Below are 288,358 nucleotides of genomic sequence, written 5' to 3' on the forward strand. Positions count from 1 at the left end.
ACCACCTAAATGTGTCTAACTTCTGAACAGGCCACTGTAGCTGGAAAACTTTAAGGCCGGAGTCACACTTGTGAGCGTTATGCGAGAAACTCACGCAAGTCTCTTGCATCAATATCCAGCATTGCCGCCGGCACTCGGGACTGGAGCGTCCAGCTGCATAGAAATACATGCAACCGCACAATCCGGTCCCGAGTGCCGGCGGCAATGCCGGGTATTGATGCAAGAGACTCATGCGAGATTCTCGCATCACACTAGCAAGTGTGACGCCAGCCTAAGACCGTTATCTGGCCATGAATTGCCTTCGTGAACATTAGGACCACATGGTCAAGATCTCAAGATTACAATGGGGATAAAGAGAGAGGCCTCACAACCTGTTAACCATCTAGATGTTGTAGTCACTATTTACAGCAGTATTTAAGAGGTTAAATAGCCATGGTCGGTGCCAACACTGATTGTGGCTGATGCAGCAAGTTGTCGGCTATGGTGTACAGCTGATAGCTGCTGAATTATAACTTGTTGAAGGATGCATTCTCTTATATCGCAAGTTTGAAGACATATTTGTTGTCATTAAGGGGTTAACCTGCAAATTATCCCCATAGCTGCAGGTTAACAGTGTTTTTCTGGTGACAGGTTCCCTTTAATGACAAGGCTAACAATCTGTAAAAATATGACGTGTTTCAAAAGATGGAGACAATCCAGAAATTGTCTTCTCAATGAGCTGAAGCACATTTATCAGATTAGTGTTAGTGTGGAATTTATATAAGAAAAATCACTCAGATATAAAACAAATTATTGGAATTTTATCTGTTTGAACTCTTCAATTGATTTAATTATCAGGTGTTCGTGAAAACAGCTTGATGAGCAACATGATCAAGAGTAGATATACACTGCTCAAAAAAAAAGGGAAACACAAACAACAGAATAGAACTCCAAGTAAATCAAACTTCTGTGAAATCGAATTGTCCACTTAGGAAGCAACACTGTTTGACAATCAATTTCACATGCTGTTGTGCAAATGGAATAGACAACAGATGGAAATTATTGGCAATTATCAAGACACTCAATAAAAGAGTGGTTCTGCAGGTGCGGACCACAGTCCACATCTCAGTACCAATACTTTCTGGATGATTTTTTGGTCACTTTTGAAGGTTGGTTGTGCTGTCACACTTGTGGTAGAATGAGACGGATTCTACAACCCACACAAGTGGCTCAGGTAGCTCATCCAGGATGGCATATCAATGCGAGCTTTGGCAAGAAGGTTTGCTGTGTCTGTCAGCGTAGTGTCCAGAGGCTGGAGGCTCTACCAGGAGACAGGCCAGTATACCAGGAGACATGGAGGGGGCCATAGGAGGGCAACAACCCAGCAGCAGGACCACTACCTCAGTCTTTGTGCAAGGAGAAACAGAAAGAGCACTGCCAGAGCCCTGCAAAATGACCTCCAGCAGGCCACAAATGTGCATGTGTCTGCACAGTTAAAAACTGACTCCATGAGGATGGTCTGAGTGCCCGACATCCACAGATGGGAGTTATGCTCACAGCAGTTGCCACAGAACACCAGGATTGGCAAATTTGCCACTAGCGCTCTGTGCTTTTCACAGATGAAAGCAATGCCAGACCTCAAGTGGCTGGAGTGTTTCAGCAGTTCCTGCAAGATGAAGGGATTGAAGCTATGGACTGGCCCGCCCATTCCCCAGACCTGAATCTTATTGAATACATCTGGGACATCATGTCTCGCACCATTCACCAACGTCACATTGCACCACAGACTGTCTAGGGGTATGACTCCACGGTACGGATGGGCAGCGGGATCGCTGCAGCGGCGAAGCCGCTGGGCGCTAAGCCCCGCCCCCTTAATGGGACGCGATCATGCCGGATGTGTTAACTCTTCACATCCGGGATGATCGCTCTGTCCCATAGGGCCCTGTGATATGCCTTGCGGGGACGCTGCGTCCCCGCAAGGTGTACGGGCATGCTGCGATCTGAAAAGACGCGCAGCATGTCCGTAGTCGCAGGGCCGCCGCATGCGGGTTTCCACGCATAGTGGAGACGGGATTTCATCAAATCCCCTTCACTATGCTGGAACATCTGGACGCTGCTTGTTTGACGCTGCAGCGCTGCGCAGCGTCAAACAAGCAGCGTTTCCTGAACGTGGAAACATACCCTAGGAGTTGGCGGATGCTTTAGTCCAGGTCTGGGATGAGATCCCAAGGAGACCATCTACCGTGTCATCAGGAGCATGCCCAGGCATTGTAGGGAGGTCATACAGGCACATGGAGGCCACACACACAACTGAGCAGTATTTCTTTGTCTTAGAGGCATTTCCACTGAAGCTGGATCAGCATGTAACTTCATTTTCCACTTTGATTTTGATCATTCCAACTCCAGACCTCCGTGGGATAGTAGTTGTGATTTATGTTGATCATTTTTATGTTTTATTGTTCTCAACACATTCCACTATGTAATAAATAAAGATTTACAACTGGAATATTTCATTCAGTGATATCTAGGATGTGGGATTTTAGTGTTCCCTTTATTTTTTTGAGCAGTGTATTTGTTATCCTTCTCTTTATCTTAATGTCTTCACAAATTAGATGAAAGTTGGCCACACCAGCTGACCATCTGAGGTTTGTGGTGGCCTCTCGATTCTCAACTGATGATGTTCAGGGAGAAAAGACTGTACTAGAATTTCAAATCTCAATTCTTTTGCTTTCACAGGAGATAAGTGGCAGAGGTTGGAAGCAGCATATTCCTGTCTCCCTCTGCAAAACTTATAAATGTCTAGCCACCGCTCATGTAAACGAGTGAGTCCAGAGAGTAGAAGCACAGCTAGGCACTGTGATTTAGGGCCTGCGCTCCAAAGCATAAGTGCAGAGCCCCGATAAATTTGTTTATATTCAAATCAAAGATAGTGCCACGCAGCTCATATCAGCAGTGCTGACACACCAACCTCCAGGCCATGCATGCAGGTTTTCCCTCCTCCAGCTTGTCCTCTCCTCGGCCATTTCCTTACAGCCTCCCAGTGTCTGCACACAAATCCAGAGCCTCTTCAGGAAGAAGTGAGGATTGCTGGGAATGAAAACGGCTGCCTGTCAGCTTCTTCGGAGAAGTAATGCAGTCAGCGATTAGAATCAGTGAGCTCTCTGGTCCATACAGGATCAGATTTTGCATCCACACACAGCAGTGACCAAGTATGGAGCTCCAAGCACAATCCCTAACAACTGCCATCATTACTGCTTTGATGAATCTAGGCAGGGACTGGCACCTGATCCCATCAGACAATCCAGTTATCACTGTTACCTGCAGTGTGGCATATGACTGCAGGTAACATCTACTGCATTATCTGTTCTCAGGGAGTTACTCTATTATCTGTCACATTTTTTGGGGGCCCCAGATCTTTTCTGACTCTAGTAACGCAGTCTTTCATTTGACAGTTATTGACTGAATAGCCAGCTTTAGTCTAATGTGCTCTTAATGCTCTTACTCGGTAGGGTGGAATAGCATGGCAAAGAAGTAGACACAGCTCACACCAGGATAAATAACAAGGAAATCCAATTTAGCAAACCCTTTTCATAATGGACACCAAGTCATTAGCAGTCATAAGAATTGGCTAAAATAGGAACTTTTTCAATTTAGATAGTCATCATTCACTGCCACATCTAGGCTCACAAGTGCTATATATGCAAGAATAAAGCATAATAAATTATCATTATTATCATTATTCTTGGTTCCATGGTGCTGTACATGAGAAGGGGTTAGATACAAATTACAGATATCACTTACAATAATCAAACTAACAATCACAGACTGATACAGAGGGGACAGGACCCTGCCCTTGTGGGCTTACATTCTACAGGATGGTGGGGAAGGAGACAATAGGTTGGGGGGTTGCAGCAGCTCCAGTGTTGGTTAGGCAGTAGCTCCGGTAGTGGTGAGGAGGCAGTGGGGTCAGTGCAGGTTGTAAGCTTTCCTGAAGAGGTGGGTTTTAGGTTCCAGCTGAATGATCTGAATGTGGTTGATATTCGAATGTGTTGGGGCAAAATTCCAGAGGATGGGGGATATTCGGGAGAAGTCTTTGAGGCGGATGGGTGAGGAGCAAATACGTGTGGAGGAGAGAAGGAGGTCTTGGCAGGACCAGAGATTATGTGAGGGAAGATATCAGGAGACTAGTTCAGAGATATATGGAGGAGACAGGTTATGGATGGCTTTGTAGGTCAGTATTCGTAATTTGAACAGGATACACTGAGGGAATGGGAGCCAGTGAAGAGATTTGCACAGGGGAGAAGTAGAGGAGTAGCAAGGAAAGATATGTATTAGTTGGGCAGCAGAGTTAAGGATGGACTGGAGAGGTGCAAGGGTGTTAGCAGGAAGGCCATAGAAAAGGATGTTGCAGTAGTCGAGGCGGGAAATGATGAGGGCACGCACAAGCATTTTAGTAGATTGCCGGTTGAGGAAAGGACAGATTCTGGAGATATTTTTGAGCTGGAGGCACCAGGGAGGTGGAAAGTGCTTGGATGTGCGGTTTGAAGGACAGGGCAGAGTCCAGGGTTACTCCGAAGGAGCGGACTTCTGGTATGGGGGAAAGCGTGATGTCGTTAATTGCGACAGACAGGTCAGGTAAGGAAGATCTATGAGATGGAAGAAGAAAGATGAGTTCAGATTTGTCCACATTGAGTTTGATGAAGCGAGAGGAGAAGAAGGAGGATATGGCTGATAGACAATCCTGGATTCTGGACAGCAGAAAGGTGACATCTGGGCCAGAGAGGTAGATCTGAGTGTCATCAGCATATAGGTGGTGCTGGAATCCATGGGACTTTATGAGTTGTCCCAGGCCAAGTGTATAGATTGAGAAGAGTAAGGGTCCTAGAACAGAGCCTTGGGGAACTCCAACAGAGAGAGGTTGGGATGAGGAGGTAGTGTGAGAGTGGGAGACGCTGAATGTGCGGTTGGAAAGGTATGAGGGGATCCAGGATAGGTCTTTGATGCCAAAGGAGGTGAGGATCTGTATTAGGAGGCAGTGATCAACTGTGTTGAAAGCAGAGGACAGGTCTAAGAGGAGGATTATAGAGTATTGTCCGTTAGCTTTGGCTGTAAGTAGGTCGTTAGTAATTTTGGCCAGGGCTGTCTCAGTTGAGTGATGGGGCAGAAACCAGACTGTAGATTGTCAAAGAGCAAATTAGATGTGAGGTGGGAGGAAAGTTCAGCATGGATGTGCTGCTCCAGTAGTTTGGAAGTGAATGTGAGCAGGGATATTGGGCGATAGCTGGACATAGCAGTTGGATCGAGGGTTGGCTTTTTTAAGGATAGGCGTGATTGTGGCATGTTTGAAAGCAGAAGGGAAGGTACCAGAAATTAGTGATAGATTGAAGAGGTGAGTTAGGGATGGGATAAGAGTGTCGGTGAGGTTGGGGAGAAGGTGGGATGGGGTCAAGCGCACAGGTGGTGAGGTGCAATTTGGAGACAATTAAGCTCCCCTTCAGTGATGTTGGATAGGGAGGTTATGGGGCTTGGGCATTGGTCTGATATGCAAAGGGGTTGTGGTCGTTGAACAATGAAGACTTGCCTTGTTTGGTCGATCTTATTTTTAAAGTGTGTGGCAAAGTCCTCAGCAGAGATGAGGGAGGTTGTAGGGGGCAGTGGGGGGCGCCGGAGGGAGTTAAAGGTTTTGGATAACTGTTTAGGGTTATAGGATATGGAAAATAAGAGGGTTGTGAAGTAGGCCTGTTTAGCAGAGGTGAGAGCATGTGTTGCCTGTTTGAATGCAGTGAAGTCATCTTGCTAATTTGTTTTCTTCCAACGCCGCTCTGCAACACTGGACACTTGCCGTTGCTTTTTAGTGGTGTTTTTGTGCCAGGGTTGTCTGTTTATACATCACACTCTGCCATGAATGAGAGGGGTGGCCACGTCAATAGCTGATATGAGAGTTGCATTGTAGAAAGCAGTGGTAGAAAAGAGTCGGAGAGAGTAGCGTGTCTAGGTGTACAAGGTTTTTGCGGGGGTGCGCATGTTGCTGGTCATGGGTGACTTGTGAGGAGGACAGGGATGAGAAAGTGAGTAGATGGTGGCCGGGTAGAGGGGAAGTGGTGAATTTAGATAGAGAGCAGAGACAGGTGAAGACCAGGTCTAATGTATGTCTGCCTGTGTGGGTGGCTGAGGAGGACCACTGAGCAAGTCCAAAATATGTAGTAAGAGACAGTAGTTTGGAGGTTGTGGACTGAAGTGTATCAGTGGGGATCTTGAAGTCACCCATGATGATAGTGGGAATGTCAGTGGGAAGAAAGTGAAGAAGCCAAGTCGAAAATTGGTCAGTAAAGGCAGTGACTGGGCCCAGGAGTCAGTATACGACAGCCATTTGAAGGTTGGAGGGAGTAAAGATGCGAACAGAGTGGACTTCAAAAGAGGGGAGGATAAGGGAGGGTAGAGGCGGGATTGGGTTAAAAATGCAGTTAGAAGAAAGGAGAAAACTCACTCCTCCATGTCTGTTGCCAGGGCGAGGGGTGTGGGTTAAATGGAGGCCGCCAAAATACAGTGCAGAAGGGGTTGCTGTGTCAGAGGGTGTTAGCCATGTTTCTGTGAGGCCAAGGAAGGAAAGCTTGTGAGAGAAAAGGTCACGAATCACATGAAGCTTATTGCAGATTGAGCGGGCATTCCAGAGTGCTCCAGAGAGAAGGAGTGGCATGTCAAGGGCACGAGTTTTATGTTGGAAATATTGCGGTAGTTCATATTAGATAGGGAGCGGTAGGAGGGGGTAGTAATGAGAGGTATGAGCTGTGGGGGTCCATGATTGGGAGATGTCACCAGCAGTGAGGAGAAGCAGAGAAAGGGAGAGCAGGTGGGAGGAGAGTGGCTGACTTGTTTTATGATTTATTAGGACAGATTTGAGGTTGAGGAGCAGGTCATCAGAGGAGGTCAGGTGGGGAGGAAAGAGGAGATGATTATTTGGTTAGAGGGTGCTGGGGTTTGGGGATAGCTTAGGAGAGTGGGGATTAAAGGAGCAAACATTGTAAGGGCATATGTAAACATGGTGAAGGAGTAAGATGGGTTAATAGAAAAGCTAGATCCAAGTAATAAGAAATGCTTACTCTGCAGACCTTCCTAAATGAGATAGATACAAAGAGTGGGGTCCTGACTCCTGCCGTGACTAACTGCTGTTGAAATAACTGCAGCTTGATGATACTTTAGCTGCAGTGATGCTTTTACTGCAGGGAGACGAGTGCAAGACCCCACACGCTTGCTCACCTTAGGATGCTACTAAATTTATAGGACTAAGTAGAGGATCAGGTGAGAGGGATTGTGGGAGCTGGTTTGGGATAAATTAGCAATTGGCTAGCACACCAGGGGAGGTTAGATGATCAAAGGCACTGGGCCTGGCTACATCCATATGCTGTAACACCTTGCACCAGATAACATCTAGAATGCTTGTGCATGCCCTCATCATCTCCCGCCTTGACTACGGCAACATCCTTTTCTGTGGCCTCCCTGCTAACACCCTTTCACCTCTCCAGTCCATCCTTAACTCTGCTGCCCGACTAATTCATCTCTCTCCTCGCTACTCCTCCGCTTCCCCCCTCTGCAAATCTCTTCACTGGCTCCCATTCACTCAGTGTATCCAATTCAAATTACTAATACTAACCTACAAAGCCATTCATAACCTGTCCCCTCCATATATCTCTGAACTAATCTCCCGATATCTTCCCTCATGAAATCTCCGGACCTCCCAAGACCTCCTTCTCTCCTCCATACTTATTCGTTCCTCACCCAACCGCCTTCAAGACTTCTCCCGAATATCCCCCATCCTCTGGAATTCTTTGCCCCAACACGTCCAACTATCAACCACATTCGGATCCTTCAGACGGAACCAACCTGAAAACCCATCTCTTCAGGAAAGCCTACAGCCTGCACAGACCCCGCTGCCTCCTCACCACTACTGAAGCAACCGCCTCACCAATACCGAAGCTCCTGCAACCCTCAACCTATTGTCTCTGTCCCCACCATCCTGTAGAATGTAAGCCCGCAAGGGCAGGGTCCTTGTCCCTCTATACCAGTCTGTAATTGTTAGTTTGCTTACTGTAAGTGATATCTGTAATTTGTATGTAACCCCTCCTCATGTACAGCACCATGGAATCAATGGTGCTATATAAATAATAATAATAATAATAATAATAATAGACCCCACCATGGATATACAGCAGTAAGTATTGAATACAATGCAACAAATTGGAACCATGCCATGCTTCAATTTTCCCTAAACTGAACAGTAACTCCCAAGTCTTATCAGCAACTCTAGCTGATCATTTAGGGTCACAGCAGGAAGAAATCCAGCGATAAGCATATTTTTGGGGAACTCTTTTCCCCCACCCAAAAAAATAACGGAGTTTCCGTAAAACTGAAAGTACTAACCAACATTAATTGGCAAAATATGTATTTATTCCAAAAAGAAAAATGCAAATAAAGTTTTAAATTAACATTTATTTATCACACATATCTGACATTACTAATACTTTAAATTTGTTCTCTTCAGGTATAGAAAATATGGAGAAAAAAATGTAAATTATTAACACCTGTAATATGTTTCAATAATTTCCTTAAGCGATCGCCTTTATTGAGAAAAACACAAGTTTAATAGAAGACTCTTTACAAACAATTCAAGTAAAGTGAATGTTTCATAAAACTCCTTCAACAACGCACAGTAGCTTTTTAAATCTTACGAGCATTACTAAAATCCAAATACAATTCTTGCAATGTAAAAATAAAAATACATCAGCTGGCAAGTTTGTTGCATTTCCAGCAAAGATCTCCTTCCAAGAAGAAAGTTGAGAAAAGGCACTGTGTGGTTCAAGAATATAAAAAATAGCATTTGCAAAGAGTCATCCTTAATAAAAATAAATACCATTCAGAACTCGTTATCAGAGGAGGACAACCTGACATTTTTGGTTTCGGCTTCACGTGCAGGATAAGTCTATTCAGTCAGGGCCCACTGCAATGAATTAGATTACACCTCATGTACAGTTACTGTATAAGTTTATAATTGAAGATCAATTTTGAATTGAGAATAAAAAAAAAGTTGAACACACATGATCTCTTTGGAGCAATGTCACCCCCGTGACCTCAGACTCAAAAGAGAAGAAAATTGATTTCCATTCCGTGTCTCAAAATATTGGATTTTAAATTGATACAAATGGAGATATCGTTGTTTCAGGTCCCTTTTTTGTGTGTAAAAAAAAAAAAAAAAGTACTACCCATCTCAGGCAATTAATGGTTTAAAAAGGGTGGTCAGCTACTGACAACCCCATCTCAGTCAGCATGTTTAACCCCAGAAGAACAAAACTTATGTTCACCTCCAATGCCGGCACTGTGTGTCGGCACTCACTCTCCTATGGCTCACGTCACGTGATCCCTATGCCCAAAAAGTGCTGACTTCACTCTACCCACCTCTGGACAAAACAATCATCAAGAGGAAGTGAGCAGCCAGTCAGCGCTCTGACTTCCTCTTTATGTCCGATTCATCTTGACATAATGTGACGCGAGCCCCGGGAGAATTCGTACCCAAACTGCTGGAACGGCGTCGGCAATGGAGGGGAGTGTACGTGTTATTTCACCTGGGACCAACATGCTCATTGGAGATGTAGTAGTGGACAGCCAGTTTAAGGTGTTGTTGGAACATAGGTGGTCTACAACAGTAGAAGTCAGCTATATGTTAGATATAAATAAATTATGTGGTGAGGCATACAATATTCAAGAGTTTGCTTTAAAAAAAAAATGCATTTTGCCTAAAAAAAAAATATTTGCTTCTTTGAAAATGTTAACGCATTTGGTATAATTTTTGCAATCTTATGTATTGGTGGACACAATTATAATCACCATTTTTTTTGTCTGCTGATTTTTTTAATCCACTTTCTGTCAATAGATTATTGCTTGTAATTTGCTATAAATTATCATAGCCTTAAGTGGAATGCTTCTATACAAGATCATGTATCCATCATATTTAGGCAAGAAAAATAAAAAAGGCCCTAAAAATATGAATCTGGTAACCTTTAAGTTTAAGGTAGCGGATCAAGAAGTGGTTATTTGAGTGGAGATTTTCTTCTTCCAAGTTTGACGGCCTGTGACACAAGGACTGAGTATGCAATATTCAGTCAAATAATTTGCTAGAAAATTAGCAAAATGGAGATGTGAGGTATCTTGTCACCAGTTTCACATAAATGTTCAAAATTGGTCACCTCCACTGCTAGCAATAAAGCCCCATTTTTGTTTCTATGGACACTAAGGATCTGGATTTAGAACATAGGTTTATTCTACAATGAGTGAAACATTTTATAGTTTTCTGCCACTTAAACACCATTTTTTGTGTTTTACATTTTATTACAACAGTAGTAAATCCTCTGATCTGAAAAAAAAAACAACTTCTTTAAATAAATCCTAAAAAAGGCCAATGTCAAATGTAATTACATTTACGGATCAATAAAGGACACTGCAATATATCTAGTGCCATTGGTAACAGGAAGTCCTTCATGCAAGTGTGTCAGTCGACCAGGGTGCATGAAGCTCCAGCCTTTCCTGGGTGAATCAATCGAACAGTTATACCTGGCAAATCTGCACCCTCCACCCTGCAAAAAAGAAAAAAGAAGTGGATATTTCACAATAACTTCTTAGTTTGTATGATTACATTTCAAACAGTCAGCAGGTTTTTGCTATGTAATCTGAGAGCTGCATAGTATAGGGGCTAAGAGCCTGATTACAGTGATGTGTCACTTATTAGGCTGTGTGGTGTTAGGTGATTAAAATCAGTATATTATCAGTAGGAGTTTATCATTACAGGATTAGATGTCTTGCGTCTTCAAGTCAACTATTGTGTCTAACCACGCCCCCAACACTCATTAGCATATTTCTGTCATGTCATAGCTACCAACCAGTTGTGTGGACGGGGTTATACATATCTCAGCATTCAGAGCACTGCTAGATCTGCAGCAGATAAAACAGGAATTGTATGAAAATGACAGCATGCAGACCAGCAAGTAACATCACTGAAATCCAGGTGTCTGCCCCTACAGCATGCTGCTCTAATAACATGGAAAAACCCATGGACAGGTTTAGAATTGTGTGAAAATAATCGGTAAGCTTCATTCAAACTTTCATATATAGAAAAATGTTTCAAAACATACAAATAACAGTGATCTTTTACCTTAAGACCTTAGGATATTCTTTAAAATTAATTTTTATAAAAGGGCTTTATTCAAGTCCATATTATGATATGATACATGAACATCATAAAAAAATAAAAATAAAGTAAAATCGCTTAGCACCCCTCTCTTTGAGCTGGAGAAAAAGGATATTCTGGAGAACACAAGCCATGATCTTATTATAAGGATATCCTATAATGCCAGAACAAGGAAATGCCTGGCGTGTGGAGCAAGAGAGGGAAAGAAGATAAAAGGAAGCCTTGACAATAGGGAAAGGGAGGAAGGGACACCCCTACATATTCACCCGAGATGGCACCTGGAGCTTCCTACCATCCATAGACCGGTCCTTCCTCCCGTGAACGCCTTGGCTGGCAATGAGTTACTAGTGAGTAGAGCAGCAAGAAACTAGCTTAACTACTAAGGTAAGGAAACAGGGAAGGAGACAAACAGGGAGAAATCAAACAGCAACTGGAACTCCATCGTTTAAACTGGAACAACTTCTCCAGGGAGGTCAGCATAGAAGACTTATAACCGGCACAAGAGAGAGCTAGGAGTGAATTTAAATAATGGATGGGAGTGGCAGTAAGATGCATCAGCTGAGATTAAAGCCTTAAGGAATCCTAGCAGGATAAAAAAAGGAACTATTAACCCCTTTCACACCAAGTGAATATTAATCTTTTCTACTCAAGTTAAATCGCCAATCGAAATCCAAAAAGGACCTGCAACCTGCCAAACGCTAAGACCTTCTGATCCCAAATACTCCCAAGTTCTTAGCAGGATGGGGAACATTCGTGATGCATCTATTCATCTAAATGGCTGTCATAAAGTACTTCATGTCTCATCAGCCACACAGCGGCTTTTAATAAAACTACATTTTCTTGGAACTTGTTCGATGTGTATCCTCAAAGAGAAAAAATACCTGAAAGTCTGTGTCCTTTGTGTTAAGTGCTATGTTGATTGTAAATGTTGAAGCATCATGATGAGGTCTTAAGTATGACTGTCGATCGGGAGTATATTTCACTACGAAATTAAGCAACGCATGTCCCTAGAAAAGAATAAAAGAAAGCCGGTTAAACAAGATGCAATGGAATTCTGCCTCCATCTTCCCCCATGGATCATAGTGAATCGCTGAGAACCCAAGAAGCAGAATACTCCTTTGGAATAATGCGACCAATACCTAATACATATATACTTGTAGATATATGTGTGTAATTTGTGTGTAATATATACCGTATTTTTCGGACTATAAGACGCACCGGACTATAAGGCGGTTTCAGAGATGGAAAATAGGGAAAAAAATATTTGAAGCAAAAAAATGTGGTAAAATATTTAATAACATAAATAACATACTATTATATGTGGTGTTATTATATATAATAGTTTGTTATTATGTTGGAAGCTGCGGGACCAGTGTGCTGTCTGAAGTACTATATGAAGATGCTGGAGGGCGAGTATAAGAATGGGGGCACAGGGCTTATATTGAAAGCACCACTCCAGCACTGCAAAATAACACTGGAGTGCTGCTTTAAAATCCCATGGGAGAACTATAACTCCCAGCATGTCCTGCAGATCCTATGACATGCTGGAAGTTATAGTTCACCAAAGGAGTGGCAGAGTGCTTTATTGTGTTTTGTAAAGACTAACCTCTTCATTGTGGCAGCCAGCCACACTGTGGTGAGGTAAAAACATCCCATGACTGCACACAGAGCCCTCCCTCTTGTTGCCTCTCCACAGCACAGGTTTTGAGGAAGCCTGCAGATTCTAGTGGAGGGCCTGAAGGACCTGTGATGATGTCAAGAAGAGGGAGGGCTCTGAGCTACCAGGTGATGCTCCAGCCCGCCCACTCCTGAAATCACACAGGTCCTGTTTGTGCACAGCTCTCAGCGTCCAGCCCAGGCAGTTATGCAGCGATCTCTTCTCCCCTGGCCACTGCTGCTGCTGCCTCCTCCTCCCCCGGACACACAGATCTCCCCAGCTGCTCCAGGAATCAGCGCTGGGGAAGCCATGTGTGTCCCTGCTTAAGTGCAGTATTCATTTGCTGCTCCCAGCTCACAGCTCAGCTGATAGGTGGGCGGGGAGTAGCTAATGAATATTCACTGCACTTAATCATCGGGACCACATGGTTTCCCCAACACTGATTCCAGGCAGCGGGGACATCCTGAAGTGGGATAACAGTGCTATCCCACTCACTGCTGCCCCCCTCCCCACATGCTACATCCGTACCATAAGACGCACCCACATTTTCCTCCCTAATTTGGAGGAAAAAAAGTGCGTCTTATGGTCAGAAAAATACGGTATATATATATATACATATACATATACACACACACATACATATACACACACGCATTAGTGCATTATTTTTTACACCATGGTTTCTATAGTATTTTTGTGGGCTTGTGCATTGATAACTTGCAACATTTAGAGATTTTGTTGCCGCCTACCTAGATTAATAAAATAAATTGCACATTATTGATTTAAATAAATTAAAGGCCCCACTACTTTGCTTTGAAGAACTGAAGACCTTACACTACATTTCAGATATGCAAATACAGTATAATAAAAAAAATCCAGTTCCATGTTTGGTCTCATAATTATTCTTAATTAATCTATTATTGTATGAAGTTGTGGAATTATTCAATTTTAAATTCCGGTCAATGTTCCTTATGTTTGCAATATATTGTGAATGCAGTAAATAGCTGACATATAGGAAGCAATGAATCAGCGACACATTTATCAGCCTTCTGACATTTATTGTATGCTCTTTAACTATTGTAATTCTTACTTTTGTGTAATATCCAGCATAGACTTTCAGTGTTATTGGAGCAATATATTCTCTAATGAAGTGAAGCCATTCTTTGTCCATCTCAATCTGGTTCATGTGAATATCATCCGTAGGAACGTTTTCATAACCGCCAGCAATACGTATATCCTAATTACAATGAATTAAAAAAAAATTACAATGGTCTTGAATAAATTTGGCAGAAAAACAAAAATATGATAAAGAAATTATTACTGAGTGTCTGGATCCAGACCACCCGCCATAGTGCTCCATTTCTTCTACAAGTTCATCACAAGCCACCTCCGACAGAACTGGAAACCAGAATACGTCTGGGCATGGCTGTAAGAGACAAAGAACAAAGAACAGATGGAAAGTGAAGGAACGTCACCTCACTTATCAATGTTTGCCTGGTCCTCAATTAGTTAATTTTTCGCCCTTTTTTTTTTTTTTTTGCCTCCCTTAATTCAAAGAGCTCTAACCTTCTTTTTCCATTTTTTTTTTGTTAGCGCCCAGAACCAATGTATTTATTGATGTCATTTTGGTGTGGATACAATGTTTTGATCACCTCTTATTGCATTACTCTTGTTGTGGCAGTCAAAAAATATTGAACTCTGGAGTTTAGATTTTTTGTTCTTGTCACACCGTTTATATCAATGGATTTTGTTAGAATGAACTTATGAACCTAGAGATATCAAAAGTGTATTTTTTACATTTTATTTCTTATTTTTTAAGGAGAAGAAAGGGGGATTTTAACTTTTATATCTGGATGTATTTTTTTCATCTTTTTCAAAACTTTTTATTATTTACTTTTTACTGAATTTGTTAATTTCTTTAGACAACTTGAACCAGTAATCAACTGTTCGCTTGTGCTATATACAGCAATGCCACATCACTGCTGTTTAAAGAGAAAATGATAGTCTACTATGAATGCTAGCAATGGGCTGGCTTTCACAGGAATACCGTTATTGACAGACACAGGGGTCTTCAGAAGCAACTAAATGAGACCCCGCGAACAAGAAAGTAGTGCGTCCCCTTGTCGGCGCTCACCAAATGCCGCTGTCACTGACACAATTCAGTTAAATATATACCTGTGGCACCCCAGGAGTCCGGATGCCACAGTTGTATTGCCTGCCTCCCGGGGAGGGTGATGCCATGCCTGGAAGCGAGAAGGAATCCACTTAGTATGTAACACTTACATACAACACTTTCCTGACTCCAGGCCAGAAAGGGGAGCTCTAAACCCGGTTTCAGGGTAGCTTCCCTTTAAGTTCTGGCTTGGAGGAGGGGTTAGGAATCAGTCTGTTTGAGACAGTGAAGGGAGAGGAAGCAAAGGAGAGAGAAACTGGGAGTGCAGCTGCGATTGAGCTCACTCCCAGGATAGAGCACAAACTGGACACCAGGGTCCGAGGTTGTATGGGAACTGAATGCCCCACAGCAGAAACCAGAGGGCAGGAGATTGCAGGTCTTCTAGCCACAACTGGCACTCGAAGACACAGCAGCAGATTAGAGCCTGGAGTCACCATGAGAAAGGGACTCCTGTAAAAAGGCTCGAGCTGCCTGCCATGCAGGTAGTGTTCTACCTAAGGGACAGATTGAGAGAGGGACTTGAGGAAAGCTAATGCATCAACAACCCAGAATTCAGAGAAGAAAAAAAGGCTTCCAACCCCACCTGGCTAGGGGATTCCGAATTGCTTCCAGGCTGCTCGGATTTCCAAGATCACCTGTAATCTGTGCCCTGGACTGCAATTTCACCAGCAAAAAGGTTAAGAGACTGCAAATCCTGTGTCCTCCAATTATTTCCTGCACTTCACCATCTATCATCCCTTACCAACTGCATCGGGAGCCCTGGGGACTAAGCTCTACCTGTGGGGAGCTATACCAAGTCTGTTGCAATACCATCAACCCCAGTGGACCCCTTTAAGCAGCGTTGGCCATCCTTGGCCAAATACCACATGTGTCGTCATTAACACTTACCCCATAAACTCTATTCCCCTTTTTCATATTTTATTGGATGCCCAGGGCCACGGACCGGGTCATTGCTGCAGTGACACATTGGGAGCTCCATACAATTAGAATAATACATATTTTAAGGGTATACAGTGAAATATAAAAGTTTGGGCACCTCTGGTCGTAATTAGTCTTAATGTGAACAGGTAAGCAAGTTGAAGATGAAATGATCTGTAAAAGGCCTAAAGACCCCCCCCCCCCCCCCCAGGCTGCCCCAGAGCACAAACATATCATTAACTCAAAACTGAAAATAAAAAGATTAAATAACAACCACAAGATGCATTTCATCAACTCAAGTATCATTGTAATCAGTATTATAGCATAGACGTGACACTGTCTGTAGGCTACTCAGTACAATCCTGCTGACAGACTCCCTTTAATAAGTTTGATCCTTGTATGCCCTAATGAATCCATACCCTTTGAGAGATTGTGAGACCTTTTTATTGTCAGGCAGTAAAATGACGAGCCAAGACCTTAATCTGCGCATGCATCGCTTTCAGTGGCTGTTTTTCTGAAGCCCACCACCGGGAATTGATGTACAGATCGGGGACTCCCCTCCTGCCACACCGCAGAAATTTTCTTGAAGCCCAGGGCTTGCAGCCTCCCACCACCAAGACACCCCCCTCCTGCCAGCCCAGAGCCTGCAGCATCACCCCACTCCTTCAGCTACAGCTCCCTGCAGAAGCAACCCTGCCTCCTATGACTCTGCTCCACTGCCTCCATCCCCTCCTGGAAAGCTACATTTAGACTAGAAGATGCACCACCATTTTCCTCCCAAATTTGGGGGAAAAAAGTCTTATATAGTTAGAAAAATATGGTACTTATATAGCACCATCATATTCCCTAACACTTTACAGACATCATCACTGTCCCTACTTGTGCTCACAAGGTCTATGGATTATGGGAGGAAACCCACACAAACCCAGTCATATGATCTGTGATATAATATTTCAGCAGTGCAAAGCAACAGTACCAGTACTAGCCACCCAGCCAGAGGGCTGTAACATTAATACAGTAGATTTTAAGTTTACAAGTAAGATTCTCTAATATTATACCATTCTGAAAAAATTGTTTTAAAAGGTAGGAATGTAGCAGGGATCAGCTAGTTGGGAGTCAGGCTGCCCAGCACAACTTTCAACTTTATCTACATCTTTAGGACAGACGCCATTGAATACAAAAGTGGAACTAAAAGTAGTCACACACATGCTCCAGTATTCATTCCCACATTGGGATGCCAGCATATATCAGTGCCGCGACTGCGCCAAGCCGCCCTCTGTAGGGGCATAAGAGGCCTGATGAATTATAATTCTTCAAAAGAACAGTAGTAGGCACGTAGCATTTTTCTTATATTTATATTTTTATTATACTATTCTGTGCAGGAGGGCACCAAGGGTGCAGGACTACAGTGTGCAAGGCAAATGTATTACAGTTGCATCACTACACTATGGAGGGCACTAATTGGGAATTTTAACTGTGAAGGGGAGCAATGTGACCTAAGTAATCAAATAAGCTTTTTTTTACCAGTTAAAGGGAACCTGTCACCCCCCAGGGTGTTTTTAAGTAAAAGAGCCACCTTCAGCAGCACTGAGGCTGCATTCTGTGAAGGTGGCTCTTATGCTTAGTATCTTTAGGAATGCTGAAATAATCACTTTTATAAATGGTCCGCCATACCTTTATTGTGTCCCGGAGGTATGTGTTCTCCCCCGGTGTCAACCGCCTCCGAGACGACAATCATCTCCCTCTTGCATCTGTGCGTCGCCTCCTGTGTTCAAACTACATGCCCAACGAATGCTCTCTACCAACATTTGTCGCCTGATGCAAGTTCATGGGCAGCACGCATGGCGCATGCCTGAGAAATGTTGGCAGAGCGCAGGCGCGCTATTTTTGGACACAGTGTATTTTGAGCGCGTGTATTTTGAACACAGGAGGTGGCACACAGACGCAAGAGGGAGATGATTGTTGTCTCGGAGGCGGTTGACATGGGGGAGAAGACATACCTCCAGGACACAACAGAGGTATGGCGGGCAATTTATAAAAGTGATTATTTCAGCATTCCTAAAGATACTAAGCATAAGAGCCACCTTCACAGAATGCAGCCTTAGTGCTGCACAAGGTGGCTCTTTTACTTAAAAACGCCATGGGGGGTGACAGGTTCCCTTTAAGTATGTAACATTCTGGCAGTCAATGGAAACTGGCACGTTTAGGTGGGCTGTGCTGTTGGAATTCAGAGCCTTGGGATCCCAAATCAGCTTGTATTAATACTAACTTTCTTTTTTATACCTTCAGAGAGACGCTAGTTCAAAAACAGAAATAACTTGCTATTAATAAAAATCTATTTGGAATCCCAAGGCTCTTTATTCCCACAGTGCAGCCCAACGAAAGGTGCCAATTTCCATTTTTACTATTATACAGCTGGAAGAAACCTTTACTACAGCGATTAGGCAGCAACAGCGGCTTTCTGTGCCTTTACAGATGTTGTACCTGCACAGAACACCTTTAGGTGAGTGCTACCATCGTTTATACCTATCTATTAACAGACGGTATTGCTCTATATTGTGTGCGCATCTGTCCCTCTCCAGAGCTTCTCACGTGCTGGCCATTGTGTCAGTACTGGATTATCCAGGGCAGAATAGTGAGGAATACCATTTATTTGACCACATTTGTATAACTCAATTTAAAATAAAATATTGGGTTCTCCTGCAAAAAATCAATCTGCAATAAGCAAATAAGTGCACATAACCACATAACAAAGCAATGAGCCCTTCCACTAATTTTCTAGTGCTAACATGAAAGTAGCCGTATGGTTTTTAAATTGATCACCATTTATGTACTTTAGTAGAAATTCTAGCAACTTCGTAATTGCAGCTTAACATGTAGATATAAGAGAGATAAGTGTATTATTAGATTAATTCAAGTTTTCTATAGACGACAATTAAACCTACCAAGCGAGTTGTCTTATCTGAACACAAACATCATAGCTTTGCTACATCTGCTCATTGTGGATGAGGAAAGAGAAGGAGTAGATCAAATCCAGTTGACAATAGCTTGGACTCCTTGGTACGGACTGTAAATGTTTATCTTTCGGGTAATTCAGTACTATAAATTCCCATGTTACTCATTGCCAAATAAGGATTCACTTTCAGAGTTAAATAAATATTTCATAGCTGCTTACTAAACACATGACAAAACAGACTTCGGCGCCGATTCATCACCAATGGAGTTCTGCATATCAGTAATCATGAACTGTGCACTGGAGCAAGATGTATCAAACTCATTAAGAAGAAAGAGACCCTTAATAAATGTGGTCGATCCTTATCCTTCAGCAGCCGGGTGCCATCACAAGTAGCAAGAGACTGGCGTATAATTCTGTTGAAATTTACACGGCTCTTGAGGCATGAGTTAGGATACAAATGTCCGCTGCACTCAGCCACTACCCCTCCCAGGAAGGCTCTGTTCTCTTTTCAAAACGTTGGCAGATCTGGCTAAGAATGGCCATGAAATAACCAACACAAATTAATGTGCAAACATTTTGTAACATATCATGTAATCTTACATGTGAACACCGGTGCAAACTGCTTGACGGATTAGGGCATTAGTGTAGACAACAGACATTGAATAGAAGCTTTCATTACCAATTACCTGTTCAACAATGTTTTCAGTGAAGATCTTGGAGTAATTGGAATTAATATACTTAAGTTTCCATTCCTAAAATAGAAAAGTACAAAAGTATATCAATATATTCTAAAAAAAGAAAAAACAAACACTTAAAAACGTATAGAACCATAAATCACAGACACACAAAAATGTTTTTATATACACACATATATGCATATCAGAAACTTTGATACCACATATACAGGTCCTTCTCAAAAAATTAGCATATAGTGTTAAATTTCATTATTTACCATAATGTAATGATTACAATTAAACTTTCATATACTATAGATTCATTATCCACCAACTGAAATTTGTCAGGTCTTTTATTGTTTTAATACTGATGATTTTGGCATACAACTCCTGATAACCCAAAAAACCTGTCTCAATAAATTAGCATATCAAGAAAAGGTTCTCTAAATGACCTATTACCCTAATCTTCTGAATCAACTAATTAACTCTAAACACATGCAAAAGATACCTGAGGCTTTTAAAAACTCCCTGCCTGGTTCATTACTCAAAACCCCCATCATGGGTAAGACTTGCGACCTGACAGATGTCAAGAAGGCCATCATTGACACCCTCAAGCAAGAGGGTAAGACCCAGAAAGAAATTTCTCAACAAATAGGCTGTTCCCAGAGTGCTGTATCAAGGCACCTCAATGGTAAGTCTGTTGGAAGGAAACAATGTGGCAGAAAACGCTGTACAACGAGAAGAGGTGACGGGACCCTGAGGAAGATTGTGGAGAAGGACCGATTCCAGACCTTGGGGAACCTGAGGAAGCAGTGGACCGAGTCTGGTGTGGAAACATCCAGAGCCACCGTGCACAGGCGTGTGCAGGAAATGGGCTACAGGTGCCACATTCCCCAGGTAAAGCCACTTTTGAACCATAAACAGCGGCAGAAGCGCCTGACCTGGGCTACAGAGAAGCAGCACTGGACTGTTGCTAAGTGGTCCCAAGTACTTTTTTCTGATGAAAGCAAATTTTGCATGTCATTCGGAAATCAAGGTGCCAGAGTCTGGAGGAAGCGTGGGGAGAAGGAAATGCCAAAATGCCTGAAGTCCAGTGTCAAGTACCCACAGTCAGTGATGGTGTGGGGTGCCATGTCAGCTGCTGGTGTTGGTCCACTGTGTTTCATCAAGGGCAGGGTCAATGCAGCTAGCTATCAGGAGATTTTGGAGCACTTCATGCTTCCATCGGCTGAAATGCTTTATGGAGATGAAGATTTCATTTTTCAGCACGACCTGGCACCTGCTCACAGTGCCAAAACCACTGGTAAATGGTTTACTGACCATGGTATTACTGTGCTCAATTGGCCTGCCAACTCTCCTGACCTGAACCCCATAGAGAATCTGTGGGATATTGTGAAGAGAAAGTTGAGAGACGCAAGACCCAACACTCTGGATGAGCTTAAGGCCGCTATTGAAGCATCCTGGGCCTCCATAACATCTCAGCAGTGTCACAGGCTGATTGCTTCCATGCCTCGCCGCATTGAAGCAGTCATTTCTGCCAAAGGATTCCCGACCAAGTATTGAGTGCATAACTGAACATTATTATTTGATGGTTTTTTTGTTTGGTATTAAAAAACACTTTTATTTGATTGGTCGGGTGAAATATGCTAATTTATTGAGACAGGTTTTTTTGGGTTATCAGGAGTTGTATGCCAAAATCATCAGTATTAAAACAATAAAAGACCTGACAAATTTCAGTTGGTGGATAATGAATCTATAGTATATGAAAGTTTAATTGTAATCATTACATTATGGTAAATAATGAAATTTAACACTATATGCTAATTTTTTGAGAAGGACCTGTAGTTGAAACTATTGATCTGTGCTAATTACGGACATGTAGTGCAAATTATGCACAGTGAGGGCCTCATCCACACAGTTTGTGTACTAACCCCAGTTTAAAGTTTAGTGATTCCATTTTTCCCTCCCCTTCTTCCCAGTGCCATAACTCTGATTTGTCTGTCCACAGACATATGAGGGCTTGTTTTATGCAGGACCAGTTGTACTTTTGAATGACACAATTCCTTTTACCACAGTTTACTGGAAAACAGGAGTAAAAAATTTTGGCTGATGGGGCTGCGTGATGGCTTATTTTTTTGTGGGATGAGTCATTTTGATCACTTATTATTACAGCATTTTTTGTGGAATTGTAGCAACCAAAAATAACTTTTTCGCTCTTAATTTTTTTTTTTTTTTTCATTTATGGCGTTTACCAATGGGGTGAATGATTTTTATACTTTGATAGATAGGAGTTTTCTAAACGCAGCGATACCACTTATGTCTATTTAAATTTTTTTTAATACCTTTATTTTTCATGGGGGAAAAGGTGGGCGATTTTAACTATTTTATTCAGACATTTTAAAACTTTTTTACTTTTCACTGTACTCGTCTGATCACTCGTGGTATATACAGCAATGTCACAGCATTGCAGCATATAGCAGAAATCACGGTCTTCTCCACAGGAAGGGCTTCAAAAGGAGCTCTTTAGTAACATTTGTGTGTATCTTCAGCAGACCCCCAACTGTCATAGCAACCCATCAAAGACCCGTGTAGTCGTCTCAGAATGGACAGGACAAGCTCTAAGTGATTTCAATATAGACCTCACCACCCTTGGACCCTAGAGTTCAAGTCTTTACACTCAAACTAACAGACCTTACTTACATGAGAACATGCAAGTACATGAGAACATGATAAACTAAATACAAGAAACTTGGTCATATTTCTTATCATAGAATTCTGCCTATCTTTCCATTTATGAGACTGTTCTTCCCCTCCCCCTTCCTACTTAAAGGGAACCTGTCACCCCCAAAATCGAAGGTGAGCTAAGCCCACTGGCATCAGGGGCTTATCTACAGCATTCTGTAATGCTGTAGATAAGCCCCCGATGTATCCTAAAAGGTGAGAAAAAGAGGTTAGATTATACTCACCTGGGCGGGCGGTCCGATCCAGTGGGCGTCGCGGTCCGGGCCGGGGCCTCCCATCTTCATAGGATGAAATCCTCTTCTGGTCCTCATGCTGCGGCACCGATGCAGGCGTACTTTGTCTGCCCTGTTGAGGGCAGAGCAAAGTACTGCAGTGCGCAGGCGCCGGGAAAGGTCAGAGAGGCCCGGCGCCTGCGCACTGCAATACTTTGCTCTGCCCTCAACAGGGCAGACAAAGTACGCCTGAGCCAGAGCATGAAGACCAGAAGAGGACGTCATCTGATGAAGATGGGAGTTGCCAGACCGGACCGCAACACCCATCGGACCGGATCGGGACCACCTCTTGGTGAGTATAAGCTAACCTCTTTTTGTTATCTTTTAAGATACATTGGGGGCTTATCTACAACATTCCAGAATGCTGTAGATAAGCTCCAGATGCTGGTGGGCTTAGCTCACCCTCGATTTTGGGGGTGACAGGTTCCCTTTAACTTGGAATCCACTCAGTTTATTAACAGTTTAACTAGGTCTTGCTCAAGACAATACAGCCTGCCCACACAGTGAGCTTATTATGCACTAGTATGAGTTAGAAGCAGAGGGACAAAACAGGCAGAGGGAGAAAAAGAAAGATTGTACTGACCTTTCTGACAAGTCTCATCTCACTCCAGAACTGGATTAACATCTACACAGTTAAGGACTGTTGTATAATTTCCTCCATGCTGCTGCTTCTGTCAGTGTGCTAAGGCTTCTTTTACACTTGCCGTGTTTTTTGCAGGCCCGTTATTGCGGGCCTTTTTTGCAGGCCATATCGCCGCAATTGTCACGATCTTCCGCAATAATGGACGGCAAAAAACTTGCCGTTTTTCGGGTTTCCAATACTATGGGAAAAGTATTGGAAAAAAAAACCGGCGTTCCGCAAAACCAGAAGTCATGGTGCACCGCAAAAACAAGATCCCGTTGTTTTTGTGGCCCCATTGATTTTCAATTGGGGCCGTGTCCCTGAGCCATAAAAAAGATTGAGCAGGCTCGATATTTTTTCACGGCCGTAAATACGGCCCTCATGGCTATACGGCGTATGGTGCTCGGTGGCATTATTGCAGCCCGTTTTTGGGGCCCCACAGAAAAGGGGCCGCAAAATCACAGTAAGTATACACCAAAACTATTGCCCACAATGCTGGTTTAAATAGTATAAACTTTATTATTATCAAAATATACCACAATAAAAACACAAAAAGTAGATAACAACAAAAATCAAGTACAGGAACAAGACTGGTGGGTATGGCTACAAAATATGGCTAAATACATATCAAATACATAACGGGACTACACAATAGTTTATCAGTTCAAATAGCAGACAGCAGTCATCAAGCAGAAAGTAAATATAAAGTGCATAAACGTAGTATATGTGGCAAAACCACAATCAGCAGTATAGAAACATAAAGTATGCCAGAATGCTACTGCCTGCCATATTAGCATATAACACCAGTAAAGCCCATATGTAAAATATATAGCATATGCTTACCTAATAAGCATTAGCAGGGGTCGATGAAGCTTTCCATAGCGAAACGCACATCGGGTGTGGTGGGTCCCTGGCTCTTGGCTCTTATTAGGTAAGCATATGCTATATATTTTACATATGGGCTTTACTGGTGTTATATGCTAATACGGCAGGCAGTAGCATTCTGGCATACTTTATTTATGATTCTATACTACTGATTGTGGTTTTGCCACATACAGGTCCTTCTCAAAAAATTAGCATATAGTGTTAAATTTCATTATTTACCATAATGTAATGATTACAATTAAACTTTCATATACTATAGATTCATTATCCACCAACTGAAATTTGTCAAGTCTTTTATTGTTTTAATACTGATGATTTTGGCATACAACTCCTGATAACCCAAAAAACCTGTCTCAATAAATTAGCATATCAAGAAAAGGTTCTCTAAATGACCTATTACCCTAATCTTCTGAATCAACTAATTAACTCTAAACACATGCAAAAGATACCTGAGGCTTTTAAAAACTCCCTGCCTGGTTCATTACTCAAAACTCCCATCATGGGTAAGACTAGCGACCTGACAGATGTCAAGAAGGCCATCATTGACACCCTCAAGCAAGAGGGTAAGACCCAGAAAGAAATTTCTCAACAAATAGGCTGTTCCCAGAGTGCTGTATCAAGGCACCTCAATGGTAAGTCTGTTGAAAGGAAACAATGTGGCAGAAAACACTGTACAACGAGAAGAGGTGACCAGAACCTGAGGAAGCAGTGGACTGAGTCTGGTGTGGAAACATCCAGAGCCACCGTGCACAGGCGTGTGCAGGAAATGGGCTACAGGTGCCGCATTCCCCAGGTAAAGCCACTTTTGAACCATAAACAGCGGCAGAAGCGCCTGACCTGGGCTACAGAGAAGCAGCACTGGACTGTTGCTAAGTGGTCCCAAGTACTTTTTTCTGATGAAAGCAAATTTTGCATGTCATTCGGAAATCAAGGTGCCAGAGTCTGGAGGAAGCGTGGGGAGAAGGAAATGCCAAAATGCCTGAAGTCCAGTGTCAAGTACCCACAGTCAGTGATGGTGTGGGGTGCCATGTCAGCTGCTGGTGTTGGTCCACTGTGTTTCATCAAGGGCAGGGTCAATGCAGCTAGCTATCAGGAGATTTTGGAGCACTTCATGCTTCCATCGGCTGAAATGCTTTATGGAGATGAAGATTTCATTTTTCAGCACGACCTGGCACCTGCTCACAGTGCCAAAACCACTGGTAAATGGTTTACTGACCATGGTATTACTGTGCTCAATTGGCCTGCCAACTCTCCTGACCTGAACCCCATAGAGAATCTGTGGGATATTGTGAAGAGAAAGTTGAGAGACGCAAGACCCAACACTCTGGATGAGCTTAAGGCCGCTATTGAAGCATCCTCGGCCTCCATAACATCTCAGCAGTGTCACAGGCTGATTGCCTCCATGCCACGCCGCATTGAAGCAGTCATTTCTGCCAAAGGATTCCCGACCAAGTATTGAGTGCATAACTGAACATTATTATTTGATGGTTTTTTTGTTTGGTATTAAAAAACACTTTTATTTGATTGGTCGGGTGAAATATGCTAATTTATTGAGACAGGTTTTTTGGGTTATCAGGAGTTGTATGCCAAAATCATCAGTATTAAAACAATAAAAGACCTGACAAATTTCAGTTGGTGGATAATGAATCTATAGTATATGAAAGTTTAATTGTAATCATTACATTATGGTAAATAATGAAATTTAACACTATATGCTAATTTTTTGAGAAGGACCTGTATACTACATTTATGCACTTTATATTTATTTTCTGCTTGATGACTGCTGTCTGCTATTTGAACTGATACACTATTGTGTAGTCCCATTATGTATTTGATATGTATTTAGCCATATTTTGTAGCCATACCCACCAGTCTTGTTCCTGTACTTGATTTTTGTTTTTATCTACTTTTTGTGTTTTTATTGTGGTATATTTTGATAATAATAAAGTTTATACTATTTAAACCAGCATTGTGGGCAATAGTTTTGGTGTATGTTTGTGGATTTTGCCTTACGTTGGTATAGATCATTAGGCTCACTTATGGGTGTTGATGAAAATCACAGTAAGTGTAAAAGAAGCCTAACTAAGGAATGAAGAGAAGGAATCCCTCTTTGTGTGCTATTCAGTGTGAACAATTGAAAAGGAAACAATGGGTTCACTACACTGCTGATGAAAAACCGAATGAAGATTCAAGGAGACAGGATAAATTGCTGTGTGATTTATTATCAGCGCATTTCAAAGTCATCCAACTTCTTCATCAGGTACTTGTGGTTTGTCCTGATAGAGTTGGATGACTTTGAAACTGGAATTATTGGTTTACAACCTGGAATCTTCATTCGGTTTCTCATCAGCAGCGCAGTTAACCCATTTTCTCCTTTTCAATTGTTTATCTGTTTTTTACCAGTGAGTTTGCAGCAGCTGACACTCTGAGCTAAATTATCACACAACCATATCAGGTGAACACCTCCTATCATCCTATTGTCCTCCATCACCAGATAAGACTTTTTTGTGCCTACAGTTTCCTCTATATGCTGTGATGGGTGATACCCATCATTGTAGCTACGGTAATTTTTTCCCACTGGCTCAAAGCCAATTGCAAATTTGTGGTGGAGTCTGCAAAGGGAAAAACTGGTGAAAATGCTTTATGGAAGTGACCTCATGGCCAAAGATGGCGATAACCTCATGTACACAAATTGGAGAGCTTATTTTGAAATTTTACTTGAAAGCACAGCTACCCTATAAATATAGTTTTGAACGTTACAGTACAATCATGAATGGAACACATTTACATTACATACCACGGGATTCTCAAATATTTGCCAGAGGTCATTGTTAAAGTGACTTGTATTGTAATTCGCAGTTGAAAGAAGTCTTCCAAATTCATGCCGGTTGGTAATGTACATAAAAACACCCTAAGGCAAATAATTACAAAATATATTAGGATACTCGTCAGTTCAACTGGAACATACAGCGTGAGCTTAGGTGAATGAATCATTTTGGAGGGGATTATGAAGTCAGAGGAAATTTTCTCATAAAAAAAGAATCATCATTATGTAATCAGATATCAGGAAAATATTCACAATGATGAAAGCTTGAAATGTGCTCTGTTTAAATTAACCATTTACCAATAACCCAAGTGATGAAAAGCCAACAAATTGAAGGAAAAAATGTTACATACTACTGTGACCAGATTCATTTACATGCTCTATGGAGGTTTCTAAGTATTCATATCAGTAGTTGATGTAAAAAAGAGGCCGATTAGAAAAAAAAGGTTAATAGTTTCTAATATGAGCAAATTAAGTAATTTAATAAAGTATAAAAATATAAAATTAGGAAGTTAAAAAAAAAAAATCAGTTAATTTTTATCCCAGACCAAGAATGAATGTTGAGAACCTAAATTTTGTTTTTCACAAATTAGAATATGTATATATATTTATATTGACTGTTTTACAGTCTGGGATAAATTGAATTAAAGTTCATTAAAGCATTTATTAAGAAAAGAAGGAAAAAAGTGTTTGGATTCTACAAGAAAGCCCATAGCAAATCCTCAAAGTAACAGATAACCATGTTTTCAACAAGTCTTCCCTTTACACAAAACAGATGAGAGGTTTATGGCCAATGCAAATTATCCGTTTGCTTAAATTTCAAAGTAAACAAACCAAGAAAAAGGCAGAAGGAAAATTACATAGCTTGCAAAGTTTCAATTTGGCAAGTTATTTCCTTGTACTTTGGCATCTGTGCTTCCCACATAAAAATTAGAGTATTATTGTATCATAGAATTCGAAAAAAAAATGCTTTCCTTCCCTTAAATTGCAATGTAAACATGTAATTCATTCTTCTTGAATGGTTGAATGGGAAGGATAAAACAATAGATGGAAGTTAGCATGATTTAAATATATTTTGTTGCCTCAGTAGGTATCTGATTTGGAAGGTATTTGTACCCTCAAAAAAAAAAAAAAAATACTGAACATGTGAATGTGGCCATATACTTACTATTTGTTATAATGACAATACTCCAGGTCTCAGTGAGCGGATGGCCGATGAGATTATATATACTAGCCCAAATTTATAATCCCTTTTTGGTCTTTCAGATAAACCTTAGTCAGGAGACTATTTTGCAGAGAAAAGACAACTACTCTTACACATTATGGTTTAAAATTCTGGACTGTGAAAAATCCATTTGAGGATCCATCAACACTAATGCAATTTTTATGGTCCAGAAGTTATTACATTTTGTTTAGTAATAATAAAACAATAAAAAAAACACATTATAAAATGTAAATTTTGTTGTAAAAATGAGAACGAGGACTTACAATGAATAGAATTCTTACAAAATTGCTAAAAAATAATTTAATACCAAAAAAATGCGAAAAGCTATAAAAAAAAGTCCTTAAGAAGGGAACATGACAAAGATAAAATCAACAAGAAATTCAGGAAAGTGTATAGAAAGGGTTCTTTTTTCTGTATTTGGAAAGATAGAAAACGAAAAGAAGAAAAAATAAAAAAAATAAAAAACCTTTGGGGGTCTGAACATGTGGAAAGTTTCCGGAGATGGGGAGTCTTTCTCTCTTTGTAAACTCTAAAATGAAGAAGCATCAAGTAAGTGGACTTGTTTATCCTCTCTTTATATTTTGCTTAGATTGACTGTGGAGACATGAAAACACAGATTCAAAAATAACAGCTTATGAAGGGTGAAGGGCTGGATGGACTTGATGGACACCATGCAGCATAAAGCAAAGCGTACATCTGACATACAACATGACTCGCCATTCCTGCTAAACAGCGGCTCAAGACAAAATTTATTTTGGAGAAAAAAAAATGAATGCATTCCAGATAGAATGGGAAAGACAAAAATGTGTCTGCTTGACCACGGGCTTTACATAGTGTATCCAAGCTGTTAGCAAGAGGAGTAAAGAGGGATGCAAAGATCTTGTAGCAGTAGAGCGTTATAAGCGGAAGGTTGAGCGCCACATGAAGGAGTGAAATACTTGCCAACTTTTGCTGTACATTTCAAATAATGTGGTTTCAAAGCTAAAAAGTCTAAGAATCAGGGACTCAACAAGAAATTATTTATTTCTGTAAATACCACATATTGTATATATGTATAACATGTTGAGTAAAATATTTCAAGACTTATTATTCTGACAATTTTCTGGAATATTTAGATTTGAAGGCTTAGCTCATAAACTTAACCTATAACTTATACTCCATAATGTATTTTCTTTTTAAACAAATTATACACTTCACTTTATAGCCCCACAAATTACTTTATAGTTGCTTAAGTGGTCACGTAAGCATGTTGCTAGCATTTTACTAGTCGGCAGTATGGATAGGAAGTGTACACGTGTTCTAAGTTATATGTATGGATTTCGTTGTCTGTTCCGTTCTTTGACTTTCTGTGCCGTTTACCCAAGAGACTAATTTGCTGTTGGTTTAGGGAATGTGTTTACCATTTCCCAGTAGTAAAGCATACGGGTGCCGAGCACAGATGTCTGAATGGACGTAATACTTCGATGTGGAAAAATTGGCTCATACTGGAGGACAGTGGTTATGGTAAAGCATGGAATACACAAATATCTAATGAAGTAAATCGATGGCTGGCAAACCTGCGCAACCTTACCATTTCCCGAGCATTTCTACATAGTGCCATATCGGGATCAAGTCTATCCAGGATGAAATGGTTTCTTTCTTTCAACTCTGACCGGAGAGTTTGTCCCTTCACCAGGTAAATATTGGCCATATAGGGGATATTCCATACACCACTGCAAAATCAAGATTATTCTGATTATGATTATATGGGCATTTATATTTTTCTTGCATAATATTTAACCCCTTCCCAACATGTGATGTATTAGTAAGTCACACAATAAGTGCTGTTGAATGGTGTTGGCTCCAAAACTGAGCATCCAGGAGATAAGGCTGTGTTCTATAGACAACATCTTCCCATAACTGCAGTGACTTGAGCTTGCTCTGATAGCTGCCGTGTAACCATATAAAACTTCAAAATCTAGTAACGACACCACAATTGTCCGTACGTACATGCACAAGCTCACATAGCCTCTCCTTTCCCCATGATACAATCACAGGGTACCTATGGGTTGTCATGGAAGGCTGAAGGCTTCAATTTTAGTCCTGTGAAGCTCAGCCCATGTCCAGACTTCATTAAGTATAACATAAAGTCATTTTAATTATTGATACATACTGCAATAATGATGTATTACAGTATATAGATGAAGGGATCAAAACCCCCAAGGGGACTAAAGAAAGGAGATCTCACTTTTCTGTAATAAATAAATATTATAAATAATAATAATAATAATAATAATAGCTCATTTTGTTAGAGTTAACTTTATAAAAATATAAAAGTAACAAAGAAAAAAATGGAGACGCTAGAAATGTATAGATATATTTTTGTCACTGCATCCCATTCAAAAACAAATACAATAAAAAGCAAGGAAAATACGGAAATCTACAGTATGTTCCCACAAGAAAATGTTCAGCTTGCTACACAACAAATGCACTTTATATATACAAAGTCACCCTCTTTCCCTTTTAAATATAAAATGATATATTTTTATCACTTCAGTTTTTTATTGATATATTTTTCAAATCTTAATTTTTTACTTATTTTTTGGTGTCAGTATGGGATTAGAACCTGCAATTATGTAATGGTTTATACTATATATAATACTGGAGGTATTGAAGTATACTGTTGTGGACAAACGATTAGAGATGGTTTCTATGGTTATTGAAGTACATTTATAAGAATTGTATACGTTTTTAAACTTTTGACAAATACATCAAGTTCATGTAATGGCTCAATAGTTCTATTTTTCTATATTTCTGCAATTCACCCTGGCAGCTGGACATCAGCTTCTGGGCCAAATCCTGACTGTTACCCATTTTGACCATGACTAGTGTAAATTGTGGTCTCCTATGCTGAGCTTCACAGGAATAACAAGATGATAGCCATGAGAGCCTTCAGTAGATCTCCAACTGCTAGAGTAAACTATTGGTGACCTATGATGGAACTGCAACTGCTTCATCTAAATACCACTGGAGGAGACTGACAATGGCATCTGAGTAATAGACAGGAATCGGAGCTTAGGTCCCATCACTGCAGTGACAGACAGATGTTGGGTATGTAACAGCTGGCACCTATAGTGTGTGACGTGATCCCCAGTTAAAGGGGTTCTCCGAGAAATGTGCTAAAAAGGGGTTATCCGAGGAGCACACGTTCACAATACCTGGCAGGACGCTGCTTTGACGTGACTTCTGTCGTGTGCTTCACGCAGTCCATCCTGAAATCTAGGATAGGGTTGCGATTGATGGTAGCTGCCATCTTTGAGTCATGACAGAGTTCAGTTGATAAAGCATCCCTTTTTTGTTAAATGGAGGCATTTTGAAAAAGATTTAATATTTAAATGTGTATTTAATTTATTTTAGCACATTTCTCGGAGAACCCCTTTAAAGTCCCCTCCATACTTGCACACCCCAGTGTTGATGAACAGTCACAACATTTTGTGCTTAGTGGCTTATGTTATGTTTGTACAGACATCAGGGTTTTGTTTGAAAAACTTCTTAAAATGTATATAGATTTTACAGGAAAAAAGGTCTCTTAAATAATGCAGTTCCTCCAGGGCTGCCCTTCTCATAGCCCATTAGCAGTATACTTACACTCTGTTGCCTTGCACAATATCTACATAATCCTCTGATCTTGCATAGTAGCCATCAGGACTCAAAGAGCCCCAGAAGTTTGACCACAATTTCCCATGTCGAGTCACAAGAGGAGCAATTATTTTTCTAGAAGAAAAAAAAAAAATTACTTATGTAGAATTTGAAGGTGCTTTAAACAAAAGCATTGTACAAAGTTACCCATCACAATTACATCTGCTGCTGGAAATAATACAAAGACCATAATGGAAACCGCAATTTTTCTCTTATATAGTGAAAGTTGCAGAATAAATGGTTTTCCATAGAGCACACTTCTGTACGGCGGGATAAAATCTCTCCACATATTTACGTTTAGGAAGCATTGTTCCAGAATTTTTTCTCTGAGATTTCATTTCAAGCTCCGCTCGATTCAATCTGGGCGATTATTTAATGTGCAGCTAGAAAAGGCTAAAAAGGCTCATTACTCGCCCGCTGAAAGATGACTGTGCGCTTCAATCACGCCAATTACAGTTTTCCTTCAAACATGTTGTAGTTTAGTTTTTCTTCTAAACAGTGAATGAATTGTGCAAAATTACCAACCTGTTTTGTTCAATCAGCAACTTTAAAGTCCCTGGATTTGTCATCACCACATCAGCATCCAAACTAAAGTAGTAGTCGCATGCGTCATCCTGGCGGCAGATGTCCCTAAGTGAAAAAAAAAATGTTTTAGAAAATTATTTTTATTTAAAACAGGTAACTGATCATTTAATGGCGTAAAAAACCTTGCTCCCCGCCAACTGAGGACCTCCTCTCCAGATCCTTTAATGGGTATGTGCAGTAATTATTTTAGTTATGAATATAGTAATGATGTGTCTTTGATGCTGAAGTTATACTTCTAGCTTGACTGACCTATATTGTGCCTTTTATTTTTATAATCAGCTTTTTCTGACTTGTGAAGCTGAAAGTTCAGAGTTATTTGTGTGTTCTTTTGAAGCATTCCATCATGGAACCAACTGTGACATTTAGAAGATTGCAGCTTAGAATTTGTTCAGAACAATATGTTATACATCATGCCGTTTATGAATAATACAAATATGCCTTTACAGTGATCCAAAGTAAACTGGTAGGAAGCGGGTGAGTAATACTGTACCCCCGAGTCAGAATCCTACAAGGATGGGTAAGAGCCAAACAGGTTAAGCACAACCGAGTGACTGAGTAAAATAGTGAGAGACAGGTGGCACTGGGATAGAAGCAGGAGGAGGGAGTCAGATGGGGATGGGGAGGGGGTAAATAAGGAAAAAGTGGAAGTGTGGGGAAAGAAAAAAAAACTGCATACTTAAGATATTTGAATGTCAAGTCATGGTGGCCAAAGTGGTGGAGATCCTTGGAGTTGGGGCGCAATTAGCTGTGAGGGGAATTATATGGATAGTTACTTTCAGGGTGGGAATAAGAATGGCTTGGCTTGTCTGTCACTTCATGGGGCTCTGGACAGGAGTGGACCCTGGGAGTCGGTGGTGTGGTTAATTTACCACTGATATTGGTATGATGACCATTAGTTGGTTTTTACGTCTGAAGATCACCTTTTTTTTTTTAGTTCGAGTTTAATGTGGGTGTTAGAACTGGCAGCTCCAAGGACCTTCCCTACTTTGGTACTTTATAACTGTTATTATTATCAGTTATTAATAAATGGCTGTAGTGGCAAATTAGACACAACAATTAAGTCTCCAGTGTAAGATTATTACAGTGTAGAGGGAATTGAATTGGGAAGTTAGTAAATGGGGAAGGATTGAATGGAATGAATCGGCCATACCCGGTCAAGGTTTATTTGAGATCTGCAAAACCAAATTTGCCCTTTTCAGAACCATACCAAAGCAAATGAAGAGTGGATCTGGCAAAATTTGTATTCGCCAAATTGAAATCGTCCGCCATTTTTCTGCATCAGAGCAAAGCGAATTTACAAAAATCCATATTCTCAAAAAGTGGATTTTTTGTATATTCAAGCAAAAATTCTATTACATTAGAATAAATTCACTCATTCACTCAATTTATTCATGTCCTCTGATAATGAGAAATGAAGGAATGTTCTTCTGTTATACTATGATGTAACAAATAAGTAATTTGCACTCACTCCCTCTCTTCCCATATACCTGTATGACAAGATGGAGATACAGGATCATGCATAAAACCAGTATATTGTAGCAAGTTAGGATAGTTTCTGCTTTTCTGCAATATTTCTCATTTGCAGAGAAACTGAATGTAAGCTAAGCCAGCTGCGCTCTGGGAGATAACCGCGCTCCATGCCTCTTTCCTTGTCTTTTGCATCATATTTAAGGAATGTTCTGCTATTTCTTCCCTGTAAATTAAGCAGCTTTTTCCCTGGCCCAGCACGATGGAACTGGATTTCTCTAGAAGTGATTTTAATTGATTTGGCAAAGCAGATAATAGTGCGGAAATGCAGTCTAGCGGGATTCTATTACAGCCAGTAATGACAGGGTTACATCGCTGGATTGTGGTGTATAGAGATTTACAGATATAGCTGCATCGCACAAATTAAACTTAATGGGCGGCCGATTTGTAAATGATACACGCATGAATGACAATTCATACATAAACCGCATTGTACTCTATGCAGGAATGCCTGTGTGATGTTAGCACGCTGCTACACGATTTTTCGCTCTTACAATGGTCTCCAGATCTGTGTTGAACACATTATGTATATTACCACCACTTTTCTATATTAAAATGTCCGAATGCTATATCCGTTACCGCAGGCTGACTTCTGATTCTTGTTATTTGGCAAGCCTTCAGCCTAAAGGCCAACTGTAATCTAACAAAAACTACATACAATGTTTATAAGGTTATATGGGCTATATAGAGTTTATGTGGAATTTATATGGCTGCATAAACTAAAGAACATTTCCACCTTTAACAAAACATTAATGGGATGTAATCCACCTTCATTTTAAAGTTATAGTACTATTTAAACAAGCCGCGTTCTCCAACACTCTCAGAACTCTTTGTCAAAGCAAAGAATAGCCGACTAATGATTGTAGCAGGAGTAGACAATCAGAACTGTGCTATTTAGCATACCCTGACCACTGTCCATGCCTTTCAGGTTCCATCACAGAAAATTTGGGGCAATTCAGACAGAAATAAGGCCAGAGGTGTGTAAAACCTACCAAATTGGGTATTCTGGAGTTACATTTAATTGAATCTGTCAGCAGGTTTTTGCTACCTTGCCTGAGAACAGCCTGATTAGGCAAGGAAACCATGAATCTAACTATGACACAGTTTTTAGATTTAACAATGAAGCTGAGCTCAGAAAGCTGCCCCCACCCACACTAGGCTCTATATGTAGATTGTCTATAGACAGTGAGCGGATCAGAGCAGTGGGGCGGAGTCAGCCAGCTAGTCCCAGCAATGATAATTTCCTAGCGATGAAACATTCAACAATAGCACACAGTTTGAAAAGTGATACATCCCTCAAATCTGTGTTTAACCCTTACCTCTTGCGGTCTTCAGATTACATATCAAAAACCTGCTGACAGATTTCCTTTAAAGGGTCCTACAAAGAGGGCTGGGCTCTTTCCAGGTGGGATTTATTTATTTAGCATGATGTAAAGGTCTCTATTCCCCTAAAAGAAGTTGTGTTATAGGGAATCTGTCAGGTGAATATGCAGTACGATACTAATGATATTCTGAAATGGGACTTGGGCAGTTTTTTCAAACTTTTATTCTTGTATCTTCTCTGGTTTTCTTGCTGTAAGCACTGGAGAATTCACACCCTTGTCACTGCTAGTCAAGCATATGGAAAGCCAAACTGAATACGCACCGCACCCCACACCCAAAATCCCACTCGCCACTCTGCACTGATGTCAGCGATAGTAAAAATCTTCACTGTCATTTACGATCACTGTCATCGGTGCAGAGGGGTGGGCGGAATTATGGGTGTGGGGTGCAGTGCATATTCAGTTTGGATTTACCAATACTTTACTGGCAGGTGCACGCTGTAACTTCTCAGGTGCTTGCATCAGGAAAACCAAAGAAGCTACAGCAATACAAGTTACATATTCCGATATGGGGCTCCAAAGCCCCAATTCAGAATGCCATTTGTATTGTACTAAAAAAAAAAAAAATCACCTGACAGATTCCCTTTAAGCATTCCACAGACTTTCAGTTACATTGTTCAAATTATAATTTTTTTTCATTCTATGGAACAAGGTTTCCTTCGACTCCGCTACTAGCAATCAGAGGACAGAAGGTATTTAGATGTCATTACATTCCCATGTTTCTTGCTTCTGCCTGAGTAATTATTTCTTCAGGTCCAACTACTTTTAGGTTTTTAATGACTCTCTTGGCATCTTTCCAAAATTTCTGAACATGTTTTTCATGATATACTTCCTGGAAGGCAAAAAGGAAAGTTTCTGATAAGCTCATATGTAAAATCACTTTGGCAACAAATGAAGGATAGCATCGGAACTTTCCATTATTAACTACATAATATAACATTTTCAATAATCATAAATAACCACCACCCTGTTCCGTCGGCTGGTGAATGGTCTTTGCTATGGGGATCATTTGCAAATAGAAATCACCATCTATGTCAATTTTACATAACAACAAGCTTTACTACTGGTATCTAAAATCTATACACTTTAAGGCGTTGTTCAGAATCAGAAAAGTTTAGGACTGGGTGCATGTGTCAGAAAATGTCTTAAAAGTGAAGTCCCTTACATGTACGCAGGGCATGCTGATAGTATTTATCTACTTGGCTGCAGAGATTATGGGCCATGTCTACATATGACCACTTAGGGTACCGTCTCACAGTGGCACTTTTGTCGCTACGACGGTACGATCCGTGACGTTCCAGCGATATCCATACGATATCGCAGTGTCTGACACGCAGCAGCGATCAGGGACCCTGCTGAGAATCGTACGTCGTAGCAGATCGTTTGGAACTTTATTTCGTCGCTGGATCTCCCGCTGTCATCGCTGGATCGGTGTGTGTGACAGCGATCCAGCGATGCGTTCGCTTGTAACCAGGGTAAACATCGGGTTACTAAGCGCAGGGCCGTGCTTAGTAACCCGATGTTTACCCTGGTTACCATCGTAAATGTAAAAAAAAAAAAAAACCGTACATACTCACATTCCGGTGTCCGTCAGGTCCCTCGCCGTCTGCTTCCCGCACTGACTGACTGCCGGCCGGAAAGTAAAAGCAGAGCACAGCTTTTACCCTGGTTACCCGGGGACTTCGGCATCGTTGGTCGCTGGAGAGCTGTCTGTGTGACAGCTCCACAGCGACCACACAACGACTTACCAATGATCACGGCCAGGTCATATCGCTGGTCGTGATCGTTGGTAAATCGTTTTGTGTAACGGTACCCTTAGTCAATCATTGATGCCAATCACTGCCTAAGTGGTGAGACCGTTGTGACATTATTGATGCAGCACAAAAACAGCTTACAGCTGAGATATGTTCACATGGCAGCGAAACTGAGTTTTTCTGTCCAGAAATCAGTTTGGAAAATCTAAAATACTATAGCACTAAAATTTCAAGAATTCTCCAAGGACTGCAGAAATGTTGCAGATTTTAAACAGATTGAAATTATTATGATTGTATCTTTTGCTACACCTAGGGTGAAATTCGCAGTAAATCACCATCAAAAACAGGAAACAAATCTGTATGCAACACATGGGCATTTTTTTGTTCTTTTTTGCTTGTCCCAAATCCACAATGATGAAATTGATTTCAAAATGTGTATTTTACGATCATGACAATATATATAGCAAAGCATTTAATATTTGACAGCGTAGGACCGTCCTGATCAGGGTCACTTCATTGACGGCGGGATGGCTTTTGTGTTACTTTTCATCAAAAACAGTATTACTAAGAACCCTGTGTTATTTAGATGCACTTTTGCGTTTTACTTAGTTACAGCAGGGTTTTTGCTCATTTTGTTTTTTGTAGATTTTTGATGCTTTATGACCAATGTGAACATGTGTTTATGTGCTGCATGTATACCAACTTAAATAAAGCTCAAGCTTTGTGTTTTTTCTTTGTATTTTTGCATTCTGTGCAAGCCGGGTGTGGCATTCCTCTCCTGAGCAAGAAATTACATTTAAAGGCTTCCCCAGACTGGTGTCCACAAACCGGGACACAGTCCTTTTGTCTGCCCTTATTCACACACTGAGGTTAACTCTGACACATGGCAAGGTTTCTAATATTAGACAGCGTAGGAATGTCCCGATCAGGGTCACCTTGTCGACGGTGTGATGGCTTTTATGCTATTTTTGATCAAAACAGCATTACTAAGAACCCTGTGTTAATTAGATGCACTTTTGCTTTTTATTTACCGTATTTTTCGCTTTATAAGACGCACCTGATTATAAGACGCACCCCCAAATTTGGTGAGGAAAGAAAAAATAATAATTTTTCATCTTAAGTGGGGGTCTGTCTTAGAATGACAATGTCCGTCTTGCAAATCATATATATGTCCCTCATCCTGGTATCTATATAACACCTATCCTGGTGCTGGCACATGGCCCCCTTGTGCTGCTGGCAGGCACATGACCCCCTTCCCCTTGTGCTGCTGGCAGGCACATGACCCCCCTTGTGCTGCTGGCAGGCACATGACCCCCCTTGTGCTGCTGGCAGGCACATGACCCCCCTGTGCTGCTGGCAGGCACATGGTCTCCCGGTCACTATATGCCCCCCTGTGCTGCTGGCAGGCACATGATAAAATAACAAACACTTAACTCACCTTCAAATGATGGCTCCATGCTCCCAGCTCCTTGGTTGCACTTCCTACTTCTCAGATCATGTGACCTGGGCACACAGTGATGACATCACTGTGCTTTTCCCGATCACAAGATCGGATGTTGGCAGACAAAGGAAGAGCCATGGGGGAACTGGGAGCACAAAGCCATCATTGGAAGGTGAGTTAAGTGTTTGTTATTTTATCATGTGCCTGCCAGCAGCACAGGGAGGCATATAGAGCGACGGGGGGGGCCATGTGTCTGTCAGCATATAGACTGACTGGGGGGGCATATGCATGATGGGAGGGGGGGAGAGTGCAGGCACATGCAATATGCGCCGCTCCCCTGTCATCCAACTCGGCGTTGCTTCCGCACCAATGTGATGGACAGTCGGTGCAGTGAATATTAGATGAGGCTAATGAGCAGGAGCACGTGACCTCCCACTGTCTCTGCAGCCCGCAGCCAGCCCACTGACAACTGCAGAGCCCCTGCCCCTACAGAACAGCACACAGATTTGGATTATAAGACACACACCCCACTTTCCCCCAAAATTTGGGGGAACAAAAGTGCGTCTTATAATCTGAAAAATACGGTACTTAGTTACAGCAGGGTTTTCACTCATTTTGTTTTTTGTATGTTTTATACAATTAGAACTGTAGTATAGTTCTGATTTGCTATGTCACTTACCCCATATGCAGGGCATTGCAGGAGCTTAGGTATCCATGGTTACGACCACTCATATAGCGACATTTAGTTAGCAGTTAGTGGTCGTATCCATGGATATCTAGGCTACTTAACATGGGGTGTCACGGGTTTGTGATGACAGAGAGGAGCTATAAGACTGCAACATCTGAGTTCTTGTTCTCCTGCACTGGATAGAAATACTTTTCCCTCATATTAAACAGTGCAAGTTTCTTTCAGCAATGCAGAGGTTAAACTGTTCAGCCAAAGTCTCTATAGCTTCCTGCTTGGAGGATCTCAGCTGTGGAGTATAAGCCAATATCCTCTTCTGTATATTCTTGCCCCTGGCAATCTAGATTGCCATTGTTAAATCTTGTACTGCCTGGTGTGGAGTGGAGGATTGAGCATTTGGTAAAGGAATTTTGGAGAGTTGTTCTGTGACTTTTGCTAGGTGCAGTCTCCCCCATCCTCTCTTATTTAGTATCCCTACCCTTTGTCTCCAGCGTTCCCCTCTGCTGGCTGCAAGTGCATATTTGTAGGATTGCTATACTCATTTATACCTGTATGTCCTTCCTGGTTTGTCTGGTTGGTGTATATACAGTGGGGGAAATAAGTGTTTGATCCCATGCTGATTGTGTTTGCCCACTGACAAAGACTATAATTTTATGGGTAGGTTAATTTTAACATTGCAAAATAGAATATCAAAAATAAAATCCAGAAAATCACATTGTATAAATTATATTTCTCCCTGCAAAATGCAAATTTATAAGTATTTGATCCCCTACCAACCATTAAGAGTTCTGGCTCCTACAGACCAGTTAGACGCTCCTAATCAACTCGTTACCTGCAATAAAGGCAGCTGTCTTACATAGTCACCTTTATAAAAGACTCCTGTCCACAGACTCAATTAATCAGTCAGACTCTAACCTCTACAATATGGGCAAGACCAAAGAGCTTTATAAGGATGTCAGGGACAAGATCATAGACCTGCACAAAGCTGGAATAGGCCAGCCTTTATCCATAAGTAAGATGCTGGGTGAGAAGGATACAATGGTGCAATAGTAGGAAAATAGAAGAAATACAAAATGACTGTCAATCTGTCAATCGACATCGATCTGGGGCACCATGCAAAATCTCACCTTGTGGGGTATCTTTGATAATGATGAAGATGAGAGATCAGCCTAAAACTACATGGGGGGGAATTTGTTAATGATCTCAAGGCAGCTGGGGCCACAGTCACCAAGAAACCCATTGGTAACACATTTTCCCATAAAGGTTTAAAATCCTGCAGTGCCCACAAGGTCCCACTGCTCAAGAAGGCACATGTGCAGGCCCATCTGAAGTTTGCCAATGAACACATGGATGATTCTGTGAGTGATTGGGAGAAGGTGCTGTGGTCAGATGAGACAAAAATTGAGGTCTTTGGCATTAACTCAACCAAAATTCCTCCTGACATGTGCGCAAACCTCATCATAAGCTACAAATAACGTCTGACTGCTGTGCTTGCCAACAAGGGTTTTGCCACCAAGTATTAAGTCTTGTTTGCCAGAGGGATCAAATACTTATTTTTGATTGCAAAATGCAAAAAAAATTATATAATTTATGCAATGTGATTTTCTGGATTTTATTTTTGATATTCTGTCTCTCAATGTTAAAATTAACCGAGCCTTAAAATTATAGACTATTCATGCATTTGTCAGTGGGCAAACTTCCAAAATCAGCAAGGGATCAAATACTCATTTACTCCACTGTACATTCACTATTCCTCTCCACTTCCCTGGGAGGGAGCGGGAACAGATAAGGGATGATTCAGGTGTACAACAAGGTATGTGGCCCCAACTAACCTGGGGAGCAGGGATAGCTAGGACGCCCCTAGAGTTAAGGACAGGGTAGGTACCGCTGGGCTTGGAATATCAGACAACAGAACTGAGGCATGTGGTAAATGATATAGCTTATCAGAAGGATTATACATTTCTAATTGGAGGTATTTGCAAACATCATTATAATAATTCCTACTACATATTTGAATAGGATCTTGGAGATGAGATTACCCATTTAACAGCCAATATGCTTGTTCATCTATGAATATTGATGCACAGCAAGCAATTGATCTAGCATCTCAGCTAATGAACATATGCATTTTATGGTGTAAAATGTAGTACATGTAATAACTAGTGTTGAGCATTCAGATACTGCAAATATCGGGTATCGGCCGATATTTGCTGTATCGGAATTCCGATACCGAGTTCCGATATTTTTGCGATATCGGAAATCGGAATCGGAAGTGTGCGATGCGTATGGTTCCCAGGGTCTGGAGGAGAGGAGACTCTCCTTCAGGCCCTGGGATCCATATTCATGTAAAAAATAAATAATAAAAATAAAAAATATTGATATACTCACCCCTCCGGCGGACCCTGGCTCTTAGCGGTGCCTCCGTTCCTAAGAATGCAGGGAGTGAAGGACCTTCGATGACGTCGCGGCTTGTGATTGGTCGCGTGAGCGGTCACATGAGCGGTCACGCGACCAATCACAAGCCGCGACGTCATCGAAGGTCCTTCACTCTGCATTCTTAGGAACGGAGGCAGACGCTTGGACCGGTGAGAGCCGGGGCCGTCGGAGGGGTGAGTATATCAATATTTTTTTTTTTATTCTTTATTTTATACATGAATATGGATCCCAGGGCCTGAAGGAGAGATTCCTCTCCTTCAGACCCTGGGAACCATTCCGATATTTTGTGTCCCATTGATATGCATTGGTATCGGGTATCGGTATCTGCGATATTTGATATTTTTTGGATATCGGCCAATCCAATCCGATACCGATACCTTCGCTCAACACTAGTAATAACAAATTCACTAAAGTCAGCTTTCTGTTACCATTTTCTCTATCTAATGAGATATTAAATACAGTCACCCACTTTGAACATAAAAGTCTCGAGTTTCATATAATCAAAATCAGACCATGAGACTTAACATAAATTAACTAGGAGTGAAGCCAAGAAACAGCCATCAAAAACTACTAAACAGCATGATTGTAAGATGATATGTAACAGTCCGGCACAAAAAGTAACCTATCAAGTAATACTTACACTGTTATGAATAAAGAGCGAAAGTTTCTCTTTGGGATAGTCCAGAGCCAACATTCTGGTGAAGAACTCTGGCAGAAAGGGAGTTGGCTGTTCAATAAAGACTCCAACTGTTACCCTTGGATAGTCCTACAAACACAAAAAAGTTACTTGCATTATGTTCTCAATCACAATAAATGAACATTTAACTTAATGTGATGTACAAAGCAGGTTGTAATTCAAGTATTCAATCGTGCACACGCAGTTTTCTTAGAACAAGGAGCTTTTTTATGGTTTATTTTACTTTTGATTGTTATCAAGACTAAATGGGCATTAATATCTTGGGAAAAAAAATTATTCCCCTCCTCCACTTCTCTTGCCATCATTCATCACATTGTTCTCCATCAATTACACTCCTCTCCATTTCTATAAAACAAGGTTTTAGATTTAGTCTCATACCAAAATACAAGATGGCCCAAAGCTCATACCAGCAGGTATTACTCAGTTATACACCAAAAAGCCCCAGAAAAGCCATCATCTGTGCTGTTCTGAAAGACCTTTTCTCCATCAGTAGAATGCATGGTTTTCCTCAACCACTTAAACCAGGTAATGTCTTGTGATAGTCCCACACATATGTACCGGTATGTCTTTTACACCTGGAAAACTTCAAAAGAGTTAATTTGCCCTTAAGGGGTTTTCAAATTAAATTAATTTTATCATCCATCAACAGGCTAGATTAAAAAATGTCTGATTTCAGGGACCCCGCTGATCACTAAAGCGGGAGGTCTGAATACGAAGTTTTTCTTCCCTGCCGCCAGGATTGATTAAGGCTAGTGATGAGCGAATATACTCTTTACTCGAGATTTTCCACACTTGGGTGTCCTCCGAGTATTTATTTCTGCTCGGAGATTTAGTTTTCATCGCCTCAGCTGAATGATTTACAGCTACAGTATTAGCCAGGCTAAGTACATGTGGGGGTTGCCTGGTTGCTAGGCAATCCCCACATGTAATCAAGCTGGCTAACAGATATAAATCATCCAGCTGCGGCAAAAAAAATTAAATCCCCGAGCTCTAAAAAATACTCGGAGGACCCCCGAGCATGCTCGGGAAATCTCGAGTAATGAATATATTCCCTTATCACTAATTAAAACAGCAAGTTCATGTACAACTGATGAAGGTGAAATGTCTGTTGGACTGATGAAGATGAGAAAAAATATTGCTCAGTCATCTCCATCAGTTTCATAGACAAATGGAGTAGCAGTGGTCATAACCATTATGGTACGTCATTCAGTACTGATGCAGTAAGAAAAGAAGGAACGAGAATTGGGACGCCACATAATCAATGGGGTTCCAAGAAGTGGGGTCCCAGACATCAGATATTTTTCCTTTGGGCATGGAACAAAATGTCCTTCGTGGGAAATGCTCTTTAGTAATACAGTAGAATGATATAATAATGAGAAATGTCTAACTGACAAAAATTAAATTCCCCTTACTTTCAGCAAAAGGGTAACAGACATTTAAATTTTTATATTTCCTGAACTAGAACATAAAAATAAGCAATTTTGTAATTTAGCAGAGACATCTGCTTCTCTCACCTCCTAGATGGATCTTTCGCCCTTCCTCTCCATTGAATCTTGCGAGCATCAGCTATTATCCCCTATCTCAGTAACAGGATAATCTTTATTCATCAACCTCTTCACCACATTTGATATACCTATAAGTCACACAAGTGAAGTAGTTCCCGACCCATGAAGTATAGGTATGTCATGGCAATTGTGCAGGCATAAGAGCTATGCCCGCACGATCACCGCCGGAAACTCTGATTACATGAAAGCCAAAACCCAGCTCACACAGTCTGATGCAGTGCCTGCTGTTTAACCCCTGAAATGCCATGATCAATTGCGATTGCAACATTTAGGAGACTCACTCTCCCATCCAATAGTCGTCCTGTGACGTCATCTCGAGGGCCCGATCATTGCCATGGAAACTTGAGGTCAGCATGTTGACATCTGGGTCACCCAGCTATGGAAAGCTCAACGCATGGTCTATGAGGCTTCTGTCAGTGCAGCACTGAAAGGTGCAAATCATTGAATGCTGGTGCTCCCGTCTGAATCCAACAGTGTGACTAAACCGCAGTTAGCATCTACATTTGGCATATCTGTAGTGATGAGAGCCCATTTAATTTATCGGGTCCATGTCTCCAGAAACATGAGTTGAGCACAATGTAATTGTGGGACTAATTTTGGTGCCATTTTTATCCATTTCTCCATGTGACAATGTAAAATCTGGAGCTAGATCCACTTTTTTTTTGGGGGGGGGGGATTTTTTTCTTTGCTGCCCAATGGTTTAAAATTCTGTTACACACATGTGGTGTCAGTATGGTCACTGCACCCCTAGGTAAATTCATTGAGAGGTGTAGCTTGTAAAATAGGGTCGTTTATAGGGGAGGAGCGTTCTGTGGTTTTGTCACCTCAGTGACTCTTCCAATGTGAAATGGCACGCTCAAACCATTCCACCAAAATGTGCACTACAATATGGTGCTTCTTCCTTTCTGAGCTTTGCATTGTGCCTCAAAAAAAGTTTTTGACCACTGTGAGGCAGTGACAGGTGTCACCAGTAGGGGTCACTGTTTGTTCTCCCCAGGATGTGCACGGAGGCATAGTGAGGCCTATTGGCTCCACACTATCCTGGGTCTCTTCACACAGACAAAGCTCTGCAGGGCCTCTCACCAACACCAAACTGAAACTGGTCCAAACACACCCAAACCTTTTACTGCAGGGATCTAAAAGAAACCTGTGGCCTTCAGCCACATGGAAAACCCGGGCCTGGAATGAAATAGACTGCACGACTACCATCCTGCAGTCTGTTTCACAAACACAACATCCCAGAGCAGGTTTCCCCTACATCTGTCTTGGACATGACTAGCATGTCCAAGACTGACACTTTTATTATTTCTAGTCTGCATTGCAGCCTCCTATGACCTTAATAAGCCTCTGTGCACAACCTGGGGAGAACACACAGTGACCCCTACTTGTGACATCGGTCACTGCTTCACCACCTGCGACTGCAATGCCCCCTCATGGCCTGGCACCCACAGCATACACGGCAGTGCTGCCATCCATGGTAACTGGTCTCGGAGGTGGACTGTCCTGTGCCCAGAGGAGAACGGAGGTAGACCGTCCTTTGCTCAAAGGAGGACTGGTGTGTGTTATGACTAAACAGGAAGATATCAAGGACTGTGTATGGCTGTGAGTACTAGACATTGACATGGTGGTGTAGTTGCCCACAGCTACTGTTTAGTGACTGTAAACAGAAGGATGCCATGTAGTATGTAGTGAGGAGAAATGGACAACAATACTATACACTAAGGTTATATGCACTTGTGTGAATTGGGACATTTAATGCTGTGAAGAAACACATTGAAGGAATTTTGTGTTTGAACTTTGTGGGTCACTGCCTCCTCAATGCATAAGTGTGCTACCGTTGCACTACACCAAATATTAGATACTAGATGGTGGCCTGATTCTAACGCATCAGGTATTCTAGAATATGCATGTCCACGTAGTATATTGCACAGCCCACGTAGTATATTGCCCAGTTACATAGTATATTGCCCAGTGACGTAGTATACAGCACAGAGCCACGTAGTATATTGCACAGCGACGTAGTATACAGCACACAGCCATGTAGTATATTGCCCAGCCACGTATGTCACAGGTTAAAAATTAAAAAAATAAACATATACTCACCTTCTGAGGGCCCCTTGTAGTTCTGTCGCCTGTGTGCGATGCAGGCGGCAGCTTCCGGTTCCAGGGTGTGATGACATCGCGGTCACATGACCGTGACATCATGGCAGGTCCTTCTCGCATACCATCCTTGCCACCGGAACCTGCCGCTTGCATGGAGCGGTCACCGAAGCGATGTGAGGAGCGGGAAAGGCAGCAGGTGAGTATATAATGATTTTTAATTTTTTTTAATTATTTTTAACATTAAATGTTTTTACTATTGACGCTGCATAGGCAATGGGTGCATGGGTTCAAGCTGCTCACTACACCTCTAGATTCCTTTTCCTTGGGGGATGGGGGGGGGGGGTTTGGGAGAATGTAGTTTCCAAAATAGGGTCACTTGTGTGTTGTTTCTACTATTTAGGCACATCATGGCCACCAATTCCAGCCAATTTTGCACTACAAAAGTCAAATATTCATCTTTATTTTATCGTTATATAGCACCAACATATTCCGCAGCGCTTTACAGTTTGCACACAATCATCGTTGTCCCCGATGGGGCTCACAAAAGGTGCTCCATCCCTTCAGAGCCCTGTCATGCCCCAAGCAGTAGTTTTCCTCCACATATAGGGTATCTGTGTACTCAGGAGAAATTCCACAAGTTGTATGGTTGATTTTTCCTGTTATTCTTGCAAAAATGCACATTTTGGGTCAAAATAAAAATTTCTGTGGGTCCACATTTCTTTAATTCCTGCGAAGCACTTAAAGGGTTAATAAACTTCTTAAATGTGGTTTTGAGAACTTTGAGGAGTACAGTTTTTAAAATGGTATCAATTGGGTATTTTCTGTCAAATAGTCTGTAGTGACTTTCAGGGTCCTATGTGGTCCTGAAAAATAAAAAGCTAAGAAATAATTTATATAACTCAAATCAGATAATACATTTGACTGTATTCCATGCTGCCAGCAAGCTTTTCCCAACTTCAAATATATGGTTTAGAACACATACAGCAGCCATTAATATTCAATGATAGATCTAAATTAATGCCTGAAAAAATAGGGCATTATGGCTTTTTGATATATGAGTGATTTGCATGCCTGGTAGAATACTAATTAAAACAACGAGCTACCATTGTGATGTGCTGCGGAGGTATGTGATTGGAATATGGAGTACAACAGTTGGCACTTTGAGAGCTGTAGGAACTCAATCGTATTTGTAATATGCTCAAGTCCATTTCTTTTTTTTACCAAGTACATGCTTTAAATAAGCTGAAATTCTGCAATATGTTGAAAAATGCACACATTCAATATTCCTGCAAAAAGGAATCTGATAGCGGATGGATTGAGCATAAATTAGTATATAACATGTCTATAAGGCGTACAAATAACTCAGCGATAGAAGTGTCATAGAAAAGACGCTGGATCCATTTCTAGAGAACAACCAAACTGGTTAAAAAGATAGAACGCTGCATTCTCTTATGACAGGCACTCACCTCCATTAGTCTGCTGTATCTTATGCTCCATTAAATAAGTGTCTTTAACACATGCAGCAGGGCTTTACACATCTGCACGTCAATTTCATAATTTCACCAGATGTTAAACCTTCCAACTCTAATTTATGCATGCGTTGATGAGTGTTTATTTTAAAGTCAGTCTGATGGAATCTTTTATACAAAAAGGATAATTTAGACCTTTCTAGAATAATACAGCTCACATATAAACTACTCACGTTACACAAAAGCTTTTACTGAAATGCTTGGTAAAGCCAGGACATGGCACCATGTGCCGTATATTCTCCAGCTGCAGTTCAATGGTTCAGCAAAATAAAACACTGGAAACAAGGCTTGTGCCGCAGATGAATATTATTTTTAAAAAGGAATTAAACTACCGTATATACTCGAGTATAAGCCGAGATTTTCAGCCCAAATTTTTGGGCTGAAAGTGCCCCTCTCGGCTTATACTCGAGTCATGATCGGTGGTGGGGTCGGCGGGTGAGCACTGTCATATACTTACCTGCTTCCAGGGCTCCTGTCGCTCCCCCTGCCTGTCACACTGTCTTCGGTGCCGCAGCCTCTTCCCCTGAGCGGTCACGTGGGACCGCTCATTAGAGAAATGAATAGGCTGCTCCACCTCCCATAGGGGCGGAGCCGCCTATTCATTTCTCTAATGAAGCGGTGCCGGTGACCGCTGACAGAGGAAGAGGCTGCGGCACAGAAGACAGGCCGGGGGAAGGAGCGGGACGCCGGGAGCAGGTAAGTATCGCATATTCACCTCTCCTCGTTCCACACGCCGGGCGTCGCGCCATCTTCCCGGAGTCTCTCCGCTCTGACTGTTCAGGCAGAGGGCGCGATGACGCATATAGTGTGCGCGCCGCCCTCTGCCTGATCAGTCAGTGCGGAGAGACGCCGGGAAGATGGCGCCGAGGAGCTGCAAGCAAGAGAGGTGAGTATGTTTTTTTTTTATTGCAGCAGCAGCAGCAGCTATGGGGCAATAATGGACGGTGCAGAGCACTATATGGCACAGCTATGGGGCAACGGTGCAGAGCATTATATGGCACAGCTATGGGGCAATAATGGTGCAGAGCACTATATGGCACAGCTATGGGGCAATAATGGTGCATAGCACTATATGGCACAGCTATGGGGCAACGGTGCAGAGCACTATATGGTACAGCTATGGGGCAATGGTGCAGAGCACTATATGGCACAGCTATGGGGCAATAACGGTGCAGAGCACTATATGGCACAGCTATGGGGCAATGGTGCAGAGCACTATGTGGCACAGCTACGGGGCAATAATGGACGGTGCAGAGCACTATATGGCACAGCTATGGGGCAATGGTGCAGAGCACTATATGGCACAGCTATGGGGCAACGGTGCACAGCATTGTATATATGGCACAGCTTTATGTGGAGCATCTATGGGGCCATAATGAACGGTGCAGAGCATTATATGTGGCACAGCTTTATGTGGAGCATCTATGGGGCCATAATGAACGGTATGGAGTATCTATTTTTAATTTTGAAATTCACCGGTACCTGCTGCATTTTCCACCCTAGGCTTATACTCGAGTCAATAAGTTTTCCCAGTTTTGTGTGGCAAAATTAGGGGGGTCGGCTTATACTCGGGTCGGCTTATACTCGAGTATATACGGTAGTTGGTGAAATATAAAAGTAAAACTTTCACTGCTATATAGGCACTCCCAAGAAAGTATAACCCATCTTCTTTTATTGTGTACAAAATTTTAAAACAGCAATTGGCCCAGAGTGGCATGATCAAGCAGTGTCACACCGGCTATGGCCATGCTGCCTTAAATTATGTTTCAGCAGGCCGGAAATACTGGGTAAAGTAGAGACCAGTGGGGACCAGGTATGTATTGAAACGGTAGCTGCAGGGGTTCAGTGAGGGTGAATATTCCTTTTAACTTCTTAAATCAATGAGTCTGAAACATATAAAAATACTTTTTTTTACGATTAACAAAGAAAACATGTGTGGCCCATTGTGTGGTTAGCTAGAGTGGGGCCAAATGAAACCTCAAAATCTTACAATAGGCTAATGGTCTTTATCAACCCTTGGTCTCGGACTAGCCTTCTGTTGGGCACTGACAGCCATTGCATTTCCATTGCAGTAGTTAATTTACTGCAAAATTTTCACTGTTCTTCTCTGGCCAGCTCAGAAGAGCGGTGATGCAGTTATAAAATCTGAACCACTGCAGCTCACTTTAGACTGAGCAGATTGCTGCCCGTTCTGGTCAACCAATTCCATCCTTGGACAGAGCAGTGATGACAAACATGGAGAACAGTGCTGCTGCCGTTATTCAGCCTAACAGGGATTGGCTACAAAACAGCCAACCAGTGTTAGGGTTGTATTTCATCTTTGACTGCATCCTCTCTATTTAAATAGCACAGCTCAGGTTAGGACCTGTGCTGTGATTGTGTACTGCACAAGGTAGAAACCTGAAGGCTCATGCATCGCAATGTTGGTACATAGAATGTTAGGCAGTTTCAGGCACCAGTAATACACAGAGCCCCTAAACTCCACCACTGTGTAATTGTTGGAGCTTTTGGAGCCAAGTCATTTAGGAATTATATGAGTGGTGTTGAAGAGGGGCCATTGATCAGTTGGGAGGGACTTTGGACCTCTCACACAATTGTTGACAGTGGCTAGTTTTGGGAGGATATCCCTCAGTTATGAATTGTAAGCGGAAGGGCAACTTCACAGGGCCCCAGAAGGAGAGGCAGCACATGATAGCCATAGTGCAGAGCAATATAGCTGAAGAACAGTGCAAATTTGTAGGCAGTCACTATGACTTAGTGGGAGAATTGGGTGAGTCTATTCAACAAGGGACGTGGCTCAGATGAGTAGCACATGCTGCATGCGTCTAGTTTGTGACCACCGCGTATGTGGCACATGTCTTGAATATGTTCATTTTCTTTATGACAGACATACACAACAGTTGAATTTTAATCTGTAATATATTATAACAAAACTAACAATTATTTGCAAAAAATGTCTTGCAGCATAGATAATGTACAATTTTACAGTAGCTTCACTTTTTTATGAAACACGCTTTATTAGGTTCAGGATAGTAATGGCGATGCTTTGCCATACACTGAAGAATAAACTTTTCTGGTCTTCATGAGTGGTCCATGTTGAATTGAATGTACTCAATGAGTGCAATGGAGCACTTGGTGGCATCATTCATAATTTTCAATAAGATGACTTGAGGACGCATTGATGTAATTTGCATTAGTGTGCCATAGACAAGGATCTTGATAAAAAAAAAAAATCTTGGTTTATTTCCAGTGCAAAGTTCCGTTTTTATGTTGATTGACATGAAGTGATGAACAGTGATGATCAAATTTGTTCGAAAAACGATTGCCATACATAAATTTGGCTTGAATATGGCACATTCAGATTCGTGATCGGAAACACAAGCAAAATTTTATAAAATCGGAAAAAGAAAAAAAAGAAAAAAATCGGTAACATTCGGTAAAAAGTGCGGGAAAATTGTTGCGTTTAAGGAACACTAAAATAACATATCATAGATCTGAATGAATGAAATATTTTCACTGAATACTTTGTTCTGTACAAAGATGAATGTGCTGTCAACAAAATCACACAAAAATAATCAATGGAAATCAAATTTATTAACCAATAGAGGCCTGGATTTGGAACAATACTCAACATCAAAGTGGAAAATCAAATTACAGGCTGATACAACTTCAGTGGAAATGCCTCAAAACAAGGAAATTATGTTCAGTAGTGTGTGTCTGGCCTCCACGTGCCTGTATGACCTCGATACAATGCCTGGGCATGCTCCTGATGAGGTGGCAGATGGTCTCCTGAGGGATCTCCTCCCAGACCTGGACTAAAGCATCCGCCAACTCCTGGACAGTCTGTGGTGCAACGTGATGTTGGTGGATGGAGCGAGACGTGATGTCCCAGATGTGTTCAATCGAATTCAGGTCTAGGGGAACGGGTGGGCCAGTCCATAGCTTCAATGCCTTCATCTTGCAGGAACTGCTGACACACTCCAGCCACATGAGGTCTGGCATTGTCCTGCATAAGGTATAACACAGGACCAACCGTACCAGCATATGGTCTCACAAGGGGTCTGGGGATCTCATCTCGGTACCTAATGGCAGTCAGGCTACCTCTGGCGAGACATGGAGGGCTGTGCGTCCCTCCAAAGAAATGCCACCCAACACCATCACTGAGCCACTGCCAAACCAGTCATGCTGAAGGATGTTGCAGGCAGCAGATTGCTCTCCATGGCGTCTCCAGACTCTGTCACATCTGTCAAGTCTGTCACATGTGCTCAGTGTGAACATGCTTTCATCTGTGCAGAGCATAGAGTTCCAATGGCAAATTTGCCAATCCATGGTGTTGGGCTGTGAGCACAACCCCCATCTGTGGACGTCGGGCACTCAGACCACCATCATAGAGTCAGTTTCTAACCATTTGTGCAGACACATGCACATTTGTGGGCTGCTGGAGGTAATTTTGCAGGGCTCTGGCAGTGCTCCTCCTGTTCCTCCTTGCACAAAAGCTGAGATAGCGGTCCTGCTGCTGGGTTGTTGCCCTCTTTTGGCCCACTCCACATCTCCTGGTGTACTGGCCTGTCTCCTGGTAGCACCTCCAGCCTCTGGACACTACGCTGACAGACACAACAAACCTTGCCACAGCTCGCATTGATGTGGCATCCTGGATGAGCTGCACTACCTGAGCCACTTGTGTGGGTTGTAGAGTTCGTCTCATGCTACCGTGAGTGTGAAAGCACAACCAATATTCAAAAGTGACCAAAACATCAGCCAGAAAGCATTGGTACTGAGATGTGGTCTGTGGTCCCCACATGCAGAACCACTCCTTTATTGAGTGTGTCTTGATAATTGCCAATAATTTCCATCTGTTGTCTATTCCATTTGCACAACAGCATGTGAAATTGATTGTAAAACAGTGTTGCTTCCTAAGTGGACAGTTTGATTTCACAGAAGTTTGATTTACTTCAAGTTATATTCTGTTGTTTAAGTGTTCCCTTTATTTTTTGAGCAGTGTATTTCAGCACTTTAGCAACGATAATGGTGGTGTATCATGAGCTTTTGGCACGTGTTTGAGGGGAGGGAGTGTGCAGAGCTGAGAGGTGATGCGTTCTTGTAAAAACTAATTTTTTTCCTAACTTTATGTGTGCACATTGTGGCTAGCCAATCAGGGCGCTGGAAACACCCTCAATGTCCTGACACAACAGACTTGTGTCATTGGCTGCTGAAATCACATGTCCCTCTCCGTATAAAGAGTGGACATCCTGTTTTAGCGCCATTTTGACACTAACAGCGCAGAGAGGCTGCTCCTGATGCTGGCACTGTTAGCAGCAAGATTTTATCTAGTTAGCTAGGCGGTTGTATATCAGTCAGATAGGTTAGCTAGCTGGTGTCCAGTGTGGCTGTTAAAAAAAAAAAAAAGAAAAAAAAAGAATGCTGGAAGATAATTTTTTTTGCCATTACTGAGGTCAGAGGACAGACAAAGCCAGCAGAGCACATGTCCTACAATTGTGTTGTGCACTGCTTCTAATGTGCCCAATGCACGAGTATAGCATTCTAAACGGCCTGCTGTATCCCAGATTTTAGCTAGTTAGCTAGGCAGTTGTATATCAGTCAGATAGTGTAGCTAGCTATTGTCCAGTGTGGCTGTTAAATTTACCTTCCAGGATTTTTGGGGGGCCATTACTGAGGTCCACAGAAAGCCAGCAGGGAACATGTTCTACAAGTGTGTTGTGCACGGCTTCTATTGTGCTCCAAGAAGGAGTGTAGCATTCTAAATAATATTTTTTCACCAGCTAAATGTGAGACAGCCAGCTGTATCCTCCCTTATCATTTAGTGCTGTAGTGATATGAAACTGTCTGCAGACATAAGGCACGTTAACAAAAATATATATAATTTTTCAGTTGCAAAACGTTAGCCATATCACACTGTCATTTTGTTGGGTTGATATTAAGCTGTGGAGGCCTGATCCAGAGGCCACAAAAAATTCTTCTGTTCCTAACATCATACAGTGGGTGACATGTGACTTTCAAATAGTTTGCAGAATCTAATGTATTTTTGAGGCCTTATCCAGAGACCACCTATGCAAAGACAACTGACAAATTCTGTTACTGGATGGGCTACACCACTACCTTTCTTTCGCAGGAGCACAGCGCTATGCCTTGTTGATGAGGCAGAGAAAGAGTGTAAAGGCCCCGTCTCACATAGCGAGATCGCTAGCGAGATCGCTGCTGAGTCACAAGTTTTGTGACGCAACAGCGACCTCAGTAGCGATCTCGCTATGTTTGACACGTACCAGCGACCAGGCCCCTGCTGTGAGATCGCTGGTCGTGTCGGAATGGCCTGGACCTTTTTTTGGTCGTTGAGGTCCCGCTGACATCGCTGAATCGGTGTGTGTGACACGGATTCAGCGATGTCTTCACTGGTAACCAGGGTAAACATCGGGTTACTAAGCGCAGGGCCGTGCTTAGTAACCCGATGTTTACCCTGGTTACCATCGTAAATGTAAAAAAAAACAAACACTACATACTCACATTCCGGTGTCCGTCAGGTCCCTTGCCGTCCGCTTCCCGCACTGACTGAGATCCGGCCGTAAAATTAAAGCACAGCACAGCGGTGACGTCACCGCTCTGCTGTTAGGGCCGGCGCTCAGTCAGTACAGGAAGCGGATGCCGGGGGACGTGAAGGTGAGTATGTACTGTTTGCTTTTTTTACTTTTACGCTGGTAACCAGGGTAAACATCAGGTTACTAAGCGTGGCCCTGCGCTTAGCAACCCGATGTTTACCCTGGTTACCCGGGGACCTCGGCATCGTTGGTCGCTGGAGAGCGGTCTATGTGACAGCTCCCCAGCGACCACACAGCGACTAAACAGCGATGCTGCAGCGATCGGCATCGTTGTCTGTAGCGCTGCAGCGTCGCTGTGTGTGACGGGGCCTTAACACCCCAGGCTCCTGGTTGTTACAGTGGCATTGCTTTCCTCACGGGGAGAGTGATGTCACACTTGGAAGCAAGGAAGGATTCCGTTTGTAAGGTAATCAGAAACATGCAACATGTTCACACTCCAGGCCAGAAGTGGGAGCTCTGATCTAGTTTGTGGGTGGCTCCCCTATATACAGTACAGACCAAAAGTTTGGACACACATTCTCGTTTATAGAATTTTCTGTATTTTCATGACCATGACTATGACTGCTTTGCACATTCTTGGCATTCTCTTGATGAGCTTCAAGAGGTAGTCACAGGGAATGGTCTTCCAACAAACTTGAAGGAGTTTCCAGAGATGCTTAGCACTTGTTTGCCCTTTTGCCTTCACACTGTGGTCCAGCTCACCCCAAACCATCTCGATTGGGTTCAGGTCTGGTGACTGTGGAGGCCAGGTCATCTAGCGTAGCACCCAATCACTCTCCTTCTTGATCAAATAGCCCTTACACAGCCTGGCGGTGTGTTTGGGGTCATTGTCCTGTTGAAAAATAAATGATGGTCCAACTAAACGCAAACCGGATGGAATAGCATGCCACTGCAAGATGCTGTGGTAGCCATGCTGGTTCAGTTTGCCTTCAATTTTGAATAAATCCCCAACAGTGGGGGGATTTGCATGCCTGCTTCACAGTGGGAACCAGGCATGTAAAGTCCATCCGTTCACCTTTTCTACGTCGCACAAAGACACGGTGGTTGGAACCAAAGATCTCAAATTTGGACTCATCAGACCAAAGCACAGATTTCCACTGGTCTAATGTCCATTCCTTGTGTTCTTTAGCCCAAACAAGTCTCTTCTGCTTGTTGCCTGTCCTTAGCAGTGGTTTCCTAGCAGCTATTTTACCATGAAGGCCTGCTGAACAAAGTCTCCTCTTAACAGTTGTTGTAGAGATGTGTCTGCTGCTAGAACTCTGTGTGGCATTGACCTGGTCTCTAATTTGAGCTGCTGTTAACCTGCAATTTCTGAGGCTGGTGACTTGGATAAACTTATCCTCAGAAGCAGAGGTGACTCTTGGTCTTCCTTTCCTGGGGCGGTCCTCATGTGAGCCAATTTCTTTGTAGCGCTTGATGGTTTTTGCCACTACACTTGGGGACACTTTCAAAGTTTTCCCACTGACTGACCTTCATTTCTTAAAGTAATCATGGCCACTCGTTTTTCTTTACTTAGCTGCTTTTTTCTTGCCATAATACAAATTCTAACAGTCTATTCAGTAGAACTATCAGCTGTGTAGCCACCAGACTTCTGCACAACACAACTGATGGTCCCAACCCCATTAAAGAGACTGCAACTCTGTGCTCTCCATTTCTTTCTATGCTACCTCATTCACCATCTTTACATATACACCGGGAGCCCTGGGGACCCAGCTTCACATGTGGGAAGCCATACCATCTATGATTCAGTACCATCACCCCCAGAGAACCCCTTTAAGCAGCGTCGGTCACCCTTGACAGAATACCACAGGTGGAGTCACGAACACAAACTTTATTAATCAAACCCCTTCATAGACATTCCTTTTACATGGGTGCCCAGGGACGCTGACCGGGTCGCCACCGCCATGACACATCCCTTTAAGTCCCGGACCCGGAACCAAGTACTTCATGGCCCTGGTGGGCGTTGCAACAGCATGTGCTTGAGTGGATTGCAAGCGCAATTTCAAGTGGCCTCTCCTCCTCTTCCTCCACCTCAACATCACACCCAGTACAGTCCACAGAGCTGGCACCCACTGCGCTGTACTGCTTTTTGGCTTTGCCCGCAGTTGGGCAAGCATACTGCACACGCGCGAGGTCACATTGCAATGCACACGTGCAAAATCTGTACGCGCTCTGCGACATTCACGGCGAAGAATGTGTATAGCAAGCCAAGGAGGGGTGGAGTGAGGGAACAGAGGCAACGCCCATCGGACCGGACTTAACAGATTAACATACAGCGCGGGACAAATAAAAAAAGGGTTTTTTTTTTTTTTTTGTAGGTGATGCATGGGGTGTCGGGGTTTCAAATGTAGATGTGGAATGCATACCTGACAATCAATTAAATGATATTTTTAGCTGATAGAGCAAAAAAGTAGTGACAGGTTCCCTTTAACAATAGGCACCAAATGGCTTAAAAAATAATTTTTATTCCATTTATAGGCTTGTTCAGTGCGGCAGCAGTTTTGGCAAATCATTTTCAAAATCTACTTTGATGTCACTAGTTCACACTTTCCTTAAAACTAGGTTCTGCCTCCACGGTCAAGGCAAACCTTTTTCAGCCATTTCCTGATAGCGACTCTACCATGGTTCAAAGTATAGGAAATCTTTTGAACCCTTACCCAATCTTTCTGGAATTGGGTAATTGAGATGAACCTATGCTGAATTGAGAGAGACCAGAATTAGTCATCTCACATTACATTTATTTCATTCCTTTAGTCACTTTAAAAGGGCACCTGTGACATTGGATAAGGCCATTTATATACAACTATACGGTTAAATAGGTAAAAACCATTATCAAAAACGTAGTAAGTGACTTTTATTAGTCCTGGGAGCAGCCAGCTTTCAGTCTCCAAGCACTGCAGAACAGGCTATGAAAGTTCTGATTTATGCTTACAGCCGCCGCTCAAGGTGCTGGGACTGATGGCTGTGGCCATACCAGCACATCTGTATGACTAAAAGTCGATGACTCTTTAGTGGAATACAGTTTATATCTTCCAGGGAGTTGTATTTTCAGTATGCCGATCAGGAACCTTTCTAATGCTATTTACCTGCAGATTAACCCTACGTCTGCTGGTAAATAGCATTATCCAACATGGCAGGCTCCAGTTCAAGAACAACCTACAGTTCCACACCCTGCTGCCCAGGTAAACCCAATTCTTCCACCAACCCAACCCCCCACATCATATTAGAATTTTATTTTGTCCCTTCTCTTCTTCCTGTTCCTCACGCTTTTTGGCATTTGCTTTTGAATGTCTCTTTTCTTTGCTTGGATGTTGGTCTCTTATAATGTCTGCTTAGCTTTAGATTTAACGGATTTTAGGGTTGTACCCATCAAACATCTATAGGTTTTCCTTGAGATAAGCTTGTCGAGAGTCCCCATTACCTTAATAAGTACACTTTTGTTATACTCCTAAATGTCTGTGTGTTCCCAAATGTAATGACACTTGTAAAGCATGCCTTTAATTTTTCTTCATTGTCATTTGGCTGGCTTTAATGTGCTTTCACACTGCGTTCAGGCACGCGCTCGGTTGCCCCTTCGGGGCTTATGTCCAAAACCTCAGCAAAACAAGATTTAGTTGTATGCGCAGCCAAATCCATAGACTAAAATAGTGCCGGCAAAGCAAACGTGCACTTTGCAGTGTATCATTTTCGGGAGTGTACGCCTACTAGATGTGGACACACAGACGTAGTATACTGCATCTGAGTGTCCAACTCCAGTAGGCATATACGCCCGAAAATGATGCACAACAAAGCACACGTTTTCTTTGCCGGCATCATTACAGTCTATGGCCCAGTTGGCACATACGTTTTCTGGGGGGTTTGGACATAAGCTCCGATGGAGCCAATGAGCGGGTGTCTGGACGCACTGTGAGAGCACCTTTACTTTCAGTGCAATGTCTAAATAATTAAAAAAAATAAAAATAAAAATCAGTTTCTGCAAAAATAAATTACTTCTTATTCAGGGAAAATATAGATTGATCTTTTAAAGTGAATCTGCCACACAGAAATAAACATATATATTTTAGATGCTTGTGTCCATATGACTAGGCCTCGTTTTCTTCTAAAGAGTATACAAAACTGAAACTTGTGCACAAGTACACAGCAATTAATGACATGTAGAGAGTGAGTTTAAACTCACAAGTGTTGAAAATTAATATATTGATTTTAATGACGTCGCCTAATATATATATTTTTTTTTTTAAGTTCCCTTTTTTTCTTTTTAGAAACAGCACCATTTTTCTATTCGGAGTATGTTTTCTTTATTACATTTTATCTCCATTCAAGTTAATGGGGCTGAATTACAACACCAGACGCCGCTCTCTGCTTTCTTTGATGATTTAACCGTTACATAATAACCTAATACATTAGATAGCCAAAAAGGAAGACATTCAGCTTCCGTGCCACAACCCTTTCACTTTTTTGTGTTCTGCATTGACTGTTCCAAGTCCATGACCTAATTTACTAGCCACTGTTTGTCAGTCATCCAGTACAAATCATACATTTGGAATTCAGTTTTTTTCCTTCCGTTTACCCAAAGTAACAGTAAACCAGTTTGGAAACCCTCTTTGTATAATATAACACATATAATCAGCCACTAAACACAAACACATGGAAACCTCAATCTGCAAAACAGTTATGCGGCTGCCAAAAGGGATTTCCAGTCTTCTCAATCATATTGTTTTGCATCCCGGTCAGCGACGTTTTGCTTATATGGGTCTGGTGTGTCATTTTACAAGCCTTGCAATGAATGAAGTAATAAAAACAGACATGTAAGGTCTTCCACAAATCTGTGACAGGAAACCATGAAAATCAGGGTGGAGTAAGGAAAAGTAAATTTTAAAATTCCAAAAACACTTACGGTACTGACTATTAGTGAAACATCTGTTAGCCTCAATCTCCAACAAATTAAATTTTTCCATATTAATACCCCACAGGCAATCCTACTGATGGAGACAATCATCTTAAGTTAACACAAATTTCCAGTCTAAAACTTTCACTAGTTACAAACCAGAAATTGCAACTTTATTCTTTAACTTTTTATTAGAATGCGGTTATTTGATCACAGTCAAATTCATTTTATGGGCGATACACCTTATTCTGTTCAATAATCTTAAAAAAAGGGAACCTGCACCAGGTTTTCCCCATATAAAAGCTCAACCAGCACACGTAAGCCCTCTGCTAAAGCATACTAGAATGCTGTACACAAGTCTCTAGTCTGCTCAGCAACGCACAAAAAAATAGTTGTTTTATTATACTTACAGATGGCAAAGTCCAGTCCGATGGGCATCTCTACTCTTCATCTGGCGCAACTGCTCTTTTTAGGATTGTGGTCTTCCTTCCCTGCTTCATGTGAATGATGCTTCCCATGTCATGCACACAGTGTCCCTCATCGTGCTCCTGAGCAGACATACTTTTATCTGCCCTGCAAAGGGCAGAGAGAAGTACTGTAATGCGAATATGCCGGCTTTACCTACGGGTCATCGGTAGTGTTGAGCATTCCGATACCGCAAGTATCGGGTATCGGCCGATACTTGCGGTATCGGAATTCCGATACCGGGATTCCGATACTTGCCGCGTATCGGATACCGGAATCGGAAGTTCCCAGATTCAAAATTCCGAAATTCAGCCAATGAGAATGATTCCAAGTGTGGGCACATCCTGTTTAGCATGGAGGGCATGAAACTACTGGCAAGGCTGTGATTGGCTGCTGAAATGATGTCATGCTGCAGTTTAAAATTCGCTGGCGCCATTTTGCGATCACTCTGCTGTGAATTCAGTTAGTGACAGGACGCTGTTTGCTGACTGAGGGACAGTTTAGAGATAGCGATTTGCTTCTTTGTGCTTTCCAAAGGCTAATTTAGCAACCGCTATGTTCACCTACTATTCACCTTGCTTTTGCCTTGTAGCACTGTTTTTGGAGCGCCCCCACACCGCCGCAGGGCCGAGGGGGTACCCGGAGCCGGGCCTCTAGGTCTCAGTCCTGGGGTTGTCACGGTGGCTAGACCCGGTCCGTGGCCCTGTCTGTCAGTGGGGGACGTCCGGTGCAATACGTGGTGTAGTAACGGTGTAGCGGTGCAGTTGTGGGGTGCAGGTCGCGGTAAATAACGAGGACACCAGGTTGCAGTCTCTTTACCTCTTTACTGAAGCTCTCTGGGTCCTCAGTCCAGAATACGGCTCACCAGGCTGCGCAAGTCCGGCCGGTCCAATGGCACTTCCAGAGCTCTCCTTGCAGGTGGAAATCGGTGCCTTCCTTCTAGCGCTATGTGTTGCAGTCCTTCCCTGCTGTGCTTACGGAAAGTACCCCACAACTGTTGTGTCTGTTTCTCGTGTTCCCTCACAACAACTTAATTCGCAATGATCTTCCTCGTCCCTCCAGATACTATGGTAGGAACGCACCCGTATGACGGGGAGGCTCGGAGATCTTCCGGGACTCTATCTGCGCCCCTCTCCTGTTGGTACCCCCCTTTGCCTTCCTGGGTGATGCGTGAGACAGTCCGCCTAAAGCTAACTGCCCTGCCGTAGGTCTGAGGTATGGCTTGAAATCCTTTACCTCCTCGGCGTTCCGGCCACCGGTAGTGCGCCTCAGTAAGGTGCTGCCTCTTTCAGCACAACCCTCACTGGTATCTCCTTTCGCTTGATTTCGTTTCTCACTCAGCACAATCTCTCTCGCTTCTAGTCCTTTCTTGAGTCCCGCCGCTTCCAGGAGCCTGCGCGGACCCGTTACGTTCTTTCAATGCCAAGCCTCTGCCAGGATCCCACCCCTGGCAGAGACCCTACAGTCTCTCCCTTCACAACACCCCCTGCCACAGGGTGTTGCTCCGTTCAATCCCGTCAGCGTTCTCTCTAACTTCCTGCCTGACCCCCAGTTTACCCACTATGGTGGGGAGTGGCCTAATGAATAGCACCCTTAGCTCCCCCCGGAGGCCCAGCTGTGAAATGTATTGGTGACTGTGATACCTGCTCAGAGAACTCCTTCAGTGCCATCGAACGCACCATGGCCCTCCTTAGTGGCTGAGCCATGATACTGCAACGACCAGGACTCTGGGGCGCTGCACTCCCCCCTGGTTAAACACAGTACTCCGGGACTGGGAAGAAAAACAACAATACAGGTTAGCAAAAAGACATACAGTTTTGTTGAGTGCAAATAACAATAAGTATACTTAAGTAGGCTTCCCTTTATGGGAGGTGAGGACACTTTTAACGTTACAAACATAATCAACATTATAAATTACATAGCATAAATAACTTCTGTTACCCAACCGGGTATTCTACTTAGTGCAATTTTTAGAACAATAACTTAACATTGCCTTTAAGAAACTCACACTCTTAGTCTATCAAAGGCCTTCCTATAATCACATTATAAGGCATTTCAACTTTACATTCTCCTTCTTGTGAACCTGCAGGACCGCCTGTCCCTACGGCACCAGGCCTACTGCCTCTCCTTTCTTTTACAGGACCGCCCTGTTCAGCCAGGGCCTACTGCCTTTCGCTACTATACACAGTATAGACATAACATTCCTTTCATTTAAAGAACTCTGAGCCCGCTCTACTCGGCTCCTTTAAGGACTCACTCTCTAACCCCTACGGGTTCACTCTCTTTCCTTAGTAACAAAGTAACTTTTCAATGGGGACGCGGGGTTTACCTTCTATCCTCACCTTCATTATTACTTCTTTTACTTTCAACTATGCAGGCTTCTACATCTACCCCTACGGGCTCTCTGCATCTTTCCTTTCTACAAAACATTATTCAGATTTCACATTTCAACAACTTCAACACATATAACTTAGCATGTAAAACAGTTACATTTCTTTTCAAGGCATCATTATCACATTACTGTTCGGTAACAGTATCTCTTTCAAATTTACTTCGTCACATCCCCTTTAAGAGGGGACCAAGTCTCTCTGAGGTAGCTCGTCTTCTCAGCCTACCAGCCCATGCAAAGGTTCCGGCATGGTATCTTCGCAAAGTGTCTTTAACTAGAACCGGTAGGAAAGGTATCTTCGCAAAGTGTCTTTCAAACAAATAGGGCAAATATCTCCGCAAAGTGTCTTTAACTAAAACCAGTAGGGAGCACCCTTAAGAAGGTGCAACTATTTACAAAGGAAAGTTCGAATCATGCACAGTCCATGATTTCTGCAGTTCTTTAAACTTGTGCAAAAATTTTAGGAAAGGAAAACAAACAAAGAGGATCCCGGGTGAACAGAGGGATCCATTAACCCTGGGCGGGTTTAGCAGCAACTTAAAGGAATAAAAGACAAACAGTAACTATTTACATTTTCCATGGTATCGAGGTTTATTCTTTTTCTGGTGGCTTGGGCTCCTGCCCCCCAGCCACCGTGGTGCCAGCGTCCGCGGTTCGAACGTGAAGATGAACTCGACTGGCCAACTCGGTGGCCGCAACCAGGCGCACCGTTGCGATGGTGACAAGATCGGGTGCTCCTGGGACCAGGTCCGAGGCGGTAAGGGTCGCGGCTCCAGACATACACCGCCGAACATTCCGTGCATACCACCCGAGCGGGTTCTGGTGGCGGCTGTAGGTCACCGAATCACCCTTTTTCAATGGTTCTCCACTTCGGCCACAGCAGGGAGCCCTCACGTTACAATGCGCAACAAAAACGTCAGTATCCAATCCTGGCTCGTGTATGAGGCCCCACCCTCTTCTTGCATGGTAGGCCAACACAGTGCCCCGCCTTGTCACATCTCTGTCATCCCATGCCGGAGGGGGTTGTTGTACTTTCGATGGGCCCATCGACTCGGCCTCTTTCCGGCCTTTCCACTGTAGAATCAAGCACTGTCTATATTGTTCCCATGTAAGCACCGCAAGAGTGGACCCGTTCTCCCGGGATCCATCTGCTCTAAACCAGGGGGTGTCCCACCGAAGAACTACTCCATCTAAGCTCACATCCACAGGCTCCCCCACTCCAGTCGACAGCGGTGGCACCATCCTTCCCAGGTCATCGGGGGATAGCACCATTAGCCCTGCCGAGATAAGTCGCTCCCTACTGCGATAGAGGTGGGTCATGGAAGCGGGCTCGTGAAGGGGAGCAGGGGCGTCGGCCATACCTGCGTCTAATGTGGTTCCATCGGTGTCGCTCCGGTCCGTTAACAAGGACGCTGGAATCGGCTGCAGCCCGGACCGGGGCCCCGCCAATGGGATGCTCGGATTCCGCTCCGCCTGCAGTGGTTCCTCCTCCTCTAACTCCAAGGTCGGGATTGGTGGACATAGCTCCGCTGTCGGATCCGCAGGCTTCCGGTCCATCTCCGGTGAAGAAGGGCAGGCCTGAACCACTTCTTCCTCGCTCAGGCACTCGCCGTTCATCATCGCTGCCTGATAGTCGGTGGCAGTGCATGCACCTGACTCCGCCATTTCTCTGAGGTCGGGCTTCTCCATCACCCGCTTCCCGCCGTTGCATCTCAAGGGGTGTTTCTCTTCTGTTTTGGGGCAGGTCATCTCTTTGCAGCCAGAAGTGCAGGGGGCGGTAGCCATTTCTCGCGCCACACTGGGAGTCTCCGCCCATAACACACCCTCCTTCTCCTGGGGTGTAGCAATGGCGGCGCCTTTTGGCGGGAACTTTTGGCGGCTAATGGCGCAGCACACAGTCTTGCAATAAAGTACAGTCCAAGCACAGTAAATCACAGTCTCTAGGCACACATGACCTGATTCTTCAGGCTTAAGTAGATCCTGTTCGTGACGCCAAGTTGGAGCGCCCCCACACCGCCGCAGGGCCGAGGGGGTACCCGGAGCCGGGCCTCTAGGTCTCAGTCCTGGGGTTGTCACGGTGGCTAGACCCGGTCCGTGGCCCTGTCTGTCAGTGGGGGACGTCCGGTGCAATACGTGGTGTAGTAACGGTGTAGCGGTGCAGTTGTGGGGTGCAGGTCGCGGTAAATAACGAGGACACCAGGTTGCAGTCTCTTTACCTCTTTACTGAAGCTCTCTGGGTCCTCAGTCCAGAATACGGCTCACCAGGCTGCGCAAGTCCGGCCGGTCCAATGGCACTTCCAGAGCTCTCCTTGCAGGTGGAAATCGGTGCCTTCCTTCTAGCGCTATGTGTTGCAGTCCTTCCCTGCTGTGCTTACGGAAAGTACCCCACAACTGTTGTGTCTGTTTCTCGTGTTCCCTCACAACAACTTAATTCGCAATGATCTTCCTCGTCCCTCCAGATACTATGGTAGGAACGCACCCGTATGACGGGGAGGCTCGGAGATCTTCCGGGACTCTATCTGCGCCCCTCTCCTGTTGGTACCCCCTTTTGCCTTCCTGGGTGATGCGTGAGACAGTCCGCCTAAAGCTAACTGCCCTGTCGTAGGTCTGAGGTATGGCTTGAAACTCTTTACCTCCTCGGCGTTCCGGCCACCGGTAGTGCGCCTCAGTAAGGTGCTGCCTCTTTCAGCACAACCCTCACTGGTATCTCCTTTCGCTTGATTTCGTTTCTCACTCAGCACAATCTATCTCGCTTCTAGTCCTTTCTTGAGTCCCGCCGCTTCCAGGAGCCTGCGCGGACCCGTTACGTTCTTTCAATGCCAAGCCTCTGCCAGGATCCCACCCCTGGCAGAGACCCTACAGTCTCTCCCTTCACAACACCCCCTGCCACAGGGTGTTGCTCCGTTCAATCCCGTCAGCGTTCTCTCTAACTTCCTGCCTGACCCCCAGTTTACCCACTATGGTGGGGAGTGGCCTAATGAATAGCACCCTTAGCTCCCCCCGGAGGCCCAGCTGTGAAATGTATTGGTGACTGTGATACCTGCTCAGAGAACTCCTTCAGTGCCATCGAACGCACCATGGCCCTCCTTAGTGGCTGAGCCATGATACTGCAACGACCAGGACTCTGGGGCGCTGCATTTTCACAGCGATCTGCAAGGTCTGTGTGTGTGTGTGTGTGTGTGAGTGCAGCCCACTCTCTAGTCTGAGTGCAGCCACATAGGCCATCCATAGCTGGTTGTATTCAGTTCAGGGAGGGTGGTTCATTGCCTCATACTGTTCTTTTTTTTTTTTTTTTTTTTCAAGTAGTGTAGTCTGCTGCTAATTTATTCAAAAAAATCCTATTAGTGTCTTTCCACCCGTCTCCAGCTAATTTGTGGAAAAACACTACATAGGATAAAGTAGAGGAGGGTTTTTGGGCCTTGCAGCGCCGTTTACGGCTGTCTGCACGGTCTCCGTGTGACTGCAGCTCGCCCTGTAGTCTGTGAGCAGCCGTAGCCTGGTTGTCTCCAGCTCAGGGTTGTTCACTGCGTCATACCGCCAAATCAATTTTAATTTTTTTTCAAGTAGTGTAGTCTGCTGGTAATTAATTTAAAAAAATCCTATTAGTGTCTTTCCACCCGTCTCCAGCTAATTTGTGGAAAAACACTACATAGGATAACGTAGAGGAGGGTTTTTGGGCCTTGCAGCGCCGTTTACGGCTGTCTGCACGGTCTCCGTGTGACTGCAGCTCGCCCTGTAGTCTGTGAGCAGCCGTAGCCTGGTTGTCTCCAGCTCAGGGTTGTTCACTGCGTCATACCGCCAAATCAATTTTAATTTTTTTTCAAGTAGTGTAGTCTGCTGCTAATTAATTTAAAAAAATCCTATTAGTGTCTTTCCACCCGTCTCCAGCTAATTTGTGGAAAAACACTACATAGGATAAAGTAGAGGAGGGTTTTTGGGCCTTGCAGCGCCGTTTACGGCTGTCTGCACGGTCTCCGTGTGACTGCAGCTCGCCCTGTAGTCTGTGAGCAGCCATAGCCTGGTTGTCTCCAGCTCAGGGTTGTTCACTGCGTCATACCGCCAAATCAATTTTCATTTTTTTTCAAGTAGTGTAGTCTGCTGCTAATTAATTTTAAAAAATCCTATTAGTGTCTTTCCACCCGTCTCCAGCTAATTTGTGGAAAAACACTACATAGGATAAAGTAGAGGAGGGTTTTTGGGCCTTGCAGCGCCGTTTACGGCTGTCTGCACGGTCTCCGTGTGACTGCAGCTCGCCCTGTAGTCTGTGAGCAGCCATAGCCTGGTTGTCTCCAGCTCAGGGTTGTTCACTGCGTCATACCGCCAAATCAATTTTCATTTTTTTTCAAGTAGTGTAGTCTGCTGCTAATTAATTTAAAAAAATCCTATTAGTGTCTTTCCACCCGTCTCCAGCTAATTTGTGGAAAAACACTACATAGGATAAAGTAGAGGAGGGTTTTTGGGCCTTGCAGCGCCGTTTACGTCTGTCTGCACGGTCTCTGTGTGACTGCAGCTCTATCTGTTGTCAGTTCAGCCCCCAAAAAAGAAATAAATAATAAAGTTCACCAAACACACCAGTTACACCACTTTACATTTGTGTAGGCCACATTAGCTCATATTAAAGTCTAGTCCACACTTTAGAAAATTAGTGTTTCTTATACCTGTTAGGAGGAGTTGCTCAGGAATAAGCACACAAATCCGTTAGTACTTTTCTGCTTATCTTTATCAGTCAACCAAGATGAAGAAGGCAGTGAGTAAGGCACGTGGGCGTGGGCGCGGAGCAGGGAGGGGACGTGGGGATTCTGTGCCTGCTGCGGGCACCGGTGACTCATCAGCACCCACTTTCACCAGGCAACAGTCGTTCATGCGCAGCTTTGTGTCAGAGCGCCGTACACCGCTGCTGCGTCAAGAACAAATTGAAGCTGTTGTCGGATGGATGGCAGCTAATGCATCAACTTCCATTAGTGCCACATCCTCTCAGACACAGAGCACTGGAGAGCAGCCATCTGTCTCTTCACCACCTGCCAAATTGCCCAGGCAGACAGAGAGCCCAGGACAGGAGCCGTCTCTACTTCTGTTCTCTGAATCTCTTGGCTTGGAAACAGGGGGCCAGCCAAGCAGCATTGGAGAAATGGAAGAAGAGGCAGGGTGCAGTGATGCCCAACAGCTTTTTCTGTCTTCCTCTGAAGAGGCGGGTGGGCCAGTGGCTCCGGTCACCACATCGCAGGCCGCATCAGCTGATGATGACACTCAGGTGCCACTTACTGGTGCGTGCTCTGCTGCTGAGACTACCCAGGAGGAGCAGTTGGGGGCAGAGGGTAGTGTAGATGATGAGGTCCTCGACCCATCTTGGCGTGAGGGACAGGAAGGTGGTGGGAGCAGCTCTGAGGAAGAGATTCCCCGTACGGCCCAAAGAGGGAGAGGGAGGGGGAAGACTGCGGATCCTGCAGCCTCCGCTTTGGCACCCGTTAGGAGCATGTCTCTTCCAAAAGCCAAAAAGGGCGCTCCCAAGACTTGCAGTGCCTGGTCCTTTTTTGACACAGTTGCAGATGACATTTGCTATGTCAGATGCAACGTGTGTCATCAAAAAGTCAAAAGAGGGAAAAATGTCAGCAACCTCAATACCTCCAACATGTGGAAACATGTGCGCAACAGGCACCCGGCGGAGTTAGAAAAACACACTGAAGAGGTAGGCCAACCAACAGCGGCAGCTACCACCTCATCAGCTCGTGTTGCCTCTTCCTCTAGCTCACACGCAGCTGGTTCGGCTTCCTCCCAGGATCGCCGTGGACGAACCTCTGGCCCTGTTGTCCAGAGACCCGCTGTAATTCCACCCGCAGCACCACTTTCCCAGTCATCCACACACTCCCAGCCCAGTCTACAGCCATCGGTAGTACAGGCATGGGAGAAAAGGCGGCCTTTCTCGTCAAACCACCCACGAGCACAGGCTCTGACTGCAGGCATTGCCAAACTGCTGTCACTGGAAATGCTGTCATTCAGGCTGGTGGAGACTGACAGCTTCCATAACTTGATGGCATTGGCAGTCCCACAGTACAATGTGCCCAGCCGCTTTTACTTGAGCAGGCAAGCCGTCCCTGCCCTGCACAAGCATGTGGAGGGACACATAAAACACGCGCTACTGAACGCCGTCAGTAGCAAGGTCCACCTCACCACCGATGCGTGGACCAGTCAACATGGACAGGGGCGATACCTTTCCCTCACTGCCCATTGGGTTAATGTCGTTGAGCCGGGTACAGACCGTGTGAGTGGCGCAGGACGTGTCCTGCCCACTCCAAGGATTGCAGGAATCCATTCTGTACGCATTGACTCCTCCTCTTACACCAGTTCCTCAGAATCATCGCTGCAGGAGCCGTCACAGTCCACCTCCACATGGACCCGTGATGAACGTGTACCTGTTACGACCGACATGAGCACAGCCGTGGCCAAACGTCAACAGGCCGTGTTGAAATTAATTTTTTTGGGGAATCGTAGCCACACAGCGCAGGAGCTCTGGAATGCCATCAAGCAGGAGAGCGGTGTGTGGTTTGTGCCAGCAAATCTCCAGCCAGGCATGGCAGTGTGTGATAATGGCCGAAATCTGGTGGCAGCTCTGGGCCTCGGCAACCTCACTCACATCCCATGTCTGGCACATGTGCTCAATTTGGTCGTGCAGAGCTTTTTGAGGGACTATCCGGATCTTGATGCACTGCTGCACAAGGTCCGCCTAGAGTGTGCTCACTTGCGGCGTTCCAGCACGGCAAAAGCGCGCATTGCGGCTCTGCAGCGCCGACACCGCCTGCCGGAACATCGCATCATATGTGACCTACCTACCAGGTGGAATTCCACGTTACATATGTTGGAGCGGTTGTGTGAGCAGCAGCAAGCTGTAATGGAGTACCAGCTGCTTCAGGCGCAAAAAAGTCGCAGTCAGCGCCGTACAGACTTCACAACCACAGAGTGGGCCACTATGAATGACGTCTGCCAGGTTTTGCGTCCCTTTGATTATTCCACGCGGATGGCGAGTGCAGATGATGCACTAGTCAGCATGACTGTCCCCCTTATCTGCCTGCTTGAAAAATCACTGCAATCGCTAAGGGATGATGTTGTGGAAGAGGTGGAGGATGAGAATTCACCATTTCCATCATCTTCTGGACAGTCAGCGCCACGTGGTTCCTCACAAACGCGTAGGCAGGGGACAGTTTGTGAGGAGGATGAGGAGGAGTCAATGGAGGAGGAAGACATCCGTCCAGAGGAGGGAGTTACACAATTGTCCAGTACTCAGTGTGTACAGCGAGGGTGGGGTGATGACGAGCAGGCAGAGATCACGCCTCCAGCAGGGGACAGCGTTTCTTGGGCAGTTGGCAGTCTGCAGCACATGGTGGATTACATGCTGCAGTGCCTGAGAAACGACCGCCGCATCGCCCACATTCTCAACATGTCTGATTATTGGGTGTTCACCCTCCTCGATCCTCGCTACCGGGACAACGTAGAAAGCCTCATCACACCGTTGAACCGGGAGCGAAAAATGCGGGAGTACCAAGACACACTGGTCAGTTCCATCATCTTCTCCATTCCAACTGAGAGAAGTGCTGCTACTGCATTCCAAAGCAGCTCAGTGCGTCCAGGCAGTGGTGGAGGCTCTGCACAAAGAGGGAGCAGAAGCAGTGCCTCTGCCCAAGGCAAGACCAGTATGGCCCAACTGTGGCACAGTTTTGTGTGCCCCCCACAAAAGTCTACACCATCACAGACGGCTCCAGTCAGCAGGAGGCAACGGTTCCGTCAGATGGTGACAGACTACATGTCTTGCCCTCTTGCTGTACTCCCAGACGGCTCTTCCCCTTTCAAGTTTTGGGTCTCAAAGCTGGATACATGGCCAGAGCTAAGCCAGTATGCATTGGAGGTGCTGTCTTGCCCTGCGGCCAGTGTATTATCGGAACGTGTCTTTAGTGCTGCAGGTGGTGTACTAACTGACCGTCGCATGCGACTATCCTCCGATAACGTTGACCGGCTTACTTTCCTGAAAATGAACAAGGCCTGGATCTCGCAGGAATTTGCCACTCCTCCTCCTGATTAAATAATTAGGTCACTGTATACGTTATCCAGGTCTCCTGTTGTGTTCATCTTTCTACCACCTGAACTTAAATTCCTGGGCTCCAACACCGCCAGTTGAGGCTCAGAAGTGCCGTCTGCACAGTCAAAACATACGACCCAGTGTTATTGGGTTTCAGTAACGTCAGCTGATCCCCAGCTGTGTAGCCGGCAATGTGTCATGCGACCGCCACGCTGACACAACAACTGAAATGTAAGGGAATCTGTCCCCCCCCCCCCAAGGCGTTTGTTACTGAAAGAGCCACCTTGTGCAGCAGTAATGCTGCACAAGGAAAAGGTAGCTATTTTTGTTTAGCTCCTTGCACACGCAGAACTTAACACTTATAAAATGTGTCCACTGATACCGTAAAACCGTCCCGGAGGAGGGACTTTCCTTCGTAATGTGACGCAGCACAGCCGTCATTCCTACCCCCCCGGCGCCGCGCACCGGCTCCTCAGCGTTGTTTTATTCCGTCCCGGAGCCTGCGCTGTTATGTTATCCCGTGGCCAGGCACACTTAGCGCTGCCCGTCTTCTGGCATCATTTGGTGTCAGGATGGCTGCGCCTGTGCGGCCGCGCTGGCCGAGAGCCCGCCTCGCAGTGTCTTCTGATTTAATCCCACTGGGGGCCTGGGATCCATGGACATGCGCAGTGCATATCTGAACCTCCACCTCTCACTCATCTCCCTATGGCTTCTTCAGACTGTTCGGTGTCAGCTGGTCCCTAATAGCATGCCACGGCCGTGACACCACACAGTCTTAAGAAGCCGTAGGGAGGGGAGTGAGAGGCGAGGATATGCACTGCGCATGTCCATGGATCCCAGGCCCCCAGTGGGATTAAATCAGAAGACACTGCGAGGCGGGCTCTCGGCCAGCGCGGCCGCACAGGCGCAGCCATCCTGACACCAAATGATGCCAGAAGACGGGCAGCGCTAAGTGTGCCTGGCCACGGGATAACATAACAGCGCAGGCTCCGGGACGGAATAAAACAACGCTGAGGAGCCGGTGCGCGGCGCCGGGGGGGTAGGAATGACGGCTGTGCTGCGTCACATTACGAAGGAAAGTCCCACCTCCGGGACGGTTTTACGGTTGCAGGGGACACATTTTATAAGTGTTTAGTTCTGTGTTTGCAAGGAGCATGATGAAAAGAGCCACCTTTTCCTTTTGCATCTTTTGTGCTGCACAAGCTGGCTCTTTCAGCTACAAACGCCTTGGGGGGGGGTTAAAGGTTCCCTTTCGACTTTCTCAGGCTTCGGCCTACATTGTGTTCCTCTGCTTTTCCACCTGTCCCTGGGCTCCAACACCGCCAGTTGCCGTCCAGAAGTGCTGTACGCACAGTCAACAGTCGCTCCTCTGTTATTGGGGTTCAGTAACGTCAGCTGTTCCCCTGCTGTGTGTGTGGCAATCCCTCCTACCTCCTCCAACCTCCTCCTCCTCCACCTGTCCCTGGGCTCCAACACCGCCAGTTGCCGTCCAGAAGTGCTGTACGCACAGTCAACAGTCCCTCCTCTGTTATTGGGGTTCAGTAACGTCAGCTGTTCCCCTGCTGTGTGTGTGGCAATCCCTCCTACCTCCTCCAACCTCCTCCTCCTCCACCTGTCCCTGGGCTCCAACACCGCCAGTTGCCGTCCAGAAGTGCTGTACGCACAGTCAACAGTCGCTCCTCTGTTATTGGGGTTCAGTAACGTCAGCTGTTCCCCTGCTGTGTGTGTGGCAATCCCTCCTACCTCCTCCAACCTCCTCCTCCTCCACCTGTCCCTGGGCTCCAACACCGCCAGTTGCCGTCCAGAAGTGCTGTACGCACAGTCAACAGTCCCTCCTCTGTTATTGGGGTTCAGTAACGTCAGCTGTTCCCCTGCTGTGTGTGTGGCAATCCCTCCTACCTCCTCCAACCTCCTCCTCCTCCACCTGTCCCTGGGCTCCAACACCGCCAGTTGCCGTCCAGAAGTGCTGTACGCACAGTCAACAGTCCCTCCTCTGTTATTGGGGTTCAGTAACGTCAGCTGTTCCCCTGCTGTGTGTGTGGCAATCCCTCCTACCTCCTCCAACCTCCTCCTCCTCCTCCACCTGTCCCTGGGCTCCAACACCGCCAGTTGCCGTCCAGAAGTGCTGTACGCACAGTCAACAGTCCCTCCTCTGTTATTGGGGTTCAGTAACGTCAGCTGTTCCCCTGCTGTGTGTGTGGCAATCCCTCCTACCTCCTCCAACCTCCTCCTCCTCCACCTGTCCCTGGGCTCCAACACCGCCAGTTGCCGTCCAGAAGTGCTGTACGCACAGTCAACAGTCCCTCCTCTGTTATTGGGGTTCAGTAACGTCAGCTGTTCCCCTGCTGTGTGTGTGGCAATCCCTCCTACCTCCTCCAACCTCCTCCACCTGTCCCTGGGCTCCAACACCGCCAGTTGCCGTCCAGAAGTGCTGTACGCACAGTCAACAGTCCCTCCTCTGTTATTGGGGTTCAGTAACGTCAGCTGTTCCCCTGCTGTGTGTGTGGCAATCCCTCCTACCTCCTCCAACCTCCTCCTCCTCCACCTGTCCCTGGGCTCCAACAACGCCAGTTGCCGTCCAGAAGTGCTGTACGCACAGAGCCAAACACCTCGCCAATGTGTTAGTGGGGTTCAGCACCGCCAGCTGTTCCCCTGCTGTGTATACGGCAATGTGTACTGCGACCGCCACGCAGGCACAACAAGTTAAATTTAAGGGAACCTGTCCCCCCCCCCCCCAGGCGTTTGTTACTGAAGGAGCCACCTTGTGCAGCAGTAATGATGCAAAGGGAAAAAGTGCCTCTTTTCGTGGTGCTCCTTTCAGATGCTGAACCTAACACTTATGAAATGTGTCCCCTCACAGCGTTCAACCGTCCGGTAGGTGGAACTTTCCTTTGTCATGTGACGCAGCACAGCCGTCATTTTTACCCCCTTGGCGCCGTACGCGGCCTCCTCAGCGTTGTTTGAATCTGTCCCGGAGCCTGCGCTGTTAGGTTACCCCTTGGCCATGCACACATTTTGCGCTGCCCGTCTTCTGACATCATTTGCTGTCAGGCTGGCTGCGCCTGTGTGGGTGCGCTGTCCGAGATTCAGCCTCGCGGTGTCGTGTAATGTAATCCCACCGCGGGCCTGTGATCCGTGGACATGCGCAGTGCATATCCTCGCCTCTCACTCCCCTCCCTACGGCTTCTTCAGACTGTTCGTTGTCAGCTGGTCCCTAATAGCATGCCACGGCCGTGACACCGCACAGTCTTAAGAAGCCGTAGGGAGGGGAGTGAGAGGCGAGGATATGCACTGCGCATGTCCACGGATCACAGGCCCGCGGTGGGATTACATTACACGACACCGCGAGGCTGAATCTCGGACAGCGCACCCACACAGGCGCAGCCAGCCTGACAGCAAATGATGTCAGAAGACGGGCAGCGCAAAATGTGTGCATGGCCAAGGGGTAACCAAACAGCGCAGGCTCCGGGACAGATTCAAACAACGCTGAGGAGGCCGCGTACGGCGCCAAGGGGGTAAAAATGACGGCTGTGCTGCGTCACATGACAAAGGAAAGTTCCACCTACCGGACGGTTGAACGCTGTGAGGGGACACATTTCATAAGTGTTAGGTTCAGCATCTGCAAGGACCATAATTAAAAGAGCTAAGTTTACCTTTTCCAGCATTAGTGCTGTACACGATGGCTCTTCCAGCTACAAACGCCTGGGGGGGGGGGTTAAAGGTTTCCTTTCAACTTGCTCCAGTGCAGGCTTCGGCCTACACTCCGCTCCCCCTGCTCCTCCTGCTGACCCTGGGCTCTAACACCGTCAGTTGGGGCCCAGATGTGCTAGCTGCACAGAGAAAAACACCAGCCAATGTGTCAGTGGGGTTCAGCACCGCCAGCTGTTCCCCTGCTGTGCAGCCGGCAACGTGTCCTGCAACTGCCACGCAGGCACAACAGACCCAAAAGCTGCCGCCAGTGTAGGCTTCGGCCTACACTCTGCTCCATCTCCTCCTCCTGCTGACCCCGGGCTCCAACACCGCCAGTTGGGGCCCGGTACTGCTAGCTGCACAGAGAAAAACACCAGCCAATGTGTCAGTGGGGTTCAGCACCGCCAGCTGTTCCCCTGCTGTGCAGCCGGCATCGTGTCCTGCAAAAGCCACGCAGACACAAGAACTGAAATTGAAGGGAACCTGTCCCCCCTCCCCCAGGCGTTTGTACGTTTTAAAGGCCACCTTGTACAGCGGTAATGCTGCATGTGTGCAAGGTGGCTCATAAACGTATTCTCCTCGCACATGTGGAACTGAAAACACGTCTAAAATGTGTCCTCTGTGTGACCATTTAACCGTCCCGGTGGTGTGACTTTCCTTTGTAATGACACGCTGCAACCCCCTTGGTAGCGCTGCCCGTCTTCTGGCATCATGGTTTGGCTGCCTGCGCCTCTGCGGCCGCCCTGACCCACACAACGCCCCTCGTTGTCTTAGTTATTGGGACTGCGAGGGTGTGATTGATGGGCATGATCAGTGCATCAGTTCGCCTGTCCCTCATCTCCTTCCGCCTTCTGCGGACTGTGCGGCTTCATGGCCGTGGCATGCGATAAGGGATCAGATGACGCCGCACAGTCTGAAGCGGGTGTAAGGACCCGAGTGTGAGAGGCGAACATATGTGCTGCGCCAGGCCCTGAATCCCAGCCCCGCAGTGTTTTAACAATGTTAAGACACTGCGGGGCTGGGATTCATGGTCATCGCGAAATGCACCGGCCGACATTAAATGATGCCAGAACATGGGCAGCGCTAACAGCGCTAGGCCAGGGGATAACACGACAGCGCAGACTCCTGTACAGCAAATAACGCTCAGGAGGCTGCACCCAGCACCAAGGTGGGATTCTTGACATCTGTGCTGCGTCTCATTACAAAGGGAACTCGCGCCTCCAACACAGTTTGACTGTATAAAGGGCTAAATGTTATACGTGTTTCACTCAGCGTGTGCAAGGAGCGAAATTAAAAGAGCAACCTTTGACTTGTGCAGCACTACTGCTGCATAAGCTGTGGCTCTTCTACTTTGTAACCCCTGAGGGGGGGTTAAAGGTTACCTTTGAAATTGGTTCAATTAGGCTTCGGCCTACACTCTGCTCCCCCTGCAGAGCCCTGGGCTCCAACACCGCCAGTTGGGGCCCGGTACTGCTAGCTGCACAGAGAAAAACACCAGCCAATGTGTCAGTGGGGTTCAGCACCGCCAGCTGTTCCCCTGCTGTGCAGCCGGCAACGTGTCCTGCAACTGCCACGCAGGCACAACAGACCCAAAAGCTGCCGCCAGTGCAGGCTTCGGCCTACACTCTGCTCCATCTCCTCCTCCTGCTGACCCCGGGCTCCAACACCGCCAGTTGGGGCCCGGTACTGCTAGCTGCACAGAGAAAAACACCAGCCAATGTGTCAGTGGGGTTCAGCACCGCCAGCTGTTCCCCTGCTGTGCAGCCGGCATCGTGTCCTGCAAAAGCCACGCAGACACTTGCTCTTGTACCTTCTGCTCCCCATCCTGGTTCCAGTACCGTCAGCTGGTTCCGGGCAGAGCCTTTGGCTTAGGTGCCTCCCTCTGGGTATCCGAGTTCCACCAACGTCAGGTGGTCCTTGGTAGTGCTTTCAGGCACGGGTACCTCCTGCTTAGTAACCGGGTTCCAGTAACGTCAGCTGGTCCTCGGTAGTTCCATTGGCTCTTGGACCTTCGGCTACCCATCCGGGTTCCAGCACCGTCAGCTGGTTCTCGGCAGTGTCTTTTGCTCTTGTACCTTCTGCTCCCCATCCTGGTTCCAGTACCGTCAGCTGGTTCCGGGCAGAGCCTTTGGCTTAGGTGCCTCCCTCTGGGTATCCGAGTTCCACCAACGTCAGGTGGTCCTTGGTAGTGCTTTCAGGCACGGGTACCTCCTGCTTAGTAACCGGGTTCCAGTAACGTCAGCTGGTCCTCGGTAGTTCCATTGGCTCTTGGACCTTCGGGTAGCCATCCGAGTTCCAGTTCCATCAGCTGGTTCTCGGCATTTTCTCAGCCTTCTTGTACCTTCTGCTACATTTCCAAGTTCAAGAGACTAAACACGATGACCCGGAAGAACACCCCTAAGATGACGACGACACCAGAGACGACAACCACCGTGATGACGACGACCCTGGAGACGATGACCCTGAAGACCACCGTGATGACGACGACCCCGGAGACGACGACCCTGAAGACCACCCCGATGACGACGACCCCGGAGACGACGACCCTGGAGACGACGACGACCTGGAAGACCGAGAAGCAGAAGAACAAGAGGCTGCAGAACAAAGAGCAGAAGAACATTAAGCATAACACTAAATATCAGAGCAAAAAATATTATCTAAATTATAAGCAGAAGAAGACTAAGCAGTGTATGGGGGTGAGTCCGTTCCTCCTCGTGGTGCCCCTGGATAAAGCCTGATGCTGCAGGCCAAACTGAACGCGGACAAATGTAACTCTTTTGTGACAGGCAGAACGGAAGGTGTAATCTTCAAACTTTTATAGATAACAACTACGGGAATGCCTGTCACAAATAAGAATATGATGAAGAAGTAGAATATGATGAAGATAATAGTAAAATAAAAAGAATATGAACAATGTAACCCAAAAAATAATAGGTAGAAGATGAAGAAGAAGATGAATAAGGTGAAGAAGTTGATGTCAAAGAAGCTGATGATGAGGATAATGAAGAAGAAAGCGTGGGAGAAGTAAAAAAGAAGGTGAAGGGCGTTGAAGTAGTGATAGTGAAACATCAATATGTGACATAAAAAAAAAAAAAATAACATAGTCAAATTCTTTCTAACGCCGAACGTCATAAAAAAAAAAAAAAAATCCTGCTATTCTATTACATTGGGCTAAACCTCTGTGCCTTTAATGTCTCCGCCACGTCCCCCAATACATCCTACATTATTCTTAGTTGTTTTCCTTCATGTAGAATGAACCTACAAGTGTATAAAGGGTTTATTTTAATTCCGATATTTTCGTCCCATTGACTTGCATTGGGATCGGGTATCGGTATCGGATTGGATCCGATATTTTGACGGTATCGGCCGATACTTTCCGATACCGATACTTTCCGATATCGGAAAGTATCGCTCAACACTAGTCATCGGTGCTCTTTGGCCTTATCCCGCTCATTCGTATTACAATAATTACACAGAGAATTACGCCTGTGCAGGAGCACAATGGAGGACATAGTGTCAATGACAAAGGATGCTTCACCCACAAGAAGCAGGGAAGAAGCACAGTGATCTTAAGTAGATAAGAGGCACCGATGAAGACCAGAGATGTCCATCAGACCGGACCACCTTTAAGTATAATACAAGCTACATTTGCTGCCTTGCAGAGTGGACTGGGGACATCTAGGCAGTATTCTAGTATGCTGCAACAGAGAATTTACAGGTGTTGGCTGTATTTTCTATGGGGAAACCTGGTGATAACTTCCCTTTAACCCTGACAATTTCTAAAAACCATGCAATGTGCACTCTACATTACTTTACTTATAGAACAATTTGTTTAAAGTTTTTTTTTACACTTCAAAATGAAGTCTAATTTTCAATCTATACTTTGTTTCATTAAGATTGATTTAAGGGGTAAAAGCGGGACTGTGCTTCTAACTGCGTTGGCGCCTATGCCATTAATGGCACTCTTAATATACTTTTTAACCTCCTCTAAACATTGAGTTATTCCCATGATTAAATAGTTTCCACCTATTCAATTAAAAAGGGATAACTTGTGAATCAGTGGGGTTCTAACCACAGGGACCCCACCAATCCTAAAACAGGGCTCTAAAATGCCCCATCATAAACAAGCTGTGGTTGGGCATGAGTACCACCGCTACATTCCCCCTCTGTGCTTGGCCATCTTTGGCAGTCCAGTAAACCATGGATGGAGCAGTGGTGCAGATGCTCCACTGTTTCATTCTGTACTGCACACCCCCGCTCTCGGAATCAATGCAGAATCCAATAGTTAAGGAGGAGGATCGTCCATTTAAATACACAAAGATGTGATCATCAGATATATAGTTTTCAGACTGTATAACATTTATATTCAATACGTTATTTAAAAGGCAAAAACATTTCATTACAGTATGAAAACAAAATTTATCATAGGAATCAAATTATCCAATTTATGTTAGTGGAAGTTATATAAACCGCTTACTTCATGTGTTGATAAATCTATAGTGTCCATATCACATGTCCCACATCCAGATTCAGGAGTCCAAATATTTGGTATATAATTTCCAAAATAGTTAAGCTGAACCTGAAAAGGTTAAAAAAAATGCCATAGAGGTTTTATAAAATATAAAAAGGTCACATTTAGAGTAGAAAATTATATACAAACAAATACATGCAAAAAATTAAAGCAAAGAATGACAACAAAATGTAACCAGTTACAGAATAAAAAGGAGGCTTCTTTGTATGTCAAATATTTGAAAGTAAGAAATAATTATAAAAAAAGTTGATTTTTTAAAAATATATCTCCAGTTTTTTCATTAAAAGCTTACATCTCTCCTAATATAATAGAAGAAAGACAAAAAATGGCAAAGCGGAGGGAAGCTTGCAACCTATAAAAAATTGTGTGTGTAGCTAATAGTGCACTTTGTCATACGACAGTTAAGATTTCCTAACAAACATTTACAAGCCATTTTATAAGGTTCCAGTTTGAATGTTTTAACAACAGGTGCTTTCCTGGAGCCGCCACATGGATATGACCACCATCAATGGCATTAAATGGCTTGTTAACTTTGTTTTAAACAAGGGTCAATGAGGAGACAAGTTGTAGGATGTGGCATACTGGCAAATTGTAGGGAAATGGAGGAAATCGTCCCATATTTTTCAAACTCTGTAAGACCTTTAGGCGTAGAAGTTGTGCCATTTTAGAAATATGTGCTCCATGTTCACAAACAACCACCTTTGTCTCATCCTCCTGTGGCTGGAATAGACCATATAATTTGTGGGCATAAGGCAGCATAACCGATGGTCAGAAGTGCACGCATCCTGCAAACTTTCTATGTGTGTGTCTCATCTGGAAGCAATCACTTAACTGCTGTCCAAGATATCCTACGTTAATGTGGTGATAACTAAGACTTTTTCAAGCTGGATTACACAGCAGACTAAAACCATCATTCAAAGATATGCAGTCGGGGAAATAAGTATTTGATCCGTTGCTGATTTTGTAGGTTTGACCACTGACAAAGACATCAACAGTCTATAATTTTAAGGTTTAAGGGTAGGTTAATTTTAACATTGAGAGATAGAATATCAAAAATAAAATTCAATATATCACATTGTATAAATTATATAAATTTATTTGCATTTTGCAGTGAGAAATAAGTATTTGATCCCCTAACAACCATTAAGAGTTCTGGCTCCTACTGACCAGTGAGACGCTCCTAATCAACTTTTTACCTGCATTAAAGACAGCTGTCTTACATAGTCACCCTTATAAAAAGACTACTGTCCAAAGCCTCAATTAATCTGTCAGACTCTAACCTCTACAACATTAGCAAGACCAAATAGCTTTATAAGGACATTAGGGACAAGTTCATAGACCTGCACAAAGCTGGAATGGGCTACAAAGCCATAAATAAGACGCTGGGTGAGAAGGAGACAACTGTTGGTGCAATAGTAAGAAAATGTAAGAAATATAAATTGACTGTCAATCAACATCGATCTGGGGCACCATGCAAAATCTCTCCTCATGGGGTATCCATGATCAGGAGGAAGGTGAGAGATCAGCCTAAAACTACACGTGAGGGACTTGTTAATGATCTCAAGGCAGCTGGGACCACAGTCACCAAGATTAGGTGCTGTGGTCAGATGAGACAAAAATAGAGGTCTGTGGCATTAACTTGCCATGTTTGGAGGAAGTGAAATGCTGCCTATGATGCAAAGAACACCATCCCCACTGTCAAGCATGGAGGTGGAAACATGTTTTGGGGGTGTTTCTCTACTAAGGGCACAGGACTACTTCACTGCATCAATGGGAGAATGGATGGAGCCATGTACCATAAAATCCTGAGTGACAACCTCCTTCCCTCCGCCAGGACATTAAAAGCGGGTTGTGACTGGGTCTTCCAGCAAGACAATGACCCAAAACATACAGTCAAGGCAACAAAGGAGTGGCTCAAAAAGAAGCACATTAAGGTCATGGAGTTGTCTAACCAGTCTCCAGATCTTAATTCCATAGAAAACTTATGGAGGGAGTTTAAGCTCCTAAAAAAGAAAGCCTCAAAATCTTAATGATTTAGAGATGATATGCAAAGAGGAATGGACCAAAATTCCTCCTGACATGTGCGCAGTCCTCATCATCAACTACAAAAAACATCCGACTGCTCTGATTGCCAACAAGGGTTTTGCCACCAAATATTAAGTCTTGTTTGCCAGAGGGAGCAAATACTTATTTCTCAGTGCAAAATGCAAATACATTTATATAAATTTATACAATGTGATTTTCTAGATTTTATTTTTGATATTTTATCTGTCAATGTTAAAATTAACCTACCCTTAAAATAATAGACTGTTCATGTCTTTGTCAGTGGGCAAATTTACAAATTCAGCATGGGATTAATTATTCCCCCATTGTATATTATTGGAAAGCTGCACTGCAAAAATCAGCGAGAACATATCAATCGTGGTGCCATGTAACAACTGAAACGATGGTCACCATCCGGTCACACCACTATAGCTGAAAAACCTAGGAGATTAGGACAGTATCTAAGAACTTTATAAAATATATATATTTTATCTTTTTTTATCTTTTTTTATAGTGTCGTCATAGCTGCTTTTGTTTTTTTCAATGAAGAGATGTGATTACTTCTAAGCCAATAAAAATCCTTGGAAAGTTATGTTTTTATTCATAAGCAACAGATCCTTGAGACACAGCTGCATGGGAAGTGTTCTGATTTGCCTCCTTTTCTCACGGATCCCCATAGACTTGAATAGGCTTAGTCAGAGCCACAAAAAAAGACCCTATAGGATATGCTCAGTCTCACGGATCTCAATCTCAAATCCATGATTTTAATAGACTTGTGAAAAAATCCATTGAAATGTATGGTTCGAGCAGTGTTTAAGATTTAAAAAAAAAAAAAAAAAAAATCGGTCTGTATCAAATGAATGCAGGTCAAGATGCAGTTTGTGAACCAGCCATGTTTCACCGATATGGCTGCAATGGGTCACTGCTCTAAGTAGATTCTATGAAATACTAGCATTGGGTGCCACTGACATAGTAACATATCTGTTAAGATGCAGGTACTTCACCATAGAAATTATATAAAGGAAATAAATCGCTCTTAGGGCTCCTTCATACGTCCATGTTTAAACATGTAAGTGAAAAAATGGTATTGGTGCCATCGGTCTTTATCTGTCTGCTAGTTTTTTTTCTGGTATGGTTAAAAAAAAAAATTAAAGAGGTTGTCCACTACTTAAGCAGTGATGGCCTATCCTTAGGATAGGTCATCAATGTCTGATCAGCGGGCGAGTGATAGCCGATCAGCTGTTCTGTCGCCAGCGACTGGAACCGATCAGTTACAGAGCTGCACGGCGCAGATCCATCTACTGAATTGTTCAGCCGCCGGGTACTGCATAACTGTCACCTATCCCAATCAATAGGTCATGGCTGTTTAATACCCCACCACGGCCATTATATGGTAGACAGAGCTGCGCTGTGCAGCTCTGTAAATGGACGGTTCCAGCTGCTGCCAACACAGATAACAGCTTAACAGGTCACCAGGTTGAACACTTGCTACCAGATGTCACACCCACACTGATCAGACATTGATAACCTATCCTAAGGATAGGCCATCAGAGTTATAGTAATGGACAACTTGTTTAATTCTTGCTTTAACCATACCGAAAACACATACAGCACACAGATGGTACACAGATGTCACATATACTTACATAGTAACATAGTAACATAGTTAGTAAGGCCGAAAAAAGACATTTGTCCATCCAGTTCAGCCTATATTCCTATATTCCATCATAATAAATACCCAGATCTACATCCTTCTATAGAACCTAATAATTGTATGATACAATATTGTTCTGCTCCAGGAAGACATCCAGGCCTCTCTTGAACCCCTCGACTGAGTTCGCCATCACCACCTCCTCAGGCAAGCAATTCCAGATTCTCACTGCCCTAACAGTAAAGAATCCTCTTCTATGTTGGTGGAAAAACCTTCTCTCCTCCAGACGCAAAGAATGCCCCCTTGTGCCCGTCACCTTCCTTGGTATAAACAGATCCTCAGCGAGATATTTGTATTGTCCCCTTATATACTTATACATGGTTATTAGATCGCCCCTCAGTCGTCTTTTTTCTAGACTAAATAATCCTAATTTCGCTAATCTATCTGGGTATTGTAGTTCTCCCATCCCCTTTATTAACTTTGTTGCCCTCCTTTGTACTCTCTCTAGTTCCATTATATCCTTCCTGAGCACCGGTGCCCAAAACTGGACACAGTACTCCATGTGCGGTCTAACTAGGGATTTGTACAGAGGCAGTATAATGCTCTCACTTAAACACAGAAATGCAAAGGAGGCCTTATAGTCATCAGAATCCTCAAGTAAGCAGACGAGGGAACAGCATTCAAGTTAAAAGGGGTATCCGGAACTTAAAAAAAACCCAAAACACTCATTAATAGGCAGATAGTTGCAGCTTATGTGCTAGGTGCCATGCATCCCCTTCACAGACAGCTCCTGCTGGGGATTCAGAAGCCTCTGCTGACGTCACGTCTACAGAATGGAGGCTCCATTTCAGGTCTGTTATGTAGACTGGTGGAACGTTCAAGGTCATTCTGACTGACAGCTGGCTCTCCGGGCACAACGGGCAGGTAAGCTGCAATTACCTGCCTCTCAGTGCTTGGGTACATTTTTTGCTTTTTTGCAAAGTCCCAGATATACACTTACCATATATCCTACAGCAATTCTTTATCAGTATCACATTAGTAGGCAGAACTAAAATTTAGATTGTAGCAAAACTAAGTATCTACCTATGTGGAAAAGGCTATGTCGTCTGCATTAGTCATAATTCAGTTTACGTAAATACATACACACACACATTTTATATATATATATATATATATATATATACATATACACACACACACACACACACGCTTAATAATTTGGATAATAGTAGTAGCTCTTCAAATATAAAACTAACACCAACAAAAATAAGGGCTGGGTGTAGGTGGGCTGACAATAGGGACACCACGGACCAAGGGGAAAATGGCAAATGCCTAGAGGACCCTGTTCAGATCCTAAATGATCTGTGACCTACCTGACAGTGGAGGTTGGCACCCTAACACACGATGTGGCGCCACCACTCTGCGTCGACTGTCCCTTATGTCCCTATAACGCCCTGACCACTACCCAACACCCCAAAAACCTCCACACCATGCACACAAAGAGAAAAGGGTCTAAGCTGGGTAAACTAAACCTTAATAGGTTTTTGCCTACACAATGGGCCAAAAAAAATTACTCTAGCACAGCTTTTGAAAATGTGTCAGCCACATGTAGACACAATCTACATCTGATTAGGCTCAGGAAAAGTAGATATTCTATCAATTAATATTGTCTTGCTGATAATAACAAGAAAACAACGAATAGGTTATTTACCACTAGTCTGTTCCTTTTAGTTCAGGTCTACATATGTAATAAATATGACACAGAATAATATATCCCAGCGACCAATAACTTTACCTATTTTTGTCTAGCATGATAGGTTAAACACCTTATTGTTTTGACAATGAAACATACTATAACCAGGTGCTTATTGTCATAAATGTGCCAACATTTCAGCAGCAGCATGCGAGGAACACCACAATGGGTAAACTTATCTGGGTAAAAAGTGGCATTCTTTGTCCCAGTGTCCTTGTCCCAACGCGTTTCACCCCCTCCTAGTATAGGCTCATCAGGGGACCAGTTGGAGTAAGCCATAATAGCGGAAAATAGTATTTTTCCACATACTATTTTTCGCTATTATGTCTTACTCCAACTGGTCCCCTGATGAGCCCCTGAGTTATTGGTCGCTGGGATATATTATTCTGTGTCATATTTATTACATATGTAGACCTGAACTAAAAGGAACAGACTAGTGGTAAATAACCTATTCATTGTTTTCTTGTTATTATCAGCAAGACAATATTAATTGATAGACTATCTACTTTTCCTGAGCCTAATCAGATGTAGATCGTGTCTACATGTGGCTGACACATTTTCAAAAGCTGTGCTAGAGTAATTTTTTTGGACCATTGTGTAGGCAAAAACCTATTAAGGTTTAGATTACCCAGCTAGACCCTTTTCTCTTTGTGTGCATGGTGTGGAGGTTTTTGGGGTGTTGGGTAGTGGTCAGGGCGTTATAGGGACATAAGGGACAGTCGACGCGGAGTGGGGGCGCCACATCATGTGTTAGGGTGCCAACCTCCACTGTCAGGTAGGGCACAGATCATTTAGGATCTAAACAGGGTCCTCTAGGCATTTGCCATTTTCCCCTTGGTCCGTGGTGTCCCTATTGTCGGCCCACCTACACCCAGCCCTTATTTTTATTGGTGTTAGTTTTATGTTTGAATTTTTAGAATTGATTAAATATTAAAAGGTTAAATAAAGGTATTTTTAAGGGTTTTTTTCTTTTTTGGTTGTCTAAATAATATACCCTGGTTTATTCAGTTTGGTTTGCTAATAGTAGTAGCACCTACTGATCCATAATCGCTCCTCTTTCTATCCGATTCCTACCAGTCTGTTTCTATCAGAGTAATTATAGCAGTGTTAACTGTAGATAGTATCCAGTTCAATCGAAAAGTTAAAAATCATTCTTTAAATATAATTAATATTGTTTTTGGTGTGGTGCCACAATCCAGTATCGCCTTTCAACCGCAGCGTGTACTTTTTATAGTGGCATTACAAGTATGGTTTCACTGTTTCTCAAGCTAATTACCATTTCCACGCACATAACACACCAGTGTCCGGTACCAGGCCCAAATTCACACATGGTATAACTAAAATATAACCTAATAACCATCAAATGGATAAAACCGCAAACCAAGTGAAAAAAGAGGAGTTCAGTTATTATAAAAGGAAAACAATAAGCAGGATGCATGATCGTAAAAGCAAACACTAATAAAAAAATTCTGACATCCGTGACCCAAATATTGCATACGATTTAATATAAAAACTCTGTATTGTTCATTATAGAAGTAGAAATAGATCTGCAAATAATAAACAATTGTTAATATGGTAACTAAAACGCAGCACCAGTAAATGCCAAGTTACCACAATGTAGTTTTAATACCATATTACTTTGGTCAGAGGTTGCTAGATCAAAATTTAGACAATGGCTGATATTGGTTATGGAACAATAAAAAAAAGTGGAAGAATAAATAAGACCAATAACCCTGGGTAACAGGATTTCCTCTTTTCAGATTGAGATGAATCGGGGTTCTTCTATCCTGAAAATCACAGCAGTGTTGACATTGCATTAATACAGCCAGTGATTAGCTGCAGTGGTCACAGGTCCGTGTCGAAAATGTAATCACTCAAGAAGAACAGAGACTGGATGGAGATGGAACCGAGACTGGTGGGGGACCCATGAAGTGTTGGAAAGGGAGCAGCAGGAGGTCCATTTTCTTTATTATTACATGGCACATGGAGTGAATTTAGAAGTCCGGACAATCTCTTAAATCTTTTGTTTTAGGCTTCATTTATAATTATTCCATTACACTTTGTAATTTTAACTAACATTATACCATGAAACATTTTAATGCACAATTTCTTTTCCCCAGGTCACATAATTAGGACACCTACTGCAGTATAACTACAATGAAAACCAGCAAAGCTAAATAAATGTAGTCCATTAACAAAACTATATAAAGGCATTGCCTTTAATATGATTATAACGCCTTATTACCTTATGCACAGGGACTATTAAAATACTAAATCAGATGATGAGACCAAAACCGCAAACTAATGTAAGCAGGAAAGGCAGCAAATGCTTTCCAGATGACATCAGTCTGTGACAGTCTGGCCCGTCTCTTGTAAGACACTTTTCCTCCTTTCATAAAGTTTACTTCTTTCCGTGTTAGTCGACTTAACCAACCCATGGGGGAATTGAAAGCCATATGAGCAGACGTTAACTCCACAAATACCAATAGTGCCCGAACAGCACAGACTCCAGCGTCAGAGGTCAGAGAAATTACTTATGTGAAGTCACAGGCTTCTTTGGTGCACGTAACCTCACTTAGAAGCCGAGACTGAAAACCAATCCTAAAATAACTGGTGAGTCACCTCAGAGAATGAAGGTATCTATGACACTGTGTTTCCAAATGAAAAATACATCTCACTGTTCCTGGTCTTTCATTTGCACAAGAACAAGGTACACCGTGGTTCAATCTGTTCTCAGACTTTACATTGAGGGATTTTATTTCAGACAGCGGCTGAAGAAACAGCACAAATCACTGACTCAATGCCAAATAAACATTATTATACCAATATTCCTGTTTCCTGGGAACGTTTCAAAGACAAACAAATAAAAGGTCCTGGGAAAGTGCTGTATTCTACCGCTACACCCTACAAAGTATAATACCTGAAATTGCCACCTGCTGGAATATTTCCTTCTGAAGAGCCAACTTCTGGATGTTCATTTTATGTTAAACGTTTTCCCTCTTACCCGTCCTACTACTCGATTTCTAAATCTGTTCTCTGTTTGGCAGGCAAAAAAGGAGCTTGTGGTCCAGGACTTACGACCTGGCTCACTTTGTGGAAAGGTTAAAAAAGTATCATAAAATAAAGCAAAAACCTTGCATCTGTGCCACAGAGATTTAGGAAATGTTCTAATGCTATTAAATTTTTCAACCCAAATAAATGGAGACTGAGTGAGTTCAATGAGGGGAGTAAAATGGTTACAAAATATCTTACATTTGTTATACAAGTTTCGGGATGGACGTCGACATAGACAGCAACATGAAAGAGGTTGTCGATCCCAAAACATCTCTTCTAGTACATAAATATAGTAGCTCACATTAAAAAAAAGCTGTCAAGGGACAACTATCAATGACTTATCCTTAGAACAAGTCATCAATATCTGATAGGAATGGGTTAGAGATAAGGTGATCGCTTTGCACAACTCTGGTCAACGGTCCTTTGGCATGGACAAGAGCTAAGTAAATTTCCTTATCTTCCAGAATACTAGACTCTGCTCAGCCATGAGCCACACAGGTGACATGACATCAGGGTGGCAAATCAAAAATTGTGTGTGGAACTCGGAAGCTCATGAAGTTCGTGCAGCTCTAATCCATGGCCAGAAAACACTGACCTGGACCATTGTTGCAGAAAGCGATCCATTGAATCTATAAAATGAAAATGATGACCTATTCCATGGATAGGTCATCAATGTTAGCCTTGGACAACCTCTTTGAAGCGAACCAGGAGGGGCAGGATAATCATGCTGAGCTATAAGGCACAATTGCACTTACTGAATAGATTCCTTAAATGTTAATCAAAAGCTTGTCTCTCTAGCTCATCCACCAGGAATGTCAGCCATTTCTCTCCAGCTAAAGAAGGTCGATAAGGTTGGCTTTTTCTGTCCCTCTGACTAACACTATAGGGGTGGACCGTCTAATGAGTGCAAGTTCTTCAGTTTTCATATAATACAATACAAAGACGTAAAAAGGTAACCTAGTTCTTGAGTCTTCTCAGTCACCAGCCGAGAATTTTCCCAAATAAAAGGTGAATTTCTGCAGAAATTTTAAATAACTATACTGCAGAGTATGAGAACAGCTGTAGTCTCTTTAGAATGGAACTGTTAGGATGAGACAGAAAAATTGCATTTGCATGCCAAGCTTACCTTTGTTGGGCCATTTCCATGCACTAGAACGGGGAAAGTATCGTACTGAGTATTCTGTGCTCTTGCTCTCCCATTTTCAAAATGTAAAACAACTTCATCTGTCAGAAAAGGGAAAAGTGGAATATTCGGAATCACTGTATGAAGTCATATACAGAGTCTGACGTGCACAGCAACTGAATGACATTTAGAGGATATAAACCAAATTTAAAATCTGTAGCAAAATGTTAAAGAATTTTACTCTGAGAGATTCAGATTTTTTACTCTTAATCGGAGAACGGCATAATGTAGGGGTAGAGACTCCAATTCCAGCAATGTGTTATTTACTAGTCTGCTTGATAAAGTTTCGATAAAATCACAGTTCATCATCAGCAGGAAATCATTAGAGGCCAAGTGGTCAAGCTTATTCACAAGCTCTGTGTAACCCCCACCTATCCACTGACTGTCATCTTTCTGCCTATGCACAGAAAGCAGCCAACCAGTGGTGTGGGCGGGGTTATACAAAGCTCAGCATTCAGAGAACTGACAGATCTGCAGTAGAGAAAGCTGTGACTATCAGAATGCCAGTAAGCAGCTCAGTATGTCAAACATCATCCCGGAATCAGGATCTCTGCCCCCAATATCATGCTGCTGTGAAATAGGATAGCAAAAACCTGGTGACAGGTTCCCTTTAATGTATATGTTATAACTGCCTCTAGCCATCCACAATGCATTAAAAGACAATACACTTAACAGGTTTTTGCACCAAAGTGAAATATGGGTCTTCCAGCATTTTATGTCAATATAAGGACACAGAACTCCCTTCCACTCCATTCTCAATATACCCAAATATATATTTGTACAGAAAAGTGGTGTACTTTCTGGACTAGGCTAGTTTACCTTTATGCTATCTGTAACTGCTTTATGTGCCCATTTTCTTCTTTATAAAACAAGTAAGTAATAACAATTGTTAAAAATAAATAAAAACCTTCACTCAATATTTGTGATTTATTTTTGTTTTGGTTTTTATTTAAAAAAAAAAAAAGTTTCAGAAAATTTTTTGTTTGCAGCCAAAACTTAATTTAAAAAACCCACTTCCCACTAAATTCATTGATGGCCAGGGTGTCCACTAAAGCAATCCATTCCCGTGTAGATTCACACAGGTTAGAATGGATCTTGATGTAGATTCTAAAAGCAGCCGAATACCCTGCGAAACGCGTTCCTGTGGACCCTCCATTATTTGACTGTATAACATCGCCATTCTTCTAGATTTAATCCACGTAGTGTTTTCCTGACAAACGCGCTGTATCCGCAATAAACCAGCAATTTGCATTTACTGAAATTAAACAAAAAACAGTTTGTCTTACCAACCGCTCCATTTAGATTTTGAAAAATTCGAGACTTGTGGTCCAAGGTGATATTTATCTGTTCCTGTTAATAAATAAATAAATAAATAAAATAGTAATAATTTGCTCTTCGAGAAGTCAGTGTTTTTTCCTGGCATTTTCCATTACACTGTACTACATTGTGACCGTCTCAAATGTGTTATTAGCTTGGAATTGGCAGTGGAAGAAAGACATTTGCCAAGACTGGGAGAGAAACAAATAAGTGTCAGAATAGAATGGAGAGACTCAAGGCTTTGAGACTTTATATAAACATGTCAGTATGAAAAAAACGATATTATGTCTACACGTGTTCAATATAACACTTATCTGATAAATTCATATACCTAAATTATCAATCAGCAAATATAATTGCAACAAACTGGAAACAAAAGGCAACTAAACCTATGGTAGTCATTTTCTTGTCATAACAATTATTTGGGTTCTACCGTTAATCCGATATGAAATAACAGACTCGTTAAGATTATTATTTATCAATAGGAGGAAAAAAAAAGTACACCACATACTGTTACCGTATAAAGAATGCTATAAAGCATCTTCTAATAGAGGCAAGTAAAAATACCATCTGGTGAGCCTCCAGGTAGGACCGCGAGTCATGAGTTGGCAGCAGTTACAGAAAAAGACAGCTCATTTTTTATTACATAGTTTAGTTAATTCTCCTTCATCCTGTTCAATTCAGACAGAAAAAAAAAAAAACCCACAGACTTATTTATTCCGGACTTCTCATTCACTTTTACATGAAAAAGAAATTGGTATCAAATTTAACATAATTTAAGCAGCAGATGGACTTCTCAATGGTACACTGGCCAGAGTACAAAGGGGGTGATGGCGGGCTGTTTATGTCTGAGGACTCGTGAAGACTTTGGAGAAGTGCCATGAAAAGGAAACAACTCCAATTACATGTTGGGTCAATGTAAGAAATTTATAGAAACTGTGGAAGGATGATTATGTACACAGCAAAACTAGACAATTACGGTACTCAAGAAACGTGGCCCTTTGTGATGAATGTTAACTCTTTCTGCACTTGCTCCTCCATTTCTATAAAGCTTTCCCTAGACTGCTCTCGAAAAAATGAAATGGTGCAAAAGTTTTACACAACTCATTGCACAAAAAAATTGTCATCTTTTTTCAGCTTTCATAGTGGCATGCAAAAACACCACTTTTTTTATTGGCGTCTAAATGTCTGAAGAACCCATCAAAGCACAGAACACGGCCATGTAGGATCGCGTCAATTAACTGCCGTGTTTCACAAATATAAAATTATATCAAAGATGTTTTTCCATAAAATGAAATGAGAGAATTCATAATAAACCATTTTCACTAAGTGAAAAAGGAGCTGTAACATGATCTTCTGGGAATGATGAATTGCAGCACAATTTTTACATGAGGATTTTTATTACTCATACATTATTCATCAGCTCAATGCTGAAAAAAACTTTTAAAAGAAAATCACCAAAACACCATCATTTTTGGGGACAAATGCACAAAGTTTTTCAAACTTGCAGAACAATATATCTACTAATATACTATACCATATGGGCTAATAAAGTCCACTTTTTTCATCATTTATTGGAATGCTGCCTCTTTTTTCTTTTTTATTTATACAAATGGATATCATTTGTTTGGAGGGCCCTGCACCCTAAATTCTTCTACACGGTGCTGTTCCATTTTTTTATTTTACTAATATACTTGTCTATTTCCCATGCTAACATTCTACTGCTACCCACGAAAGTGTTAGCTCAGATGGTACCAAATAGCACTTCTTCCATTAGGAGGACAGATCACTATTAGTGATGAGCGAGTATACTCGTTTTCCTGAGCACGCTCAGGTGATCTCCGAGTATTTGTAAGTGCACGAAGATTTAGTTTTCATTGCCTTAGCAGCGAGATTTACAGCTGATAGACAGCTTGAATACATGTGGAGATTCCCTAGCAACCAGGCAACCCCCACATGTACACAGCCTGGCTAATAGCCGTAAATCATGCAGCTGAGCCAACAAAAACTAAATCTCTGAGCAGTTACAAATACTCGGAGACCACCAGAGCGTTCTCGGGAAAACCCGAGCAACAAGTACACTCACTAATCACTATAGATGAAATATCATTATGAACATTGTCAAGAAAAAGGTTAAATTTAACATTAGAAGCAATATCTATCATGTCTACAGAGCGCCTGCATAAAATAACACAAAGGGGGAATTTATCAAGGGTCTTGAAAATACAATAATTATATACACTGCTTAAAAAAATAAATAAAGGGAACACTTAAACAGAATATAACTCCAAGTTAATCAAACTTCTGTGAAATCAAACTGTCCACTTAGAAAGCAACACTGTTTGACAATCAATTTCACATGCTGTTGTGCAAATGGAAAAGACAACAGATGGAAATTATTGGCAATTATCAAGACACTCAAAGGAGTGGTTCTACATGTGGGAACCACAGACCACATCTCAGTACCAATGCTTTCTGGCTGATGTTTTCGTCACTTTTGAATGTCGGTTGTGTTTTCACACTCGTGGTGGCATGAGACGGACTCTACACCACACACAAGTGGCTCAGGTAGTGCAGCTCATTCAGGATGGCACATCAATGCGAGCTGTAGCAAGAAGGTTTGCTGTGTGTCAGCGTAGTGTCCAGAGGCTGAAGGCACTACCAGGAGATAGGCCAGTACACCAGGAGATGTGGAGGGAGCCATAGGAGGACACCAACCCAGCAGCAGGACTGCTACTGCAGCCTTTGTGCAAGGAGGAACATGAGGAGCACTGCCAGAATCCTGCAAAACCCTCCAGCAGGCCACAAATGTGCATTTATCTGCACAAACGGTTGGAAACAGACTCCATGAGGATGGTCTAAGTGCCTGACGTCCACAGATGGGGGTTGTACTCACAGCCCAACACCGTGCAGGATGCTTTGCATTTGCCACAGAACACCATGATAGGCAAATTTGCCACTGGCACCCTGTGCTCTTCACAGTTGAAAGCAGGTTCACACTGAGCACATGTGACAGACGTGACAGAATCTGGAGATGCCGTGGAGAGCGATCTGCTGCCTGCAACTTCAACTGCAATTTCCCTAGCAACAAGAAAGGAAAATAACTTTAGGTGCAGTGTACTGAAGAAGACATGTTGAGAAATACCCCTAAAAGGGATCGTCTCATACATTCACACACTTAATCACCTATCCACAGAATAGGGATAAAAATATGATTGCTCTGAGTCCAGCTGCAATGACCCTCAAGTTCAACTATTCTCAGACTGGAAGTGAATTCTGAGCACTGAAAACACATGACATATGGTTTAGTCCAATGTAGATTTTCCTAAGGTGAGGGCTCCTCCTGCTCTTTTCAGTGTAGCTTGTGTAGATGTATACACACAGCAGCTTGTCAATCACTGGAGTGTGAGGGGAGAGCTCTCCATGAATACACCATAAACTAAAGGTCCAAATTCATTAAGTCCAGCAATTTTTGACGGGATGTGTTGGAGTCACATGCTCCTGACTCATTAAAAGGCACACACCACATAAGTGAATCAGGCTCATCTGATAAGTGGTATGTGCCTCGCCAAAAACCTTACTCCTTCCAGGGACTGGAGTAATATTTCTGGTGTAAGGATTTAGACAAGCTGTAGAGCCATGCACCTGTCTTATTCCACCTCACCTGGGGGAAACTGACATGAAAACGCCAAAAGTTGCAATATTTTTGTACAACTGTATTTTGCAACTTTTCAAAGCGTTTAAGGGCAGAATTCTGGCGTAATCACTTTGATGAATCAAGGCCTGTGTGTCTGTGTAGGTTTCCTTTTTATTTTTGAACATTCCAAGGAGTCAAACACCACAGCATTTTTGTGCCCATTTTGGCAGCTCTGAGTACAGACGTATGGCTACAAAAGACAGAAAACACAGAATTGTAACTCATTCAACAAAAACAGAGGTACCAGTGCCTTTGGTTGCTTACCCTTTGGAGCTGGTCTATGTAAATTTTAGTATAAAAGAGTTGATCATCGTCATTGTCTTGTAATGTCCATTGCTGAACAATTTGCTGTACATTTGATAAATATCCAATAAATCCTGAAATTCAAAACACATCATTTCCATCACGTATTACAAAGATATCTGCATTCTATAAATTCACAGTTGTATTTTATTAAGTCCATTTGTAATATTTATTTAGTCCAAAAAATACTGTATTCAAAATTAATAAAGACTTGTTCAAATGTCCATGTTCAGCATGCATCAGGGAAAAGAGTCAAATCCGCATCAAAATCTATGGATCTTGCTACTGATTTCCCTGCAGGAAACTTCCCTACTCAAAGGGTCTTCTCAATATTAGAAGTTATCCCCTATCCTTGAGACAGGGGATAACTTCCTGATCACTGGGGGTCCAACTGAAGAGCCCCATACAAATAGAGCAATGATCGACCATGCACACATTTATTCTTATGGGAGTGCGGAAAACCAGCTGTGCTTGGCCATCCTCAGTGGTCCCAATAGAAATTAATAGATTTAGCATGATCGACCAATGCTCTGTTCATAAGCAACTCTTGAAGGCCATCTGTTCTTGCCATCAGTGGTCCCAGCAGCCATACCCCAGCGAGAGGGAATAAGTTATAAATTGAGGATACCCCTATAAGATAGCAAAACAGGCGAATATCATTAAATTAACTTTTACTTTGTGGTTTTTTTTCCCCAAATTTAATTCTGGGCAGCGGATTTTGCTTTTGCCTTCCAGATGAGCTACAGGTAAATTTGCACAAATTTGGAATCAACTCAAAAAAAGGGCAAAATCACAGAACGATGTCATAATTTTTTGTTTTGCAGGGTACAGCCAGGCCCTTTAATGTTGGCTTGGGGAACTGGGATGTCTGTCCTTATAGGGTGCTCCTATATAGTGCTGATCTAATAATATGGTGGTCACTATTAGGCTTTAAACCAGACACTCTGCACTACTTCCCTGATCCTCTACCACTTGCTGCGCGCTCTTCACTTTATAGCAAGTACCGTTGTATATACATACATGGAGTGATGTCTCTGTTTTGGGATGGGTCCCAGTGAATAGTGACAAGCTAGAGATATGTGACATAGTAGTGCAAGGCAGTTTTAACCCCTTAGTGACAGAGCCAATTTGGTACTTAATGACAAGGCCAATTTTTACAATTCTGACCACTGTCACTTTATGAGGTTATAACTCTGGAACGCTTCAACGGATCCTGCCGATTCTGAGAATGTTTTTTTGTGACATTGTTCTTCATGATAGTGGTAACATTTCTTCGATATTACTTGCGATTATTTATGAAAAAAAACAGAAATATGGCAAAAAAATTTAAAATTTTGCAATTTTCAAACTTTGTATTTTTATCCCCTTAAATCAGAGAGATATGTCACAAAAAATAGTTAATAAATAACATTTCCCACATGTCTACTTTACATCAGCACAATTTTGGAAACAATTTTTTTTTGTTAGGGAGTTATAAGGGTTAAAAGTTGACCAGCAATTTCTCATTTTTACAACACAATTTTTTTTTAGGGACCACATCACATTTGAAGTCATTTTGAGGGGTCTATATGATAGAAAATAACCAAGTATGACACCATTCTAAAAACTGCACCCCTCAAGGTGCTCTAAACCACATTCAAGAAGTTTATTAACCCTTTACGTGCTTCACAGGAACTGAAACAATGTGGAAGGTAAAAATGAACATTTAACTTTTTTTAAAAAAATATTTTACTTCAGAACCATTTTTTTTTTATTTTCACAAGTGTAAAAACAAAAATTTAACCATAAATGTTGTTGTGCAATTTCTCCTGAATACGCTGAAACCCCATATGTGGGGGTAAACCACTGTTTGGGCGCACCGCAGAGCTTGGAAGAGAAGGAGCGCCGTTTGACTTTTTCAATGCAGAATTGGCTGGAATTGAGATCGGATGCCATGTCACGTTTAGAGAGCCCCTGATGTGCCTAAACAGTAGAAATCCTCCACAAGTGACACCATTTTGGAAACTAGACCCCTTAAGGAACTTATCTAGATGTGTGGTGAGCACTTTAAACCCCCAGGTGCTTCATGGAAGTTTATAGCGTAGAGCCGTGAAAATAAAAAGTCACATTTTTTCTACAAAAATGATCTTTTTGCCCCAAAATTTTTATTTTCACAAGGGTAACAGGAGAAATTAGACCACAAAGGTTGTTGTGCAATTTCTCCGGAGTACATTGATACCCCATATGTGGGGGTAAACCACTGTTTGGGCGCACTGCAGAGCTTGGAAGAGAAGGAGTGCCGTTTTACTTTTTCAATATAGAATTGGCTGGAATTGAGATCGGACACCATGTCGCGTTTGGAGAGCCCCTGATGTGTCTAAACAGTAGAAACCCCCCACAAGTGACCCCATTTTGGAAACTAGACCACTTAAGGAACTTATCTAGATGTGTGGTGAGCACTTTAAACCCCCAAGTGCTTAACAGAAATTTATAAAGTAGAGCCGTGAAAATAAAAAATCCTTTTTTTTTTCCTCAAAAATGATTTTTTAGCCTGCAATTTTTTATTTTCTCAAGTGTAACAGGAGACACTGGACCCCAAAATCTGTTGACCAGTTTGTCCTGAGTACGCTGATACCCCATATGTGGGTGGGGGCACTGTTTGGGCACCCATCGGGGCTCGGAAGGGAAGGAGCGCCGCTTGGAATGGTCTGCGGGCATTATGTTGCGTTTGCAGAGACCCTGATGTACCTAAACAGTAAAAAACCCCCACAAGTGACCCCATTTTGGAAATTAGACCCATCAAGCAACTTATCTAGATGTGTGGTGAGAACTTTGAATGCCCAAGTGCTTCACAGAAGTTTATAATGCAGAGTTGTGAAAATAAAAATAAAAAAATTTTCCCACAAAAAAGACTTTTAGCCCCCAAGTTTTTATTTTCACAAGGGTAACAGGAGAAATTGGACCCCAAAAGTTGTTGTCCAATTTTTCCCAAGTACGCTGATGCCCCATATGTGGGGGTAAACCACAGTTTGGGTGCACGGCAGAGCTCGGAAGGGAGGGAGCACCATTTGACTTTTTGAGCACAAAATTGGCTGTGGGGTTTAGAGACCTCCTGTTGTACCTAAACAGTGGAAACACCCCAAATCTAACTCCAAACCTAACCCCAACACACCCCTAACCCTAATGCCAACCCGATCCATAATCCTAATCACAACCCTAAGGATAATCGCAACCCTAACCCCAAAACAATCATAACCCTAATCAGAACCCTAAATCCAACACACCCCTAATCCTTATCTCAACGCTAACCTCAAACCTAACCCTAATCCCAATACACCCCTAATCCCAAACCTAACCCTAATCCCAAACGTAACCCTAATGCCAACCCTAATCCAAACCCTAATCCCAACTCTAACCCTAACTTTAGCCCCAACCCTAGCCCTGACTTTAGCCCCAACCCTAACCCTAACTTTAGCCCCAACCCTAACCCTAAATTTAGCCCCAACTCTAACCCTAGCCCTAAATTTAACCCCAACCCTTACCCTAACCCTAAATTTAGCCCCAACCCTTACCCTAACCCTAAATTTAGCCCCAACCCTAACCCTAAATTTAGCCCCAACTCTAACCCTAGCCCTAACTTTAGCCCCAACCCTAACCCTAGCTCTAACCCTAAATTTAGCCCCAACCCTAACCCTAAATCTATCCCCAACTCTAACCCTAGCCCTAACTTTAGCCCCAACCCTAACCCTAGCCCTAACCCTAAATTTAGCCCCAACGCAACCCTAAATTTAGCCCCAACCCTAACCCTAAATTTAGCCCCAGCCCTAACCCTAAATTTAGCCCCAACCCTAACACTAAATTTAGCCCCAACCCTAACCCTAGCCCTAACCCTAACCCTAACCCTACATTTAGCCCCAACTCCTCTAGCTGCTGGCCGGCAGATCATGGCGGGCGCACTGCGCATGCACCCGCCATTTTCTTACAGAAGGAAGAAGCCGGCAGCCAGAAGAGGACACAGGAGGACCCAGGGACACCGGTAACTATGATAGGGTCCCTGAATCCCCCTATTTCTCTGTCCTCTGATGTGCGATCACATCAGAGGACACAGAATTACACATCGCTTTTTTTTTATTTTGCGGTCGCCGGTAAACAGTTAATTACCGGCGATCGCAAAACAGGGGTCGGTAAAACCCGACCCCGATCATGTTCTTTGGGGTCTCGGCTACCCCCGGCAGCCAAGACCCCAAAGATCTCCCGGGTGCCGGCCGGCGGGCGCACTGCGCATGTGCCTGCCATTTTTTAGCCGGAAGATGGCGGCGCCCATCGGGAGCCACGAAGAGCACTGGGGGAGACAGGTGAGTATGGGGGGGTTATCGGGGGCGATCGGGGACCCCATTTCTCTGTCCTCTGATGTGCGATCACATCGGAGGACAGAGAAATTAAATGGGAAATCGCGTTTTGGGTTTTTTTTGCTACCGCCGGTAAATGGTTAATTACCGGCGATCGCAACTCGGGGGTCGGTAAAAAAAACCCGAATCATGTTCTCTGGGGTCTCGGCTACCCCTGGTAACCGAGATCCCAGAGAAAATCCGACTCTGGGGGGCGCTATTCACTTTTTCCACAGCACCGTTAATTAATGGCGCTGTGGTTTAAGTACCCTTAGCGGCCGCCGTTAAAAGGCGTATCGGCGGTCGTTAAGGGGTTAAAGGGAATATACCCTGGCTATAACTATGGATATATTGATAGGTAATTGGATATTAGGTGGGAGGTACGGGGGGTAGTGTGCCCAAAGGTTCATGAATATCTTCATGGTTGTTATCTGACATACACTTGTCAATCTTTTTAATGGTTTTCATAATAAAGATGATATTTAAATTGTGTTGGACTGGTACATCATTTATTCTCTAGTGGAATGTGTTTGTAAAAAGTGGACACATCAAAATAACAACAAAGTATCCACAAAGGGGTCTATGATTTACATTATTTGTAACATTGAACACGGTTTATAATCCCCCATAATATGTGGCTGTGTTGGTGGTGTGTTATTTACACATATTTGTGTAAGGGCTCATACCCATATGTATGAAGAAAAAAAAGTTTCGATATCAGGACCCAAAAAAAAAAACGGACGAGTGTCATGAATCTATATGACATCTGTATGACATGAGTATGCAATGCATATTTTTCTCGACAACTATTTCTCACAGAATGGTAAGGGATCTGTAAAATACGGACAGCATACGGATGGTCCATATGCCGTGTGATTTTTTTTCTCGTACCCATTGACTTGCATTGGTGAGTCTCATCCGAGATACCCAGCAAATCACAGCATGCTGTGATTTTTTTCTTAGTCCGATTTCAGTTGAGAAAAAAAAAAAAATAGAATAGAATAGAACAATATTGGTCAGAGTGTAATTCTATTTTTTCTCGGATTGCACTCGTCTGTTTTTCTCGCAAATGAGTATGAGCCCTAACTGGTGCCCGATACATGGCTTGTCCATATTACTTTGTAATTAGTGTTGAGCATTCCGATACCGCAAGTATCGGGTATCGGCCGATACTTGCGGTATCGGAATTCCGATACCGGGATTCCGATACTTGCCGCGTATCGGATACCGGAATCGGAAGTTCCCAGATTCAAAATTCCGAAATTCAGCCAATGAGAATGATTCCAAGTGTGGGCACATCCTGTTTAGCATGGAGGGCATGAAACTACTGGCAAGGCTGTGATTGGCTGCTGAAATGATGTCATGATGCAGTTTAAAAGTCGCTGGCGCCATTTTGCGATCACTCTGCTGTGAATTCAGTTAGTGACAGGACGCTGTTTGCTGACTGAGGGACAGTTTAGAGATAGCGATTTGCTTCTTTGTGCTTTCCAAAGGCTAATTTAGCAACCGCTGTGTTCACCTACTATTCACCTTGCTTTTGCCTTGTAGCGCTGTTTTCACAGCGATCTGCAAGGTCTGTGTGTGTGTGTGTGTGTGAGTGCAGCCCACTCTCTAGTCTGAGTGCAGCCACATAGGCCATCCATAGCTGGTTGTATTCAGTTCAGGGAGGGTGGTTCATTGCCTCATACTGTTCTTTTTTTTTTTTTTTTTTTTTTTTTCAAGTAGTGTAGTCTGCTGCTAATTTATTCAAAAAAATCCTATTAGTGTCTTTCCACCCGTCTCCAGCTAATTTGTGGAAAAACACTACATAGGATAAAGTAGAGGAGGGTTTTTGGGCCTTGCAGCGCCGTTTACGGCTGTCTGCACGGTCTCCGTGTGACTGCAGCTCGCCCTGTAGTCTGTGAGCAGCCGTAGCCTGGTTGTCTCCAGCTCAGGGTTGTTCACTGCGTCATACCGCCAAATCAATTTTAATTTTTTTTCAAGTAGTGTAGTCTGCTGCTAATTAATTTAAAAAAATCCTATTAGTGTCTTTCCACCCGTCTCCAGCTAATTTGTGGAAAAACACTACATAGGATAAAGTAGAGGAGGGTTTTTGGGCCTTGCAGCGCCGTTTACGGCTGTCTGCACGGTCTCCGTGTGACTGCAGCTCGCCCTGTAGTCTGTGAGCAGCCGTAGCCTGGTTGTCTCCAGCTCAGGGTTGTTCACTGCGTCATACCGCCAAATCAATTTTAATTTTTTTTCAAGTAGTGTAGTCTGCTGCTAATTAATTTAAAAAAATCCTATTAGTGTCTTTCCACCTGTCTCCAGCTAATTTGTGGAAAAACACTACATAGGATAAAGTAGGAGGGTTTTTGGGCCTTGCAGCACCGTTTACGGCTGTCTGCACGGTCTCCGTGTGACTGCAGCTCGCCCTGTAGTCTGTGAGCAGCCGTAGCCTGGTTGTCTCCAGCTCAGGGTTGTTCACTGCGTCATACCGCCAAATCAATTTTAATTTTTTTTCAAGTAGTGTAGTCTGCTGCTAATTAATTTAAAAAAATCCTATTAGTGTCTTTCCACCCGTCTCCAGCTAATTTGTGGAAAAACACTACATAGGATAAAGTAGAGGAGGGTTTTTGGGCCTTGCAGCGCCGTTTACGGCTGTCTGCACGGTCTCTGTGTGACTGCAGCTCTATCTGTTGTCAGTTCAGCCCCCAAAAAAGAAATAAATAATAAAGTTCACCAAACACACCAGTTACACCACTTTACATTTCTGTAGGCCACATTAGCTCATATTAAAGTCTAGTCCACACTTTAGAAAATTAGTGTTTCTTATACCTGTTAGGAGGAGTTGCTCAGGAATAAGCACACAAATCCGTTAGTACTTTTCTGCTTATCTTTATCAGTCAACCAAGATGAAGAAGGCAGTGAGTAAGGCACGTGGGCGTGGGCGTGGGCGCGGAGCAGGGAGGGGACGTGGGGATTCTCTGCCTGCTGCGGGCACCGGTGACTCATCAGCACCCACTTTCACCAGGCAACAGTCGTTCATGCGCAGCTTTGTGTCAGAGCGCCGTACACCGCTGCTGCGTCAAGACCAAATTGAAGCTGTTGTCGGATGGATGGCAGCTAATGCATCAACTTCCATTAGTGCCACATCCTCTCAGACACAGAGCACTGGAGAGCAGCCATCTGTCTCTTCACCACCTGCCAAATTGCCCAGGCAGACAGAGAGCCCAGGACAGGAGCCGTCTCTACTTCTGTTCTCTGAATCTCTTGGCTTGGAAACAGGGGGCCAGCCAAGCAGCATTGGAGAAATGGAAGAAGAGGCAGGGTGCAGTGATGCCCAACAGCTTTTTCTGTCTTCCTCTGAAGAGGCGGGTGGGCCAGTGGCTCCGGTCACCACATCGCAGGCCGCATCAGCTGATGATGACACTCAGGTGCCACTTACTGGTGCGTGCTCTGCTGCTGAGACTACCCAGGAGGAGCAGTTGGGGGCAGAGGGTAGTGTAGATGATGAGGTCCTCGACCCATCTTGGCGTGAGGGACAGGAAGGTGGTGGGAGCAGCTCTGAGGAAGAGATTCCCCGTACGGCCCAAAGAGGGAGAGGGAGGGGGAAGACTGCGGATCCTGCAGCCTCCGCTTTGGCACCCGTTAGGAGCATGTCTCTTCCAAAAGCCAAAAAGGGCGCTCCCAAGACTTGCAGTGCCTGGTCCTTTTTTGACACAGTTGCAGATGACATTTGCTATGTCAGATGCAACGTGTGTCATCAAAAAGTCAAAAGAGGTCGAAATGTCAGCAACCTCAATACCTCCAACATGTGGAAACATGTGCGCAACAGGCACCCGGCGGAGTTAGAAAAACACACTGAAGAGGTAGGCCAACCAACAGCGGCAGCTACCACCTCTTCAGCTCGTGTTGCCTCTTCCTCCAGCTCACACGCAGCTGGTTCGGCTTCCTCCCAGGATCGCCGTGGAAGAACCTCTGGCCCTGTTGTCCAGAGACCCGCTGTAATTCCACCCGCAGCACCACTTTCCCAGTCATCCACACACTCCCAGCCCAGTCTACAGCCATCGGTAGTACAGGCATGGGAGAAAAGGCGGCCTTTCTCGTCAAACCACCCACGAGCACAGGCTCTGACTGCAGGCATTGCCAAACTGCTGTCACTGGAAATGCTGTCATTCAGGCTGGTGGAGACTGACAGCTTCCGTGACTTGATGTCATTGGCAGTCCCACAGTACAATGTGCCCAGCCGCTTTTACTTCAGCAGGCAAGCCGTCCCTGCCCTGCACAAGCATGTGGAGGGACACATAAAACATGCGCTTCTGAACGCCGTCAGTAGCAAGGTCCACCTCACCACCGATGCGTGGACCAGTCAACATGGACAGGGGCGATACCTTTCCCTCACTGCCCATTGGGTTAATGTCGTTGAGCCAGGTACAGACCGTGCGAGTGGCGCAGGACGTGTCCTGCCCACTCCAAGGATTGCAGGAATCCATTCTGTACGCATTGACTCCTCCTCTTACACCAGTTCCTCAGAATCATCGCTGCAGGAGCCGTCACAGTCCACCTCCACATGGACCTGTGATGAACGTGTACCTGTTACGACCGACATGAGCACAGCCGTGGCCAAACGTCAACAGGCCGTCTTGAAATTAATTTTTTTGGGGAATCGTAGCCACACAGCGCAGGAGCTCTGGAATGCCATCAAGCAGGAGAGCGATGTGTGGTTTGTGCCAGCGAATCTCCAGCCAGGCATGGTAGTGTGTGATAATGGCCGAAATCTGGTGGCAGCTCTGGGCCTCGGCAACCTCACTCACATCCCATGTCTGGCACATGTGCTCAATTTGGTCGTGCAGAGCTTTTTGAGGGACTATCCGGATCTTGATGCACTGCTGCACAAGGTCCGCCTAGAGTGTGCTCACTTGCGGCGTTCCAGCACGGCAAAAGCGCGCATTGCGGCTCTGCAGCGCCGACACCGCCTGCCGGAACATAGCATCATATGTGACCTACCTACCAGGTGGAATTCCACGTTACATATGTTGGAGCGGTTGTGTGAGCAGCAGCAAGCTGTAATGGAGTACCAGCTGCTTCAGGCGCAAAAAAGTCGCAGTCAGCGCCGTACAGACTTCACAACCACAGAGTGGGCCACTATGAATGACGTCTGCCAGGTTTTGCGTCCCTTTGATTATTCCACGCGGATGGCGAGTGCAGATGATGCACTAGTCAGCATGACTGTCCCCCTTATCTGCCTGCTTGAAAAATCACTGCAAGCGCTAAGGGATGATGTTGTGGAAGAGGTGGAGGATGAGGATTCACCATTTCCATCATCTTCTGGACAGTCAGCGCCACGTGGTTCCTCACAAACGCGTAGGCAGGGGACAGTTTGTGAGGAGGATGAGGAGGAGTCAATGGAGGAGGAAGACGTCCGTCCAGAGGAGGGAGTTACCGAATTGTCCAGTACTCAGTGTGTACAGCGAGGGTGGGGTGATGACGAGCAGGCAGAGATCACGCCTCCAGCAGGGGACAGCGTTTCTTGGGCAGTTGGCAGTCTGCAGCACATGGTGGATTACATGCTGCAGTGCCTGAGAAACGACCGCCGCATCGCCCACATTCTCAACATGTCTGATTATTGGGTGTTCACCCTCCTCGATCCTCGCTACCGGGACAACGTAGAAAGCCTCATCACACCGTTGAACCGGGAGCGAAAAATGCGGGAGTACCAAGACACACTGGTCAATTCCATCATCTTCTCCATTCCAACTGAGAGAAGTGCTGCTAGTGCATTACAAAGCAGCTCAGTGCGTCCAGGCAGTGGAGGAGGCTCTGCACAAAGAGGGAGCAGAAGCAGTGCCTCTGCCCAAGGCAAGACCAGTATGGCCCAACTGTGGCACAGTTTTCTGTGCCCCCCACAAAAGTCTACACCATCACAGACGGCTCCAGTCAGCAGGATGCAACGGTTCCGTCAGATGGTGACAGACTACATGTCTTGCCCTCTTGCTGTACTCCCAGACGGCTCTTCCCCTTTCAAGTTTTGGGTCTCAAAGCTGGATACATGGCCAGAGCTAAGCCAGTATGCATTGGAGGTGCTGTCTTGCCCTGTGGCCAGTGTATTATCGGAACGTGTCTTTAGTGCTGCAGGTGGTGTACTAACTGACCGTCGCATGCGACTATCCTCCGATAACGTTGACCGGCTTACTTTCCTGAAAATGAACAAGGCCTGGATCTCGCAGGAATTTGCCACTCCTCCTCCTGATTAAATAATTAGGTCACTGTATACGTTATCCAGGTCTCCTGTTGTGTTCATCTTTCTACCACCTGAACTTAAATTCCTGGGCTCCAACACCGCCAGTTGAGGCTCAGAAGTGCCGTCTGCACAGTCAAAACATACGACCCAGTGTTATTGGGTTTCAGTAACGTCAGCTGATCCCCAGCTGTGTAGCTGGCAATGTGTCATGCGACCGCCACGCTGACACAACAACTGAAATGTAAGGGAATCTGTCCCCCCCCCCCCAAGGCGTTTGTTACTGAAAGAGCCACCTTGTGCAGCAGTAATGCTGCACAAGGAAAAGGTAGCTATTTTTGTTTAGCTCCTTGCACACGCAGAACTTAACACTTATAAAATGTGTCCACTGATACCGTAAAACCGTCCCGGAGGTGGGACTTTCCTTCGTAATGTGACGCAGCACAGCCGTCATTCCTACCCCCCCGGCGCCGCGCACCGGCTCCTCAGCGTTGTTTTATTCCGTCCCGGAGCCTGCGCTGTTATGTTATCCCGTGGCCAGGCACACTTAGCGCTGCCCGTCTTCTGGCATCATTTGGTGTCAGGATGGCTGCGCCTGTGCGGCCGTGCTGGCAGAGAGCCCGCCTCGCAGTGTCTTCTGATTTAATCCCACTGGGGGCCTGGGATCCATGGACATGCGCAGTGCATATCTGAACCTCCACCTCTCACTCATTTCCCTATGGCTTCTTCAGACTGTTCGGTGTCAGCTGGTCCCTAATAACATGCCACGGCCGTGACACCGCACAGTCTTAAGAAGCCGTAGGGAGGGGAGTGAGAGGCGAGGATATGCACTGCGCATGTCCATGGATCCCAGGCCCCCAGTGGGATTAAATCAGAAGACACTGCGATGCGGGCTCTCTGCCAGCGCGGCCGCACAGGCGCAGCCATCCTGACACCAAATGATGCCAGAAGACGGGCAGCGCTAAGTGTGCCTGGCCACGGGATAACATAACAGCGCAGGCTCCGGGACGGAATAAAACAACGCTGAGGAGCCGGTGCGCGGCGCCGGGGGGGTAGGAATGACGGCTGTGCTGCGTCACATTACGAAGGAAAGTCCCACCTCCGGGACGGTTTTACGGTTGCAGGGGACACATTTTATAAGTGTTTAGTTCTGTGTTTGCAAGGAGCATGATGAAAAGAGCCACCTTTTCCTTTTGCATCTTTTGTGCTGCACAAGCTGGCTCTTTCAGCTACAAACGCCTTGGGGGGGGGGTTAAAGGTTCCCTTTCGACTTTCTCAGGCTTCGGCCTACATTGTGTTCCTCTGCTTTTCCACCTGTCCCTGGGCTCCAACACCGCCAGTTGCCGTCCAGAAGTGCTGTACGCACAGTCAACAGTCCCTCCTCTGTTATTGGGGTTCAGTAACGTCAGCTGTTCCCCTGCTGTGTGTGTGGCAATCCCTCCTACCTCCTCCAACCTCCTCCTCCTCCACCTGTCCCTGGGCTCCAACACCGCCAGTTGCCGTCCAGAAGTGCTGTACGCACAGTCAACAGTCCCTCCTCTGTTATTGGGGTTCAGTAACGTCAGCTGTTCCCCTGCTGTGTGTGTGGCAATCCCTCCTACCTCCTCCAACCTCCTCCTCCTCCACCTGCCCCTGGGCTTCAACACCGCCAGTTGCCGTCCAGAAGTGCTGTACGCACAGTCAACAGTCCCTCCTCTGTTATTGGGGTTCAGTAACGTCAGCTGTTCCCCTGCTGTGTGTGTGGCAATCCCTCCTACCTCCTCCAACCTCCTCCTCCTCCACCTGCCCCTGGGCTTCAACACCGCCAGTTGCCGTCCAGAAGTGCTGTACGCACAGTCAACAGTCCCTCCTCTGTTATTGGGGTTCAGTAACGTCAGCTGTTCCCCTGCTGTGTGTGTGGCAATCCCTCCTACCTCCTCCAACCTCCTCCTCCTCCACCTGCCCCTGGGCTCCAACACCGCCAGTTGCCGTCCAGAAGTGCTGTACGCACAGTCAACAGTCCCTCCTCTGTTATTGGGGTTCAGTAACGTCAGCTGTTCCCCTGCTGTGTGTGTGGCAATCCCTCCTACCTCCTCCAACCTCCTCCTCCTCCTCCACCTGCCCCTGGGCTCCAACATCGCCAGTTGCCGTCCAGAAGTGCTGTACGCACAGTCAACAGTCCCTCCTCTGTTATTGGGGTTCAGTAACGTCAGCTGTTCCCCTGCTGTGTGTGTGGCAATCCCTCCTACCTCCTCCAACCTCCTCCTCCTCCACCTGTCCCTGGGCTCCAACACCGCCAGTTGCCGTCCAGAAGTGCTGTACGCACAGAGCCAAACACCTCGCCAATGTGTTAGTGGGGTTCAGCACCGCCAGCTGTTCCCCTGCTGTGTATACGGCAACGTGTACTGCGACCGCCACGCAGGCACAACAAGTTAAATTTAAGGGAACCTGTCCCCCCCCCCCCAGGCGTTTGTTACTGAAGGAGCCACCTTGTGCCTCTTTTCGTGGTGCTCCTTGCAGATGCTGAACCTAACACTTATGAAATGTGTCCCCTCACAGCGTTCAACCGTCCGGTAGGTGGAACTTTCCTTTGTCATGTGACGCAGCACAGCCGTCATTTTTACCCCCTTGTCGCCGTGCGCCGCCTCCTCAGCGTTGTTTGAATCTGTCCCGGAGCCTGCACTGTTAGGTTACCCCTTGGCCATGCACACATTTTGCGCTGCCCGTCTTCTGACATCATTTGCTGTCAGGCTGGCTGCGCCTGTGCGGGTGCGCTGTCCGAGATTCAGCCTCGCGGTGTCGTCTAATGTAATCCCACCGCGGGCCTGGGATCCGTGTCCATGCGCAGTGCATATCCTCGCCTCTCACTCCCCTCCCTACGGCTTCTAAAGACTGTTCGGTGTCAGCTGATCCCTAATAGCATGCCACGGCCGTGACACCGCAGCATCTGCAAGGAACATAATTAAAAGAGCTAAGTTTACCTTTTCCAGCATTAGTGCTGTACACGATGGCTCTTCCAGCTACAAACGCCTGGGGGGGGGGTTAAAGGTTTCCTTTCAACTTGCTCCAGTGCAGGCTTCGGCCTACACTCCGCTCCCCCTGCTCCTCCTGCTGACCCTGGGCTCTAACACCGCCAGTTGGGGCCCAGATGTGCTAGCTGCACAGAGAAAAACACCTCGCCAATGTGTCAGTGGGGTTCAGCACCGCCAGCTGTTCCCCTGCTGTGCAGCCGGCAACGTGTCCTGCAACAGCCACGCAGGCACAACAGACCCAAAGCTGCCGCCAGTGCAGGCTTCGGCCTACACTCTGCTCCCTCTCCTCCTCCTGCTGACCCCGGGCTCCAACACCGCCAGTTGGGGCCCGGTACTGCTAGCTGCACAGAGAAAAACACCTCGCCAATGTGTCAGTGGGGTTCAGCACCGCCAGCTGTTCCCCTGCTGTGCAGCCGGCATCGTGTCCTGCAAAAGCCACGCAGACACTTGCTCTTGTACCTTCTGCTCCCCATCCTGGTTCCAGTACCGTCAGCTGGTTCCGGGCAGAGCCTTTGGCTTAGGTGCCTCCCTCTGGGTATCCGAGTTCCACCGTCAGGTGGTCCTTGGTAGTGCTTTCAGGCACGGGTACCTCCTGCTTAGTAACCGGGTTCCAGTAACGTCAGCTGGTCCTCGGTAGTTCCATTGGCTCTTGGACCTTCGGCTACCCATCCGGGTTCCAGCACCGTCAGCTGGTTCTCGGCACTGTCTTTTGCTCTTGTACCTTCTGCTCCCCATCCTGGTTCCAGTACCGTCAGCTGGTTCCGGGCAGAGCCTTTGGCTTAGGTGCCTCCCTCTGGGTATCCGAGTTCCACCAACGTCAGGTGGTCCTTGGTAGTGCTTTCAGGCACGGGTACCTCCTGCTTAGTAACCGGGTTCCAGTAACATCAGCTGGTCCTCGGTAGTTCCATTGGCTCTTGGACCTTTGGGTAGCCATCCGAGTTCCAGTTCCATCAGCTGGTTCTCGGCATTTTCTCAGCCTTCTTGTACCTTCTGCTACATTTCCAAGTTCAAGAGACTAAACACGATGACCCGGAAGAACACCCCTAAGATGACGACGACACCAGAGACGACAACCACCGTGATGACGACGACCCTGGAGACGATGACCCTGAAGACCACCGTGATGACGACGACCCCGGAGACGACGACCCTGAAGACCACCCCGATGACGACGACCCGGGAGACGACGACCCTGGAGACGACGACCCTGGAGACGACGACGACCTGGAAGACCGAGAAGCAGAAGAACAAGAGGCTGCAGAACAAAGAGCAGAAGAACATTAAGCATAACACTAAATATCAGAGCAAAAAATATTATCTAAATTATAAGCAGAAGAAGACTAAGCAGTGTATGGGGGTGAGTCCGTTCCTCCTCGTGGTGCCCCTGGATAAAGCCTGATGCTGCAGGCCAAACTGAACGCGGACAAATGTAACTGTTTTGTGACAGGCAGAACGGAAGGTGTAATCTTCAAACTTTTATAGATAACAACTACAGGAATGCCTGTCACAAATAAGAATATGATGAAGAAGTAGAATATGATGAAGATAATAGTAAAATAAAAAGAATATGAACAATGTAACCCAAAAAATAATAGGTAGAAGATGAAGAAGAAGATGAATAAGGTGAAGAAGTTGATGTCAAAGAAGCTGATGATGAGGATAATGAAGAAGAAAGCGTGGGAGAAGAAAAAAAGAAGGTGAAGGGCGTTGAAGTAGTGAAACATCAATATGTGGCATAAAAAAAAAAAAAAAATTAACATAGTCAAATTCTTTCTAACGCCGAACGTCATCCAAAAAAAAAAAATCCTGCTATTCTATTACATTGGGCTAAACCTCTGTGCCTTTAATGTCTCCGCCACGTCCCCCAATACATCCTACATTATTCTTAGTTGTTTTCCTTCATGTAGAATGAACCTACAAGTGTATAAAGGGTTTATTTTAATTCCGATATTTTCGTCCCATTGACTTGCATTGGGATCGGGTATCGGTATCGGATTGGATCCGATATTTTGACGGTATCGGCCGATACTTTCCGATACCGATACTTTCCGATATCGGAAAGTATCGCTCAACACTATTTGTAATACTAAACCAAAACTACCCCCTCAATGAATTGTCGGTGTGTGAGTGGTTGTTTCAACAGTATTTTGCACCTGTGCTATCTCCTCCTTTATTACAAGGGAATGCTGTATCTTGTAGTGCATAATTACCTGTGTTGATAAATATGACTGCCTTATTCCTATAAAAAAAATGTAATTTTTAAAAAATTGGGCTTGTTTGTACATTTTTACTTCCTGTTAAACTTGATGTACAAGTTGCAAAGTTCCAGAGAAAATACCCGCAGTGTGAGAATGACCGTTCTCAATTCTCATCCATTTTACCGCTTCTGTGAAAACTCTGCAGATCTTCTGCCCTAAAATCTCAAAATAGAATCCGCAATAAATCCAGCATGCGTTGAAACACGCCTGAAAAATGTGCTTCATAAAAACCTAAAGTGGTGCTTGAAAGTTTGCGAATCCTTTAGAATTTTCCGTATTTCTACATAAATTTGCCCTAAAACTTCAAACTTTCACAAAAGTCCTAAAAGTACATAAAAAATGCCTGAATTAAACAACGGGAGTCAAAAATATTAGATCTAGTCATTTTAAAAATGAGAAAAATGATTGCATCACATGACTAAGTGGAAAAAGTATGTGAACCCTTATAATTAGCAGATCATTTGAAGGTGAAATTAGAGTCTGGGGTTTTTAGTCAACAAGTTAATTTATGAAAATCTGATTGCTTGTGGAAGTCCATCATGGCTCAAGGAAGGAGACTTCAGAGGACCTCAGAAGATGAGTCAATTATGCTCATCAGCCTGGAAAAGGCTACAAAACCAACTCTGGCTACTTTCACACTTGTGTCGTTCGACGCACGTCGTAATGCGTCGTTATGTAGAAAAAAAACATCCTGCAAAGTTGTCCGCAGGATGCGTTTTTTTCCATAGACTTATACATAGCGACGCATTGCGACGGAGTGCCACATGCCGCAACCGTCGTGCGACGGTTGCATCGTGTTTTGGTGGACCGTTGGCACAAAAAAAGTTACATGTAACGTTTTTTTGCGCGTCGTGTCCGCCATTTTCGACCTTGCATGCGCGGCCGAAACTCTGCCCCCTCCTCCCCAGGCATTACAATGGGGCAGTGGAAGCGTCGTAAGACTGCATTCGCTGCCCATGTTTTGGTTAACTAACACTGTCCGTCAGTACGTCGGGCCGACGGTTTGCGACAGCCCGTACTGACGGACTAGTGGGAAAGTAGCCTAATAGAGAACACATTCTTTTGCCACTCAAAGATGATATTTTGGATAATTTTCCTCATTAATAAGTTTTAACAACAAATTTATGATGAAATATGGAAAATTTGGATGGTTCACAAACTTTAGAGCATCCGTGTGGGTCTTTTTCATCCATATTTAGTTATGCAGAATGAATATCAAAATACATCATCCACTTGTTTATTTCATTATATTTTTTTATAAACAGAACAATACAATTTACTGCAATATATTCATACTATGGGTAATGAAAACTGGTAGCAAATTAATGCAAGATCCAACTTGCTAATATTTGAGCTTTACAGAATAAAGGGTTAATATGTCAGGATCTCCACATAGTCAAATGGAGCCTGATAAACCAAGTCAGGCAGCCATGAAAACCTTTATGTCTCAGTTTGCTCTGCCCTTTTCTCTGAGACTGAAGTGATTGCAGACTGTGCACTTATGCACGGATCACTGTGCATGTCCATGGAACTAGGCTTTTGTTTAGACTTGACAGAGATCCAAACCTAGCTTAGCTCTTCCTGTCCAACAAAAAGGTGGTAATTAAAGGGGAACTTGGTAATTTTGCAACTATAGCTCCATTCTTCCACTAATTATAGAAAGTGTAAGAGATATGTTAGCCAAGTATTGTAATTAAGATCCTGTTCTTCTGTCGGTTCATGGCACCTTATGGACCTTCAAACATAATTTGGATGAGAGAAGATAAGGAAAATAAAACCATAGCTTAAAACATTACAATGTATGGAAGCTTACCAAAACCCAACACTAACCTTTTGTCTGGAAATACAAGCTAAAGAGTCTTATTGCATTTAAACAAACAGAAGTTGTTCTATAGCAAAAACGTCTATAAAAAGCCAAGATTAACAATGCACTCTGAAGAAAAAAAAAATCCATAAATACAAGGGGTATGCAAAAAAAACAAAACATGAGTCTTCTGGAGGGTGGAGAGCTTGTAGTATGGGCTTCCACGTCTATGTGAACGTTTGTAGAGTCAGCATGCCGAAAGTCGTTTACAGCCATCATGAGTAATGTACAGGTTTATGAACAACTCTTCCATTTTAAACAAGGTGAAAAGTCTATTTATCATCAACCTAGTTCCAATGTATCCTTTATCCACACGGACTGATGAAATGTAATGAAACATCATCATGCCATTCTGGAAAATCGCCGTTGACCCATTTATGAAACGAGGCATTTCATGAAGTTTCGATCGACAAATTTTAAATTGTGGGATTGGTCATGAAAGACATTGCAGAAAATATTAATGCTTTGCAACAATCGTTTATGATGCTTTTTTCCAAAAAGGAAACTTCATAGACGCATGTTGTTCATTTGATTAAGACAACGTAAAAGAGGTGAAAGGTTGAACTACTTGTTGGGAAATTACAAAAAAAAAAAAAAAAAAATCAATGGCGCCAAATACAACTTTCTCCAACAATTCCACTTTGCATACTGACTCAAAAGCGCTCTGCAAAGATTCATTGGATGAAGTGTGTTCTATAAGTGCCCCAACTCTAGAGGAGGATTACAGTTTCTTAGGTTACCCCCTCATAAGCATCTGTCATAAGTGGGTTTATGAGTTATTGAGGTCAAAGGCTAGGGGTATTTGATCACTGCCTGCACCCACCTGCTGTGAACAGATAATTGAAGCAAGTTATCTGATGAGGAGCTTACATGGAGCAAGTATGCAGGGTAATTAACAGGTAGCTGTCAGTGTTGGCTAACCATTTGTGCCAGCAGATGTGCCCCTGCATGCCTCCACTGGCACATGGGTGCTCAACCCAGAGGTGTCAACGTTGTCACTTGGTGCACTCAGTCCTTCTTGTCTGTACTGCATACAGGACAAGTTAAATATTTTAAGGTATTTTTGTATTCTAATTCTAGGTTTACAGAATCCATGGATATATCTATGATTGGGGGGAAATATAACTCACAGCAGAAGTGAAAGCTAAAGCGGGATTAGAACTGAATTTATTCGGACCTCAAAAGGCAGAGACCCTTAAAGGGAACCTGTCACCACGTTTTTGGAAGATGGGATAAAAATAGCGTTAAATAGGGGCAGAGGTGGGCATTACATTAGTGTGTTTGTTATGCGTTTATTACCCACCTAAGTTGCCGAAATACCTTTGCAAAGTCTCCGTTTTCGCCTGTCAATCAGGCTGGTCTGGTCAAAAGGGCGTCTTGTCTTCCCCCAGATTTTGCGTAGTTTTCCGTTGGTGGCGTAGTGGTGTGTGCATGCCCAAAGTCCTGAATCCTCTGCCAGGGGATTTAAAAGAGCGCGCTGTTCGTTTTCATTGGTGATCGGTGGGCGCGGCCATCTTCCTTTGGCCGCGCGTGCGCAGAAGCGGCGCTCTGCTGGCCGCGGCTTCAGGAAAATGGCCGCCGCGATATCCATCTGCGCACGCGCGGCATCCCGCGGCCATTTTCCTGAAGCCGCGGCCAGCAGAGCGCCGCTTCTGCGCACGCGCGGCCAAAGGAAGATGGCCGCACCCACCGATCACCAATGAAAACGAACAGCGCGCTCTTTTAAATCCCCTGGCAGAGGATTCGGGACCTTGGGCATGCGCACACCACTACGCCACCAACGGAAAACTACGCAAAATCTGGGGGAAGACAACGCCCTTTTGACCAGACCAGCCTGATTGACAGGCGAAAACGGAGACTTTGCAAAGGTATTTCGGCAACTTAGGTGGGTAATAAACGCATAACAAACACACTAATGTAATGCCCACCTCTGCCCCTATTTAACGCTATTTTTATCCCATCTTCCAAAAACGTGGTGACAGGTTCCCTTTAATAATAGGTCATCTAAGGAATATCAATATTAGGCACCAGGAGAAGCAACAAGTATTGCAGATCTGTCCATATTTCCCATGGCTTTCTCCTCCACCAGAAGTGTTCACGAATCTAATTCATAAGAGAATCTGTATTTTATCCCTTTTATTTTATAGCGTTTTGCCTGTATGATTGTGTTGTTTCATCGTTTATAACCTGTTTTAAGCACTGTACTCTTTGTAGATCAAATAATAAATGTTATACGTTTCTCCCTCCAGTAGGGAAAATTGCTTGCTCAGGTTACCTTGTAGCCAGAGTGCAAGTAGTGAACTGCTCAGGAGCTTGGGAAAGCTGGGTTCTGCACTAGCATATTGGATGCATACTAGTATATTGCTTAATGCAGGTGTCTCCCAGGTAGTGGTACCAGCCTAATGTGTGGCATGGATGTGTGGACCATCTGTGAGGTGCGCTTAGCTCATAGTTGGCCAAGTTGTCGAGTGAGTGGGAAGTGTAGCCCCCCTTTATGGTCGCATCCGAGGCATGTGAAGTCGTAAGCAAGTGGTGTTCGTATGTTCGTCACAGCTTCAATCCTTATTTTGTAACTTATCCATCAAACCATAAACCATGAGACATCTTGTCAAGGCAACGCTCAACTGTCTGCTATAAAAAAAAAATGAGGATTACAAGTCTGAATGGGTTTTTTCTCCATAAAGGAAGAAAAAAAAAAGATCTGCACATTATCTATTTTGTGTTATTTTGTTTCCTTTATACACGACCATATCTGAGGTTTATGGGTCTAAAACATTGTTGTTTCCAGTAGTTATCAATTACATTCCACGAACTGCTCAGAGGGAGGACATTGAATACATGCTGAGGTCTAGTTCAGGAATGCAGCAGACATTAGGTAGCATGGTTGCTCACGTTATTCTTGCAGCAGTAACACATTTGCTAATAGTCCTGATTTTGCTGTGACAGCCTAGTAAACTACAAAAGGAGCAGGGTCAGCAAAACCAATGGAAAAAGTTGGCATTTTGAAGGCATTCCTGGGTGTCTAGGAAGCATTCCTGAGGGTATGGCTTAACCCCTTAGTGACAGAGCCAATTTGGTACTTAATGACCAGTCCAATTTTTACAATTCTGACCACTGTCACTTTATGAGGTTATAACTCTGGAACGCTTCAACGGATCCCGCTGATTCGGAGAATGTTTTTTCATGACATATTGTACTTCATGTCAGTGGTAACAATTCTTCGATATTTCTTGCGATTATTTATGAAAAAAACAGAAATATGGCAAAAAAAATTAAAATTTTGCAATCTTCAAATTTCTATTTTTATGCCCTTAAATCAGAGAGATATGTCACAAAATATAGTTAATAATTAACATTGCCCACATGTCTACTTTACATCAGCACAATTTTGGAAGCAAAATTTTTTTTTGTTAGGGAGTTATAAAGGTTAAAAGTTGACCAGCAATTTCTCATTTTTACAACACCATTTTTTTTAGGGACCACATCACATTTGAAGTCATTTTCAGGGGTCTATATGATAGAAAATAACCAAGTGTGACACCATTCTAAAAACTGCACCCCTCAAGGTGCTCTAAACCACATTCAAAATGTTTATTAACCCTTTACGTGCTTCACAGGAACTGAAACAATATGGAAGGCAAAAATGAACATTTAACTTTTTTTTGCAAACATTTTACTTCAGAACCATTTTTTTTATTTTCACAAGTGTAAAAACGGAAATTTAACCATAAATGTTGTTGTGCAATTTCTCCTGAATACGCCGATACCCCATATGTGGGGGTAAACCACTGTTTGGGAACACCACAGAGCTTGGAAGAGAAGGAGCACCATTTGACTTTTTCAATGCAGAATTGGCTGGAATTGAGATCGGATGCCATGTCATGTTTAGAGAGCCCCTGATGTGCCTAAACAGTGGAAACCCCCCACAAGTGACCCCATTTTGGAAACTAGACCCCTTAAGGAACTTATCTAGATGTGTGGTGAGCACTTTTAACCCCCAAGTGCTTCACAGAAATTTATAAAGTAGAGCCATGAAAACAAAAAATCCTTTTTTTTTTCCTCAAAAATGATTTTTTACCCTGCAATTTTTTATTTTCTCAAGGGTAACAGGAGACATTGGACCCCAAAATCTGTTGAACAGTTTGTTCTGAGTATGCTGATACCCCATATGTGGGTCGGGGCACTGTTTGGGCACCCATCGGGGCTCGGAAGGGAAGGAGCGCCGCTTGGAATGCAGACTTTGATGGGATGGTCTGCGGGCGTTATGTTGCATTTGCAGAGCTCCTGATGTACCTAAACAGTAGAAACCCCCCACAAGTGACCCCATTTTGGAAACTAGACCCCCCCAAAGAGCTTATCTAGATGTGTGATGAGCACTATGAACCCCCAACTGCTTCACAGAAGTTTATAATGTAGAGCCATGAAAATAAAAAAAAAATCATATTTTTTCCACAAAAATGATTTTTCACCCCCAAATTTTTGCTTTCACAAGGGTAACAGGAGAAATTGGACCCCAAAATTTATTGTGCAATTTATGCTGAGTAGGCTGATACCCCATATGTTGGGTAAACCACTGTTTGGGGGCATCGCAGAGCTCGGAAGGGAAGGAACGCCATTTTGGAATGCAGACTTTGATAGAATGGTCTGCGGGCATTATGTTGCGTTTGCAGAGACCCTGATGTACCTAAACAGTAGAAACCCCCCACAAGTGACCCCATTTAGGAAACTAGAGACCCAAAGGAACTTATCTAGATGTGTGGTGAGAACTTTGAATGCTCAAGTGCTTCACAGAAGTTTATAATGCAGAGTCGTAAAAATAAAAAATATTTTTTTTTCCCACAAAAAAGATTTTTTAGCCCCCAAGTTTTTATTTTCACAAGGGTAACAGGAGAAATTGGACCCCAAAAGTTGTTGTCCAATTTATCCTGAGTACGCTGATGCCCCATATGTGGGGGTAAACCACTGTTTGGGTGCACGGCAGAGCTCGGAAGGGAGGGAGCACCATTTGACTTTTTGAGCGCAAAATTGGCTGTGGCGTTTAGAGACCCCCTGATGTACCTAAACAGTGGAAACCCCTCAAATCTAACTCCAACCCTAACCCCAACACACCCCTAACCCTAATGCCAACCCGATCCATAATCCTAATCACAATCCTAAGGATAATCGCAACCCTAACCCCAAAACAACCATAACCCTAATCAGAACCCTAAATCCAACACACCCCTAATCCTAATCTCAACCCTAACCTCAAACCTAACCCTAATCCCAATACACCCCTAATCCCAACCCTAACCTTAACCCTAATCCCAAACCTAACCCTAATCCCAAACGTAACCCTAATGCCAACCCTAATCCAAACCTTAATCCCAACTCTAACCCTAACTTTAGCCGCAACCCTAGTCCTAATTTTAGCCCCAACCCTAGCCCTAACTTTAGCCCCAACCCTAATCCTAACTTTAGCCCCAACCCTAACCCTAAATTTAGCCCCAACCCTAACCCTAAATTTAGCCCCAACCCTAACCCTAAATTTAGCCCCAACCCTAAGGCTACTTTCACACTAGCGTCGGGCTCGAACCGTCGCAGTGCGTCGGGCCGAAGTCACCGACGCTAGCGTTGTCTCCGCCGCACAACGGGGGCAGCGGATGCATTTTTCCAGCGCATCCGCTGCCCCATTGTGAGGTGCGGGGAAGTGCAAGGAGGTGGGGGCGGAGTTCCGGCCGCGCATGTGCGGTCGGAAAAAGCGGACCGTCGGGAGCAAAAAACGTTACATGTAACGTTTTTTGCTCCCGGCGGACCGCCACAACACGGCGCAAGCGTCTCACGACGGTTGCGACGTGTGGCAATCCGTCGCAATGCATCGCAAATGTTAGTCAATGGAGAAAAAACGCATCCTGCAAGCACTTTTGCAGGATGCGTTTTTTCTGCAAAACGACGCATTGTGACGGATTGCAGTTAACGCTAGTGTGAAAGTAGCCTAACCCTAAATTTAGCCCCAACCCTAACCCTAACCCTAACCCTAAATTTAGCCCCAACTCCTCTAGCTGCCGGCCGGCAGATCATGGCGGGTGCACTGTGCATGCGCCCACCTTTTTCCTACAGAAGGAAGAAGACGGCGGCCAGAAGAGGACACAGGAGGACCCAGGGACACCGGTAAGTATGTGCGATCACATCAGAGGACACAGAGAATTACACACCGCTTTTTTTTTTTTTTGCGGTCGCCGGTAAACAGTTAATTACCGGTGATCACAAAACAGGGGTCGGTAAAAACCGACCCCGATCATGTTCTTTGGGGTCTCGGCTACCCCCAGCAGCCGAGACCCCAAAGATCTCCTGAGTGCCGGCCGGTGGGCGCACTGCGCATGCGCCCGCCATTTTTTTGCCGGAAGAAGATGGCGGCGCCCATCGGGAGCCACGAGGATCACTCGGGGAGACAGGTGAGTATCGGGGGGCTATCGGGGGTGATCGGGGACCCCATTTCTCTGTCCTCTGATGTGCGATCACATCGGAGGACAGAGAAATTAAATGGGAAATCGCGGTTTTTTTTTCTGCGACCGCCAGTAAATGGTTAATTACCGGCGATCGCAACTCGGGGGTCGGTAAAAAAACCCCGAATCATGTTCTCTGGGGTCTAGGCTACCCCCGGTAACCGAGACCCCAGAGAAAATCCGACTCTGGGGGGCGCTATTCACTTTTTCCACAGCGCCGTTAATTAACGGCACTGTGGTTTAAGTACCCTTAGCGGCCGCCGTTAAAAGGCGTATCGGCGGTCGTTAAGGGGTTAAAGGTCCCAAATTTTGTGCTTTGAATGTAGACAGATATGCAATAAAGTTGCGAGTGTGACTTCAGATAGAGCTAACAATTGCTTTGATGGTATTTCCAATGCTTAAAGAAGTTAGCCCACTTTAAGAAAAGTGCCCCCCCAAAGTTTGACTGCAGTTGTGAGGTCACATCAACCAATCACTGACTCTGCTGATGTCACATGGGCCGCTGACCTTCCAGGTTGGCTGCAGCGGTAAAGTGGGTAATCAACAGGACATTACCACTGCAGCCAAAGCACAAGCTAGAACAGCAGCAGACAAGCAGGCTCTGGACCAAGGGAGAACTAGTAGTATCAGACTTTATGCTACACGTATGCAATCCTTTGGGGACCACTTACATTTAAATAGTTAACCTCTTCAAATTGAAAAAAAAAAACCACAAGAAAACATTTCCTAACATGACACTAAATCTGGGTGCACATATTGGTGTGTGACTCATACATGAGAGAGTAACATTTTGTGCAGAAATATATTGAAAATACTTGCCTCCAGAGTTAAGATATCGTTTTCCACTGCGCACCACCGGGTACTTGTCAGCTAATCTTTTATCAGGCCATATCAATCCCTCGGCAGCAAATACAACCTTATGGTTTGATTGCTGAAAGTTTCTAAGTAATTCTTCTGGGCCGCCAGCAAAGATAACATCGTAACTGAAGGAAAAATCATTGCAACAAGGTTAAAAATTACCAGTTACCAAGAGTTAAAATTGGTTGATAAAACAGTATTTGATTTGTTAAAAAATAATACTATCAAAAAAGCACATTTTTTGTGGGTTTAAATGGGAATATCAAGGACTATTTTATTTTTTCTTATGGGCTTAAGAATGTACCTGCCTGCACCGATCTCTGCCATCTCAGAGTGCTCCTGGCAGCAATTTTGCCACTTCTGGTGACATCATATCAACAAAGTAGCTTCTTCTCTTCAACTCTATTCCGTCAATGAAGTGTTACTGCCTAGGTCATGGTGGTTGACAGTAGTCCAAAGCAGACTGTCAATCAGCATGATGTCGGTAATCACACCCAGTGGACAAAACAGCCCAGAAGAGGAACAGCTGCTCTGTTGCCGTGGGGTCAAATGAAGCAGAATTGCTGGCAGCAGTGGTCCATGTTTGCTCTGAGCCGATGCCGGGCAGAACAGGCAGGTAGTTAGCAACTTCATGCCTAAAAGTTCTTAGCCCCATAAGAAAAAAATATATAAACAGTCTTGGATAACCCATTTAGGACACAATAATAAATAAATGCAGTGATTGGATGGTTGCTTTAGACAACTTTGACAGTGAAAAATGGGTTCTGTGTTGAACTTTTCTTGACCTTTAGTAGTAAAATCCCAAGGCTGCACACACAAGCACGTTGTCAGCAAAACAGTCAAACCTCAACATCCCCTCATGTAACTGTTAGGGCACATTAACAAAATAGGCGAGAGTGAGCTGTATAGGGACATCACCAAAGCAACAGGACCTGGTGGGAAAACATAGGAATGGCACTTCATTTGAAAAAGTTTGCATAATGGTCAGTACAAATTGTCTCTTCAGAGAGGAAGAGGACTAGAACTCTAGTGCCACCTATTGGAAGCAACAATCCTAAGAGTCAATGTCAACCCTTTAATGAGCCTTGTCACATGACTTCGGATAATAGCCAAACCAGAATCTCAAATTTGCAGACACTGTGTTTTGGGGTACTGCCCCTCGTCAGTGCAAAGTGGAGTTCTGGTTTGGCTGATTGAGAGGCGTCTGACCGGGATCCAAGAAGTATAGTTTCTCCTTGCGGAGAGTGACATGATAAGCATGTCGAGGTGAGGAGACTTAAAGTCACAATGCTCCTCTGGGAAATATGAAATTGTCTCTTCAGAGAGGAAGAGGACTAGAACTCTAGTGCCACCTATTGGAAGTAGCAATCCTAGCAGTCAATGTTGACCCTTTAACAAGCCTTGTCACATGACTTGGGATAATAGCCAAACCAGAATCTTAATTTGCAGACACTGGTTCGGGGTACTGTCCCTCGTCAGTGCAAAGTGGAGATCTGGTTTGCCTGATTGAGAGGCGTGCGAATTTAAGTCTCCTCACCTCGACATGCTTATGTCACTCTCCGCAAGGAGAAACAATACTTTTTGGATCCCGGTCAGACGCCTCAATCAGCCAAACCAGATCTCCACTTTGTGTTTCGGGGTACTGCCCCTCGTCAGTGCAGTGTCTGCAAATTGAGATTCTGGTTTGGCTATTATCCTAAGTCATGTGACAAGGCACGTTAAAGGGTCGACATTGACTGTTAGGATTGTTACTTCCATCCAATAGGTGGCACTACAGTTCTAGTCCTCTTCCTCTCTGAGGAGACAATTTGCATATTTCCCAGAGGAGCATGTGAGGGGTCGAGTTCCCGCCTCCGCACAGGGGGAATCTTGAACCATCTCCGCTGCAGTCTCCCATTCTTCTCCAGCCGCAGTGGAGCCTGCACAGCAGAGACGTCAGTCCCAGCATCTGGCTCAGTCCCAGAGACGTCTGCTCGCCGCTGACCAGTATCCAGCATCTGGCTCAACCTGATAAGGTGCAGATTACTGCTGCCTTTCCAGGCTCAGCCATTGTAGCCAGTACTGGTCAGCGGCGAGCAGACGTCTCTGGGACTAAGTCCTGCTTTTCCCCTTCTGAGCATGCCCAGGGTAAGACCTCTCACTAGAGGTCGGGGGTCACATGTTCAGGTACTGCAGCAGCTCCCATTGGTCCTCTAGGAAGGTCCTGAAGTTTCTCAGGTACTGTAGCAGCTCTCATTGGTCCCCTAGGAAGGTCCTGAAGTTGCTGCAGCTATAAAAGTTTTGCATGGCCGCATGGCCATGCGCTAGTATTAACCTAAGTTATGAGCTCAGCACCAGTGTGGTCATGCTTGCATGTGGTCAGGGTTCAGCTGAAATAAGCCCCTAGAATACCGGCACCTCTGGTGAGGAGTTTTGTGTGTGCTATGCTGACTGCATGACCACTGTCGGCTCTATTAGGTAGCTGTTCCCCCGTGAGGTAAACAGGGCACAGCGTTCTCTTTCTCAAGCGAATCTGTGAAGTAACAGAGTCTGCTTATACTGCGATATAGCACTGTCTTTTACTAGCAGCAGGTTATTTCATGCACGGTGGAAAAAGTTTGGGCACCCCTATTAATCTTAAGCTTAATGTTTTATAAAAATAGTTTTTTTTTTGCAACAGCTATTTCAGCTTCATATATCTAATAACTGTTGGACAGTAATGTTTCTGCCTTGAAATGAGGTTTATTGTACTAACAGAAAATGTGCAATCTGCATTCAAACAAAATTTGACAGGTGCATAAGTATGGGCACCTCACCAGAAAAATGACATTAATATTTAGTAGATCCACCTTTTGCAAAAATAACAGCCTCTAGTCGCTTCCTGTAGCTTTTAATGAGTTCCTGGATCCTGGATGAAGGTATATTTGACCATTCTTCTTTACAAAACAAATCCAGTTCAGTTAAGTTTGATGGTCGCCGAGCATGGACAGCCCTCTTCAAATGATCCCACAGATGTTCAATGATATTCAGGTCTGGGGACTGGGATGGCCATTCCAGAACAGTGTAATTGTTCCTCTGCATGAATGCCTGAGTAGATTTGGAGCGGTGTTTTGGATCATTGTCTTGCTGAAAGATCCATCCCCTGCGTAACTTCAACTTTGTCACTGAATCATGAACATTATTGTCAAGAATCTGCTGATACTGAGAGGAATCCATGCGTCCCTCAACTTTAACAAGATTCCCGGTGCCGGCATTGGCCACACAGCCCCAAAGCATGATGGAACCTCCACCAAATTTTACTGTGGGTATCAAGTGTTTTTCTTGGAATGCCGTGTTTTTTGCCGCCGTGCATAACGCCTTTTTGTATGACCAAACAACTCAATCTTGGTTTCATCAGTCCACAGGTCCTTCTTCCAAAAAGAAATTGGCTTCTCCAAATGTGCTTTTGCATACCTCAGCCGACTCTGTTTGTGGCGTGCTTGCAGAAACGGCTTCTTTCGCATCACTCTCCCATACAGCTTCTCCTTGTGCAAAGTGTGTTGTATAGTTGACCGATGCACAGTGACACCATCTGCAGCAAGTTGATGCTGCAGCTCTCTGGAGGTGGTCTGAGGATTGTCCTTGACTGATCTCACCTTTCTTCTTCTCTGCCTTTCTGATGTTTTTCTTGGCCTGCCACTTCTGGCCTTAAAAAGAACTGTACCTGTGTTCTTCCATTTCCTTACTATGTTCCTCACAGTGGAAACTGACAGGTTAAATCTCTTAGACAGCTTTTTGTATCCTTCCCCTGAACAACTATGTTGAATAATCTTTGTTTTCAGATCATTTGACAGTTGTTTTGAGGAGCCCATGATGCAGTCTATTCAGTAGGACTATCAGCTGTGTATCCACCAGACTTCTGCACAACACAACTCATGGTCCCAACCCCATTTCTAAGGCAATAAATCCCACTAATTAAACCTGACAGGGCACACCTGTGAAGTGAAAACCATTTCCGGTGACTACCTCTTGAAGCTCATCAAGAGAATGCCAAGAGTGTGCAAAGCAGTCAAAGCAAAAGGTGGCTACGTTGAAGATCCTAGAATACAAGACATAATTTCAGTTGTTTCACACTTTTTTGTTAAGTACATAATCCCACGTGTTAATTCATAGTTTTGATGCCTTCAGTGTGAATTTACAATTTTCATAGTCATGAAAATACAGAAAAATCTTTAAATGAAGTGTGTCCAAACTTTTGGTCTGTACTGTATATATATATATTGAAGGAAATAATTATTTTATCCCCTGCTGATTTTGTAAGTTTGCTAATTTTACAAGTAGGTTAATTTTAACATTGAGTGAAAGAATATCAAAAATAAAATCCAGAGTATAAATTATATAAATTTATTAGCATTTTGCAGTGAGAAATAATTATTTGATCCCCTACCAACCATTAAGACTTCTGGCTCCTACAGACCAGTTAGATGCTCCTAATCAACTCGTTACCTGCTTTAAAAAGACAGCTGTCTTACATAATCACATTTATAAAAAAGACTCCTGTCCACAGATTCAGTTAGACTCAAACCTCTACAACATGGACAAGACCAAAGAGCTGTACAAGGATGTCAGGGGCAAGATCATAGACCTGCACAAAGCTGGAATGGGCTACAAAACCATAAGTAAGACGCTGGGTGAGAAGAAGACAACTGTTGGTGCAATAGTACGAAAATGGAAGAAATACAAAATGACTCAATCGACATTGATCTGGGGCATCATGCAAAATCTCACTTCATGAGGTATCCTTGATCCTTGTGGCCCCAGCTGTTAATTATCTCAAGGCAGATGGGACCACAGTCACCAAGAAAACCATTGGTAACACATTACTACGTAAAGGTTTAAAATCTTGTAGTGGCCGCAAGGCCTCCCTGCTTAAGAAGGCACATGTGCAGGCCCATCTGAAGCTTGTCAATGAACACCTGGATGATTCTGTGAGTGATTGAGATAAGGTGCTGTGGTCAGATGAGACAAAAATTGAGCCCTTTGGCATTAACTTAACTCGCCGTTTTTGGAGAAAGAGAAATGCTGCCTATGACACAAAGAACACCATCCCCACTGTCAAGCATGGAGGTGGAAACATTATGTTTTGGGGGGGTGTTTCTCTGCTAAGGGCATCAGACTACTTCACCACATCAATAGGAGAATGGATGGAGCCATGTACCGTAAAATCCTGAGTGACAACCTCCTTCCATCTACCAGGATATTAACCCCTTACCGATCTCTGCCGTTCTATTACTGCAGAGGTCGGATCCCCTGCTTTGATGTGGGCTCTGGCAATGAGCCCGCTCCAAAGCCGGGACATGTCAGCTGTTTTGAACAGCTGACTTGTGCCCACAATAGCGGAGGGTTAAATCGCGATTCACCCGCCGCTATTAACTAGTTAAATGCTGCTGTCAAATGCTGACAGCGGCATTTAACCGGCGCTTCCAGCCGCGCGGCTGGAAATGCTCGCATCGCCGACCCCCGTCACATGATCGGGGGTCAGTGATGCATCGGCATAATAACCAGACGTCTCCTTGAGACCTCTATGGTTACTGTTGCCTGCAATTCAGCTACATAAGAGCGATCTGATGATCGCTGCTATGTAGCAGAGCCGATTAGGCTATGCCAGAATCTATTGAAGGCTATTGAAGCATGGTAAAAGTAAAAAAAAACATTTAAAAAAAATATGAAATAAAAAAAATATAAAAGTTTAAATCACCCCCCTTTCGCCCCATTCAAAATAAAACAATAAAAAAAATCAAACCTACACATATTTGGTATCACCGCGTTCAGAATCGCCCGATCTATCAATAAAAAAAGAATTAACCTGATCGCTAAACAGCGTAGCGAGAAAAAAAATTAGAAACGCCAGATTTACGTTTTTTGGTCGCAGCGACATTGCATTAAAATGCAATAACGGGCGACCAACAGAATGTATCTGCACCAAAATGCTATCACTAAAAATGTCAGCTCGGCATGCAAAAAATAAGCCCTCACCCAACCCGAGATCATGAAAAATAAAGACGCTACGGGTATTGGAATATTGCGCAATTTTTTTAAAAAAAAATTTTTTAGCAAAGTTTGGAATTGTTTGGTGTCTATGAACTCGTAATGACCTGGAGAATCATAATGGCAAATCAGTTTTAGCATTTAGTGAACCTAGCAAAAAAGCCAAACGAGTGTGGGATTACACTTTTTTTGCAAATTCACCGTACTTGGAATTTTTTTCCCGCTTTCTAGTAGACGACATGCTAAAACCAATGATGTTATTCAAAAGTGCAACTTGTCCCGCAAAAAAACAAGACCTCACATGGCCATATTGACGGAAAAATAAAAAAGTTATGGCTCTGGGAAGGAGGGGAGCGAAAAACAAGAACGCAAAAACGGAAAAGGGCAAGGTATTGAAGGGGTTAAAAATGGGTTGTGGCTGGGTCTTCCAGCAAAACAATGAAGCAAAACATACAGCCAAGGCAACAAAGGAGTGGCTCATAAAGAAGCACATTAATGTCATAGAGTGGCCTAGCCAGTCTTCAGACCTTTATCCCATATAGAAAACTTAAGGAGAGAATTGGAACTCTGAGTTGCCAAGCGACAGCCTAAAAATCTTAATGATTTAGAGATCATCTGCAAAGAGGAGTGGACCAGAATTACTCCTGACAAGTGCGCAAACCTCATCAACTACAAAAAATGTCTGACTGCTGTAATTGCCCACAACAGTTTTGCCATCAAGTATTGTCTTGTTTGCCAGAGGGATCAAATACTTATTTATACAATGTGATTTTCTGGATTTTATTTTTGATATTGTACCTCTCAATGTTAAAATTAACCTACCCTTAAAATTAGACTGTTCATGTCTGTCAGTAGGCAAACTCACAAAATCAGCAAGAGATCAAATACTTATTTCCTTCATATATATATATTTATATATTATATATAGCACTAACAAAAAATGCAAAGAATGTATAGTCATACAGAGAGACAGAGAGCAGCATGGCTCTGGAGATTTCTGTTGTAGTTTTTATGCTCTATGCAACTCGAGCTTATAGTAATGAGCAATAGGAGTTCTATTTTTTACCTATTTTAACACCTTAAAATTTGATAAAAGTTAGGACTAAAAATAAATGTGTTCCAGACAGCAATAATTAATTTGGTTTTGTGAAAAGCTCTGAGTTAATCCTGGAACTAGGAGTTGACGAGCAGTAGTAAACTTCAGTCTTTTTAACCTCACATCTGCACCTGATTAGAGGGGGGCACAGGTGGATTCTTCCACTTTTCAAACTTAATTTTTTTTTTTTTTTAACTCTGACTCCATGTGGTTGCCATGAAATATACTGCAGTAGATTAAGGATCTGGTTGCAACTTTCAGACAGCAAAAAAAAAATACAGTAATCAGTCATCTCACGGTTCAGAAATGTCGCCTTTCTATACCAGTCTTATGCCATCATTAGAGGAAATGACCAGTAAACTGCCGCTGTGCATGTAAAGAATAATGTTCCGCAAGCCGCAGACATGTGGGCTGCATTTTACTGTTCAGCTATGAAAAACATACTTTCCTTCCACTTGTAAATGCCCAAGTCTGTGATAGTGATTTAGGAATAAACACCAAAATGTCCCCTAAGGAGGGAGGAGGCTAGAAGGGGTGGTTGCTCTTGTAGAAGAATATTCATATAACATTTGTTTCCTATAATGTAACAATGCCAGGAAGATAGATACACTTTCCATCTATAAAAGGAGTTGTCAAAAATAAAAAAAATCATAGATATGACCAAGTAATATTGCTTTTCCCTTGTATTATGTGTCAGTGACGTACTGTATTTTGTGGATTTTAAAACGCACCAGATTAAAAGACGCACCCCAAATTTTGAGCAGAAAAATAGGAAAAAAAGCTTGTTTTAATAAAATGGTGGTGCTTCTTGTAATCCAAGCGTCTTATTGCTTATCGGGGTTGGAGGCTGTGGTGAAGCGAGATCCCAGGGTTGCTGCTGGAGGAGGCAAGATTGGAGCGTTGCTGCAGGACACAGGCTGGGATGAGGGGGTGTTCGGATGTGCGGCACGCCACTGCGGGTGTTCTTTGCTGCGGGGGCTCTGCTGACATTTTGTGGAAGCCCAGAGCCTCCTCACTTACATGGTCTACTATGCGGTGGACTCTGGGAAAATGGCTGCAGAGAGCGGCGCATGTGCAGATGGAGATCTCGTCACCAAGGTCTTGGGAGAAAAAAAGTGCGCCTTATAATCCAAAATATGCAATATTTGTCTTTCTAGCATTAAATGTTAAATATCAGGAAATGACCTATTTAAAAATGATTTTTTGTGTTACATATGAAAAAAGTTGCCCATTTTCTTTGATAAAACACGCATTAACATTTTAAAAATATAAAACTAAAAATCATGCACCCTTCACACATGCCACTGCAAGATTTCTATTCAATTTTTAATATAAATTGAGTTATGAAAATTAAACAAAATATCTCAAGTTTTTAAAAATATGTTTAAACACAAAAACCGGATTTAAACAGTATGTCATTTTCTTATATGTTCCCTTTAAATTCTACCAATGTGAAGAGCTGCTGGGTGCCCCAACGGTATATGCCTTTGGTTGGGGAACACTGGTCTGCATTAAGTTGCCCTCTTCTGTAGACCAACATATACTAGTAAAATGTGCACATCTGAAGTTTAGCAGAAAAGAGGGAAAAATAACATGTCTTTTAAGCCATTGCTATAGAGTGGAAATATTTATTTCTCCAGTCACCTTCCACGAAAGCAGTATCAGAGGATGTCTCCCCGTCCTAATAGGGGACAGGAAACAAAGAGGTTAAATACCCCTCCCCTTCCTGCAACCATCAGTGTTTTTTCCTGTCCTCTATGGGGCATGGAGAGGTTTCCGATAGTGCTGCCGTGGCCAGCGATCAGGAGCGCTGTTACCTTTATGCCGGGCAGTCGAGGTCGGGGGCTCTGCTCTCCTCCTCCTGTGACTGCTCCCATCTCCGCATTCGCCGCGTGACCTGGTACCCTCTATCCCGCTTTTCCTGCGCCTCTTTGTGTGGGGTAAAGCAGGGCGGTGAAGTGCACCGGGGTCCTCCTGTAGCTCCCCGGCATTCTCCTCCCTCCTTGCTGCTGCCGGAGGCTGCGCGTGCACCGGAAGTGACGCTCCCGGACTTCCGGTTTTGTCCCTATGCATTCCACCCTGGAGCGCACCGGCCGGCGTCCTTGTCCAGCAGCAGCCATGATGGGAGTTTTCTTTGCATCACCCCCAATGAACCCTAGGGAGGAAAAATGATAAGATGCCCAGCCGCAAGTGTGGTGCATGTGCGTCCAAGCTTCCCTCCGCTTATAAGAAAAAGTTCTGCCAACCATGCACGGATGAAGTGCTATGTAATGAACAGCCCTCTCTTCTGGACAGCATCAGAACCCTCATCAGACAGGAGGTTCAGTCCTCTATGGTGGCCCTTTCCCAGGCCCCGACACCACAGCCCCCTCCTCCTAAGAAAAGATAGCTTCTGTGGATTCTGACTGACTCAGGCGAGATCCGTACCTCGGGTTTGGAGTACATTTGGGAGAATGAGGGTTCGACTTCCACCCCAGACCAGATAATTAAAAAAAAATTGATTCCGAAGATATGGAAGAGCTAATTACTATGGGGAGGGGCACCATGGGGGTGGAGGAGGTAGTGAGCCACTCAGCTCAGGATGATATGTTTGGGGGGTTAAAACCCAGGTCACCAAAAGGGTTTACCATACATGAAAACATTGAGAATCTTGTGTTTCATGAATGGGGCCTACCTGAGAAAGGTCTGAGTGTCCCATCAGAGTTAAAGAATCGCTTCCCTCTTGATGGGGACTGTTCTTTATGGGAGATACCTAAAGTAGATGTACAGGTGTCCAGGGTAACCAAAAAGACGGCTCTTCCTTTTGAAGATTCCTCTCAGCTCAAAGATCCTATGGATCGGAAAATCGAGAGCTTGTTAAGAAAATCCTGGGACACATCCACCAATCTACTAAAAACAAATGTGTCCTCAACATGTGTTGCCAGATCCCTACTCCTCTGGCTACGCACATTAGAAAATCACCTTTCTCGGGGGACTTCAAGGGAAGAGATACTAAACTCTCTACCTCTACTTCAGAAGGCAACGGGGTTACTTGCGGATGCCTTCTCTGAGTCTGCACGTGTAGCCGCTAGGTCTGCAGTTCAATCCTGGGGAGGTGACATTACCTCCAAGTCCAAACTATGTGGTATTCCTTTTCAGGGACATTATGTGTTTGGACCAGCCCTTGATGAAGTCTTAGACAAGGCTACAGACAAAAAGAAAGCTCTTTCAGAGCAGAGAAGCTCTAGGAAACGCTTTTTTCATCCCTCCCGTGAGCAAGCTCCACAGAGAGATTACAAGGGTAAAGGTAAAACAGGTCGGTGGAGTTACCCAAAAGTGGGTAAAATCAGGAACATCCTTGTCCCTCAACATCAGCAGGTCCCTGAGAAGCAATGACTGTTCTCCGATCGGCGGCCGACTCTCAGGCGTTCTCTCCCAATGGCAGGCCATAACCACAAATCAGTGGGTCCTGCGTACCATACAGGAAGGCCTGAGGTTAAAATTCAAGAGTCCTCCTCCTCATCGCTTGACAATTACCTCCCTACAGTCTCCACACCTTCGAGAATCCCTGACTTCAGATCTTCAAGGTCTGCTTCAGGCAGGGGTGATTTCCCAGGTACCATATCAGGAAATGGGAGAGGATCACCATTGTCACCTATTTTTGGTAAAAAAGGCCCTCTGGGAAACACCGGATCATCATAAACCTGAAACTCCTAAATCAGGTGATCAAATATCGAAGATTCAAAATTGAATCAATCAGATCAATAATCCCCCTTTTTGGTCAGGATTGGGTAATGGCTACGGTAGATCTGAGGGACGCATATTATCATGTGTCGATCCATCCTGACGACAGGAAGTTCCTCAGATTTGCAGTTGCTCAAGACCATCGGGTCAGCCATTATCAATTCAATGTCTTTCCATTCGGAGTCTCGTCAGCTCCATGGGTTTTTACCAAGATCATGTCAGAAGCAGTGATCTTCATCTGACAACAGGGGATCTGAATCATCCTGTATCTGGACGATTTTCTTATTGTCGCTCCATCCATTCCTCATCTGAATCTGGATGTGATGAAGGTTCTGGATATCCTGAGATCCCTGGGGTGGATTCCGAACTTAGAAAAGTCGGATCTTCATCCGTCTTCGAGAAAAAAATTATTGGGAGTTCTTCTGGACTTGGGGGAAAGACTGTCCTTCTTACCCAGGGACCATCAACTCGACCTCGTCCAGAGGATTTCCAGATTCAGGAATCAGAGGACCCCAACCTTAAGAGACTCGATGTTGATCCTGGGCTCTTTGACGTCATGCATCCAAGCAGTCTTCTGGGCCCAGAACCACACAAGAGTCCTTCAATCCCACATCTTGCTGCATTTGAAAGGACGCCAGAATGCATTAACCAGGAAGATTTCTTTCCCCAGTCACGTGAAATCCTCCCTTTCATGGTGGCTGAACTCCCAAAACCTTCAACAGGGAGTCAGCTGGGATCAACTTCCTCTGAAGGTGCTCACAATGGATGCTGGGGCGCCGTAGTAGAAGGATCCCATTTTCAGGGGTTGTGGCACCCAAACATCAGGTCCAGCTCCTCAAATCTGAGGGAACTAAAAGCCACATCTATCCTCATACAAGGTCACCATGTACGTGTAATGTCCGACAACCAGACTACAGTAGCCTACCTCCAACACCAGGGAGGCACGAAATACACCAGCCTGAAATTAACCGCTGCAAGGATTTTTTCCTTGGTGGAAAAACATCTCCTATCCATCACAGCAGTGCACATAAAGGGATCAGACAATGCCCAAGCGGACTTCCTCAGCAGGAGGGACTTCCATCCAGGGGAGTGGTCTCTAAACCAAGAGGTCTTCCTATCCCTGGTCCGGAGGTGGGGGAAGTCCCAACATGGATCTGTTTGCCAACAGTCAGAACACGAAGTCGAGCACTTTCTTCTCCCTCAACCCCTCAAGCGAACTGCAAGGACTGGATGCCTTCTCCCATCCTTGGAAGTTCGCTCTGGCATACGCCTTCCCACCAATTCCTATTTTAGCAAGAACACTACAAAAGATCCAGGCAGACCGAGTCAACGATTCTGGTGGCACCGATGTGGCCACGAAGAAGCTGGTACGGCACATTGACAGGCATGTTTTTAGAGGGCCCGATACTTCTGCCCCAGATAGTCGACCTTCTTCAGCAGGGACCCCTGCTACACCCAGACTTACACAGGTCGAAACAGGAGGCCTGGTTACTGAGGCAGAGATTCTGAGAGCCAGAGGTCTCTCAGATGACGTAATACAGACCTTACAAAAAAGTAGGAAACCAATAACCAACACCATCTATGGCAAGGTTTGGAAAAAATTTTCATCCTGGTGTTTCCCAAACAATCCCGATCCATTCTATCCCAATATTGCACAAATCTTAGAATTTCTCCAGAGGGGACTGGATCTAAGACTCTCACCTAGCACCCTGAAGGTTCAGATGTCGGCACTTAGTTCCTTCTTTGATCAGGATTTAGCAAGCCACCTCTGGGTTAGACGTTTCATGACATCTGCAACTAGGATTTGCCCTAGGCTCCATGTCCAGACCCCTCCTTGGGATTTGAACCTAGTCCTGAAAAGTCTGACCGGGGACCCGTTTGAACATTTATCAACCATCAGCTTAAAAATCCTGACCCTTAAGACCGTCTTCCTAGTAAAATCACTACCGCTAGGCGTATAGAAGAGCTGCAGGCCCTGTCTGTACAGGAGCCATATTTAACCATCACTATGGATAGCATAATCTGTAAGCTAGACTGTTGTGAAATTGGATTTTGGGCTCCCCCGGTGGCCACTGGTGGAATTGAACTGGTGTGCATCATCCTCTCTGTTCACCTGTTTCCATCAGGATGTGGGAGTCGCTATTTAGCCTTGCTCCTCTGTCACTTCCATGCCGGTCAACATTGTAATCAGAAGCCTTTCTGTGCATGTTCCTGCTGCTAGACAACTCCCAGCTAAGTTGGACTTTAGTCCTTGTTTGTTTTTGCATTTTGTTCCAGTTCACAGCTGTAGTTTCGTTTCTGTGTCTGGAAAGCTCTTGTGATCTGAAATTGCCACTCTGATGTTATGAGTTAATACTAGAGTCTTAAAGTAATTTCAGGATGGTGTTTTGATAGGGTTTTCAGCTGACCATGAAAGTGCCCTTTCTGTCTTCCTGCTATCTAGTAAGCGGACCTCAATTTTGCTAAACCTATTTTCATACTACGTTTGTCATTTCATCTAAAATCACCGCCAATATTTGTGGGGGCCTCTGTCTGCCTTTCGGGGAAATTTCTCTAGAGGTGAGCCAGGACTAGATTTTCCTCTGCCAGGATTAGTTAGTCCTCCGGCCGGCGCTGGGCGTCTAGGGATAAAACGCAGGCTACGCTACCCGGCTACTGTTAGTTGTGCGGCAGGTTTAGTTCATGGTCAGTTTAGTTTCCATCTCTCCAAGAGCTAGTTCTTATGTTTGCTGGGCTATGTTCTCTTGCCATTGAGAACCATAACACTAGACCCTTCCTTCATGCCTAAGGTGGTCTCGGATTTCCACAGAAGTCAGGATATCGTTTTACCCTCATTCTGTCCAAATCCCTCTAATCCGAAGGAAGAAGCCTTTCACATCCTGGATGTCCGCAGGGTGGTTCTTTTCTACATCCAACAGACTGAAATTTGGACGATAGACCAAAACCTATTCGTCCAGTTAACAGGATGGAATAAAGGCAAAAAGGCAGCTAAAAGTACAATCGCTAACTGGATCAAACAAGCCATTTTGTCTAGCATATTTATCTCAGAAGCTTGCACCCCCGGCATTGCTGAAGGCCAACTCCACCCATTCAGTCTTGACTTCCTGGGCAGAAAGAGGGAATGCATCATCTGAGCAGATATGCAGAGCCGCCACCTAGTCGTCAGTCCATACATTCACCAGGCACTACAGACTAAATTTCAATAGGGACCTATCGTTTGGCAGACGCGTTCTGCAGGCAGTTGTCCCTCCCTAAGAAATTAGTTGTTGGCATTACTCCGATACTGCTGTCGTGGAAGGTGACTGGAGAAAATAGAATTAGTCTTACCGGTAATTCGATTTCTAGGAACCTTCCACAACAACACTAATTTCCCTCCCTATCTGATATTCTTATTGGATGATTCCTGCTCTTAAGTGGTAACTATACATGCTACGGTGTCCAGAAAAAAACACTGGTGGTTGCAGGAAGGGGAGGTGTATTTAACCTCTGTTTCCTGTCCCCTATTAGGGCGGGGAGACATCCTCCGATACTGCTGTCATGGAATGTTCCTGGAAACCGAATTACCGGTAAGACATTCTATTTTCTAGCAGATTCAAGAATTTCACCTTCACAGAATTGTTTCATTATCCCGATGTCTGACAGGTTTTTACTTGTCATCGCTAATAAAAACCAGCTGTAGTCAACTGTCAGATATAGTGCTATTCATCAGACCCCCGGATTTATAATTCCAGTACATGATATCATTAGGAATAGGAACAACAGTAACCATTAGTAACAAAGTCCCAACCTACATGTCTTCTACTGTGTACAAAGCTGTCCATGATATATGGTCATGTTAGTGATATCCATGCCATGTTTTGTATATTATTGAGAAACAGGATTAATGTATTTAGGAAAATGCAAAAATTAGCTCACACGCCAAGACATATATTTACATTTCTTTCATCCAGACAAGTGTCCTCTGGAGTTTAGTTTATGTTAAACTTGGGTGTAAAAGAAAATTCAACTGTTTAGAGAAAGTTTTCCATTACTGGTTGGACACGAAATGTGAAATAATAGCAAATATTGAATAAAAGAGCTTTACAGCTCACAGGTTACTTGACTTCCATTTACATATTTGGACTATTAAAGTCCAAAAATAAAAATTACACACAGCATTTACTTTATAAATGTTCTATACTCTAAATACGCGGCCAAATGACCTGGCAATAACAATTTACAAGAAAACGTATGTTTTTTTCCATTTAGAAATTTCAGGCAGCAATATACAGGTTATAATCAATATTGCTGCAGTAGTAGTAGAATATCAACATTATAAAAGGGATTAGAGACTCTAAAAGGGAAAACATATCTTTACACATGTAGACTGGGGTACTAAAAAATTGGATTTTATAAAATGAGAACAATTGTTTCATGGTGAAAACATGAATAAATGGGTTGTCAAAACAAAAACAAAAAGAACGAAAACAAACAAACAAACAAAAAAGACATTTCTGTCTGGAAAAAGTGTAAAAGAGAGAAGATGGCTAATGTCCCCTGAAAATACTGTGATCTGCCGTACTAATGTGTTTAATTGGTCTGATGCGTCATCGGTACAGAAATGCTGCACACCGTTTAATTTGGTTTATTGAAATTCCTCCAACGTACGGCTATGGAAGCTAAGAAAGTTGGCCTATCCAGATGGATGGAGTAGGCTTAGGGCTTAATAGGAGAGTTACTTAATTGCTACTGTTAATTACCAAGTATCTGGTTACAGGAAAAGTGAGAGACTGAGCAGCAAGTAGAAGACCTAGTAAGGTCTGGATGGCATACTTCTAAACTAATCCAGTGATTAGATGCGGAGTATAGCTGGTAACACCTAAGACCAAGACAAAGATGTGGAAAGTGAAGTAAGGCACTTCAGTGGTAATGAGACAACAGTCAAGAAGGGCAGCCATGGGTTTGTAGGAACCCGAGACAGCATGGTGACAAGGACAGAGGCACGGCTCACCTGGCCTTGGAATTTAGAAGTCTAGATAGCCAAACATAGCACAGATATTACATTGGCGGTGGGCCATAGGTAGAAGGAAAGGAAAATGCTATGAGGACAGATGGCGGGACGGTGACAACAGATCAGTAACTTCTGGATGCTGTACAATAACTGTGCCACCACATAAAATTGCTAAGCCTGTAACTCTGTTCAGCACTGCAGATGTATTATACAGAAAATAGCAGGTACATGTGCTACATTATTATTATTTATTTATATAGCACCATTAACCCCTTAGTGACGGAGCCAAATTTTTGAAACCTGACCAGTTTCACTTCATGTGGTAATAACTCTGGAACGCTTCAACAAATCCTAGAGATTTTGAGATTGTTTTTTTTGTGGCACATTATACTTTATGACAATTATAAATTTAGGTCGATATGTTTTGTGTTTTTTTATAAAAAGTATCAGAAATTTGCGAACAATGTAAAAAAAATTAGCAATTTTCAAACTTTGAATGATTATCCCTTTAATCCAGATAATCATACCACAGCACAACATTAATAAATAGAATTTCCCACATGTTGGCTTTATATCAGTGCCATTTGTAAAATGTTCTTTTATTTTGTTAGCATTTTAGGATGTTTAAAAATGTAGCAGTAATTTTTCATTTTTTCAAGGAAATTTACAAAATGTATTTTTTTAGGGACCTATCCATGTTTGAAGTGCGTTTAGGTGTCCCATATATTGGGAAACCCCCAAAACTTATACAATTTTAAAAACAGCACCCCCTGACATATTGAAAACTGCAGTCAGGTAGTTTATTAACCCTTCAGGTGATTTTCAGGAATTAAGGCAAATTGGCATCAGTAATGAAAAAGTGTATTTTTACCACCTAAATGCCTCTAACTTCTGAACAGGTTACAACAGCCGTCAGACTAAGGGTGTGTGTCCACGGTCAGTAAACGCTACTTGTTTGACGCTGCGCAGAGCTGAAGCTTCAAACACGCAGCGTCCAGATGTTCCAGCATAGTGGAGGGGATTATTTGAAATCCCATGTCCACTATGCGTGGAAACCCGCACGCGGCGGGCCTGCGACTCCGGACATGCTGCGCGTCTTTTCAGATCGCAGCATGTCCGTACACCTTGCGGGGACGCAGCGTCCCCGCAAGGCATAACACAGGGCCCTATGGGAGGGGGGCGATGATCCCGGATGTGTACAGTTAACACATCCGGCATCATCGCGTCCCAGAAGGGGGAAGGGCTTAGCGCCGAGCTCCTTCGCCGCTCCAGAGATGCCGCCGGCCATCCTGAAAGTGGACACGCAGCCTAAGGCTGCTATTTGGTCATGAATTGCCATGGCAAACATCAGGACCACAAAATGATGATCTGAGGGCACCAATTGGGATAAAGAGCAAGCCCCCACACTCTGATAACCATTTATATGATGTAGTCACTTGTTGTGAATTTGGTTTTTGGGCTCCCCCGGTGGTCACTGGTGGTACTGGACTTGTGTGCTTCACTTTCTCAGTTCACCTGTTTCCATCAGGATATGGGTGTATCCTATTTAGCCTTGCTGCTCAGTTATTCTAGTGCCGGCCATCAATGTAACCAGAGCCTTTCTGTTGCATGTTCCTGCTTCTAGACTACTATCAGCTAAGTTGGACTCTTAGTCCTAAGTTTGTTTTGCATTTTTGTTCCAGTTCACAGTTATGTTATTTTTCTGTAGCTGGAAGCTCTTGTGGGCCGAAATTGCCACTCCGGTGTCATGAGTTGACACATGAGTCTTAAAGTAATTTCGGGATGGTATTTTAATAGGGTTTTCAGCTGACCGTGAAGTTCCCTATTGTATCTTCTTGCTATCTAGTAAGCGGACCTCGCTTTGCTGAACCTACCTTCATACTACGTATGTCTTTTCCTCTGAACTCACCGTCAATATATGTGGGGGGCTTCTGTCTCCTTTTTGGGGGAATTTCCCTAGAGGTAAGCCAGGTCTGTCTTTTCCTCTATTAGGGTTAGTTAGTCCTCCGGCTGGCGCTAGGCGTCTAGGGATAAAACGTAGGTACGTCACCCGGCCACTGTTAGTTGTGTGGTAGGTTTAGCTCACGGTCAGCTCGAGATTCCATCACCCAAGAGCTAGTCTGTTGTTTAAGTTCTCTGACGTTCCCTTGCCATTGGGAACCATGACAGTATGGCCGGCCAAGGGTTAAAACCGTTGGCAGAAGAAAGGAGAGAAAAAGAAGTCTGCAGATTTTTTTTTTATTTTTTTTTTCCTCTGAGCTTGCTCTATAGTTGACTTAGTTGCATTTCTGCTCTAATTGCAGCCTTTGTCTCTCTCTCTGCTTCTAATCCTTGAATGGCTCTGATCTCACCTGATTAAAATGGATCCTCAGAGTTTGGCTACAGGTTTGAATAATCTTGCTACGAAGGTTCAAAATTTACAGGATTTTGTTATTCATGCTCCTATATCTGAACCTAGAATTCCTATACCAGAATTTTTCTCCGGGGATAGATCTCGTTTCCTGAATTTCAAAAATAATTGTAAATTATTTATTTCCCTGAGATCTCGCTCCGCTGGAGATCCCGCACAGCAGGTTAGGATAGTAATTTCCTTGCTGCGGGGTGACCCTCAAAACTGGGCATTTGCATTGGCACCCGGGGATCCTGCGTTGCTCAATGTGGATGCGTTTTTTCTGGCTTTGGGGTTGCTTTATGAGGAACCTAACTTAGAGATTCAGGCTGAAAAAGCCTTGATGGCCCTATCTCAAGGGCAAGATGAAGCTGAAATATACTGCCAAAAATTTCGTAAATGGAATGAGTGCGCCCTGGCGGCGAATTTCAGAGAGGGTCTCTATGATGCCATTAAAGATGTTATGGTGGGGTTCCCTGCACCTACAGGTCTGAATGAGTCCATGACAATGGCTATTCAGATTGATCGGCGTTTGCGGGAGCGCAAACCTGTGCACCATTTGGCGGTGTCTTCTGAGAAGGCTCCAGAAAATATGCAATGTGATAGAATTCTGTACAGAAGCGAACGGCAGAATTTTAGGCAAAAAAATGGGTTGTGCTTCTATTGTGGTGATTCAACTCATGTTATATCAGCATGCTCTAAACGTACAAAAAAGGTTGATAAGTCTATTTCAATTGGCACTTTACAGTCTAAGTTTATTCTGTCTGTGACCTTGATTTGTTCATTATCGTCAATTACCGCGGATGCCTGTGTCGACTCGGGCGCCGCTTTGAGTCTAATGGATTGGTCCTTTGCCAGGCGCTGTGGGTTTGATCTAGAGCCTCTGGAAGTTCCTATACCTCTGAAGGGTATTGACTCTACACCATTGGCTAGTAATAAACCACAATACTGGACACAAGTGACTATGCGTATGAATCCAGACCATCAGGAGATGATTCGCTTCCTTGTGTTGTACAATCTACATGACGTTTTGGTGCTCGGATTACCATGGTTACAATCTCATAACCCAGTCCTTGACTGGAAAGCTATGTCTGTGTTAAGCTGGGGATGTCAGGGGGTTCATGGGGACGTACCTTTGGTTTCCATTTCATCATCTATTCCCTCTGAGATTCCGGCATTTTTGTCTGATTATCGTGATGTTTTTGAGGAGCCTAAGCTTGGTTCACTACCTCCTCACAGAGATTGCGATTGTACCATAGATCTGATTCCGGGCAGTAAATTTCCAAAGGGTCGTTTATTTAATCTATCTGTACCTGAACATGCTGCTATGCGAGAATATATTAAGGAGTCCCTGGAAAAGGGACATATTCGTCCTTCTTCATCTCCCTTAGGAGCCGGTTTTTTCTTTGTATCTAAAAAAGATGGCTCTTTGAGGCCGTGTATTGATTATCGACTCTTGAATAAAATTACAGTCAAATATCAGTATCCTCTGCCACTGCTGACTGATTTGTTTGCTCGAATAAAGGGGGCTAAGTGGTTCTCTAAGATTGATCTCCGTGGGGCGTATAATTTGGTGCGAATTAAGCAGGGGGATGAGTGGAAAACCGCATTTAATACGCCCGAGGGCCATTTTGAGTATTTAGTAATGCCTTTTGGTCTTTCAAATGCCCCTTCAGTCTTTCAGTCCTTTATGCATGACATTTTCCGTGAATATTTGGATAAATTTATGATCGTGTATCTGGATGATATTTTCATTTTTTCGGATGACTGGGATTCTCATGTCCAACAGGTCAGGAGGGTTTTTCAGGTTTTGCGGGCTAATTCCTTGTGTGTGAAGGGTTCTAAGTGTATTTTTGGGGTTCAAAAGATTTCTTTTTTGGGGTACATTTTTTCCCCCTCTTCCATTGAGATGGATCCTGTCAAGGTTCGGGCTATTTGTGATTGGACGCAACCTTCTTCTCTTAAGAGCCTTCAGAAATTTTTGGGCTTTGCTAATTTTTATCGTCGATTAATAACTGGTTTTTCTGATGTTGCTAAACCTTTGACTGATTTGACCAAAAAGGGTGCTGATGTTGCTGATTGGTCCCCTGCTGCTGTGGAGGCCTTTCGGGAGCTTAAGCGCCGCTTTTCTTCCGCCCCTGTGTTGCGTCAGCCTGATGTTACTCTTCCTTTTCAGGTTGAGGTCGATGCTTCTGAGATCGGAGCTGGGGTGGTCTTGTCGCAGAAAAGTTCCGACTGCTCCGTGATGAGACCTTGTGCGTTCTTTTCTCGAAAATTTTCGCCCGCCGAGCAAAATTATGATATTGGTAATCGGGAGCTTTTGGCTATGAAGTGGGCTTTTGAGGAGTGGCGTCATTGGCTTGAGGGGGCTAGACATCAGGTGGTGGTATTGACCGATCACAAGAATTTGATTTATCTTGAGTCTGCCAGGCGCCTGAATCCTAGACAGGCGCGCTGGTCGTTGTTTTTCTCTCGGTTTAATTTTGTGGTCTCATACTTACCAGGTTCTAAAAATGTGAAGGCGGATGCCCTTTCTAGGAGTTTTGAGCCTGATTCCCCTGGTGATTCTGAACCTACAGGTATCCTTAAGGATGGGGTGATATTATCTGCTGTTTCCCCAGACCTGCGACGGGCTTTGCAGGAGTTTCAGGCGGATAGACCTGATCGTTGCCCGCCTGGTAGACTGTTTGTTCCTGATGATTGGACCAGTAGAGTCATCTCGGAGGTTCATTCTTCTGTGTTGGCAGGTCATCCCGGGATCTTTGGTACCAGGGATTTGGTGGCTAGGTCCTTCTGGTGGCCTTCCCTGTCTCGAGATGTACGAGTTTTTGTGCAGTCTTGTGATGTTTGTGCTCGGGCCAAACCTTGTTGTTCTCGGGCCAGCGGATTGTTGTTATCTTTGCCTATTCCGGAGAGGCCTTGGACTCACATCTCTATGGATTTTATTTCTGATCTCCCGGTTTCTCAGAAAATGTCTGTCATCTGGGTGGTGTGTGACCGTTTTTCAAAGATGGTCCATTTGGTGCCCTTGCCTAAGTTGCCTTCCTCATCTGAGTTGGTTCCTCTGTTTTTTCAAAATGTGGTTCGCTTGCATGGTATTCCGGAGAATATCGTTTCTGACAGGGGGACCCAGTTCGTGTCTAGATTTTGGCGGGTGTTCTGTGCTAGGATGGGCATTGATTTGTCTTTTTCGTCTGCGTTCCATCCTCAGACTAATGGCCAGACTGAGCGAACTAATCAGACCTTGGAGACTTATTTGAGGTGTTTTGTGTCTGCGGATCAGGATGACTGGGTTGCCTTTTTGCCGTTGGCGGAGTTTGCCCTCAATAATCGGGCTAGTTCTGCCACTTTGGTTTCTCCTTTCTTTTGCAATTCGGGGTTTCATCCTCGGTTTTCTTCCGGTCAGGTGGAGTCTTCGGATTGTCCTGGAGGGGATACTGTGGTGGATAGGTTGCATCGGATTTGGGGACAGGTGGTGGACAATTTGGAGTTGTCCCAGGAGAAGACTCGGCATTTTGCTAACCGCCGTCGTCGTGTTGGTCCTCGTCTTCGTGTTGGGGACTTGGTGTGGTTGTCTTCTAGTTTTGTCCCTATGAGGGTTTCTTCTCCTAAGTTTAAGCCTCGGTTCATCGGCCCGTATAAGATTTTGGAGATTCTTAACCCCGTGTCCTTTCGATTGGACCTCCCAGCATCTTTTTCTATCCATAATGTCTTCCATCGGTCATTATTGCGCAGGTATGAGGTACCGGTTGTGCCTTCCGTTGAGCCTCCCGCTCCGGTGTTGGTTGAGGGTGAATTGGAGTACGTTGTGGAGAAGATCTTGGACTCCCGTGTTTCCAGACGGAAACTTCAGTATCTGGTCAAGTGGAAGGGCTACGGTCAAGAGGATAATTCTTGGGTGACAGCCTCTGATGTTCATGCCTCTGATTTGGTCCGTGCCTTTCATAGGGCTCATCCTGATCGCCCTGGTGGTTCTTGTGAGGGTTCGGTGCCCCCTCCTTGAGGGGGGGGTACTGTTGTGAATTTGGTTTTTGGGCTCCCCCGGTGGTCACTGGTGGTACTGGACTTGTGTGCTTCACTTTCTCTGTTCACCTGTTTCCATCAGGATATGGGTGTATCCTATTTAGCCTTGCTGCTCAGTTATTCTAGTGCCGGCCATCAATGTAACCAGAGCCTTTCTGTTGCATGTTCCTGCTTCTAGACTACTATCAGCTAAGTTGGACTCTTAGTCCTAAGTTTGTTTTGCATTTTTGTTCCAGTTCACAGTTATGTTATTTTTCTGTAGCTGGAAGCTCTTGTGGGCCGAAATTGCCACTCCGGTGTCATGAGTTGACACATGAGTCTTAAAGTAATTTCGGGATGGTATTTTAATAGGGTTTTCAGCTGACCGTGAAGTTCCCTATTGTATCTTCTTGCTATCTAGTAAGCGGACCTCGCTTTGCTGAACCTACCTTCATACTGCGTGTGTCTTTTCCTCTGAACTCACCGTCAATATATGTGGGGGGCTTCTGTCTCCTTTTTGGGGGAATTTCCCTAGAGGTAAGCCAGGTCTGTCTTTTCCTCTATTAGGGTTAGTTAGTCCTCCGGCTGGCGCTAGGCGTCTAGGGATAAAACGTAGGTACGTCACCCGGCCACTGTTAGTTGTGTGGTAGGTTTAGCTCACGGTCAGCTCGAGATTCCATCACCCAAGAGCTAGTCTGTTGTTTAAGTTCTCTGACGTTCCCTTGCCATTGGGAACCATGACAGTCACTATTGACAGCAGCATCTAAGGGGGTTAAACAGATATTGGATGGTGACAACACTGATCGTGGCTGGTGCAGCATAGTCATATGATTATCGCAGCTGACATCCGGCACTATGTGCCAGGAGCGGTCACGGACCACCCCCGGCACATTAACCCCCGGCACACTGCGATCAAACATGATCGCAGTGTTCCGGCAGTATAGGGAAGCATCGCGCAGGGAGGGGGCTCACTGCGTGCTTCCCTGAGACCCCCGGAGCAACGCGATTTGACTGCGTTGCTCCGAGGGTCTCTTACCTCCTCCTCGCTGCAGCAGGCCCGGATCCAAAATGGCCGCGGCATCAGGGTCCTGCAGGGAGGTGGCTTCACAGTGCCTGCTCAGAGCAGGCGCCGGGAAGCCAGAAGCTGTGCATGTCAGATCGCCGCTCTGACACAGTGCACAGAAAAGTGTCAGATCAGTGATCTTACACTAACATGCTGTTACCCCCTAGGGCAATGTTATAGTGTAAAAAAATATATATATTCACATGTGTAAAAAAAATGAAAAAAAAATCCAAAAAAATAATATTGTTCCTATAAATACATTTCTTTATCTAAATAAAAAAAACAAACAATAAAAGTACACATATTTAGTATTGCCACGTCTGTAACGACCCGACCTATAAAACTGTCCCACTAGTTAACCCCTTCAGTGAAAAAAAACAGCGGCAAAAAACAACGCTTTATCATACCGCCACACAAAAAGTGGAATAACACGTGATCAAAAGACTGATATAAATAACCATGGCACCGCTGAAAACGTCATCTTGTCCCGCAAAAAATGAGCTGGGATACAGCTTCATCAAAGAAAAATAAAAAAGTTATAGTCCTCAGAATAAAGCGATGCAAAAATAATTATTTTTTATATAAAATAGTTTTATCGTATAAAAGCGCAAAAAACAAAAAACTGATATAAATGAGGTATCGCTGTAATCGTACTGACCCGAAGAATAAAACTGCTTTTTCCATTTTACCAAACGCGGAACGTTATAAACGCCTCCCCCATAAGAAATTCATGAACAGCTGGTTTTTGGTCATTCTGCCTCACAAAAATCGGAAAAAAAGCGATCAAAAAATGTCACGTGCCCGAAAATGTTACCAATAAAAACTTCAACTCATCCCGCAAAAAACAAGACCTCACATGACTCTGTGGATCAAAATCTGGAAAAATTATAGGTCTCAAAATATGGTAGCGCAGAAAATATTTTTAGCAGTAAAAAGCATCTTTCAGTGTGTGACGGCTGCCAATCATAAAAATCCACTAAAAAACCCGCTATAAAAGTTAATCAAACCCCCTTCATCACCCCCTTAGTTAGCAAAAAAATAAAATATAAAAAAAATGTATTTATTTCCATTTTCCCATTAGGGTTAGGGTAGGGCTAGGGTTAGGGCTAGGGTTAGGGAAAGGGGTTAAGGCTAGAATTAGGGCTAGGGTTAGGGCTAGGGGCTATGGTTAAGGCTACAGTTAGGGTTGGGGCTAAATTTAGGGTTAGGGTTTGGATTACATTTACGGTTGGGAATAGGGTTGGGATTAGGGTTAGGGATGTGTCAGGGTTAGGGGTGTGGTTAGGGTTACAATTGGGATTAGGGCTAGGGATGTTTTTGGATTAGGGTTTCAGTTATAATTGGGGGGTTTCCACTGTTTAGGCACATCAGGGGCTCTCCAAACGCGACATGGCATCCGATCTCAATTCCAGACAATTCTGCATTGAAAAAGTAAAACAGTGCTCCTTCCCTTCCGAGCTCTCCCATGCACACAAACAGGGGTTTACCCCAACATATGGGGTATCAGCATACTCAGGACACATTGGACAACAACTTTTGGCATCCAATTTCTCCTGTTACCCTTGGGAAAATACAAAACTGGGGGCTAAAAAATAATTTTTGTAGAAAAAAAAGGATTTTTTATTTTCACGGCTCTGCGTTAAAAACTGTAGTGAAACACTTGGGGGTTCAAAGTTCTCACAACACACCTAGATAAGTTCCTTGGGGGGTCTAGTTGCCAATATGGGGTCACTTGTGGGGGGTTTCTACTGTTTAGGTACACTAGGGGCTAAGCAAATGCAATGTGACGCCTGCAGACCAATCCATCTAAAGGCCCCGTCTCACTAAGCGATTTACCAACGATCACGACCAGCGATACGACCTGGCCGTGATCGTTGGTAAGTCGTTGTGTGGTCGCTGGGGAGCTGTCACACAGACAGCTCTCTCCAGCGACCAACGATCAGGGGAACGACTTCGGCATCGTTGAAACTGTCTTCAACGATGCCGAAGTCCCCCTGCAGCACCCGGGTAACCAGGGTAAACATCGGGTTACTAAGCGCAGGGCCGCGCTTAGTAACCCGATGTTTACCCTGGTTACCAGCGTAAATGTAAAAAAAAAACAAACACTACATACTCGCCTTTCGGTGTCCAGGTCCCTTGCCGTCTGCTTCCTGCTCTGACTGAGATCCGGCCGTACAGTGAGGAGTGAGAGCAGCAGTGACGTCACCGCTGTGCTCTCACTTCTCACTGTACGGCGGCTCAGTCAGAGCAGGAAGCAGACGGCAAGGGACCTGGACACCGAAAGGCGAGTATGTACTGTTTGTTTTTTTTGGTAACCAGGGTAAACATCGGGTTACTAAGCGCGGCCCTGCGCTTAGTAACCCGATGTTTACCCTGGTTACCAGTGAAGACATTGCTGGATCGGTGTCACACACACCGATTCAGCGATGTCAGCGGGGCCTCAACGACCAAAAAAAGGTCCAGGCCATTCCGACACGACCAGCGATCTCGCAGCAGGGGCCTGATCGCTGGTACGTGTCACACATAGCGAGATCGCTATGGAGGTCGCTGTTGCGTCACAAAACTTGTGACTCAGCAGCGATCTCGCTAGCGATCTCGCTATGTGAGACGGGGCCTTAAGTCTGCATTCCAAATGACACTCCTTCCCTTCCGAGCTCTGCCATGCGCTCAAACGGTGGTTCCCCCCCACATATGGGGTATCAGCGTACTCAGGACACATTGGACAACAACTTTTGGGGTCCAATTTCTCCTGTTACCCTTGGGAAAATACAAAACTGGGGGCTAAAAAATAATTTTTGTGGAAAAAAAAGGATTTTTTATTTTCACGGCTCTGCGTTATAAACTGTAGTGAAACACTTGGGGGTTCAAAGTTCTCACAACACATCTAGATAAGTTCCTTGGGGGGTCTAGTTTCCAATGTGGGGTCACTTGTGGGGGTTTCAATGTTTAGGCACATCAGTGGCTCTCCAAACGCAACATGGCGTCCCATCTCAATTCCTGTCAATTTTGCATTGAAAAGTCAAACGGCGCTCCTTCCCTTCCGAGCTCTCCCATTCGCCCATACAGTGGTTTACCCCCACATATGGGGTATCGTCATACTCAGGATAAATTGTACAACAACTTTTGGGGTCCAATTTCTTCTCTTACCCTTGGGAAAATAAAAAATTGGAGCTGAAGTAAGTTTTTTGTGAAAAAAAGTTAAATGTTCATTTTTATTTAAACATTCCAAAAATTCCTGTGAAACACCTGAAGGATTAATAAACTTCTTGAATGTGGTTTTGAGCACCTTGAGGGGTGCAGTTTTTAGAATGGTGTCACATTTGGTTATTTTCAATCATATAGACCCCTCAAAATGACTTCAAATGAGATGTGGTCCCTAAAAAAAATGGTGTTGTAAAAATGAGAAATTGCTGGTCAACTTTTAACCCTTATAACTCCCTAAAAAAAAAAAATGTGGTTCCAAAATTGTGCTGATGTAAAGTAGACATGTAGGAAATGTTACATATTATTTTGTGTGACATATCTCTGTGATTTAATTGCATAAAAATTAAAAGTTGGAAAATTGCGAAATTTTCAAATTTTTCGCCAAATTTCCATTTTTTCACAAATAAACACAGGTAATATCAAAGAAATTTTACCACTATCATGATGTACAATATGTCACCAGAAAAATATGTCAGAATCACCGGGATCCGTTGAAGTGTTCCAGAGTTATAACCTCATAAATGGACAGTGGTCAGAATTGTAAAAATTGGCCTGGTCATTAACGTGCAAACCACCCTTGGGGGTAAAGGGGTTAAAACTCCTAAAATGCTAACAAAATAAAAGAACATTTTACAAATGGTGCTGATGTAAAGCAGACATGAGGGAAATGTTATTTATTAATGTTTTGCTGTGATATGACTTTCTGGATTAAAGAGATAATCATTCAAAGTGTGAAAATTGCTAATTTTTTAACATTTTTCTCAAATTTCTGATATTTTTTATTAATAAACACAAAACATATCGACCTAAATTTACCATTGTCATAAAGTATAATGTGTCACGAAAAAACAATCTCAAAAATCACTTGGATTTGTTGAAGCGTTCCAGAGTTAATACCACAAAGTGACACTGGTCAGATTTCAAAAATTTGGCTCCCTCACTAACCAGTCTCACTGGGGTCTTGGGTCACAGTAAAATACCTCAGCTCGTGCGAACCGTACAAATGCATTAGTAACATGTATAACAGCCCAGAAATTATGTGGTCAACAAAGTAAGATCATGTTAACATTCGTATTGGCTTTTAATTGACCATACTTCCATGTTACATCTTGTTTTTCTGTGATCATGGACAACAACAGAGAATACTGATTTGTTCAAGTATAATTACTTTGGAGCCCCATTGATAAGGCCACAAAATGTGACTGCCCCACATACACACTTTTAGCATAACTGAGTAAATTTTATTTTGTAAATTGTTAGTAATGGAACAAAGAATGTGTATTCACATATATCAGTAGAGGGCCCCTATGGATTGTATGATACCATTACCATGTTATGTTTAAAAAATTGTGAAGGCATTCTCCAGCTATTTTCTACAGTTTTTCCACTGATATTTTCTTTACCTTTACTACAGTTATCAGTGTATGGTATCTGTAATAAGGAGTCAAAAATTTCAGGAATGTAGATCTAGTCAAGGAAAATTAAACAAAGACGGCTATCAGCAAATGAGAAAATTCACAGGATTGTGAGCACAGCAATTATAGGGCAACATAGGTTCAGAAACCAGAAGACTTTAGAAGAACTATAGTTTAAAAATGATTCTCTTAGTATGCTAATTCATTTTAGGACTTTCAGGTGAATTACATAAAATCAGAAGACAATGCTACCATTTAACATCTGCAAATTTACACTCTTTAAAAGGTTATATGTGGGGTCTGTTCCAAACTTATGTGGAAAAAAATTGGAATTTTGTTAAAAATAAATAGTAAAATCCATGAATAGCAAGACAGGTGGTGGCTTCCAGCTTTTAGTTGCTGGGATATAAAAAGAAATTCATTTAAAAAAGGAAGTATACAGTGGTAGATCTCAGCCACAAATTTTCCTTAAAAGGGAATCTGTCATCTTTTTGCTACCCCCATCTGAGAGCAGCATGATATATAGACAGAGATCTGGATTCCAGCGATGTAACACTTACTGGGATGCTTTCTGCAGTTTTTATAAAAATCAATTATCTGCTAAATATCTACCGGTTCCTTGAATGTTGATTAATGTATAACCCTACCCACACCACTGATCCACAGATTTATTTGCACACTGTATATTGGCAAAAGCTGCCAATCAGTGGTGGGGGAATTCTTAACCAGAACCAATGAATGTGGAGGACTACAGGTTTACTTGTCTTCTACTGATAAAAACATTGCTTTGTCAAAAGGAGATTAACAGAACTACAGCAATCAGCCCAGTAAGTGACATTTTTATAGCACCATCGTTTCCATAGTGCTGTACATGAGAAGGGGTAACATACAAAACACAAATAGAAATTACAATGAACAAACTAATGGTGATAGACGGGTACAGAGGGTAGAGGACCTTAACCTTGCGGGCTTACATTCTACAGGATAGTGGGGAAGGAGACCATAGAATTGGGAGTTTCAACAGATCCGGTGTTGGTGAAGCGGCGGCTCTAGTAGTGGTGAGGTGGCAGCAGAGTTAATGCAGGTTGTAAGCTGTTACGAAGATTTGGGTTTCCTCCTGAAAGTTCTGAATGTAGGGGATAATCGGACGTGTTGGGGCACAGTATTCCAGTGGATGGGGGATGCTTGGGAGAAGTCTTGGAGATGATTGGATGAGGAATATACTAGTGTGGAAGAGAAGAAGATGATCTTTGGAAGACCAGAGACTATGTGTTGGGAAGATATCAGGAGATTAGTTCAGAGATATATGGAGAGACAGATTATGGATGGATTTGTAGGTCATTGTTATCAATTTGAAGTTGATACGTTGAGGAATTGGGAGCCAATGAAGGGATTTGCAGAGGGAGAGATAGAAGAGTAGGGTGGAGAGAGGTGGATTAGCTGTTCAGCAGAGTTAAGGACTTGAAATGCACGAGCATGCTAGCAGGAAGGCCACAGAGGAAGATATTTCAGTAGTTGAGGCGGGATATTATGAGGGCATACACTATTATTTTAGTAGATTGAGGGTTTAAGAAAGGACGGAAATATTTTTGCGTTGGAGGAGGCAGGATTTGGCAAGAAATTGGATGTGTGGCTTGAAGGATAAGGCAGAGTTGACGGTTACTCCTAGACAACGGACTTTAGGTACAGGGGAAAGTGTGTTGTCCTTTATTGTGACCAATAGATCAGGTAGGGAAGGTAGGCTAGATGGAAGAAAGATGTGGAATTCAGTTTTGTCTACGTTAAGCTTTAGGAAGCATGATTTGAAGAATGAAGATATGGTTGATCACCTCTATGCTGTCCAGAATCCAGTGTCGATTCTGGACCAGAGCGAAGATACAAATGTTATCCGCATATAAGATGGTATGGGACTTTATGCGTTGTCCCAGGCCAAAAGGTATAGATGGAGAGGAGTATCTAGAATGAGAGGTATATAGAAATGTTTGTTGCCTGCGACAGTAAGCCATTGGTAATTTTGGTTAGGGCAGTTTCTGTGGAATGGCGAAACCTGGATTGAAGGTTAAATGAGAGGCAAGTACAGTGTAGACATGCTTTTCGAAGAGTTTGGATGCAAACAGGAGCAGTGATATGGGCTGATAGCTGAATGTAGAGGTCGGGTCGAGGGTTGGCTTCTTCAGGATAGGTTATCTGTGGCATATTTGAAAGCAGAGGGGAAGGTACCAGAAGTTAATAAGTTGAAGAGATGGGTTAGGGCTGGGATAAAGGTACCGTTACACTAAACGACTTACCAACGATCACGACCAGCGATACGACCTGGCCATGATCTTTGGTAAGTCGTTGTGTGGTCGCTGGGGAGCTGTCACACAGACCGCTCTCTCCAGCGACCAACGATCAGGGGAACGACTTCGGCATCGTTGAAACTGTCTTCAACGATGCTGAAGTCCCCCTGCAGCACCCGGGTAACCAGGGTAAACATCGGGTTACTAAGTGCAGGGCCGCGCTTAGTAACCCGATATTTACCCTGGTAACCATTGTAAAAGTTAAAAAAAAAAAAAACCACTACATACTCACATTCTCATGTCTGTCACGTCTACCGGCATCCACAGGGTTAAAACTGCTTTCGTCAGGAGCGCTGGTAATGCACACGCTGCTGCCGAGAGCTTCCCTGCACTGAATGTGTCAGTGCCGGCCGTAAAGCAGAGCACAGCGGTGACGTCACCACTGTGCTCTGCTTTACGGCCGGCGCTGACACAGTCAACCCTGTGGACGCCGGGGGACGTGACAGACATCAGAATGTGAGTATGTAGTGTTTTTTTTTTTTAAACTTTTACTTCTTATGGTAATCAGGGTAAATATCGGGTTACTAAGTGCGGCCCTGCACTTAGTAACCCGATATGTACCCTGGTTACAAGTGAACACATCGCTGGATCGGTGTCACACACGCCGATCCAGTGATGACAGCGGGTGATCAGCGACCAAAAAAAGGTCCTGATCATTCCCATCGACCAACGATCTCCCAGCAGGGGTCTGATCGTTGGTCGCTGTCACACATAACGAGATCGTTAGCGGGATCGTTGCTTACGTCACCAAAAGCGTGACGTTGCAACGATATCGTTAACGATATCGTTATGTGTGACTCAGCCTTAAGTGTGGTGGTGAGGTTGGGGAGGAGGTGGGATGGTATGGGGTCAGGAGCACAGGTGGTGAGGTGTGATTTGGAGATGAGATGGGTAAGCTCTACTTCAATCATGTGGGGAGGAAGGTTAGTGAGGGAGAGCTGTGATCTGGTATATATAGGGTTTATGGTGGTTGAGCAGTAAAGACTTGCCTGATTTGGTCGATTTCATTGTTGAAGTGTACAGCAAAGTCTTCAGCAGAGATTAAAGAGGTCAGAGGGGGCAGTGGTTGGCGGAGGGAGGGAGTTAAAAGTGGTGAATAGCTTCTTGGGGTTTTGAAGTAGTCCTGTTTAGCAGAGGTGAGGGCTGACTTGAATGTGATTGGAACAAAATTGCAAGAAACAGGGTCTCTGACTCTACATTAGACTATTCTCAGATTACCTGTCAAATATCTGGCCAGATTCCCTTTCAAGGTGTATTATCAATTTTTTAAATTGCTTTAATTAGCATGAAAATAAGCAAAATTAGCAATTGACTTGACTTTATCTGTTGTCATTTTCCTGCAATGAGAATTTATTTCTCTTACTGCATAGCAGGTTTCCATGGAGCTCGGCCATTAGTGTCTATCCAGACCCTGCAGAAAGTGCATAGTAGTTACATTCCATGAGATGGTTTAATTCCTAACATACCAACCTCTCTCCAGCCCATTAATATCTATAAAGCATTTACAGTGGGGGAAAAGTATTTAGTCAGCCACCAATTGCGCAAGTTCTCCCACTTAAAAAGATGAGAGAGGCCTGTAATTGACATCATAGGTAGACCACAACTATGAGAGCCAAAATGAGAAAACAAATCCAGAAAATGAGCTTGTCTGATTTGGCAAGATTTCTTATGCAAATTATGATGGAAAATAAGTATTTGGTCATTAACAAAAGTTCATCTCAATATTTTGTTATATATCCTTTGTTAGCAATGACAGAGGTCAAACATTTTCTGTAAGTCTTCACAAGGTTGGCACACACTGTTGGTGGTATGTTGGACCATTCCTCCATGCAGATCTCCTCTAGAGCAGTGATGTTTTGGGCCTGTCGCTGGGCAACACGGACTTTCGACTCCCTCCAAAGGTTTTCTATGGGGATGAGATCTGGAGACTGGCTAGGCCACTCCAGGACCTTCATATGCTTCTTACGAAGCCACTTCATTGCCCTGGCGGTGTACTTGGGATCATTGGCATGCTGACGGACCCATCCACGTACCATCTTCAATGCCCTTGCTAATGGAAAGAGATTTGCACTCAAAATCTTACAATACATGGCCCCATTCATTCTTTCATGTACATGGATCAGTTGTCTTGGTTTCTTTGCAGAGAAACCACCCCAAAGCATGATGTTGCCAACCCCATGCTTCACAGTAGATGACGAGTTTTGTTTCTATCAAACAGTTCTACTTTGGTTTCATCAAACCATAAGACATTCTCCCAATACTCTTCAGGATAATTCAAATGCTCTCTAGCAAAACTTCAGATGGGCCCGGACATGTACTGGCTTAAGTAGGTCGACACATCTGGCACTACAGGTTCTAAGTCCCTGGCAGCGTAGTGTATTACTGATGGTAGCCTTTGCTACCATGGTCCCGGCTCTATACAGGTCACTCACTAGGTCCCCCCCCCCCCCCCCCGTGTGGTTTTTGGATTTTTGCTCATTGTTCTTGTGATCATTGTGACCTCACAGAGTGAGATCTTACGTGGAGCCCCAGATCGAGGAAGATTATCAGTGGTCTTGTATGTCTTCCATTTTCTTATAATTGCTCCCATAGTTGATTTCATCACACCAACCTACTGCAGATTCAGTCTTCCCAGCCTGGTGTAGGGCTACAATTTTGTTTCTGGTGTCCTTTGACAGCTCTTTGGTCTTCACAATAGTGTGAGTTTGGAGTGTGACTGTTTGAGGCTGTGGACAGGTGTCTTTTATACTGATAAGTTCAAACAGGTGCCATTACTACAGGTAATGAGTGGAGGACAGAGGAGCATCTTAGAGAAGAAGTTACAGGTCTGTGAGAGCCAAAAATGTTGCATGTTTTTAGCTGACCAAATACTTATTTTCCACCATAATTTTCAAAATAAATCTTGCCAAATCAATTAAGCTCATTTTCTGGATTTGTTTTCTCATTTTGACTCTCATAGTTCTGGTCTACCTATGATGTCAATTACAGGCCTCTCTCATCTTTTTAAGTGGGAGAACTTGCACAGTTGGTGGCTGAATAAATACTTTTTCCCCACTGTATCTGCTCACCTCCCTCCCCTCAGCTCCCGATGAGCTGCTGTTCCATACCTTGCAAAATCACCAGCATTTGATTCTCCAGAGAAGGTCTCCTAATCACTGTTCTCACTGTCCAGAATTGTGTTCTTGTTTAAATGTCCTGTTACCTCTATGTATATATAGTGATAAGTCTAGAATAAACTTGAGCTGAGCTTTATAATTTTCCTTGAATGAAAGTTTTAGAGAGAAGCATTACTACAGTATTAGTAGAAGTGACCGCTTTGCCAGAAATAAGGAAATAAGACTACATAGCTCTGAGCTGCTCATATCCATTTAAGTAAATCGGGTTTTAAAACAACTTTTTATATTTGAGCCCACAAGTAAATTATAGTTCCAGCATCAACTTTCCCTACAGAGGAGGCCATAGCAAACATACCAGATGTCAGATAGCAGCAATACACACGTGGTCAAAATTGTTAGTACCTCTTGTTTAATAACAGAAAAACCCACAATGGTCACAGAAATAATTTGAATCTGACAAAAGTAATAATAAATAAAAGATCTATGAAAATGAACAAACGAAAGTCTGACATTGCTTTTCAACCATGCTTCCACAGAATTTAAAAAAATAAAACTCATGAAATAGGCCTGAACAGCAATGATAGTACCCTTAACTTAATATTTTGTTGCACAAACTTTTGAGGCAATCACTGCAATCAAACGATTCCTATAACTGTCAATGAGACTTCTCGACAGATATCTTGGCCCACTCCTCAAGAGCAAACTGCTCAAGTTGTCTCATTTTTGAAGGTTGCCTTTTCCAGACATCATGATTCAGCTGTTTCCAAAGATGCTCAATAGGATTTAGGTCAGGGCTCATAGAAGGCAACTTCAGAATAGTCCATTGTTTTCCTCTTAGCCATTCTTGGGTGTTAACCTGTTGTAAGACCCATGACCTGCAATTGAGAGCAAGCTTTCTGACCCTGGCAGCACATCTCTCTCTAGAATCCCTTGATAGTCTTGAGATTTCATTGTGCCCTGCACAGATTCTAGACACCCTGTGCCAGATGCAGCAAAGCAGCCCCAGAACATAACAGAGCCCCCTCCATGTTTCACAGTATTGACAGTGTTCTTTTCTCGATATGCTTCATTTTTCTGTTTGTGAACATAGAGCTGATGTGCCTTGCCAAAAAGTTCCATTTTTGTCTCATCTGGCCATAGGACATTCTCCCAGAAGCTTTGTGGCTTGTCAACATGTAGTTTGGCAAATTCCAGTTTGGCTTTTTTATGATTTTTTTTCCAACAATGGTGTTCTCCTTGGTTGTCTCCCATGAAGTCCACTCTGGCTCATACAACGATGGATGGTACGATCTGCCACTGATGTTCATGGAGCTTGAATTTCACCTTTAATCTGTTTAGAAGTTTTTCTGGGCTCTTATGTTCCCATTCGTATTATCTGTCTCTTTGATTTGTCATCAATTTTCCTCCTGCGGCCATATCCAGGGCAGTTGGCTACAGTCCAATGGATCTTAAATTTCTGAATAATATGTGCAACTGTAGTCACAGGAACATCAAGCTGCTTGAAGATGGTCTTATAACTTTTACCTTTAACATGTTTGTCTATAATTTTCTTTCTAATCTCCTGAGACAACTCTTTCCTTCGCTTCCTCTGGTCCATGTTGAGTGTGATACACACCACGTCACCAAACAGCACAGTGAGAATCTGTAGCCATATATACAGGCCACTCACTGATTCCAAGATTGTAGACACCTGTGATGCTAGTTGGTGGACACACCTTGATTTAACATGTCCCTTTTGTCACATTTTCAAAGGTACCATCATTTCTGTCCAGGCCTATTTCATGAGTTTTAATTTTTTTCTTTTATTCTTTAGAAGCATGGTCAAAAAGCAATGTCTGACTTTCATTTGTTCATTTTCATAGATCTTTTATTTGTTATTACGTTTGTCAGATTCAAGTTATTTCTGTGACCATTGTGGGTTTTTCGGTCATCAAAAAAGGTGTACCACAATTTTGACCATGTGTGTATGTGATACTCCAGTGCCAACTGTCAAGGGTACCATAGCTGCATCCTACTGTTAAGGAAGGCTACACTGGTTCTATGACTACTAAGTAGTAGTGGGGACACAAAATCTGCAAATAATGTGTAAGTCATGTTGGTATATTTTTTTGAAGTCTTGGTTCCAAAAACTATTTTTTCCTAACAAAACACAAATCAAGATTGAAGGACACAAAATAATTTTTTTTTTTAAACAAAAAAAAAAATTAGGCCATATCTAACTTTATAGGAAAATATCAGGTATATACTTGATCCTTCAGCTAAATTTAGTTCCATGTAATCTTACAATATAAATCATGTAAATAATCTATCTATCTATTCAGTTCAAGATTTATTATTACAATCATTTAAAATTACACAACAAGTTGTACTGATTAAAATTATATACATGGATTAGCATATTACATTGTATTAAATGGTAATTAGATTATTAATATGCAAATTCTACTAAAAATCAGAAACAAAAAAGTCATTTATGAAAGTAACGTTTCCCAGAAATGCCCAAATGCTGACTTCACCTATTCACTTGTGCTTATTTATATAAACCAAATTCATTGCTGAAAAAGATTACACATAAAAGAATACAATGAACCATTTTGCTTTAACATGGTATTAGAACAAATAAGAAAAAACTTAAGGTTAGGATTTGTAATATTTATGCCGCACTTCCATAAATCAAAGTGATGTTGTAAAACTATAGGTATATCGATGGCTGGGGCTCTTGAAATTTCCTTTGTATGTTTCTTCAGTAGTAACAATAACAGGATCACAAGTGGCAAGTATGGGTATAAGACATGTTTTGCTCTTGAACATATGTAAGAAATCCTCAAGGGGAGAAATAGAAAGAGGGAGATCTGTATGAAGACAAAAAAAGACCTCTTGTATAGCACAGAACAACGGTGTCCTGCCTAGTCATTATACAAACATTAGCGCATACTCTGGCTTCTGTTTAGTAGAATATTCCAGAAGAGACCAAGATGAAACCTTGGGTCCCAATGGAAATAAATGATTGCATATCTATATATAAATCCTATGGTTTTAATCGGATAAAAGGTTTGTCATTGTGTTACTTGCATTTTCTGGAAATTGTTGAAAAAAGTCTAGATACAATTCCTTAAAGAGGAATTTTTTTTTCCAAAAGTGAGCAAAGAGTAGCAAATGCTATTAAATATGCAGCTATTACTGTACCCCTCACCATTCCAGAATTGATGTCTCAGTGGACCCTGCCAGTACTTCAGTAAAGACGCCTCAACTCTCATTCACTAGACCGCTGCAGCAAATCACTGGCCTCAGCCATGGAATCGGCATATATGGCACATGTATACAGGACGCAAACGAGGGGTCTGATGTGATCACACTTATGATAGGCAAGTTGTCTTTACATGAGGTGATGAATGATGTAACATGGGGATTTGAAGAGCAAGTAATGATTATTTCTTTATTTTATAACATTTCCTGCTTTCCTAAACACATTTGAAAGCATACCAGCAAACAGTTCTGGTGCAATTTATGAGATGAGAACATGATCACTTCCCTCCAGAAACAGTTTGAATCCTTGCCTATGGGCTGTGTGAGAAGGTCACTGGTAAAATACTGGAGGTGAGATGTGTGTAACTCAGGCTTTTAGCCTCAGTGATGTTAACCTGGAAAAATGATCCAGCATACCAAGTGCTGAGAGGGGTTAATCCAGCCATGTTAAGGCCTAGGTTTAGTGAACACCTGAAGAGTGGACAGGAGGCTGCTCACCATATCTCCACCCCAGTGTGTGGTTCAGAAGCTAAATGTGGAGCCTTTGGATCCATTCACTGTTCGGTGTGTCTATAGACGAGAGCTCCAGAGCCTTGCTCCTGATAAAGAGAACTGAACAGTGTGATTTTTTTCCTGAGCGGGCGGATCCTCACAGCCACAGACTGTACCGTATGTTATTTTGTTTTTCCAGAAGGGTCATGTTTATTTACTTAACTTAGCACTGGTTTATGCAGTATGTTTTTAATAAACCAGCTGAAAACTTAACAAAAGTGTTCCTGTGACTACCTCCTGGGGCAGCTGAGTGAGCAGATCTACCAAAGCTGGATAATAGCGCCACTCCAGCCTTTTTGTTTTTATTTTTTATTGCCGTGCTGGAGTGCTAAACTAATTTCCCTGTCCTGATTCACATGCTTACCAGCTCTTCATCTGTTCCCAATGCTGCTCCAGTCCCATGGCACCATTTGTGACCGCACCTTCTAATTGCACAAAGTCAGAGGTAATGATCTCAAGCTCTCAATGTAAGTCTATGGGAGCCTGGTTCTGACGTTGTTCTGGTCTCAGACTTACACTGAGTTGTAAATTCTGCATTGCTCTAGCAAACACTGGAGCAATCCAACAGGTCACACTACTACACTACTGGAGACAGACAGCAGTGGCACTGGGAACAAATGAAGACTATGGCTGGTGAGTATAATGCTACGGGCAGGGACCTTAATTTAGTGGTACCACTCCAGCATGGAAAAAAATTTAAAAAATAGCACTGGAGTGGTACTATAAGTATTGCAGCTTCGTCTGTTCAAGTGTTTGGCCTGAGCTGCAATACCAGTTCCAGCAACATGAACAAGAGTAGCACTGTTTTAGAATGCAGCTATGTTTTTGTAACCCCATATCACACCTTTTAAGAACACAAAAGCAACACACTGATTCCCAAAAAACTGTTTTCTTCGCACATCATAGAACACATGAATTATATAAGTAAATCAGCTGCACCAATAAGGTTACTTACTGGAAAAATATTTTAAATTATAAATGAAAGCTGCATATATAATCATCATATCGTGCACCCTTTGCTGTATTCATGGTAAGGAATGACTGGATGAGTGGTGAATAAGTAATGTTGACCAACTAGGATCCTTTCCACTTAGCTGATGACTAATAATACATTTAGTGTGTGCAGAAATATCCATTTATCAAGGTCCAAACCAGAAGGTTGTAATAAAATATTAATTTAATATGATTTTATTTGATTTTATTATCCAAGTTCAATTTGAACAACTTCCAAGAAAAAAATTAATGTAAAGACCCTCTAAAGCCTTAGTCATTTTATATTAAAATTAATACCTGTCTGTGAACAGAACAATGAGATCTTCTTGGTCAGTAATGGACTCCAGAGCCTCTTTTAAAAGACGGACTTTTTGACCACCGCCTATTGAATTTGCTACGTCTCCTCCTTTCCAGTCCAGACCTGTGCCAAGGACCTAGAAGACAAATTAAGATAAGAAACATATGTATTCTTCATTGTGGTCATTGCAAAGTTATGATTTTATGTATGAGCCAAATCACAATTAAAAACACACCACCAAAAAGTACAAAATGTATTCAAAGAGTGCAAGTTCGCGAAGAATATAGTATTTTCTCAGGCAAAAGCATTCATCAAAAAGTTTGCTATGACTACTTTTCTTAGGCTCAGCTGGATTTACTTTGAGACCATTTAAAACAGAAATCAAACATTTCTCATTTTTAAAGAACATGGACCAATAATTGACATTTTATGATCTTTTAGAACCAAAATTAACTTCATGCACTTATAAGCCACATAATTGTATACATAGTACTTCCAGAAAGTGTTTACCACATGTCCTGTGTATACCATGAAACAGATGCATTAAAATTGAACTAATGGGTCAATAAATGTATTTGTAATCAATGTTTCAACATAGACATGAAAATTACAACTAAAAAACATTCTTTCCTCATGTAAATTATATGAATTGGACAAAACTACTTGTAAACTATTATTATAGGGTTAGTTCCAAGGTAGCCGAATAAGTGTTGTCTCTTGTAATAAAGAGAATCCATCAGCAAGATGTTGTAATATAGAGAAATGGCTGTAATGGTGCTGTAACAGGTGAAATTGATACCTTTGGTGAAGAAAGCAACTTTGTTGCTCTGTAATCAGCATTTGAAGATTTTCGCTAATTAGATATAGGTGCACAGGGTCGGAACTATGAACTGGGTCTGCTCCTCCCTGTCTGTGATTCCCTGCTCTTCCGCCTGCCTCAGGTCTATGAATGACATGGTTTCCTCTCTTTGAAGTCTCATCAATGACCTGTCATTCAAAGACTGCAGCCAGGCGGGGGCCCCCAGGGAATCACAGACAGGGAGGAGAAGACCCCCTGAACAGTCCGGCCCCTGTGCACCAAAACCTTATAAAGCAGAAAACTTCAAATGGTGATTATTGAACAACAACAAAGCGGTTTTCTAGGCCAAAGGTATTATTAATCAGTATTACAACGCCATTAGAGCCATGTCTTTACTTTACAAAATCATCCTGACAGGTCCTCTGTAATGTGAAGGGTGAAATACACCACCAATTTGTGGCATATAGTCAGCATGGTAGACATGCTACAGTTCAGAAATCAGTGACATGAAAACTCGTATCACAGTACCATGATACTAAAATTATCAGCAAACATCACATCTGAAAATGGCCTTCAATATACAGTAATAATTTAACCCCTTAGTGAATGAGCCAATTTTGTGCTTAATGACCAAGTCAATTTTTACAATTCACAGATCCCACTGACTCAGATTAATTTTTCATGACATATTGGACTTCATGTTCATGGTAAAATTTCTTATATATACCGTAACTTGCGTTTATTTCTGAAAAAAAAAAAGAAATTTGGCAAACATTTTGAAAATTTTGCCATTTTCAAACTTTAAATTTTTGTACCCTTAAAATCAGAGAGAGTGTGGTCACACAAAATAGTTAATAGATAACATTTCCCACATGTTAACTTTACATCAGGACAATTTTGGAAACAATTTTTGTTAGTACGTTATAAGGGTTAAAAGTTAACCAGCAATTTCTCATTTTTCCCACAAAATTTACAAAACCATTTTTTTTAGGGACCACCTCACATTTGAAGTGAGTTTGGGAGGTCAATATAACAGAAAATACCCAAAAGTGATGCCATTCTAAAAACTGCACCCCTTAAGGTGCTCAAAACCACATTCAAGAAGTTTATTAACCCTTCAGGTGCTTCACGAGAACTAAAGCAATGTGGAAGGAAAGATGAACATTTTACTTTTTTCACAAAAAATTTACTTTGGAACCATTTTTTTTTATTTTCACAAGGGTTTCAGGACAAAATGGACCACAAAATTTGTTGTGCAATTTCTCCTGCTGTTGGCAGGGCTCAGAAGGGAAAGAGCACCGTTTGACTTTTTGAAAGCAAAATTTGCTGGAATCAATGGCGGCACTCCCCAATCCAAATGCCCCCCTCCCTTCTGAACCCCAGTATGCCGAAACAACATTTAGCACCCACATGTTTGACATTTCTGCAGTGATGAGAGCCTGCCTAATTTACAGAGGCATGTCTCCAGAAGCATGAGATGAGCATAATATACTGGTCACTACAATAGCAGTTTGCAATTTTCGCTCAGCAATATCGACTGCTGCTTGATTGTGGAAAACACCCATGGAGTCAAAATCATCACTACATCTGTAGATAAATTCTCAAAGGGTTATAATTTCCAAAATGAGGGGAATTCTGCTTTTGTAGCACTTAAGGCCTCTTTATATGGAATCCACAAACGATTCTAGGATAATCTGCGTTCCAGGAGGCAAATAGCGCTTTGTCCCTCCAGAGTCTCTCCATATGGCTAAGCAGTACTGTACAGCCACATACGGGGTATTGCCACATTCAGTAGAAATTGTGGGACAACTTTGGGGGCCATTTTTACCCATTTCCCAGTATGAAAATGTAAAACTTGGGGCTAGCACACAATTTTGGTGGTAAGAGTGTAAATTATTTTATCTGCACTGCCCAACGGTATATAAATATGTGACACACCTGTGGTGTCAATTAGAGATGAGCGAATTTGCTCAGGTTCCCTCTTATTTGGCACACTGTAGCACAATACATATCTAAATAATTGTATTGAACAGTTTTTTCTCTCCGTATATTGGGTATCGCTGTATTCAGGAGAAGTTGCACAACAAATTGTATGGAGCAATTTCTCATGTTGCCCTTGTGAAAATGCAAAATTTGGAGCTAAAGATTTATCTGGGAAAAATGTGATTTTTTTTTATTCTCACGGCTCTCCGTTCTGTGAAGCACCTGTGGGTTCAAAGTGCTCAATACACATCTAGATAAGTTCCCTAAGGGGCCTATGTTCCAAAATGGTGTAGTTTCTTGGGAGTTTCTACTGTTTAGTCACATCAGGGGCTCTCCAAACATGACATGGCGTCCACTAATTATGCAAGCAAATTTTACATTCAAAAAGCGAAATGGCGCTCCTTCCCTTCCGAGCCCTGCCGTGTGACCAAACAGTAGATTTCCCCCACATATGGGATATCGGTATGCTCAGGGGAAAATGCGCAACAAATAGTATGGTCCAATTTTTCTTGTTACCCTTAGAAAAGTAAAAAAAAAAGGTTTAAAAGGAATTTTTTTGAAAGAAAAGTAAATGTTTATTATTTCCTTCCACGTTCCAAAAATTCTTGTGAAGCACATGAAGGGTTAATAAACTTCTTGAATGTGGTTTTGAGTACCTTGAGGGGTGCAGTGTTTCAAATGGTGTCACTTTTGGGTATTTTCTTTCATATAGGCCCTCAAACTCACTTCAAATGGGAGGTGGACACTAAAAAAATGGTTTTGCAAAGCTTATTGTAAAAATGAGAAATTGCGGTCAACCTTTAACCCTTATCACTTCCTAACAAAAAAAATATATGTTTCAAAAATTGTGCTGATGTAAAGAAGACATGAGGAAATATTATGTATTAATTATTTTGAGCGATATGACTGATTTAAGGATATAAAAATTAAAAGTTTGAAAATTGCAACATTTTTAAAATGTTCATTTTTTTTCACAAATAAACAAGTCACATCAAAGAAATGTTACCACTAGTGTTGAGCATTCTGATACTGCAAATATCGGGTATCAGCCGATATTCACTGTATCGGAATTCCGATACCGAGTTCCGATATTATTGTGATATCGGAACTCGGAATCGGAAGTTCCTATAAGTTCCCAGGCGTGTGCGGTTCGTATGGTTCCCAGGGTCTGGAGGAGAGGAGACTCTACTTCAGGCCCTGGGATCCATATTCATGTAAAAAATAAAGAATAAAAATAAAAAATATGGACATACTCACCCCTCCGACAGACCCTGGACCTCAGCGGTGCAACCGGCAGCCTCCGTTCCTAAGAATGCAGTGAGTGTAGGACCTTCAATGATGTCGCAGTCACATGAGCGGTCACGCAACCAATCACAAGACCGCGACGTCATCGCAGGTCCTTCACTCACTGCATTCTTAGGAACGTAGGCTGCCGGTTGCACCGCTGAGGTCCAGGGTCCGTCGGAGGGGTGAGTATATCCATATTTTTTATTTTTATTCTTTATTTTTTACATGAATATGGATCCCAGGGCCTGAAGGAGAGTTTCCTCTCCTTCAGACCCTGGGAACCATCCAGGATAGCTTCCGATATTTGTGTCCCATTGACTTGTATTGGTATCGGGTATCGGTATCGGCGATATCCGATATTTTTTGGATATCGGCTGATCCAATCCGATACCGATACTTTTGAATATCGGAAGGTATCGCTCAATACTAGTTACCACTATTATGAAGTACAATATATGTGAGAAGAAAACAATCTCAGAATCAGTTAGATCCATTGAAGAGTTCCTGAGTTATGACCTCATAAAGTCGCAGAGGTCAGAATTGTAAAAACTGGCCTGGTCAGGAAGGTGAAAACAGGCTTCGAGGTGAAGGGGTTAATCTAACAGAATAATAAATGGTCAGATAGAGCAAAAATATATCCACCGAAATACTATTGACCAAGGGATAAAGAACTAAAAATGGTGTATATATATATATATATATATATATATATATATATATATATATATATATATATATATATATATATATATATATATATATATATATATATATATATTATAAAAACGGCATTAGGGCAAACCTCAGTCTCAATGCCTCTGAACAATTTCTTCAAAAATGAACTGAGAAAATGGCAAAATAAATCTGCTGTGTCATCGCAGGAAGCAAAACAGCACTTTCTCTTAATACAGTATATGTACTAATAGCTAAATGTGACCATAGATAAGAGTAGTTGGGCACAAAGTGTAATAGTGCAAGCATCAATCTATTTGGCTTATTCAGATAAAAAACAAAAACACATCATTGACAAGTAAACCAGAGACATCTGGAAAAGTATAGTTAGAAAGATCAAGGTCATGCACTTATAATGCATATAATGACTTTGATATTAAGCTGTTATTACAAAAATGACATGTTCTGACATGGAAAATGTATCCAAGTAAAATGCATGCTGTACCTTCACAGTGTAGCTAAAGTGCTTCGCAGATTGCATAAAGCGATGAAAGCCATCCGTTTCTCGCGTTGCAACAGTTACCACCAATAATTTATCTGAAAGTAAACAAAAAAGCATTTCAATATCAGTACAAAAAAAATATATATATATATATATATACATACAGATCGAAAACAAATATACAAAGCTGCTTTAAAAAAGGACAGGTATACACTATGCAACCGATAAATTAGGCAATTTTAATATTAGATGATAAAGATAAGCTCCTTTTCCTGAAAACGACATTTGACATATTTTGAAACAAAGAACTGCAGAAAGAAAGAAAAAAAAAATAGAAAGAACAGGAGATGGACAGAAACAATAAGTCAAAAAGTCAAAATTTTGAACAAAAGACCTTGTTTTCTTTCTATGATGGATACCAGATATTACCAGATGATATTATGTGTGTATTTGTCTGTTTACCCTTTTTGTGAACCCTTTCCTCAAAAACTAAATTAAATTAGTTTTTTCTTGTGTTTTTTTTTTTTCTTTTAAGAAAACATTAGCCTACGGAGCTCATATTTTTCTATTATCTCACTCTACAAATTTGAAAACAATTGTGAGTTAATCTATACTGAAGTCTAGCATAATTATTTCAATGCCTTACAAAAGACTGAAACAATAAATACTAGCAGTCAGCAGCAGCGCCATTCCAGAGATGTAGGCACTGCTGTCCTCGTGGGTGACATGGTATTGTTGTATCTAGAGACAAGTGGATCTGACAAAATTTAAAATTTGCCAGATTGAGTGGATTTTACTGGGAAATTTGATTTGCAGAGAGGTTATTCTACATGAACCGAATGCACCCTATTGGGTTATCTATAGGCCATAATAAAATGCAAGATTTAAAAAAAAAAAAAAAACACACATATTCACATTACTATTCACTAATAGAGCCCCTGCTGCTGCTCACATATAAAGCTCTGGCAAAATTAAGAGACCACCACATCAAAGCCCTGTCATGGGCAGCTCAATCTCCAGACCTGAACCCCATTGAAATCCTCTGGAATGTAATCAAGAGGATGATGGACAATCATAAGCCATCAAACAAAGAAGAACTGCTTACATTTTTGTACCAGGAGCAGTATGAAAGACTGGTGGAAAGCATGCCAAGACGCATGAAAGCTGTGATTAAAAATCATGGTTATTCCACAAAATATTGATTTCTGGACTATTCCTGAGTTAAAACATTAGTATTGTTGTTTCTAAATGATTATGAACTTGTTTTCTTTGCATTATTTGAGGTTTGAAAGCACTGGGTTTTTATTTAAATTTTGACCATTTCAGACAAAAAATACAAAATTTATTGCTTGGAAATTTGGAGACATTTCAGAAGTTTACTGAATAAATGAAAAATTTACATTTTACTCAAAAATATACCCATAAAGAGAAAAATCAGACAAACTGAACACTTTGCAGTGGTCTCTTAATTTTTGCCAGAGCTGTAGATGGTTGCACTAATACAAATGAAAGAATGGCCAGAGATCTACTCTTAAGTGCTATATAAACACTAGGCCTTGTGTATCAAAGTTCTCAGAGGATAGCTTGACACATGCAGTTTTTGTTTTGTGTTTTTTTGGAAAAAATGATTTTACACAACTCTTTCTAGCCACACATTTATGGATACCCATATGCACACACACGAAATTGGACGCACACACACACTCACGCTTTTTTTTTTATATTAAAAGAGTTGCCCCACTACTTTAGACAATATAACACAAGTTTTCCATTAGTTGTTGTTACAAGTTTTTTTTAAGTTTCCATGGAAAAAGTATTTTAGACCTACAACCACTTGTAAACAAGGCAATGCCATCAGAAAAGGTTGGCCGCAAAATTAACATTTGACTGAACTACTACTTTGTATTTAAATAACCATTTGAAGACTGGAAATGTAGACATTGATCTAAGATGATCATAAACAGACCACCAGTAGTGGTCTTAAGTTTGGAATGCCTCCTGGAACTTGACAGTTCCACATACATTCTTATGAAAGTAGTCAGCATTTTCTTGACCAAATGTAGGATTTTCACAATTGAAGAGTTCACATACTATAAAGAAGACCAGCCCTGCAATGAACATCTGACTTCCTTCTGTAAATAAGCTACATTACAGGAATCAGTGTTGCATTATTAACGCCTTCCATAAGTAGCCAGACAAACTTCTAAAACCTGAAAAATGCTCAAAGAGTATTAATAGTAACAAAAAGCATGTTATAACTGTAATATAAGTTGTCATTTAAATGTATATTTTATTTTATGAATACACTAGTGCATGTGTAATGTCCCACAACTTGGAAATCATACAGTATTATATGATCACTAGATGGTGACCCGATTGTAACGCATCGGGTATTCTAGAATAATTATGTAGTTTATGAAGATTTCAGAATAATGCAATGAATGCACAGTATTCGGCTGGCTGGGCGCGACCAATTAGCGAAGTGTGGTTGAAATCCCGCGCCAATTCACGGCTGGACTGCGTCTGTCGCTGATTGTTCACGGCCGGCCGGGTGCGACTAATTAGTGAAGCCAGGGTCAACTCCTGGTTTTTGAGGGCCCCGGGTAAAAAAAGAGTCTCACAGCCCATGTAGCATGTAACACATCCCATATAGGACAGCCAGGTAGTATATAGCACAGCCACATAGTATATTGCACAGCCACGTAGTATAATGCACAGAAACGTAGTATATAACACAGCTTATGCAGTATATAGCATAGCCAATGCAGTATATAGCACAGCCCACGCAGTATATAACACAGCCACGTAGTATATAACACAGCCACGTAGTATATAGCACAGCCACGTAGTATATAACACAGCCCACGTAGTATATAACACAGCCTACGTAGTATATAACACAGCCCGTTGAAGAAAATAGCAATGTGGGCACCATATCCCTGTTAAAAAATAATTAAAATAAAAAAATAATTATATACTCACCTTCCGGCGGCCCCCGGATCCAGCCCAGGCCTTTAGTGATGCTCCTCGCGACGCTCCGTTCCCAGTAATGCCTTGCAGCAATAACCCATGATGATGTAGCGGTCTCGCGAGACCGCTACGTCATCTGGGGTTATTGCCACAATGCATTCTTGGGACTGGAGCAACACGAGGAGTGGGAAAGGCTGCCGCAGACACCGGAAGGTGAGAATATAATAATTTTTAACATTTTATGTTTTTACTATTGATGCTGCATAGGCAGCATCAATAGTAAAAAGTTGGTCACATTTACAGGGTTAATGGCACCGTTAACTGACTGCGTTACACTGCGTTATGCTGTGGTGTAACAGTCAGTTTAATGGACAGCTAAAATGCTATGTGGGCGCTGACTGAAGGGGAGTATGGAGGGGGCACTGACTGGAAGGGAGTAGGGAGGGGCCAATTCGCGGCCGGACTGTGCCTGTCGCTGATTGGTCGCGGTTGGTTGGGCGCGACCAATCAGCAAAGTGGGATTTCCACGACAGACAAACAGACAGAAGTGGACCTTAGATAAATATATATATATATATATATATATATATATATATATATATATGTTTTGCTGCTGTTACTCTGTTATGTAATCAACTTGCAATTTAGAAGTTTGTCCTGTCTCTCCCCCTGTAGCCCAGCTCTGATGTAAGTAACATCTCCATTCTTCATCAGATAGTGCATGTCAGCCTTGTTGCTAGTTCCTCTCTATGCATCTCTGGTTTAGAATTGTCTTTTTACCTTCTGAAGCTACAGCTACTGTGCATAAAGGAATTCAGGCAGAGAAATATACATCTTCTTGAATCCTCATACATGCCTGTGCAGTCGAGTTAAGCCATGTGATGTTCTTCATGGGAGTACTGGTTCATACAGACATTAATAGAAACCCTGTCTCAAGAGCCCCACAAAAAAAAAAAAATTGAACAATCAATAGTCTGGTGAATGATCATTCGGCCGCTGCAGTCGCACACAGTTGATTTTGGCCCTTAGGCCAGGGTCACACGACTATAGGTCCTCTCATTCAAGAGAAATTGGATCGATTATATTAAAAACACACCGATTACACTCAGATCGAAGCTTGTTCTGAGTGTCAGCATAGCATGATCTGATATTCCAGGATGAGAGAACTGGAACACACTGAGAAGAAGATGTATCCATCATCTCCAGGGAAATCAAACTGCACTCAGATGTCATCCGACAGGTCCCATCAGTGAAAAATAATCCATCATTAGCCCTGCCCCATTGAAGAATATTGGTCCGAGTGCTATTCGATAAAAAAAAATAATAAAAATTACGGATACCACTAATCTAATTAATACGTTCATGAGACTCTGTCCTTACAATCACTCAAGCCAGCCATACTTATTCAACAACAGGCGAGAGACAATCTGTCTGGGAATGGTTTTTTAGAAGAACAGTTTATCATGGGATGTAAAAGTCAGTTGTTTAAAATTCACTCCATAAACAATAATTTTGGCTTGAATCATCTGTTTGGATAAACTTTAGGCATTAAAAGGTGACCATACACAAGTCGACACTGGAAGAACCCACATTGAAAAACAATGCATAATATACCGTTATTTTACGAGAATTATAGGTTCTCATTACTAACCTTTAGGAAGAATCTGTAAATTATAACTAAACATACACTTAAAAGGATTTTCTAAAAGGAGTATACAACATTATCTTGGATTTCAGATTAATCTTTAAATTAGAGAGTATATATAAAAAAAATAGGAAAAAAAAAAAAAAAGAGAGTGGAAAGTACCATAACAACACAATTATACAGCACACTTCATTTCAGGTTTTAGGCTTTATAAAAATGAATGAATGAAAAAAAAAGAAGAAAAATCAAAGTGCAAAAAAAAAAAAAAAAAGTTGTTAGTAATCAGCGTATGCTCATTAGAACTTTTGCTATTATTTGATTAAAAGAACAAAACAGAGAATCTTTAAAAAAAAAAAAGTCAAAATCTTGAACAATCGCCATGATAACTAATATTGACGTTTCTCTGATAGACCTGACCCATCTATGCATTACACTCAACCATTACTTCCTTATGATTCAAGGCAGATATAGGGATATGAAATGCTGAAGTCTGGCTTTGTGTTCAGTTTATAGCGATACTAAAGAGAACGAAGAAATCCTAAAAACGAAATGATTTACTGATGCTTGTCCATGTATAAATAATGTGTTACAAGGCATGCTTCTCTACAAATAATATTTCACTTATAAAAAACACCAAGTTTAATTGCTGCAAGAATTTTCTATGAACATAAATGGTGTTGTCTGGTTTAAACTGATACATCTGCAGTCACTCTGTGACCGCAGACTTATGAATACCCCAACCCAACACACTGTGAGCTGTGAGATACACATGTTTTTGAGCAGCGATCGGTGGGTACATATGCATCATGCATACTCCAGGCCAGAGCCCACAAGGCTGCGCCCACTGGATGGTCCTGGAGGGAGTATGTATAACACATATGTACCTGTCAGTCCTGGCTCACAAACTGCAGACTTATCAATTTAGACTAGACAACCCCTGAGGAGAAGACATATAGAAAAAATAAAATAAAAAAAACCTCAAACTGTGCCAAGACCAAATTAAAGACATTCCACCTTAAAAACAAGAGTTCTGTGGAAGAATATCTGTATGGCTGAATGCCAAGTTGTGGTTTTTATGTGTTTCTGCTGCATTTTTTGCAGCAGCGGAAACGCATAAAAACCATTTAAAAACCGCATTTCCAACCATTTAAAGATTTTCAGTCCCATGGAAATAATTTACCAGATGAGCCTTTTGGAAAAAAAAAGTACTTTGCCAAATCCTTTAAAAAATAAAGTGGTCATTTAAAAAAAGTCATTGCTTGAAATCTTTTATGAACTTCTAAGGAAGTACATTAAACCACAATATACTGTGGCCTTGGCACTGCATGAAGATTCAGAAACTTGAAAAATAACTTTATTCACCATTTTATCCAAGTAACATCACTCACATTTACTGAAATGGAAATTTACAAGAAGCGTAATTATACAATAAGGTGATGGACACTGCAGATACACGTGCACAGAGCCTGGGCAGCAGTACACCAAGGCAGGGTGTCGTCTTAGTATGGAGTCTAAGGGGTAACGTTTCTTCTTATGAGGAGTGACATTCCTGACATGCCAATGTAAGGAGACTTCTTGGCCATGCAATGCTCTTCTGGGAAATTAAATATGTAAATTGCCTCTTAATAGAGGAAGAGGACTTGGACTCTAATGCCACTTATTAGAAGTAGCAATCCTAAAAGTTTGAGGATTGCTACTTAGTCCGGGTGCCCATGATTTGGAACCAGCAGCACATGTTCACTGTGTCCAAAGTGTTGCCTTCTATTGAACGCAGGTAAATCCACACGTGTTCACTTAACCGTGTGGATTTACTGCATTCAATACATTTCTATTCATTTAATTTCTGTTGCGGAGAATAGGGTCTCCGCAAGAGAAATTGACATGCTGCGGTCTGGAAAGACGTGCCGCATGTCAGTGTCCACGGGTGATCCGCAGGCGTCTATTGACACATAATGGACGCATAGTGGACATTGGATTTCTTAAAATCCCATCCACTACGCTGTCACAGCTGGCCGTTGTGGGTTAGATGCTGCATAAATTTGCAGCGTCAAACCCACAGCAATTATGGATCGTGGGCACATAGCCTAATAGGTGACACTAGAGTTCAAGTCCTCTTAACAGGCAATTTGCATTTAGCATGGAGTAACGGGGCTTTACATAAGGTATTATCAGAAAATACCTCTGTACGTACCAAAAGTCAGTGGAGCAAGTGATGTCTAATGCCTAAAGGTTATTCATGTAGCTATCTGCTACCAACTTGAATAGACATTTAAAAAAAAAAAAAAAAAAAAACACAAGACCATACAAAACTCATCTAGATTTCTAGATTTTGCACATTAACTAGTGTTACCTGTATGCTAAAACTATAGTTAGACTTCCCTGTAGCAAAAAAAAATTGGTTTGTTTCCCTTCCAAAAGAAATTCAGTTTGCTTTGCGTGGATGCTAGCCAAGAGGGTATCCTCCCATGGTTGCTATCAAAATCTCCACCTGCTGCTCCTACTATGTCCTGTTTTAGGAAGCTTTTACGCTTGTTTTCAAATTGGCCTTAAAAAAAACAAACTTAAAACAGCATAATTTGAGAATACCAGAAAAAAATGAAAGGACACACACACACTCACTCATGATGTCACTAGTGTTAGATAGCCAATCCAATATAATGCAATGCAATACAGACACAGATATAGGGTCAACTACAAATTACATCTACCTGAGCTTTTAAGACATCCCATTCTAAAGTCATTTGCAATAATATAATGTTGGTCTCCCCTTCGCAGCAATAGCAGCTTCTACTATTCTCGGAAGACTGTCTACAAGATTTGAGTGTATCCCTGAAAATTTTTGACCAGTCATTGAGAAGACCATTTATGAATAAGTCAGAAATTGTGAGACAGGTGCAAACACCACTCTCCATTCTATCTCATTCCCTAAAGTATTGGATAGGGCTGAGGTCAAGGCTCTGCGCGGGCCAAGTCAAGTTTTTTCCCCCCACCAAACTGACTCAAGCAAGCCAAGTTTGGTGCACTGGGGGTCAGTCATGCTGTAACAGAAAAGGGCCTTTGCCAAACTGTTCCAGCAAAGTAGGAACCATAGAATTGTCCACAATGTCTTGGTATGCAAAAGTGAAAAATTTTCTTTACTAGAACTAAAAAGACATAGGCTAACGTAACATAGGCCTGGAATACAACCTCTTATTATCGCTTCCCAACTAAACTCTATATTTGGCACAATTCAGGCAGGCATATGACTGAGTCAGCAGATCATGTGATATATGTGTAATTTATGATTAGCACTTGGCAACCCAGCTCTAACTTTACATGACTTGCCACTGTGGGGCAGAGATGCTGTGGTTCATAATCACTAACCTCCCAAATATTCCATGATCAACTGTGAGTGGTATTATTGAAGATTGAAAGAAACGTCAAGATCCAACTTGCTAAAACACGGATATCCTATTACTATTTTGATTGCATGACAACCCAGAACTCAAGGATTATGAATCATGTCCCAATACTTGTGCCCATATATTGTAAATCATAGTCAATGTTTTAAAAAAGTCTATCAAGAACGACTGCAAACCAAATACCAGCGTTCAGTGCACCCATGGAGTGGCCTAGTTATTTTATCCATCCCCACCCTTTCTTGGCTTTGTGAAGTCAGAAATGTCAATCAAAAAGGAAGAGGAAGTCAAAATAGAGGGAAGCATTGCTGGAGGAATATAATTTGGGGGGGGGGGTTTGAGCTATTTTTTTGAGAGGTGGGGGGGGGGGGGATGAGCCAAAAACCTTTGCTTATCCACAGATTATGTGAAGCACAATGTCCATAATGTCCAGTATATCGATTAAGAAATGTGCTTTAATATTTGTGAAAAGAACAAGATTTGTGATCATTCTGTGCAATAAAATGTGTTCATTACTGTCCTGTGGTTTCTTTGTTTGAGAACATTTTGGTCATCATTCTGGGAGGTCTCAGTGGAAAAGAATTACAATTTTATTGCAGCTAGTTTTGGAAGCAAATGATAGGTCTCATAGAATAAAAGTTTGCTGGTGAGCCAGTCAGCTGAGGTGCCATTATTGGATCCATTGTATAACCTTGCTTTCAAGAGCCAATGCACAATTATTTGACGGAAAGAAAAAATGAAGGCAACAGATGCCACCATATTGGCAGCAAGTTCTATAATGACAATATAATCTGCACTTACAGTTTGTGATGTAAGCATTTCCACCATGTCACTGTGCTTAAAGGGAATCTGTCACCCTCTGGAGCTTTCAGAGTTATTAATATGGGCATACGGATTGTATACAGCTGAAATTAGTCCTACCTGTATGCCTCCTGCATGAGGCCTTGTTTAGTAAAACTCATCTTTTATAGCTTCGATCTTCCAGGCTATGAGGTGTAGACTGCCCAGAAGACACGACTGCCTTTGGTCTTCATTATTCAAGATTTCTCCTCCTTCCCTTCAGACATCCTTTTGACGTCATGTGCGTGCCTGGAAATCCCACCCACATGTATATGCACAATTTACAGTACAGACCAAAAGTTTGGACACACCTTCTCATTTAAAGATTTTTCTGTATTTTCATGACTATGAAAATTGTAAATTCACACTGAAGGCATCAAAACTATGAATTAACACATGTGGAATTATATACTTAACAAAAAAGTGTGAAACAACTGAAAATATGTCTTATATTCTAGGTTCTTCAAAGTAGCCACCTTTTGCTTTGATGACTGCTTTGCACACTCTTGGCATTCTGTTGATGAGCTTCAAGAGGTAGTCACCGGAAATGGTTTTCACTTCACAGGTGTGCACTGTCAGGTTTACTAAGTGGGATTTCTTGCCTTATAAATGGGGTTGTGTTGTGAATTTACCTTTTGGCTCCCTCTAGTGGCTACTAGTGTTTTTACTCTGGGTATGTCTATCATCCCTTGTATGCTCACCTGGGTCGTTAGGTCAGGGTGTTGCTATATTAGCTCCCTGGACCTTCAGTTCAATGCCTGGCAACGTTGATATCAGAGCTAATCTGTAGTGCTCTTGTCTACTGATCCTGGTTCCTGCTTGATTAAGCTAAGTCTGCTTTCTTGCTTTTTGCTATTGTTTTTTGTTTGCATTTTTGTCCAGCTTGTACATAATCTGTATCCTATCCTTGCTGGAAGCTCTAGGGAGGCTGGAGTTCTCCCCCCGGGCTGTTAGACGGTTCGGGGGTTCTTGAATCCCAGTGTGGATTTTTGTAGGGTTTTTGTTGACCATATAAGTTATCTTACTACATTCTGCTATTAGTGAGTGGGCCTCTCTTTGCTAAACCTAGTTCATCTCTGTGTTTGTCATTTCCTCTTACCTCAACGTTATTATTTGTGGGGGGCTTGTATCCTACTTTTGGGGTCTATTCTCTGGAGGCAAGAGAGGTCTTTGTTTTCCTCTTCTAGGGGTAGTTAGTCCTCCGGCTGGCGCGAGACATCTAGCGACCAACGTAGGCATGTTCCCCGGCTACTTCTAGTGTTGGCGTTAGGAGTAGATATATGGTCAACCCAGTTACCACTGCCCTATGAGCTGGATTTTTGTACTTTGCAGACTTGCTGATATCTCTGAGACCCTCGCCATTGGGGTCATAACAGTTTGCCAGGCCAGTATTAAATGTTAAATGCATTGCAGAAGCAGGATTATAAGAAAGAAAGTTCTGAGTTTTTTTTTCTCTCTCTCATTTTTTTATTCTTTTCCCCTTTACCTCTGAGTGGCTTGTGATTGCTGCAGACATGAATGTCCAGACCTTGATTACAAGTGTGGACCAGCTTGCTGCTCGTGTGCAGGGCATACAAGATTATGTTACCAGAAATCCTATGTCAGAACCTAAGATACCGATTCCTGAACTGTTTTCCGGAGACCGATTTAAGTTTAGAAATTTCAGGAATAATTGTAAATTGTTTTTGTCCCTGAGACCCTGTTCCTCTGGAGACTCCGTTCAGCAAGTGAAAATTGTTATTTCTTTTTTACGGGGCGACCCTCAGGATTGGGCTTTCTCGCTGGCGCCAGGAGATCCGGCATTGGCTGATATTGATGCGTTTTTTCTGGCGCTCGGTTTGCTTTATGAGGAACCCAATCTTGAGATTCAGGCAGAAAAAGCCTTGCTGGCTATGTCTCAGGGCCAGGACGAGGCTGAAGTGTATTGCCAAAAATTTCGGAAATGGTCCGTGCTGACCCAGTGGAACGAGTGTGCATTGGCTGCAAATTTTAGAAATGGTCTTTCTGAAGCCATTAAGAATGTGATGGTGGGTTTTCCCATTCCCACAGGTCTGAATGATTCTATGGCCCTGGCTATTCAAATCGACCGGCGGTTGCGGGAGCGCAAAACCGCAAATTCCCTCATGGTGTTGTCTGAACAGGCACCTGATTTAATGCAATGTGATAGAATCCTGACTAGAAATGAGCGGAAAATTCATAGACGCCAGAATGGCTTGTGTTACTACTGTGGTGATTCTACACATGTTATCTCAGCATGCGCTAAACGTCTTACTAAGGTTGTTAGTCCGGTCGTCATTGGTAATTTGCAACCTAAATTTATTCTATCTGTAACTTTGATTTGCTCACTGTCATCGTATCCTGTCATGGCGTTTGTGGACTCAGGTGCGGTCCTGAGCCTTATGGATCTGTCATTTGCCAAGCGCTGCGGATTTGTTCTTGAGCCTTTGGAAAATCCTATCCCTCTTAGGGGTATTGATTCTACGCCATTGGCAAAAAATAAACCGCAGTTTTGGACACAGGTTACCATGTGCATGACTCCCGAACATCGGGAGGTAATACGTTTTCTTGTTCTGCATAAAATGCATGATTTGGTTGTTTTGGGTTTGCCATGGTTACAGACCCATAATCCAGTCTTGGACTGGAAGGCTATGTCAGTGTCAAGTTGGGGCTGCCATGGAATTCATGGAGATTCCCTGCCCTTGTCTATTGCTTCTTCTACGCCTTCGGAAGTTCCGGCGTATTTGTCTGATTATCAGGATGTCTTCAGCGAGTCTAAGTCCAGTGCACTGCCTCCTCATAGGGAATGTGACTGTGCAATAGATTTGATCCCTGGCATTAAGTTTCCTAAGGGGAGACTGTTTAATCTGTCGGTACCTGAACATACCGCGATGCGTTCATATATCAAGGAGTCTCTTGAGAAGGGGCATATCCGTCCTTCTTCTTCCCCTCTTGGTGCGGGATTCTTTTTTGTGGCCAAAAAGGACGGATCTTTGAGGCCTTGTATTGACTATCGGCTTTTAAATAAGACCACTGTCAAATTTCAGTATCCTTTGCCGTTGTTGTCAGATTTGTTTGCCCGGATTAAAGGTGCCAAGTGGTTCACCAAGATAGACCTTCGTGGTGCGTACAACCTTGTGCGCATTAGGCAGGGCGATGAATGGAAAACCGCATTCAATACGCCCGAAGGTCATTTTGAGTACTTGGTGATGCCATTTGGGCTCTCTAATGCACCTTCAGTTTTTCAGTCCTTCATGCATGACATTTTCCGGAAGTGTCTGGATAAATTTTTGATTGTTTATCTGGATGATATTCTGGTTTTTTCTGATGATTGGGACTCGCATGTGGAGCAGGTCAGGATGTTTTTTGAGATTTTGCGTGAAAATTCTTTGTTTGTAAAAGGCTCAAAGTGTCTCTTTGGTGTACAGAAGGTTCCCTTTTTGGGGTTCATTTTTTCCCCTTCTGCTGTGGAGATGGATCCAGTCAAGGTCCGAGCTATTCATGATTGGACTCAACCCTCGTCAGTTAAGAGTCTTCAGAAGTTCTTGGGTTTTGCTAACTTCTACCGTCGTTTTATCGCAAATTTCTCTAGCGTTGTTAAACCGCTGACGGATATGACCAAGAAAGGCTCTGATGTAGCTAACTGGGCTCCTGCTGCCGTGGAGGCTTTCCAGGAGTTGAAACGCCGGTTTACTTCGGCGCCTGTTTTGTGCCAGCCTGATGTCTCACTTCCCTTTCAGGTTGAAGTGGATGCTTCGGAGATTGGGGCAGGGGCCGTTTTGTCGCAGAGAGGCCCTGGTTGCTCTACTATGAGACCTTGTGCCTTTTTCTCTAGGAAGTTTTCGCCGGCAGAGCGAAATTATGATGTGGGCAATCGGGAGTTGTTGGCCATGAAATGGGCATTTGAGGAGTGGCATCATTGGCTCGAGGGTGCTAAGCATCGGGTGGTGGTCTTGACTGATCACAAAAATTTGATGTATCTCGAGTCTGCTAAACGCCTGAATCCTAGACAGGTCCGCTGGTCATTGTTTTTCTCCCGTTTTGACTTTGTGGTCTCGTATTTACCAGGTTCTAAGAATGTGAAGGCCGATGCTCTGTCTAGGAGCTTTGTGCCTGATGCTCCTGGAGTCGCTGAACCTGAGGGTATTCTTAAGGAAGGAGTTATCTTGTCAGCGATTTCTCCAGATCTGCGACGTGTGTTGCAGAGATTTCAGGCTGGTAGGCCTGACTCTTGTCCACCTGACAGATTGTTTGTGCCTGCTAAATGGACCAGCAGAGTCATTTCCGAGGTTCATTCCTCAGTGTTGGCAGGGCACCCGGGAATTTTTGGCACCAGAGATCTGGTGGCCAGGACCTTTTGGTGGCCTTCATTGTCAAGGGATGTGCGGTCATTTGTGCAGTCCTGCGGTACTTGTGCTCGAGCTAAGCCTTGCTGTTCTCGTGCCAGCGGGTTGCTCTTGCCCTTGCCTGTCCCGAAGAGACCTTGGACACACATCTCTATGGATTTCATTTCGGACCTCCCGGGGTCTAAAGGCATGTCTGTCATCTGGGTGATATGTGATCGTTTCTCCAAGATGGTCCATCTGGTTCCTTTGCCTAAGCTGCCTTCCTCTGCTGATCTGGTTCCTGTGTTCTTCCAGAACGTGGTTCGTTTGCACGGCATTCCTGAGAATATTGTGTCGGACAGAGGATCCCAGTTTGTTTCCAGGTTCTGGCGATCCTTTTGTGGTAGGATGGGCATTGATTTGTCGTTTTCGTCCGCTTTTCATCCACAGACTAATGGACAAACGGAACGAACTAATCAGTCTCTGGAGGCGTATTTGAGGTGTTTTGTCTCTTCTGATCATGATGATTGGGTGACCTTCTTGCCGTTGGCTGAATTTGCCCTTAATAATCGGGCTAGTTCTGCCACCTTGGTTTCGCCATTTTTCTGCAACTCCGGTTTCCATCCTCGTTTTTCCTCGGGACATGTGGAGCCTTCTGACTGTCCTGGAGTGGATTCTGTGGTGGATAGGTTGCAGCGGATCTGGAATCATGTGGTGGACAACTTGAAGTTGTCACAGGAGAAGGCTCAGCGTTTTGCCAATCGCCGCCGCGGTGTGGGTCCCCGACTTCGTGTTGGGGATTTGGTATGGCTGTCTTCTCGATTTGTTCCTATGAAGGTCTCCTCTCCCAAATTTAAGCCTCGATTCATTGGTCCTTACAAGATATTGGAGATCCTTAATCCTGTATCCTTTCGCCTGGATCTTCCGGTGTCATTTGCCATTCACAACGTATTTCATAGGTCCTTGTTGCGGCGGTACATTGTGCCTGTGGTTCCTTCTGCTGAGCCTCCTGCTCCGGTGTTGGTTGAGGGCGAGTTGGAGTACGTGGTGGAGAAGATCTTAGATTCTCGTCTCTCCAGGCGGAGGCTTCAGTACCTGGTCAAGTGGAAGGGCTATGGTCAGGAGGATAATTCCTGGGTGGTCGCCTCTGATGTGCATGCGGCCGATTTAGTTCGCGCCTTTCACGCCGCTCATCCTGATCGCCCTGGTGGTCTTGGTGAGGGTTCGGTGACCCCTCACTAAGGGGGGGGTACTGTTGTGAATTTACCTTTTGGCTCCCTCTAGTGGCTACTAGTGTTTTTACTCTGGGTATGTCTATCATCCCTTGTATGCTCACCTGGGTTGTTAGGTCAGGGGTGTTGCTATATTAGCTCCCTGGACCTTCAGTTCAATGCCTGGCAACGTTGATATCAGAGCTAATCTTTAGTGCTCTTGTCTACTGATCCTGGTTCCTGCTTGATTAAGTTAAGTCTGCTTTCTTGCTTTTTGCTATTGTTTTTTGTTTGCATTTTTGTCCAGCTTGTACATAATCTGTATCATATCCTTGCTGGAAGCTCTAGGGAGGCTGGAGTTCTCCCCCCGGGCCGTTAGACGGTTCAGGGGTTCTTGAATCCCAGTGTGGATTTTTGTAGGGTTTTTGTTGACCATATAAGTTATCTTACTACATTCTGCTATTAGTGAGTGGGCCTCTCTTTGCTAAACCTAGTTCATCTCTGTATTTGTCATTTCCTCTTACCTCACCGTTATTATTTGTGGGGGGCTTGTATCCTACTTTTGGGGTCTATTCTCTGGAGGCAAGAGAGGTCTTTGTTTTCCTCTTCTAGGGGTAGTTAGTCCTACGGCTGGTGCGAGACATCTAGCGACCAACGTAGGCATGTTCCCCGGCTACTTCTAGTGTTGGCGTTAGGAGTAGATATATGGTCAACCCAGTTACCACTGCCCTATGAGCTGGATTTTTGTACTTTGCAGACTTGCTGATATCTCTGAGACCCTCGCCATTGGGGTCATAACAGGGTTGAGACAATCAGTTGTGTTGTGCAGAAGTCTGGTGTATACACAGCTGATAGTCCTACTGAATAGACTGTTAGAATTTGTATTATGGCAAGAAAAAAGCAGCTAAGTAAAGAAAAATGAGTGGCCATCATTACTTTAAGAAATGAAGGTCACTCAGTCTGAAAAATTGGGCAAACTTTGAAAGTGTCCCCAAGTGCAGTGGCAAAAACCATCAAGCGCTACAAAGAAACTGGCTCACATGAGGACCGCCCCACGAAGGGAAGACCAAGAGTCACCTCTACTTCTGAGGATAAGTTTATCCGAGTCACCAGCCTCAGAAATCGCAGGTTAACAGCAGCTCAGATTAGAGACCAGGTCAATGCCACACAGAGTTCTAGCAGCAGACACATCTCTACAACAACTGTTAAGAGACTTTGTGCAGCAGGCCTTCATGGTAAAATAGCTGCTAGGAAACCACTGCTAAGGTCAGGCAACAAGCAGAAGAGACTTGTTTGGGATAAAGAACACAAGGAATGGACATTAGACTAGTGGAAATCTGTGCTTTGGTCTTATGAGTCCAAATTTGAAATCTTTGGTTCCAACCACCATGTCTTTGTGCGACGCTGAAAAGGTGAACAGATGGGCTCTACATGCCTGGTTCCCACCGGGAAGCATGGAGGAGGAGGTTTGATGGTGTGGGGGTGCTTTGCTGGTGACACTGTTGGGGATTTATTTCAAATTGAAGGCATACTAAACCAGCATGGCTACCACAGCATCTTGCAGCGGCATGCTTTTCCATCCGGTTTGCGTTTAGTTGGACCATCATTTATTTTTCAACAGGACAATGACCCCAAACACACCGCAAAGCTGTGTAAGAGCTATTTGACCAAGGAGGAGAGTGATGGGGTGCTACGCCAAATGACCTGGCCTCCACAGTCACCAGACCCGAACCCAATCGAGATGGTTTGGGGTGATCTGAACCGCAGAGTGAAGGCAAAAGGGCTAACAAGTGCTAAGCATCTCTGGGAACTCCTTCAAGATTGTTGGAAGACCATTCCCGGTGACTACCTCTTGAAGCTCATCAAGAGAATTCCAAGAGTGTGCAAAGCAGTCATTAAAGCAAAAGGTGGCTACTTTGAAGAACCTAGAATACAAGACATAATTTCAGTTGTTTCACACTTTTTTGCTAAGAATATAATTCCACGTGTGTTAATTCATAGTTTTGATGCCTTCGGTGTGAATGTGCAATTTTCATAGTCATGAAAATACAGAAAAATCATTAAATGAGAAGGTGTGTCCAAACTTTTGGTCTGTACTGTATATCTAAACTACACAAGTACCACAGAGATTGGTTAAAGCAAGACGGACGGAAGGTCTTGCAGATAGGGAGATAAACTTGAATGTGAATGGCATAATTTTGGTTCCTGGCGGATACTGGGCACAGTGGGAAATTTTGAGGTTTTACTGGCATAAGACACACCTGGAGAGGAGTCCATTCCCTTTGCATTCTGCCTTACATATGTATTAAATGTGTACATTGAATTATATTTTACAGAATGTTTTCTACTTCTCTTATCTTTTTGGGTTAAGCTATGAAAAGTCAGAAAGTGTTATATTTTATTATCCCCAAACCAGCTTTTAATACGCAGTCCTTTTAAGTGAAATCCTCTTCAGAAGTCTTATGTTTATATCCGCTATAGATCTATATTTATATATGTATGGGACAGGTGAATGTCCTACTTTACCTGCTCTCCAATTTTTACATTTATTTTCATAAAAAAGGACAAAATGCTGAGACAAATTATCAAGGGTGTATGGATGACCCCACTTCTAATTTTTGGCAGGTTTTGCACTTTGGGCATAGCTTTTATAAGTCTAGGAGAACCATTACATGACAATGTATGCAGAATGTGTATGAGACCCTTCATGTCTAATACAGGGTGTATTTGAATTCCTATTCCATTAAATGTTTGGCAGGTCTTGCTTCCTTCATTAATTACACTTAAATTTACAATTTCATAAAAATTTCAACTTTGGTTTACTTTATTTTAAAAAAAATCCTTTTACATTTTGCCTTATATACAAGTCATTATACAGGAAAAAAAATGTTTAACTATTTCCTGTAAACTCCAATTTCTCATCAATTTTGAATGGTTTATTTACAGTCCTCAAAGTGGAGTAAAAGTGTGACTCCATTGTTCTCAGAAGTGATCTGGAAGTCAGACATGCTTCCAGTGGTTTTCCCCCTGCTATTCTCCTTTCATTCAGCAATTTTTCAACAGTTTCACTACCCCCAGACCTCCTTCTAGGGTCTGTGGGAAAGAAACGTCAGATTTCCAATTGACTCATTATTAGTGTTGAGCGATACCGTCCGTTACTTGAAAGTATCGGTATCGGAAAGTATCGGCCAATACCGGCAAAGTATCGGATCTGATCCGATACCAATACCCGATACCAATAGAAGTCAATGGGACTCAAGTATCGGACGGTATCCCTGATGGTTCCCAGGGTCTGAAGGAGAGGAAACTCTCCTTCAGGCCCTCGGATCCATATTAATGTGTAAAATAAAGAATTAAAATAAAAAATATTGATATACTCACCTCTCCGGAGGCCCCTGGACATCACCGCTGGTAACGGCAGCCTTCTTTGCTTAAAATGAGCGCGTTCAGCACCTTCCATGACGTCACGGCTTCTGATTGGTCGCGTGCCGTTCATGTGACCGCCACGCAACCAATCACAAGCTGTGACGTCATCCCTCAGGTCCTAAATTCCTAGAAGGGAATTTAGGACCTGAGGGATGACGTCGCGGCTTGTGATTGGTCGCGTGGCGGTCACATGAGCGGCACACGACCAATCAGAAGCCGTGACGTCATGGAAGGTGCTGAACGCGCTCATTTTAAGCAAAGAAGGCTGCCGGTTACCAGCGGTGATGTCCAGGGGCCTTTGGAGAGGTGAGTATATCAATATTTTTTATTTTAATTCTTTATTTTACATATTAATATGGATCCCAGGGCCTGAAGGAGAGTTTCCTCTCCTTCAGACCCTGGGAACCATACACTGGGAACTTCCGATTCCGATTCCCGATACCACAAAAGTATCGGATCTCGGTATCGGAATTCCAATACAGCAAATATCGGCCGATACCTGATACTTGCGGTATCGGAATGCTCAACACTACTCATTATACTTGTTACTGAAATCGAGCATCCGAGCATTCGGAACTGCTTGGTTCCAGTAACGAGCATCCAAGCACTTTAGTGCTCACTCATCCCCAATATTACTTCCTTCACCCTCGGTCGACTTTCCGTTTTTTCCTTCCCTTCTTCCAAGGGCCATAACTTTTTTATTTTTCCATCCATATAGCCATATGAGGCTTTTATTTTTGTGATTACGCAGATACCAAACATTTAAAATTTATTTTTGTTTGTTTTAAGTGGGAAGAAAATTTTTAAAACAATTTAAAAAAAATAAAATAAAATAAAAACTTTGCTTGTGTTGCTTTTTTTCCAGGATCCATAACAAATTCCCATTTTTAGGGATATGAGCTTCTGTTATGGCTTATTTTTGAGTCATGAGCAGATGTGCTTTTTTATTTGTTTTTTTACAGATAACATTTTGGGGTAGATACATTGCAGCAAGAGGCAATAAAAACAATGTTTCAGTGGCCAACACAGTCACAGATCACAGCAATAACAAATATGTATTTTTTTGTTCAATTTTTAATGACGCAAAAAGTGGGATGATTTGAACTTGTTTTTTTTTTCTTTAAAAAATTTTTTTTCTAAACTTTATATTGTGTTTAATAGTCCCTCTAGGGGGCTTGAAGCTGCGATCGTCTGATCACTTGTGCTGTAAATAGAAGTGCATCGGCACTGCCATGTATAGTGAAAATCATTATCTCCTACAAACAATAACTACAGGCCTGCTTTCACATTAGAATCATCATAACAAGCCCAGAGCTCTTCAGCATACCTCCAGCCATCATGGCAACCCACTGGCACCTCTCAGTCACGTCACGGGTGCACCAATGGGAACGTGAAAAGACGCACACCCTGCCAGCAAGTGTTAAATACCTTTGTCAGAAACTGAAGTGCCACTTCACTCGCGGCTGTTTTAATGGCACATGATGGCTGAACAAATCACCTACATCTACTAGGAAAAATGCGGGCTCGGCGTGCAAGCCGGTTTCAGGTAAGGACACAACATATAATATAAATGGGTTAATCACCTCCTATCACACTTAAATATAGCTGTATCAGTTTTTGAACTCTTTATCATGTGGAATATACAAAACTCCCCAAAAAGGTATTTACGCCATTACCTAATAAATTACTTTTTGTCAATTTAAAATAAATACTGCATATGGCAGTATATATCTCATAAATTACTCCTTTATATGTCCACAGACTTCAGGCCTACACCAGAAGAGGATCCCGCTACCCACTCTGTATGATTTCAGGAATCTGGACACAGCATCCTCAGGCTGGATCCTGGGGTGATCACAGAGTTGCTGCATATGTAGAATGTAAGCCTGTAAGGGCAGGGTCCTCTTCCATCTGTACCAGTATACCTTTGTTAGTTTGACTACTGTAAGTGATATTTGTATTTTGATGTAACCCCTTTTCATGTACAGCACCATGGAATCAATGGTGTTATATAAATAATAATTAAAGAATGATTAGACCACGCTGAGATTTCTCTTACAGTCCTACTGCTAAGTGGTTTCGAACTGTTGCAGAGAGGACAAATTTCTATTGCGCACTGATTGTTTGTATAGTAGCATTAATAACTGGGTTCCAACACTGGACTGTGCTGGTTGGATCACTGCAGCCATTTCAGGTTGTCAAAAAAATAAATAAATAAAAGATTTTATCTGACAGGAAATAGTCTCCCAATCCACCAATATTATCGCTCCTCTTCCCTTTTGCACTTCACCAAGTTCACTTTCTGTCTTTGAACCAGACACAGAAGAAGTTACCAGGTTCTTTACTTCTCATAATACTACGCACAGCACTGCCCTTGTTCCCTCTCCCCAACCATCACTACCTACCCAACTAAAATAATTATTAACCTCTCTTTCGGCATCCTTTTCTCCCCTTTCAAACACGTTAGCACAAACTTAGTTAACAATGAAGTTCTAGTCATGGCATTTTTTTTTTTTTTTTAACTACAGACCAGTCTCCAATCTCCCCTTCATCTCTACGTCTAATCCACTATCGTTCAGATAACTCTTCTTCACTCTCTATAATGTCTTCCACTCTACAAAACCTGGCCTGAGTAAAGTCTCTAGAGATCTACTAAAAGCAAAGTCTAATTACCATTACTTCTTGTCAGTTCTCCTCCATCTCTTTGCAGCATTTGACCACCAGCTTCTCCTCACTATGCTCCGCTCTATCAGCCTAAAGCATACTGCTCAGTCTTGGACCTCCTCCTATCTCTCGGACAGCTCCTTCAGGATATCAACTTCCGGCTCTTCATCCCCTCCTCTTCCCAATAGTTCTCCTTCACAACTCCGCACAAAGAACATGTACTTGAAAAAACAGTACGCACATCATCAGTGTTTTTCCAATTTGGATGAGGAAATAAATTACAAAGTTTCTCCTATTCTTTGCACTGTTAAACACAGACAGCACACGGGTGGCATAAGGATGCCTTCCGTGTGCTATATGCATTTTTCATGGACCCATAGACTTGTATTTACATTTGTCATCAGTGTTGCTAGAAAAGGAAAAAGTTTGTCTTCTTGTGTTTTGCACTTCCACATGGTCTGAGTAAAAATACAGATATGTGCATAGCACCAAATGTTATAATGTGGTATCCGTGAAGAAAACAAAATGCCAAATGTACTGGAAACACAGATATGTGAAGGAGGCCTAACTGTCGGGGTTCCTCAGGGTTCAGTCCTAGGCTCCCTCCTCTATTCTCTGTATATTGTCCCTAATGGACAAAACATGTCATGCGGTATTACATAACTTCCTAGCTTTTTTCACAATTTTTCCCCTTAAAATGTATTCTTATCACGCGATTGTGTATGGAGCATAGACTGGAGTTTTCCCTGGCATAAGATGAAGACTCTCTTGAAATCATATAGAGCTCTCCAGCAGGGTTCAGGTGGAGGCACTGATCCACAGTAAAGTAAGAACTACGAGACACCCTGCCTACAGAGACCAGCTTAGATGAGTGTGACATTAGCATATGAGAAAAATCACTGACACCTGAATAAGGCATATACCCAATTTCGACTTTTGTTTTTGATCTCTGATAGACATTGCAGTATTTAATAAATTTAGTTTGCAGTTTCTAGTTTTGTAGGTTGCTGATCCAAAAGAGAGCCAAGGTTGATCAGCAGGAATTCCCTTCTGGCTGAGCAAGAATGAAGAAATATTAAGAATAATGCTTCTAAGTTTCTATTTAGGAAAATAGTGGGTCAAGGCCATTTAAATTGTACATAGCTGCCAAGAGCATAGCAGAAGAAAATACAATGGATTTCTGATAACTATTCGGGTGAAACGCTGCGGATTGGATGCTGCTTACAGCCGCAGCGTCCCATGCGCAGTGACCAGATGTTACAGCTTAGTGGAGGGGATTTTATGAAATCCCATCACCACTATGCATTCAAAGACGCAGGTAGCAGACCTGCATATACGCACATGCGGCGCGTCATTCTAGACCGCAGCATGTCTATTTATCTTGTGGAGACGCACAGTCTCCGCAAGGTAAATTACACAGTATATGTATAGGATGCGGTGAATCCCCATGTGTTCAATGAACACATGCGGAATCATCGCTCGTACAAAAGTCGGCAGCGCTTTGCACGAAGCTGCGTCCAAAGCATTGCAAATCTGTACCGTGGAAACATACCCTTAAAGTGAAAATATATATATTCATACATACTGCTCAAGAAAATAAAGAGAACACTTAACAGAAGTTTGATTTACTTGGAGTTACATTCTGTTGTTTAAGTCGAACTGTCCACTTAGGAAGCAACACTGTTTGACAATCAATTTCACATGCTGTTGTGCAAATGGAATAGACAACAGAGGGAAATTATTGGCAATTATCAAGACACACTCAATAAAGGAGTGGTTCTGCAGGTGGTGACTACAGACCACATCTCAGTACCAATGCTTTCTGGCTGATGTTTTGGTCACTATTGAATGTTGGTTGTGCTTTCACAAGCGTGGTAGCATGAGACGGACTCTACAACCCACACAAGTGACTCAGGTAGTGCAATTCATCCAGGCTGGCACCTCAATGGGAGATGGGCAAGAAGGTTTGCTGTGTCTGTCAGCGTAGTGTCCAGAGGCTGGAAGCACTACCAGGAGACAGGCCAGTACACCAGGAGATGTGGAGGGGGCCGTAGCAGGGCAACAACCCAGCAGCAGGACCGCTATCTCAGCCTTTGTGCAAGGAGGTACAGAAGGAGCACTGCCAGAGCCCTGCAAAATGACCTCCAGCAGGCCACAAATGTGCATGTGTCTGCACAAATGGTTAGAAACTGACTCCATGAGGATGGGCTGAGTGCCCGACGTCCACAGATGGGGGTTGTGCTCACAGCCCAACACCGCATAGGACGCTTGGGATTTGCCACTAGGGTTGAGCGAAATGGATCGGACAAATTGAAAAATCACCGACTTTCGGCAAAGTCGGGTTTCATGAAACCCGACCCGATCCCAGTGTGGGATCGGCCATGCTGTCGGCGATCTTCGTGCCAAAGTCGCGTTTCGTATGATGCTTTCAGCGCCATTTCTCAGCCAATGAAGGAGGACCCAGAGTGTGGGCAGTGTGATGACATAGGTCTCGGTCCCCACCATGTTAGAGAAGGGCATGACAGTGATTGGCTTGCTTTCTGCGGCGTCACAGGGGCTATAAAGGGGCGTGCACACCAACCGCCAACTAACTTCTGCCGATCTGAGTATAGGGAGAGGTTGCTGCAGCTTTGTCAGAAGCAGAGATATACTTAGGGAAGGAAGACTAACCCCAAACCGCTTGTGCTGTAGCGATTTCCACTGTCCAACACCACCTTTTCTTTGCAGGGACAGTGGAGGCCAGATTTTTGTGCATCAGCTCTGTAGCTTATTAGGCTGCCTTATAAGGTTATGTGCACACTTTGTGGATTCCACTGCTGATTTTTCCGCAGCGGAATTCCAAAATCCGCAGTGAAAACCCGTCGCGGTTTTTGCTGCGGATTTATCGCGGTTTTTACTGCGGATTCTTCTGCAGTTTTTCATCTGCATTTTCCTATTGGAGCAGGTGAAAATCCGCAGAAAAGAAGTGACATGCTGTGGAATGTAATCCGCTGCGTTTCCGCGCGTTTTTTTCCGCAGCATGTGCACAGCATTTTTTGTTTTCCATAGGTTTACATTGTACTGTAAACTCATGGGAAACTGCTGCGGATCCGCAGTGGTCAAATCCGCTGCGGATCCGCAGCAAAATCCGCAAAGTGTGCACATAGCCTAAGGCTCCCTGATAGCTGCATTGCTGTTTGTATGCTGCTGTGCAAACCAACTGCTTTTTTAAAAGCAAAAATCCTGTTGCTCCTTTCTGCACAGTTCTATTGTTTATTAGTCCACACTTTTGTGTGCAGCAGTCCTTTTTATTGCTGCATACTTGTCCTGGAATCATTGTAGGGAGATTGTTATTGTAGTACAGTCCCTTTTTTTTGTAAATATCTTCCAGCCACGTTCTGCCACTTACATTTTGTAGTGTAATACATAGGGCCTGTTTTTTGCTGCAGTCTCCCACACAAAAAAGGGAGATTTAAATTGCCACTACGTGGATCTGCGTCTGTTCTGTTTGTCGTATATCTGCCAGCCATGTTCTGCCACTTACATTGTGTAGTGTAATACACAGGGCCTGAGTTTGGGTGCAGTCTCCCCCCCAAAAAAGGGAGATTTAAGTTCTCAACAAGTTTATATACACCTTCTACCTTGGTTAACATTACCATATAACAGTTGTTCGTTTGGTTACATTTTCCCAAAAATGAGGAAGTCTAGTGGAAGAGGCCGTGGGCGGTCATTGCCAGCTGGTAATGATGGTGGTGGTGGTGAAGCATCTGGTGGTAGTGGGAAAAGCAAAATAGCACCTAAGGCTCGAGTTGTTGAGCCAGCGTCATCGTCTGGCTACACAAGGCCTCGAACGCTCCCTTTTCTGGGAGTAGGAAAACCGCTTTTAAAGCCGGAGCAGTAGGAACAAGTTTTGGCTTTCATTGCCGACTCAGCCTCTAGCTCTTTCGCCGATCACTACATTGCCCTCGCAGTGTACGGAGCCAGAATGTGACCCTGATGAGACAATGGTGCCCCGTCCCGAACACTATAGCACGTTATACGATGACACAGAGGAAGGTGCACATGACATTGAAACATTGAAGAGGAGGTGATAGATGACCCAGTTGTTGACCCAGATTTTCAGCCATTGGGTGAACTGGGTGCCGCTGGAGGATGATCCACAGCAGGCATCTACATCGCAACAGCTTTCATCTGGCAGGCCTGTATCTGGCCTAAAACATTTGACAAGACCAAAAACACTTTTAGGACAGCGTGGCCATCTGGTTAAAGTAGCACAGCATGCAATGCATGAAAAAGGTATTCAATAGCAGGAAGAGTGCAGTGTGGGAGTTTTTTAACCAAGATCCGAATGATCAGTGCAAAGTTATCTGTAAGAAATGCTCAAAGACCTTTAGCAGAGGGAAGAATGTCCAAAATTTAAATACAACGTGCATGCGTAGACATTTAACCAGCATGCACTTGCAAGCCTGGACTAACTACCAAACGTCCCGTACCGTTGGTGCACCTGCTCAGAATGAAGGTAGTCAGCAACGCTACATTGCTTCCCTCACTGTAAGCCCACCAGTTAGGACACCACCAGCAGCAAATGTGGAGGTATCGTCGCAAGGCCAAAGCAGTCAGGGAATCACAAGGTTATTGTTAGGAAACACTGTATGTAGGCCAACATCGAGAATACCATCACCAACCCTCTCTCAATCCGCCATGTCCACCAAAGCCACCACCGCTAGTTCCACCATATGCAGCTCTCCAGTCCAGCTCACCCTACAAGAGACTCTCGTTAGGAAAAGGAAGTACTCATCCTCTCATCCGCGTACACAGGGTTTGAATGCCCACTTTGCTAGACTAATCTCGTTAGAGATGATGCCCTACCAGTTGGTTGAAAGCGAAGCTTTCAAAGCCCTGATGGCCTACTTAGTACCATGCTATGACCTACCCAGTCGACACTTCTTTGCGAGAAAATCCATCCCAGCCCTCCACCAGCATGTCAAAGACCGCATTGCCCATGCACTCAGGCAATCAGTCAGTAGAAAGGTGCACCTCACAACAGATGCATGGACCAGTAGGCATGGCCAGGTACATTACGTGTCCATCACGGCGCACTGGGTTAATGTGGTGGATGCAGGGTCCACAGGGGACAGCCATAGTGGGACAATTCTGCCTAGCCCACGGTCTAGGAAACAGTAGGCAGTAAGCGTTCGACACCCCTCCTCCTCCTCCTTCAGAAGCGAAAGATCGTCAACAGAGCACAGTCACCCTACCACTCCAACTGCAGCTGCCAGTGTTGCACATAAGGTGTCACATTATGGAACAGCTAGTGGTAAGCGTCAGCAGGCTGTGTTGGAAATGAAGTGTTTGGGCGACAACAGACACACCACGGAAGTACTGGCTGAGTACTTGCAGCAAGAAACTCCGTCATGGCTGGGCAGTGTACATCTTGAGGCAGGCAAGGTAGTCAGTGATAAAGGAAGGAATTTTATGGCTGCCATAGCCCTTTCAAAACTGAAACACATACCTTGCCTGGTTCACACCTTGAACCTGGTGGTGCATTGCTTCCTGAAAAGTTATCCAGGGTTAACAGCCCTGCTCCTGAAGGTGCAAAGACTTTGCTCGCACATCCGCTGGTCGCCCGTACACTCCAGCCGTATGCAGAACCATCAGCAATCGCTGAAGCTTCCCCAGCACCGCCTAATAATCGATGTTGCAACAAGGTGGAACTCCACACTGCACATGCTTCAGAGGCTGTGCGAACACGGGCAGGCAGTTGGATGGCAGACATGGAGTTGTCAGGTATGCATTGGTCGAAGCTACAAGACCTCTGTCAAGTCCTTCAGTGTTTTGAGGAATGCACATGGCTGGTAAGTGCAGACGATGCCATCATAAGCATGAGCAACCCACTAATGCGTCTGCTGATGCAAAGTTTGACGCACATTAAGGAGCAGGCGTCTGCCGCCGAGGATGAGGGAAGCCTTGATGACAGTCAGCCATTGTCTGCTCAGGGAACTCTCCTGGACGAGGTGGCGGACAAAGAGGAGGAGGATGATGGGGATGAATATTTATGGGAGGAGGATGCTTCTCAGGGGGCAATAGAAACTGGTGGCGTTGCAAGATCAGGTACAGGGCTTTTGCGGGAGACAAGTGATGTTGATTTGCAAGAAAGTGCTCCTCAACCCAGCACAAGCAGTGAATGGACACCTCTAACATTGGCCCACATGGCTGATTATGCCTTGCATATCCTAAAAAGGGACCCCCGCATTATCAAAATGATGACCGATGACGATTACTGGTTGGCCTGCCTCCTGGATCCACGCTAAAAGGGAAATTACAAAATATCATGCCACGTGAGAACCTTGAGCAAATATTGGCTACCAAACAAGCAACTCTTGTGTTGGTTCAGGCATTCCCAGCACATAGCGGCAGTGATGGTTCTTATAAGAGCTGCAGGGGGCAACATGGCAGAGGTGTTAGAGGTGCACAAATCAGAAGTGGCGTTGGACAGAGGGGTTTTATGACCAGGTTGTGGAGTGATTTCGCAGTGACCGCAGACACGACAGGTAGTGCTGCATCAATTCAAAGTGACAGGAGACAACATTTGTCCAGTATGGTAACAAACTATTTTTCCTCCCTTATTGATGTTCTCCCTCACACGTCATTCCCCTTTGATTACTGGGCATCTAAAATAGACACCTAGCCTGAATTGGCCGAATATGCATTACAGGAGCTTGCTTGCCCTGCTGCTAGTGTGCTATCAGAAAGAGTCTTCAGTGCTGCTGGTTCAATACTGACCGAAAAAAGGACTCGTCTGGCTACCCAAAATGTTGATGATCTAACCTTCATTAAAATGAACCAATCATGGATTTCTAATTATTTTGCCCCACCTTCCCCTGCTGACACGTAGCTTGCCTGAAAAAGGTCTTTCTTTTGGCCTCCTCTTACTGACTGCTCCAATTCCTCCATTTGCAGCTGCTGAATGTCCAACATAGGCCATTTTTTACCTCCCTAAATGGGCTGACTCCCCCCACAGGGCTGTGGTCACCACCTAGAGCAAGCACTCGTGCAAGTGCCATTTGCCTGGACAGGTGGGTGTGCCCACTCTTGGGCGATGGCACTGGCACAGGGTCCCTCATAGTACAATGAAGTGTCTCCGACTGTGGTGGTGCACAACCAACGTCAGACACACCGTCGTAATATGAGGGGCTCTGTGCCAGTACCGCCGCCCACGAGAGAGTGTTCCCCCCTGGTCGAACAGTGCTCTACCACTTGCAATACTTACCTCTCCCTGCTCCACCACAGTGTAGCCTGTGCTGATAAATCCTTCAATGGCACTGCCAATACAAATTTGTTGAAATGATAGATGATAGTTAAAATATACAGGGGCCCTGGCCTCCATTTAGACCATTTAATACTTTGTGCCAACTACCACTGTCTGCTACTCAGCAGAGGAGCCCACCCCTGTACGTAGCTATGCCACATGTTTATTTTTGAAAAAAATTTTGGCAGACATTTATTTCACTTTATTATTTTGGCCTACTAACTGTGTCAGCCACTCCTTACAGTTTTTTATTTTAGGCCTACTAAGTCTGTCTGCGCCACTCCTTACAATCGTCCTCTGCTGAACAAAGCTATGCCACCAGTGTACTCCTGTTACCAATTTTGAACTGAATTTAGCCTACATACTTTTTTGGGCCTACTACCTGTGTCTGCCACTCCTTACAATTATCCTCCGCTGAACGCTATGCCGCCAGTTTACTCCTGTAACCCGTTTGGAACTGCAATGAGCCTACTTTTTTATTTTAGGCCTACTACCTGTGTCTGTCTGCGCCCCTCAATACAGCTGTCCTCCATTGAACAAAGCTATGCCGCCCGTTTACTCCTGTTTTGAATATTAAACTGCATTTGGCCTACTTGTTTGGTTGGGCCTACTAATGGTGTCTGCCGCTGCTTGTTGTTCTCCTCCACTGAACAAAGCTGAGCTTCAAATTTCAGCCTATATCAAATATTAAACTGCATTTGGCCTGCTTGTTTGGTTGGGCCTACTAATGGTGTCTGCCGCTGCTTGTTGTTCTCCTCCACTGAACAAAGCTGAGCTTCAATTTTCAGCCAATAACAAATATTAAACTGCATTTGGCCTACTTGTTTGGTTGGGCCTACTAACGGTGTCTGCTGCCCCTTGTTGTTCTCCTCGACTGAACAAAGCTATGCCACCAGTTTTCTCCTGTTACCAATTTTGAACTGCATTTAGCCCACTTTATTATTTGGGCCTATATCTGTGTTTCCTCCTCATCCTGCCCATTGCCCAGCCACTGATGAGTCTGCTGGTACATTGATCCAGACCACTACATTCCCCTTGCACTCTACACAGCCAGAATCTGACCCTGCTGAAAGTCAGGTTCCCCTTCCCGCATACTATACCACCTTACACGGGGACAAACAGGAAGGTGCAGATGAAAGTGCAGGTTCCTTTATCAGGTGGGGGGGCATACTCGTTGGCAACGTCAGTGGCACAGGGCCCCTCATAGTACGCAAAAGTGTCTCCGCCGGTGGGAGGCGCCCCCGCCGTCACACACACCGCCATACTTTGGGGGGCCCTGTGCCAGTGCCAATGTGAACGAGTGGGCCCCCCCCTGCTTGCTCAGGATCACAGCACTTGCAAAGTTGAAATAGTTACCTCTCCCTGCTCCACCGCCGTGACGTAGTCCGCGTTTCCTGGGCCCACGAAAAACTTGAACCAGCCCTACCCCTCCACAACTTTAGCCAATTGACCCCCAATTTTCAATGCCTAACTATTGTTATAAAGTAAATTAAGATTGACAAGCTTCATTAATAAGAATTGATGTTTTTGGCATTAAAATAGGCACTGTAGGTGTTTTCCTGTCCTCCACTCTCTGCCGACTTTAAATCCCCTTTGACTTGCATTGGGTTTCGTGTTTCAGTCGACTCCCGACTTTTCGCAATAATCGTCCGATTTCACCCGACGCGAAACCCGTCAACTCTATTTGCCACCAAACATCAGGATTGGCAAATTTGCCACTGGCGCCCTGTGCTCTTCACAGATGAAAGCAGGTACACACTGAGCACATGTGACAGACGTGACAGAGTCTGGAGATGCCGTGGAGAGCGATCTGCTGCCTGCAACATCCTTCAGCATGACCAGTTTGCCAGTGGGTCAGTAGTGGTGTGGGGTGACATTTCTTAGGAGGGCCACACAGCCCTCCATGTGCTCACCAGAGGTAGCCCGATTGCCATTAGGTACAGAGATGAGATCCTCAGACCCCTTATGGGGCCATATGCTGGTGCGGTTGGCCCAGGGTTCCCCCTAATGCAGGACAATGCCAGACCTCATGTGGCTGGAGTGTGTCAGCAGTTCCTGCAAGATAAAGGCATTGAAGCTATGGCCCACCCGTACCCCAGACCTGAATCCGATTGAACACATCTAGGACAGCATGTCTCACACCATCCACCAATGTCACGTTGCACCAGACTGTCCAGGAGATGGCGGATGCTTTAGTCCAGGTCTGGGAGGAGATCCCTCAGGAAACCATCCACTGCCTCAACAGGAGCATGCCCAGGCATTGTAGAAAGGTCATATAGGCACATGAAGGCAACAGACACACACACACACAACTGAACATCATTTCCTTGTTTTGAGACATTTCCACTGAAGTTGGATCAGCCTGTAATTTGATTTTCCACTTTGATTTTGAGTATCATTCCAAATCCAGACCTCCATGGGATATTCATTTTGATTTACAGTCATCATTTTTATGTTTTATTGTTATCAACAAATTCCACTACATGATGAACTAGCTATTTCCAGCCAGCTAACGCTCGGCATCTCATTGCTATCTAATTAACGCTGCTAGTGATTAAACTAAAGGGAGTGGGGACGCAGCCTAGTGTGGTAATGTGTGGGGACAGAGCCTCGTGTGGTAATGTGTGGGGACGGAGCCTCGTGTGGTAATGTGTGGGGACGGAGCCTCGTGTGGTAATGTGTGGGGACGGAGCCTCGTGTGGTAATGTGTGGGGACAGAGCCTCATGTAGTAATATGTGGGGACAGAGCCTCGTGTGGTAATGTGGGGGGACAGAGCCTCGTGTGGTAATGTGGGGGGACGGAGCCTCGTGTGGTAATGTGGGGGGACGGAGCCTCGTGTGGTAATGTGGGGGGACGGAGCCTCGTGTGGTAATGTGGGGGGACGGAGCCTCGTGTGGTAATGTGGGGGGACGGAGCCTCGTGTGGTAATGTGGGGGGCTGAATTATGTGTGGCAATGGGGTGGGGGGCGGGATTATGTGTGGTAATGTCATGGGGCAGGATTATGTGTGGTAATGTCGTGGGGGGCGGGATTATCTGTGGTAATGTGGAGGGCGGGATTATGTGTGGTGATGTGGTGGGGGGGCGGGATTATGTGTGGCAATGGGGTGGGGGGCGGGATTATGTGTGGTGATGTCGTGGGGGGCGGTATTGTGTGGTGATGTGGTGGGGGAGCGGTATTATGTGTGGTGATGTGGTGGGGGGCGGGATTATGTGTGGTGATGTGGTGGGGGGGCGGGATTGTGTGTGGTGATGTGGTGGGGGGGCGGGATTGTGTGTGGTAATGTGGTGGGGTGGGATTGTGTGTGGTAATGGGGTGGGGGCGGGATTATGAGTGGTGATGTGGTGGGGGGTGGAGCTACTGTGCAGGGGGCGGGATTAGCGAGTAATCACGATGCCTCATATATAGTGTTGAGCGATACCTTCCGATACTTGAAAGTATCGGTATCGGATAGTATCGGCCGATATCCCAAAAATATCGGATATCGCCGATACCGATACCCGATACCAATACAAGTCAATGGGACACAAGTATCGGAAGCTATCCTGGATGGTTCCCAGGGTCTGAAGGAGAGGAAACTCTCCTTCAGGCCCTGGGATCCATATTCATGTAAAAAATAAAGAATAAAAATAAAAAATATGGATATACTCACCCCTCCGGCGGACTCCGGACCTAGCGGTGTTAACCGGCAGCCTCCGTTCCTAAGAATGAGAGAGTGAAGGACCTTCGTTGACGTGGCGGCTTGTGATTGGTCGCTTGACCGCTCATGTGACCGCTCACGCGACCAATCACAAGACCGCGACATCATCGCAGGTCCTTCACTCGCTCATTCTTAGGAACGGAGCCTGCCGGTTGCAGCGGTTACAACCAGGGCACGTCAGAGGGTGAGTATATCCCTATTTTTTATTTTTATTCTTTATTTTACACATGAATATGCATTCCGATCCCGATTCCCGATATCGCAAAAATATCGGAAATCGGTATCGGAATTCCGATACCGCAAAAATCGGCCGATACCCGATACTTGCGGTATCGGAATGCTCAACACTACATATATATATATATATATATATATATATATATATATATATATATATATATATATATATATATATATATATATATATATATATATATATATATATATATATATATATATATAGATAAAGATTTTTACTGACATACTGTATTTCATTAAGTGAGATCTAGAATGTGGCATTTTAGTGTTCTCTTTATTTTTTGAGCAGTGTATATACACACACACAAAAGTTACACCCATCACATAATCTTTAGCTGCCACACCAAAATTTCCCCTTTGCACCTACTATAGAGCATCAGCTATGGGGAGATTGGCTACATACTGTTGCACTGTAGAAAAGCACAAGCAAAAGTGGAGCTAAAGGGATAGAAGCGTTTTTACGTCCCATAATCTTCTAGGACATAGTAGCTGCATAGTTTGCCCCTATGGCAGATATTTAAAATACATAAATTTGTTTGAAAACATACATTTTAATCCATTTTAATCCATTTTTCTTTTTCTCTTTAATCATTTGTGCAACAGGAAATTAGTTAATTTGTCTTAAACCATTTATTAATTCCCACTGTAAATCTTGCATCTTGTGGTTTCTTGTGTAATCAAATCCATGTGCAACATAATAACTATAAAAGAACTACATTGCGTCATATTAAAAAAATATGTTACAAATGAATGTGATAATGAAAACCCTCAGGATGTTTGGAAACAATTCTGTTCTTATTACCGGCTACATAATCACAGAGAAGGCCGCATCATAGAAAAATGTCAGGAACTTCATGTTAGAGACAAAGAGTAATCCAAAAATTTAAGTGGCAGGGAGCTGCTGTACCTGTATTCAGTGACTGATTGATCTCACCACCACCCGAGCTGCCGACTCACCACCACCAGAGCTGCCGACTCACCACCACCAGAGCTGCCACACCCCAGACCTTCTGTCTCTTCCCCATTATCCCGTAGAATGTAAGTCTGTAAGGACAAGGTCCTCTCCCCTCTGTACCAGTCTGTCATTGCAAATTTGTTTACTGTAAACGATATCTATCACTCTGTATGTAACCCCTTTCTCATGTACAGCACCATGGAAATAATGGTGCTATATAAATGAATAATAATAATAAAAATAATAATAAAGGCGAGAAAAAAGCAGCTGAACATTAAGTTTTTTTTGTGAAAACTAACGTTATTAAAAAAAAGTGTACTGTAGACAAATCACACGTGTAACCAACACCCCCCCTCAAAAAAAAAGGCATTTTGACGGCAGCGCTTTAACCCCTTAATCCCATATGATGCACTATCCCATCAAGGTGACCTGGGACTTAATTCCCAGTGACGGGATAGTACGTCATATGCTGACTATCGCAGCTGACATCCGGCACTATGTGCCAGGAGCGGTCACAGACCGCCCCCGACACATTAACCCTCGGCACACTGCAATCAAACATGATCACAGTGTTCCGGCGGTACAGGGAAGCATCGCGCAGGGAGGGGGCTCCCTGCGTGCTTCCCTGAGACGATTGGTACAAGGCAATGTGCTCAGCTTGCACAGAGCATCTCCTCCCTGCAGGCCCCGGATCCAAAATGGATGTGGGGCTACTTCCGGGTCCTGCAGGGAGGTGGCTTACCAAGTGCCTGCTCAGAGCAGGCGCTGGTAAGCCAGGAGCACTGCATGTCAGATCACTGATCTGACACAGTGCACAGCAAAGTGTCAGATCAGTGATCTGTCACTATACAGTGATGTCCCCACTAGGACAAGGTAAAAAAAAAAAAAATGTAAGTGTTAAAAAAAAATAAAAAAAAAATTGTTCCCATAAATACATTTCTTTATCTAAATAATAATAAAAAAACAATAAAAGTACACATATTTAGTATCGCTGCATCCGTAACGACCCGACCTATAAAACTGTCCCACTAGTTAACCCCTTCAGTGAACACCGTAAAAAAAAAAAAAACACGAGGCAAAAAACAACGCTTTATTATCATGCCGCTGAACGAAAAGTGGAATAAAACGTGATCAAAAAGACGGATATAAATACCCATGGTAATCATCTTGTCCCGCAAAAAACGAGCCGCCATACAGCATAATCAGCAAAAAAAAAAAAAAATTATAGTCTTCAGAATAAAGCGATGCAAGAATAATTATTTTTTCTATAAAATAGTTTTTATCGTATAAAAGCGCCAAAACATAAAAAAATTACGTAAATGAGGTATCGCTGTAATCATATTGACCTGAAGAATAAAACTGCTTTATCCATTTTACCAAACGTGGAACGGTATACATAGTAACATAGTTATTAAGGTTGAAGGAAGACTTTAAGTCCATCTAGTTCAACCCATAGCCTAACATGGTATAAACGCCCCCCAAAAAAGAAATTAATGAATAGCTGGTTTTTGGTCATTCTGCCTCACAAAAATCAGAATAAAAAGTGATCAAAAAATGTCACATGCCCAAATATGGTACCAATAAAAATGTCAACTTGTCCCGCAAAAAACAAGACCTCACATGACTCTGTGGACCAAAATATGGAAAAATTATAGGTCTCAAAATGTGGTAACACAAAAAATATTTTTTGCAATAAAAAGCGTCTTTTAGTGTGTGACAGCTGCCAATCATTAAAATCCACTAAAAAACCCCGCTATAAAAGTAAATCAAACCCCCCTTCATCACCCCCTTAGTTAGGGAAACATAAATTTTTTTTTAAAAATGTATTTATTTCCATTTTCTCATTAGGGTTAGGGTTAGGGCTAGGGTTAGGGTCGGAGCTAAAGTTAGGGTTAGGGTTTGGATTACATTTATGGTTGGGATTAGGGTTAGGGGTGTGTAAGGGTTAGGGGTCTGGCTAGGGTTATGGTTGGGATTAGGGTTAGAGGTGTGTTTGGGATAGGGTTTCAGTTAGAATTGGGGTTTTTCCACTGTTTAGTCACATCAGGGGCTCACCAAACGTGACATGGCGTCCGATCTCAAATCTAGCAAATTCTGCGTTGAAAAAGTAAAACAGTGCTCCTTCCTTTCCGAACTCTCCCGTGCACCAAAACAGGGGTTTATCCCAACATATGGGGTATCCGCATACTCAAGACAAATTGGACAACAATTGTGATCCAATTTCTCTTGTTACCCTTGGGAAAATAAAAATTTGGGGGGGCTAAAAAAAATTTTTGTGGGAATTTTTTTTTTATTTTCACGACTCTGCGTTATAAACTGTAGTGAAACACTTGGGGGTTCAAAGTTCTCACAACACATCTAGATAAGTTTATTGGGGGGTCTAGTTTCTAATATGGGGTCACTTGTGGGGGGATTTCTACTGTTTAGCTGCATCAGGGGCTCTGCAAATGCAATGTGACGCTGGCAGACCAATCCATCTAAGTTTGCATTCCAAATGGCGCTCCTTCCCTTCCGAGCTCTGCCATGCGCCCAAACGGTGGTTCCCCCCACATATGGGGTATAAGCGTACTCAGGACAAATTGGACAACAACTTTTGGGTCCAATTTCTCCTGTTACCCTTGAAAAAAATACAAAACAGGGGGCTAATTTTTATTTCCAGGGCTTTGTGTTATAAACTGTAGCGAAACACTTGGGAGTTCAAAGCTGTCAAAACACATCTAGATAAGTTCCTTATGGGGTTTACTTTCTAAAATGGTGTCACTTGTGGGGGGGTTCAATGTATAGGCACATCAGGGGCTCTCCAAACGCAACATGGCATCCCATCTCAATTCCAGTCAATTTTGCATTGAAAAGTCAAATGGCGCTCCTTCCCTTCCCAGCTCTGCCATGCGCCCAAACAGTGGTTTACCCCCACATATGGGGTATCGGCGTACTCAGAACAAATTGTACAACAACTTTTGGGGTCCAATTTCTTCTCTTACCCTTGGGAAAATAAAAAATTGGGGGCGAAAAGATCATATTTGTGAAAAAATATGATTTTTTTATTTTTACGGCTCTGCATTATAAACTTCTATGAAGCACTTGGTGGGTTAAAGTGCTCAACACCCATAGATAAGTTCCTTAGGGGGTCTACTTTTTAAAATGGTGTCACTTGTGGGGGGTTTCAATGTTTAGGCACATCAGGGGCTCTCCAAACGCAACATGGCGTCCCATCTCAATTCCAGTCAATTTTGCATTGAAAAGTCAAACGGCGCTCCTTCCCTTCCGAGCTCTGCCATGCACCCAAACAGTGGTTTACCCCCACATATGGGGTATCAGCATACTCAGAACAAATTGTACAACAACTTTTGTGGTCCATTTTCTCCTGTTATCCTTGGTAAAATTAAACAAATTGGAGCTGAAATAAATTTTTTGTGAAAAAAAGTTAAACGTTCATTTTTTTTTAAACATTCCAAAAATTCCTGTAAAACACCTGAAGGATTAATAAACTTCTTGAATGTGGTTTTGAGCACCTTGAGGGATGCAGTTTTTAGAATAGTGTCACACTTGGTTATTTTCTATCATATAGACCCCTCAAAATGACTTCAAATATGATGTGGTCCCTAAAAAATATTGGTGTTGTAAAAATGAGAAATTGCTGGTCAATTTCTAACCCTTATAACTCCCTAACAAAAAAAAATTTTGGTTCCAAAATTGTGCTGATGTAAAGTAGACATGTGGGAAATGTTACTTATTAATTATTTTGTGTGACATATCTCTGTGATTTAAGGGCATAAAAATTCAAGGTCGGAAAATTGCTAAATTTTCAAAATTTTTGCCAAATTTCCATTTTTTCACAAATAAACGCAAGTTTTATCGAAGAAATGTTACGACTATCATGAAGTACAGTATGTCACGAGAAAACAGTGTCAGAATCACTGGGATCCGTTGAAGCATTCCAGAGTTATTATCTCATAAAGGGATAGTGGTCAGAATTGTAAAAATTGGCCCGGTCATTAATGTGCAAACCACCCTTGGGGCTTAAGGGGTTAACTGCTAAAAAAGCATATTTTGACTGCAGAATAAAATGCTGCGCATGAATATAGTCCAACACTGGAAATACCTTATATTGAAAGCTTTGATATTATGGAGTTTAAATGTGGTCACATTTTATTTTTCAGGTTTATTAAGGTTTTGAGGCTATGCTGGTAGTCTTAATGTGCTATAAAACAATCTGCCCTTTTCACCTTCACTGTGAAAGTGAAAGCCTCCATAATGCTTCCTGAAGGAGTAAACTCCACTGTCACATTTCACCTCCCATGTTGTGATTTACAGAATACAGCTGTTTAACCAACTCCATTTCCAAACAGGAAACAGAACAAAAGACCAAAGGGGTGAAAGACCAGCACTAAATATAGAAAGATGGGAACAGTAGATTTAGCTTAAAGGGCTTAACCTAAATAATACCCATGAGCGGACTAACCGCTTCCCGTTTCTATAACCTGCAGGTATATTGCGGCATTTCTGGTCGATATCACTCCGGTTTATTTATAGAATTTATATTATGGATGTGAAATATATTAATTCTCTTAAACGTTACAATGGGTCTCCTATTTCTCCAAGGCTCTGAAAACAAACTTTGCCTTCCTAGAGAATCCCTGCTCTGCGTGTGGGCTCGATGTAGAAAAATGAAATGCAAGCTTCAAAATCAGGCAATGAATGGAATGGCAGATTTCCTATAAAGTATTCTTTTGGAAGAATCTTTGCATTACGTTCCTTCCGTTAGCCCATATTCTGCCAACAATGGATGACTTTTCTAAACAGTCAATAACAGTGTTTATTTAGACTTTTTCCCTCTTTCTTTACATTGAATAATATGGAGTAAATATCACTACGAAGTTTTGATTATAGTGGCAGGTGAAATTATGGCACAAGAGCAGGGGTTTGATGGATAACTCACACATTTAAAAAGAATTATACAATTTGGAGGTAATATAATGACTGATATTACTGTATCCTCATTATACCTAAGAGTATTTATCCTAATAAACAGGAATATTTTTAGAATTCTAAACAATAATTTTGTACATAGAAGTTTTACATTTGGACCCAAGAGTTGTATTTTATTCTACATTCGCTTCTTTTTCTAGAACACACTCTCTACCAATTAGGACATTTTATAACTGTATTTTACAGGCTCATTTACACTACCAAATCATTTAGGGTTCATACTGTAAGACTATTCCTACTGAGTGTATTGGGGGACACTCGCTTGGCCGCGATATTCAGCACACGGGCACGGGTTTTTAAAACAGAACAGTCCAAACGGTTTATTATGCCTCATAAACCGGGTTATGCACAGTTCATTGTGTACGACTCATGAAACACAACAGGCACCAACTGGTGATATAAACTTGCAGCTTTAACTTATACTTCATTTACGGCTTTGACTCACGGACACTAAACACGCTGGTCCTCACTGACCAGTTGCCGGGGGTAACCACACAGTTCATGTTACAAGCACCATCAGTCAACGGTACCTTATGGGAGCTCCTGCTTCATCTGCTGACTCCTTGTCAGTCCTCTCTCCTGGGGAAACTGCCTAACGGGGTTCACCAACTTGCCTGGCCGGCACACATCAGTTAGTCCAGAGCCACCGAAGGTCGGTAGCTTCCCCAACACCGATCATCCAGGTCCACAGTCTCTCAGGTGCTCCAAGAAGACTCCACTCACAGGAGCTTCTCACCCAGACTGTCCAGGACCATGATCACACTGTGTTCTTCAGAACGTCCATCCCTCCTGGGACCGTTCAACACAGAAGCCGTGGCCTGTCTGGGTGCTATTCAGGACTCAGTCCAACACCACAGGCCACCAGGTCCAAACCATGTGCATACACAGGAAGCCTCCTTCCAGGGCTTCCAACGCGGGAGCACACAGCTCATGCACAGGCTTCCAGGACCTTGCACTTGGACCATTCAGATCCAAGCACTGGAACCACACAGGAACCACACAGAAGACCATGTGACCCACACCCTGGCCACATTATGTACTTGTAAGCACACCCACAGTAATGGATCACCTGGGCTGGTCACGTGATCCTGACATCACTGCAGGTCGATTCTCACGGCCTCAATACAACTCCGTGCACATACCGGGGAGACCATGCAACGCCCCCTACCTGTTACAGGGGTCACTACATCACAATACACAAAAAAAACCAGCTGAATATAAAGTATTCGGCAGTGCTGGCTGACAATCTAAAAAGTATGGAGGCCTCCTAACTATCCCCATCAGACCTTACAATCAAAGTTTAATCACCCAATTCTCCTGTTCTGTAGGCAGTTAAGTCACTGCCACATGAGTATGACAGTGGCTTACTCCACTGTTCCCAGAAAGGGCACAGGAATGTTAAGCCAAGTTGAGCATTCATGTGTATGGAGAGTCTATAGAGATTGACAGGTGAACAAGTATTTGGTTGACAGTCAATAAAAGAGAATATCACCACATTTGACCTTTCCAAACTAATAATATTGTCACACAGGTTATAAGATGCTTAAAAATGGAAAAATGTCATCCCTGCATGCCTTATATCAGGGGCCTTGTTGTAGAGAAATCATATTTTTATCACTTTATAAAAATGACATCTTCTAGGCTATGGGGGGACACTGCCTGGAAGATAACTCTGCCTCCAGAGATTATTTTACATGAAGGGAAAGATACCAGTGTGATGTGTGATGACCGCTCCCTGCTCTCCTGAGCTCGCTGCAGAGCTGTATGTGTTTATACCTGCAGGTTCCTCTCGGCTTCAGATTCCATCTCACAGGCAGACAGTGTTGTAATACAGCAGATCTCCGAGAGCTGCAAAAAAATGTGTTAGCAAAAAAACTCATTTAATTTCTCCTGTTCTGTGTTAGTTACTTGTCACACACTGGTAACTCCTCCTTTTATTTAAAATAAGATCTGGAGGCGGAGTTATCTTCCAGTCATTATCCTCCCCATAGCCTGGAAGAGGTCATTTATATAAAGTGATATTAGATGCCTTGTTGTTGAGAAATCATCTTTTATGAGGAATACAGGTAGGACTTTTTTCTGCAGTCTATAAACTATATGCCCATAATAATAGTTTAGGTAGGTCAAATGTGGTGAAGGGTCCCCTTTAAAGATGTATAGGCACCTATGTTGCCAACAATTGTAAGATAGTAGAGTATGTTGCAGTATAGTGGTGACAACCAAGTAGCCAGTCTTATTGCAGAGTATGTATTCATGTACGGCCAAACTAAAAGCACAATTTGACATTTAACTTTGTGAAATGAGGCAATTATTGTTGCCCATAGAAGTGTAAGGGTTACATGGGTCAAGGTGTGGTGTTGTGATCACAGGCACCAGTGACACGGGTTCCTATGACTGTGTGTGTTGTTAGTACATTCAGATGTTCTCCATTCAGGCCACATAAATAAAGAGGTTTCAGAAATCCCCGAAGTATTATTACCACAAGGAGGAATGCAGTCCATTTTATAAAAATAAAACAGTTTTTACTGATGAAATGTATGGAATATACAAGACGTGGCAGGCACCAAACTTATTATTCGCATCTTCAGCCGTCTTAGAGGAACTAACAATTTAGTTACACATGGCAGCAATTCTGTTGCAAGTTATGGCATCGCTGCAGTATGGCCTTGTCTGACCCGAATACTCCATTCATCTTATCGGTTTTCACTGACCACAGCCTCTTCCAGTGATACTAAACTTGTCATGCTGAGGTGAAGGTATTTCTTCACTATAGCCCTTATTTTGTCTGACTTACAAGTCACTTCTTCAGCCCAACTCCTTCTAGCTGCCTCGGACCCACAATCCTAAACCATTTCTGGCTTTAAACCATACTCACTACAACTGAGCTCTCCATATGTGTCTGTGCAACTTCAATACGCACAATCTAGGGCAGGGGTGTCAAACTGCATTCCTCGAGGGCCTCAAACCATGAGTGTTTTCAAGATTTCCTTAGCATTCCACAAGGTGCTGGAATCATTCTGTGCAGGTGATTAAATTATCACCTGTGCAATACAAGGAAATCCTGAAAACATGACCTGTTTGCGACCCTCGAGGAATGCAGTTTGACACCTCTGATCTAGGGTGTTACGGCCGTATTACTCTGCCACTAAATTCAGATACAGAATCTTGCTACCTCTGTTTTGCCTCTTCATTCACATACTAGGATGCAGCCAACTTCCTCGCTCTTCCAAAGCTAATCATCAACTGATGACCAGTGATGCGTCACTCTGGACAGACCTGAGACAATAAGTTGGACCCCTGCTGAGAATGATGGGAGTCAGCATGTAAGCCATGGACTGGGGTGGGCTCCCCAGGATACAGTAAAGCAGGTAAAGACTGGAGCTAAAATTCAGCTCTGGCATTTGACAACACACAGGCCCATGCTGTCCCCATTCCTAAGGGTATGTGAACAGCGAATTCGCAGCAAAATCCGCAACGGGTGCACATACCCTAACAGTATAGATGTCTTGAGAACATGGATTCTGCTAACAATGGCAGAAAGGGCAGCCCACAACCAGATAAGCCCTAAGGCATTTGCCAGATGAACAGTCCGGCCCTGCAGTGAAGCCATGGACAAGGAAGGCAATAAACACTAAACTTGTCAAATTAAATTTTACTGTTAAACCCAGACTGAGTGCGCTTCCACCAACCAACAAAATGTACAAAGGTTGCTTCACACACCTGGTAAGAAATAACCAGGATCACTGTGCCTGTTTGACTAGGTTACTATAATTTACCTAGTTGTGCACCCGTCTACTGCGACTATTCAGCATTTACCTGGAAAAAAAATCAAATTAATGTCTCATCTATTGGTGTTGCAGCACAGCAGCTTACAAACGCAACAAAACTACTCTAAACCCACAAAACAGAACTTGAATTATACACAGTCGTGTTCACTTTAAGGACCATGTGAGTGCAATGAACCACTTCTCGGAACACCTCTGTATACTTTGGTAGATTCCCCTTTAATGCTGTAATCTATTTAAGTCACTAGTGGTTCAGCAAGCTGAGTCTGATGGGCACTGGTGCATTCAAGTGCCTGTGTTTGCCTGTCTAAGTTTGGCATCAAACTGTATGTGGGCACACTCCCACCATAATCCTTGGGGTGGGCCTGAGCTCAGGACTTACCGACCCTTGCCTGGTCACTGGTTCATTGCAGAGATGAACCCTCTGGCATGACGGCTGGTTGACTTTGGGATGCATAAACGATGTGTGACTTGCTGACTTGCTGGAGGACCCTCAGTTTGTGTCACGGATGTCATATCTTGGGGATTTTGGTTCCACTACTTCCTGTGGAAGTACTCACTCCAAACTTCTCCCCTGCCAGTGAAACTGGAACTGGACAATATCCTATGCTACCTGGTGAGGTATTTGTCCCCCTGGAACATCCAGCCAACAAACCAACTCATTCTTTTCAGGCTCTTCCTCCTAATTTCTGGTATGGCCCCCTGGCTTGGAGCTCCATCTGGTTCAGTCCAAATTGCAGTTCAAACCAGCAGAACAGAGTCCATTTAGCTTAACACAAGTCTTTGCCAACAGAATTGCTATTTTTTTAGATCTCACAGAACAGGGTAATGGTATCTGAATAAAAATCCTGCACAAACCAGTTGAAGCCCGAGTCAGAGGAGTTACAGGGGAAACATTGGCCTTCTGTTGCCGGTGATTAGTACCGAAGGCAAGAATATTCTCAATAATAGAACAGCAGCTGCAAATTACATGCAAATGGTTCTTGGTAGGTGACAATCAGCGACACATTCCCCATCACCTCACAAGCACCTCAGTGAGAGCCACATTCTCTGAATGGCTATCACTGGGAGTAAAATGATGGAGTTTTGTGGTGTAGACCCCTCCAACCCAAACAAATCCACACCCATTCATTGATTTTATTGGCTGACTGCAAGAAGGCAGGATTTCAGCATCCCTTTTATTTTAAATATGTTGACCTATGGTAAAACGCATACAAAATAGGGATACATTTAGGATCCAAAAGAGAAGTTTATTTTTGGCGATGGGACCCAAGTGGGCAAGATCACCAAAAAGAGCCCTGAATCAATAGCCAGGAACTACCTAACTTCAGAGTTCTACAGCTGCTCCTATCAGCTGGGCTGACTAATTGTTAAGCCTCTGCTAACCTGCCTGCTATAGCTAAAATGTGAAATATTGCAGAGAATCATGTTATACATCACTTTAGTATTACAACTATATAAAACACATGAATTTCTTCAGGGAGGAGCCTTCTTTCCTACCACTCTTACAGAACTTTTACAATTAAATCTGTATGTAGCTAAAATTAACTGTAGGCAAAGTTAAAAATTAACATTTTGACAAAACAATACATTATAATATTAAGCTTTTGTGACCTCTTCAGCAAGTCCACATGGCCCCATATGCTGAGTGTGCAGGATGAATCATCTCTTGGCTGCAGTTATCCTTATTATCAGGGGAGATATCAACCATATATTTCTGCTACATTAAGCACATCTCATATTGCAGACAAAAGTTGCACAAAAGAAAAGAAAAAACAAAACAAAACCACAACTTGAACTAAAATTCTTGGATGGCCACAACATATTTCTTACTAGTTTTCTTACTGAAATACAAAATTATTTGGTGCTTTATCATCAGTCATATTGTTCTCTAAAATGATCTTTTATATTAGCCAGTATAAGTAATGTATTAATTTTTCTAGAATTAACTACAGCAATATTTCTAAAAACAAATTTTATTGATACAACTTGAATAACAAAGGACAGAACTTTAGCTTCCCCAACAAAGTACAAACCCCATATTCTTATGGAGTATGCTAGATATGATGTGATTTTTAGAGTGATCCAACAGCACAACATTTACAATGTGTGGACAAGGATGTTAAAAAGAGTAAAATAATATCAAATTAATGACCTATTCTTAGGAAAGGTATAATGTTATCACAGGTGAAAGGGATTGGAAATCCTTAAAGTTGTCCACTACTAGGAAGAACCCCTTCTCATACCCCACGCTTCACCCTGATAAAATAAAAAAAAATAAAAAAAACTTATACCCACCTCCTGTGCTGGCACAGTTCCTGCGCAGTGTCGGCACTCACTCTCCCCAGGGCTCCTGTGCTGTTGTTGTGACACGTGGTGCCTGGTGACCAAATCAGCGCTGGCGTCACTGTCCCCATCTCATGTTGAATTGAACATGAAGAGGAAGCAAGAGCAGCCATAGCCTGGATTTCTCTTAATGTTCGATGTGTCAACAATCGCATGGTAGCCCCAGGACCGCAACTATGGACACTGTTGAAGTGGTGCCAGCCCTGGGGGGGGGGGGGGGGGAGTAAAGTTTCTTTTCATTTTATTAGGGCCAAGGTTTAGCTTTTGTAAATGATAAAAACAAAAATCCTTCATACTGTCGATTGAAGGGTCAGGCAAACATATCAAATATTGAGGGGCCATCCTAAAAATTTACTTGGAATGTGTTTTCAAAAGGTACAGTGCCTTGCGAAAGTATTCGGCTCCCTGGAACTTTTCAGCTTTTTCCCACATATCATGCTTCAAGCAAAGATACCAAATGTAAATTTGGAACACAATTGTGAAGTTGAATGAAATTTATTGGTTATTTAAAACTTTTGCGGAAATTAAAAAACTGAAAAGTGGGGCGTGCAATATTATTCGGCCCCTTTAACTTAATACTTTGTTGCGCCACCTTTTGCTGTGATTACAGCTGCATGACGCTTGGGGAATGTCTCGATCAGTTTTGTACATTGAGAGACTGAAATTCTTGCCCATTCTTCCTTGGCAAACAGCTCGAGCTCAGTGAGGTTTGATGGAGATCATTTGTGAACAGCAGTTTTCAGCTCTTTCCACAGATTCTCGATTGGATTGAGGCCTGGACTTTAACTTGGCCATTCTAACACAGGGAAATGTTTATTTGTGAACCATTCCATTGCAGATTTTGCTTTATGTTTGTGATCATTGTCTTGTTGGAAGACAAATCTCAGTCCCAGTCTCAGGTCTTTTGCAGACTCCAAAAGGTTATCTTCAAGAATGGTCCTGTATTTGGCTCCATCCATCTTCCCATCAATTTTAACCATCTTCCCTGTCCCTGCTGAAGAAAAGCAGGCCCAAACCATGATGCTGCCACCACAATGTTTGACAGTGGGTATGGTGTGTTCAGCTGTGTTGCCTTTACGCCAAACATATCGATTGGTATTGTTGCCAAAAAGTTAAATTTTGGTTTAATCTGACCAGAGCACCGCATGTTTGGTGTGTCTCCCAGGTGGCTTGTTGCAAACTTTAAACAACACTTTTTATGGATATCTTTGAGAAATGGCTTTCTTCTTGCAACTCTTCCATAAAGGCCAGATTTGTGCAGTGTATGACTGATTGTTGTCCTATGGACAGACTGTCCCACCTCAGCTGTAGATCTCTGCAGTTCATCCAGAGTGAGTCTTGGCTGCATCTCTGATCAGTCTTCTCCTTGTTTTAGATGAAAGTTTAGAGGGACGGCAAGGTCTTGGTAGATTTTCAGTGGTATGATACTCCTTCCAATTCAATACCATCGCTTGCACAGTGCTCCTTGGGATGTTTAAAGTTTTGGAAATCATTTTGTATTCAAATCCGGCTTTAAACTTCTGCACAACAGTATCATGGACCTGCATGTTGTGTTTCTTGGTATTCAGGATGATCTCTGTGCTTCAAACAGAACCCTAAGGCTACGTTCACATGATCCTTTTTTCACTGCGGATTTTTCAGGTCCTTTTTTTGCAAAATCCGCAGTGGAATCCGCAGTTCTTTTCACTGCGGTTTTTGATCCTTTTTCTGCTACGGATTCCACTGCGGGTTTCCAACTGCAGTTTCCTATTGGTGCTGCTGGAAACCCGCAGCGGAATCCGCAGAAAGAAGTGACATGGTACTTCTTTTTTCCGCAGGCAAATCCGCGCGGATTTCCCTGTGAAAAAAAGGATCGTCGGCACAGCGGGTTTTGTTTTCCATTGGGTTACATTGTACTGTAACCTGCATGGAAAAAGGATGCGGATCTGCAGCTGCAATTCCGCTGCGGATCCGCACCAAAAACCGCACCGTGTGAACGTAGCCTGAGACCATCACAGAGGAGATTCATTTATACGGAGACTTGATTACACACATGTGGATTATATTTATCATTAGGCATTTAGGACAACATTGGATCATTCAGAGATCCACACAACTTCTGGAGTGAGTTTACTGCACTGAAAGTAAAGGGGACGAATAATATTGCACGCCCCACTTTTCAGTTTTTGAATTTCCACAAAAAATTTAAATAACCTATAAATTTTGTTCATCTTCACAATTGTGTTCCACTTGTTGATTCTTCACCAAAAATTTACATTTGGTATCTTTATGTTTGAAGCATATGTGGGAAAAGGTTGAAAAGTTCCTCCAGGGAGCCGAATGCTTTCGCAAGGCACTGTAACTCATTTAAAAAAAAAGGGTTGCAGATTTCCTATTTTAACAAATACTTTTGCGGCATGATGCTGTGGAACCTACTAGTGATGAGCGAGTATGCTCATTACTCGAGCATGCTCGGGTGGTCTCCGAGTATATCGGCGTGCTCAGAGATTTCGTTTATGTCGATGAATCTGCATGATTTACGGCTGCTAGACAGCTTGAATACATGCGGGGACTGCCTGTTTGTTAGGCAATCTCCATATGTATTCAAGCTGTTTAGCAGCCGCAAATCATGCAGCTGCATCAAACTAAAAGTCCGAGCACGCCAAAATACTTGGAGATCACCCAAGCATGCTCAGAGAAACTTGAGTAACAAGCATACTCCTCATCGCTAGAACCTACTAATATACAAGTATTAGAGGCTTTCCTGCCTCAAAACTAAACTGCTCTTCTAACCACAAAATTGCTGTGGATGGAGAAGCATGTGACAAGAGTTGTTCAGCCGCCTCCACCGATTGAAAAACACTGCACACAGGAAAACAATTTTTCAAATTGGTCGAGGTGGCTAGACACATGTTTCTCCATCAGTAGCTATTGTCCTAAGAGAATACTGTGCGGTCTGTGAGGAAGGTTGCAATAACAACCAGGGGGTACTTCACAACGAATGAACATCTATAAAGCTAATATTTAAGTAAGTGCCACATAAGTCCTCAACACCCTAACATAAAGAAAAATAAAGTGACTAATCCCTTTCCTGGTCATTTTTCGACATCATTTGCAGTAGTATCCTTCATATAAAAACACAAATTGGATTAACCCCTTCACCCCCAAGGGTGGTTTGCACGTTAATGACCGGGCCAATTTTTACAATTCTGACCACTGTCCCTTTATGAGGCTATAACTCTGGAACGCTTTGACGGATCTTGGCGATTCTGACAATGTTTTCTCGTGACATATTGTACTTCATGTTAGTGGTAAAATTTATTCGATATAACTTGCATTTATTTGTGAAAAAAACGAATATTTGGCGAAAATTTTGAAAATTTCGCAATTTTCCAACTTTGAATTTTTATGCCCTTAAATCACAGACATATGTCACGCAAAATACTTAATAAGTAACATTTCCCACATGTCTACTTTACATCAGTACAATTTTGGAACCAAAATTTTTTTTTGTGACGGAGTTATAAGGGTTAAAAGTTGACCAGCAATTTCTCATTTTTACAACACCATTTTTTTTTAGGGACCACATCTCATTTGAAGTCATTTTGAGGGGTCTATATGATAGAAAATACTCAAGTGTGACACCATTCTAAAAACTGCACCCCTCAAGGTGCTCAAAACCACATTCAAGAAGTTTATTAACCCTTCAGGTGTTTCACAGGAATTTTTTGAATGTTTAAATAAAAATGAGCATTTAACTTTTTTTCACACACAATTTATTTCAGCTCCAATTTGTTTTATTTTACCAAGGGTAACAGGAGAAAATGGACCCCCAAAGTTGTTGTACAATTTGTCCTGAGTACGCTGATACCCCATATGTGAGGGTAAACCACTGTTTGGGCGTATGGCAGAGCTCGGAAGGAAAGGAGCGCCATTTGACTTTTCAATGCAAAATTGACTGGAATTGAGATGGGACGCCATGTTGCGTTTGGAGAGCCCCTGATGTGCCTAAACACTGAAACCCCCTACAAGTGACACCATTTTGGAAAGTAGACCCCCTAAGGAACTTATCTTGATGTGTGGTGAGCACTTTGACCCACCAAGTGCTTCACAGAAGTTTATAATGCAGAGCCGTAAAAATAAAAAATCATATTTTTTCACAAAAATGATCTTTTTGCCCCCAATTTTTTATTTTCCCAAGGGTAAGAGAAGAAATTGGACCCCAAAAAATGTTGTGCAATTTGTCCTGAGTACGATGATACCCCATATGTGGGTGTAAACCATTGTTTGGGCGCATGGCAGAGCTTGGAAGGGAAGGAGCGCCATTTGACTTTTCAATGCAAAATTGACTGGAATTGAGATGGGACGCCATGTTGCGTTTGGAGAGCCCCTGATGTGCCTAAACATTGAAACTCCCTACAAGTGACACCATTTTGGAAAGTAGACCCCCTAAGGAACTTATCTAGATGTGTGGTGAGCACTTTGACTCACCAAGTGCTTCACAGAAGTTTATAATGCAGAGCCGTAAAAATAAAAAATCATATTTTTTCACAAAAATGATCTTTTTGCCCCCAATTTTTTATTTTCCCAAGGGTAAGAGAAGAAATTGGACCCCAAAAAATGTTGTGCAATTTGTCCTGAGTACGCTGATACCCCATATGTGGGTGTAAACCATTGTTTGGGCGCATGGCAGAGCTTGGAAGGGAAGGAGCGCCATTTGACTTTTCAATGCAAAATTGACTGGAATTGAGATGGGACGCCATGTTGCGTTTGGAGAGCCCCTGATGTGCCTAAACACTGAAACCCCCTACAAATGACACCATTTTGGAAAGTAGACCCCCTAAGGAACTTATCTTGATGTGTGGTGAGCACTTTGACCCACCAAGTGCTTCACAGAAGTTTATAATGCAGAGCCGTAAAAATAAAAAATCATATTTTTTCACAAAAATGATCTTTTCGCCCCCAATTTTTTATTTTCCCAAGGGTAAGAGAAGAAATTGGACCCCAAAAAATGTTGTGCAATTTGTCCTGAGTACGCTGATACCCCATATGTGGGTGTAAACCATTGTTTGGGCGCATGGCAGAGCTTGGAAGGGAAGGAGCGCCATTTGACTTTTCAATGCAAAATTGACTGGAATTGAGATGGGACGCCATGTTGCGTTTGGAGAGCCCCTGATGTGCCTAAACATTGAAACTCCCTACAAGTGACACCATTTTGGAAAGTAGACCCCCTAAGGAACTTATCTAGATGTGTTTTGAGAGCTTTGAACCCCCAAGTGTTTCACTACAGATTATAACGCAGAGCCGTGAAAATAATTTTTATTTTTTTTCTCAAAAATGATTTTTTAGCACCCAGCTTTGTATTTTTACAAGGGTAACAGAATAAATTGGACCCCAAAATTTGTTTTCCAATTTGTCCTGAGTACGCTGATACCCCATATGTGGGGGGGAACCACTGTTTGGGTGCATGACAGAGCTCGGAAGGGAAGGAGCGCCATTTGGAATGCAGCCTTAAATGGATTGGTCTGCAGGCGTCACGTTGCATTTGCAGAGCCCCTGATGTACCCAAACAGTACAAACCCCCCACAAGTGACCCCATATTGGAAACTAGACCTCCCAAGGAACTTATCTAGATGTGTTGTGAGAACTTTGAACCCCCAAGTGTTTCACTACAATTTATAACGCAGAGCCGTGAAAATAAAACATCTTTTTTTTCCCACAAAAATGATTTTTAGCCCCCCAAATTTTTATTTTCCTAAGGATAACAAGAGAACTTGGACCCCAGAAGTTGTTGTTCAATTTGTCCCGAGTACGCTGATAACACATATGTTGGGGTAAACCCCTTTTTGGGCGCACGGGAGAGCTCGGAAGGGAAGGAGCACTGTTTTACTTTTTCAACGCAGAATTGGCTGGAATTGAGATTGGACGCCATGTCGCGCTTGTAGAGCCCCTGATGTGCCTGGACAGTGGAAACTCCCCAATTCTACCTGAAACCCTAACCCAAACACACCCCTAACCCTAATCCCAACGGTAACCCTAACCACACCCCTAGCCCTGACACACCCATAATTCTAATCCCAACCCTAATCCAAACGTAAATGTAATCCAAACCCTAACCCTAACTTTAGCCCCAACCCTAACTTTAGCCCCAACCCTAACTTTACCTCCAACCCTAGCCCTAACCCTAACCCTACCCCTAACCCTAAACGTGACTGAAATACGTGGCACTGAAATACGTGGCACTGAAATACGTGGCACTGAAATACGTGGCACTGAAATACGTGATACGTGGCACTTAAATACGTGGCACTGAAACACGTGGCACTGAAATACGTGATACGTGGCACTGAAATACGTGGCACTGAAATACGTGGCACTGAAATACGTGGCACTGAAATACGTGGCACTGAAATACGTGGCACTGAAATACGTGATACGTGGCACTGAAATACGTGGCACTGAAATACGTGGCACTGAAATACGTGGCACTGAAATACGTGGCACTGAAATACGTGGCACTGAAATACGTGGCACTGAAATACGTGGCACTGAAATACGTGGCACTGAAATATGTGGCACTGAAATACGTGATACGTGGCACTGAAATACGTGATACGTGGCACTGAAATATGTGATACGTGGCACTGAAATACGTGGCACTGAAACACGTGGCACTGAAACACGTGGCACTGAAATACGTGGCACTGAAATACGTGGCACTATGACTGTCAGAAAATGTTCATTAAACGGTTAGGGGTGAGGTTAGGGGTAGAGTTAGGGTTATGGTTTGGATCCCTTTATCACCTTGATGGTGGTGGGTGGCTTTTCAGTGTGTTTAAATGCATGCGTTTTTAACGCAAACAAACGCATGTGCTTAAAAACGCAAGAAAATACTGCAGGTTGTATTTCTGAAAATGAACGCATGCAGAAAAAAAACGCATGCGTTTGAAAACGCGACCAAACGCGTACAAAAAAACCGCATGCGTTTTCAATGTTAAATATAGGGAAAAAACGCATGCGTTTTTTTGTGCAAAAAACGCTGCAGACAAAAACGCAAGTGTGAAACCAGCGACGCTTTTTATAGCAAAAAAGTTTTTGCGTCTCCACATTTTGAGACCTATAATTTTTCCACATTTTGCTCCACAGAGTCATGTGAGGTCTTGTTTTTTGCGGGACGAGTTGACGTTTTTATTGGTAACATTTTCGGACACGTGACCGTTTTTGATCGCTTTTTATTCCGATTTTTGTGAGGCAGAATGACCAAAAACCAGCTATTCATGAATTTCTTTTGGGGGAGGCGTTTATACCGTTCCGCGTTTGGTAAAATTGATAAAGCAGTTTTATTCTTCGGGTCAGTACGATTACAGCGATATCTCATTTATATCATTTTTTTATGTTTTGGCGCTTTTATACGATAAAAACTAAAATATAGAAAAAATAATTATTTTCGTATCGCTTTATTCTCAGGACTATAACTTTTTTATTTTTTTGCTGATAATGTTGTATGGCGGCTTGTTTTTTGCGGGACAAGATGACGTTTTCAGCGGTACCATGGATATTTATATCAGTCTTTTTGATCGCGTGTTATTCCACTTTTTGTTCGGCGGTATGGTAATAAAGCGTTGTTTTTTGCCTCGTTTTTTTTTTTTTTTCTTACGGTGTTTACTGAAGGGGTTAACTAGTGGGGCAGTTTTATAGGTTGGGTCGTTACGGACGCGGCGATACTAAATATGTGTACTTTTATTGTTTTGTTTTTTTTATTTAGATAAAGAAATGTATTTATGGGAATAATATATTTTTTTTTTTATTATTTATTTAGGATTTTTTTTTTTTTTTTTTTTTACACATGTGGAAAAAAATTTTTTTAACTTTTTTACTTTGTCCCAGGGGGGGACATCACAGATCATTGATCTGGCAGTGTGCACAGCACTCTGCCAGATCGACGATCTGCTGTGCAGGGCTGCAGGCTTACCAAGCGCCTGCTCTGAGCAGACACTCGGTAAGCCACCTCCTTCCCTGCAGGACCCGGATGCCGCGGCCATCTTGGATCCGGGACCTGCAGCCAGGAAGGAGGTAGGAGACCCTCACAGCAACGCGATCACATCGCGTTGCTCCGGGGGTCTCAGGGAAGCCCGCAGGGAGCCCCCTCCCTGCGCGATGCTTCCCTATACCGCCGGTACACTGCGATCATGTTTGATCGCGGTGTGCCGGGGGTTAATGTGCCGGGGGCGGTCCGTGACCGCTCCTGGCACATAGTGCCGGATGTCAGCTGCGATATGCAGCTGACACCCGGCCGCGCTCCCCCCGTGAGCGCCGCTGATCGGTGATGACGTACTATCCCGTCGGCGGTCATACGGGCCCACCCCACCTCGACGGGATATTACGTCAAATGTCGGGAAGGGGTTAAAAACAAAAACATCAAAACGGTGTGCCAAATTTTTAATTTTTTTGTGTTTGTTGGTTGGATCCAGATTAGCAATGATGACAAAGTAGTTTGTGGACAAAATTCAGCATCTGCCATGTGAACACATCTGGAGCTTGAAAAATGAGAAGAATGTTGTGTAGATTAAGAACAGAATCAGTGGCTTATATTGGGATTTGTTTGCCGGAGTAAGTATAACCAAAGTGAAATAAATATTTTGTTGAACTGTTGTCTTCTTCCTACCCTTCTGCCAACCATAACACATCACAGCTTCCAGCTGATCTTGTTACCAGATGACTATCGGAGAACTGTGGCTAATGCAAATTGCTCTATCATTATGTAAACTAAGAATATAACAAGGAACACAGTAATTGTTGGAAACAGCCAACTCATTCAGACAAACCGTCAATCAGAGGAACATCACAGCTCGCTCCAAATTTCATTCTCAAAAAAAATCGGAAAGTAGAAATAAACTTGCACAATAGATCTGTCATGTACAAAATAAGCTATTGAAGGGCTACCAGAAATGTGTAACATTGTCATGTTTGCTTTGTACAGTTTCCATAATGACCCTTCATATATTACAGAAATTAAAGCTAGGGAGAAAACTATTCATAGTTTAGGAGAAGGAAATATTGCCTGTTCAGTGAGTGACATAGTCCATACTCCAGTGCTGATGTCCTATACCTCTCCCACTGATACAGTCAGTTGAATCTCAACCATTAAAATGAGTTGTAGAACTCGCATATTTTACTACATCATCAAAGTGTAAATTTCTTTATTTCCGCCACTCCATTACACTTAATAGATTATCACAAACTTTCAGCTGTCCATGCAGATCACATTTTGATCCCCATTTATCTGGTGAAGGTCCATATCCAACCAAAACATTATTAGCCATTTCTCTGGACTTGTTAAATTGGAAATACATTTCACATCTTTTGCCATGCATCCTATTGAGTCCAGAGTTTTACTATTACTATAGTTTAGATGAAACCCCTACAAAGTTTGGTGGGTATGGGTGACAACATCAGAGGGCCACAATTTAGAACTTAAGATTTGGAGTTTAAAATTTAGTCCTGTAGTGTAAAAACAACTTTGAAATTTACCTTGAATTAAAAATTCTTTCAATTCTCCAAAACGGAGGGAATTTTACCTGTCATCGTTTACTACTCATCACCCAGGTTACCAGCCTCCATTGCAATCTATCAGCAGTGCCGGTCTTCTAAGCAAGGAACGCAGCACTTCTAAGCTCTTGAACAAGGAGCTTCTGCTCTGATGCTGAATTTGACCAGCCTCAGTGCCCCTTTGCTGCAGAAGAAAAGCAGACTTTGCTTGGAGCATCGGATAGCACATAGTTCAAACATTCAGTGTAATCAAGCCACTAGTCTTAAGTCAATTAAATTGTCAAGCACACCACCCCATCAAACCTCTGCAAGCCGGAAGACAGGAGGACGAGGAGGGGTACACTCCTGAAGACAGAACATAGGACAAATCCTTTAAGGAGCCATAAAAATCAAATGAAATGAGGAAACACCTACTGTATGTTGCGACTTTATAGATCTAAAAAAAAATGGTGTAAGGAGCCGATTTTCAGACCGACAGAGGAATGGTGCTTAAGATTAAATCTGTAAATAAAAACTATAAAAGTTGTTTTTAAGCCAATATCTACCACAGATTTGGCAACAAAATGCATGATTTTTCTTTAGACATGTTTGCTTACATGGTGATGTTGACACCACATCTTGCCAAGAGAGTCTAAAATGTATTTCCATCTCCCATTTTTGGCCAATTTATGGGATATACTATAAATGTCTAGTACTTGTAGGTGTAAAGCTTGGGACCTGCATAAATTTCTTGAATGGAGCCTTGTCTCATGGTGCTGATAATGGAGTAGTGGCTGTACATACATGGCCATCCACAAAAACTCAAGAACATAGGTGCCCGAACTTTTGACCAGTGCTGAAGCTATAGAAGCACAAATTTAATTGACAAAACATAAAATTTAAAGAAATCTACAGTCAAATTTCTGGTATTCACCCAGAGTAACAAGAAAAAATACATATATACACACACATTAAATTATATAACTCCATCCACAGAAGAATACAAAAGAAGTGGGTCTCAGAAAATGGTAAAACTACTTGCTTTTTTTTAACAAAGTTCTATTTTTTTTTTTTCAACCAATAACATATTATAAATTTGGTATTAACCCTCTTTCCAACATCGGGCGTAAATGTTCGCCGATGTCTGACACCCTACCTTTGATGTGGGCTGTCCGGAACAGTGGCGGGTGAAATCATGATCCACACGGGGCTATTAAACCCATTAAATGCCACTGTCAAATGCTGACAGCAACATTTAACATGCACTTCCTGGCAATCGCGTCGGAAATCCGACCCCCTGTCACATGATCGCGGCTCACGAATGGGTTGGCATGACAACCAGAGGTCTTCTGCGGACCTCTATGGTTGTCACTACTGGATTGCTATGAGCGCCTTGCGGTAGTCGGCTGCTTATAGCAAGTGAGTAATTCTGCTACATACAGGCGATCTAATCATCGCCTGTATGTAGCAGAGCTGATCGATATGGCAGCTTCTAGTCGCCCATTGAGACTACTGAAGCATGCCAAAAGTAACATTTTTAAAAAAAATATATATAAAAAATATATAACAGTTCAAATCACCCCCCTTTCTCCACATTAAAATAAATAAAATAATCAAAACATAGGCATATTTGGTATCTCCGCATTGAGAGTCTCAAGATCTATCAATAAAACAAAATGATTAACCTGATCGCTAAAACGGCGTAACGAGAAAAGAAGTCAAAACGCCAGAACTAGGTTTTTTTGGTCGCCATGACATTGCATAAAAATGCAATAACTAGTGATCAAACTATCGTATCTGCACAAAAATGGTATCATTAAAAATGTCAGCTCAGCGCACAAAAAATAAGCCCTCACCCAACCCGAGATCACAAAAAAGGAGACGCTACGATTATCAGAAAATGGCCCAATTTTTTTTTTTTTTTTAACAAAGTTAGGAATTTTTTTTCACCACTTAGATAAAAAAGAACCTATACATGTTTGATGTTTATGAACTCCTAATGACCTGGAGAATCATAATGGCTGGTCAGTTTTAGCATTTAGAAAAGACAGAAAAAAAGCAAAACAAAAAACTGAGATTGTACTTTTTTTGCAATTTCACCGCACTTGGAATTTTTTTCCCTGTTTGCTAGTACACAATATGTTAAAACCCATGGTGTTGTTCAAAAGTACAAATCGCCCCGCAAAAAACAAGCCCTTATACTGCCATTTTGGCAAAAAATTTTAAAAAAAGTTATAGCTCTGGGAAGGAGAGCCAAAAATGAAAGAGGTTAAAGTGGTTAAGAAGTTAAAGTAATTACACAGACCTTAAAAGTCATGTTTCCAGGTGATTTTTACCATCCCCAAAAACGCTGGCAGAAAGGAGTTTTTTGTTGTTTATTTTACCATTTCACCGCAATTGGATTTTTTTTCTGCCTCCCATTACTTTGTATAGTAAAATGAAAATAAATAAGATCTTTCAAATCTACAACACATTCCACAAAAGTCAAGCCTTCATATAGTTAAGAAGATGGGAAAATAAGATATCACTCTTGAAAGAAGGGTAGGGGAAAAAAAAATTAATAAATAGCGCAGTCCTTAAAGAGATTCTGTCAGCAGGTTCAACACAGGAAGAAAAAAAAAATCTCATTTTTCTTAAATATAAAAATGAGCTGTTCAAATCTACAGGCAGGGCACTGATCGAGTTTGCCTCCATAGCTCATTTCCATAGTGCCCACCTCTTCAGTATGTAAATCCACCACCTCTCAGCATTTGTGAGGTCAGGCTCCTTTGTGGAAATCTCATGGGTGTGCAGGTCTTTCCATGACCTGCATCTTTATAGATGGTTTAGGAGGGTTCAACCTGCAGACAGATGATTTTTCAAGGGGGTTAAACAGTAATGTTTTTTGTAAGTTAAGGTCATGAAACTAGAACTATGGTTTAGAAATGTATTTAATCATTTGGACCCCAGGAACCACCATTTTATTACACATTCAGTTATTACTAGAAACATTCCTTTGGCTTCAGGGGCATTTTTTAAAATAAATTCAGGTTGCAGGTTTATTTATGACATGCTATATTGTATCTCCCCTGCCAAGTCCTAAGTTAGCTAAAAATACCAAGGAAATTACATATAGAAAGTCACTTGGAAATGCTTGTGGGTGGAATGTAGGGCAGGAATAAATAAATCCTTGTTGGCCTGGGCAAATAGATGAAGAAAATATTTTTGGTTACCTGGAAATAGATTCCAGCAAGAATACACAAGTGAATATGCCTGAACTTGGATATAATGCATTACTTTTCTTACAAGCACTAAGATCTATTAAGCATAAGTGGCTGACTACTGGTATTGTTCTGCGGCTGGTAAATATTTGTATGTCCACATTTCTAGTCAGTGTTTTTATAGTGGTTAGATACTACAGTTTTGTTTAAACAGGAACATAATGGAGATAAATCCCTGTTTAGATTTTCAGCAGGACCATGACAAGCCATGATAAGGTATCATTTCCTGAAGAGCTGGAATACAAAGAATGGAGTTTAGATAGCTTAGTGTTCCTGTAACTACTGAGGTTGTCCTTCTGGAATCTTGTAGACCAGTGTTGTGAAAGGACTCAAATTGAGTACCCAACTAATAATAATATTACCAGAGAATACATGAACAAACAAAATCAGACATTGCAAAGTCAAAAAGTTTTTAAAGAGGAGTGGTGGCCCAAGATTTTACAATCTATTATTCTTTCAGCAAACTGACTGAACGTTAAGGGAGTCCAATGCACGCATGTAGAATTATGGCACTTTGGAAGAAGCTAGAAATCTCTTCAATATACTTTAAAAGTTTGCTCCTGATCTGCTGACTTCTACAGTGGAATGAGAGTGGTGCTGATAATGTCCTGTTAACCGTTGCCTGCAAGGACGCAAGCACAGCTAACAGGTGTCATGTGCCAAACCCAGGAATGTTAAGCATAACATTTCACTCAAAGTTCTAGGACAGATTTGTGGTATCTTTCCTTCAACAATCAATGTAGTATCAATAGATTCCATTTCTCACCTGCCACAAAAGGATGTTATTGAAATGACAATGCTGATGGCTTATCCTTAAGATAGGTCCAAGTAACCCTGCCGATCCTTTGAATTTGCCACAACACTTGGATCCTGGTAAGCCTGTAAAGAGGTCAACCGCCAAACTGGTACTTTTTACCTTGAGATTTGATTTTGTAAAATAATAAAATTAATCATACTTACCTGCTGTTACCTTCCTGAATCCAGTATTGACTGCTTCATAGTTTGAGCTGACACAGGAAGCGGCGACTGCGCCATTAAACCAGCTGCAGAACCGCCATCATGTGATTAGCTGTAACGGTCAGCAAACTTGTTCTGCAAGTCAGAAAAACATTCAAAGATGCGCTGATCTAGTCACCGGATGTGCACCATTAAACAAGCCAAGACTGTCTGTGGCTGCTTGAATAGGGTCACTTCAAATGTCAGCACAGACCATTGTGCTGATCTAGCTGAAGCTTTGCTTTTTGTACAGGATCCAAACCCCCAGGTAATGTGCAACATTCAGTTAGCTGGACAATTATTTTAATCATAGACTGCTAATTAAACACATCTCAAGCATAAAATGTTTGAGAATATATAGTTAATACACATTTTTATACAGTTGCAAAATTATTCAACCATATTTGAAATTAGGTTTACTAGGAAATTTTCCCTAAACTTTCTGCTGTTCGCATTCAACCAATGAAACATGTAGATCAACAACTAATATAACAAGTGATTTCTAATACAAAATGCTAGTTAACGGCTACTGATCTGTTAGGATCATCCAACCTCTTCACGACAAGCATGTTTTAGTACTTCTGGTTGGCTGTTATGCTTGCTGCAAATTAAATCACAGCCAGCCAGGAATCTTAGACCATTTCTCATGGGAAAGGAGTTCAAGTTTAATATTCTTGGTTTTATGTTATGCAAGAGTTTTCTTCGACACCCTCCAAAAGATTTTATACAAGGTGCTAGTAAAGTGATTGTCAGCCACTCCAGAATATTCCAGGACTTCATATGAAACTATGCATTAGTGAACTTTGAGAAATGTTTGGAATTATTGACTGATGGAAGGTGCAATCATGCCCAAGCTTCATCTTCCTCATAGAAGATGAACATGTGATTAAATCCATTTTACCATCCACACACCTTGGGTTTCCAACATCTGAAGATGTGTGACAGTCCCATCCATCTCTGAGCTGACGCCATGCTTCACTGTAGGCAGGGTGTTCTTTTCAGCATATGCTTAATTATTCCTCCTTAAGACATATTGCTCATTTATAGGATAAAAAGTTCTGGTTTTATTAATTGCTGCACAAATCAGACTCGTTAATCGTGGAATGCAATTGCAGCTGGAGCGAGCCAGTAACCTAGCTGAAGGGGGCGTGGCCAGGAACAGTAAGCAAAAAGGTACTGTGCAGGAACAGAGAAGGGCTTCCCAGCAGAACACAAAACAGGTGCGGACCATAGCCACTGTGAAGGGAGTGACAGGCCACGGCACGCAGAGACAGGGGCAGCCGCATGAGAGACTCCCCCATACCAGTGAGTGAGCAGGGGAACATGCACGAGACAGAGCATCGCAGTACAGACATCCCGGTGTTGGCTGACACCCAGAGAGGTGCATGCCGTGCAGATCAGAGCAGCACAGCCATTCAGGTGATGTCAGCTGCCCAGAGAGATACACACCACGTGAGATCCTGAAGAGAGCTTTATCTTTTTGCTCCGCAGCTATATGGACTAGGGGGATCAGTGGGCAAAACCAGAGACCGCCCATTGCTGCCAGAAGCAGATCTCATGCTGGGCGAGGACACCAGCAGATGCCACACAGACCACCACCAGCACTCTGCTACCCACGGAACCTTCAGCAAGTGACAGGCTGCAGAGCCACAATAAGTGAAACTGTTAACCAAAGACTGTATAGTTGAATAGCAGATATACTGTTTACCCTGCATCCCCTTTTTCACTTGTCTCCCTGCCAGAACATCTCTGTTGTACCATTAAAACCATAGTTAACACCTACTCTGCACGTCTGTCACTGAATCCAAGTACCTGTGTTACACACATGCTACATCCAAAGAGCTGTTAGTTCTCGATTATGTGCACTTGTCCTTAAGGATTTTGACCTGCTGCCTTCTCAGCAGGATCAGACTGGCCCACTGGAGAACCAGAGGGTTCTCCTGTGGGCCCAGGCACTGACACCTGCTGGCATACTGGTCAGAAGCTGCCTAGGGCCCCCACTTCTCCAGGGGCCCCCAGCCAGTTGTGTGTCACTAATAGTGGCACTCCCAGCAGCTATGCCCCCCCTTCCCCAAGTCAGGAGGCCCACCAGGTGTCAGCTGAGCAGCAGCTGGAGACAGGAGTCTGTCCCTGCTGCCAAAGAGAAATTAGTACTGATGCTTCCCCATGACCCCATGGGAATGGAGAGGAGTGGGTACTCATTTCACATAGCGGGCAGTGTTAGCCGCAGGCTGAGGCTAACACGGTCCGCATGCACATCCGGAGCGGCTGCATTGGGACCCGGAGGTGGGCTGGAGGTGGAGGGGATTACATTATATTCTGTGGGGGGCTGCAATATATTCTGTTTGAGGCTGTATTATTCTCTGAGGGGGCTACATTATATTCTGGGGGCTACATAATACTATATGAGGGGGGCTGCATTATGCCCTATGAGGGGGCTACGGTATATTCTACAGGGGGCTGCATTACACCTTATGAGGGGTTGCATTATACTCTGAGAGGGCTACATTATATCCTGTGTGGAGGGGCTGCATTATACTGTATGAGGAGGGGTTCATTATACCTTATGAGGGGGTTGCATTATATTTTGTGGGGTGCTGTATTATACCCTGTGAGGGGGGCTGCACTATATTCTATGAGGGGCTGCATTATATTCTGTGAAGGAGGCTACATTGTATTCCATGAGAGGGGCTACATTATATTCTATGAGGGGGTAACCCCAACCCCTGCTACATAATTAAGACATGTACTACCTTATATTATACCCTGATATTAGCATGTTTTACCACACAATTGGAGGTCTTGTATTTATTTCTATGTAGCTACATAGTGGGCCCCAAGAATGATTTTCTCTGGTGGGCCCAAGGTGCTCCTATCCGCGCTGCTTCTCAGGAATCTGAAGGCAAACGATAGAGTAACACTGACTACATTACCTGGAAGTGGCAGAAAAAGGAAACCAAGTTTGAACTTATGCTTTCAACAACATCTCTGGAAACATTCAATGCCTTTGCTATGTTTTTGTATTCTTGCTTGTGCAATGCAATGAGCTCTTAACTTTTTGGACCACCAAGAATATAAGTTAACTCTAGGTGATTGCTAGCAAGGCTAAGATTCCTAAGGAACACTTCCAAAAGCTGGTGAGTCGGTGACCAGCTAGAAATCATGTTTGGAATATACTGATAGGGAATTTAGATTGTGAGCCCCAACGGGGACAGTGATGATAATGTGTGCAAACTGTAAAGCGCTGCGGAATATGTTAGCGCTATATAAAAAGATTATTATTATTATTATTATTATTATTATTATTACTACTACTACTACTACTACTAGGTACTAAACTGCTTGTCATGAAGGGGTTAAATAATTGGAAGACTGCAGTGGTCATTAAAAATAGCATGTTAAATTTTGCGAAATCACTTATATTATTAAGTGTATTTAAGTAGTATTATTTACAAAACAACAAAAGTTACATATCCAAAAGATAAGGGATAGCCTGCTAATCGCTAGAGGTACAACAGCAGGGACCAGATGTGATCCCAAATTTGATCTCTGGAACCCTGAGCACTGAGGACTTCTGCTCTGTCTTGAATAGAACAGAGGTGCACATGATCAATCTGCTCCATTACATGGACTATGGGACTGCCAGAGAAAACCCAAGTATAGAAATAACTATGCAATTCTATGGGGGGGGGGGGGGAACATATAAAAATCATAATACATGCAAGATAAATTGCCATGTTGCAGATTTTAAAGACACAGTAATCATAGGAAATTTTTTTGGCGCAACAAAATATCGGATTACTCACCGGTAATGCTCTTTTATAGAGCCCACGACAGCACCCACTGAGAGAGGGGATCCGCCCCTAGGAACAGGAAACCTACAGAGAGATAAAAGGGGCGGCCCCCCCTCGCTCCTCAGTTGTTTTACAGAGAAAAAGGAGGAACCGCCGCCAGGTTTTTTAGTTTACCAGGTTTAGGCATATATACATATTTACAACTTCATATCATATTACTCTATCATATACATCTCCCTATTAAGACACCACGTGCAACTAAATAAAGAAAAGGGAGGGAATCGAATGGGTGCTGTCGTGGGCTCTATAAAAGAGCATTACCGGTGAGTAATCCGATATTTTCTATTCGCCACGACAGCACCCACTGAGAGATTTTCAGAGACTATATAGTGGGTGGGTTAACTGAATCAAGAACCGAAACCCCAAAGGTTAGGTCAGAAGCAGCAGATAGATCTAATCTATAGTGTCTATAGAAGGTGTTTGGTGAAGACCAGGTTGCAGCCTTACATATAAGGTCTATCGGCACATTCGCCCTCTCTGCCCAGGAGGTCGACACGGCTCTTGTGGAGTGTGCTCCCACATGCATTGGAGGATCTCTTCCTCCAGCTTTATACGCCAGGATTATGGCATCTCTAATCCAGCGTGATAGCGTGTTCTTTGTAACTCTGGAACCCTTGGTTTTCCCCTGGAAAGAGACAAAGAGAGCCCTACTCTTCCTCCAGTCCCTAGTCCTTTCTAAGTAGGCTAGAATAGTTCTCTTAACATCTAGGGTATGAAGCCTGGCTTCTTCTGGAGTCGAGTGGTCTTCATAGAAGGTAGGTAACAAGATCTCCTGGGATCTGTGAAAACTAGTGGCTACCTTAGGGAGATAACAAGGGTCCGTCTTTAAAATTATTCTATCAGATGTCACGGATAGATAAGGAGGGTCAATAGACAAGGCATGGAGATCACTCACTCTTCTAGCGGATACTAACGCTACTAACAGTATTGTTTTTAGCGAGATGTTCTTTAATGAGGCCTCATGTAGCGGCTCAAACGGGCTTTGTGTCAAGGCATCTAGGACCAGAGATAGATCCCACTGAGGCACCTGTGGTATATGAATAGGTTTTGAACGTTCACATGCTGATATAAAACGAGAAACCCATCTATCTCCCGCCACATCATAACTAAAGAGGGCTCCTAGAGCTGAAACCTGGACTCTTAGAGTATTTACAGACAGTCCCAATTCAAGTCCTTTTTGTAAGAACTCCAATATTGCAAATATAGGAACTTCAGCGGAAAGTTGTGCAGTATGAAATTGAAGGAATTTTTTCCAAACTCTGACATAGATTTGGGTAGTGGAAGGCTTTCTACTCTTCATAAGAGTATCTATAAGCCCACTGGAAAAACCCCTTAGAGTTAGTAAGTGCCTCTCAAATTCCATACCGTCAGATTCATGCCTTTTACCCGAGGATGGAAAAACGGTCCCTGAGACAACAGGTCCTTGGTCTGAGGCAGGATCCAAGGGTCTGTAGTCGACATCGCCCTGAGCCAGGAGAACCATGGCCTTTTGGGCCAGAATGGGGCTACCAACAGAACTCTTGCCCCCTCCTCCCTTATTTTTCTTATTACTATAGGTAATAGATTCCATGGAGGGAATGCGTAGGCCAGGTCGAATGTCCATGGCACCTGAAGGGCATCGAATATGTCGGGGTTGTCCAGTCTGCAAAGGGAAGCAAATGTTTTGACCTGACGGTTGGACCTTGTTGCGAATAGGTCTATTTGTGGCACGCCCCATCGGTCTGTTATCAGCCGGAAAACCTCTCTGCTGAGCATCCATTCCCCTTGATGAAGGGTATGGCGACTGAGGAAATCGGCACGAAAGTTGTCTATACCTCTGATGTGCACCGCTGACAAGGACAACAGATGACTTTCGGCTAACATCATGATGTCCGAAGAGACTTTCATAAGATTTTCTGACCGTGTACCTCCTTGATGATTTAAATAGGCTACTGCCGAGGTGTTGTCTGAGAGGACCCTTGTGTGAGAGCCTCGTAGCTGGGGAAGAAAGTGGAGTAGGGAATAATATATAGCCCTTAATTCTTTTACATTAGAGGAATTAGCTAATTCTGACCTGGACCAAAGGCCCTGAACTACCTGATCATCAAAATGTGCTCCCCAGCCCTCCGGACTAGCATCTGCTGTCACTATGGAAGAAGGGGTAATGACCCATGGTACCCCCTCTGATAGATTTCCCCAATCTAACCACCATGTAAGGGAGTGTACTACCTCTGTCGTTAAGAAAATTGTTCGATCTAAATGTACCCTATTTTTTGTGTCCTCCTGTAATACCAATTTTTGCAGCTGCCTGGTATGGAATTGAGCCCATTTAACCGCAGGGATACATGATGATAGTGAACCTAACAATGACATGGCATTTCTCAGTGACATATAACGATTTTTGATAGCTAAATCTACCTTACTAATGATCGAATGCTTTTTATCATCAGGCAACCAACATTTTTGGTCTACTGAATCCAAGAGGAGACCTAAAAATTTCTGACAAGTGACGGGTTGGAGTCTGGATTTTTCCCAGTTAATAATCCAACCCAGCCTTTGTAAAGAGGATACCACCTCCTCCAACCTTTGCTCACACTGTAAGAAATTTTTCCCCACAATTAGTAGGTCGTCCAGATATGGGATGACCAATGTGTCTTTTAATCGTAGGAAGGACATTACTTCCAAAAGTAACTTAGTAAAGACTCTAGGAGCCATAGACAGACCAAAGGGCATTGCTCTATATTGAAAATGACGAACTTGACCGTCTATAACTACTGCTACCCGAAGAAACTGCTGGTGCGACTGGTGTATAGGAAGATGATAATAGGCATCTTTGAGATCAAGTACTACCATGTAACAGTTAGGGAACAAATTTTTAATGGCTGATCGAATGGATTCCATCTTAAATGTTGTGGGTTTTATGAACATATTTAGTTTTCTTAAATTGAAAATAGTTCTATAGGATCCGTCGGGTTTTGTAATCAGAAACAAGGGGGAGTAGAACCCCTGCCCCGATTGAGATGATGGAACCTCTATTAAGACCCGTTTTGCAAGAAGGGACTTAACTTCTACTTCCAATGCTTCTTGTTGTAGTTTGGAGTTTAGGGAGGTGAGCCGAAAGGAATCCGGAGGTTTTCGGATGAAGTCTAGGGTGAGGCCTGAGGATATTAATTTTATGGCCCATGGGTTAACAGTTATTTCTCTCCACTGATTGATAAATCCCAGTAGTCTACCGCCCACTGGTGGAATAGGGTTCCCGGGATTTTTCGGCCGGTTTGAAGGGACGTTTGTTAAATAAATTGCCTTTCTGCCTGAAGTCTTTGTTCCTCCATTGCTCTTTAAAGCTTCCCTTTCTGCCAAATGCTGGCCTCCTAAATGCCCTTCTGTAAGCAGGAACAAAGGGATTAGGAAAACCTTTTTTACGCTCACCCGCCTTAGTGAGTATCTCATCCAGAATAGTTCCAAAGAGGTACTCACCCTGACAGGGTATGGCACACAACTTGGCTCTGGACTGGGCATCCCCCTTCCAGTTCTTTAACCATAAGGCTCGGCGGGCAGTATTTGCGAGGCTGGCTGTCCTGGCCGCCAGGCGGAGAGAATCCACGGAGGCATCGGATATAAATGCCGCAGCGCTCTTAATTAAGGGGATGGCTGCCCTCAATTTCTCTCTAGATATACCACTCTTGATATTCTGGTCCAGCTGGTCTAACCAAACCAGCATAGATCTACTGGTACATGTGGTGGATATTGCCGGCCTAAATGCAGTGACACAGGCCTCCCATGATTTTTTCAATAGTGCATCCGATTTCCTATCCATGGGATCAGATAAGGAGCCTGAATCTTCCACTGGTAGGGAAGAACGGCGGGAAGTGGATGCGACAGCCGCATCGACCTTTGGAACTTTAGTCCAGGTGTTTAAATCTTCGTCCTCAAAGGGGTAACGTCTCTTACAGGATACTGGTGTAAACCCCTTCTGCCCCTTGCTCCACTCTTTTTTAATGAGGTCTTTTATAGTCTGGTTTACTGGGAATACGTGGCCCTTTCGCTGAGATAGACCTGCGAACATAACCTCCTGGGCCGTTTGGGGTTCTTTAACCTCCGACACCCCCATCGTTTTCCTCACTGATTTAACTAGACTATTTACTCCCTCAGTCGGGAAACAGACATATTCCTCTTCATCTGAGGAACCAGACAAGTGGGAGACGTCTGAATCAATTTCCCCACTTTCCGCCGACGTGTCAGCATTAGGTGAGGATTTTCTCCTACTTCTTTTCTCAACACTGCCTGAGGGACCACCACTCAACGATTGGAGTTCCTCCCGAATCATGAGCCGTATTTCGTCCATTTTAACGGACTCCTCCTGCCGCAGGGTATTATCTATGCATGCCTGACATAACGTTTTTGAATAAGAGTCAGGCAGGGGCTCAATACATATAGCACACTGCTTGTGCTTGGTCTTCTCCTTGCTTTTTGCCTATAGGGACATGAGCAGAGGAGACCAATGTAAGCTCTGAAGGAGCTGAATACCCAAACATTCTGAAGCATACTATACCGATTGTTGGGTGGATCGTCCGGTCTGGGATGTGGAACGGGATGATCTCCTTCCTGATTTTTCAGTGGAATCACTCTTCCTGGAGTGTCCACTATTCTTTTTTGCAGCATTACCACTTTGCTTTTGTGGCTCTTCTACAGGGTGCTCACTGACTTCCTCGTGGGACGACATAATGCGCACTGTTTTTCCCTTCCTATCGGACCTTTATAGTGCGCCTATCAATCCAGCCCCCCAGCAGCTGCAACCCATTTTTTTTTTTTTTTTTTTCATTACCTGCCTCAGGACACCTGCGAACACCGCCAGGAGGAATCCAAGATGGCGGTTACCCCGGAAATGCAATGCCGACCTCCTGGGGTCGGCCATACTACATCCGGGATTCCGGACGCACTGCGCATGCGCCGGCGTCTGCCGCATTTTTCCGGCATTACAACCCCACACATCGTACCTGAGGGACCGGGGGGAGCCACCGCTGTTCCGTGCCACACCTTCCAGACCGGGATTGACCAGGTAACCATACCGCCATGGTCGTCCTTCCACAACGATGTCCCAGCAGGGAGATCGTTGGACTTTGCAGGCCCCACTATTTGGCCGCTGCAGACGAGGAGGGAACCAGCAGGAATCCTCGACTCTGCTTCCACTCGCTCTGGAGCCCCTGCCGCTCAGCAGAGACGTACAGGCGGCGTCCAGGCGAGTTTTTTTTTTTTTTTTTTTTTTTCCAGACACCGCTGTTCAGTGTCTACAGAGATCTTCTCTGTGGGCTTCCTTCTAGGAACAGGAAACCAACTGAGGAGCGAGGGGGGGCCGCCCCTTTTATCTCTCTGTAGGTTTCCTGTTCCTAGGGGCGGATCCCCTCTCTCAGTGGGTGCTGTCGTGGCGAATAGAAAAATAAGCATAGTCAAAAATTCATTGTAGGACCTTAACCTAACAGTATTTTATGTGAGCTCAATTTGTCTCTTGAATACTTTTCTACAAGGTCAAATTCTAGAAACTTCAAGAACAACATCCTGCAAGCTTAATCAATGTGCTCACACTTCAAAAGATATTGGCCACCAGCTGTGCTCTTCATTTCTGCTCAACCATATAAAACCGTATATACCATATCTGCTCAAACATTCTAATGTATAGATGACTTCTCAAATATGCATGTAGTATTAAATCCTGTCAATTTTCACTCTTTATTTTATTCCTTCCCTTCTTCCAAAAGTGTCATATGTTTGTTTGTTCTTTCGTGGGACAACAAATAGTTTTGAATCACACCACTAATCATCACCGAATATAAAAAGGAAACTGGATTAAAAAAAAACAAACAAAAAAAAACAAAAAATAAAAAACACACTTACAGTGAAATGGCAACAGAAAAAGCAATTTTTTTAATCCCTTTTATTTTTCAGTGGGGGAAAGTTTATTTTTATGGTGTTCATAGAGCAGTAAAAATTAACTGCCAAAAGAATATTTTTCGGGTCAGGACAAATACAGCGATACCAAACAAGTTGATTTATATGTTTGTCATTTTTTTGAAATCTGTAACTTTTTTTTTGTTGATTCAGGACTGTTTGCATCATTTTTATTGATACAGTTTTGGGGTACATGCAATGTTTTAATCACTTTCAATAGCACTTTTGTTGAACGTGAATCGTCTAAAAGACAGGAATTGTGAAGGTTGGAATATTTTTTAGCTTTATGGAGCTTAGCGTAAAGGGTTAAAGAGATGAAAAACTGGTCAGTCCTGACAGATAAAGTTTTGTTTTAGGTGCCATCTACTTGTTAACATCTTAAGTCAATCACCCAGGATGCAAGTTGGTATAAGTTACCCTCAACAAATTGTGAAAAAAGTGCATAACGTGAGAGCTCTCCAGCTAGCAATAAAGTCATGTGATTACCGACTGGCTGCAGTGGTCACATGCTAATTACTTGTTATAGCAGGAGAAGCAATGGAGCATCAGCTCTAACTCTCCAGAGGAATGAACAGGTAAGAATCAGCCGATTTAATGAGCACTTTATTTTTTTCCTAGACAATAATTACTTGCGTGTGTGTATACTAAAGTTTCTACTTACCTTTGGCTTCCAATATAAAACTTGAAAAAAAAGTGAAGGTCAACAAAGGAAGAAGTAGAAGATGGATTGGGCATAGCTACGCCGCTGTGTTCATACAAAGCAGTTTTTACATGGAACTTACAATAGTAGCAAGGTGACATTGTCTGGCAACATAGTTGACTGGAGAAACACAAAGACCTTATGAGCGGTAAGCCATATGCTCCAAATGATACATACAGGATTTACTGAACTATAGGAGACCTAAGAGTGCATGAGATATGCTCACATCCTTGGAATGTCCTTCACCTAAAATATAAGGATATTAAACACCATACTTTTAAGCAAACTTGGAGCATCTTCAAAATAAAAATCTACTTAGGAGAAATAAAATCTGAAACTTATGCTCCATTTTATGACTTCTTGGCAGCAAATTTAATGTACATGAGCTATATGTAAGGGAATGCACAGTGCAGGTCTATAGATCTACTGAGGAATTTAGGTATTCTTTTCACTTAGACACATGTAGGAAGAGAAAAGATAACAAGGATAAATAGCTGGGAAAATACACCTCTGGGAGAAGGGACACCAAATGCATGACTTTTGGATATGGGACGGACCCTCGCACCACCGTAAAACAACCATAACTACAGTAAACCTAGACACTGGAATAAATACACAAAAAAACATTAATTTTGGCTGTCAAAATGGCCACAGCTTTATTTAAAATCACAGGACTAAAACAATCACAGTAGGAGTCAGGTGAAGTGCTAGTACATTGGGACCCACAACTACTGTGATATCCCCAGCTGTCTGACATAAAGCACCAGGACAGACAGACATAAAGGGGCGGCATGCACTGGCTTGCCATTCAAGCAGAGCCAGTAAACCATCAGGGCACCAATGACCCTATTAGGCTATGTACCTTAATAGATACCCCGCTCCGCCCAAAGCACGGATCCCTGTTGTATGTGCGGTGATTTCGCATGTGTTGATTGAACACATGTGGAATCACCGCATCATATTCATAGACTGGGTTATTTATCTTGCGGAGACAGAGCGTCTCCGCAAGATAAATAGACATGCTGCGGTCTATAAAGACGTGCCGCATGACCGATTACGCAGGGTCGCCGGATGCGGCCCTGCACGCATAGTGGAGAGGGGATTTGAAAAAATCCCCTCCACTTTGTTGTAACATCTGGACGTTGCAGATTGGATGCTGCGGCTGTACACAGCGTCCAATCCGCAGCAAATCATGAAGGCTTCCTGAACGTGGAAACATAGCCTTATCCTCACTCCTTTGCTTAACCACCGTTCCCACCCCTGATTGACGTTACCATTACAGTGTCCTTGAGGCTGGCCACCAAAGCCGAGCCTGTTCACCACCATGAAGTTTTACATCCCCTATTAGTTAAAATGTGTCCACCTTAACTTGTCTGCAACTTCCACCTGACTGCTAAACTACAAAGCAGTGACGGGTTATAAATTCCAAGTCACAATTGACACTTTTAGCCTTTTTTTATAATTTTTTTCATAAATCACTCTTGTAAACTTATAAAGTAGAAGTCCCTAAAAAAGCATTAAGGGGACTAAACTTAGCAAAACTCTGACTTTCAAAGACTCATCCTACAGTGCTCAGGAGAGGAAAAAACCCCATGTGGAGGAAACCTCTAGGGAACCATGGCTGAAGGATTGCCTTTCCCTTGGCAGTAAATTAGAATACTTTATAACATCAGCTTGAAAAAGGATTTTAAAATTTGAAATGTTGGCTTACTGAAATGTATGTTCAGTAAATGCACTCAATACTTGGTCGGGGCTCTTTTTGCATCAATTACTGCATCAATGTGGTGTGGCATGGAGGCGATCAGCCTGTGGCACTGTTGAGGTGTTATGGAAGCCCAGGTTGCTTTGATAGCATCCTTCAGCTCATCTGCACTGTTGGGTCTGGTGTCTCATCTTACTCTTGACAGTACTCCATAGCTTATGGGGTTAAGGTCAGATGAGTTTGCTGGCCAATCACGCGTAGTGATACTGTTGTTTTTAAACCAGGTATTGGTACTTTTGGCAGTGAGGACAGGTACCAAGTCCTGCTGGAGAATTAAATTTCTATCTCTAAAAAGCTTTGTCGGCAGAGGGAAGCATGAAGACGTCTAGAATTTTCTGGTAGACGGCTGTGCAGACTTTGGTTTTGATAAAACACAGTGGACCAACACCGGCATATGACATGGCTCCCCAAACCATCACACTAGACCTCGAGCAGCTTGGATTGTGTGCTTCTCCACTCTTCCTCCAGACTGTGGAACCTTGATTTCCCAATGAAATGCAAAATTTACTTTCTTGTGGAGTGAGTGAATGACTGCCTTCCTTCTGGACATCTGTCAAGTCAGCAGTCTTCCCCGTGATTGTGGAGCCTACTGAAACAGACTAAGGTACCTTTTTAAAGCCTTAGGAAGCCTTTGCAGGTGTTTTTTGTTAATTATTCTAATTTACTGAGATGAATTTTGGGTTTTCATTGGCTGTAAGCCATAGTCATCAACATTACCAGAAATAAACACTTTAAATACATCACTCTGTTTGTATGTATAATATGAGTTTCACTTTTTTGTATTGAAAAACTGAAATAAATTATCTTTTTTGATGACATTCTAAAAATCCAACCTTTTTTTAATGTTTAGATATTAGGATAAAGCTCCATGATGAAACCAAACAGTGAATATTATGCATTTGTTTGTCTGAAAAGGTGTCCAACTCTCAATTGTTTTATTTGCTAATTTTTTCTATCCTTGTTAAGAAACATGGTGACATTTGACGAGGGGAAATATCCAATATTGCAACTTTGTTCTGGTAAATGAGACTAAGCTTTAAAGCCCAACGACCTACGGACAAGAGTGATACAGATTCTGCAAAATAAAACTTTCTGAAGGTTGTGTTAGTTTTTCCACATACACGTTCTATATATGGTTTTCACATATAGTACTCATTTTACACAATTAGAATCTATGGTGCTCTTCTCATGTCCAAAACATAAATCAATAGATCACAGACACGTCCGTTTTTGAGCCGAGCCACAGTTTTCCCACACAAGTAAGGGCTCGTTTAGACGTCTATACCAATCGCTATGATCTCAGACCACAACACACGGACTGTCTGCAGCTCTCCCGACCCGAGTGTGACAGCTTCATATATTTCACAGGTCGGTAGCCCTACCGCCAGCCCACCCATTGCGGGTCAATATCAGAAAGAAATCTACAGACGCCTGAATGAGCTTTAAATAGGTTGTGAAAATCCCAGACTGCAACCGGATGCCATCTGTGCACTTTCCATTTTTAACATTGTAATGGGTAGGAGAAACTTTATAATCACCGATAGTAAAAATGGACACACACCAACCAAACATTGATGAAAATCTGATCCAGTACTCATGAAAACTGGTCCTTTGTGTTTCTTTTTCCATATATATGGAAGAGTGGCTGTCTGAATGAGGACTTAGTCCTTAAATGTCATTTCAGTGTGAAATTTGCAAATATATTGTCACTTCTGTTTAATCTCACATAGTGAATGACTAATTGGAAGTCACTAGTCTTCTCCTGGACAGCTTATGTATGGTGCACATTTAGGACATAGGAGCATAATGAAAACTTTTATGTTATAAAGGAGAGAGCTACAGACCACTGTGTATATCCAGAATTCAAGGGGAACACTTGAGATATAAGAAGGCGTAAAAGGAAACATCCCAAACAGATCTAGAACTGTATCCCTGCACTAAAAAGATAGTTAGTGCCAGGCGCTCTCTCCACTAACAAAGCCAACACTGTATCACCGGCGGAGGGTAATGGCCAAGCCAGCTTCTTATGCATTTCCTGCAATTTACTGTGTGTTTTCCCACAAGGATCTTATTCAGAAATCAGTTTAACTGTTTAAAAGCATTAACAGACAAGAACTGACTCTAATCAGACTGTAGATTAATAGCCATGTGCAAAAGTCATCTAAGCTGTATTAGCACCAAGTCCAATTTCCTGCGCCGACCTGTATTTACACGCAGGAGCCCTAGTGTTTCCGCTACTCAGAGAGGCCTGTCGTGTTCATCGGCCATTAGTACATACAGTCTAGAAGTATGAGCGACTTCCTGAAGATCACAGCAGCCGATTGTGCTCATCAAGATCCCCGTGGTGAACGCAACTACACGATGGATAAATACATCCTCTACAGCCAGCTCTCTATATTAAAATAGACGATACATTTACCCAGAGTGTAAACCAACACCAAGTGGGAAAGAAGGGCGGCCAAGAAAAGGCAACCTAATGTTGGCATCACATGAGCGTAGACAACAATTGTCTGACAGCATCAGCATTTTAGAACACAGTTTACAAGACCTAATAGTTTCTTCAGTTACAAACTTCAATGTATCTGTAAAGAAAACTGATGCTTTACGGATGTTCCGTATGGCATCTTTTTTTTTTTTGCACACACAGATTTAGATATGCGAGTCTCATTTGACATGCGGCAGAAATTAGTGCATGCTGCAATTTATTTTTTATTATCAGGCAGATTCGTCCGGTGGAAAAAAAAAAATGCTCATCTGCACAGCTTTGTAGAATAATATTGATCTGAGTCCAAAAGAAATTGTTTTTCTCAGTACTTGGAATGAAAATGTGAACATAGATTTACTATTAGGCCGGGGTCACACTTGAGAGTGTGATGTGAGAAACTCGCGCGAGTCTCTGGCACCAATATCCGGCACTCGGGACCGGAGTGTGCCGCTGCGTGTATTTCTATGCAGCCGCAAACTCCGGTCCCGAGTGTCGGAGGCAGTGCCGGATATTGATGCATGAGTTTCTCGCATCACACTCGCAAGTGTGACCCCGGCCTTACTTTACCACTGACATGGACATTACATAGAGAAAACCGAACACTAAATCAGTCACAAAATAGGTGTCTAAGGCTACTTTCACACTAGCGTCGGGAACAACCCGTCGCTGTGCGTCGGGCCGCCGTTCCCGAGACTAGCGTGGTCTCCGCCGCACAACGGGGGCAGCGGATGCATTTTTCCCACGCATCCGCTGCCCCATTGTGATGTGCGGGGAAGTGCGGGGAGGTGGGGGCGGAGTTCCGGCCGCGCATGCGCGGTTGGAAAAAGCGGACCGTCAGGAGCAAAAAACGTTACATGTAACGTTTTTTTCTCCCGACGGTCTGCTACCACACGCCCAAGCGTCGCAAAACGGACGCGACGTTTTGCAATGCGTCGCAAATGCGTCGCTAATGATAGTCTATGACGAAAAAACGTATCCAGCAAGAACTTTTGCTGGATGCGTATTTTCGGCAAAACGACGCATTTGCGACGTATTGCAGTTAACGCTAGTGTGAAACTAGCCTTATCAATGACTTTTCCTGGAACAAAACCTGGAAGGATTTCAAGCTTTTTATAATTTTTTTTACTAGATTTTTTGGTAATAGTTTTGTGTAGTGTTATTTTGGTAAAGGACTTCAAAAATGCCTGAAAAAAAAATTGCATATTTAGAGAATACTACATTAAAGAAAAAAAAAACAAAAACATTGCAATATGAACTTTATAAGGTAACATTTATCCGCACAAGATGAAAAAACCCCTCTCAACAATACTGCAGTAACACCATACACAAAAAAAAATAGATGTCAAAAACGCTGTGTGTAGTTCTAGCCTGAGGCGAAGGTCTCACGACAGTATGAAAATATGGGCCTGAGTCTTATCCAGAAAAGCGGTCGGACTTTTTCCTCACTTATCATCCGTGTGCTGTCTGTATACAGTTATTTTACCCAGCAGCTATCAATCATTTACAGGACCATTTTGGCTATGTGCCCATGATCTGGAAGTAGCAGTGCTTTGGATGCAGCGTATGTTTGCAGTATTTAAGGCGCTGCCGTCTACTGAATGCAGGTAAGTTCGCATGTGCTCACTGAACGGTGAGGATTTATCACATTCAATACATTTCTATTTATGTCATTTCTGTTGCGGAGACTAGTGTCTCTGCAATAGAAATCGGCATGCTGCGGTCTGGAGAGACGAGCCGCATGTCCATCTCTGCGGATGATCCGCAGGCACACAGTGGCATAGTGGACATAGGATTCCTAGAAATCCCATCCACTATGCGATAACATCTGGATGCTGTGGGTTTGATGCTTCATAAATACACAGCATCAAACCCGCAGCAGTTCCTGATCGTGGGAATATACCCTTACAGTTTCCTGTGTTACAGAATTGTAATGTATCCATCAAAATTGGATGCTTTACTGTGGCTTCGTATGGCATCCGATTTTTCTCACACCCATTTATTCTCCAAGTGAAATCTCAGTATGCTATGATTTTTTTCACAGATTCTGTCAGTGAAAAAAAAAAAGTCATCTGCACCAAGCCACTGAATACCATCGGATTTATATGATGGGGTGAGTGAGCCCCAATACTGTGGCCATTGTAGTAAATTTTGGCTTTATCCCAAACTGTAGCAATGAAGCGGCCAAGTTCTCAGTATTATTAAATACATGTACAGATGTTACAGGGCTGAAGCACAATATACGGTAATCATTATGGGATCACAGTGATCCAGAGGACTGCAGGTACATCTACGTTGCTATTTCACTCCAGGGGTGCACAAAAGTCAGATAAAGTCAAGTTCTGCTATCTGGAATTTGTTCCTGATTTTAGCAGTCCCTGACTTATAGAACAAAGACCCATCCTGACTAATACAATAAGACATCTATGAGTGTATATATATTCACCCCATCACTTCGGGCAGATTATCTACACAAGTCTTTAAGCAGAATATTAGCAGAAGGGGTGATGCAGAAAGTTCACAAGGGTGGGTCTACACATATTTACCATGTAGAGGATACAGCGTTAATATTATTTATACAGTCACACACATAATGCTTTATATACAGAGCTGGCATGCAACCTGGATGGAAACTCGAAATGTGACATCAATAGCATTAAATGGGCTGATGGAGGGGAGCAGAATGTGTGTACGTGCAGGGGAATGTGTTAAATAAACAGCACAGTGTCTGGGGCTATTAGGCTATGAATGCTCAATGAATCACTGTCTAACACCTTACATAGAAACCCAACAAGTCTCCTATAGCACTGCTGTACCTAAGCAATAAGCCTCCTATAGTACTGCTGTACCTAAGCAATGTCTCCTATAGTACAGCTGTACCTAAGCAATAAGTCTCCTGTAGTACAGCTGTACCTAAGCAATACGTCTCCTATAGCACTGCTGTACCTAAGCAATAAGTCTCCTGTAGTACAGCTGTACCTAAGCAATAAGTCTCCTATAGCACTGCTGTACCTAAGCAATGTCTCATACTGTACAGCTGTACCTAAGCAATAAGTCTCCTATAGCACTGCTGTACCTAAGCAATAAGTCTCCTGTAGTACAGCTGTACCTAAGCAATAAGTCTCCTATAGCACTGCTGTACCTAAGCAATAAGTCTCCTATAGCACTGCTGTACCTAAGCAATGTCTCATACTGTACAGCTGTACCTAAGCAATAAGTCTCCTATAGTACAGCTGTACCTAAGCAATAAGTCTCCTATAGCACTGCTGTACCTAAGCAATGTCTCATACTGTACAGCTGTACCTAAGCAATAAGTCTCCTATAGCACTGCTGTGCCTAACCAATTAGTCTCCTATAGTACACCTGTACCTAAGCAATGTTTCCTATAGCATTGCTGTACCTAAGCAATAAGTCTCCTGTACCATTGCACCTAAGTAATGAGTCTCTTGTACTACTGTACCTAAGTAATGGAGTAACTATACAACTGCATCCAAGCAATTCACAAGCAGTTATTATGGTGCACATTTAGTCCATGTCACAAGTTAATGTTTAACCCTGTCCTCTCCTGGAAGCGATGGTTCTGTCCTCTGCCCTGGATCCGGGCTGTGCAGGCAGCACCACGATGTTTCTAGCACACTAGGCTGGGCACACTAGGCTGGGCACACTAGGCTGGGCACATTAGGCTGGGCACACTAGGCTGGGCACAGGACTTACCGGTAGGAATGGCCGGCTGCTCTGCTTCAGGGTCGGTGGCTCTTGTAAGCTGAGATAACACAATTAGGTAACTGCATACTAATAATACCAAGAGATGGAGCCGAGAATAGCCCCGAGGCATGTCTCCTCCTGTGGAGTAGCAGCAGCTGAGAGAATGACTGAAGTGTGCAGTGTAATGAGGGAACCAAGCAGCTGGAGAGGGAGTTGGCTCCACCTATTGCAATCTACGGGACCTGGCCTGGGAAAGAAGGGGGTGCTAAGTCATCAGCATAGACCACCGTGCAATTAAATACCAGGGAGCCTGGGAGATTGTGTGCAATACCCTGAAAAGACAAGCAGCATCCGACTGGTGGGATGGGAGGATTCCCAGGGCTGTCGCAGATCTTGTTCGCTTTTATTTGCCAAGTTCTGCTGTAATGATAGAGCTTAGCAGCAGAGAGAAGGAAACTATGAAAACATGATATCAGTATAGAGACGGAAAAGAAGATAAGGATTCATAGCTGTATGTCTCTAGTGGTAATGCGGCATATTCTTTTTTTGAACAATAAGCTGTTTGCACTAATGAATGAAAAACATGTAAGTACAGGCGATATAAGGCCACGTTCACACATTCAGTATTTGGTCAGTAGTTTACCTCAGTATGTGTAAGCCAAAACCAGGAGTGGGTGATAAATACAGAAGTGGTGACGTGTTTCTATTATACTTTTCCCCTGATTGTTCTACTTTTTGTGCAAAAATAAGCTGCAACTTTTCTTCTGCGTATTTGCTCTTGGAAAATTCACTGCGTTTTTGGGACACTGCGGCTTACGCCGCTGTCCCCTGACTGCTGCGCCTCCCCCTGTGTTAGAATAGCAGTTCTCCCATTTAGTGAGACCAGACTGAATATGGGGTTAACTCCCCGCGGAGGGGGCGGGGCTTATCCCCTGCCTTTGGCGCCGGGAAGCGCTGAAGCCACATCCGGATCCCTGGACCCACATCCGGATCCCTGGACCCGGACCTGTTTGGGCTGCCGGATCATGGTCCCGCTGGAGCATTCAGTGAGGGATAGGATCGGCAGGGAAGGCAGCGCTTGGTTAGCAGCTTTGCTGACCAGGAGCGACTCCTTCCCTGCCATAGTGCAGGCGGTGCCGCCGGAGGGTTGGCGTTCTCACAGAGCCACCCGGCCTCCGGCACGGCTGAGCCCGCCATTATATTCAAAAAAGAGCGAGCGCAATTCGCGTGCGCGCGCTTCTTCTACCTTGGGCGCTAGGCGCGATAGTGCAGTGGGAGGAAGTGGATTACCTCAGGTGGGAGAGGTGCAGGAGTCGGCGCCGCGTAACTCAATCGTTATACCTCCTTCTGCCCCGGGTGCACTAGGAGGGAGTACAGGCCCGCAAGTGCCAGCATTGTTAGCCGGAGCTGTGCACTTACTTGGAGACAGCATGGGGGGAGCTCAGGGAACGTCTGCTTCGTCACAGGACTCAGGCGCTGCAGGAAAGGAGACTGAGGTTCTGCAGGGAGGCATCCCTCCACTATCAAGGAACGCAGGGAAAGCGACTGCTAATACTGACAGGAGCAGGGATACGGCAGCACTAGCGCAGCAGAATACGGGATCACCTCACATAATATTAGCGCCCGGACAGTGCAGCGCATATTCCCAGTCTAGTATAGGGGGCGAGTCGCAGTTTCCATCCTACCCACTCATCTTTAGTACTCTGTATTCGCAAATACCGGGCGGGCAAATAACTCCCTCTCAGGCGGCGGTAGTCGAACATCAGAACGCCCCAGCGCCACTATCGCTGTTGGCAACCGGTGTTCATTCCCCAATTCAGGGTGCAGGCACCCCGGCTCTGGATAACAGAGTGCGGGTATCCGCTCCGTGCGCAGATCATCGTCGGCATCATCGTCATCACCCAGAGAGCACCGCAGAAGCAGACATAGGAAGTGCGGTCGTTCTGATAGCAAGCGGCGTTCGTATCGATCCAGGTCCAGCCGGCGCAGTAGGCGGTCTAGAGCTTCGCGTTGGCGCTCGCCTTCTTCATCCGGTAGTTCTTCAGGCAGGTCGCACAGTCAGGAGTCTTCTCGTCATAGGTCCATACATCGCACGGAGCGTCAATGCTCGATGACTCCCGGGGCAAGGGACACGAGCCGTCCGGATGCTGGTGCACCAATTGGTGAGTACCCCTTTGTTGGGGCATGGGGGGGGGGAGAGAACCAACACCAACCTCTCAGACACAGTAGCCAATGCGGCCACAGGGAACAGGATTTATGTTAACCCAAAATTGCTACAACCAACAGGATTGTGCAGGCAGCCCCTCCCTCCTCGCCCGGACGTTTATAAGGATGGCCTGTTTTGTGGTGTCCCTCCGTTAGGGGCTCACTTGGACAGCGCCATCAAGGAACAAATTTGGGCCAATGAGTTCGTCGATATATGGTCCCTGGTTTCCATGGACCAACACTCAATTGATAGAGAGAGACGATTGGGTGATAAAACGTATGAACGAAAGCCAAAAGTTGCAAAAACCATTAATAACTGGTTGCAAGCTTTTGCGGTCTTAGGCTGCGTTATGGGGGAGAAGCACCCGGAGAGGTGCTCTGAGCTATTTATATACTTAGATAGCATCTACAATTCCTATAAGGCCCACGGGGGATCAGCATGGTGGAAATATGATGAAGATTTCCGCTGTCGCTTGTCTGTCAATCCCCAATTAGGCTGGTGGTATGATCCTAGTGGCTGAGGATCACAAAACGGACTAGCTAAGTTTATGAACATAGACACGAGCTCTAGGGAGGTGGAAACTGGACTGACTGCAAAACCTGATCCTAACCAACACACTAAAGGTAGCCGGTGAACGTGCCTAAAATCCTGGACATCTCGACGCAGCCTGAGAAACTATCTACTCCTGGAGGGAAAGTAAGACCTCACTTGCCTCAAGAGAAATCACCCCAAAGATATAGGAAGCCCCCAACAAATAATAACGGTGAGGTAAGGGGAAAACACAAACGTAGAAATGAAAACAGATTCAGCAAATGAGGCCCGCTAATACTAGATAGCAGAAGACAGATAGGGAACTGTGCAGTCAGTAAAAAACCCTATGCAAAATATCCACGCTGAGAATACAAGAACCCCCACACCAACTAACGGTGTGAGGGGAGAAACTCAGCCCCCTAGAGCTACCAGCAAGCAAGGAAATCACATATTAGCAAGCTGGGCAAGAAACAAAAAATAAACCAAGAAACATGACCACTGATGGTCAAAAAATGAACCAAGCAAAACTTAGCTTCTCTTGAAGAGACTGATAACGAAGGACTGCAGGAAAGCTCCAAAATAGCACTGAAGACATTGACAGCAGGCAACAACTGAGAGTCCAGGTGAACTAAATAGGAAACCAGCTAACAGATAACGAGACAGCTGATCAGCCTCAGACCTGCAGAATGACACAAAGAACCACCAGAGGGAGCCCAAAGACAGCACTCACACAGTACCAGTTGTGACCACAAGAGGGAGCCCAAAAACAGAGTTCACAACAGGCTGGGGTGTGAAAGCCACGGATTCGTGGCTCCGCCTGATGATGGCTCAAAAAACGATCCAATCCTTTCATGGGCCCGCTGCCGGGTCCAATAGCAGCACAGCAGCAGCATCCATTCGTAGACCAGGTTTGTGCTGGTTATTTAATGAAGGACACTGTAAGTTCTACGGGCTCTGCAAATATAGGCACGAGTGTTCAGCATGTGGAGGATCCCACCCCATGGCGAAATGCACACGGCCGCCCCAAAAAGCTAATCCCGGAAAAAATCTCCCTACAGGTGAGGTTACCGACGCCAGTGAGCGTAGAAAGAATGGGGCCGTGGCTGGACAAATACCCCAATAAATCGGCAGCGGCGCAACTGCGGTGCGGTTTCTCCTATGGTTTTTTCATCCCGTTTAATTGGTCCCTTGAGTCACAGTCAGCCCCAAATTTACAATCAGCTAGGGAATTACCCAACGTGTTAGCGGAGAAGTTGGGCAAGGAAATCGGGTTGGGTCGCTTCCGCGGCCCTTTCAAGACCCCCCCTTTCCCTAACTTATGTGTTTCACCCCTGGGTGTAGTTCCCAAAAAGGAGGTAGGCAAGTACCGGTTGATTCACCACCTGTCCTACCCCAAGGGGATGTCGGTTAACGACGGTATACCCAGTGAGGACACAGCCGTTACTTATATATCCTTTGACAAAGCGGTGGATTTAGTCAGAAATGCCAGCCCGGGGGCCCTTATGGCCAAGTCGGACGTAGAATCCGCTTTCCGTCTACTCCCGGTTCACCCGGATTGTTACCACTTACTGGGAGCTAAATTTGAGGATGTATACTATTACGACACATGCCTCCCCATGGGGTGCTCAATTTCCTGTTTTTATTTTGAGTTATTTAGCACGTTTTTAGAATGGGTTGCTCGCAGGATCACCCGGCTAACCGCCATTACTCATTACCTCGATGACTTTTTGATAGTTGGTCCAGCTGATTCAGACGTTTGTTCCACTGCTCTGGCCCAATTCAAAGATGCCATGACATATTTTGGGGTCCCACTTTCCCCCGAGAAGACGATAGGGCCAGTATCAGTGATCACATTCCTTGGTATTGAAATCGACACGGTCGCCATGGAATTTAGGTTGCCGAAAGACAAAATTGACAAACTGCTGGATCTCATTAACGGATGCATTTCGGTTGGCAAAGTCACATTGACGCAAATGCAGTCGCTTCTTGGCTCATTAAATTTTGCCTGCAGGATCATGCCAGCGGGCAGGATATTTTTTCGCAGATTGACGATTGCCACGAGAGGAGTGAAACAACGTCATCACAGAATCAGGATTACAGCACAGTTACGTTCTGATTTAAACACATGGAAGCTGTTCCTCAGCAACTATAATGGTAGGACTTGCTTTCAGGAGGCAGAGTGCTCAAACGATGACTTGGGTTTGTTTTTTGCGGCGTCAGGCCACACGGGTTTCAGTGTTTGTTTCGGTAGTCAAATATGTTCTGAAAAATGGCCTGCTTTCTGGACTATCAGGAAGTGGAATGGGGACCCAACCTTGATTGACCTTTTCCCTGTTGCAGTGGCCATGGAAATCTGGGGCCCACTGTTGGCCAACAAGCGAATCCGTTTACGACTTGAAACTGTTGGCGGGGCGCATGACATAAACTACCTAGCATCTCCTTCACCGCTGGTTTTAGACCTGATTAGGTTCATAGTATTGAAATGTTTGATGTTTAATGTTTGGTTCAAAGCTAATGCATTACCCGTTAACAACAAGTCTGTTTCAGATTTATTAACTGGGATTTATTCACAGGAGTTACTGGGATTGCGACTTCAGGAGCGTTTGGAGGAGGTGGATTGCCCACATTCGATCTGGGATGTCCTGGGGACCTGATGCCGTTAATACACTCGTCGATTGCTCCGTCGACCTGGAGAGCCTATGGTAAGGCGTGGGAGGAGTGGTGTCTTTTAGCAGACGCAAACCGATAGGGTCTTCGGATGATGCTCGTATGCAGGTGACGATGGCATTTCTATCCAAAATGCATGCCAAGGGAGTATCGGGCGCGGTGGCGTGCAACCGTGTGTCTGCGTTAGCTTTCCATTTTAAACTGCGCGGTTGGTCAGATTCCACGAAACATTTTCTAGTCAATCAGCTACTGAAAGGTTGGCGCCGTGTGGTGTCATGATCTCAATGGCAAGAGAACATAGCATCAGCATATATATGAACTAGCTCTTGGAAGATGGGAACTGAGCTGACCATGAACTAAACCTAACGCACAACTAGCAGTGGCCGGGTAGCATGCCCACGTTGATTCTAGATGCCCAGCACCAGCCGGAGGACTAAATAAAGCTAGCAGAGGAAAACATTAGTCCTAGCTCACCTCTAGAGAAATACCCCGAAAGGAGACAGAGGCCCCCCACATGTATTGGCGGTGAGTTAAGAAGAAATAACAAACGTAGTATGAAAATAGGTTTAGCAAATTTGAGGTCCACTTACTACATAGCAGAAGACAGAAAGGACACTTTCATGGTCAGCTGAAAACCCTATCAAAATACCATCCAGAAATTACTTTAAAACTCTGGCATTAACTCATAACACCAGAGTGGCAATTCCTGTTCACAAGAGCTTTCCAGACACAGTAACGAAACTACAGCTGTGAACTGGAACAAAAATGCAAAAACAAACATGGACAAGAGTCCAACTTATCTAGTAGTTGTCTAGGAGCAGGAACAAGCACAGAGAGGCTTCTGATAACATTGTTGACCGGCAAGCAACTAACAAAGCAGCAAGGTTATATAGCGACTCCCACATCTTGATGGGAACAGGTGAACAGAGAAGATGAAGACACCAGTTCAATTCCACCAGTAGCCACCGGGGGAGCCCAGAATCCAAATTCACAACAGTACCCCCCCCTCAAGGAGGGGGCACCGAACCCTCACCAGAACCACCAGGGCGATCAGGATGGGCCCTATGAAAGGCACGAACCAGATCAGAGGCATGAACATCAGATGCATTCACCCAAGAATTATCCTCCTGGCCGTATCCCTTCCACTTGACCAGATACTGGAGTCTCCGTCTGGAAACACGAGAGTCTAAGATTTTCTCCACAACGTACTCCAACTCACCCTCAACCAACACCGGAGCAGGAGGCTCAACGGAAGGCACAACCGGTACCTCATACCTGCGCAATAATGACCGATGAAAAACGTTATGAATAGAAAAGGATGCAGGGAGGTCCAAACGGAAGGAAACAGGGTTAAGAATCTCCAATATCTTATACGGGCCGATGAACCGAGGCTTAAACTTAGGAGAAGAGACCCTCATAGGGACAAAACGAGAAGACAACCACACCAAATCCCCAACACAAAGCCGAGGACCAACACGACGGTGGCGGTTGGCAAAAAGCTGAGTCTTCTCCTGGGACAACCTCAAATTGTCCACCACCTGCCCCCAGATCTGATGCAATCTCTCCACCACAGCATCCACTCCAGGACAATCCGAAGATTCCACCTGACCAGAGGAAAATCGAGGATGAAACCCCGAATTACAGAAAAACGGGGACACCAAAGTGGCAGAGCTGGCCCGATTATTGAGAGCGAACTCCGCCAATGGCAAAAAAGCAACCCAATCATCCTGGTCAGCAGACACAAAACACCTCAGATATGTCTCCAGGGTCTGATTAATCCGCTCGGTCTGGCCATTCGTCTGAGGATGGAAAGCGGACGAAAAAGATAAATCTATGCCCATCCTAGCACAGAATGCCCGCCAAAATCTAGACACGAATTGAGTCCCTCTGTCAGAAACGATATTCTCAGGAATACCATGCAAACGAACAACATTTTGAAAAAACAGAGGAACCAACTCGGAAGAAGAAGGCAACTTGGGCAGAGGAACCAAATGGACCATCTTAGAGAAACGGTCACACACCACCCAGATGACAGACATCTTCTGAGAAACAGGCAGATCTGAAATAAAATCCATCGAGATGTGCGTCCAAGGCCTCTTAGGAATAGGCAAGGGCAACAATAATCCACTAGCCCGAGAACAACAAGGCTTGGCCCGGGCACAAACGTCACAAGACTGCACAAAGCCTCGCACATCTCGTGACAGGGAAGGCCACCAGAAGGACCTTGCCACCAAATCCCTGGTACCAAAAATGCCAGGATGACCTGCCAACGCAGAAGAATGAACCTCAGAGATTACTCTACTGGTCCAATCATCAGGAACAAACAGTTTATCAGGTGGGCAACGATCAGGTCTATCCGCCTGAAACTCCTGCAAGGCCCGCCGCAGGTCTGGAGAAACGGCTGACAATACCACTCCATCCTTAAGGATACCTGTGGGCTCAGAGTTACCAGGCGAGTCAGGCTCAAAACTCCTAGAAAGGGCATCCGCCTTAACATTCTTAGAACCCGGTAGGTATGACACCACAAAATTAAACCGAGAGAAAAATAATGACCAGCGCGCCTGTCTAGGATTCAGGCGCCTGGCGGTCTCAAGATAAATCAAATTTTTGTGGTCCGTCAATACCACCACCTGATGTCTGGCCCCCTCAAGCCAATGGCGCCACTCCTCAAAAGCCCACTTCATGGCCAAAAGCTCCCGATTCCCAACATCATAATTCCGCTCAGCGGGCGAAAATTTACGGGAAAAGAAGGCACAAGGCCTCATCACGGAGCAGTCAGAACTTCTCTGCGACAACACTGCCCCAGCTCCGATCTCAGAAGCGTCGACCTCAACCTGAAAAGGTAGAGCAACATCAGGCTGACGCAACACAGGGGCAGAGGAAAAACGGCGCTTAAGCTCCCGAAAGGCCTCCACAGCATCAGGGGACCAATCATCAACATCAGCACCCTTCTTAGTCAAATCGGTCAATGGCTTAGCAATATCCGAAAAACCAGCAATAAATCGACGATAAAAGTTAGCAAAGCCCAAAAATTTCTGAAGACTCTTAAGAGAAGAGGGCTGCGTCCAATCACAAATAGCTTGAACCTTGACAGGATCCATTTCAATGGAAGAGGGGGAAAAAATATATCCCAAAAAGGAAATCCTCTGTACCCCAAAAACACACTTAGAACCCTTCACACACAAAGAATTAGACCGCAAAACCTGAAAAACCCTCCTGACTTGCTGGACATGAGAGTCCCAGTCATCCGAAAAAATCAGAATATCATCCAGATACACAATCATAAATTTATCCAAATAATCGCGAAAAATATCATGCATAAAGGACTGGAAAACTGACGGAGCATTTGAAAGACCAAAAGGCATCACTAAATACTCAAAGTGGCCCTCGGGCGTATTAAATGCGGTTTTCCACTCATCCCCCTGCCTGATTCGCACCAAATTATACGCCCCACGAAGGTCAATCTTAGAGAACCACTTGGCCCCCTTTATGCGAGCAAACAAATCAGTCAGCAACGGCAATGGGTATTGATATTTAACAGTGATTTTATTCAAAAGCCGATAATCAATACATGGTCTCAAAGAGCCGTCTTTTTTTGACACAAAGAAAAAACCGGCTCCTAAGGGAGATGACGATGGACGAATATGTCCCTTTTCCAAGGACTCCTTTATATATTCTCGCATAGCAGCATGTTCAGGCACAGACAGATTAAATAAACGACCCTTTGGGTATTTACTACCCGGGATTAAATCTATGGCACAATCGCACTCTCGGTGCGGAGGTAACGAACCAAGCTTGGATTCTTCAAAGACGTCACGATAGTCAGACAGGAACTCAGGAATTTCAGAGGGAATAGATGATGAAATGGAAACCACAGGTACATCCCCATGAGCCCCCTTACATCCCCAGCTCAACACAGACATAGCTCTCCAGTCGAGGACTGGGTTGTGAGATTGCAGCCAAGGCAATCCTAGCACCAAATCATCATGTAGATTATACAGCACCAGAAAGCGAATAATCTCCTGCTGATCCGGATTAATACGCATAGTTACTTGTGTCCAGTATTGTGGTTTATTATTAGCCAATGGGGTGGAGTCAATCCCCTTCAGAGGAATAGGAGTCTCCAAAGGCTCTAAATCATACCCACAGCGTTTGGCAAAGGACCAATCCATAAGACTCAAAGCGGCGCCAGAGTCGACATAGGCGTCCGTGGTAATAGATGACAAAGAGCAAATCAGGGTCACAGATAGAATAAACTTAGACGGTGAGGTGCAAATGGAAACAGATTTACCAAGCTTTTTAGTGCGTTTAGAGCATGCTGATATAACATGAGTAGAATCACCACAATAGAAACACAACCCATTTTTCCGTCTAAAATTCTGCCGCTCGCTTCGGGACAGAATTCTATCACACTGCATACTCTCTGGCGACTTCTCAGTGGACACCGCCAGATGGTGCACTGGTTTGCGCTCCCGCAAACGCCTATCGATCTGAATAGCCATTGTCATGGACTCATTCAGACCCGCAGGCACAGGGAACCCCACCATAACATCCTTAATGGCATCAGAGAGACCCTCTCTGAAAGTCGCCGCCAGGGCGCACTCATTCCACTGAGTAAGCACAGACCATTTACGGAATCTTTGGCAGTAAATTTCCGCTTCATCTTGCCCCTGAGATAGGGACATCAAAGTTTTTTCTGCCTGAAGCTCCAAATGAGGTTCGTCATAAAGCAACCCCAAGGCCAGAAAAAACGCATCCACATTGAGCAACGCAGGATCCCCTGGTGTCAATGAAAAAGCCCAGTCTTGAGGGTCGCCCCGGAGCAAGGAAATCACAATCCTGACCTGCTGTGCAGGGTCTCCGGCAGAGCGAGATTTCAGGGACAAAAATAATTTGCAATTATTTCGAAAATTCTGAAACCCAGATCTATTCCCCGAGAAAAATTCCGGCAAAGGAATTCTCGGCTCAGATACAGGTGCATGACAAACAAAATCTTGCAAATTTTGTACCTTCGTGGCGAGATTATTCAAACCTGCAGTTACACTCTGAAGATCCATTACAAACAGGTGGACACAGAGCCATTCAAGGGTTAAGAGGAGGTAAGAAGCAGCTAGACAGCAATTAAGGGCTAGGCAGCAAAACTCTGAAGGGAAAAAAAAAAAAAAAAAAAAATTCCCTTAAACACTTCTCTATCTCCTGCTTCAGCCCAAACAATTAACACTTTGTGGGCCGGTCAAACTGTCATGATCTCAATGGCAAGAGAACATAGCATCAGCATATATATGAACTAGCTCTTGGAAGATGGGAACTGAGCTGACCATGAACTAAACCTAACGCACAACTAGCAGTGGCCGGGTAGCATGCCCACGTTGATTCTAGATGCCCAGCACCAGCCGGAGGACTAAATAAAGCTAGCAGAGGAAAACATTAGTCCTAGCTCACCTCTAGAGAAATACCCCGAAAGGAGACAGAGGCCCCCCACATGTATTGGCGGTGAGTTAAGAAGAAATAACAAACGTAGTATGAAAATAGGTTTAGCAAATTTGAGGTCCACTTACTACATAGCAGAAGACAGAAAGGACACTTTCATGGTCAGCTGAAAACCCTATCAAAATACCATCCAGAAATTACTTTAAAACTCTGGCATTAACTCATAACACCAGAGTGGCAATTCCTGTTCACAAGAGCTTTCCAGACACAGTAACGAAACTACAGCTGTGAACTGGAACAAAAATGCAAAAACAAACATGGACAAGAGTCCAACTTATCTAGTAGTTGTCTAGGAGCAGGAACAAGCACAGAGAGGCTTCTGATAACATTGTTGACCGGCAAGCAACTAACAAAGCAGCAAGGTTATATAGCGACTCCCACATCTTGATGGGAACAGGTGAACAGAGAAGATGAAGACACCAGTTCAATTCCACCAGTAGCCACCGGGGGAGCCCAGAATCCAAATTCACAACAGTGTGGATAAACATTGTGATAGGCGTCCTATCTCCTTTAATTTGTTAGTTAGCTTGGTTAAGTCCACGGAATCAGTTTGCGACTCTAATTACGAAGCTGCACTTACATCAGCGGCTTTTGGCCTGGCGTTTTTTGGGGCCATGCAGGTCAGCGAGATTTTACCTACTGCCCTGAATAAGCTGGGTGGTCTGAGGCGAGAAGATGTATTAATTTGTGGCGATGGTCTAAGGATCAGAATATGTAAATCTAAAACTGATCAGGAGGGCAGATATTGATATTGATATTTGCCATCAACAAGGATATTTGCCCATTAACGTTAATTAAGAATTACATGCGGGTGAGAAAGGATGGTGCCCAATTTTTCATTCATGAGAATTGTCTCCCTCTAGTGTCGGGTCAATTCTTAGCTACATTGAGACGCACGTTGTCGTTTTTGGGAATGCCCGCAGCAGAATTTGGGACTCATTCTTTTCGGATAGGTGCAGCAACTGAAGCGTCTAGAGCGGGTTTATTCGAATCAGAAATTCAAAGGGTGGGTAGATGGAAATCCCGCTGTTTTGTTAGGTACATCAGGCCTGACTTATTGTTATAAAGTTTTGTTTTTGTTTCGTTTAAATATTAATATAGAAGCAGCTTCGTGAATACATCGGAGAATTTACCTTGGGTTGTTTGGTTATTGAATGTCGGCTAACTGTATACTTTATTTCCTAGATGGGGTGCGACCCAGCGTCTGGATTGTGGGTCACTCCTACATCTATTGGGCGGCTCGCCGTGCTGAATTGTGCCCAGGAGGGCGATCATTGGGTTTCGCCGAGGTCGGTGTGATATGGCGTGGTATGAGAGGTCTGATGTGGTCACAAGTGCTTCTGGAGGTCGTTCACATCGCACGGGTGGCGTCATCTCCCACCATTGTCGTTATCCATGCCGGAGGAAATGACCTGGCTTCGTCTCCACTCGCTGAACTACTTACGCTTATCAGATCCGACATGGACAAGTTCCCGAGTTTTTTCCCGCTGATGCGACTAGTTTGGTCTGAAGTAATCCCAAGACTGGTGTGGCGGGGTGCCAGGGAATTGAATACTATGGAGAGATCCAGACGCACTCTGAATCAGAGGATATCACGCTTCGTAAGGTTTAAAAACGGTGTAGTGGTACGGCACCATCGTCTGGAGGGAGACAATTCCGGTTTTCTTCTTCCAGACGGAGTTCATTTGAACGAGGCGGGTTTAGATATCTTCCTCAATGGTCTTCGTGAAGGTGTGGTTCAGGCGATGCATTCGTTGGGGGGGTCGTAGCTCTCTGTATTCGCTCCTCCTTGGCGGAAGGGTGGAGTTTTGTTGGTGGTGAAGATACCTGCCCGGGAGACAGGAAGGCAGTTAATCTCCCTACACCCCAATTTGTTGGCAGATATTGCCTGTTTTTTAAGCTGCGACCAAAATAATTTAACCCTAAGTAAAAGATGGAAATTTTATGATTATATTTCCCAATAAAAGTTTTTCAAGTTCTGAAATTGTTTCGTGTCACTTAATGGGAGTAAACGGTTATGGGTTGTAGCAGTCTTTGGGACACTGCGGCTTACGCCGCTGTCCCCTGGCTGCTGCGCCTCCCCCTATGTTAGAATAGCAGTTCTCCCATTTAGTGAGACCAGACTGAATATGGGGTTAACTCCCCGTGGAGGGGGCAAGGCTTATCCCCTGCCTTTGGCGCTGGGAAGCGCTGAAGCCACATCCGGATCCCTGGACCCGGACCTGTTTCCCGCCCTCCCTCCCCTTTGTTACGTGTGGTTTCAGTTGCAGCTGCGGAAGGGTGGAGTTTTGTTGGTGGTGAAGATACCAGCCCGGGAGACCGGAAGGCAGTTAATCTCCCTACACCCCAATTTGTTGGCAGATATTGCCTGTTTTTTAAGCTGCGACCAAAATAATTTAACCCAAAGTAAAAGATGGAAATTTTATGATTATATTTCCCAATAAAAGTTTTTCAAGTTCTGAAATTGTTTCGTGTCACTTAATGGGAGTAAACGGTTATGGGTCGTAGCAGTCTTACAGTACTGGTAATTGCTACAAAATGCACCTAAAATGTAAGTTATCAGGAGCTTTTTGGAATCTACAATATGTCAATTTCTGCTGAGAATGTTGGTGTAAAACTGTGCAAGTGAGGTCTTTTTTTTTAAATAAATTATTTAAGAATGTTGGTATATATATATATATATATATATATATATATATATATATATATATATATATATTTATATATATATATATATATATATATATATATATATATATATAATCGTCTAAGGTCCACTTCCATCTGTCTGTCTGTCGCGGAAATCCCCCGTCTCTGATTGGTCGCGCCCGGCCGGCCGCAGCCAATCAGCGATATTGGGGCAGAATTTAAACACCGCTTCACTTTTTACTATTGATGCTGAGTATGCAGCATCAATGGTAAAAAGATATAATGTTAAAAATAAAAATACAAAAACCCCTTAGATTTTCACCTTCCAGTGTCCCCGGCAGCTCTTCCCGCTCCTCGCGATGCTCCAGTCCCAGTAATGCTTTGCGGTAATGACCCCAGATGACGTAGCGGTCTCACGAGATCGCTACATCATCATGGGTTATTGCCGCAAAGCATCACTGGGAACGGACCTGGCAGGAGCATCGCTAAAGGCCTGGGCTGGATCCGGGAGCCGCCGGAAGGTGAGTATATAACTATTTTTTTATTTTAATTCTTTTTTTTAACAGGGATATGGTGCCCACACTGCTGTATACTACATGACTGTGTTATATACCATGTGGGCTGTGCTATATACTACATGGGTTGTGCTATATACTATGTGGCTGTGCTATATACTATGTGGCTGTGCAATATACTACGTGAATGTGCTATATACTAGGTGGCTGTGCTATATACTATGTGGGCTGTGCTATATACTATGTGGGCTTTGTTACATACTACGTGGGCTGTGCTATATACAACGTGCCTGTGCAATATACTACATGACTGTGCTATGTACTACGTGACTGTGCTATATACTACGTGGCTGTGTTATATACTATGTGGCTGTGCTATATACTATGTGGGCTGTGCTATATACTACATGACTGTGCTATATACTACATGGCTGTGCTATATACTGCGTGGGCTGTGCTATATACTTCATGGGCTGTGTTATATACTACATGGGCTGTGTTATATACTGCGTGGGCTGTGCTATATACTACATGGGCTGCATTACATACTATGTGGGCTGTGTTACATACTACATGGGCTGTGCTATATACTACGTGCCTGTGCAATATATTATGTGACTGTGCTATGTACTACGTGGCTGTGTTATATACTACATGGCTGTGCTACATACTATGTGCCTGTGCTATGTACTGCGTGGCTGTGCTATATACTGTGTGGGCTGTGCTATATACTTCATGGGCTGTGTTATATACTACATGGGCTGTGTTATACACTGCGTAAGCTGTGCTATATACTACGTGGGCTGTGCTATATACTATGTGGGATGTGTTACATACTACGTGGCTGTGCTATATACTATGTGGGCTGTGTTATATGCTATGTGGGCTGTTATATACTATGTGACTGTGCTATATACTATGTGGCTGTGCTACGTAACACTCTTTTGCCCGTGGTCCTCAAAAACCTGAAGCCGGCCCTGGCTTCCATAATTGGTCGCGCCCGGCCGGGCACAACCAATCAGCCACAGGCGCAGTCTGGCCACAATTTAACGCAGAATTTAAACCACGCTTCGCTGATTGGTCACACCCGGCTGGCCGGTTGAATCCTGTGTATTAATTGCATTATTCTTAAATCTTCATAACTAAACTTCAATCATATTCTAGAATACCCGATGCATTAGAATCTTGTCACCATCTAGTAAGGAAAATAACAACAAAGATACATAGAAGAATCAACATTCGTTTTCTTTAAGGGGGCTGGGGGTAGGAAAGGGGGGGGGAGGGTAAACAAACAAGGGCAAGAGGGATGAGTGTGAAATGCAGAGGTGGTAGTCCAGTTGAGAAATAACCCCTTTTTATTTTGTTTTCCTTTTCTTTAGTGTAGAAACTAAAACATGTTGAGTTTTCAGACAAGAAATAGAGCTGAAATCTCAAGAGCTTTTAGAATTGGAGAATTGTTTTGGAGAGTTTCTGCACCAAAAACACCTTCAAAGTGTATGTGCAGATGTTAAGTATTTGCAGCAGAAAATTCTGCACTTAAAATGCTGCAGTTTACAGATCTAGCAAAATGAATGAGATTTCTGAAATCTCACACACATGCTGCTCATGTTTTTCCTTGCAGATATGAGGTCAATCTGCCTGTTAATACCGTTCTGAAGCTGCTCAGCCACTGCACTGAAACTCCAGCTGCCGGGAGGAAATTAACTTATTCTTCTTGTCAACCTGGGGCTTTCATAGAGACCCCGGCTTCAATCACTGTTCATTACAGAGCGAGCAGTGACTGTCACCATGTCACATTAGTATAGAGCCGTCTGTCAGTCAGTGCAGCGGACTGTTAATAGCAGCCGCTCACTATGTACTGAGTGGTGACTGAAGCCCTGCCAGCCTTGAATCTGTGACTGAAAGCCCAAGGCTGCTGTGAGGAATTAATTTAATTTTCTCCCTGTAGCCAGGCTTTCAGTGAGTCAGCCACACAACCTCACAATGTTATTAACCTGCAAATGAACCTCCTTTCTGCAGGTTAATAGTGTTTTTTTTCACATAATAGGTTGTCTTTAAAGTGTAAACATACACAAAATTTGACCCTTTGCACAGCAATGGGTTACATGTGTGTCTTCCCTTCCCCCTTTTTTTGCAATTGGATAAGAGGTGGAAAATACTGCTGTGGGTATCCCTGCGGAATGCTGCAGCAGTAAATGCATTCTGTGGAAACATTGCCTTAGGGTATGTTCACACACCGGTTTATGTTAATTTTGCTTCAAAATTGACATTAAAAACTACTGTATATAAAAACCCCTTTGTATTAATTTCAATAAAAACATCTATATTATACATATCGTGAAAGGATACAATGGACAAGATTTTATTTTTCCTGCATATCCACAGATGCTCTAGTAGCTTGATCAGGGCTGCCATCAGGGCATTACTGCCCTGACTGGCGTATGGGGCCAATAAACAGAGGGGGCCCGCATTGGGCCCCATCTCTTCTGTCATCGGGCCCCAGTGGCAGGCTTCTGCCAGTGCAGTAACTGAACCTGCATCCGAGACAGAGTATGGGGACACAGGGGGCAGGATGGGAAACACAGAGGGCAGGATAGGAGACACAGAGGGCAGGATGGAGACATTGTGCAGGATGGAGACGGATGGGACAGGAATATGGGGCAGGATGGAGACAGATGGTGCCTTCAAGTAAATAGGTTTTTTTATTTTTATTGAAAGTGGCAAGCCGCAATATGTTTCGGGGGCAGGATGGGAGACATAGAGGGCAGGATGGAAGACACAGGGGGCTGGATGGGAGACAGAGGGGCCGGATGGGAGAAACAGGGGGCAGAATGGAAGGCACAGGGGGCAGGATGGAAACAGATGGGGCAGGATGGAGACAGATTGGGCAGGATCAGAGGCGTAGCTAGGGTTTTGGTTCGGGGGGGTGAAACTTCTCAGTGGGCCCCTAACCAGGTAACCTTGAGCACCTTTAGGGTATGTGCACACACTGCGGATTTTGCTGCGGATCCGCAGCGGATTTGACGCTGCGGATCCGCAGCAGTTTTCCCAAAGTTCACAGTACCATTATTTTCCGCAGCATGTCAATTCTTTGTGTGGATTCCGCAGCAGTTTTCAACCAGCACCAATAGGAAAGTGCAGTTGAAAACCTGCAGAGGAATCCAGAGAAGAAACCGCGAGAAAATCCGCAGTGAAAACCGCAGTGGTTTTGCACTGCGGATTTTCCAAATCCGCTGCGGAAAAATCCGCAGCAGAATCCGCAACGTGCGCACATACCTTAATAGTGGAGGAGAACCTCAGCAGATGACCGCGCTGTTACTAAAAATAATCTACTATACACTCACCGGCCACTTTATTAGGTACACCATGCTAGTAACGGGTTGGACCCCCTTTTGCCTTCAGAACTGCCTCAATTCTTCGTGGCATAGATTCAACAAGGTGCTGGAAGCATTCCTCAGAGATTTTGGTCCATATTGACATGATGGCATCACACAGTTGCCGCAGATTTGTCGGCTGCACATCCCAAAGATGCTCCATACAAGGCAGGATGGATCCATGCTTTCATGTTGTTTACGCCAAATTCTGACCCTACCATCCGAATGTCGCAGCAGAAATCGAGACTCATCAGACCAAGCAACGTTTTTCCAATCTTCTACTGTCCAATTTCGATGAGCTTGTACAAATTGTAGCCTCAGTTTCCTGTTCTTAGCTGAAAGGAGTGGTACCCGGTGTGGTCTTCTGCTGCTGTAGCCCATCTGCCTCAAAGTTCGACGCACTGTGCGTTCAGAGATGCTCTTAGGCCTACCTTGGTTGTAACGGGTGGCGATTTGAGTCACTGTTGCCTTTCTATCAGCTCGAACCAGTCTGCCCATTCTCCTCTGACCTCTGGCATCAACAAGGCATTTCCGCCCACAGAACTGCCGCTCACTGGATTTTTTTTCTTTTTCGGACCATTCTCTGTAAACCCTAGAGATGGTTGTGCGTGAAAATCCCAGTAGATCAGCAGTTTCTGAAATACTCAGACCAGCCCTTCTGGCACCAACAACCATGCCACGTTCAAAGGCACTCAAATCACCTTTCTTCCCCATACTGATGCTCGGTTTGAACTGCAGGAGATTGTCTTGACCATGTCTACATGCCTAAGTGCACTGAGTTGCCGCCATGTGATTGGCTGATTAGAAATTAAGTGTTAACAAGAAGTTGGACAGGTGTACCTAATAAAGTGGCCGGTGAGTGTATAATTGTCTAAGGGGTACTTCCGTCTTTCGGTCGGCAACTTCCGTCACGGAAATCCGGCGTCGCTGATTGGTCTCGCCAGCTGCACACGAGAATTAGTCCCTCCCTACTCCCGTCCAGTCAGTGCCCGGCGCCCGCTCCATACTCCCCTCCAGTCAGTGCTGACAAAGGGTTAATGACAGCGTTGACGGACCGCGTTATACCACAGGTAACGCACTCCGTTAACGCTGATATTAACCCTGTGTGACCAACTTTTTACTATTGATGTGGCCTATGCAGCATCAATAGTAAAAAGATCTAATGTTAAAAATAATAAAAAAACAAAAAACCTGCTATTCTCACCTTCTGTCGAGGCACACGCGGCTGCCGCCAGCTTCCGTTCCCAGAGATGCATTGCAAAATTACCCAGAAGACTTAGCGGTCTCACTAGACCGCTATGTCATCTGGGTAATTTTGCAATGCATCCTGGGAACGGAAGATGGCGCCAGCCACGCGCGCATCGACAGAGCTTCGCTGGACGACGGAGGGTGAGTATAGAACTATTTTTTATTTTAATTATTTTCTTAAACAGGGATATGGTGCCCACACTTCTAAATACTACGTGGGCTGTGTTATATACTGCGTGGGCTGCGTTATATACTACATGGCTGCTATATACTGCGTGGGCAGTGTTCTATACTACGTGGGCTGCGTTATAAACTACATGGCTGCTATATACTACATGGGCAGTGTTATATACTATGTGGGCAATGTTATATACTGCGTGGGCTGTGTTATATACTGCGTGGGCTGTGTTATATACTGCGTGGGCTGTGTTATATACTGCGTGGGCTGTGTTATATACTGCATGGGCAGTGTTATATACTATGTGGGCAATGTTATATACTACGTGGGCAATGTTATATACTACGAGGGCAGTGTTATATACTGCATGGCCACTGTTATATACTGCATGGCCTGTATTAACACATCGGGTATTCTACAATATGTTGTGGCTAGTGTTGAGCGATACCGTCCGATACTTGAAAGTATCGGTATCGGAAAGTATTGGCCAATACCGGCAAAGTATTGGATCTGATCCGATACCGATACCCGATACCAATACAAGTGAATGGGACTCAAGTATTGGAGGGTATCCCTGATGGTTTCCAGGGTCTGAAGGAGAGGAAACTCTCCTTCAGGCCCTGGGATCCATATTAATGTGTAAAATAAAGAATTAAAATAAAAAAATATTGATATACTCACCTCTCCGACGCAGCCTGGACCTTATCGCTGTGAACCGGCAGCCTTCTTTGCTTAAAATGAGCGCGTTTATGGCCTTCCATGACGTCACGGCTTCTGATTGGTCGAGTGCCGCTCATGTGACCGCTACGCGACCAATCACAAGCCGTGACGTAATTCTCAGGTCCTAAATTCCTAGAATGAGGAATTTAGGACCTGAGAATTACGTCACGGTTTGTGATTGGTCGCGTGGCGGTCACATGAGCGGCACTCGACCAATCAGAAGCCGTGACGTCATGGAAGGCCATAAACGCGCTCATTTTAAGCAAAGAAGGCTGCCGGTTACCAGCGGTGATGTCCAGGGGCCTCCGGACAGGTGAGTATATCAATATTTTTTATTTTAATTCTTTATTTTACACATTAATGTTGTTTCAATACCGATTCCCGATACCACAAAAGTATCGGATCTCGGTATCGGAATTCCGATACCGCAAGTATCGGCCGATACCCGATACTTGCGGTATCGGAATGCTCAACACTAGTCGTGGCCTGTGCTATATACTATGTGGCTGCTATATACACTCACCGGCCACTTTATTAGGTACACCTGTCCAACTTCTTGTTAACACTTAATTTCTAATCAGCCAATCACATGGCGGCAACTCAGTGCATTTAGGCATGTAGACATGGTCAAGACAATCTCCTGCAGTTCAAACCGAGCATCAGTATGGGGAAGAAAGGTGATTTGAGTGCCTTTGAACGTGGCATGGTTGTTGGTGCCAGAAGGGCTGGTCTGAGTATTTCAGAAACTGCTGATCTACTGGGATTTTCACGCACAACCATCTCTAGGGTTTACAGAGAATGGTCCGAAAAAGAAAAAAAATCCAGTGAGCGGCAGTTCTGTGGGCGGAAATGCCTTGTTGATGCCAGAGGTCAGAGGAGAATGGGCAGACTGGTTCGAGCTGATAGAAAGGCAACAGTGACTCAAATCGCCACCCGTTACAACCAAGGTAGGCCTAAGAGCATCTCTGAACGCACAGTGCGTCGAACTTTGAGGCAGATGGGCTACAGCAGCAGAAGACCACACCGGGTACCACTCCTTTCAGCTAAGAACAGGAAACTGAGGCTACAATTTGTACAAGCTCATCGAAATTGGACAGTAGAAGATTGGAAAAACGTTGCTTGGTCTGATGAGTCTCGATTTCTGCTGCGACATTCGGATGGTAGGGTCAGAATTTGGCGTAAACAACATGAAAGCATGGATCCATCCTGCCTTGTATGGAGCATCTTTGGGATGTGCAGCCGACAAATCTGCGGCAACTGTGTGATGCCATCATGTCAATATGGACCAAAATCTCTGAGGAATGCTTCCAGCACCTTGTTGAATCTATGCCACGAAGAATTGAGGCAGTTCTGAAGGCAAAAGGGGGTCCAACCCGTTACTAGCATGGTGTACCTAATAAAGTGGCCGGTGAGTGTACATACATACATATTCTAGAATACCCAATGCGTTAGAATCGGGCCACCATCTAGTCTTTATGTAAAGACCAACATGGATATTACCGCCATATGGTCAGTGGTAGATACCAGTCCTACAGAACATATAAGAGATCACAGCACAGTTACAGATAATGACTTACCGCTGACGTTCTTTCTGATGGAATCGTTCATTTTTTTACATCTTTTCCATCTGGCCCAGACCGACATGACAACTTCTTCCAGTACAACTCGTCTGCAGAGAATACAACAAAGGCACATTTAACTTCTCATATTCCAGCCCCATCTCCATCTATTCCCAACCTGCACAAACTCCTCATCCTGCTGATACCCCAATACTGAGCCACTGCTGCCGTATGCATCCCTATTACTGCACCTGATACCCCAATACTGAGCCGCTGCAGCTGTATGTGACCCTATTACTGCACCTGATACCCCAATACTAAGCCGCTGCTGCCCTATTTGTCCCTATTACTGCACCTGCTGTGTGATTCTCTGTGCCCTCTAAATTCTAAAGCACCCCTCTATAATATAGCAATGCAGGGTGCAAGTGCCCCAGAAAACAGTGCCCATATTTTGCCCCCTAGAAAGTAATAATGCCCTGTGTGCCCCTTTGATAGTCACAGTAACCTGAGTTACCCTATAACAATAAATGCCCACTTTACATTTAACAATGTCCCGAGTCTTCCCTTGTACAGCTCCCCTATACATAGCATGATGCTCTCTTATACACAGTATAGTGCCACCCACACAGTATACTGACCCCTTAGTAGCCCCCAAACTGTTTGGTGGCTCCAACACTGTATGATGGCCCCTTCACTGTAATCTCCATACTGTATGATGGCCCCCTAGATAGCATCCATATACAGTAGCATAATGCACCAAATAGTCCACAATATAGTATAATGCACTCCCCATAGGCAGACTCTATAGCATAAGGCAGCCCCCATAGGCAGACACTGTAATAAGGCAGCACCCCTATAGGCTGATCCTGTAATAAGGCAGCACCCCCATAGTCAGACCCTGTAACAAGGCAGCACCCCTATAGGCAGACTCTGTAATAAGGCAGCCCCCATAGTCAGACCCTGTAAAAAGGCAGCACCCCTATAGTCAGACCCTGTAATAAGGCAGCACCCCCATAGTCAGACCCTGTAATAAGGCAGCACCCCCATAGTCAGACCCTGTAATAAGGCAGCACCCCCATAGTCAGACCCTGTAATAAGGCAGCACCCCCATAGTCAGACCCTATAATAAGGCAGCACCCCTATAGGCAGACCCTGTAATGAGGCAGCACCCCTATTGGCAGACCGTGTAATGAGGCAGCACCCCTATAGGCAGACCCTGTAATAAGGCAGCCCCCATAGTCAGACCCTGTAATAAGGCAGCCCCCCCATAGTCAGACCCTGTAATAAGGCAGATCCCCATAAGCAGACCTTGTAATAAGGCAGCCCCCATAGTCAGACCCTGTAATAAGGCAGCCCCCCATAGGCAGCCCCTGTAATAAGGCAGCAGCACCCATAAAAAATAAATAAATACCTCTCTTCTTCCTAGTTCCTGTGCTGCTGCCGTTGATCTCCTGACAGCGGGTGCCGGGCAATGATGTCATCGCACCCGCTGGGTATATATCTGTATTTGGAGGGGAGACACAAGCATGTATACAATGTATGTAACCTTGTTATTTTCAGGGCTGCAAAGATCATCATGACAAGACGAGTCGTGGCTGGGAGATGTCGACATTAAGGTCTGACCAGATGGAGCAGAAACAGGAGAAGGCGGCTCTAATCAGACAAGACTTCTCATATTTGTGTGAAATGTCCGTGTGCTTCCAGGTTTTTTTATTGCATGGCACACGGACTCATAGAGTTGTATAGGTCCATTCACACATACATTAAAATCACGGATCTGAGAATGAGATCCGTGAGGGTCAGAGAATGGTCTGTTCTGATCCGATTTTGAGTGTAAATTATTATACTATATACTAAGGGACTGTGCTATGCATAATAAGGGTACATTCCTGTATAAGTGTGCAGTGTCGAGCAGCACACCGACACTGCACACGTATACAGGAATGCTCCCTTATTATGCATAGCACAGTCCCTTAGTATATAGTATAATAATTTATTATGTATAGCAGAGCCCCTTAGTATATAGTGTACTCACTTATGTATAGCACAGTCCCTTAGTATATAGTGTACTCACTTATTATATCTAACACAGTCCCTTACTATATACTGAACACACTTATTATGTATAGCACAGTCCCTTAGTATATAGTGTACTCACTTATTATGTATAATTATGTATATATCTCTTTTATTATGTATAACACCGTCCCTTATTACGCATCATCCTCTCTAATTATATATGGTGTATCTCTTAATTTTGTTATTCACAGCACCCTCTTTTATTACACAGCCCCCGCTCTTGTTACATATAAAATAACTGATGATAGAGCAGCTGGTGACCAGACGACCAGTCCATCAGCTCCTCCTTTAGCAAAGAAGCTTTCCCATGTTCCATCAGCCATCATTGCATTATACATCTAACAAGACAGGATGGTATGTAATAAAGACAGGGCACTATATATATAGAGAGAGAGAGAGAGAGAGAGAGAGAGAGAGAGATACAGTACAGACCAAAAGTTTGGACACACCTTCTCTTTAACCCCTTACTGACATCGGATGGGATAGTACGTCCGATGTCCGCTCCCCTGCTTTGATGCAGGGCTCCGCGGTGAGCCCGCATCAAAGCCGGGACATGTCAGCTGTTTTGAACAGCTGACATGTGCCCGCAATAGCGGCGGGTGAAATCGCGATTCACCTGCCACTATTAACTAGTTAAATGCCGCTGTCAAACGCAGACAGCGGCATTTAACTACCGCATCTGGCTGGGCGGCCGGAAATGACGGCATCGCCGACCCCCGTCACATGATCGGAGGTCGGCAATGCTTCTCCATTGTAACCATAGAGGTCCTTGAGACCTCTATGGTTACTGATCGCCGGTAGCTGTGAGCACCACCCTGTAGTCGGCGCTCACAGCACACCTGATTTTCTACTACATAGCAGCGAACAGCAGATCGCTGCTATGTAGCAGAGCCGATCGCGCTGTGCCTGCTTCTAGCCTCCTATGGAGGCTATTGAAGCATGGCAAAAGTAAAACAAAAAGTTACAAAAAATGTGAAAAAAATAAAAAAAATATAAAAGTTTAAATCACCCCCCATTCGCCCCAATCAAAATAAATCAATTAAAAAAAAAAATCAAATCTACACATATTTGGTATCGCCACGTTCAGAATCGCTCGATCTATCAATAAAAAAAGCATTAACCTGATCGCTAAACCGCATAACGAGAAAAAAATCAAAACGCCAGAATTACGTTTTTTTGGTCGCCGCGACATTGCATTAAAATGCAATAACGGGCGATCAAAAGAACGTATCTGCACCGAATTGGAATCATTAAAAACACCAGCTCGGCACGCAAAAAACAAGCCCTCAAGCGACCCCAGATCATGAAAAATGGAGACGCTACGAGTATTGGAAAATGGCGCAATTTCTTTTTTTTTTTTAGCAAAGTTTGGAATTTTTTTTCACCACTTAGTTAAAAAATAACCTTGTCATGTTAGGTATCTATGAACTCGTAATGACCTGGAGAATAATAATGGCAGGACAGTTTTAGCATTTAGTGAACCTATCAAAAAAGCCAATCAAAAAACAAGTGTGGGATTGCACTTTTTTTGCAATTTCACCGCACTTGGAATTATTTTCCCGTTTTCTAGTACACGACATGGTAAAACCAATGCTGTTGTTCAAAAGTACAACTCGTCCAGCAAAAAATAAGCCCTCACATGGCCAAATTGACGGAAAAATAAAAAAGTTATGGCTCTGGGAAGGAGGGGAGTGAAAAACAAACACGGAAAAACGAAAAATCCCACTGTCATGAAGGGTTAAAGATCTTTCTGTATTTTCATGACTATGAAAATTGTACATTCACACTGAAGGCATCAAAACTATGAACTATGAAGGCACATGTGGAATTATATACTTAACAAAAAAGTGTGAAACAACTGAAATTATCTCTTATATTCTAGGTTCTTCAAAGTAGCCACCTTTTGCATTGATGACTGCTTTGCACACTCTTGGCATTCTCTTGATGAGCTTCAAGAGGTAGTCACCGGGAATGGTCTTCCAACAATCTTGAAGGAGTTCCCAGAGATGCTTAGCACTTGTTGGCCCTTTTGTCTTCACTCTGTGGTTCAGCTCACCCCAAACCATCTCGATTGGGTTCAGGTCTGGTGACTGTGGAGGCCAGGTTATCTGGCATAGCACCCCATCAGTCTCCTTCTTGGTCAAATATCCCTTACACAGCCTGGAGGTGTGTTTGGGGTCATTGTCCTGTTGAAAAAGAAATGATGGTCCAACTAAACGCAAACCGGATGGAATAGCATGCCGCTGCAAGATGTTGCGGTAGCCATGCTGGTTCAGTACGCCTTCAATTTTGAATAAATCCCTAACAGTGTCACCAGCAAAGCACCCCCACACCATCACACCTCCTCCATGCTTCATGGTGGGAACCAGGCATGTAGAGTCCATCCGTTCACCTTTTCTACATCGCACAAAGACACGGTGGTTGGAACCAAAGATCTGAAATTTGGACTCCTAAGACCAAAGCACAGATTTCCACTGGTCTAATGTCCATTCTTTGTTTTCTTTAGCCCAAACAAGTCTCTTCTGCTTGTTGCCTGTCCTTAGGGGTGGTTTCCTAGCAGCTATTTTACCATGAAGGCCTGCTGCACAAAGTCTCCTCTTAACAGTTGTTGTTGAGATGTGTCTGCTGCTAGAACTCTGTGTGGCATTGACTCTAATCTGAGCTGCTGTTAACCTGCGATTTCTGAGGCTGGTGACTCGGATAAACTTACCCTCAGAAGCAGAGGTGACTCTTGGTCTTCCTTTCCTGGGGCGGTCCTCATGTGAGCCAGTTTTTTTGTAGCACTTGATGGTTTTTGCCACCGCACTTGGGGACACTTTCAAAGTTTGCCCAATTTTTCGGACTGACTGACCTTCATTTCTTAAAGTAATGATGGCCACTCGTTTTTCTTTACTTAGCTGCTTTTTTCTTGCCATAATACTAATTCTAACAGTCTATTTAGTAGGACTATCAGCTGTGTATCCCCCAGACTTCTACACAACACAACTGATGGTCCCAACCCCATTTATAAGGCAAGAAATCCCACTTATTAAACCTGACAGGGCACACCTGTGAATTGAAAACCATTCCCGGTGACTACCTCTTGAAGCTCATCAAGAGAATGCCAAGAGTGTGCAAAGCAGTCATCAAAGCAAAAGGTGGCTACTTTGAAGAACCTAGAATATAAGACATAATTTCAGTTGTTTCACAATTTTTTGTCAAGTATATAATTCCACATGTGTTAATTCATAGTTTTGATGCCTTCAGTGTGAATGTACAATTTTCATAGTCATAAAAATACAGAAAAAACTTTAAATGAGGTGTGTCCAAACTTTTGGTCTGTACTGTGTGTGTATATATATATATATATATATATATATATATATATATATATATATGTATGTATATACACGGCTCAAAAAAATAAAGGTAACACTTAAACAACAGAATATGACTCCAGGTAAATCAGAATTCTGTGAAATCAAACTGTCCACTTAGGAAGCTGTTATGATCCTAGTGGCTGAGGATCACAAAACGGACTAGCTAAGTTTATGAACATAGACACAAGCTCTAGGGAGGTGGTAACTGGACTGACCGCAAACCTGATCCTAACCAACACACTAAAGGAAGCCGGTGAACGTGCCTAAAATCCTGGACGTCTCGACGCAGCCTGAGAAACTATCTACTCCTGGAGGGAAAGTAAGACCTCACTTGCCTCAAGAGAAGCCCCCAACAAATAATAACGGTGAGGTAAGGGGAAAACACAAATGTAGAAATGAAAACAGATTAAGCAAATGAGGCCCGCTAATACTAGATAGCAGAAGACAGATAGGAAACTGTGCGGTCAGTAAAAAACCCTATGCAAAATATCCACGCTGAGAATACAAGAACCCCCACACCAACTAACGGTGTGAGGGGAGAGACTCAGCCCCCTAGAGCTACCAGCAAGCAAGGAAATCACATATTAGCAAGCTGGACAAAAATAAACCAAGAAACATGTGACCACTGATGGTCAAAAAATGAACCAAGCAAAACTTAGCTTCTCTTGAAGAGACTGATAACGAAGGACTGCAGGAGAGCTCCAAAATAGCACTGAAGACATTGACAGCAGGCAACAACTGAGAGTCCAGGTGAACTAAATAGGAAACCAGCTAAGAGATAACGAGACAGCTGATTCTGCCTCAGACCTGCAGAATGACACAAAGAGCCACCAGAGGGAGCCCAAAGACAGCACTCACACAGTACCAGTTGTGACCACAAGAGGGAGCCCAAAAACAGAGTTCACAACAGTACCCCCCCCTTGAGGAGGGGTCACCGAACCCTCATCAAAACCCCCAGGGCGATCAGGATGAGCCACATGGAAGGCATGAACCAAATCGGCCGCATGAACATCAGAGGCGACAACCCAGGAATTATCCTCCTGACCATAGCCCTTCCACTTAACCAAATACTGAAGCCTCCATCTAGAAATACGAGAATCCAAGATCTTCTCCACCACGTACTCCAATTCGCCCTCAACCAGCACCGGAGCAGGGGGTTCAACAGAAGGAACCACAGGCACCACATACCTCCGCAACAAAGACCTATGGAACACGTTATGAATGGCAAACGACGCTGGGAGGTCCAAACGAAATGACACCGGGTTAAGGATTTCCAATATCTTATAAGGACCGATGAAGCGAGGCTTGAATTTAGGAGAGGAAACCTTCATAGGAACATACCGAGAAGACAGCCATACCAAATCCCCAACGAAGTCGGGGACCCACACCGCGACGGCGGTTGGCAAAGCGCTGAGCCTTCTCCTGTGACAACTTCAAATTGTCCACCACATGGTTCCAAATCTGCTGCAACCTATCCACCACAGAATCCACCCCAGGACAGTCAGAAGGCTCAACATGACCCGAGGAAAAACGAGGATGAAAACCAGAATTGCAGAAAAAAGGCGAAACCAAAGTAGCAGAACTAGCCCGATTATTAAGGGCAAACTCGGCCAATGGCAAAAAAGTCACCCAATCATCCTGATCAGCAGAAACAAAACATCTTAAATAAGTTTCCAAGGTCTGATTAGTTCGCTCGGTTTGACCATTCGTCTGAGGATGGAAGGCCGACGAAAAAGACAAATCAATGCCCATCTTAGCACAAAAGATCCGCCAAAATCTGGACACAAACTGGGATCCTCTGTCAGACACAATATTTTCAGGGATGCCGTGCAAGCGAACCACATTCTGAAAAAATAGAGGAACCAAATCGGAGGAGGAAGGCAACTTAGGCAAGGGCACCAAATAGACCATTTTGGAAAAACGATCACACACCACCCAGATGACAGACATTCTCTGAGAGACTGGAAGATCCGAAATAAAATCCATGGAAATGTGCGTCCAAGGCCTCTTCGGGACAGGCAAAGGCAAAAGCAAACCGCTGGCACGAGAACAGCAAGGCTTAGCCCGAGCACAAATCCCACAGGACTGCACAAAGGAACGCACATCCCGCGACAAGGAAGGCCACCAGAAGGACCTAGCCACCAAATCTCTGGTACCAAAAATCCCAGGATGTCCTGCCAACACCGAAGAATGAACCTCGGAAATAACTCTGCTGGTCCATCTATCTGGGACAAACAGTCTCTCAGATGGGCAACGGTCCGGTCTATCCGCCTGAAATTTCTGCAGCACTCGTCGCAAATCTGGGGAAATGGCAGACAAAATCACTCCCTCTCTGAGGATACCAGCCGGCTCTGAAACTCCCGGAGAGTCAGGCACAAAACTCCTAGAAAGAGCATCAGCTTTCACGTTCTTCGAACCAGGCAGGTACGAGACCACAAAATCGAAACGGGAGAAAAACAACTTCCAACGAGCCTGTCTAGGATTCAGCCGCTTGGCAGACTCGAGATAAATCAGATTTTTGTGATCAGTTAAGACCACTACACGATGCTTAGCTCCCTCAAGCCAATGTCGCCACTCCTCAAATGCCCACTTCATAGCCAACAACTCCCGATTACCAACATCATAATTACGCTCGGCAGGCAAAAACTTTCTTGAAAAGAAAGCACAAGGCTTCATCACAGAGCAATCAGAGCTTCTCTGCGACAAAACAGCCCCTGCTCCAATCTCAGAAGCATCAACCTCGACCTGAAAAGGAAGAGAGACATCAGGCTGACACAAAACTGGAGCCGAAGAAAACCGGCGCTTCAGCTCCCGAAAGGCTTCCACGGCCGCAGGAGACCAATTAGTCACATCAGAACCCTTCTAGGTCAAATCCGTCAAGGGTTTAACCACGCCAGAAAAATTAGCAATGATGCGACGGTAAAAATTAGCAAAACCCAAGAACTTCTGAAGACTCTTAACAGATGTAGGCTGAGTCCAGTCATGAATAGCCTGGACCTTGACTGGGTCCATCTCAATAGAAGAAGGAGAAAAAATAAAACCCAAAAAGGAAACCTTCTGTACTCCGAAGAGACATTTAGAGCCCTTCACAAATAAGGCATTAGCACGCAGGACCTGAAATACCATCCTGACCTGCTTCACATGGGACTCCCAGTCCTCAGAAAAGACCAAAATGTCATCCAGATACACAATCATAAATTTATCCAGATATTCTCGGAAGATGTCATGCATGAAGGACTGGAACACAGAAGGAGCATTAGAGAGTCCAAAAGGCATCACCAAGTACTCAAAATGGCCTTCGGGCGTATTAAATGCTGTTTTCCATTCATCCCCCTGCTGAATGCACACAAGGTTATACGCACCATGAAGATCTATCTTGGTGAACCAACTGGACCCCTTAATCCGAGCAAACAGATCAGACAACAATGGCAAAGGATACTGAAATTTGACCGTGATTTTATTTAGAAGACGATAATTTATACAAGGTCTCAGAGAACCATCCTTCTTGGCCACAAAAAAGAATCCTGCACCAAGAGGGGAGGAGGACGGGCGAATATGTCCCTTCTCTAAAGACTCCTTTATATAGCTCCGCATTGCGGCATGTTCTGGTACAGACAAATTAAAAAGTCGTCCCTTAGGGAACTTACTACCAGGAATCAAATTTATAGCACAATCACAATCCCTGTGAGGAGGCAGGGCACCGGATCTGGGCTCATCAAATACATTCTGGTAGTCCGACAAAAACTCAGGGACCTCAGAAGGAGTGGAAGAAGCAATTGATACCAAAGGAGCATCGCCATGAATCCCCTGGCAACCCCAACTTGACACAGACATAGCTTTCCAATCCAGAACTGGATTATGGGCCTGCAGCCATGGCAGAACCAACACGACAACATCATGCAAATTATGCAGCACAAGAAAGCGAATCACCTCCTGATGCACAGGAGTCATGCACATGGTCACTTGAGTCCAATATTGAGGCTTATTCTCAGCCAATGGTGTAGCATCAATTCCCCTCAGTGGAATAGGGAATTCCAAAGGCTCCAGCACAAAACCACAGCGCCTGGCAAACGACAAATCCATCAGATTCAGGGCAGCACCCGAATCCACAAAAGCCATAACCGAGTACGATGACAAAGAACAAATTAAAGTAACAGACAAAATGAATTTAGGCTGTATAGTACCAATGGTGACAGGTTTAGCGATTTTTTTAACGCGCTTAGAGCATGCTGAGATAACATGAATTGAATCACCACAGTAAAAGCACAACCCATTTTGACGTCTATGATTTTGCCGCTCAATTCTGGTCAGAACTCGGTCACATTGCATAGACTCAGGTCTCTGTTCAGAAAACACCGCCAGATGGTGCGCAGATTTGCGCTCCCGCAAACACCGATCAATCTGAATGGCCAAAGCCATTGAGTCATTCAGACTTGCAGGAGTGGGGAACCCCACCATAACATTCTTAATGGCTTCAGAAAGACCTTCTCTGAAATTTGCAGCCAGGGCACACTCATTCCATTGAGTAAGCACCGACCATTTCCGAAATTTTTGACAATACACCTCAGCTTCATCCTGGCCCTGAGAAAGAGCCAGCAAGGCCTTTTCTGCCTGGTTCTCAAGATTAGGTTCCTCATAAAGCAGTCCAAGCGCAAGAAAAAACGTATCCACATTCAGCAATGCAGGATCTCCTGGCACCAGAGAGAAGGCCCAATCTTGAGGGTCTCCACGTAACAAGGAGATAACAATTTTAACTTGCTGAGCGGAATCACCAGAGGAACGAGGTCTCAAAGATAGAAATAATTTACAATTATTCTTAAAATTCAGAAACCTAGATCTATCCCCAGAAAACAACTCAGGAATAGGTATTTTTGGCTCTGACATAGGGCTATGAACAACAAAATCCTGAATGCTTTGCACCCTTGCAGCAAGATGATCCACACTAGAAGTCAGACTCTGAATATCCATGTCTGCAGCTGAACACAAAACCACCCAGAGATTAAGGGGATGAGAGAAGCTGGACAGACTGCAGCAAAGATAGAGAGAGAAAAAAAAAACAAAAAAAAAACTCAGGGCTTCTCTTATCCCACTTCTGCGATGCATTAAACACTTTTTTGGCCTGCTGTACTGTTATGATCCTAGTGGCTGAGGATCACAAAACGGACTAGCTAAGTTTATGAACATAGACACGAGCTCTAGGGAGGTGGTAACTGGACTGACCGCAAACCTGATCCTAACCAACACACTAAAGGAAGCCGGTGAACGTGCCTAAAATCCTGGACGTCTCGACAGAGCCTGAGAAACTATCTACTCCTGGAGGGAAAGTAAGACCTCACTTGCCTCAAGAGAAATCACCCCAAAGATATAGGAAGCCCCCAACAAATAATAACGGTGAGGTAAGGGGAAAACACAAACGTAGAAATGAAAACAGATTAAGCAAATGAGGCCCGCTAATACTAGATAGCAGAAGACAGATAGGGAACTGTGCGGTCAGTAAAAAACCCTATGCAAAATATCCACGCTGAGAATACAAGAACCCCCACACCAACTAACGGTGTGAGGGGAGAAACTCAGCCCCCTAGAGCTACCAGCAAGCAAGGAAATCACATATTAGCAAGCTGGACAAAAATAAACCAAGAAACATGTGACCACTGATGGTCAAAAAATGAACCAAGCAAAACTTAGCTTCTCTTGAAGAGACTGATAACGAAGGACTGCAGGAGAGCTCCAAAATAGCACTGAAGACATTGACAGCAGGCAACAACTGAGAGTCCAGGTGAACTAAATAGGAAACCAGCTAAGAGATAACGAGACAGCTGATCCTGCCTCAGACCTGCAGAATGACACAAAGAACCACCAGAGGGAGCCCAAAGACAGCACTCACACAGTACCAGTTGTGACCACAAGAGGGAGCCCAAAAACAGAGTTCACAACAGGAAGCAACACTGACAATCAATTTAAGATACTGATATGCAAATGGAATAGACAACAGATGGAAATTATTGGCAATTATCAAGACATCCTCAATAAAGGAGTGGTTCTGCAGGTGGGGACCACAGGCCACATCCCAGTACCAATGCTTTCTGGCTGATGTTTTGGTCACTTTTGAATGTTGGTTGTGCTTTCACACTCGTGGTAGCATGAGACGGGCTCTACAACCCACACAAGTGGCTCAGGTAGTGCAGCTCATCCAGGATGGCACATCAGTGGGAGCTGTGGCAAGAAGGTTTGCTGTGTCTGTCAGCGTAGTGTCCAGAGGCTGGAGGCACTACCAAGAGATGAGCCAGTACACCAGGAGATGTGGAGGGGGCTGTAGGAGGGCAACAACCCAGCAGCAGGACCGCTACCTCCACCTTTGTGCAAGGAGGAACAGGAGGAGCACTGCCAGAGCCCTGCAAAATGACCTCCAGCAGGCCACAAATGTGCATGTGTCTGCACAAACGGTTAGAAACTGACTCCATGAGGATGGTCTGAGTGCCCAACATCCACAGATGGGGTTGTGCTCACAGCCCAACACCGTGCAAGATGCTTGGCATTTTCCACAGAATACTAGGATTGGCAAATTCACCACTGGCGCCCTGTGCTCTTCACAGATGAAAGCAGGTTCACACTGAGCACATGTGACAGACGTGACAGTCTGGAGAGGCCGTGGAGAGCGATCTGCCTGCAACATCCTTCAGCTTGACCGGTTTGGCAGTGGGTCAGTAATGGTGTGGGGTGGCATTTCTTTGGAGGGCTGCACAGCCCTCCATGTGCTCACCAGAGGTAGCCTGACTGCTATTAGGTACCAAGATGAGATCCTAAGACCTTTTGTGAGACCATGTGCTGGTGCGGTTGGCCCTGGGTTCCTCCCAATGCAGGACAATGTCAGACCTCATGTGGCTGCAGTGTGTCAGCAGTTCCTGCAAGATGAAGGCATTGAAGCTATGGACTGACCCGCCCAGACCTTAATCCGATTGAACACATCTGGGACATCATGTCTCGCACCATCCACCAATGTCACGTTGCACCACAGACTGTCCAGGAGTTGGTGGATGCTTTAGTCCAGGTCTGGGAGGTGATCCCTCAGGAGACCATCTGCTACCTCATTAGGAGCATGCCCAGGCGTTGTAGGGACGTCATACAGGCACCTGGAGGCCACACACACTACTGAGCATCATTTCCTTGTCTTGAGGCATTTCCACTGAAGTTCGATCAGCCTGTAACTTCATTTTCCACTTTGATTTTGAGCATCATTCCAACTCCAGATCTCCGTGGGATATTAGTTGTGATTCACGTTGATCATGTTTATGTTTTATTGTTCTCAACACATTCCACTATGTAATGAATAAAGATTTACAACTGGAAAATTTCATTCAGTGATATCTAGGATGTGTGATTTAGGTGTTCCCTTTATTTTTTTGAGCAGTGTATATACAGATCTGGCAAAAATTCAGAGACCACTGCCAACCTCCTACTCTGTGGCCTTCCCTTGAACACTCTCTCACCCGTCCAATCTATTCTAAACACTGCTGCCCGACTAATCCACCTGTCCCCCCACTATTCCCCGGCCTCTCCCCTCTGTCAATCCCTTCATTGGCTCCCCATTGCCTAGAGACTCTAGTACAAAACCCTAACCATGACATACAAAGCCATCAACAACCTGTGTCCTCCTTATATCTGTGATCTTATCTCCCGGTACTTACCTGCATGCAACCTCCGATCCTCACAAGATCTCCTTCTCTACTCCCCACTTATCTCCTCTTCCCACAATCGCATACAAGATTTCTCTCGCGCATCACCCCTACTCTGGAACTCTCTACCACAACATATCAGATTCTTGACTACCATTGAAACCTTCAAAAAGAACCTGAAGACCTACCTCTTCTGACAAGCTTACAACCTGCTGTAACCACCGATCAACCAAACCGCTGCACAACCAGTTCTATCCTCACCTACTTTATCCTCACCCTTCCCTTGTAGATTGTGAGCCCTCATGGGCAGGTTCCTCTCTGCTCCTGTACCAGTCGTGACTTGTATTGTTTAAGAGAATTGTACTTGTTTTTATTATGTATACCCCTCCTCACATGAAAAGCGCCATGGAATAAATGGTGCTATAATAATAAATAATAACTCAGTTTGTCTGATTTTTCTCTTTAAAGGTATACTTTTGAGTAAAATGTGAATTGCTCTTTTATTCTATAAACTACTGACAACATGTCTTCCAAGCATTACATTTTGTATTTATTTTCAGAAAATGAGAAATGGTCAAAATAGCAAAAAAATGCAGTGCTTGCAGACCCCAAATAATGCTCAGAAAACAAGTTCATATTCATTTAGAAACAACAATACTAATGTTTTCACTCAGGAAGAGTTCAGAAATAAATATTTTGTGAAATAACTATCTTTTTTAATCACAGTATTCATGTGTCTTGGCATGCTTTCCACCAGTCTTTCACACTGCTTTTGGGTGACCTTATGCCACTCCTGGAACAAAAATGTAAGCAGTTCTTTGATGGCTTGTGACAATCCATCTTACTCTTGATTACATTCCAGAGGTTTTTAATGGGGTTCAGGTCTGGAGATTGGGCTGGCCATGGCAGGGATTTAATGTGGTGGTCCTTCATCCACATATTTATTGACCTAGTTGTGTGACATGGCACATTGTCCTGCTGGAATAACCAGTCTTCAGAGTTGGGCAACATTGCCTGAGCAGAAGGAATCAACTGTTTTTCCAGGATAACCTTTTATGTGGCTTGATTCATATGTCCTTCGCAAAGATTAACCTGCCAAATTCAAGCCTTGCTGAAGCATCCCCAGATCATTATCGATCCTCCACCAAATTTCACAGTGGGTGCAAGACATTGTGGCTTGTATGCCTCTCCAGGTCTCCGTCTAACCATTAGATGACCAGAAGATTACTTTAGTCCTCTATGGTCCAATCCTTATGGTATTTGGCAAACTTCAGCCTGGGTCTCCTTTGATTCTCCTTGATGAAAGGCTTTTTTCTATCTTTACATGACTTGAGCCCTGCCTCTAGGAGCCTGTTGCAAACTGTTCTTGCACCCTGGCTGCCATTTGCCATTTCTTTTGTAGGTCACTTGATGTCATCCTGTAGTTGCTGAGTGACATTTAAATAAGATGACGGTCATCCCAGTCAGTGGAGAGTCGTTTTCGCCATCTGCCGGTCTGTAGCATTGTTGTCCCCAATGTCTGCTGCTTGACCTTGTTGTAATGGACTGCTGTCTTAGAAACTTTAAGGATGGAGGCAACATGATGCTCACTGTATCCTTCTGCTAGTAAAGCCAGAATTGAGCCCTTCTTTTCCTCACTCAAGACTTTTTTTTTCAACTCCTTTGGCATGGTTAAAAGTTATTTTTTCATTCCTACTCCTTTTGGGATATTACTAGCACTTGTTTTGTCATCCAGATTGTGCTTTTGGAAAAGGATTGTGAAGACCACAGCAGGGATTTTTATACTTTCCTTTGTTAAAGGTTTGGTTCAGGTGATCACCTAATCAGAAGCACAATAAGTAGAATGAGGTGTACTGTGGTTGGAATTCAACTGACACTGGAATGGAGTGGCTGTCAGACATGTAGAGAAGCTGATTTTTATAAAACTTTATGGTGCTATATAAATAAATAAATAATAATAATAAAAGAAACTGTATTGCGGTCTCCTAATTTTTGGTCAAAAGTTTACATACCCCGGCAGTATATTTTCTTTCTTGGACTTTTTTCAGAGAATATGAATGATGATACCAAAACATTTTTTTCCACTCATGATTAGTTATTGGGCAAAGTCATTTATTGTCAAACTACTGTGTTTTCTCTTTTTAAATCATAATGACAACCCAAAACATCCAAATGACCCTGACTAAAAGTTTACATACCTCATTTCTTAATACCATGTATTGCCCCCTCTAACATCAATGACAGCTTGAAGTCTTTTGTGGTAGTTGTGGATGAGGTTCTTTATTTTTTCATATGGTAAACTGCCCACTCTTCTTGGCAGAAAGATTCCAGTTCCTGTAAATTCCTTGACTGTCTAGCATGAACTGTGCGCTGGAGAACTCCCCAGAGTGGCTCATTGATATTGAGGTCAGGAGATGGCCACTCCCAAACCTTCACTTTGTTCTGCTGTAGCTATTACAGGTCAACTTGGCATTGTGTTTTGGATCATTGTCATTTTGGAACAGCCCATGCGCATCTTCCAGGCTGATGAGTGCAAATTTGCCTCCAGTATTTGTTGATAATGTGCTGCATTCATATTTTATTCAACCTTGACCAAGTTTCCTGTGCCAATGTAGCTCCCACATCCCCAAAACATCAGCACTCCACCTCCGTGCTTTACAGTAGGAATGGTGTTCATTTCAGCATAGGCCTTGTTGAATGTAACATTTATGGTTGTTGGCAAAAAGTTCAATTTTGGTCTCATCACTCCAAATTTTTTTCTTTGCATCCTGAACAATTATCCTGGTAGTTTTGGTTGACATTTTTATTGGTCTGTCTGACCAAGGTTTTAGTTTTGCAGAACCCCTGATTTTCCATTTGTTAATCACAGATTGAACGCTGCTAACTGGCATTATCAATTCCTTGGATATCTTTTTTTCAATCCCTTTCCTGTTTTATTCAGTTCAACTATCTTCTCCCATAGATCCGTTGACAATTCTTTAGCTTTCACCATGACTTACAATCCAGAATAAGAATAAAAAAATTCACTGCACTCTCAAATAGACAGTATGCAAAATACAACGTGGTTTATTTAGCGAAAATCCAAGCAGAAAAAAATGGTTCCACACAAGATATAAGGTTCAAGATAACGTAATAACACTGTAGTACCCAACTCCTTCTTCTTACAATCCAGAATAGTCAGTGGCTGCATGAAAGATGCAAGAGTCTGTTTGGCTCCCAGAAACTCATTCAGCTTTTATGCACACACACTGATTACAAGCAAACAGGTCACAGGTGAGGATGTTACCTTTAGTAGCCATTCTAACTCCTTCTGTGCATGTTATCAGGCCAAAATCACCAGGGTATGTAAAATTTTGATCAGGGTCATTTGGATGTTTTGGGTTGTCATTATAAATTAAAAAGAGAAAGCACAGTAGTTTGAGAATAAATGGCTTCACCCAACCACTAACCATGAGTGGAGAAAAAGTGTTGGTGTTATCACTCACATTCTCTGAAAAAAGGCCAAGAAAGTAAAAATGTTACCTGGGTATGTAAAATTATTAGCACAACTGTATGTGTATAAAAGCTGTCAGTGTCCGCCCCTGGTGGAGAGACTACTTGCGGCCAAGCATGCATTGTGAGTGGGCTATTGTCGGTGCTTTCGCTTGTAAACAGAAAACGCTGACAGGCTCACTCTGATAAAAATGAACAAAGCTTGGATTAACCCAAACTTTTCCACACCACCAGATGACAGCAGCACATAATGTGTTTTTAATCTTTAATATTTGAATGAGGCCCGGCAGTTGTTGCCTTCAAGAGTCTATGGATGACTGGATAACCCTCCTATTTTTTCATGGCATTGCACTGTATGCAGAGCCTTTGAGTATAGGAGTACATTAACTACACTTTAAAAATATTTTAAAGAGGCCCACAATTTGATGCCTTGAAGGGTGTATGGATGACCCTGCTTGTAATTTTTAGCATGCTTTTGACTTAGTGCATAGCCTTTATGGGTCTAGGAGTACCACTACACGACAATTTGATACAAATCAGTAGAGTACATGTTCTGTCCTTATTTTTCATATCCATTCAAATAGTAAAGCAGTGAAGCAATCAGGACAGACCTGAACCATAGATAGACAACTGCATATAGATAGACCACAAACAAAGCACCAAAAAACCGCAGTCAAAATTGTCTAATTATTGCAAACATAGAAAACACTTTATTGAAATAAAACACAGGTATACAGCATGGCAGGAAAACATCCCCTATACCACCCACACATACATGTCCATTAAGGGACCGGATCAGAGTGCATGGTCGCTTATAATTCACAAAGATACCAAAAGTCCAAGTGGAAAAACATAATCATATAGAGACATCTAATTGTGGTATCAGTGACCAGATGGTTTGGAATCAAATAATCCAAGTACATACCACAGTGATGAATGCACAACAGTCCGGTCCTCCCCGACGCGCGTTTCGGCGCTTGGCCTTCCTCAGGGGGGGTGCCCACAGACGAGGGGCAACAGTTTAAGTACCTTATGCCCGGAAATAGCGGTAATCGCGCCTGTACGCAGTCGCATCATCCTGCATCCGGTCCGCACGGTCTGCAGGGCGGAAACACACAGGCCCCATGTGATCCGCCCCACAAGACACCGCGGAAGCCAGAGACAGAAATGACGCAACTGCGCATGCGCGAAAAACTGCCGCGGCCATCTTAAATAAGGGCAAATGTATTGGCATATAGAAAAAACGCCACTACAGCTCACAAATAAGCTGCATATGCCAGTAACCACAGCATGGATAAAAATACATCACTACAAATAAATAACCGATAAAAAGTTGTGTATAACGCCAAAAGTACTCCGCTTGGTGACCAACCCTATTACAGAGTGCTACATATATATAGGTACAAAAACCTTTGTTACATAAATATTCAATAAAGAGGATATAAACGACATATATATACATACATGAAAGGTAGACCTATAGAGGAAACCATCGTCTGTAGTCAGAAAAATTTTTTTTTGCCCACATCAATAGTCAATAATAATCCTATACGTCTTTAGGTCGTCTATATCGGACATATCATATAGACATCATATAGATATGCCAAAAGTACTCCGCTTGGTGACCATCCCTATCACAGAGTGCTACATATACATTGATACAAAAACCTTTATTACATAAATATTCAATATAGAAGATATAAAAGACCTATATATGCATACATCCAAAGTAGACCTATAAAGGAACACATCATCTGTAATCAGTCAGAATTTTTAGCCTACATCAATAATCAATAATAATCCTATACATCTTTAGATCGTCTATATCAGATATGTCATATAAACATCATATAAATATGTCGTAAGTTGGATAGACTACAACATATCCAATGTGTGAAGCCAATATATAATGAAAGATAGTGGTATTCATTCCAGGTGGTCATCATGGGTATGCATACGATGAATCCATATTCAAGCACTTCTTGTAGTAGGGTATGGTAATTCCCACATAGGCAGGTCATAATCCGGAAACAACTATAAACATATAAAAGAATAAGCACTAGTTAAAATCAAAAAGAGGACAGCAAATGCGGAATAGTACAGCGGAAAAAATGCACAGCAGCCAGGCGACTACAGGAACGGGGCAAAGGACAGACTCTCATTAAGCCCATCTGGTTGGACAGTGTGTAAACGCCAAATCCAGCGTGTTTCCATCATACCGAGTTTCTTGGATAGACGGCCCAATAATCAAAAAATTTATCCCCAAAAGACCATCCATCACATTTAGGCGAGCTGCTAATCTAAGAGACCAACTGGTTCATAGCCACCATGAGGGACGATCTCAGACGACTTTCTTGGATGGGTTTACACCGAGTGTGGGTTGTTTTCCGTGTGGTCGGTGTGTCGCCTGCCCCAATATTGATAAGAGTGATTCCTTTACTGACTCTAGTGGTACACAGAGGTTTTCAATCAGACAACGTATCACTTGTACCACTAGATACGTCATTTACTATGCTACATGTCCCTGCGGACTAATATATATTGGCCTTACTACTCGCCAGTTAAAAGTCCGCGTCAGGGAACATGTGCTGGGGATACAGGCGGCCGCCGGCCACATCGATGCAACTACACTAAAGACTCTGCCTAGACATTTCAAGGCACATCACAACTGTGATGCCACGATGTTAAGAGTGAGGGGCATTGATGCCCTCAGGATTAACATTAGGGGTGGCCGTCTATCCAAGAAACTCGGTATGATGGAAACACGCTGGATTTGGCGTTTACACACTGTCCAACCAGATGGGCTTAATGAGAGTCTGTCCTTTGCCCCGTTCCTGTAGTCGCCTGGCTGCTGTGCATTTTTTCCGCTGTACTATTCCGCATTTGCTGTCCTCTTTTTGATTTTAACTAGTGCTTATTCTTTTATATGTTTATAGTTGTTTCCGGATTATGACCTGCCTATGTGGGAATTACCATACCCTACTACAAGAAGTGCTTGAATATGGATTCATCGTATGCATACCCATGATGACCACCTGGAATGAATACCACTATCTTTCATTATATATTGGCTTCACACATTGGATATGTTGTAGTCTATCCAACTTACGACATATTTATATGATGTTTATATGACATATCTGATATAGACGATCTAAAGATGTATAGGATTATTATTGATTATTGATGTAGGCTAAAAATTCTGACTGATTACAGATGATGTGTTCCTTTATAGGTCTACTTTGGATGTATGCATATATAGGTCTTTTATATCTTCTATATTGAATATTTATGTAATAAAGGTTTTTGTATCAATGTATATGTAGCACTCTGTGATAGGGATGGTCACCAAGCGGAGTACTTTTGGCATATCTATATGATGTCTATATGATATGTCCGATATAGACGACCTAAAGACGTATAGGATTATTATTGACTATTGATGTGGGCAAAAAAATTTTTTTCTGACTACAGACGATGGTTTCCTCTATAGGTCTACCTTTCATGTATGTATATATATGTCGTTTATATCCTCTTTATTGAATATTTATGTAACAAAGGTTTTTGTACCTATATATATGTAGCACTCTGTAATAGGGTTGGTCACCAAGCGGAGTACTTTTGGCGTTATACACAACTTTTTATCGGTTATTTATTTGTAGTGATGTATTTTTATCCATGCTGTGGTTACTGGCATATGCAGCTTATTTGTGAGCTGTAGTGGCGTTTTTTCTATATGCCAATACATTTGCCCTTATTTAAGATGGCCGCGGCAGTTTTTCGCGCATGCGCAGTTGCGTCATTTCTGTCTCTGGCTTCCGCGGTGTCTTGTGGGGCGGATCACATGGGGCCTGTGTGTTTCCGCCCTGCAGACCGTGCGGACCGGATGCAGGATGATGCGACTGCGTACAGGCGCGATTACCGCTATTTCCGGGCATAAGGTACTTAAACTGTTGCCCCTCGTCTGTGGGCACCCCCCCTGAGGAAGGCCAAGCGCCGAAACGCGCGTCGGGGAGGACCGGACTGTTGTGCATTCATCACTGTGGTATGTACTTGGATTATTTGATTCCAAACCATCTGGTCACTGATACCACAATTAGATGTCTCTATATGATTATGTTTTTCCACTTGGACTTTTGGTATCTTTGTGAATTATAAGCGACCATGCACTCTGATCCGGTCCCTTAATGGACATGTATGTGTGGGTGGTATAGGGGATGTTTTCCTGCCATGCTGTATACCTGTGTTTTATTTCAATAAAGTGTTTTCTATGTTTGCAATAATTAGACAATTTTGACTGCGGTTTTTTGGTGCTTTGTTTGTGACAATTTGAACAGAATGTGTATTAGGCCCTCTTTTATCTCTAATACTGGGTGTTTCTAAGTCCCTCTTCCATCATATTTTAGCAGTTCTTGCTGCCTTCATAAATTACACTGAAATTTCCTATGTTTCAATAAAAATTTCAATTGTGGTTTACTTAAATTCATTTTGTAAAATCCTTTTAAAATTTTGCCTGCAACAAGAAGAAAAAAGCACTACTGTAATGCCTGCACACTACACCACACAAGTATAATATTTGTAAAAACGTAATAATCTTTATTGGCACACAATAACAAAGAAAACATAAAACGTAAGTAAAAACATATGGGAACCCCACTCATAAACCCCCACAATAAGACATACAAATACATTGGATGCAACAATAAATCAATCAAATAAATACAAAACCAATAAGTACATAATAGTACAATAAATATCCAATGCACCCAAAAGAATATATAGGATGATATATATTATATAGTGGACAGCCCCTAATGGCCCTGGACAAGATGGAAACAGGGTATTGCCCCTACATGTGGGAAACTCCTACATGAGTCTGACGTTCAATGATGGAGATGCCAAAACATGGCCAGATACAAAAGCAACCCATGTGGGTGAAAGTTGCCAAACTGTGGTTAAATGTGCGCTCACAAGGCTAACAGTAATAGCCAATGATAGATAAATAACAGCCACAATGATTATGTGGCCAGAAGATCTAGAATCGGAATGAGCACTCAGTGTTGGAGCCAAAAAATGGCAAAGCAGAGCCGGAGCGTCCAACCAAGGGGGAGAGAGTGGAGCACCCCTAGAGAGACCCAACGCGTATTGCCGTAACCTGACGAAGCCGTACAGGTAACGGCAATACGCGTTGGGTCTCTCTAGGGGTGCTCCACTCTCTCTTTTTCGATTTTGAATATTTTGTCAGTCTTTTAAAGTGGAGTAAAAGTGTGCCAACATTGTTCTCAGCAGCGATCAGGGCATCAAAGATGCTTCCAATGGTCTTCCTAATGCTGTTATCATTCCACTCAGCACTTTTTCCATCCATTTTAACACTTTCACTACCTCCCAGGCCTCCTTGTAGGGTCTGCCAGAAAAATGCTTAGATATCCCATTATATTCATTACTCGAAATGAGCATCCAGGAGAGCACCAGAAATTTGAGGGGGGCTTCATTAAATCACAGTATGGTGAGTCGCTCAATGGGTGTGGACATTTTATGAGGAGCGAGGGTGACAATATATGCGGACACAGTATAGATAGCTGTCATGATTCCCCAATGGCATGAGAACATCAGAAACACAAAATAACAGACTAGCCCTCGGGTGATGGAAACTCAAGCTGACCGTGACCTAAATCTACCACACAACTAACAGTAGCCAGGAAGCATTCCTACGGCTGCCTAGATGCCATGCGCCAGCCGGAGAACTAACTACGCCTGGAAGAGGAAGGAATAGACCTGGCTTACCTCTAGTGAAATTCCCCAAAGATGATAGTAGCCCCCACATATATTAACGGTGAGTTCAGAGGAAAAGACATACACAGTATGAAGGTAGATTTAGCTAAGCGAGGTCCACTTACTAGATAGAGGAAGGATACAAAAGAGGACTTCACGGTCAGCTGAAAAACCCTTTCAAAAACCCATCCTGAAATTACTTTAAGACTCCTGTGTCAACTCATGACACAGGAGTGGCAATTTCAGTCCACAAGAGCTTCCAGTAACAGGAACTGACAAACTGTAAACTGGACAAAAAATACAAAACAAAAAGGACAAGAGTCCACTTAGCTGATCAGCAGACTGGTAGCAGGAACATGCAACTGAAAGACTCAGGTTACAATGATGACCGGCAAGGAAGTGACTGGAGAGCAAGGCTAAATAGGGAACTCCCAAAACTGATGGAAGCAGGTGAGCTGAGGCAGAAAAGAACACACAAGTCTCCAGTACCACCAGCCACCACTAGGGGAGCCCAAAAAGCGGATCACAACAGCACCCCCCCCTTAAGGAGGGGGCACCGAACCCTCACAAGAACCGCCAGGGCGACCTGGATGAGCCCTATGAAAGGCACAAACCAAATCCGAGGCATGAACATCAGAGGCAGTTACCCAAGAATTATCTTCCTGACCATAGCCCTTCCATTTAACCAGATACTGGAGTCTCCGCCTGGAAATACGGGAGTCCAAGATCTTCTCTATAACGTACTCCAATTCACCCTCAACCAGCACAGGAGCAGGAGGCTCAGCAGAAGGAACCACCGGCACCTCGTATCTCCGCAACAACGACCGATGGAACACATTATGGATAGCGAAAGAAGGTCCAAATGAAAGGAAACAGGGTTAATAATCTCCAAAATCCTATAGGGACTGATGAACCGAGGCTTAAATTTAGGAGAAGAAACCCTCATTGGGACAAAACGGGAAGACAACCACACCAAGTCCCCAACACGAAGGCGAGGACCAACCCGACGCTGGCGGTTAGCAAACCGCTGAGTCCTCTCCTGGGACAAATTCAAATTGTCCACCACTTGTTCCCAAATCCGATACAACCGATCCACCACAGCATCTACTCCAGGACAATCCGAAGACTCCGCCTGACCAGAAGAAAAACGGGGATGAAACCCCGAATTGCAAAAGAAAGGGGAAACCAAAGTGGCCGAACTGGCCCGATTATTAAGAGCAAACTCCGCCAACGGCAAAAAGGCAACCCAATCATCCTGATCCGCAGACACAAAACACCTCAAATACGTCTCCAAAGTCTGATTAGTTCGCTCCGTCTGGCCATTAGTCTGAGGATGGAAGGCAGACGAAAAAGACAAATCAATGCCCAACCTGGCACAGAATGCCCGCCAAAATCTAGAAACGAACTGGGTACCCCTATCAGAAACGATATTTTCAGGAATACCATGCAAGCGAACCACATTTTGAAAAAACAAAGGAACCAACTCAGACGAGGAAGGCAACTTCGGCAATGGCACCAAATGAACCATCTTAGAAAAACAATCACACACCACCCAGATAACAGACATCCTCTGAGAGACAGGAAGATCAGAAATAAAGTCCATCGAGATGTGCGTCCAAGGCCTCTTCGGAATAGGCAAGGGCAACAACAACCCGCTAGCCCTAGAACAACAAGGCTTGGCCCGAGCACACACATCACAAGACTGCACAAAAACACGCACATCTCGAGACAGAGATGGCCACCAGAAGGATCTAGCCACCAAATCCCTGGTACCAAAAATTCCAGGATGACCCGCCAGCGTAGAAGAATGAACCTCCGAGATGACTCTACTGGTCCAATCATCAGGAACAAACAGTCTACCAGGTGGACAGCGATCAGGTCTATCCGCCTGAAACTCTTGCAAAGCACGTCGCAGATCTGGGGAAATAGCGGATAATATCACCCCATCCTTAAGGATACCTGTAGGTTCCGAATCACCAGGGGAATCAGGCTCAAAACTCCTAAAAAGGGCATCTGCCTTCACATTCTTAGAACCTGGTAGATATGAGACCACAAAATTAAACCGAGAGAAAAACAACGACCAGTGCGCCTGTCTAGGATTCAGGCGCCTGGCAGACTCAAGATAAATCAGATTCTTGTGATCAGTCAAAACCACCACCTGATGTTTAGCACCCTCAAGCCAATGACGCCACTCCTCAAATGCCCACTTCATGGCCAAAAGCTCCCGATTACCGACATCATAATTTCTTTCGGCGGCAGAAAATTTTCGAGAACAGAACGCACAAGGTCTCATCACTGAGCAATCAGAACTTTTCTGCGACAAAACCGCCCCCGCTCCGATCTCGGAAGCATCGACCTCAACCTGAAAGGGAAGAGAGACATCAGGCTGGCGCAACACAGGGGCAGACGAAAAGCGGAGCTTAAGTTCCCGAAAGGCCTCCACAGCGGCAGAGGACCAATTGGCAACATCAGCACCCTTCTTAGTCAAATCCGTAAGAGGCTTAGCAACACCAGAAAAACCAGTTATAAATCGACGATAAAAATTAGCAAAGCCCAAGAACTTCTGAAGACCCTTTAGAGAAGTAGGCTGCGTCCAGTCACAAATAGCCCGAACCTTGACAGGGTCCATCTCAAGGGGAAAAAATGTACCCCAAAAAGGAAATCTTTTGAACCCCAAAAACACACTTAGAACCCTTTACACACAGAGAATTCTCCCGCAAGACCTGAAAAACCCTCCTGACCTGCTGAACATGAGACTCCCAGTCCTCAGAAAAAATCAAAATATCGTCCAAATACACAATCATAAATTTATCCAGATATTCACAGAAAATATCATGCATAAAGGACTGAAAAACTGAAGGTGCATTAGAAAGGCCGAAAGGCATTACTAAATACTCAAAGTGGCCCTCAGGCGTATTAAATGCGGTTTTCCACTCATCCCCTTGCTTAATTCGCACCAAATTATACGCCCCACGGAGATCAATCTTGGAGAACCACTTAGCCCCCCTTATGCGAGCAAACAAATCAGTAAGCAGCGGCAACGGATACTGATATTTGACAGTAATTTTATTCAGGAGTCGAAAATCAATACAAGGCCTCAGCGAGCCATCCTTTTTAGAGACAAAGAAAAACCCAGCTCCTAAAGGTGATGAAGAAGGACGAATATGTCCCTTTTCCAGGGACTCCTTAACATACTCTCGCATGGCAGCATGCTCAGGTACAGATAGGTTAAACAAACGACCATTTGGAAATTTACTGCCTGGAATCAGATCTATGGCGCAATCACACTCTCTGTGGGGAGGGAGAGAACCAATTTTAGGCTCTTCAAAAATATCCCCAAAATCCGACAAAAATGCCGGAACCTCAGAGGGAATAGATGACGAGATAGAAACCAAAGGTATGTCCCCATGAGCCCCCCGACACCCCCAGCTTAACACAGACATAGTTTTCCAGTCCAGTACTGGGTTATGAGATTGCAACCATGGTAATCCAAGCACTAACACATCATGTAAATTATGCAACACGAGGAAGCGAATCATCTCCTGATGGTCTGGAGTCATACGCATAGTCACTTGCGTCCAGAACTGTGGTCTATTACAAGCCAGAGGTGTAGAATCAATACCCTTCAGAGGTATAGGAACTTCCAGGGGCTCCAAATCAAACCCACAGTGCCTGGCGAAGGACCAATCCATGAGACTCAGAGCGGCGCCAGAGTCCACATAGGCATCCACGGTAATAACTGATAATGAACAAATCAGAGTTACAGACAGAAGAAATTTAGACTGTAAAGTGCCAATAGAAACAGACTTGTCAACCTTCCTAGTACGTTTAGAGCATGCTGATATAACATGCGCGGAATCACCACAGTAGAAGCAGAAGCCATTTTTGCGCCTATAATTCTGCCGCTCGCTTCTTGACAGAATTCTGTCACATTGCATTTTCTCTGGCGTCCCTTCAGAAGATACCGCCAAATGGTGCACGGGTTTGCGCTCCCGCAAACGCCGATCAATCTGAATCGCCATTGTGATGGACTCATTCAGACCTGTGGGCGTAGGAAACCCCACCATGACATCCTTAACGGCATCAGAAAGGCCTTCTCTGAAAATTGCCGCTAGGGCACACTCATTCCACTGAGTAAGCACAGACCATTTACGAAATTTTTGGCAGTATATCTCAGCTTCATCTTGCCCTTGAGACAGGGCTATTAAAGCTTTTTCAGCTTGAATCTCCAAATTAGGTTCCTCATACAGCAACCCTAAAGCCAGAAAAAATGCATCCACATTGAGCAACGCAGGATCCCCTGGTGTCAATGAAAATGCCCAATTTTGAGGGTCACCTCGCAGCAAAGAAATCACAATCTTAACCTGCTGAACAGGATCTCCAGAGGAGTGAGGTCTGAGAGAAAGGAATAATTTACAATTACATTTGAAACTCAGAAACCGAGATCTATCTCCGGAAAATACCTCTGGTGTAGGAATCTTAGGTTCAGAAATAGGAGTACATATAACATAATCTTGTAAATTCTGAACCTTCGTAGCAAGATTATTTAAACCTGCAGCCAAACTCTGAGAGTCCATCCTTACACCGGAGAGATCAGAGCCATTCAAGGATTAGAAGGAGAGAAAGGCAAGGCTGTAAATAGAGCAGAAATACAACTGAGCCAACTAAGTAGCAAACATGTGAGGAAAAAAAAAAAAAAAAATCTACAGACTTCTTTTACTCTCCTTTCTTCTGCCAATTGCTTTAACAGTGGCCGGTCATACTGTCATGATTCCCCAATGGCATGGGAACATCAGAAACACAAAATAACAGACTAGCCCTCGGGTGATGGAAACTCAAGCTGACCGTGACCTAAATCTACCACACAACTAACAGTAGCCAGGAAGCATTCCTACGGCTGCCTAGATGCCATGCGCCAGCTGGAGAACTAACTACACCTGGAAGAGGAAGGAATAGACCTGGCTTACCTCTAGTGAAATTCCCCAAAGATGATAGTAGCCCCCACATATATTAACGGTGAGTTCAGAGGAAAAGACATACACAGTATGAAGGTAGATTTAGCAAAGCGAGGTCCACTTACTAGATAGAGGAAGGATACAAAAGAGGACTTCACGGTCAGCTGAAAAACCCTTTCAAAAACCCATCCTGAAATTACTTTAAGACTCCTGTGTCAACTCATGACACAGGAGTGGCAATTTCAGTCCACAAGAGCTTCCAGTAACAGGAACTGACAAACTGTAAACTGGACAAAAAATACAAAACAAAAAGGACAAGAGTCCACTTAGCTGATCAGCAGACTGGTAGCAGGAACATGCAACTGAAAGACTCAGGTTACAATGATGACCGGCAAGGAAGTGACTGGAGAGCAAGGCTAAATAGGGAACTCCCAAAACTGATGGAAGCAGGTGAGCTGAGGCAGAAAAGAACACACAAGTCTCCAGTACCACCAGCCACCACTAGGGGAGCCCAAAAAGCGGATCACAACAGATAGCGACCTGATGGGTGCAGATACAGTATGGCAAGTTGGGGATGGGTGTAAACACAGTATGGGTAATTGAGAGGGAGGGGTGTGAACACAGTATGAGTAGAGATGGGGAAATGTATGCGGACACAGTATGAGGAGTGAAGGTGATGGGATGTGTGCAGACAGTATGTGGAGTTGAGGGGATCTGTGAGGAGGCAGTATGGATAGTGGGGGGGTAAATATATGAGGCGACAGCATGGCTAGCAGGGGGATGTGAAAGGAGACAGCATGAGGAGGGAGGGGGAAATGTGTGAGGAGACTATTGAGTGGAATAGTGTAAGGAGACAGCATGGGGAGAAAAGTGTGAGTGGACACAGAATAGAGACTTAGCAGTGTTAGGGGGTAGCATGGGGTGACAGTGTGAGGACAGAGTAAGGAAGGGACAGTATTTCAACATGGTGATCAGGGGGCACTGTATTGAGACTGGGCCCTATAGGGGATACCCAGTGTGAGGACGAGGCCCAGTATGGAAAGGAGTAGGCAATGTTGGAGTGCATGTTGGAGGTACAGTGTGTGGCATCATATTTTGTGCAGGCAATATAGTAAGGGGATATTATTTATTCAGGGACTCAGCATAGGGCAGATTTTTTTACTCAGGACCATTATAATGACTCCACTATTTTTAAGGGTATTGTTTGTGGATCTGCTGCAGTAGACCGAAGCTAATGGAAGTCTGCAGAGCCGAGCTGTGGATGTCAAAATTCATCATGAAGTGTAGACAAGATGAAGAAAAGAAAAAAACAACTCCAGAGACAACGTCATCCATAATGTACCTGTATGTAACTGTTTTTTTTTTGGGAAACTGACTAATTCTCCTGTTTTTATTTATGCTAGGTGCATTAAAGGGTTGTCCAAGTTTATGATGAGTCTGCAGCCATTCTATGTGACTGCAGACTTCTGAATTCTCACAGTGCACACTGTATGCTTTCTGGATTTTCTGGGGCCGGCAATTTGAATACATGAGGTCAAGTTCCGACTAGACATGCGTGGCCTCACTTAATGAAAATGAATTGAGCAAAGCTGAAAACATCTAGTCGGAATGTTGCCAGAAGTATACAAATCAGATACTTGTGCTGACATGAACGTCCACTCTTGCCTAGAGCGACTGCAGACTTTCATCTCAAACCTGGACAAGCTGCTTAATTATAAAATGAAGCCCTGCAACTAATCCTAACAACGTGTAATATACTCACTGTCAGGATTCAGCTCTGCTGACTGGTTTCAGCAGTCACCACTAGGGTTGAGTGAAACGGATCGGAAAAATTCAAAAATCGCCGACTTTCGGCAAACTCATGTTTCATGAAACCCAACCCGATCCCAGTGTGGGATCGGCCATGAGGTCGGTGATCTTCGTGCCAAAGTCACGTTTCGTATGATGCTTTCAGCACCATTTTTCAGCCAATGAAGGAGG

At 43.6% G+C, this 288,358-nt stretch overlaps 1 protein-coding gene across 2 annotated transcripts; it reads right to left on the reverse strand.

Annotated features, from left to right (window-relative positions):
* Window positions 1-8,404: 8,404 nt before the first annotated feature.
* PLOD2 (procollagen-lysine,2-oxoglutarate 5-dioxygenase 2) lies at window positions 8,405-238,178 on the reverse strand. 2 transcript variants are annotated; one of them, XM_077290812.1, is made up of 20 exons: window positions 237,921-238,158; window positions 161,927-162,018; window positions 156,680-156,816; window positions 118,210-118,373; window positions 93,150-93,262; window positions 89,158-89,221; window positions 87,815-87,912; window positions 78,134-78,235; window positions 42,292-42,417; window positions 36,046-36,167; window positions 32,367-32,471; window positions 31,791-31,916; window positions 29,734-29,875; window positions 28,630-28,692; window positions 26,912-27,025; window positions 19,606-19,671; window positions 14,194-14,298; window positions 13,963-14,109; window positions 12,097-12,222; window positions 8,405-10,604 (listed from the first exon to the last, which is right to left on the reverse strand). In XM_077290812.1, exons 1-20 carry the CDS (start codon window positions 238,039-238,041, stop codon window positions 10,449-10,451), a joined length of 2,289 nt encoding a protein of 762 aa, XP_077146927.1. In that variant the 5' UTR covers window positions 238,042-238,158; the 3' UTR covers window positions 8,405-10,448. The 2 variants fall into 2 exon arrangements, with proteins under 2 accessions (XP_077146927.1, XP_077146928.1); XM_077290813.1 differs by lacking the exon at window positions 28,630-28,692 and having other exon boundaries at window positions 237,921-238,178.
* Window positions 238,179-288,358: the final 50,180 nt, after the last annotated feature.

The sequence above is a fragment of the Ranitomeya variabilis genome, chromosome 2, assembly GCF_051348905.1.
Source record: "Ranitomeya variabilis isolate aRanVar5 chromosome 2, aRanVar5.hap1, whole genome shotgun sequence".
Lineage (NCBI taxonomy): Eukaryota > Metazoa > Chordata > Amphibia > Anura > Dendrobatidae > Ranitomeya > Ranitomeya variabilis.

Bases quoted from the DNA above. Each gene is read 5' to 3' on its own strand.
- PLOD2 (XM_077290812.1), bottom strand. From the start codon at position 238,041: ATGCCTCGGGGCTATTCTCGGCTCCATCTCTTGGTATTATTAGTATGC. The intron at 42,418-78,133 runs GTAAGCGGTTTA...TTGTGTTTGTAG, and splicing joins TAGATTTATCAACACATGAA to GACTATCCAAGGGTAACAGT. The intron at 27,026-28,629 runs GTTTTTTATTTT...TATTTGCCTTAG, and splicing joins ACATGTTCAGACCCCCAAAG to GGTGTTTTTATGTACATTAC.